Source organism: Phyllobates terribilis, unplaced genomic scaffold (assembly GCF_046119375.1).
Source record: "Phyllobates terribilis strain yellow unplaced genomic scaffold, ASM4611937v1 Scaffold_1__5_contigs__length_1240528914, whole genome shotgun sequence".
NCBI classification, from domain to species: Eukaryota; Metazoa; Chordata; class Amphibia; order Anura; family Dendrobatidae; genus Phyllobates; species Phyllobates terribilis.
This window is the reverse complement of record NW_027362761.1, coordinates 803,634,551-803,922,908: the sequence shown is the minus strand read 5'-3', so window position 1 is coordinate 803,922,908 and position 288,358 is coordinate 803,634,551. Positions and strand designations below refer to the sequence as shown.

The window sequence follows — 288,358 nt, the reverse complement described above, 5'->3', positions numbered from 1 at the left end:
TTGTGGTGAGAGGCAGAGTTGTGTTTGAGGATGCAGTTGTTGACGTGCTTCCAGTACTACGTCTCTGTCCAGGAAGGCGCAACCTGACCTCGTCGTCACTAGCATCTTCCTCCACCTCCTCTGCTGACCTCATCTCTTGCCTGACTGTGGGTTGACAGTAAGTGGGATCTCCAACCTCATCATCATCACCCTGTGTGTTATCACACCCGTTGTCCTCAGAGCCAACCTGTTCCTGCCCTGAAAAAAAACTAAAGTTGTCGCTCCAATCAGGTATTTGAGTCTTATCATCGTCTTCCTCATTGTCTCCACCAACAGGAGTTACAGTTTGGGAATGAGGGTCTACATTATGGTCAGAACCTTCTGCGTCTGGTCCTGGATCCGACTCATAAAGATTCTGGGCATCAGTGCAGATCATTTCCTCGTCTGGATTCACAGAAGCGCTGGAGTCGACCTCTGATTCCCAGGCTATAGTATGAGTAAACAGCTCTGCAGACTCAACCATCTGTTCTACCTCATACTCAGACGGGCAGCTGGAGATTTGGGAGCTGTGAGGAAGCAAGTGCGATTTGGGTGACACCTTTGAGGACTGGAGTATTTGTGATGTTGAAGTTGATGTGGAGGAGAGCCCACTTAAAGGAGCACTTGATATCCGTTGAAGCACCTGCTGTTTTTGTGCCTCATCTGGAATTTGTAGCGATTGGCGTGGCCGTAAGAAAGGGATCTTATCACATTGTCCGCTAAAAGAAGTAGACATTTTAGTTTGGCTGGAAGATGGTCTTTCTTCTGCAGATGTTACTGTTGCTTTAACACCTACCCCACGGACACAACCTTTTTTCCCCTTCCCAACACGCCTATTCCCCTTTCCACCAGCAGCAGGCCTTTTTCCACTCATTTTGGTGGTTAACTAATTCACAACTCTGGAGTTGTTTGCACAAAAAAACAATGGATGGTAACCGAGCAGAGCTGAGTGGCCAAACTGTGGTATTAGGCCAAAACTATTGGCTGGGTTAAATGCAGAAAAAAATTATATTCAATTTGCAACCTGATGGAGGTCAGTATAGATGGACTAATACAACAAGTCCCACACACAGCTAGAAGCCCAATATTTTTTCAGAGGTAGATGCAGAAAAAAATATATTCAGTTTGCAACCTGATGGAGGTCAGTATAGATGGACTAATACAACAAGTCCCACACACAGCTAGAAGCCCAAATATTTTTTCAGAGGTACTGTAGATGCAGATAAAAATTATTTTTAATTTGCAACCTGATGGAGGTCAGTATAGATGGACTAATAGAGAAAGTCCGACACACTACTAGAAGGCCAAATATTTTTTCAGAGCTAGATGCAGAAAAAAAATATATTCAGTTTGCAACCTGATGGAGGTCTGTATAGATGGATTAATAGAACAAGACCCACACACAGCTAGAAGCCCAATATTTTTTCAGAGGTAGATGCAGAAAAAAATATATTCAGTTTGCAACCTGATGGAGGTCGGTATAGATGGACTAATACAACAAGTCCCACACACAGCTAGAAGCCCAATATTTTTTCAGAGGTAGATGCAGAAAAAAATATATTCAGTTTGAAACCTGATGGAGGTCAGTATAGATGGACTAATACAACAAGTCCCACACACAGCTAGAAGCCCAAATATTTTTTCAGAGGTACTGTAGATGCAGATAAAAATTATTTTTAATTTGCAACCTGATGGAGGTCAGTATAGATGGACTAATAGAGAAAGTCCGCCACACTACTAGAAGGCCAAATATTTTTTCAGAGCTAGATGCAGAAAAAAATTATATTCAGTTTGCAACCTGATGGAGGTCTGTATAGATGGATTAATAGAACAAGACCCACACACAGCTAGAAGCCCAATATTTTTTCAGAGGTAGATGCAGAAAAAAATATATTCAGTTTGCAACCTGATGGAGGTCAGTATAGATGGACTAATACAACAAGTCCCACACACAGCTAGAAGCCCAATATTTTTTCAGAGGTAGATGCAGAAAAAAATATATTCAGTTTGCAACCTGATGGAGGTCAGTATAGGTGGACTAATAGAACAAGTCCCACACACTGCTAGAAGGCCAAATATTTTTTCAGAGCTAGATGCAGAAAAAAATTATATTCAGTTTGCAACCTGATGGAGGTCAGTATAGATGGATTAATAGAACAAGACCCACACACAGCTAGAAGCCCAATATTTTTTCAGAGGTAGATGCAGAAAAAAATTATATTCAGTTTGCAACCTGATGGAGGTCAGTATAGATGGATTAATAGAACAAGACCCACACACAGCTAGAAGCCCAATATTTTTTCAGAGCTAGATGCAGAAAAAAATTATATTCAGTTTGCAACCTGATGGAGGTCAGTATAGATGGATTAATAGAACAAGACCCACACACAGCTAGAAGCCCAATATTTTTTCAGAGGTAGATGCAGAAAAAAATATATTCAGTTTGCAACCTGATGGAGGTCAGTATAGATGGACTAATACAACAAGTCCCACACACAGCTAGAAGCCCAATATTTTTTCAGAGGTAGATGCAGAAAAAAATATATTCAGTTTGCAACCTGATGGAGGTCAGTATAGATGGACTAATACAACAAGTCCCACACACAGCTAGAAGCCCAATATTTTTTCAGAGGTAGATGCAGAAAAAAATATATTCAGTTTGCAACCTGATGGAGGTCAGTATAGATGGACTAATACAACAAGTCCCACACACAGCTAGAAGCCCAATATTTTTTCAGAGGTAGATGCAGAAAAAAATATATTCAGTTTGTAACCTGATGGAGGTCAGTATAGATGGACTAATACAACAAGTCCCGCACACAGCTAGAAGCCCAAATATTTTTTCAGAGGTACTGTAGATGCAGATAAAAATTATTTTTAATTTGCAACCTGATGGAGGTCAGTATAGATGGACTAATAGAGAAACTCCGACACACTACTAGAAGGCCAAATATTTTTTCAGAGCTAGATGCAGAAAAAAATTATATTCAGTTTGCAACCTGATGGAGGTCAGTATAGATGGATTAATAGAACAAGACCCACACACAGCTAGGAGCCCAATATTTTTTCAGAGGTAGATGCAGAAAAAAATATATTCAGTTTGCAACCTGATGGAGGTCAGTATAGATGGACTAATACAACAAGTCCCACACACAGCTAGAAGCCCAATATTTTTTCAGAGGTAGATGCAGAAAAAAATATATTCAGTTTGCAACCTGATGGAGGTCAGTATAGGTGGACTAATAGAACAAGTCCCACACACTGCTAGAAGGCCAAATATTTTTTCAGAGCTAGATGCAGAAAAAAATTATATTCAGTTTGCAACCTGATGGAGGTCAGTATAGATGGATTAATAGAACAAGACCCACAATCAGCTAGAAGCCCAATATTTTTTCAGAGGTAGATGCAGAAAAAAATATATTCAGTTTGCAACCTGATGGAGGTCAGTATAGATGGATTAATAGAACAAGACCCACACACAGCTAGAAGCCCAATATTTTTTCAGAGGTAGATGCAGAAAAAAATATATTCAGTTTGCAACCTGATGGAGGTCAGTATAGATGGACTAATACAACAAGTCCCACACACAGCTAGAAGCCCAATATTTTTTCAGAGGTAGATGCAGAAAAAAATATATTCAGTTTGCAACCTGATGGAGGTCAGTATAGATGGACTAATACAACAAGTCCCACACACAGCTAGAAGCCCAATATTTTTTCAGAGGTAGATGCAGAAAAAAATATATTCAGTTTGCAACCTGATGGAGGTCAGTATAGATGGACTAATACAACAAGTCCCACACACAGCTAGAAGCCCAATATTTTTTCAGAGGTAGATGCAGAAAAAAATATATTCAGTTTGTAACCTGATGGAGGTCAGTATAGATGGACTAATACAACAAGTCCCGCACACAGCTAGAAGCCCAAATATTTTTTCAGAGGTACTGTAGATGCAGATAAAAATTATTTTTAATTTGCAACCTGATGGAGGTCAGTATAGATGGACTAATAGAGAAACTCCGACACACTACTAGAAGGCCAAATATTTTTTCAGAGCTAGATGCAGAAAAAAATTATATTCAGTTTGCAACCTGATGGAGGTCAGTATAGATGGATTAATAGAACAAGACCCACACACAGCTAGGAGCCCAATATTTTTTCAGAGGTAGATGCAGAAAAAAATATATTCAGTTTGCAACCTGATGGAGGTCAGTATAGATGGACTAATACAACAAGTCCCACACACAGCTAGAAGCCCAATATTTTTTCAGAGGTAGATGCAGAAAAAAATATATTCAGTTTGCAACCTGATGGAGGTCAGTATAGGTGGACTAATAGAACAAGTCCCACACACTGCTAGAAGGCCAAATATTTTTTCAGAGCTAGATGCAGAAAAAAATTATATTCAGTTTGCAACCTGATGGAGGTCAGTATAGATGGATTAATAGAACAAGACCCACAATCAGCTAGAAGCCCAATATTTTTTCAGAGGTAGATGCAGAAAAAAATTATATTCAGTTTGCAACCTGATGGAGGTCAGTATAGATGGATTAATAGAACAAGACCCACACACAGCTAGAAGCCCAATATTTTTTCAGAGCTAGATGCAGAAAAAAATTATATTCAGTTTGCAACCTGATGGAGGTCAGTATAGATGGATTAATAGAACAAGACCCACACACAGCTAAAAGCCCAATATTTTTTCAGAGCTAGATGCAGAAAAAAATTAGATTCAGTTTGCAACCTGATGGAGGTCAGTATAGATGGACTAATAGAATGATGCTATGCCCAAAAGATTTTACTTCACTAGGTGCAGTAAAAAAAATTGGTATTCTATACACAGGTGGTATATCTTGCAACACAGATAGGCTACTCCACTGACTAACACACTCTGCAATAGGCCAAAAAGGATTAGCTTTGCTAGATTCAGCCAAATGCTGTGAAAAAAACTTGCACAGCACTGGCACAGACCTGCCTGGCAAAAACTGATAGGAACTGATGCAACCTAGTCCTGAAAAGGACTCCAATTACAATTAGTCTTTACTCCCACAACCTATCTATTTAAGAGCACAGACCTGCCTGATAAAAGTCGTAGGAAATGCTGTAACCTAGTCCTTAAAAGGACTGCAATCACAACTATTCCCTACTCCCAAGCTATCTGTATATTTTTGCGAAAATTGGCTTGAAATTAACAAGGTATAGCGCACACAGCAACAGCGGTGCCGTCTAACACGCAGCTGCAGCAGTGAGAAAATGGTGGCGACGGGGAAAATGGCTTGGTCTTATAGGGCAAGGACATGTGACATACACTGCCAATGACACATGCCCTTGCTTGTGTGAAAAAAAGCACTTCGCTCCGTGTGTGCGCTGCTGATAGGCTGACAGATTGCACCTCCCCACTGTAAATGCGGGAAAGAGAAAAAAAAATGGAGATCTTCATTGTTCCTGCAGAGATCCATCCCCTGCCCCTCCCCCCACCCCGCTGTACACTCAAACTGCGTATTAACATTAATTTTCATCATTACTGAGAAAAAATCCAGTTATGATTTTGGTGCACGAACAGTTATCGAACATAACCTCGAACAGCCGAATTTTTCTCAAATTGTTCGTGTTCGCCGAACGGCTCGAACACCGCCCAAAACAGCTCGAATTTGAGATTGGCGAACAGTTCGAGTAGAACAACGCTCATCTCTACTAATAACCGTGAAACATGCGGGGCAGGGACTCGAGCATGTCACTCGAGCACACGCAGTACATGGTGCATACCTGAGTACCTGATGCAAACTCAAGTAGCGAGCACTTGCGCTCAAGACTAATGACAACTTCTTCAACATGATGACCTAATGTCATCAAATTCTGTGTCGTACCTCTGGGTTCAAAATGTTCTCTATACCCCTTGATAAAATCCTTGAGGGGTCTAGTTTCCAAAATGGGGTCACCTGTGGGTGTTTCCACTGTTTAGGCACACAGGGGCCCTCCAAACGCGACATGGTGTCCGCTAACAAGTTGAATGGAAAATAGGCTCAAATTGTTAGCAGACACCATGTTGCGTTTGGAGAGCCCCTGTGTGCCTAAACATTGGAGCTCCCCCACAAGTGACCCCATTTTGGTAACTAGACCCCCCAAGGCACCTATCTAGATGCATAGTGAGCACTTGGAACCCCCAGGTGCTTCACAAATTGATTTGTAAAAATGAAAAAGTGGAGAAAAAAAATACTTTTTCATTTTTAAGAATCAATTTGTGAAGCACCTGGGGGTACCAAGTGCTCACTATGCATCTAGATAGGTGCCTTGGGGGTCTAGTTTCCAAAATGGGGTCACTTGTGGAGGAGCTCCAATGTTTAGACACACAGGGGCTCTCCAAACGCGACATGGTTCCAATTTGTTAGCAGACACCATGTCGCGTTTGGAGAGCTCCTGTGTGCCTAAACATTGGAGCTCCCCCACAAGTGACCCCATTTTGGAAACTAGACCCCCAAGGCACCTATCTAGATGCATAGTGAGCACAGTGTTTTTTCCCCACATATGGGGTATCTGCATGCCCAGGGGAAATTGCACAGCAAATTTTGGGGTCCATTTTTTCCTGTTACCCCTGAGAAAATAAAAAAAATTGGGTCTAAAGTAACATTTTTGTGAAAAAAGTTAAATGTTCATTTTTTTCTTCCACATTCCAAAAATTCCTGTGAAGCACCTGAAGGGTTAATAAAGTTCTTGAATGTGGTTTTGAGCACCTTGAGGGGTGCAGTTTTTAGAATGGTGTCACTTTTGGGTATTTTCTGTCATGAAGACCTCTCAAAGTGACTTCAAATGTGATGTGGTCCCTAGAAAAATGGTTTTGTAAATTTTGTTGGAAAAATGAGAAATTGCTGGTCAACTTTTAACCCTTATAGCTCCATAACAAAAAAAAATTTTGGTTCCAAAATTGTGCTGATGTAAACTAAACATGTGGGAAATGTTATTTATTAACTATTTTGTGTGACATATCTCTCTGATTTAAGGGCATAAAAATTAAAATTTTGAAAATTTCAAAATTTTCAAAATTTTTGCCAAATTTCTGTTTTTTTCACAAATAAACGCAAGTGATATCGAAGAAATTTTACCACTAACATGAAGTACAATATGTCATGAAAAAACAATCTCAGAATCAGGGGGATCCGTTGAAGCGTTCCAGAGTAATTACCTCATAAAGTGACAGTGGTCAGAATTGTAAAAATTGGCCTGGTCATTAACGTGCAAACCACCTTGGGTTGTAAAGGAGTTAAAAAATTTGGGGAAAAAAGCATTCATTACAAAATCTTCAGTTTTACTCAAATTAGTAGATGTAAAAATGAATACACCCCATTTCAAAAATGATTACATGTAGTATTCTGTATGACCTTCATTATTTTTAAGGACAGCACCAAATCTTCTAGGCATGGAAAGAAGATGTCGGCAACATATTGCAACATCTTTTTCCATTCTTCAAGAATTAGCTTTTTTAGAGCCTGAATGCTGGATGGAGAGTGATACTTAACTTGTATCTTCAGAATTCCCAATAGGTTTTTCGATTGGGCTTCAGACCAGGAGATATACTTGGCCACTGAATCACTTTCACCCTGTTCTTAAAAATGCAATGAATGTGTGCTTTGATCATTGTCATGTTGGAAAAGTGCATGCCTACCAAGGGCACGGAGTAAAGGAAGTATCTTTCAATACAGAGCAGACAGGGGCGTACATAGAAATCATGGGCCACCATAGCTGAATTTCTAATTGCTTCCCCCCTCCAGAAAAAAAATAATATTCGGCAGGGTCACAGAAGAGCATCTCTCAGTCATGGCCCATACCAGGGCTAACAATTCCAATTTGAATAAGCTTTAATTTTCAGGATTCCTCTCCATATCCCACAGGGATTGACTGGCATAGGTGATTACCTGCTCTTGTCCTTCTTGAATCTGGGCCAACACAGATCCCAGACTGTAGAGACTCCTGTCCGTGTATAACACAAATGGTTGAGAGAAGTCTGTGTAGGCCAAAATGGGAGCATTCGTCAATGCGAGCTTTAGTGTCTGGAAGGCCTCTTCCTGCCTCGGCCACCACTGGATCAGTCGGCCCTTGGGACCTCCTGCCATTTCCCTCAGTAGCTCATTCACAGGCACCGTAGTCTTCGTGAAATCCTTGGTGAACCTTCTGTAATACCTTGACAGACCCAGGAATGCTCTTAGCTCACACAACGTCATGGGTATAGGCCACTTCTGCAGGGCAGCCACTTTATCCTTTGCAGGGAGGATGAAAGCCGTCTTCGGTTGGTCCTGCTCGGCCATGGGAACCTGCCAGTAGCCACTGGCCAAATCGAGTAAGGGGGAGTATCTAGCTTTTCTTAAGGCCAATGTGGATTCTTCTATCCTCAGCTAACAGTATGAATCCCAAACCGCGCAGGTATTCAATAGTGTTGAGCGAGCAATAAAATGCTCGGGTGCTCGAAGCTCGGGCCGAGCACACAGTGATACTCGGGTGCTCGACCGGAGCAACGAGCCCAATGTTAGTCTATGGGAGACCCGAGCATTTTTGCGGCGGCACCCCCGGCAGTCTGTAGAAAGCCTAAAAAAAGCCCAAAACGATAGTGACAGTAATCAAATGACATGGGGACAGCATGGGGATCGCCCCAGGAAGCATTTCTGACCCCCAGGTCACTGCTGTCAACAACGTGGTCAGAGGTATTAAGCCACTTTTACGGGCTCACAATAAAACATTCAAAAATGAAACTGAAACTGTTTTCCTGTGAAATATGTTAGGGAACATCCTTTCCAGGGTAAAGACTTGTGTATAAGGTAAAATAAATAACCAAAAACAAAAATACTCCTCCACACCTTGGGCTATGTTCACAAGTAGCATTTTTTATGCGTTTTTGCACTTTTGTATTGCTTTCAACCGTGACAAATGCATTCACCAGGAAATGTCATTTTAACATTTTATAACCTTATCTGGCCATGTGCTGTGTGACACATGCATACAGTGCTGAAAAGACATGGGAACAGCATGGGGAAGACCCCTGGAAGCATCTCTGACACCCAGGTCACTGCCTAAAAGTGTGCCCATCAGAAGTGATCCTTGCCGCAGCAGAAGATAGAGACTTGCAACTATCCCCGGGCAAGTCCTTGTCCCAGGGCAGTGTTCAATTGTACCTCCCCCATTCCTTGCAATGCAAGCGCAAATATGCAGCCAACCACTCACCCACCCGCAGGCTGCAATACTATACTGCTAGCTTGCACTTGAAATGGGGCCTTTTAGTTTGGAGGAGGCCGAAGCTGGGCACTACCTCATGGCTGCGTCGGTGGCGAGGTCTCCATACTCAGTCCCCAGCCACCACTATTTGTCCCGGGAACCTTCCCCACACTTTTCTTAGCCTGGACAGCTTTAGGGCAGCATTGGCCAAGCCCACCAGACAACCAGACTCCTCCGGTGGGCCCTGCCTTCTACATCAGGGGAGTTGAGAGTGCCAAGGTGAGGAGCATGATGATGATGATAGAAGTTAGCATCTGCTTTGTTTTCTTGGAATGCAAGCGTAAGTGTGCAGCCTGCCACCCACCCACCCCCAGGCTGCAATACCATACTGCTAGCTTGCTTGCACTGGAAATGAGGCCTTTTAGGCTTGTGGCGGCAGACGCCGGCCACCATGTCATGGCTGCGTCGGAGGCCTGGTATCCATACTCAGTCCCCAGCCGCCCGGCCCCTATTTGTCCCGGTGCACCTTATGTACAAGCGCGCATACCAAAACATTACCTGTGCCCTCCCCAGTGCATAAAGTGGGAAGGACAGCCTAACCACAAACACGTGGACAAGTGAATGGGGCCAGGGATGGTCCATCTCACTGACGCCTTCACACTGGGTTAATATTGTGGAAGCCGGGACACAGTTGGACACTGGGATGCAACACGTCCTCCAGACATAGAGGATTGCGGGTCCTGGATCAATCAGGCTTCAACACAAAGTTCAAAAGTTAGACAGCAGCCGTGTTCGGCCTCCTACACAACGAGTAAATTATTCATGATCATGAGGCCATCCATCTCCTTAGCTTTCTGTTCCTTGGAATGCAAGCGCATGTATGTAGTAGCGGCTAGGCCTGAGGTGGTCAGCGTTTTGGCGCATATCCTCCGAGGATTGCTGGATGTTTTCCTGCTACTATCCCAGTTCTATGACTCCCGTTACAACAAAGCTTCAGGTGATGAATGATGGATGAGGTGGTAGCAAAGGAGAAAGAGCAGGAGGAACAGGGACCATTCACATCAATATCAGGCCAGTCAACCACACATGTCTTGTAGGATACGTTTCTGTACCAAAAGGAGCGGTTCGGCTACACAATTATAGGGCATACAGTGAGTGCAATGCCTACCAAAAATTTCGAGGCACTCCAATGCCCCTTGGAAGTGACATGAAGGTCAGAGGGCATTAACTAAACCATTTTTTTCATTTATAGCAACTGGGTCTCCTGTACACTGTTGCCCTAAGCAGTGAATGGAAGGCTTTCCAAAAATTATGAGGAACTGCAATGCCCCTTGAAACAGATGTGGATTACAGCGTACTAAAAACCTTCTAACCATTATTGGGGAGTGGGTCTCCCTTAGTGTTCGCCTATGTATTGAAAAGCAAAAGCTGACTAAAATTAGGAAGAAATGCAATGCCCGTTGGAAGAGTCGTGGAGGTTAGAGGTAATTAAAAACAACATTTCAATGCCCCTTGGAAGAGCTGTGGAGTTCAGAGTGGTTTAACAAGACGGTTTTAATGCCCCTTGGAAGAGACGTGGAGGTCACAGTAACTTAACAAGACGGTTTTAATGCCCCTTGGAAGAGACGTGGAGTTCAGAGTGGTTTAACAAGACTGTTTTAATGCCCCTTGGAAGAGACGTGAGGGTCACAATAGTTTAACAAGACGGTTTGAATGCCCCTTGGAAAAGTGGTGGAGGTCGCAGTAGCTTAACTAGATGGTTTGCATGCCCCTTGGAAGAGACGTGGAGGTTCCAGTAGCTTAACAAGACGATTTTAATGCCCCTCAGAAAAGTGGTGGAGGTCGCAGTAGCTTAACAAGACGCTTTTAATGCCCCTCAGAAGAGACGTGAAGGTCCCAGTAGCTTAACAAGACAGTTTTAATGCCCCTTGGAAAAGTGGTGGAGGTCACAGTAGCTTAACAAGACGGTTTTAATGCCCCTCGGAAAAGTGGTGGAGGTCGCAGTAGCTTAACAAGATGCTTTTAATGCCCCTCAGAAGAGACGTGGAGGTCCCAGTAGCTTAACAAGACGCTTTTAATGCCCCTTACAAGAGCCATACAGTACAGCATATTACAAACATTATTCCCAGTATTGGGGAGGGGGTCTCCCATAGTCTTTGCTTATGCCTTCCAAGCAAAAGCTGCCAAAAATTAGGACGGAGGAACTTGCAATGCCCCTTACAAGAGCCATGCAGTACAGCATATTACAAACATTATTCCCATTATTGGGGAGTGGGTCTCCCATAGTCTTTGCTTATGCCTTCCAAGCAAAAGCTGCCAAAAATTAGGATGGAGGAACTTGCAATGCCCCTTGCAAGAGCCATGCAGTACAGCATATTACAAACATTATTCCCATTATTGGGGAGTGGGTCTCCCATAGTCTTTGCTTATGCATTCCAAGCAAAAGCTGCCAAAAATTAGGAGGAAATGCAATGCCCATTCGAAGAGTCGTGGAGGTTAATTAAAAACAACATTTCAATGCCCCTTGGAAGAGCTGTGGAGTTCAAAGTGGTTTAACAAGACGCTTTTAATGCCTCTCAGAAGAGACGTGGGGGTCCCAGTAGCTTAACAAGACGGTTTGAATGCCCCTCGGAAAAGTGGTGGAGGTCGCAGTAGCTTAGCAAGACGCTTTTAATGCCCCTCAGAAGAGACGTGGAGGTCCCAGTAGCTTAACAAGATGGAATGAATGCCCCTTGAAAGAGACGTGGAGGTCCCAGTAGCTTAACAAGACGGTTTGAATGCCCCTTGGAAAAGTGGTGGAGGTCGCAGTAGCTTAACAAGACGGTTTGAATGCCCCTTGGAAGAGACGTGGAGGTCCCAGTAGCTTAACAAGATTGTTTGAATGCCCCTCGGAAGAGACGTGGAGGTCCCAGTAGCTTAACAAGACGGTTTGAAGGCCCCTTGGAAGAGACGTGGAGGTCCCAGTAGCTTAACAAGACGGTTTGAATGCCCCTTGGAAAAGTGGTGGAGGTCGCAGTACCTTAACAAGACGGTTTGAATGCTTGTTACAAGAGCCATACAGTACAGCATCTTAAAAATATTATTCCCATTATTGGGGAGTGGGTCTCCCACAGTCTTTGCTTATGCCTTCCAAGCAAAAGCTGACAAAAATAAGGACGGAGGAACTTTCAATAATGGCAACACGTACCACAGTCACCCTGGTGGTATAGTGGTGGTGGAAGCTGAGGATAAGGAGAAGAACATAAAACAGCTGAAATGAGGAAGCGTATACCCATGTGTGGGTGTGAAGCGGTGCATGTGAATACACCTCCCGAAATAACACAGTGGATTTGACTTTATGTTACTCTGCTGTCATTTGGTGGTGATGAGAAGTCTGGCCCAATCCAGCCCTTGTTCATTTTGATAAGACTGAGCTTGTCAGCATTGTCAGTTGACAGGTGAGTGCGCTTATCAGTTATAATTCCCCCAGCGGCATTAAAAACACGCTCCGATAACACGCTAGCGGCAGGGCAGGCCAGGACCTCCAAGGCGTACAGAGCGAGTTCATTCCAAGTGTCCAGCTTGGATACACAATAATTAAAAGGCACAGAGGAATCACGGAGGACACTGGTACGGTCGGCAAGGTACTCCCTCACCATCTTTTGAAACTTTCCACTCCTTGTGAGAGTACCCCACGCCTCAGGGTCTGTCCGAAGGGAGGTTCTGAGAAAACTGTCCCAGAATGTTGACAGTGTTCCCCTGCCTCTGCTGGATTGGAGTTGCATCTCTCTCACCTTGGTTGGGCAACAAACCGTGACCTCTGCCGCTAGTGTGTTCAGATGGGAATTTTTTTAACAGTTCTGCAGCAAGGGCCTTCTGGTACTGCCCCATTTTTGTAGACCTCTCCACCTCAGGAATAAGAGAGTGAAAGTTCTCCTTGTAGCGGGGGTCTAATAGTGTCACCAACCAGTAATGACTGTCACCCAACATTTTGACAACGCGAGGGTCACGGTTAAGGCAGCGTAACATAAAGTCAGCCATGCGTGCCAAACTGGTAATGGGTAAGACTTCCGTGTCCTCACCAAGATAACCACTGACCATGCTCTTCTCCTTCTTCTCCTCCTCCTCCCCCCTGTCCTCAGGCCACCCACGCTGAACCAACGGTATGACAGTTGTACAGGTACTACCGTCTACAGCGCATGATTCAAGCTCCTGTTCTTCCTCCTCCTCTCCCTCATTGTCCCCCAATGCACGTTGGGATGAGATGAGGCTGGGCTGTGTGTAATCGACCGCTACGGCTTCTTGATCCATCTCATCATACTCTGGCTGCAATGCCTCCTCTTTAATTCTCTGCAGAGAAGATTGCAAAAGACAGACAAGTGGAATGCTGACGCTAATGATGGCGTCATCGCCACTCACCATCTTGGTGGACTCCTCAAAGTTTGTCAAGATGGTACATATGTCAGACATCCAGGTCCACTCCTGAGGTCTTATGTGTGGAGTCTGACCTGAATATCGACGGCCTTGTTGCAGCTGGTACTCCATAACTGCTCTCTTCTGCTCACAAATCCTTTGCAACATGTGGAGGGTAGAGTCCCAACATGTGGGGACATCACACATCAGTCGGTGTGACGGAAGCTGCAAACGCTGCTGCAACACAGAAAGGGCGGCGGAAGCTGTAGCCGACTTGCTAAAATGAACTGACAGGCGGCGTACTTTCACGAGCAGATCTGGCAACTCGGGGTACGATTTAAGAAACCGCTGAACCACGAAGTTAAGCACATAAGCCAGGCATGGTACGTGTGTGATCTCGCCTCGCCTCAGAGCCGCCACCAGGTTACGGCCATTGTCACACATGACCATGCCTGGATGTAGGTTCAGCGGTCTCAGCCACAGATCTGCCTGCTCTTTCACAGCTGTCCACAACTCACAAGCAGTGTGAGGTTTCTCACCTAAGCTTATGAGTTTCAGCACAGCCTGTTGCCGCTTGGCGGAGGCAGTACTGCAGTGCTTCCAGCTTGTAACTGATGTGGTGATATATGAGATGGAGGCTGAACATGAGGAGGAGCAGGAGGATGATGCGCAGGAGCTGTACACTGTGGGGGCATCTCTGACTGACATAGGGCCCGCAATCCTCGGTGTGGGGAGGATGTGTTCCGTCCCAAGGTCCGACTGGGTCCCGGCTTCCACTATGTTTACCCAGTGTGCCGTCAGGGAGATGTACCATCCCTGGCCACAAGCACTTGTCCACGTGTCCGTTGTCAGGTGGACACTCCCAGTAAGTGCGTTGTTGAGGGCACGGCAGATGTTTTGGGACACGTGCTTGTGTAGTGCAGGGATGGCACACCGGGCAAAATAGTGTCGGTTGGGGACCGAGTACCGAGGGACGGCCACCGCCATAAGGTTGCGGAAGGATTCCATCTCCACCAGCCTAAAAGGCAGCATTTCCAACGCAAGCAGTCGTGAAATGTGCGAATTTAGGACTGTGGCCTGTGGGGCGTTGGCTGCGAATTTCCGCTTTCATTCAAAGGTCTGGGATATGGACAATTGAACGCTGCGGTGGGACGTGGACGTGGACGTTGATGCTGTTTCTTGAGAAACTGCCAGAACAAGTGAAGACTGAGAGGAGGGGGCATCTTTGCATGTAGTATGGACAGGGGATTGCCTTGTATACACAACATGGGGTTCTATTGCATGCACAACAGCAGAAGAAGCAGTGGTGACACCCGCTGACACTGGTCGTGGACCCTGGGGTTCACCCCACAAAGTCGGGTGCTTTGCTGCCATGTGCCTGATCATGCTGGTGGTGGTCAGGCTGGTAGTTTTGTCACCCCTGCTGATGCTGGCATGGCAGGTGGTACAAATGGCCTTTTTGGGGTTATCAGCAGAGTCTTTAAAAAAAATTCCAGACTCTGGAAGACCTACAGGTTGTACTGGCAACGTCCCTCATGTTGGTGTTACGAGGAGCTGTTGCCTGCCTTCTGTGTGCGGCCATCACACTGCTTCTTCCTGCCTGTTGGGGTACTCTGCCTCCCTCACCCTGTGTGCTGCTGGCTTCGCTCTGCATGTCCTCCTGCCACGTTGGGTCAGTTACTAGATCATCCACCACCTCCTCCTCTTCCACTTGCGCACCACGATCCTCCTCCTCACTTCCTGGCAATTGTGTCTCGTCATCGTCCACCTTTTGTGACAAATTGCCAGCGTCAACTTCCTGTGGCCGTGGCTGTTCAAATATTTGGGCATCGCTACATGGGATCTCCCCTTCCACCACTTCAAGCGGAGCAGGCTAGGGGCACAAATCTGGAAATGGACCAGTGAACAGCTCTTCAGAGTGTCTAAGTGTGGGATCAGTTGCTGTCTGACGACACTCGGCATGGTGGGAGGAAGGAGCATCAGGGTGAGGCGGAGTATGCGGTGGAGACTCACGGCTACTAAGAGTTGAACGTGTGGAAGACAGACCGGAGGTGGTGGTGCCCAGGTAACTGGAAGTATTATGTGCTATCCAATTAATAAACTGTTCACACTGATCAGTTCGCAATACTGGTGTTGTTCTGTGCTTCCCTAGTAATTCGGTCAAGAAGTGGGAGCGAGAAGATGTGGCTGTTGGTTGTGGCACATTTTCACCTTGGTGTTACGGATCCGGGTGGTGGAACCTCTGTGCCACGGTGCAAGGAGGGACCCAGAGGGGCGTAACTAAATATCAACTCAGACCGACCCTGGTCGTACGGCGGCTAATGACTCCGTGACCAGGGAGGGACCGAGCAGAGGGACCAGGTGCTACTCTGGGGACGACCATGTAAGAGAGCAGGTGGCTCCCACGGGTCAGCAGACTGGAACTGACCGGTATAGCGGATGGACACAACAAGCAGGCAGAAGTCTCTAGGTAGCAGATGGGTAGTCACGGCACGTGACAGCAGGAGCCTCCAGGTAGGCTATCAGGTGGTCACGGCAAGTGACGGCCAAGCAGGCAGAAGTCTCTAGGTTAGCAGGCGGGTGGTCACGGCACGAGACGGCAGAGCAGGCTGAAGTCTCTTAGGTTAGCAGACGGGTGGTCACGGCACGTGACGGCAGAGCAGGCTGAAGTCTCTAGGTTAGCAGACAGGTAGTCACGGCAAGTGACGGCAGAGCATCCAGGTAGGCTAACAGGTAACAGGCAGGTAACAGGCGAGTGCTCCCAGGTGAGCGGGCTAGCAGGCACGGCAGGTAGCAGGCAGGTAACTGGCAGGTGCTTCCTGGTAAGCAGGCGGACTTGCCCATAGACAGACTGGCGGGTAGAACGGAAGGCAGACTGTCGGGCTGGAGAGTAGTCAGACTGGCGGACTGGAACAGTAGTCAGGCTGGCAACTGGACCTGAGGGCTGAAGCAGAGGTAAGTATGCTGTGCTACAACTTTGCTCGGGCACCTCCATTTTGGAGGAGGTGCCTAATATATGGGAGGTCCTCCGGCTATTGGCCGGGGACTCCTTAGGACGGCGCGCGCGGCTCCTTTAAGAGAGAGGGAGCGCGCGCCCTAAGCACAGTGCCCGGGAAGCTGCGCGCGCCAGCAGCAGCAGGAAGAGGAGCGCAGGAGGACGCCGCGCGGGGAGGTGAGAGGGACGGCGTCTCTGCCTGGCAGGGGGCAGAGACGCCAATGCTACACTTGGTCACTGCCCGGTCCTCTGCACGCACCATCACCAGAGCGTCCAGTTCCACGTACCTTGCCACGCGCCTTGCCCATTGTAAAGGAAGTAAAATATCTTACACTCGCACTATCAATGGAAAAAGGGTAATAGAAAGTAGATTAGAACCGTGGAAGAGGAAAACCACAGTTCTATTTCTCTGGCCTACACCCGACTCTTTTAAACAATCTGAACAATCAGGGAGAAACTATTACTGGTTTTTTTTAACGGCAAAAAATGCCAATAGCAGGATAATAGAGATTTTTTACCATGGAACAGCAAAACCACAGTTATAATTTACTGGTGTATACCAGACTTTTTTAAATATATATATTTGCGGCTGAACAGTGAGCGACACACTCAAACTGGGTTTTTTTAGATACAAATGGCCCAAAAGTGGATAATACAGAGGTTTGGACCGTGGAACTGCTAAACCACACTTCTATTTCTCGGGCCTACACCAGACTATTTTCAACAGATATATTTGTGTCTGAAAAATCAGGGAGACACTATTAGTTTTTCTTTACGGCAAAAAATGCCAAAAGCAGGATAATACAGAGATTTGACCCGTGGAACTGCAAAACCACACTTCTATTTCTCGGGCCTACACCAGACTATTTTCAACAGATTTATTTGTGTCTGAACAATCAGGAGACACTATTACTCTTTTTCTTTACGGCAAAAAATGCCAAAAGCAGGATAATACAGAGATTTGACCCGTGGAACTGCAAAACCACACTTCTATTTCTCGGGCCTACACCAGACTATTTTCAACAGATATATTTGTGTCTGAAAAATCAGGGAGACACTATTAGTTTTTTTTTATGGCAAAAAATGCCAAAAGCAGGATAATACAGAGATTTGACCCGTGGAACTGCAAAACCACACTTCTATTTCTCGGGCCTACACCAGACTATTTTCAACAGATATATTTGTGTCTGAAAAATCAGGGAGACACTATTAGTTTTTTTTTTATGGCAAAAATTGCCAAAGCAGGATAATAGAGTTTTTACCGTGGAACAGCAAAACCACAGTTATAATTTACTGGTATATACCAGACTTTTTTAAATATATATATTTGCGGCTGAACAGTGAGTGACACACTCAAACAGTTTTTTTTTTAGATACAAATGGCCCAAAAGTGGATAATGCAGAGGTTTGAACCGTGGAACTGCAAAAACACACTTCTGTTTCTCTAGCCTACACCAGACTATTTTCGACAGATATATTTGTGTCTGAAAAATCAGAGACACAATTTTTTTTTTTTTTTTTTTGAGGGGGGGACACCAAAAGGTTAATAAGACGGGTATTTATACAGTGTGAAGGAGGAAAAAAAAAAGAGGATTTAGATGAAAAAAAAAGGATTTTTCCTGGCCCCAGAGACCTGGAGCTAAGTCCAGCAATTTCAGCAACAGGAGCACACAGGACTGTAATGCAGCGTTTGCTGGTATAACCACTGCGTCTCCTATACAGCCTGCCTGCCTGACATCTGGGATGGATATTAGTGCTGAGAAGGACTGTTTGTTTGATCTGGCAGCCTTTACAGACCCGACACCAACTAGTTTGCAGTATATATCTCTCCCTAAATCAGCAGCACTGTCCCTACACTGTCTGATCCCAGCCGTCTGTGTCCAAGATGGCGGCGCCCGGTTTTAAATACTCGAGGTGACGCTGTGTGGCCAGCCAATGTAATGCCCACAACCAACATGGCTGCGGCATTACAGTGACTGGCTGGCAATCCCTGCATGTTCATTGGCTCTGTAAAGAGCGCCAAACATGCAGGGCGGAGACCCGAGCTCCCGCCCGAGTAACCCGGAAATGCTCGGTGCTCGCTGAACATCCCGAGTAGCGTGATGCTCGGGCGACTACCGAGCAGTGTCGAGCATGCTCGCTCAACACTAATGTTTACCATAAAGACATCAGGCAGTCCTACCTTGGGTTCGACAAAATGCGCTCCAGAACAGCTACTCATGTGTTGCTGAAGCTCGGCCACCTCCAGAGACAATCCCTGCAGGCGTTGAGCCAAATCCTGGATGGAAACCATACAATCCCCGAATTTCTTTCCTTTTAGTTTTTTGGGCTGGACTTACTGTTTTGATCTGCAACATGTACTAAGGAAAGATAGGGGAAAGATGTCCCTACAGTAAGACTAAGCTGAATCCCTACGATGTAGCGGGCTGCCTGTTCCTAGTGAACAGACCCGCCTTAGTCCTCGGCTAGTCTGAACGAAGACCTATAGAATTAAGGGAGGGGTCCCAAAAAAAACTAAGGACTGGGACAAAAATGGGACACCTCCTAAACAGAGAAGTTGTTGCAGAACACAAAAAGACAAACTGACAAAAATGTACTAGAGGTCCCAGAGGACCAAGCGAACTTGACAAAGAAAGGCATCGAAGCACCAGGCTAGAGAAACAGTCAAACACTGAAGTCCAGCACAGCCACAAGGGCGGAGCTGGAATATAAAGGCAGATGGTCACGTGACCGCAAAAAACAAGATGAAAAAAACAAACAGGAGGGTTCTAACAGTGATAGCTAGACACATAGGATTGGTCAAGGGTGGGCTTTTTGAGGATGGGTGTGATCGAGGTATGTTTGAATCATGAGGGGAAGACACCAGTTGTTAGTGACGGGTTGAAGAGGTGGATTAGGCTGTGGATAAAGACTGCGTAAGGTTTGAAATGAGGTGGGATGGTATTGGGTCAAGTTCACAGGTGGTGAGATGTGATTTGGAGAGTAAAGAGGAAAGTGGATCTTCTGTGATGGCGGAGAAGTTGGTTTTGGAGGAGGAGAGTTGAGTAGTTATGAGGAGGGGCTGTGGGGACCTTAAGCAAAAGCTTTGCCTTACATTGCCTCATTCTTCAAGCAGAAGATTAATAAAGTCTTCAGCTGAGATGAGAGGAGAGGGAAGAGGAGCTGTTGGACAGAGGAGAGAATTGAAAGTACTGAATATTAGACATGAGCGGTGTTCGACTCGAACTGTTCGCCAATTTCAAATTCGAGCTGTTTTGGGCGGTGTTCGAGCCGTTCGGCGAACACGAACGATTTGAAAAAAATTCGGCTGTTCGAGGTTATATTCGATAACTGTTCGTGCACCAAAGTCATAACTGGATTTTTTCTCAGTAATGCTGAAAATTAATGTTAATACGCAGTTTGAGTGTACAGCGGGGCGGGGGAGGGGCAGGGGATGGATCTCTGCAGAAATAATGAAGATTTCCATTTATTTTTCTCTTATCCGCATTTACAGTGGGGCGAACTGCTTTTTTTCACACAAGCAAGGGCATGTGTCATTGGCAGTGTATGTCACATGTCCTTGCCCTATAAGACCCAGCCATTTTGCCCGTCGCCACCATTTTCTCACTGCTGCAGCTGCGTGTTAGACGGCACCACTGTTGCTGTATGCGCTATACTTTGTTAATTTCAAGCCAATTTTCGCACAAATCTACAGATAGCTTGGGAGTAGGGAAGAGTTGTGATTGCAGTCCTTTTAAGGACTAGGTTACTTCATTTCCTATGACTTTTATCAGGCAGGTCTGTGCTCTTAAATAGATAGGTTGGAAGTAAAGACTAATTGTAATTGCAGTCCTTTTCAGGGCTAGGTTACATCAGTTCCTATCATTTTTTGCCAGGCAGGTCTGTGCCAGTGCTGTGCAAGTTTTTTTCACAGCATTTGGCTAAATCTAGCAAAGCAAATCCTTTTTGGCCTATTGCAGAGTGTGTTAGTCAGTGGAGTAGCCTATCTGTGTTGCAAGCTACACCACCTGTGTATAGAATACAATTTTTTTTACTGCACCTAGTGAAGTAAAACCTTTTGGGCATAGCATCATTCTATTAGTCCATCTATACTAACCTCCACCAGGTTGCAAATTCAATATAATTTTTTTCTGCATCGAGCTCTGAAAAAATATTTAGGCTTCTAGCAGTGTGTGGGACTTGTTCTATTAGTCCATCTATACTAACCTCCATCAGGTTGCAAATTCAATATAATTTTTTTCTACATCTAGCTCTGAAAAAATATTTCGGCTTCTAGCAGTGTGTGGGACTTGTTCTATTAGTCCATCTATACTGACCTCCATCAGGTTGCAAACTCAATATAATTTTTTCTGCATCTAGCTCTGAAAAAATATTTTGGCTTCTAGCAGTGTGTGGGACTTGTTCTATTAGTCCATCTATACTGACCTCCATCAGGTTGCAAATTCAATATAATTTTTTTCTGCATCGAGCTCTGAAAAAATATTTCGGCTTCTAGCAGTGTGTGGGACTTGTTCTATTAGTCCATCTATACTGACCTCCATCAGGTTGCAAATTCAATATAATTTTTTTCTGCATCTAGCTCTGAAAAAGATTTCGGCTTCTAGCAGTGTGTGGGACTTGTTCTATTAGTCCATCTATACTAACCTCCATCAGGTTGCAAATTCAATATAATTTTTTTCTGCATCTAGCTCTGAAAAAAGATTTCAGCTTGTAGCGGTGTGTGGGACTTGTTCTATTAGTCCATCTATACTAACCTCCATCAGGTTGCAAATTCAATATTTTTTTTTTCTGCATCGAGCTCTGAAAAAATATTTCGGCTTCTAGCAGTGTGTGGGACTTGTTCTATTAGTCCATCTATACTAACCTCCATCAGGTTGCAAATTCAATATAATTTTTTTCTGCATCGAGCTCTGAAAAAATATTTCGGCTTCTAGCAGTATGTGGGGCTTGTTCTATTAGTCCATCTATACTAACCTCCACCAGGTTGCAAATTCAATATAATTTTTTTCTGCATCTAGCGCTGAAAAAATATTTCAGCTTGTAGCAGTGTGTGGGACTTGTTTATTAGTCCATCTATACTAACCTCCATCAGGTTGCAAATTCAGTATAATTTTTATCTGCATCTAACCCAGCCAATACTTTTGGGCTAATACCACAGTTTGGCCACTCAGCTCTGCTCGGTTTTCCCATCCATTGTTTTTTGTGCAATCAACTCCAGAGTTGTGAATTAGTTAACCACCAAAATGAGTGGGAAAAGGCCTGCTGCTGGTGGAAAGGGGAATAGGCATGTTGGGAAGGGAAAAAAAGGTTGTGTCCGTGGGGTAGGTGTTAAAGCAACAGTAACATCTGCAGAAGAAAGACTATCTTCCAGCCACACTAAAATGTCTACTTCTTTTAGCGGACAATGTGATAAGATCCCTTTCTTACGGCCACGCGAATCGCTACAAATTCCAGATGAGGCACAAAAACAGCAGTGCTTCAACGGATATCAAGTGCTCCTTTAAGTGGGCTCTCCTCCACATCAACTTCAACATCACAAATACTCCAGTCCTCAGAGGTGTCACCCCAATCGCTCTTGCTTCCTCACAGCTCCCAAGTCTCCAGCTGCCTGTCTGAGTATGGGGTAGAACAGATGGTTGAGTCTGCAGAGCTGTTTACTCATACTATAGCCTGGGAATCAGAGGTCAGCTCCAGAGCTTCTGTGAATCCAGACGAGGAAATGATCTGCACTGATGCCCAGAATCTTTATGAGTCGGATCCAGGACCAGACGCAGAAGGTTCTGACCATAATGTAGACCCTCGTTCCCAAACTGTAACTCCTGTTGGTGGAGACAATGAGGTAGATGATGATGAGACTCAAATAACTGATTGGAGCGACAACTTTAGTTTTTTGTCAGGGCAGGAACAGGTTGGCTCTGAGGACGACGGGTGTGATAACACACAGGGTGATGATGATGAGGTTGGAGATCCCACTTACTGTCAACGCACAGTCAGCCAAGAGATGAGGTCAGCAGAGGAGGTGGAGGAGGATGCTAGTGATGACGAGGTCAGGTTGCGCCTTCCTGGACAGAGACGTAGTACTGGAAGCACGTCAACAACTGCATCCTCAAACACAACTCTGCCTCTGACCACAAGTAGTGGTGGCTCTTCAGGTCGCATGGGTGCTAAGCCTTGCATAGCCTGGGCATTTTTTCAGATCGATAAAGATGACCCAACTCGTGTTATCTGTAACATTTGTCAGCAAAAGCTAAGTAGAGGCCAAAAAATACATAGTTTGAGTACTTCATGCATGAACCGGCACATGGACATGAAGCATAAGTTGCAGTGGGAAGCTCACTGTGCAACAATGCGGCCTAGCCGGCCGGGCCAACCACCGTCTGCCACATCTTGTGCATCCGCGGCCTCTTCATCCTCTGTGACTGGGGGGACAGCAGTCACACCTGTATTGGGACGCAGACCTGCCACCTCTTTACCCGCAACAGCCAGCGTGATTGGCAGGTCATCATTTTCTTTGGAGGTGGAAACACCAGCTGGTGTTCAGCGCTGTCCGACATCAATAGCACCACCTTTGGATCAAGGCAACCTAAAATGTCCGCCTGCATCTTCCTCACAGACCGGCAGTTTGCCCGGGACACCCTTCTCAACCCCGTCTAAGCACAACAGCCAGCCCTCGGTCCCTCAGATGTGGACAAGTAAAAGACCATTTCCTCCTAGCCATGAGAAAGCTAAGAGGTTGAATTTCACCATCTGCAAGCTCTTGGCTACAGAAATGCTTCCTTTCCGCCTGGTGGACACAGAGGATTTTCGAGACCTTATGTCCATCGCAGTGCCCCAGTACCAGATGCCCAGTCGGCACTACTTCTCAAAGAAAGGTGTGCCTGTGCTCCACCAGCATGTCGCACACAACATCACCGCTTCTTTGAGAAACTCTGTGTGTGACAGGGTGCATTTCACCACAGACACTTGGACGAGTAGGCATGGACAGGGGCGTTACATGTCGCTGACTGGGCACTGGGTAACTATTGTGACAGCAGGTCAAGGGGCTGCTGTACAAGTCTTGCCGTCCCCACGAGTTGTGCGTCAATCCTCTTAATCTCAACGTTCCTCCACTGCTTCTGCCTCCTCAACCTCCTCTCGGTCCTCCACCTGCACCCAAAGCCTGTCTGGTCATGCCACAAGCTTTCTAACTGCGCAGAAGGGATCCTGCACACCTCCTTACTATGCTGGCAGCAGGGCTCAACGTCATCAGGCGGTTTTTACTTTGAAATGTCTGGGAAATGTGAGTCACACAGCTGAGGAGTTGTGGTCAGCTCTGGAGAACCAGTTTCATGAATGGTTGTCTCCACTGGAACTGAAACCAGGGAAGGCCGTGTGCGACAATGCTGCAAACCTGGGTGCGGCCCTTCGCTGGGGCAATGTCACACACATGTCTTGTATGGCTCACGTGTTGAACCTGGTTGTCCAGTAATTTTTAGCCTACTATCCCGGACTAGATGGCCTTCTGCAGAGGGCACGGTCGCTGAGTGCTCACATCCGCCGTTCGCATCCCGCAGCTCAGCGACTTACATCTCTACAGAAGTCATTGGGCCTGCCACTTCACCAGCTAAAATGCGATGTGCCTACCCAGTGGAATTCAACTCTGCACATGTTGCAGCGACTGTGGCAGCACCGACGAGCCCTGGTGCAATACGTTCTGACGTATAGCCTGGGCCAACGAGATCCAGAGGTGGGGCAAATCACGCTGGAGGAGTGGTCTCAGATCAGGGACCTATGCACCCTTCTGCACAGTTTTGAAATGGCGACGAAGATGTTTAGTGCTGACGATGCCATTATCAGCATGACTATTCCGGTGATTTATATGCTGGAGCACATGTTAAACAGAATTCAGAGTCAGGTGGTGGCACAAGAGGAGGTGGAGGAAGTAGAGGAGGAGGAGTTGTATGCGGAAGGGCTAACATCTGCAAGGTCCAGACGGTCGGAAGCACCAAGGCGGCAGGCATGTGAGGGTGGGGGAGATGGTTTTACCAGGGTGCATGGTAGCAGCCAAACTAGTGAGGAAGGTGCAGGAGCCCAGGAAGAAGTGGAGGACGAACTGATGGAAGACTCATCAGATGAGGGAGACCTTGATCACATTTCTGTTGTGCGAGGTTGGGGGGAGAGGACAGAGGAAGGAAGCATGATTGTTACCTCGCCACCAACACAACAGGGACTTGGTGCTCCTGGATGCGCAAGACACATGAGTGCCTTCTTGCTGCATTACCTGCAACATGACCCTCGAATTGTGAGAATTAGAAATAATCCTGACTACTGGGTTGCCACACTGTTAGATCCCCGGTACAAAAGTAAATTTGCAGAAATTATTCCGGCCATAGAAAGGGATGCACGCATGCACGAGTATCAGCAGAGACTGTTGCAGAATCTTACATGTGCTTTTCCACAAAACACCAGTGGTGCACGTAGTGAATCTCACAGTTCTAACTTGCCTACCGTGGGACCGTCGAGTGTTCAGCACTCAAACCGTAACAGAAACACAGTATCTGCTAGTAACATCAATTTTGCGGAATCATTTCACCACTTTTTTAGCTCATCCTTTGCAAGGCCACAGGAGACAAGAAGTCTGACACATAGTCAACTCCTAGAGACGATGGTACAGGAGTATCTCCAAGTAAACATTGAAGCCATGACTGTGTCACTGGACCCTTGCTCTTTTTGGGCTTCCAATCTGGATAAATGGCCGGAGCTCGCCACTTACGCCTTGGAGATCTTGTCATGCCCTGCAGCCAGCGTTCTGTCTGAACGTGTGTTCAGCGCTGCTGGTGGTGTGCTGACAGATAAGCGCACGCGGCTCTCCACTGATAAAGTAGACAGACTCACGTTCATAAAGATGAACAAATCATGGATCCAAAAGGACTTTTCTACCCCTGTGTCATCCTGGGGAGAGTAAAAGTTTGATGATTTGTTAAAATCACCTCACCAACCGTTTTAAGCTTTAAAATTACTAATCTTGTTTATCTGTATCTTGGCTGGAAAATAATTTGGGCTTTGTAGCAGTGTGCAGTACTGATTCTATTAGGCCATCTATACTAAGCTCCACCAGATTTAAAATTACTAATCATGTTTATCTGTATCTTGGCTGGAAAATAGTTTGGGCTTTGTAGCAGTGCGCAGTACTGACTCTATTAGGCCATCTTTACTAAGCTCCACCAGATTTAAAATTACTAATCATGTTTATCTGTATCTTGGCTGGAAAATAATTTGGGCTTTGTAGCAGTGTGCAGTACTGATTCTATTAGGCCATCTATACTAAGCTCCACCAGATTTAAAATTGCTAATCATGTTTATCTGTATCTTGGCTGGAAATAATTTGGGCTTTGTAGCAGTGTGCAGTACTGATTCTATTAGGCCATCTATACTAAGCTCCAGCAGATTTAAAATTACTAATCATGTTTATGTGTATCTTGGCTGGAAAATAATTTGGGCTTTGTAGCAGTGTGCAGTACTGATTCTATTAGGCCAACTATACTAAGCTCCACCAGATTTAAAATTACTAATCATGTTTATCTGTATCTTGGCTGGAAAATAATTTGGGCTTTGTAGCAGTGTGCAGTACTGATTCTATTAGGCCATCTATACTAAGCTCCACCAGATTTAAAATTGCTAATCATGTTTATATTTATCTTGGCTGGAAAATAATTTGGGCTTTGTAGCAGTGTGCAGTACTGATTCTATTAGGCCATCTATACTAAGCTCCACCAGATTTAAAATTACTAATCATGTTTATGTGTATCTTGGCTGGAAAATAATTTGGGCTTTGTAGCAGTGTGCAGTACTGATTCTATTAGGCCATCTATACTAAGCTCCACCAGATTTAAAAATACTAATCATGTTTATCTGTATCTTGGCTGGAAAATAATTTGGGCTTTGTAGCAGTGTGCAGTACTGATTCTATTAGGCCATCTATACTAAGCTCCACCAGATTTAAAATTACTAATCATGTTTATCTGTATCTTGGCTGGAAAATAATTTGGGCTTTGTAGCAGTGCGCAGTACTGACTCTATTAGGCCATCTTTACTAAGCTCCACCAGATTTAAAATTACTAATCATGTTTATCTGTATCTTGGCTGGAAAATAATTTGGGCTTTGTAGCAGTGTGAAGTACTCATTCTATTAGGCCATCTATACTAAGCTCCACCAGATTTAAAATTGCTAATCATGTTTATCTGTATCTTGGCTGGAAATAATTTGGGCTTTGTAGCAGTGTGCAGTACTGATTCTATTAGGCCATCTATACTAAGCTCCAGCAGATTTAAAATTACTAATCATGTTTATGTGTATCTTGGCTGGAAAATAATTTGGGCTTTGTAGCAGTGTGCAGTACTGATTCTATTAGGCCAACTATACTAAGCTCCACCAGATTTAAAATTACTAATCATGTTTATCTGTATCTTGGCTGGAAAATAATTTGGGCTTTGTAGCAGTGTGCAGTACTGATTCTATTAGGCCATCTATACTAAGCTCCACCAGATTTAAAATTGCTAATCATGTTTATATTTATCTTGGCTGGAAAATAATTTGGGCTTTGTAGCAGTGTGCAGTACTGATTCTATTAGGCCATCTATACTAAGCTCCACCAGATTTAAAATTACTAATCATGTTTATGTGTATCTTGGCTGGAAAATAATTTGGGCTTTGTAGCAGTGTGCAGTACTGATTCTATTAGGCCATCTATACTAAGCTCCACCAGATTTAAAAATACTAATCATGTTTATCTGTATCTTGGCTGGAAAATAATTTGGGCTTTGTAGCAGTGTGCAGTACTGATTCTATTAGGCCATCTATACTAAGCTCCACCAGATATAAAATTACTAATCATGTTTATCTGTATCTTGGCTGGAAAATAATTTGGGCTTTGTAGCAGTGTGCAGTACTGATTCTATTAGGCCATCTATACTAAGCTCCACCAGATTTAAAATGACTAATCATGTTTATCTGTATCTTGGCTGGAAAATAATTTGGGCTTTGTAGCAGTGTGCAGTACTGATTCTATTAGGCCATCTATACTAAGCTCCACCAGATTTAAAATTAGTAATCATGTTTATTTGTATCTTGGCTGGAAAATAATTTGGGCTTTGTAGCAGTTTGCAGTACTGATTCTATTAGGCCATCTATACTAAGCTCCACCAGCTTTCAAATTAATAATAATTTTTAGCTGCATCTAGCCCGGAAAATAATTTTGGGTCTCCTAGATGCGAAAGACACATGAGTGCCTTCTTGCTGCACTACCTGCAACATGACCCTCAGATTGTCAGAATTCGAAGTAATCCTGACTACTGGGTTGCCACACTCTTAGATCTCCCACACTCTTCAATCAAGCTTTTAATTTTAATAAAGAACAAAAAAATGTTCATTTTTGAAATTATAAGCATTAGCAGGTTATTAGAAACTGAAATCAAACAGTTTTCAACTCAAAACTTTATTCTAGGTGATGTTACATTTGCACATAGGACCCCTTGTTCGAAAGGAGCTTCTGAACTCTCTCGTCCATTGAATTTGTCAGGTTTTGGATGGTTTCTGCTTCAATTGATTTGAATACCCTCCCAGAGCTGTTGCTTAGATGTGAACTGCCTCCCGCCATCATAGACATTCCTTTTGATGATGCTCCAGAGGTTCTGAATGGGGTTGAGGTCAGGGGAGCATGGGGGTCACACCATAAGTTTGTCCCCTTTTATGCCCATATCAGCCAGAGATGCAGATGTGTTATGTGCAGCATGAGACGGTGCATTATCATGCATGAAAATGATCTTGCTGTGGAATACACGGTTCTTCTTCTTGAACCATGGCAGGAAGTGCTGTTTGAGAAACTCCACGTACATTATGGAGTTCATCTTTACCTCTTCAGGGATCCTAAAGGGGTCGACAATCTCTCTCCCCATGATTCCAGCCCAAAACATTACTCCACCTCCTCCTTGTTGGTGCTTTAGCCGTGTTTGCATGGGGTGTCCATCAACCAGCCATCCTCCACTCCATCCATCTGGACCATCGAGCGTTGCACAGCACTCATTGGTGAACAAAACAGTTTTGAAGTCAGTCTTCATGTATTGTTTGGCCCACTGGAGCCGTTTCTGCTTGTGTGCAGTGGACAGAGGAGGTCGACAGGATGGCTTACGCACAGCTGCAAACCTCTGAAGGACTCTGCATCTTGTTGTTCGGGGGACGTTGGAGGCACTAGCAGCTTCAAAAACTTGTCTGCTGCTATGACAAGGCTTTTTTGCCACTGCTCTTTTAACCTGACGTAATTGCCTGGAGGAAAGAGTCCTCAATTTTCCCTTATCAGCACGCACACGTGTGTACTGTGAATCAGCTACATACTTCTTGATTGTGCGATGATCAGGATGAAGTGTCTTGGCAATGTTGATTGTAGTCATGCCTTGACCTAAACACTCCACAATTTGTTGCTTCTCAGCAGCCGACACATCCTTTTTCTTTCCCATTTTGGCAGAAAATGTAGGCTGCTTAGTAATGTGGGACAGCCTTCTTAAGTAGTCTTGCCTTTCATTGGACACACCTGCCAAACTAATTAGCACAGGTGTCTGCAATTGCTTACAGTGATATAAAGAGCCCTGACACACATCACCATCAATGAGTTTAACTGACAAACAAACAAATTCTTCCCTTATCACTCCTAAACACTTTTTGCATAACAATTTGGAACACAGTGTACATGTGCTTTTCCACAAAACACCAGTGGTTCACGTAGTGAATCTTACAGTTCTAACTTGCCAACCGTGGTCTGTATGGAGTTGTTCAATAAAGGGCCCAAAATTAAGATAACATAGACGGGAGAGGTCTCTATGAATACGAATTCCTAAGTATTTGATACCCTGTGAGGGCCAGGCAAAGGGAAAGTTGGACTGGATGGAATCCTGTATGGATTTGGGGAGGGAGACATCGAGGGCCTCAGACTTCGCTGCATTGATTTTAAAATTTGACCATGTAACAAAGTGATCTATTTCAGCCATAACAGCAGGGATGGATATATGTGATTGAGTGATATATACTAGGACATCATCAGCAAATGCAGAGCACTTGTACTCGGTGCCTCCCACCTCAATCCACCTAATATTGGGGTTATGGCGAATTGATGAGAGCAGGTGCTCTGTCACTAGGATGTATAAGAGAGGGGACAGAGGACATCCCTGCCTTGTCCCATTGGTGATTATGAAAGGTGATGAAAATGTTCCATTTATCTTCAGCCTAGGTGACGTATTGCGATACAGGGCCGTGATTTTGCCTATAAAAGGGTCCCCTAGACCCCTACCCCAAGCTTTTTAAGGGAATAATATATGGCGTACCAGGAGACTCCATGGAGTGCTTTCTCAGCATCCAACGAGAGTATCTAATTACAAATTTTTAACTGCATCTAGCCCAGGAAATACTTTGTGCCTAGTAGCAGTGTCAGCTAGTCAGTGGATTATCCCAGCTGTTAAGCAAGCTACACCACCTGTAGTTTGGACACTTAATTTTTTCAAAGAAAATGTTTCGGGCATTGATTTTAAAATTTGACCATGTAACAAAGTGATCTATTTCAGCCATAACAGCAGGGATGGATATATGTGATTGAGTGATATATACTAGGACATCATCAGCAAATGCAGAGCACTTGTACTCGGTGCCTCCCACCTCAATCCACCTAATATTGGGGTTATGGCGAATTGATGAGAGCAGGTGCTCTGTCACTAGGATGTATAAGAGAGGGGACAGAGGACATCCCTGCCTTGTCCCATTGGTGATTATGAAAGGTGATGAAAATGTTCCATTTATCTTCAGCCTAGGTGACGTATTGCGATACAGGGCCGTGATTTTGCCTATAAAAGGGTCCCCTAGACCCCTACCCCAAGCTTTTTAAGGGAATAATATATGGCGTACCAGGAGACTCCATGGAGTGCTTTCTCAGCATCCAACGAGAGTATCTAATTACAAATTTTTAACTGCATCTAGCCCAGGAAATACTTTGTGCCTAGTAGCAGTGTCTGCTAGTGAATCACCCCCTGGGCCAGTGTTGTAGTGCGGCGCGCGTGCGCGCGGGGGATACCCGGAGCCGGATCCGATGGGGGTAGTAGTCTTCGTGTGGCGGTGACCCGGTCCGCGCCCAGGGTGGTCAAACTAAGTGGCAGTTATTGGTATGATGGTATTAGTGTCCGACTACGCCACCCGTTGAATGCGGTTATGAAACCGCCGCTGCAGGGCAGACCGCTGAGGCCGGTGGTATAGGTGTGCAGCAATGTTGATATAACCCCCAACGGGAGAGGTATGGCCTCAGGGCAGCGGATGTGGGTGATGTTGGGAGTGATGGTGTGGATGTCCCAGCACTAACGGTGCGACAAGGAAGCACGGAGACGCGAGGGTACAGTTCAGGGCCTTTACTGATGGTACAAGGCAAATTCCCCCGGGAGTACTGGCTAGTAGTTGGGGCATGGTTAGTCTGCGAGTAAGCCGGAGTTCCCCTGGCCAGGTGGAGTTGTAGGCCTTCCCGTTAGTCTGTACCCTTCCTGGCTACCCTGCTTTCAGCGGTTACAAGTAGCCCACGTCCCTGGGTATACCGTGTGGTGCTCACCCGTATGGCTGGTGACCTGGGGCCTCCTGTTAGCCTCCGCTCCGGGATGGCAGTGCTGGTCCCTTCGTTGTGACTGAGCCTCCGGGCTTTTATGGCCAGAGGACCTGGAATCCTCTGCCGGATGGATTCTGCTGCTGGGTATATCTTAGTCCCCACAGCCTCGGACTCCTGTGTCCGGTTTTAGTACCTTCTCCCAGGGCGAGCTCTGCACAGCTCCAGCCCCTGGCGCTTCTCCTTGGCTCCTACAGAGCTCCTGATGTCTATCTGTCCCTGTTTCTGCGTGTCCAGACCAGACTCCGTCTCTGTCTGGAACTCCTCTCTCTAACCCTGCCTCAGCCCCAGTTTATGTAGGGGAAGTTCTTCCCCTCCCAGGACTGGGCAGGAGGTGTGGCATGCTTAGGATTCCTGCCCAGGAGACCTCCCACCTGCTCACAGACGTAATACTGCTATTACTGTGGAAACCAGACCCCTGGGGTGCCACATTCCCCCCTAGTGAAATTTAGTACTCCCGGACTAAACATATATTTTTTTTTTAAAACATAACAGGGTATAAACAATAACAATTAAATACATGAGATGGTCACGGCGTGTCCGTAACCGGGAAGCAATAAGGGTGTCCATTTCACCAAAGAACAGGGAGCCGTAACCAGGTAGGGGTCTGTCCTGCCCCGAGTCTTCAACAGTCTTTAGTCCATTCCTGGGTTACGCTCCAAACATATTTACAACAGAGTTCCGGTTACTCACTGTCCATAACCTGTCAGTCCATATAAAGAAATCTGTAACTGAAAAACATAATTAGCAACGGCTACAACAAAACAGGTAAACATAAAATAGTTAAAGCAACTAGCCAACTTAGATTCTCCAACGTACGGGCATCTGGCCTCTGGTAACCCTAGTGGACCTACGGAGCTCACTAACTGGTCCTGCACTACAGGGTGTAGGAGGTGTTATGGGCAGGCTGGGCAGCTTTCTGCGCACTCTTTGGCTCACTAGGGGCACGGCAGGCTCACTACTAGCAGAGGGTTGATCCTCCTGTACTGCTGGCGTGGACTCTTCTGCCTCTTGGGCCGGCTGCTTTTCCAGCTCTACTGGTTCCTCTGTAGGCACTTGCGGGGCTGGCTGGAGAAAGGTGAGGACGGGTACCACGACAGCACCGTTTACTTGTGTCCAAGACCGGGGGAAGTCTCCGAGTACAGTCCTGATCATTTCTTCCCTTTCCTCTGCGGGTCGAGGGTTTTCTTGATCTTCTTCTTCAGGGTTTTGCAGCTGTTCGGGACACTTCTTCAGGTGGTCTCTGGAGACAACGGCTGTGGTTTCTCCTCCATCCTTACTGATCACGCAAATCTTTGGGTTCTCATGGCTTGATGGCAGTACGGTGTACGGGTCCTTCTCCCACTGGTCGTCCAACTTGTGGAGCCGTCTTTTCCTCTTCAAGACCTGCTCTCCAGGTACCAGGGGAACAGCGGGAGCATACTGATTATAAGCCTTCTCTTGCCTTTCTCTAGCTTGAGACAGACTTCGCTCCACGCTCTCCTGCACTTTCCGATACTGCTGCTGCCGTCCTGTATCCCAGTCTGCCTCTGGCGAGGTGTCCTCGGGCGTCAGGACTCCCATATCCAGGTCGATAGGCAGCTTACCAGGCCTCGCTCTCATTAGGTAAGCCGGGGTACAGTTGGTAGAACCTACAGGGATGTGGTTGTATAGGTCCACCAGATCAGGCAGCTTCTCAGGCCACAGACTGCGTTCTTCCAGGGGCAATGTTTTCAGGAGGTCTATCACCACCTGGTTCATCTTCTCGCAGAGTCCATTAGTTTGAGGGTGATAGGGCGTTGTTCTTATCTTCGTGCAGCCATACAGGTTGCAGAACTCCTGGAAGACTTCTGCTTCGAAGGCTGGCCCTTGGTCTGTCAGCACTTGGTCCGGGTACCCGTGTGGATGGCAGAAGTGCTGCTGGAAGGCTCTAGCTGCTGTTTGAGCCGTTAAGTCCTTGACCGGGACCACCACCAGGAACCGGGAGTAATGATCTACGATTGTGAGGGCGTAGACATACCCAGATCTGCTTGGAGCCAGTTTCACATGGTCCAGGGCTACCAGTTCCAGTGGCTGTCGGGTGATGATGGGCTGCAAGGGAGTCTTCTGGCTGGCACGGTCCTTCCTTCTTAGGTGGCACGGTCCACAGTCTCTGCACCACCTCTCTATGGCTCCTCTCATGCCTACCCAGTAGAACCGTTCACGCAACAAGAACTCCAGCTTCTTCCACCCGAAATGTCCTGCTCCGTTGTGGTACGCCTCCAGAATCATAGCCGCGTCTCGTCTGGGGACCACTACCTGCCAGGTCAACTCATGTGTTCGAGAGTTAACCATTCTCCGGCACAACTTCTCCCTGTAGAGGAACAGCCTACTTTTCTCCTTCCACAGTTGCTTAGTCTCCTCTGGGGCGTCTGGGTCCAGACTGGCATCGGCTTGGGTCAGCATTTCCTTCACCAGACGGACTGCAGGATCACTGTCTTGCGTCTCCGCCCAGTTGTAGTGGGGCAAGGGATTGAACGTCGCAGAGCGCCTGTCCTTCACACGGTGGGAATACAGGGTAATCCCATGACGGTGGAACGCAGGGAGCTCAACTTCTTCCAGATCTTCTGGATCTTCCCCTACGTCCGGTAAGTTCGGCATTCTAGACAGGGCATCCGCGTTGGCATTTGAGCGTCCTGCCCGGTATTTGATGGTGAATTCAAAGTTGGACAGGCGAGCCATCCATCTCTGTTCCAGAGCACCGAGCCTTGCAGTGTCCAGGTGTGTCAACGGGTTGTTATCCGTGTACACGATGAATTTGGAGGAGGCAAGGTAATGCTTGAAACGTTCGGTCACTGCCCACACTACTGCCAGGAACTCCAGCTTGAATGAGCTATAATTCTCAGGGTTCCTCTCGGTGGGTCATAGCTTTCGGCTAGCGTAAGCGATTACTCGTTCTTTTCCTTGCTGGATCTGGGACAGCACGGCTCCTAGCCCGATGTTACTTGCGTCCGTGTGGAGGATAAAGGGCTGGCTGTAGTCTGGATATGCCAGGATTTCATCCCCCGTGAGGGCCATCTTCAGCTGGCAAAAGGACTCCTCTTCCAGCTTTTCTCACCTGAAGGGCGGCTTCTGGTTTTTGGCTTTTCGAGATTGACCTATCAGGAGGTCCTGCATAGGGGCTGCCATTTTGGTGAAACCGGGAATGAATCTTCGGTAGTAGCCTACCAACCCGAGGAACTGCCGCACTTCCTTTATGCTGGAGGGTCTTGGCCAGTCCTTAATCACGGTGATCTTATCAGGGTCAGGAGCCACTCCGTCAGCACTCACCACGTGTCCCAGGTATTGCACCTTTGGTTTCAGGAGGTGACACTTGGAGGGTTTCACCTTTAGGCCGTAGTTTGCCAGAGCTTCGAACACTTCTGCCAGGTGTTTCAGGTGGTCCTCGTAGGTCTTGGAATAGACGATGACATCGTCCAGGTATAACAGGACCGTCTCGAAGTTCCGGTGTCCCAGACAGCATTCCATCAACCGTTGGAAGGTTCCTGGTGCGTTGCAGAGCCCGAACGGCATACAGTTAAATTCACTGAGACCCATCGGGGTGGTGAATGCGGTCTTCTCCCGGTCCGCCTCTGCTACAGGAACCTGCCAGTACCCGCTAGTGAGATCCAAAGTAGAGAAGAAATTAGCAGATTTTAATGCAGCTAAGGACTCTTCTATCCTTGGTAACGGGTACGCATCTTTGTGTGTGATACGGTTGACCTTCCTGTAGTCTACACACATTCTCATAGTGTTGTCCTTCTTTTTCACTAAGACTAGTGGAGCTGCCCAGGGGCTACAGCTGTCCCTGATTACCCCAGCCTCCTTCATGTCTCTAAGCATCCCCTTGGCGTGTTGGTAGTGTGCAGGGGGTACGGGTCGGTATCTCTCCTTTATGGGAGGATGGTCTCCCGTGGGGATGTAGTGTTCTACCCCCTTTACTCGCCCGAAGTCTAACGGGTGTTTACTAAACACTCTCTCGTACTCTTGAACTACCCGATAGACTCCTTGTTTCTGGTGTGAGGGAGTGGATTCGGTACCCAGATGTAGTTGCTGACACCAGTCCCCCACTGGTTTCTTAGAGCCGTTACCTTCCTCTGGTTGAGATGGAGGCAAGGGTTCCACAGCCTGTACAGAATTCTGGTTTATGATGAACAATTTAGCTAGCGTGGCATACCGGGGCAGGTGTACTTCTCTCTCACCGATATTTATGATGCGATCGGGCACCCTCCCATGGCGTACATCGACCACCCCCCGTGCTGTCAAAATGGTGGGCCTACTGTCTGAGTAGACGGGTTCTACCATTGCTTGGTAGTCTCTACCTCTTAGACAAATAGCTGCCCGGCACCAAATCATCATCTCACTTTTTGGGGGCATGGCAATAGGGAACGGGTCACACATTCTCACGCTACCTATCTCACCACCAGATAGTTCCACCTGTTGCCACTTCATCAGTGCCCGGATCTCTTTTTGGAGCACACGCTGCTGGCCGGAACTGGCGTTCTTGGCAACCTGCTGTAAAATGAGAATCACCTCTGCAAGACAATTTTCAATTACATTGGTTCCCAGGGTGATTCTAGGGTGACTCTCATGACGGTCTATGTCCACTATAATCAGTCCTTGTGCCGCCAGTTCGACTTTACCGATTTTAATGGTCACCTCCTTGAATCCCACCTGCGGCACGGGCTGACCATTGCTGGCGATGATACTCAGGTCGTCATCTGGGTAGCGGGTTATGTCCGAGTCATTCCAGTACTGCTTGAAGAGCACGTACGGGATGGTAGTGACCTGTGACCCGGTGTCTAGTAGGGCACTCATAGGAATGCCATCCAGTACCACAGGCAAGATTGGACGTCCCCCTACGTATTTATCACGCCAGTTTGATGGGCCTGATGGTCTTATGCCTGGGGGTTGGCCCTCTACCCCAGGTTGTGCCCGTTTAAATGACAGTACCTTGCCACATGTCCGGGTTGATTGCAGCGGCGGCAGATGGGTCGTCCGTCCTCGTTGTATCTGTCGCTGGGTCTTCCTCTGGCCGGTGGGGTCCTCCTCAGTCGGCGCCACGGGACGTCCTCCGGTCCGGATGCCAGCTGGATCTTTCCTGGAGAAGAGACCTGTAAAGACTGCACAGTTCGGGTTAGCGCGGCAACGCTTTTAGTTAGCTCTTGGACCTGATGGTGCAGGTCTGTAGCCGGGTCACTGTTTAAAGCCTGCGCATCAGCTCCCACAGGCCCTGCAGACAAGGGCGCCGTCTCCTGGTGATAAGTGATAGCAGGGCGCCTGTGGGTCACAGCGCCACCTGGTGCCGGTTCTCGGAGCACCCGGATGGCTCTGTCCTTGAACTGTGCAAAGTCCAGGTCAGGGTCCTGTAAGGCCATTGCCCGCAACTGGGTTCGGTGGGCATTGCACAGTAGACCCTCAATGAATTGTTCAGTCAACAGCTTATCTTCATTTCCCACGCTGTCAGGGTCTGCCTGCTTAATGGCTCTCAGGGCCTCTAGTCTCTTATACTCTCATGTGCCCGTTGTTTGCACCCATAAAATCTTAGTTTTATTTCGGCTGAGGTGCGGGTGTCAAATGTGTCTTTCAGCCGGGTTAGTATGTCTCTGACAGTCCTCTTCCTCCCAGGTGGCCAGGACTTTACCTCCCTTTGGGCTGCCCCGATTAATTGGGCCACCAGGATGCTCACTTTTTGCGCCTCCGTGAGGGGATACACCTGGAAGAGGCTATCCAGCCTTTCTCTGAAGTCATTTAGGGTATGTGACTCCCCTGAGTACTGGGGTAGCCAGGCTGCCCCCGGGATATAGGGCATGGTGAAAGGCATGACCGCAGCAGCGGTGGCGCTGGCGGCGGCTGTGGCAGTGAAGCTCTCCTCCGTATCCGACATCCTCCTCCCCCCTAGTGGACCGTGGCCTACCTTGCGATGATCCTCTTCCGTAGGCCGCGGCTCCGCAGTCGATCGTCAGGGTTGAGGACCTTCCGTCGCGCTCCTGTGACGTCGGCGTCCGCTGGGCTCCTTCCAGGACCTTACGCAACGTCCGGACGTGAGGCGGGGCTTCAGTTCTCGCGGGCTTTCGGAGTCCACGCCCCTCTTCTTCCCGCGCGGCGCCCTCAAGATGGCGTCCAATGGCGGGAAAACTCCACGGATGGCGGGAAGAAGGCAGAAGATGGCGTCGGATGGCGGGAATCGGCTCCAGATGGCGGGAAACGACTCCGGACGGCGGGAAACTTCACCACAGGTAAGTATAAAAGTCTCTTTTTTCAGGCACGCAGTACCCGGTGGTTGCGGGCACGTAATCCTGCCGACTACGCCAAAGTTGACTCACCCCCTGGGCCAGTGCTGTAGTGCGGCGCGCGTGCGCGCGGGGGATACCCGGAGCCGGATCCGATGGGGGTAGTAGTCTTCGTGTGGCGGTGACCCGGTCCGCGCCCAGGGTGGTCAAACTAAGTGGCAGTTATTGGTATGATGGTATTAGTGTCCGACTACGCCACCCGTTGAATGCGGTTATGAAACCGCCGCTGCAGGGCAGACCGCTGAGGCCGGTGGTATAGGTGTGCAACAATGTTGATATAACCCCCAACGGGAGAGGTATGGCCTCAGGGCAGCGGATGTGGGTGATGTTGGGAGTGATGGTGTGGATGTCCCAGCACTAACGGTGCGACAAGGAAGCACGGAGACGCGAGGGTACAGTTCAGGGCCTTTACTGATGGTACAAGGCAAATTCCCCCGGGAGTACTGGCTAGTAGTTGGGGCCTGGTTAGTCTGCGAGTAAGCTGGAGTTCCCCTGGCCAGGTGGAGTTGTAGGCCTTCCCGTTAGTCTGTACCCTTCCTGGCTACCCTGCTTTCAGCGGTTACAAGTAGCCCACGTCCCTGGGTATAACGTGTGGTGCTCACCCGTATGGCTGGTGACCTGGGGCCTCCTGTTAGCCTCCGCTCCGGGATGGCGGTGCTGGTCCCTTCGTTGTGACTGAGCCTCCGGGCTTTTATGGCCAGAGGACCTGGAATCCCCTGCCGGATGGATTCTGCTGCTGGGTATATCTTAGTCCCCACAGCCTCGGACTCCTGTGTTCGGTTTTAGTACCTTCTCCCAGGGCGAGCTCTGCACAGCTCCAGCCCCTGGCGCTTCTCCTTGGCTCCTACAGAGCTCCTGATGTCTATCTGTCCCTGTTTCTGCGTGTCCAGACCAGACTCCGTCTCTGTCTGGAACTCCTCTCTCTAACCCTGCCTCAGCCCCAGTTTATGTAGGGGAAGTTCTTCCCCTCCCAGGACTGGGCAGGAGGTGTGGCATGCTTAGGATTCCTGCCCAGGAGACCTCCCACCTGCTCACAGACGTAATACTGCTATTACTGTGGAAACCAGACCCCTGGGGTGCCACACTAGTCAGCGGATTATCCCAGCTGTTAAGCAAGCTACACCACCTGTAGTTTGGACACTTAATTTTTTCAAAGGAAATGGTTCGGGCCCCTGGGACACTCAGTGAAGAGCATCGGGGAGACACCCCAAGGCATAGGGGCTGGGACTGGCGGTAGGACGCCTTGCGGTGGACCGCCGAGCTCGATCCTTATAAAAGCATTTTAACTGCAGCAGCTTTAGTGGACGCTACTGAAGCTGGAATTACGCGGCTGCTGGCATGAGACTTGCTCTCCAATAGATCCTTGTAAAAGTATTTAAAGTGTATTCATTCAAATTAGAGAGACAATTTAAATTAAAAAGCTTAGACCTGCCTCCACCACAGGGGGGCTCGCTCGACCCACCAGCGGACAGGCACCAGTATTGGGAGAGGGGGACTGGCCTTCAGGGTCTACCGCAGCTCTGGCACAAACCCGGTGACACGGAGGTCGCACGGGCAGTAACGGACTGGCCGTATTGGCTTTGCACTTTTTTGGTTTTAGAAGGGCATGACATGCCTATATCTGTGTCTCCCCCTCCTTTTACTCCTCCACCTCTTTTCTTTTCGCATGACTATATGTACTTGTCACTTTTCCATGTGTTAGTTGTGTCTTCTGAGCAGTTTGTCAGCTTTTGGACACCTTTGAAGGTGTTTTCTATGTATTTCTATGTGTTTTTGTTTACCTGCCATTGGTTTTAACGGTGTTTGAAGGTGTTCAACGAACAGTTCGACGAACAGTTCGGCGAACATACGGGTGTTCGACGAGCCGAACTCGGACACTACGGGGGTGGCTCAACACTACTGAATATCTGTTTAGGGTTGTGAGACAGATATGATATGAGAGATTAGAAGTAGGTTTGTTTTGCTGCAGTGAGCAATTGTGCAGCATTTTGACAACTTCTGTTACTGGACGAGCTACTCCACTCCCTTTGTTTGGCAGCCGCACAGCGGTACGCTTTGTAGATGAGGGCCAGAAAGAACATGTGCTCCAGTAGATGGCAAGCACTGTAACAAGTGGTCTCTGCTCCTCTTCCTCCACCTTAACATCACACACAGTACAGTCCACAGAGGTGGCACCCCAATCACCCTTGTTTCCCCTCACGTCACAACTCTTCAACCGACCAACTGACTGTGGGGAATCACAGATGGGCGAGTCTGCAGAGCTGTTCACATATTCTATTCCAGGGCGTCAGAGGTCTGATCCAAAGCTTCACAGACTCAAGAGGAGGAAAGCATGTGCAGCAATGCCCAAAATTTTTTTCAGTTTGATCCCGGACAAACTAGGATTCGAGCAGAATCCAAACCCTTGTCTCTAGACGTTAACCTTAGGGGGTGGAGGTGATCCTGATGAGACTCAGATACTTGAGGCGCATGCGGACTGTACTGTGCTGTCAGGGCAGGCAGAGGAGGAGGATCACTCTCAGGGCCAGGAGTGGGAGAACAGTGAGGATGACGATGAGGTTATAGATCCCACTTAGTGTGAAACCAGAGGCATGCAGCTGAGTAGCTCAGGAGAGGAGGTGGAGGAGGAGGAAAACGAGGAGTTTACGTTGTGGCTTCCCGCACAGACACAGAGTTATGCAACCACGACAAGCACTGCATCTTCATCCCCAACTTTGGCAGTGGCCAGCAGCGTTCGTGGGTCTGCAGTTGCCCAGCCTAGGTCTTTTTTGAGACTGCAAAAAATGACAACTCACAGTATCTGCAAACTTTGTTGAAAACGACAGCGCAGAGTAAAAAAACTGCAATAATTTGACTACTACATGCATGAACTGGCATATTCGCGATCAGCTTGCGTTAATCTGGGAATCTCACTGTGCTAAAATGCAGACTTCTTCCTCTTCCGTCACCATGTTCTTACACAGGACTGCAGAACCTCTACTTGTTTACCCGCTACATTTGGGGTGAGTGAGAGCCCGTCAGCTGTTGTGGAAGTGAACATGCCTGCTGTTTTTGTCTGATATCAGACACTGAGCACACCCCATCTTTCTCAATCCACCATAACATCTCTGTCTGCACCTCTCCCAGTCCAGCAGCTTGTCGTGTTCACCCTACTCCACCCTCTCTCAGCACAGCTGCCAGCCCTCAATCCCACAGTTGTGGTCACGTAAAAGATTGTTTCCTCCTACAAATGCCAAAGCAAAGAGCTTGAACTTCACCATCTCCAATCTGTTGGCCACAGAAATGCTGCCTTTCCGCCTGGAAGATACAGATGGTTTCCAAAAGCTGATGGCTGTCACAATCACCCAGTACCATTTGCCTAGTCTCCATTACTTCTCTAAGAAAGCTGTGCCTGTGCTACACCAGCATGTTGCAGACATTCCTTGACAAAATCTATGTCTGCCAGGGTGCGTTTCACCACTGACACCTGGACGAGTAAGCATGACTAGGGTTGTTAAATCTGGGCACTGGGTGACTCTGGTGGCTGTGGGGGCAGGCGGGGAACAGGCTGCTCCACAAGTCTTGGAATCCTCTAAGTTTGCAGGGCACTTGGGGATGGAGAACTAAACCACTACCCACCAGAAGATGAGAGAACTAAACTACTAAACACCTAGAGTTGGAGAACAAAACAAATACACACCAGAACATGGAGAACCAAACTAATAGACAACAGGGGTTGGAACTAAACTACTACACACCATGGGATGGAGAACTAAACCACTAAACACCAAGGTGTCACTAGACAGCAAGTCTTGGAATCTCCAAGGCTTGCGGGACAAACCTCTGTATCTAACACTTTCTCCAGTGCTTCTGCCTCCTCCACCTCCTCTAGGGCCTCCACCTGTGTCCTCAACCTCTGCCTTAATGAGACACATCTTTCCAACAGTGCATAGAGAACCTGGTGGCAGCCCTATGCTCTGGCAACCTCACATGTGCCTTGCATGACTGGTACATCAATTTCTCCTCCACTATCCCGGCCTGGATGCGCTGTTGCAGAAACCATAGTCTCTGTGTCCTCACTTCCACCATCTGCAACCCGCGGGTCATCGACTTACGTCGCTACAGAGATCTTTCAGCCTACCGGTTAATCAGCTAATATGCGATGTGCCGACATGGTCTAATTCAATTCTGCACATGTTGCAGCGACTGTGGCAGCAGCGACGAGCCCTGATGAAGTATCTCATGTCGTAAAGCCTGAGCAAACGCAGTACGTACATGGTGCAAATCACACTTGAGGAGTGGACACAGATGAAGGACCTCTGCACCCTTCTACACATTTTCAAAATGACTACTAAGATGGTTAGCGCTGACGATGCAGTCATCAGCATCACTATTCTGGTCATCTACAGTACAGACCAAAAGTTTGGACACACCTTCTCATTTAAAGATTTTTCTGTATTTTCATGACTATGAAAATTGTACATTCACACTGAAGGCATCAAAACTATGAATTAACACATGTGGAATTATATACTTAACAAAAAAGTGTGAAACAACTGAAAATGTCTTATATTCTAGGTTCTTCAAAGTAGCCACCTTTTGCTTTGATGACTGCTTTGCACACTCTTGGCATTCTCTTGATGAGCTTCAAGAGGTAGTCACCGGAAATGGTCTTCCAACAATCGTGAAGGAGTTCCCAGAGATGCTTAGCACTTGTTGGCCCTTTTGCCTTCACTCTGCGGTCCAGCTCACCCCAAACCATCTCGATTGGGTTCAGGTCTGGTGACTGTGGAGGCCAGGTCATCTGGCGTAGCACCCCATCACTCTCCTTCTTGGTCAAATAGCCCTTACACAGCCTGGAGGTGTGCTTGGGGTCATTGTCCTGTTGAAAAATAAACGATGGTCCAACTAAACGCAAACTGAATGGAATAGCATGCCGCTGCAAGATGCTGTGGTAGCCATGCTGATTCAGTATGCCTTCAATTTTGAATAAATCCCCAACAGTGTCACCAGCAAAGCACCCCCACACCATCACACCTCCACCTCCATGCTTCACGGTGGGAACCAGGCATGTAGAGTCCATCCGTTCACCTTTTCTGCGTCGCACAAAGACACGGTGGTTGGAACCAAAGATCTCAAATTTGGACTCATCAGACCAAAGCACAGATTTCCACTGGTCTAATGTCCATTCCTTGTGTTCTTTAGCCCAAACAAGTCTCTTCTGCTTGTTGCCTGTCCTTAGCAGTGGTTTCCTAGCAGCTATTTTACCATGAAGGCCTGCTGCACAAAGTCTCCTCTTAACAGTTGTTGTAGAGATGTGTCTGCTGCTAGAACTCTGTGTGGCATTGACCTGGTCTCTTATCTGAGCTGCTGTTAACCTGCGATTTCTGAGGCAGGTGACTTGGATAAACTTATCCTCAGAAGCAGAGGTGACTCTTGGTCTTCCTTTCCTGGGGTGGTCCTCATGTGAGCCAGTTTCTTTGTAGCGCTTGATGGTTTTTGCAACTGCACTTGGGGACACTTTCAAAGTTTGGCCAATTTTTCGGACTGACTGACCTTCATTTCTTAAAGTAATGATGGCCACTCGTTTTTTTTTATCTTAGAATTTGTATTATGGCAAGAAAAAAGCAGCTAACAGTCTATTCAGTAGGACTATCAGCTGTGTATCCACCTGACTTCTGCACAACACAACTGATGGCCCCAACCCCATTTATAAGGCAAGGAATCCCACTTATTAAACCTGACAGGGCACACCTGTGAAGTGAAAACCATTACCGGTGACTACCTCTTGAAGCTCATCAAGAAAATGCCAAGAGTGTGCAAAGCAGTCATCAAAGCAAAAGGTGGCTACTTTGAAGAACCTAGAATATAAGACATATTTTCAGTTGTTTCACACTTTTTTGTTAAGTATATAATTCCACATGTGTTATTTCATAGTTTTGATACCTTCAGTGTGAATGTACAATTTTCAAAGTCATGAAAATACAGAAAAATCTTTAAATGAGAAGGTGTGTCCAAACTGTTGGTCTGTACTGTACATGCTGAAGCACACTTTGAATAGTCTGTGTGCGGAGGTGGTGATCCCAGGGGAAGAAGAGGAAGCAGAGGAGGATGCGGAAGGGTTATCAATATCTTTAAGTTCCAGTCTGTTGTCGCACAGGCGGTTGCCATGGATGGAACAAAGCGAGAAGGATGAGGAGGAAGAGGTGATGGACGCACAACAGTTAGGAGATTAAAATAATGATTTCTTCTCTGTTGTCCGTGGTTTCCAAGAGGGAATGGAGGAAGTAAGCTTGAGTATTATCCCGCTACCAACACACTATGGACTTTGACCTCATGAAAGAGACTGACCAATGAGCACCTTTTTGCAGCACTATCTGCAACATGATTGTTGCCTATATTGTTAAGATTAGAAATAGTGCTGACTACTGGGTTGCCACTCTGTTCGATCCATGGTACAAAAGTAAATTTTGCCAGTTGCTTTTCCCCCTGGAAAGGGACGCACCCATGCTGCAGTATCGAAACATGCTTGAAGACAATCTTGAAAGTGGTTTTCCCCAAGATAGCAGTGAGGCACAAAGTGTACATCACAGTGATATACTTCCAACCCAGGGAACATTGAGTTGTCAATGCAAAAACATTAGCAGCCTTGCAGCGCTGGCGTCCTGGGTTCCAACCCCACCAAGGACAACATCTGCAAGGGGTTTGTATGTTCACCCCATGTTTGTGAGGGTTTCCTCCGGGTACTCATTTTTCTTCCCACACTCCAAAAACATACTGATAGGAAATTTAAATTGTGACACCCAATGGGGACAGTGCCTCTAATGTCTGTAAATGTCTGTAAAGCGCTGTGGAATTATTAGCACTATATAAAAGTGAGTAAAATATATGTATAGAAATTGATGTCACTTTAGTGGTATCTGCCCATAATTATTGGAAATGTTTGGTCTCCAAGTTGGGTCTCCTTCATTTGTGCTGCCTGAATTTGGCAGAGCTCTCAAAGCACCAGGCCTACACCTGTCACTCATCCATCAGTTACTGATCAAAGTTTAAGCTAGAAATACCACTCCAAGCCCTGTCCAATGCCTAAATGTGCCTAAATGTGGCAAGAATTCAGGACCACGCTATTAGCACAAAGAATTTATATTGTGAACTCCTGGCTGGAGCACAATACTAGCACAAAATAATTAAAAGATAAAATTCGGCCTGCTTTATGTAGCAAAGTAGTAACAAAAAAAATTAGAATTTTTACTGTGAACGAGCCTTGGATACAGCAGAATCTCAGCGCAAAAGAATTACAACCTCAGATGTGGCCTACTGTTTGTAGCATGGTAGTAACAGAACAAATGTATATTTTATCATGTCAACCCCTGTATGGAGAAGAATATCAGCACCAAAGAATTAAAAAATGAAATGTGTCCTAGTTTGTGTAGCACTGTAGTAGCAGCAAATATTGAGATTTAGTAAGGTGAACCCCTGGATGGAGCAGAATATCAGCATCAAACAATTAAAAGCTCAAATGGGGAATAGTTTGTGTAACATTGTAGTAGCTGCAAATATTGAAATTAAGTAATGTGAACCCCTGGATGTAGCACACTATCATCACCAAAAAATTACAAGTGGAGATGTGGCCTGCTGTATCACTTTAGTAACAGAAGAAGTTGGATTTTTTTTTACTGTGGACGATGCCTGTACACAGCAGAATCTCAGCGCCAGAAAATTACAACCTGAAATGTGGTCTGCTGTATGTATCATGGTAGTAAGACAACAAAGTTAGATTTTATCATGTGCACCCCTGTATGAAGAACAATATCAGCACCAAAGAATTAAAAGATGAAATGTAGCCTGCTTTTGGTAGCACGATAGTAAGAAAAAACAATTTCAATTTTATCATGTGTACCCCTGTATTGAGAACAATATCAGCACCAAAAAATTTCAAACTGACATCTGGCCTGCTGTATTACATTACTAACAGAAGAACTAATTTGTTTTTTACTGTGGATGAGGCCTGTATACAGTAGAATATATGCTCCAAACAATTTCAAACCGAGACCTCCCCTGCTGTATCACCTTAGTAACAGAAAAAAATAGATTTTTTTTTACTCTGAACAATTTCTACATACAGCTGAATTTCACCGCCACAAAATGACAAACTGAAATGTGGCGTGCTGTATCACATTAGTAACAGGAACAATTGGATTTTTAAAGGTGTACTCATGCATGGAGTAAAATAAAAGCAGTGCACAGCAGAGTTCTATGCTGAAATGTACCCTGCTGTCTTTGTCTGGACCTCACTAATGGCACAAGAAAAAAACACTCCTGGAAGGTCGATTTCACAGCCACACAGGACCGTATCTATCTAAACTATTTGACTTAGAAGCAACCGCCTAGCTAACTATCTAAATTAGCTCAGTATCCAGGAGCAGCGTTAGGAGCAGCCTCTCTGACCTGTATACTCTCAAAATGATGCTAAAAGAACATGTCTGCTCTTTATTTAGAGATTGACATGTGATTTAAGCAGCCAGTGGCACAAGCCCTTGTGTCTGGACTTTGTGGATAGTTCCTCGCCCTGATTGGCTAGCCGCAATTTGCACACAAAGTTAGGGGGAAAAAAATTAGATTACAAGTACGCCGCTCCTCTGACCTCTCCCCACCCCCTCTCCTCATCAAACACATCCCTCCCCCCGCTCATCATACAGCACCACTATCCTAGCCAAAGTGGTAAAAATACTGTAGTGGAAACAATAATTTCCTGCATTTTTACCGAATTTTGTCGATTTTAAGTAAAAACGCTTTGGTGACCGATCACGAATCCGAATGTGCAATGTTTGTACCGAATTTGAAATTGAAGAACAGTTTTTGAACATGTTTGCTCATCTCTAATCAAGAGTTGATTTATGAAAGAGAAATCTGAGGCAAAACCCACATATTACATATGAATGCTGCAGATTTAGCACTTAGCATTGCGTGATGAAAATCATTGGCAAATTCGCAACATAGCAGGCATGGTGGAGAATTGAAAATCTACAACATGACTTCATATTCACATTAGAAAATAAGTATATAACACGTGAATGAATTTTTCAGTACTCCATTCACATGTATTGTTCTGATTCGGAGCATGTTCCTATACATTAGATACTTTTTCTCTTATCACGTCTTGGTTGACTTCGTTGAATCCACTATTTGCACTAAAATGTTACAATTTGGCAGATGTTAAACAATTCCTCATTCTTTTTCTAGACACTTTATAAAATGATCTAGTGAAGTGCAAAAAAAAGTGTCAAAAACAAAATAAATTTGATCTAAGTCATGTCAGTGTAAACACAGTACAATAAATAGTTCTGTGTTGATTGTGTATAAGCATTTTTTACATAACTAGAGAAGAACTGATTTTGTAAATTAACTTTGTATAGGAATCTATAGCTAACTACATCTCAAAACACCCTGCCTGTAAAATATACTGCTATCCATTGTCCATGGTAACAAATGTAATTGCTAAAATGTATCTAAAGGTTTCTAGATATTGTACACAAGCTATTTTACTCTTTCATAATGTCTAAGAGCCAAATCTATTACTTCTAAAAGACTCTAATAGCTGAGAGATCAGCTGAGAAATATCAGTCAAGGCTATGTTTTGCAGGCAATAGCTGAACCATGGAAATTCATTTACCTTTTCATTATTTACTCAGAGTGTCTGTATTATATTTGTATAGATTTTATCCAGCAAAAAAAAGACAGTAAATGTAATAACATGACAGAGAGAGGGAACATTCCCTGAATGCAATATTTTGCCTATTTTGAGTTATTTTCCCATCTTGTCTTGGTAATAGCACAACTAATCTTCTGACATGTATCCATGTCTTCCAAAAGGATTAAATAAAAAGCAAACAAAAAACAAACAAATGACTAATAAAATAATATCTGTCGCGTCACTTCACTAGAGTTCTAGCAAATCAGACAGTTTGCAGAGAAATGAGCAGTGAAATGTGAATAAGACACAGATATTTTGTTCTTTCTTATTTGCTTATCCGTTACTTTAAATAGCATGAACACTTTTGCAACAAATCCTTTTATTGTATTAGTGCGTCTAAAATATAATAAAGCTAAATTACAAATGTGCTTAGTTAAAAATATTTTTCTTGAATCCAGTTGTTAAGCAGAGCGAGCTATGCATACCCAGATTTTGTTACTGTGACTATCTGACTGAGAAACCTTCTGGGGCAGAGTCATTTTGGAGAGTCATTGTGGTTTTTATTGAAATGACTTTTCATTTTGGTCTTGTTTTCTTCATTGCTGTTTTTGCTCCAAATTCATTAAAATGACACATTAATGAATTGATTGATGAATTTTTGCGAAAAATAGTAGTTTGTTCTTTTTTTTTCTTTTACCTTTTTTTTCTACATTTTAGTGCAAAAAGTCACATTTTCATTTAATAAGTAAAATGTTATTCTGCAGCTGCACACAAAAAAATAATTTGGCACTAGGATAGTGGAGTAGAAATGTGCAAAAATGTTGCGACATTTCCAAAGACATAAATGTTGAATTAGGCTAAAACATCTGGAAAATCAAAACAATGACCATAAACCAGAAAAAAAGCCAATGAAATCAAGTAAGTTAACTTTTAAAAGGTGCAAATTAAATAATGAATAAAGAGTAAACATAAAATTCACTTTTAAACTTTGAGAACCCTTTTTGCTCCAGAAAAAAGGCACAAAGACAATGATGAATCGGGTATAGTCAGAAGCTCCCTAAAGCCAAACACATAAATGACAAATTAGTTTTTATGTATTAACCTTTTAAAGAGAGGCCTATTTTGTTTTTTCATATCACCATAAAACTTTTTAGTTTTTACATAAACTTTTCCATAAACTGTTATAAGGGTGTGCTGCTTTTCTTGCAACACAAGCTTTTTAAGGGAACATACACATGGGCCTTTTCCTGAGTGGATATACCATAACTTTCACTCTTTACATTGTTGTTTTTGCACTTCTCATTTAAATTGACAGATATCATTTTTCTCTATAGTGTGTAGATAAAATTTGATAAAATCTCATCCACAAAATTGCTACTGTAAAACTTTGTGGATTTTCCACTGGGAAAATCTGCTGTGTATCCGACAAATGTGGACATACTCTTAGGCCAAGTTCAGAATGCAGTAATGAAAATTTTCTGCAAATAGCAGATGTGACTGGCTAGATGTGCTGCTCCATAAGACTTGCCTACGTGATGGACGAGCGCAGTATCTGTCTGTTATTTACATGCACTAGTCTGTGATATTATTTACACAGACTATCGGATCCGTGTGTAAAATCGTTGGAGTGCTGTTTCTGTAAATGCCTGAATTAGAAAAACCTCTCATTACACTTTAGATGCCAGTGGTCGCTATTGACTGGCATCTAACTGATTAGATACAGAGAACGATATCCCTCTGTTGTTCCATTGGCCCTCCACATTGAGATCACAGAGTGCCAGTGCACTGCTATGGTAACCGTAGGCCTATCAATGGACTCTGAATGTGAGAACTGTGGAAGCTTATTAGACATTACTAGAGACAGAGTCTGTAAAATTCTGATAGGTAGGTGTAATACATTAATCAATAAAAACAGAAGGCTCATCTGCAATTAAAATCTCCCCAACGTTAAGAATCCTGATAAAATGCAAATACCCAACTGCGCTGCAAGTAAATAGAATATGAATGAATATATGCTGGCTCTCAAAGCGATTATTACAAGGTTACTAGATCAATAACAATTATTAAAATTATTAAAACTAATTCAGGTTTAAATGTGTAAATACTCTTGCACGAACACTGTAAGTTAGATATTACACATAGCAAAACCTATATCCAGTCCAAGGCATAAAGAAATAAAAATAAAAATAGAAATAATAGCTTCTTGTTGTGAGGTCCTCGCAACTAAACTTATGTATCCCAGACATATACTGGTAATTACTCCAAAGGTAGGAAACTATGCCAGCTCAGTATTAAATAATTCCATGCATTATTATTGTTGGAGAATGTCCAAAAATGGGCAGATGTTACTGCTATACAATATATATTAATGTAGCACAGCAGATATTGACACTTGTAGGTGACGCGCCCCTGGGCCTGTGTTGCGCTGCGTTGCGCACGCGGGAGCTTACCCGGAGCCGGATCTCTTGAGGGTTGTAGTCTCGTGGCGGTGACCCGGTCCGTGCCCAGGGAGTCAAACTGAGCGGCGAGGTAACAGCGGTAGATGCAGGACGACTACGCCACCCGTTGAATGCAGCTATGGAGCTGCCGCTGCAGGACAGTCCGCTGAGGCCGGTGGATGGATGGTGCAGCGTAGATGGTATAACCCCCAACGGGAGGGGTATGGCCTCAGGGCAGCAGATGTGGATGATGGGGGTAGCAGGAACCACTCAGAGACGGTGCGGTGTAATTCAGGGTCTTTACTGGTAACAACGATAGACCCTCCCGGAGTACTTGCTAGTGAACGGGGCCTGGTCAGTCCTTGAGCAGATGGGATCTCCCCTGGCCAGGCGGAGTTGTAGGCCTCCCAAACTGACTGTACTCTTCTGGCTACCTTGCTAGAAGCGGATATAAGTAGCCCACGTCCCTGAGTGTACCGTGTGGTGCTCACCCGTATGGCCGGTGACTCGGGGCCTTCTAATGGCTTCCGCTTCACGATGGCGGTGCTGGTCCCACGCGTGTGACCGTGCCTTCGGGTTTCTGGGCCTGAGGACCTGAAATCCCCTGCCGGTCGGCTTCTGCTGCTGGGTAAGAGTTAGTCCCCACAGCCTCGGACGCCGGGTCCGGTAAGAAAGCTTCTCAGTCAGGGCGAGCTCTGCAGCTGCCAGCCCCTGACTCGTAGTAGTATTGCTCCCACTGAGCTTCTGCTGTTTCTTCCTGTGACTGTTTCTTGTCTCTACTCTCCTTGACTGACTAACCCTGCCTCAGCCCAGGGTTTATACAGGGGAAGTTCTTCCCCTCCCAAGACTGGGCAGGAGGTGTGGCATGCACAGGATCCCTGACCAAAGGACCTCCCACCTGCTCTCAGACATAACATTACATTACTGTGGAAAACCAGACCCCTGGGGTGCCACATTCCCCCCTAGTGAAATTTAGTACTCCGGGACTAAACATATTTTAGAAAAACATAACAAGATAAAAACAATAATAATACAATAAGAAAAACATATAAAGATGGTTACGGCATGTCCGTAACCGGGTGCAGTCTTTGAAGAAAAGCAAGGTGTCCATTTCACCAAAACAGGGAGACGTAACCAGGTAGGGGTTTGTCCTACCCCGAGTCCTTAACAGTCTTTAGTCCATCCTGGGTTACGCTCCAACTATGTACAAGGATTCCCGGTAAATCCACCAAGGATTCCTAAAAATAACTGGAAACACAAAATTATACACAAGCAACAATACACAGATAAACATAAATAAAACAATTTATACACTTCAAATCCTCCAGCGTGCGGGTAACTGGCCTCTAGTGGCCCTAGTGGACCTACGGAGCTGACTGTCTGGCCCTGAACTACAGGGTGTAGGAGCTGTCAAGGGTAAACTGGGCAGCTGTCTACCGGCTCTTTGTCTCACTAGGGGTACGGCAGGCTCACTATAAGCAGAGGGTTGATCCTCCTGTTCTGCTTGTGTGGAGTCTTCTGCCTCCTGGACCGGCTGTTCTTCCAGCTCTACCTGTTGCTCCATAGGTGCTTGGGATGCTGGTTGGAGGAAGGTGAGTACGGGTACCACAACTGCACCATTGACTTGAGTCCAAGACCGAGGGAAGTCCCCGAGCACAGTACTAACCATATCTTCCCTTTCCTCTACGGGTCGATGGTCTTCTTGTTCCTCTTCAGGGTTCCTCAGTTGTTCGGGACACTTCTTCAGGTGGTCCCGGGATACAATGGCGGTGGTTTCCCCTCCGTCTTTACTGATGGTACAAACCTTCGGGTTCTCGTGGCTTGAGGGCAGTACGGTGTACGGGTCCTTCTCCCACTGGTCATCCAACTTGTGGAGCCGTCTCTTCCTCTTCAAGACCTGCTCTCCGGGTACCAGGGGAACAGCGGGAGCATACTGGTTGTAAGTTTTCTCTTGTCTTTCCCTAGCCTGACAGAGACTTCGCTCCACGCTCTCCTGTACTCTCCGGTACTGCTGCTGCCTCTCTGTGTCCCAGTCTGTTTCTGGTGAAGTGTCCTCGGGTGTCAGGACTCCCATTTCCAGGTCAACAGGTAACTTACCAGGTCTTGCCCTCATTAGGTAAGCCGGGGTACAGTTGGTGGAACCTACCGGGATGTGGTTGTATAGGTCCACCAGATCGGGCAACTTCTCAGGCCACAGACTGCGTTCTTCCAGGGGCAACGTTTTTAGAAGATCCATTACCACCTGGTTCATTTTCTCACAAAGTCCATTAGTTTGCGGATGGTAGGATGTCGTCCTTATCTTCCGGCAGCCATACAGATTGCAGAATTCCTGGAAGACCTCCGCTTCAAAGGCAGGTGCCTGGTCCGTCAGCACTTGGTCCGGGTACCCGTGTGGACGGCAAAAGTGCTGCTGGAAGGCTCTAGCTGCTGTTTGAGCCGTTAAGTCCTTGACGGGGACGACAACCAGAAACCGGGAGTAATGATCCACGATGGTTAACGCGTAGACGTAGCCACTTCTGCTTGGGGTCAGTTTTACATGATCCAAGGCTACCAGTTCCAACGGTTGCCGGGTGACGATGGACTGCAGGGGAGTCTTCTGGCTGGCACGGTCCTTCCTTCTCAGGTTGCACGGGCCACAGTCTCTGCACCACTTCTCAATGGTTCCCCTCATGCCTACCCAGTGGAACCGCTCGCGCAGCAGGAACTCCAGCTTCTTCCACCCGAAGTGCCCAGCTCCGTCGTGGTATGCCTCCATCACCATGGCTGCGTCCCTTCGTGGCACCACTACTTGCCAGAGTAATTCATGCGTCCGGGAGTTAACCATTCTGCGGCACAACTTCCCTTTGTAAAGGAACAGTCGACTCTTCTCTGCCCATAGTTGTTTGGCTTCCTCCGGAGCGTCTGGTTCAAGGCGAGCCTCCGGCCGAGTCAGCATCTCCTTCACCAGTCGGACGGCAGGGTCGCTGTCTTGCGTTTCCGCCTAGTTGTAGTGGGGTAAGGGGTTCAACGTAGCAGTCTGCTTACTCCTTACCTGGTGGGAATACTGAATAGTCCCATGACGGTGGAACGCAGGGAGTTCAACTTCTTCCAGTCCCTCCGGATCTTCTCCTCCGTCCGGCAGGTTGGGCATCCTCGACAGGGCGTCCGCGTTGGTATTGGAGCGTCCTGCCCGGTATTTGATTGTGAACTCGTAGTTGGACAGACGGGCCATCCACCTCTGCTCCAGGGCACCGAGTCTTGCCGTGTCCAGGTGTGTCAACGGGTTGTTATCCGTGTACACGGTGAACCGGGAAGAAGCGAGGTAATGCTTAAAGCGCTCGGTGACTGCCCATACTACGGCCAGGAACTCTAGCTTAAATGAGCTGTAATTCTCGGGGTTCCTTTCGGTGGGTCGCAGTTTTCGGCTGGCGTAGGCGATTACTCGTTCCTTCCCCTGCTGGATCTGGGACAGTACGGCTCCTAGCCCGATGTTACTGGCGTCGGTGTAGAGGATAAAGGGCTGGCTATAATCCGGGTACGCCAGGATTTCGTCCCCCGTGAGGGCCATCTTCAGCTGGCGGAAAGACTCTTCTTCCAGCTCCTCCCATTTGAAGGGCGGCTTCTGGTTCTTGGCCTTCCGGGACTGGCCTATCAGGAGGTCCTGCATAGGTGCTGCCTTTTTGGTGAAACCGGGAATAAACCTTCGGTAGTAGCCTACCAACCCGAGGAACTGCCGCACTTCTTTTACGCTGGAGGGGCTTGGCCATTCCTTAATTGCGGTGATCTTATCAGGGTCGGGAGCCACTCCGTCAGCGCTCACCACGTGTCCCAGGTACTGCACCTTTGGTTTCAGGAGGTGACACTTGGAGGGTTTCACCTTTAGGCCGTAACTTGCCAGAGCTTCGAACACTTCCGCCAGGTGTTTCAGGTGGTCCTCATACGTCTTGGAATATACGATGACATCGTCCAGGTACAACAGGACCGTCTCGAAGTTTCTGTGGCCCAGACAACACTCCATTAGTCGTTGGAAGGTTCCCGGTGCGTTGCAGAGTCCGAACGGCATGCAGGTGAACTCGCTAAGTCCCATCGGGGTGGTGAATGCGGTCTTCTCCCGGTCCGCCTCTGCTACAGGAACCTGCCAGTACCCGCTAGTGAGATCCAAGGTAGAGAAGAAGTTAGCAGATCTTAAAGCAGCCAATGACTCCTCTATCCTTGGTAAGGGGTACGCATCCTTGTGTGTGATACGATTGATTTTCCGGTAATCTACACACATCCTCATGGTGTTGTCTTTCTTTCGGACTAAGACTAGTGGAGCTGCCCAGGAGCTACAGCTATCCCTGATCACCCCAGCCTCCTTCATGTCTCTAAGCATCCCCTTGGCGTGTTGGTAGTGTGCAGGGGGTACGGGTCGATACCTCTCTTTTATGGGAGGATGGTCTCCCGTGGGGATGTGGTGTTCTACCCCCTTGACTCACCCGAAGTCTAACGGGTGTTTACTAAACACTCTCTCGTACTCTTGAACCACCCGATAGACTCCCTGTTTCTGATGTGAGGGAGTGGAGTCAGTACCCAAATGTAGTTGCTGACACCAGTCCTCCTTTGTTTTCTTAGAGCCGTTACCTTCCTCCGGGTGAGATGGAGGCAAGGGTTCCACAGATTGTATAGCATTTTGGTTAATGGTATATAATTTGGCTAGCGTGGCATACCGGGGCAGGTACACTTCCCTCTCCCCGATATTGATTATGCGAACGGGCACCCTCCCATGGCGTACATTGACCACCCCCCGTGCTGTCAAAATGGTGGGCCTACTGTCTGAGTAAACTGGTTCTACCATTGCCTGGTAATCTCTACCTCTCAGACCAATAGCTGCCCGGCACCAAATCATCATTTCACTTTTTGGGGGCATGGCAATAGGAAAAGGGTCACACATTCTTACGCTACCAATCTCACCGCCGGAGAGTTCCACCTGTTGCCGTCGCATCAGTGCCCGGATCTCTTTCTGGAGCACCCGCTGCTCGCCGGAGCTGGCGTTCTTGGCAACCTGCTGTAAAAGGAAAATCACCTCTGCAAGACAATTTTCAATTACATTAGTTCCTAGAGTTATTTTTGGGTGACTCTCATGTTTGTCAATATCTACAATGATCAGTCCCTGTGCTGCCAGTTCGACTCTACCGATTTTGATGGTCACCTCTTTAAATCTGATCTGTGGCACGGGCTGGCCATTGCTGGCGATGATACTCAAGTCGTCGTCAGGGTAGCGGGTAATATCCGAGTCATTCCAGTACTGCTTAAAGAGCACGTACGGGATGGTGGTGACCTGTGACCCGGTGTCCAGTAGGGCACTCATGGGAATGCCATCCAGTACCACAGGCAAGACTGGACGTCCTCCCACATATCTGTCGCGCCAGTTCGATGGGCCTGGTGATCTTTTTCCTGGGGGTTGGCCCTCTACCCCAGGTTGTGCCCGTTTAAAGAACAGTACCTTGCCATATGTCCAGGTTGATTGCAGCGGCGGCAGATGGGTCGTCCGTCCTCGCTGTATCGGTCACTGGGTCTTCCTCTGGCCGGTGGGGTCCTCCTTGGTCGACGCCACGGGATGTCCTCCGGTCCGGATGCCAGCTGGATCTTCCCTGGGGTGGAAGCCTGTAAAGACTGCACAGTTCGGGTTAGCGCAGCAACGCTCTTAGCTAGCTCTTGGACCTGATGGTGTAGGTCTGGAGCCGGGTCATTGTCCAAAGCCTGCGCATCAGCTCCCACAGGCCCTGCCGACAAGGGCGCCGCCTCCTGGTGGTAAGTGATAGCAGGGCGCTTGTGGGTCACAACGCCACCCGGTGCCGGTTCTCGGAGCCCCCGGATGGCTCTGTCCTTGAACTGTGCAAAGCTCAGATGGGGATCCTGTAAGGCCATTGCCTGCAACTGGGTTCGGTGGGTATTACAATACAGTCCCTCTATAAACTGTTCGGTCAACAGCCTGTCCTCGTTTCCCACTCCATCAGGGTCGGTCTGCTTAATGGCCCTCAGGGCCTCTTGTAGGTTTAGTGCATAGTCCCTTATACTCTCATGCGCTCGCTGCTTGCACCCGTAGAATCTAAGCTTAATCTCGGCTGAGGTGCGGGTATCAAAGGTGTCCTTCAGCCGGGTTAGTATCCCTGCGACAGTCTTCCTCCCAGGTGGCCAGGATTTTACTTCCCTTTTGGCTGCCCCGGTTAGTTGGGCCACCAGGATGCTCACTTTTTGCTCTTCTGTGAGGGGGTACACCTGGAAGAGGCTATCCAGCTTTTCTCTAAAGTCATGCAGGGTATGTGACTCCCCTGAGTACTGGGGTAGCCAAGCTGCTCCCGGGATATAGGGCATGGTGAAGGGCATAACTGCAGCAGCGGTAGCGCTGGCGGGGGTTGAGGCAGTGAAGCTCTCCTCCGTATCCGACATCTTCCTCCCCCCTAGTGGACCGTGGCCTACCTTGCGATGATCCTCTTCCGTAGGCCGCGGCTCCGCAGTGGATCGTCAGGGTTGAGGACCTTCCGTCGCGCTCCTGTGACGTCGGCGTCTGCTGGGCTCCTTCCAGGACCTTACGCAACGTCCGGACGTGAGGCAGGGCTTCAGTTCTCGCGCGCTTTCGGAGTCCACGCCCCTCTTCTTCCCGCGCGGCGTCCTCAAGATGGCGTCCAATGGCGGGAAAACTCCACGGATGGCGGGAAGAAGGCAGAAGATGGCGCCGGATGGCGGGAAACTTCACCGATGGCGGGAAGAAGGCTGAAGATGGCGCCGGATGGCGGGAATCTTCACCACAGGTAAGTTTGAAAAGTCTCTTTTTCAGGCACGCAGTACCCGGTGGTTGCGGGCACGAAATCCTGCCGACTACGCCAAAGTTGACGCGCCCCTGGGCCTGTGTTGCGCTGCGTTGCGCACGCGGGAGCTTACCCGGAGCCGGATCTCTTGAGGGTTGTAGTCTCGTGGCGGTGACCCGGTCCGTGCCCAGGGAGTCAAACTGAGCGGCGAGGTAACAGCGGTAGATGCAGGACGACTACGCCACCCGTTGAATGCAGCTATGGAGCTGCCGCTGCAGGACAGTCCGCTGAGGCCGGTGGATGGATGGTGCAGCGTAGATGGTATAACCCCCAACGGGAGGGGTATGGCCTCAGGGCAGCAGATGTGGATGATGGGGGTAGCAGGAACCACTCAGAGACGGTGCGGTGTAATTCAGGGTCTTTACTGGTAACAACGATAGACCCTCCCGGAGTACTTGCTAGTGAACGGGGCCTGGTCAGTCCTTGAGCAGATGGGATCTCCCCTGGCCAGGCGGAGTTGTAGGCCTCCCAAACTGACTGTACTCTTCTGGCTACCTTGCTAGAAGCGGATATAAGTAGCCCACGTCCCTGAGTGTACCGTGTGGTGCTCAACCGTATGGCCGGTGACTCGGGGCCTTCTAATGGCTTCCGCTCCACGATGGCGGTGCTGGTCCCACGCGTGTGACCGTGCCTTCGGGTTTCTGGGCCTGAGGACCTGAAATCCCCTGCCGGTCGGCTTCTGCTGCTGGGTAAGAGTTAGTCCCCACAGCCTCGGACGCCGGGTCCGGTAAGAAAGCTTCTCAGTCAGGGCGAGCTCTGCAGCTGCCAGCCCCTGACTCGTAGTAGTATTGCTCCCACTGAGCTTCTGCTGTTTCTTCCTGTGACTGTTTCTTGTCTCTACTCTCCTTGACTGACTAACCCTGCCTCAGCCCAGGGTTTATACAGGGGAAGTTCTTCCCCTCCCAAGACTGGGCAGGAGGTGTGGCATGCACAGGATCCCTGACCAAAGGACCTCCCACCTGCTCTCAGACATAACATTACATTACTGTGGAAAACCAGACCCCTGGGGTGCCACATAGGCACTTCATGTGACTCACAGTTCAATAGTTTCACCTCAGTTATGCATTGTGCTATTAAGACTGCTCTCCTGCGCACACAATTCTTACACTTAAAGTGTCTTTTGAACAGAAATACTGCAGCTTGTAGTTCCACAAATGTGCTACACATATGTTGCTGTTCTTTTATGGATGTGCTCTAATGTCTGCTAATATTAGCTTGGTCTAGGTATTGCCTAACACGTTTCAGAGTATTCCTCAACTCCTTTTTATGGCTTTTATTCAAGTGAAATTGGAGTTGAGGAACAATACATGTACAGAATAATCAACTATATTTGGCTGGGACACACAGTAGGTAAAATAAGTATTTGATACACTGCCAATTTTGCAAGTTTTCCCACCCACAAAGAATGGAGAGGTCTGTAATTTTTAACATAGGTACACTTCAACTGTGAGAGGCAGAATCTAAAAATAAAAAACAGAAAATCACATTGTATGATTATTAAATAATGAAATTGCATTTTATTGCATGATTTGATCACCTAACAACCAGCATGAATTCTGGCTCTCTCAGACCTCTTAGTTTTTCTTTAACCCCTTAAGCCCCGCGGGTGGTTTGCACGTTAATGACCGGGCCAATTTTTACAATTCTGACCACTGTCACTTTATGAGGTAATTACTCTGGAACGCTTCAACGGATCCCCCTGATTCTGAGATTGTTTTTTCGTGACATATTGTACTTCATGATTGTGGAAAAATTTCTTCGATATCACTTGCGTTTATTTGTGAAAAAAACGGAAATTTGGCGAAAATTTTGAAAATTTTGCAATTTTCAAAATTTGAATTTTTAAGCCCTGAAATCAGAGCGATATGTCACACAAAAGAGTTAATAAATAACATTTCCCACATGTCTACTTTACATCAGCACAATTTTGGAACCAACATTTTTTTTTGTTAGGGAGCTATAAGGGTTAAAAGTTGACCAGCGATTTCTCATTTTTCCAACAAAATTTACAAAAACATTTTTTTAGGGACCACATCACATTTGAAGTCACTTTGAGAGGTCTTTATGACAGAAAATACCCAAAAGTGACACCATTCTAAAAACTGCACCCCTCAAGGTGCTCAAAACCACATTCAAGAACTTTATTAACCCTTCAGGTGCTTCACAGGAATTTTTTGAATGTGGAAGAAAAAAATGAACATTTAACTTTTTTCACAAAAATGTTATTTTAGACCCAATTTTTTTTATTTTCACAGGGGTAACAAGAAAAAATGGACCCCAAAGTTTGTTGTGCAATTTCCCCTGGGCACGCAGATACCCAATATTTGGGGAAAAAACACTGTTTGGGCGCACGGCAGGGCTCGGAAGGGAAGGAGCGCCATTTGACTTTTTGATTGTAAATTTGCTTGAATAATTAGCGGATGCCATGTTGTGTTTGGAGAGCCCATGTGTGCCCAAACTTTGGAGCTCCCCCACAAGTGACCCCATTTTGGAAACTAGACCCCCCAAGGCACCTTTCTAGATGCATAGTGAGCACTTGGAACCCCCAGGTGCTTCACAAATTGATTCGTAACAATGAAAAAGTGAAAAAAAAAACACTTTTTCATTTTTATGAATCAATTTGTGAAGCACCTGAGGGTTCCAAGTGCTCACTATGCATCTAGATAGGTGCCTTGGGTGGTCTAGTTTCCAAAATGGGGTCACTTGTGGGGGAGCTCCAATATTTGGGCACACAGCGGCTCTCTAAATGCAACATGGTGTCCGCTAACAAATTTAACGCAAAATTGGCTCAAATTGTTAGCGACACCATGTTGCGTTTGGAGAGCCGCTGTGTGCCCAAACATTAGAGCTCCCCCACAAGTGACCCCATTTTGGAAACTAGACCCCCCAAGGCACCTATCTAGATGCATAGTGAGCACTTGGAACCCCCAGGTGCTTCACAAATTGATTCGTAACAATGAAAAAGTGAAAAAAAAAACACTTTTTCATTTTTATAAATCAATTTGTGAAGCACCTGAGGGATCCAAGTGCTCACAATGCATCTAGATAGGTGCCTTGGGGGGTCTAGTTTCCAAAATGGGGTCACTTGTGGGGGAGCTCCAATGTTTGGGCACACAGCGGCTCTCCAAACGCAACATGGTGTCGCTAACAATTTGAGCCAATTTTGCGTTAAATTTGTTAGCGGACACCATGTTGCATTTAGAGAGCCGCTGTGTGCCCAAATATTGGAGCTCCCCCACAAGTGACCCCATTTTGGAAACTAGACCACCCAAGGCACCTATCTAGATGCATTGTGAGCACTTGGAACCCTCAGGTGCTTCACAAATTGATTCATAAAAATGAAAAAGTGTTTTTTTTTTCACTTTTTCATTGTTACGAATCAATTTGTGAAGCACCTGAGGGTTCCAAGTGCTCACTATGCATCTAGATAGGTGCCTTGGGGGGTCTAGTTTCCAAAATGGGGTCACTTGTGGGGGAGCTCCAAAGTTTGGGCACACAGCGGCTCTCCAAACGCAACATGGTGTCGCTAACAATTTGAGCCGATTTTCCGTTAAATTTGTTAGAGGACACCATGTTGCATTTAGAGAGTCCCTGTGTGCCCAAACATCGGAGCTCCCCCACAAGTGACCCCATTTTGGAAACTAGACCCCCCAAGGCACCTATCTAGATGCATAGTGAGCACTTGGAACCCCCAGGTGCTTCACAAATTGATTCGTAACAATGAAAAAGTGAAAAAAAAAACACTTTTTCATTTTTATAAATCAATTTGTGAAGCACCTGAGGGTTCCAAGTGCTCACAATGCATCTAGATAGGTGCCTTTGGGGGTCTAGTTTCCAAAATGGGGTCACTTGTGGGGGAGCTCCAATGTTTGGGCACACAGCGGCTCTCCAAACGCAACATGGTGTCGCTAACAATTTGAGCCAATTTTGCGTTAAATTTGTTAGCGGACACCATGTTGCATTTAGAGAGCCGCTGTGTGCCCAAATATTGGAGCTCCCCCACAAGTGACCCCATTTTGGAAACTAGACCACCCAAGGCACCTATCTAGATGCATAGTGAGCACTTGGAACCCTCAGGTGCTTCACAAATTGATTCATAAAAATGAAAAAGTGTTTTTTTTTTCACTTTTTCATTGTTACGAATCAATTTGTGAAGCACCTGGGGGTTCCAAGTGCTCACTATGCATCTAGATAGGTGCCTTGGGGGGTCTAGTTTCCAAAATGGGGTCACTTGTGGGGGAGCTCCAATGTTTGGGCACACAGGGACTCTCTAAATGCAACATGGTGTCCTCTAACAAATTTAACGGAAAATCGGCTCAAATTGTTAGCGACACCATGTTGCGTTTGGAGAGCCGCTGTGTGCCCAAACATTGGAGCTCCCCCACAAGTGACCCCATTTTGGAAACTAGACCCCCCAAGGCACCCATCTAGATGCATTGTGAGCACTTGGAACCCTCAGGTGCTTCACAAATTGATTTATAAAAATGAAAAAGTGTTTTTTTTTTCACTTTTTCATTGTTACGAATCAATTTGTGAAGCACCTGGGGGTTCCAAGTGCTCACAATGCATCTAGATAGGTGCCTTGGGGGGTCTAGTTTCCAAAATGGGGTCACTTGTGGGGGAGCTCCAATGTTTGGGCACACAGCGGCTCTCCAAACGCAACATGGTGTCGCTAACAATTTGAGCCAATTTTGCGTTAAATTTGTTAGCGGACACCATGTTGCATTTAGAGAGCCGCTGTGTGCCCAAATATTGGAGCTCCCCCACAAGTGACCCCATTTTGGAAACTAGACCACCCAAGGCACCTATCTAGATGCATAGTGAGCACTTGGAACCCTCAGGTGCTTCACAAATTGATTCATAAAAATGAAAAAGTGTTTTTTTTTTCACTTTTTCATTGTTACGAATCAATTTGTGAAGCACCTGGGGGTTCCAAGTGCTCACTATGCATCTAGATAGGTGCCTTGGGGGGTCTAGTTTCCAAAATGGGGTCACTTGTGGGGGAGCTCCAATGTTTGGGCACACAGGGTCTCTTCAAATGCAACATGGTATCCGCTAACAATTTGAGCCGACAATTTGTTAGCGGATACCATGTTGCATTTGAAGAGTCCCTGTGTGCCCAAACATTGGAGCTCCCCCACAAGTGACCCCATTTTGGAAACTAGACCCCCCAAGGCACCTATATAGATGCATAATGAGCACTTGGAACCCCCAGGTGCTTCACAAATTGATTCGTAAAATTGAATAAGTGAAAAAAAAACACTTTTTCATTTTTATGGATCAATTTGTGAAGCACCTGGGGGTTCCAAGTGCTCACTATGCATCTAGATAGGTGCCTTGGGGGGTCTAGTTTCCAAAATGGGGTCACTTGTGGGGGAGCTCCAATGTTTAGACACACAGGATCTCTCCAAACGCGACATGGTTCCAATTTGTTAGAGGACACCATGTTGCGTTTCGAGAGCCCCTGTGTGTCTAAACATTGGAGCTCCCCCACAAGTGACCCCATTTTGGAAACTAGACCCCCCAGGGAACTTATATAGATGTGTGGTGAGCCCATTGAACCCCCAGGTGCCTCTCAGAAAATCATAATGTTGACTTGTGAAAATAAAAAAAAAACATTTTTTCCACAAAAATGCAAAAAAAAATATTTTCACAAGGGTACTAGGAGAAATTGCACCCCATAAGTTGTTGTGCAATTTCTCCTGAGTACTCATATACCCCATGTGTTGGAAAAAAAACTACTGTTTGGGCGCATGTAAGGGCTCGGAAGGGAAGGAGTGACGCTTTTGAACGCAGACTTTGATGGAATGGTCTGCGGGCGTCATGTCATGTTCTCAGAGCCCTTGATGTGCCTAAACAGTGAAATGCCTAACAAGTGCCCCCTTTTTGGTAGTGTTAGTTGATTTTTGAATTTTGTAATGTAGTGTTATACATCAGTTGTGTAGGACAATCTGACGAACACTACACAACTGATGTATGACAACCTGACGAACACTACGTCAGCTGTGCAGTGTTCGTCAGGTTGTTATACTTCAGAAATTAATTCAATAGTCCATCGAAGTATGGTACCTTTTGAAGCAGTCTTTCATACACAGGCCAGGTTTGTCAGGGCAGGTGTCACATTGATAAATGGTGTCCTTGCGTATTCCACTTTTATAACACACTCGGCACCTCTTTTGTGACTTTCCTTTTTTTCCGCTGTGAGGGATCTGCCCTGGGAAATGCTGGCCTGGTACAATTCTTGGTCCTTCAATTCCAGAAGTACTGGGGCCCTCTCTGTCACCGCTGCCAAATATCAGGGCCTTGATAACTGTTTCCTGAAACTGAAGGTACGACGCAGAAGTCTGGCCTGCACATTGTGACAGAAGGAAAGCATTGTGCATTGCCATCTGTACAATGTGCACGGCCAGCTTCTTGTACCACACTCTGGACTTTCTCAAAGCACTGTATGGCTGGAGGACTTGATCAGAGAGATCAACTCCCCCCATGTACTTGTTGTACCCCACTACACAGTCTGGTTTGACGACCTGTGTAGTGGAACCTCGTACAGTGCTGAGTGTGCTGCCATCACCATGTATGGTGGTCAAGAAAAGGACATCCCTTTTGTCCTTGTACTTGACCATCAACAGGTGGTCGCTACATTGGGCTCTGCTCTCACCCCTCTTGAGCAGCTGCCCAATTAGCGTCTTTGGGAGGCCTTTCTGAATTTTGCGGACAGTACCGCAGGCTGCGGTACGTCGCGCAGAGAGGGACTGGAAGAGCGGGATACTTGTATAAAAGTTATCCACGTAGAGGTGATAACCTTTATCAAGCAGTGGGTGCACCAAGTCCCACACAATTTTCCCACTCACTCCCAGAACAGGGGGGCATTCAGGGGGTTCAATCCGGGAGTCCTTCCCTTCATAAACTCTAAACTTGTGAGTGTATCCTGAGGTACTCTCACAAAGTTTATACAGCTTGATCCCGTACCTTGCCCTCTTACTGGGCAGGTACTGCCGGAATCCAAGCCGCCCCTTAAAAGAAATTAAGGACTCATCCACACAAATGTCCCTTTGGGGCACGTACACTTCACCAAACTTGTTGTTGAAGTGTTCGATGACCGGCCGAACTTTGAAAAGACGATCAAAGTTCGGGTCATCGCGTGCAGGACACCTTGCATTATCTTGGTAATGCAAGAACTTGTAGATGGCCTGAAAACGTGTCCGGGGCATGACCATTCGGAACACTGGAGTGTTATACAAAACGTCAACACTCCAGTATTGCCGAAGCTCGGGCTTCTTCAAGATCCCCATAAGAAGGACCAGGCCCCAAAACTTCATCATTTCTACTGCGTCTACAGGAGACCAGTTAGAAAATGATGAAGAGGGGTTTTGTTCTAAAAATTGATGAGCATATAAATTAGTTTGGCCCACTATGAGGTTTATAAAATCCTCAGAGAAAAAGACTTTGAAAAAGTCTATTTCTGTGAGGCCGGTGGTGTCAAACTTGATTCCTGATTCCGCTACGAAATCAGGAATCAGCGGCTCATAATTTTCGGGGGGCGAAGTCCATATAGGCTCAGTAGTGGGGGGCGCTGGAACATCTCTCCTGCGACGACGGCGGGGCGGGCCAGCAGAACCTGAGGAAGAGGAGGAAGAAGAGAAGGAGGAAGACGACGAGGAGTCGGAAAAACAAAGAAATGTGGGATCCTCACCCTCACTGTCAGTGTCGGAGGCAAGAATAGCGTATGCCTCCTCCGCTGAATAATGAGTTTGGGATGAGCTGGACATTGTTTGTTATGTATGTGCTGCGTGTGTGTCAATTCTTTGAGAGTGTGTGTGTGTCAGTACTTTATTTAGAGTGTGTGGAAAAAGGAAATACTGTATGTGGTGCAAACAGCGAGCACGAGTGTGGATTGGTGAACTATGCCACCGATCAATACTCGGCGGCTGCTGGATGTGCGCACAAATGTGTGGGGAGTGGGAAGAGGGGAATTGGGTTGGATGAGGGGAGATCAGATTACTTACCAAAGTCCTCTCTGTTCTTTCAGGACCGGGAGCCCGTAGCAGGAGCCCGGCGCTGGTGACCGGGAGCCCGGAGCAGGAGACCGGGAGCCCGGAGCAGGAGACCGGGAGCCCGGAGCAGGAGACCGGGAGCCCGGAGCAGGAGACCGGCGCTGGTGACCGGGAGCCCGGAGCAGGAGACCGGGGGCCCGGAGCAGGAGACCGGGAGCCCGGAGCAGGAGACCGGGGGCCCGGAGCAGGAGACCGGGGGCCCGGAGCAGGAGACCGGGAGCCCGGAGCAGGAAGACGGGAGCCCGGAGCAGGAAGACAGGAGCCCGGAGCAGGAAGACGGGAGCTCGGAGCAGGAGACCAGGAGCACAGAGCAGGAGACTGGTACTGGAGCTGGAGATCAGAAGCAAAAGAATTAACAGGGACACTGGGGTGAGGCGGATTGGGATGGGAAGGGGGGTAAAAAGACAGGGGAGTGGGAAGAGGGGTAAAAAGACAGGAGAATGGGAAGAGGGGGATTGGGGTGGATGAGGGGAGATCAGAGATGGACTTACCAAAGGGTCAGCAGGACTGGAACAGAAGACCCAGAGCAGGAGCCCGGGAGCCCGGAGCAGGAGACCAGGAACCCGGAGCAGGAGACCAGGAGCCCGGTGCAGGAGACCAGGAGCCCGGTGCAGGAGACCAGGAGCCCGGTGCAGGAGACCAGGAGCCCGGTGCAGGAGACCGGTACTGGAGTTGGAGATCATAAGCAAAAGAATTAACAGGGACACTGGGGTGGGAAGGGGGGTTAAAAGACAGGGGAGTGGGAAGAGGAGTAAAAAGACAGGGGAGTGGGAAAAGGGGGAAGAGGGGGATTGGGGTGGATGAGGGGAGATCAGAGATGGACTTACCAAAGGGTCAGCAGGACTGGAACAGAAGACCCAGAGCAGGAGACCAGGAACCTGGAGCAGGAGACCAGGAGCCCGGAGCAGGAGACCAGGAGCCCGGAGCAGGAGACCAGGAGCCCGGTGCAGGAGACCAGGAGCCCGGTGCAGGAGACCAGGGGCCCGGTGCAGGAGACCAGGAGCCCGGTGCAGGAGACCAGGAGCCCGGTGCAGGAGACCAGGAGCCCGGTGCAGGAGACCGGTACTGGAGCTGGAGAACAGAAGCAAAAGAATTAACAGGGACACTGGGGTGGGAAGAGGGGTAAAAAGACAGGGGAGTGGGAAGAGGGGGAAGAGGGGGATTGGGGTGGATGAGGGGAGATCAGAGATGGACTTACCAAAGGGTCAGCAGGACTGGAACAGAAGACCCAGAGCAGGAGACCAGGAACCCGGAGCAGGAGACCAGGAGCCCGGAGCAGGAGACCAGGAGCCCGGAGCAGGAGACCAGGAGCCCGGTGCAGGAGACCAGGAGCCCGGAGCAGGAGACCGGGAGCCCGGAGCAGGAGACCGGCGCTGGTGACCGGGAGCCCGGAGCAGGAGACCGGGAGCCCGGAGCAGGAGACCGGGAGCCCGGAGCAGGAGACCGGCGCTGGTGACCGGGAGCCCGGAGCAGGAGACCGGGGGCCCGGAGCAGGAGACCGGGAGCCCGGAGCAGGAGACCGGGGGCCCGGAGCAGGAGACCGGGGGCCCGGAGCAGGAGACCGGGAGCCCGGAGCAGGAAGACGGGAGCCCGGAGCAGGAAGACAGGAGCCCGGAGCAGGAAGACGGGAGCTCGGAGCAGGAGACCAGGAGCACAGAGCAGGAGACTGGTACTGGAGCTGGAGATCAGAAGCAAAAGAATTAACAGGGACACTGGGGTGAGGCGGATTGGGATGGGAAGGGGGGTAAAAAGACAGGGGAGTGGGAAGAGGGGTAAAAAGACAGGAGAATGGGAAGAGGGGGATTGGGGTGGATGAGGGGAGATCAGAGATGGACTTACCAAAGGGTCAGCAGGACTGGAACAGAAGACCCAGAGCAGGAGCCCGGGAGCCCGGAGCAGGAGACCAGGAACCCGGAGCGGGAGACCAGGAGCCCGGTGCAGGAGACCAGGAGCCCGGTGCAGGAGACCAGGAGCCCGGTGCAGGAGACCAGGAGCCCGGTGCAGGAGACCGGTACTGGAGTTGGAGATCATAAGCAAAAGAATTAACAGGGACACTGGGGTGGGAAGGGGGGTTAAAAGACAGGGGAGTGGGAAGAGGAGTAAAAAGACAGGGGAGTGGGAAAAGGGGGAAGAGGGGGATTGGGGTGGATGAGGGGAGATCAGAGATGGACTTACCAAAGGGTCAGCAGGACTGGAACAGAAGACCCAGAGCAGGAGACCAGGAACCTGGAGCAGGAGACCAGGAGCCCGGAGCAGGAGACCAGGAGCCCGGAGCAGGAGACCAGGAGCCCGGTGCAGGAGACCAGGAGCCCGGTGCAGGAGACCAGGGGCCCGGTGCAGGAGACCAGGAGCCCGGTGCAGGAGACCAGGAGCCCGGTGCAGGAGACCAGGAGCCCGGTGCAGGAGACCGGTACTGGAGCTGGAGAACAGAAGCAAAAGAATTAACAGGGACACTGGGGTGGGAAGAGGGGTAAAAAGACAGGGGAGTGGGAAGAGGGGGAAGAGGGGGATTGGGGTGGATGAGGGGAGATCAGAGATGGACTTACCAAAGGGTCAGCAGGACTGGAACAGAAGACCCAGAGCAGGAGACCAGGAACCCGGAGCAGGAGACCAGGAGCCCGGAGCAGGAGACCAGGAGCCCGGAGCAGGAGACCAGGAGCCCGGTGCAGGAGACCAGGAGCCCGGAGCAGGAGACCAGGAGCCCGGTGCAGGAGACCAGGAGCCCGGTGCAGGAGACCAGGAGCCCGGTGCAGGAGACCAGGAGCCCGGAGCAGGAGACCAGGAGCCCGGTGCAGGAGACCAGGAGCCCGGTGCAGGAGACCAGGAGCCCGGTACAGGAGACCAGGAGCCTGGCGCTGGTGACCAGGAGCCTGGCGCTGGTGACCAGGAGCCCGGCGCTGGTGACCGGGAGTGGAGCTGGAGACTCGGACCAGAGCTGGAGACCGCTGCAGGACGCAGAAAAAAAAGGTAAGGGGGGGTAAAAAGAGGGGGGAGGGGGGATTGGGGTGGATGAGGGGAGAACAGACTTACCAAAGTCTTCTCTGCAGGATCAGCAGCAGGCTCTGGAGCAGGAACCACAGCAGGTCAGGAGCAGAAGATCCAGGAGCTGGAGCAGAAGATCCAGGACGCTGGAACAGAAGATCCAGGAGCAGCGGCAGCAGCAGCGACTGGAACAGTGAGAATATTCTGTGGCACTACAAGGCCCAGCACAGACACATCAGATGTGATCGCTCTGTAGAAATCCTCACCAAATGTGAGGGTCTGCAGGGCGGTCACAGGGTGATGATGGGGTGGTGACAGGTGGAGGTAATCTGATTGGAGCAATCATTGATGACATCGATCGCTCCAATCAGAGTACCTGAATACAGGTGACCAGGCGGTCACAGGGAGGTGTCACCCCTCTGTGACCCCCTGTGGTGCATGTTGTGCCCCAGCCATCTGATTGGTGACACTGATTGCACCAATCAGACATGGCTGGAGCAGAGCACGCACCACAGGGGGTCACAGAGGGGTGACACCTCCCTGTGACCGCCTGGTCACCTGTATTCAGGTACTCTGATTGGAGCGATCGATGTCATCATTGATCGCTCCAATCACAGCAGTCTGGGGGCTTGAGTCACATTACAGGGGGTCATGGGGCGGTGACAGGCAGGTCACAAGCCGGTCACCGCCCCATGACCGCCCTGTCACCGCGCGGTCGCGCTACGATTGGTGCGATCGATGTGATCGGCGATCGCACAGATCATAGCAGTCCGCGGCCAGGGCTGGGGTGTCCTAGCAACAGTCTAGGATCGGTGCTCATAGGAGCACCGATCCTAGGCTGCAGATCACTGTTTCCGGCAATCACATTGCCGGAAACAGTGAGAAATGCTGTGATTGGCTGTTCAGATTTGAACAGCCAATCACAGCGATCGCTGGTGCGGGGGGGCGGCGACAGCCCCCGGGATGATGACGCCATCTACCAGGAGGTAGGATGGCACCGTAACTTTAATGCTGTCACCGCGACTTAAGTCGCGGTGCCGCATTAAAGATATGACGTACTAATACGGGTCTGGCTCTTAAGTCCCAGGGCACAGACGCGTATTAGTACGTCAGATGTTATTAAGGGGTTAAGGAGCCTTCCTACTCTGCACTCATTACCTGAATTAATTGCACCTGTTTGAATTCATTACCTGTATAAAATTCACCTGTCCACACACTCAATCCCATTCCAACTGTAATAGTGGGGAAGGACGTAGCCTTCCTTTGGCACTGAAGTAGTTAAAGATAAGTGTTCCCATAGTTAGACCTCTCTGAACTGTTGGTAGGCTAAGCTAAGGGGTTAGCTTCAGTGGTCCAGTCAGTAGAGTAGAGGGGGAACTTAGTGCCCTGATCAAGCCTTGAGTGTTTATAGAGCTTGTTCCTGGCATAATTCCTTGTGGGCTGCAGTACTTGTAATCGGCCACAAGATGACACTGTCCCGGGTGCAGATGTCAGGTTGAGTCTGCTAGCAGTGTTGCAGACAGTGATGAGGTTAATGCTGTGTGATGGCAGCCCACAGAGGGTGGGCACTTTAGGAAAATCCCTGCTTAGTTTCCAGGAGCAGGAAGTGATGAGTAGTAAGAGATAGGACAGTGAACTGTACGGGCAGCCTGACTATATGGTGGCTGCTAGGGTAGACGGGAGCTCCATACCCTCAGACAGTGGGATCACCAGTGTAAAAGTCTCCCTACGCAAGAGTCCTGTTAGCCGGCCGGAGAAACTCAACAGAGGTATTGAGGACCCAGGGCACTTCTAGTCTGCAGGAAGCTAAGGAAGATAAATAGGACTCCAGGCTAAGACGTGGGGGAGATATTGGATCCGGAACACTGTTGGTATTGGTACTGTTGGTATTGGGCTAGAGATTAGATTCACAGAGATGCTTCACTTAAAGAGGGAACCAGGGCTGAAGATGTTGCCAGCTCCTGTGAGGGAGATAATAACCTGTCGGGCCTTATCCATTATATCTGCCTGTAAATACTGTACACATTCCTCTTCCCCAAGTAAAGTCCAAGTTATGGTTAAGAACCTCGTGTCCTCTGAATTTATTGCTGCCCTGGTCCCAGAAGAGAAATGCCTGGAGACAGCCGCGATCGGATGGTTTGAAGTAAGTGGAGAGCCCCACGTACACAGCCACACATCAGAGGGAGGACACAAATTGTCTGTAGGGTGCCAGAGCAAGAGGGGGCTACAGCTCGCCCACGACTACCTCGCTGGGGCACCTTACACAACCTCTCCACCATGGCCAAGATCAAAGAACTGTCTAAGGACACCAGGGACAAAATTGTAGACCCGGGCAAGGCTGGGATGGGCAACAAGACAATAGGCAAGCAGCTTGGGGAGAAGGCAACAACTGTTGGTACAATTATTAGAAAATTGTAAGGTAGCGCTATTCATCACGCTGGGGGTACTCGCTTCACCGGATCCATTAAAGCACACATGCAATGTTTTCCGGTAATATGAAGACCAGCAGTTTATTACACATCATAAACCGCTCATAACATAGTCCATCTCAGTGGCTCACAGGAATGTTACACATGTATCCTAGAGCCTTTTCAGTGGCAGCTATACCCGCTTGGCTTCAAATACAGACTTCAGCAAGGTACAGTAACAATATTCACTTAAAGCGCCGATTTACCTTTGCCAGGTCTCAGCTGCTTCTATCAACTCGGTTCTGCCACAGCTGTGGCTTTAAGGCTTCCCGGACGTAGTCTCCAGGCCACGTGCCTTCCAAGGCTACTGGTATCCCAGACACAGGGATCCAGCCTCTGCCTTCCAGGCTAATGGAGTCCCAGACACAGGGACAAGGCTTCTTGCCTTTCAAGGCTACTGGTATCCCAGACACAGGGATCCAGCCTCTGCCTTCCAGGCTAGTGGAGTCCCAGACACAGGGACCAGGCTTCTTGCCTTACCAGGCATCACCAGGTCTCTCTCTCTCTCTAACTGTTTAAAAACCACCAGGATTTATATATCCTTCTGTGCACACAGGACCTGTGATGATGTCACAGTCATGTGATCAGTCACCTGAGGGGGAGGTAAATGGTCAGCCAGAACACACCCCCTGGACATTTTAGCAATGCAGCAAGCCGCTGCATTACATATCCCCCCCCCTGTTCAAACTTGTGGGGTTGAACACATAATATACACAATCACATTATAACCCAAGGTTCACACAGAGACCATGTACTTGACAATTGCGCTGCTCAGCCCCTGGAACATTAGTCATCAACATTAGCCCATTCCTTAGGGACCTACCATCTGTCATTGTCACAAACTTCCTCAAGTCACATTTCCGAGTCGTAACCTTATCAGACCTCCCCCGCTCCCAGCGGTCAATACAGCAGTGTGACTTACTTGCCCTTGTATCTAAGGTCAGGTCTGACTTCGTGCTGTCCCGTACTCTATTGGGTCGTTTGTATGGGCCTCACAGACCTGAGTTACTGGAGGTCTCACTACCTCTAAACCCACACCCACTATCCTCAGGACATCTTGAAAGGTCTCTAACTTCTACTGTAACCGTCCTGTTATTTGAAGGGCCCTTTCTCGGTCTGGTCTCACAATTTCTAGATGGCTGCCATCTTCTGCTGCTCAGGCGATGCTGTCTTTACATTCACAGTCTGGCGAGATTCAACTGTTCTACCTCTCGCAGGTAGGTCACTCGGTACTCCATCAGCATGCGTATACAGTACAGACCAAAAGTTTGGACACACCTTCTCATTTAAAGATTTTTCTGTATTTTCATGACTATGAAAATTGTACATTCACACTGAAGGCATCAAAACTATGAATTAACACATGTGGAATTATATACTTAACAAAAAAGTGTGAAACAACTGAAAATATATCTTATATTCTAGGTTCATCAAAGTAGCCACCTTTTTCTTTGATGACTGCTTTACACACTCTTGGCATTCTCTTGATGAGCTTCAAGAGGTAGTCACTGGAAATGGTCTTCCAACAATCTTGAAGGAGTTCCCAGAGATGCTTAGCGCTTGTTGGCCCTTTTGCCTTCACTCTGCGGTCCAGCTCACCCCAAACCATCTCGATTGGGTTCAGGTTTGGTGACTGTGGAGGCCAGGTCATCTGGCGTAGCACCCCATCACTCTCCTTCTTGGTCAAATAGCCCTTACACAGCCTGGAGGTGTGTTTGGGGTCATTGTCCTGTTGAAAAATAAATGATGGTCCAACTAAACGCAAACCGGATGGAATAGCATGCCATTGCAAGATGCTGTGGTAGCCATGCTGGTTCAGTATGCCTTCAATTTTGAATAAATCCCCAACAGTGTCACCAGCAAAGCACCCTCACACCATCACACCTTTTCTGCGTCGCACAAAGACACAGTGATTGGAACCAAAGATCTCAAATTTGGACTCATCAGACCAAAGCACAGATTTCCACTGGTCTAATGTCCATTCCTTGCGTTCTTTAGCCCAAACAAGTCTCTTCTGCTTGTTACCTGTCCTTAGCAGTGGTTTCCTAGCAGCTATTTTACCATGAAGGCCTGCTGCGCAAAGTCTCCTCTTAAAAGTTTTTGTAGAGATGTGTCTGCTGCTAGAACTCTGTGTGGCATTAACCTGGTCTCTAATCTGAGCTGCTGTTAACCTGCGATTTCTGAGGCTGGTGACTCGGATAAACTTATCCTCAGAAGCAAAGGTGACTCTTGGTCTTCCTTTCCTGGGGCGGTCCTCATGTGAGCCAGTTTCTTTGTAGCACTTGATGGTTTTTGCAACTGCACTTGGGGACACTTTCAAAGTTTGGCCAATTTTTCGGACTGACTGACCTTCATTTCTTAAAGTAATGATGGCCACTTGTTTTTCTTTACTTAGCTGCTTTTTTCTTGCCATAATACAAATTCTAACAGTCTATTCAGTAGGACTATCAGCTGTGTATCCATCTGACTCCTGCACAACACAACTGATGGTCCCAACCCCATTTATAAGGCAAAAAATCCCACTTATTAAACCTGACAGGGCACACCTGTGAAGTGAAAACCATTTCCGGTGACTACCTCTTGAAGCTCATCAAGAGAATGCCAAGAGTGTGCAAAGCAGTCATCAAAGCAAAAGGTGGCTACTTTGAAGAACCTAGAATATAAGACATATTTTCAGTTGTTTCACACTTTTTTGTTAAGTATATAATTCCACATGTGTTAATTCATAGTTTTGATGCCTTCAGTGTGAATGTACAATTTTCAAAGTCATGAAAATACAGAAAAATCTTTAAATGAGAAGGTGTGTCCAAACTTTTGGTCTGTACTGTATATGCAAGATTTCCTTCCGATCCTACAGCTTAGAATGACACCATGCCATCTTCATCTGGTATCCAGTCCTGACGATCACGTGGACTGCTTACTTTCATCACACCAGACTTCTTTACCATCATTTTCATGGTTCGGCCATTTCTCCCAATGAGCTTTCTTTCTTCTTTGCATGAGGCACCCGGATGACTTCTTCCCGCAGACTTTGAGCTTTTCTCATAAGCTCCAGTTGTCTAATGGCTTGTTCCGTCTTCAACCGGACAAACCGCTTCGTGCAAACACATCGCCAGTGCATGTCACTAAGTATCGCCACCCTCTTCACTGTGACTTCGGTTGTGGACAGGATCACCAGCTGTTTAGCTTCTGAGGTCGAGTACACCTTACAGGCTCCCACGGCCTTCTTAAACTCTTCATGCACTGTCTCTCTGGTCCATTCTTCTCTCAAATCTTCAGGCACATCTATGAGACACTTGTACCGAGATGTTTCTGTCTCACCAGTGGTCTCCAAATGATCATCTGGCTCAGGTTTCAGGGACAAATGACTTTCAGCTTCTTCACCCTGTATGCTTCCCCTGAGCTGACTCACAGCTATGAATTCAAGAATTCTCGTTTTGACCACTTCCATTTCATACTTATCTTCTTTTAACACTCTCTCAGCTCTCCTCAGGTCCACCTTCTCATGGCTTAAAGGATTAAGCGCGACTTGTTTGCCCTTCTCTTTCTCCAAGGAGGCCTCGTTCACTGATTGGTACTTTGCCAGGCGACCTTTGAGCTCGACAACTTCTTCTTCTAGCTCAGCTTCTCGCCTCTCAGCAACCCCTCTCTGAAGCTCTTCCTGCTTCAACTGCTCCTTTATCAGCAGAATTCTCTCAGACCTCTCTGTCTCCAATGCGCCCACTCGGCTCTCGACAGCCAGTCTCTCAAGCTTCTCTTGCTTCAAATGGGCTTGTAGCGACTCCTTGAGCGCCTTTATCTCGGCTCTTACATCCACGGAATCACCCAAGCTTGCATTATTCGAAGAGGCATTTGCTTCATACCTCCCTTCTCTGATAGACTCCTTCATCCTGCAGATTCTATCCTTAAGGCACATCTCTGCCCTCTGGAGATCATCACAGAACGTCTGCAGCTCCTTCACCTGAGCTTCCAGTCCTGGGATCTTTCTGCGGAGATCATCATTCTCATGCCGGGTGTCGTGTAGAGTGGTCTCAATCACTTGACGCATGTGTTCTGCATCCGCCTTATCATCCTCTAGTTTTTCCTTAACCTTGAGGAGATCCTCATAGTCTCTCTTAGTTTGTTGCAGATCCTTACTGAGTTCACCATACTCCTTCTTGGATTCACACAGCTCCCGGTTGAACTGTTCGCACAGTCGTTCTAGGTTTTGATCACGTCTAGAAACTTCATCCTGCAGCGCCTATTTTAAGGCAGACGGCTCCCTATCCCTCTGGTGTAGACCCTCATCCAGCTTTTGCTTCACCTGCATCAGCTCTAATTGTACCAGGGAGAAACGATCCTTCATCTCGCACAGCTCATCTTCAAACTCCACTTTGTCAAGCTCCAACTGACAAACCTCCTCTTTATTTTTCTGGAATTTTCCTTCCATTTGTTGATTTCCTCGCTGCTTTCCTCCAGTTATCGCTGCAAGTTCCTCACAACCTGATTTATTTTCTGTTGTTCAGACTCCAGGCTCAGCTGGTCTGAGGAAACGTTTTCCAGGTTTTTCCTTAGTTGCTGCACGTCACTCTGATACTGCTGCCTGACAGGCTCCAGCTCTTGGTCAGGATTGGCCACCTCCTCTTTCAGGGCTGTCGGTTCCTGATCCTTCTGTCTCAGTAGATCATCCTGCTTGTAACTAATCTGCAGAACTGCATCCAACTCTTCCTCCTGATCTTCATTGTTGTCTGATACTGTACTGGAGGTTGCTTCTGGCAACGTCACCTCCTCTTCACTCCTGATCTCCTCTGCTTCTAAAGGAGGATCCACACTCGGAATAAAGGCACACAGCATTGCATTTTCTTTATTTGCCCTTTCAGCAAAGGCTACAGGAGCAACTTTTTTGTGGCCCTTGCGCCTTCGACGACGAGAGGGGGACTTTCTCACCTCATCTAGCTCCTCCTGACTGAACTCTCTTTCTACTTTCGTAGTGTCACCGTCAGCTATGGGGTCTGTGTCACTCCCCATGGTGTTGTGGACCAACAAGTCACCTCCCACTTTGACGTCAACCCCTTCTACTGGAGCTACCCCGTTATCAATGGTCAAATTGTCATTTATAGGCGGAAGCAACCCACAACCAGTAACCAATTTTGGTTTTCTATACTCCACCTCTTTTGAAACTCCGCCCCCTTTTGAGACTCCGCTACCCTTTTGGACACCCACACCTGTACGGGGAATTTTTAAAAAAACACACGCGACAGTCTTAGGACCCAGTTCACAACATCCCTTACCACCTCCCCGGGCACTCTGGGACAATACCGGCGCCCCAGGGAAACTCACAGAATGTTCCGCTGCCGCCATTCTATACGGTGCCAACAGCTCCTGCACCATGTCCTGTTGTGTAACTTTAACAGGTACCTTAACCGCTCAGCAGCTTAAGTCTCAACTGCTGCTCCCTTCACAGCCATCATTATCTGCTCCTGCATTTCTTCAGAAAACTCTATTTTGCTGAAGAGCGTTTGCAGACGGTTATCTAACCACTTCTCCATTCCGATTGGGGATACTGCTCCATTCATAGCCATCGCGGTACACTGTTCACACTAGACACTTCACAACGCTCTCCCTGGAAAATTTTCATGGCCCCACCAAGCCACAGCAAACCAAGTTTGAGTGCGATGACAATTTTCGTAACCCCGCCGAGTTACAGCCAGATGCTTTAATCTTCGTGACCCCGCCGAGCCACAGCAAGATGCTTGCATCCACATTCGTCGTCCTGTGCCGTTACCCCTAGCAACCAGGCTGCAGTTGCCCGCATTCTCCACCACATGTAAGGTAGCGCTATTCATTACGCTGGGGGTACTCGCTTCACCGGATCCATTAAAGCATACATGCAACGTTTTCCGGTAATATGAAGACCAGCAGTTTATTACACATCATAAACCGCTCATAACATAGTCCATCTCAGTGGCTCGCAGGAATGTTACACATGTATCCTAAAGACTTTTCAGTGGCAGCTATGCCCGCTTGGCTTCAAATACAGACTTCAGCAAGGTACAGCAACAATATTCACTTAAAGCGCCGATTTACCTTTGCCGGGTCTCAGTTGCTCCTATCAGCTCGGTTCTGCCACAGCTGTGGCTTTAAGGCTTCCCGGACGTAGTCTCCAGGCCACGTGCCTGCCAAGGCTACTGGTATCCCAGACACAGAGATCCAGCCTCTGCCTTCCAGGCTAGTGGAGTCCCAGACACAGGGACTAGGCTTCTTGCCTCACCAGGCCTCAGCAGGTCTCTCTCTCTCTAACTGTTTCAAAACCACAAGGATTTATATATCCTTCTGTGCACACAGGACCTGTGATGATGTCACAGTCATGTGACCAGTCACCTGAGGGGGAGGTAAATGGTCAGCCAGAACACATCCCCTGGACATTTTAGCAATGCAGCAAGCCGCTGCATTACAAAATGGAAGAAATGCAAGATGACTGTCAATCGTCATTGATCTGGGGCTCCATGCAAGATCTCGTCTCATGGGGCAAGGATGATTTTGAGAAAGATCAGGAAACAGTCCAGAACTACATGGGAGATCCTGGTCAATGACCTGAAGAGAGCTGGGACCACAGTCTCAAACATTACCGTTAGTAACACATTACGCCGTCATGGATTAAAATCCTGCAGGGCACGCTAGGTCCCCCTACTCACGCCTGCACATGTCCAGTCTTGTTTGAAATTTGCCAATAACCATCTGGATGATCCAGAGGAGGCATGGGAGAAGGTCATGTGGTCAGATGAGACCAAAATTGAACTTTTTGGTATCAACTCCACTCACTGTCTTTGAGGGAGGAGGTTGAGTACAACCCCAAGAACACCGCCCTAATCGTGAAGCATGGTGGAGGAAACATACTTTGGGGGGCTTTTCTGCAAAGGGGACAGGACGACTGCACTGTATTGAAAAAAAGGATGAATGGGTCATGTATCACGAGATTTTGGCCAACAACCTCCTTCCCTCAGTAAGAGCATTAAATATGGGTCGTGGCTGGGTCTTCCAGCATGACAGTTACCTGAAACACACAGCCAGGGCAACTAAGGAGTGGCTCGGTAAAAAGCATTTCAAGGTCCTGGAGTGGCCTAGCCAGTCTCCAGACCTGAACCCAATAGGAAATCTTTGGCGAGAGCTGAAACTCATTGTTGCCCATCGACAGCCCTGAAGCCTGAAAGATCTGGAGAATCTGTATGAAGGAATGGGCCAAAATCCCTGCTGCAGTGTGTGCAAACTTAGTCAAGAACTACAGGAAACATCTGACCTCTGTAATTGCAAACCAAGCTTTCTGTACCAAATATATCAAATTCTGTTTTTCTATTGTATCAAATACTTATTTCATGCAATAAAATGCAAATTAATTATATAAAAATCATACAATGTGATTTTTTTTTTTAACATTCTGTCTCTCTTGGTTGAAGTGTACCTATAACAAAAAATCCAGACCTCTCCATTCTTTGTAGATGGGAAAACTTGCAAAATCAGCAGTGTTTCTGTTAGGTGTTTGCTGGATTCAAAATGGGTTTAGAGGCATCAGTGGAGTCTGTGGTCTCCCATTCCAGTCCAGCCAGGACTGATGCTGCTCAGAATCATCATCAGTCCCAATGCCTAGCTGGTGCACGAGATGTCTCTTGGGTCTTTGTTCCTAGCAACATGAAGCATAGGTTGCGGAGGGAGACAGGGCTGCTACAGCCTAAGTCCAGGATTCACTGCACTGGACATGCCCGTGACATAGCGGACCGTGATTGGTGGTTTGGGAGTCAGCTGATCCGGTGACCTGGCACCGCCTGATTGGTTCGCGGGTGACGTCACCAATAGTGCGACGGTGGGCAGGGCTTAATCTTTAAATAGCCCACCCACAAACATGGCGGCGCGCTCTGATCATTGAGCTGTGATGGTGTTGTTGTGTGGACGCTTGGTCGTTTGGGCTCCACGTGTGCTTTAGCTTCTGTCAGGCAGGTTTAGCGGGGGATAGGCAGCCTTAGATTGAGGGAGGCAGGTAGCTTCGTCTGACAGTCTGGCTCCGACAAAGGGGTCGCCATACACCCTGAGCAGTCTGCAGACGCCGTATTCCCAGCACCGCCTGTAAGCCACGTGGAGAGATACTCCTCAGTCCGGTAGCACGCCGGCTGGGAGCATGTATACGCCGATGTGTATTACACACGCATCCTAGCGACTGCTGTGTAGTCCCTGTGCTGTAAACAGGGCTACAGATACATTATTTAGCACACATCTCACGTGCAGTTAACGGAGATAGTGCGAATCCCTATTCCCGTTCCGGTGTGCAGTAACACGGAAGGGATTTTTATTTCAGTTGGTTGTTTTACCTTCTTACCCGGAAGGTGTTCGGCCTCAGTCCTCCAGGCTGCATCGCGGACCCCGGGTTCGGTTGCTTTCCATTATTAATAAAGTTGTTTGCAACCGTCCCCTTAACAGTATCAGAGCGCCAGGGTCTAGCCGAACATGGCTGACAACCAGCAACTGCAGCGCTATATACAGCAACTTGAGGCCAGACTTAGGACTCTGGAACAAGCTGTCCCGGTGGCTGATATCACTGCAGTAACTACCCAGGCAGCTTCTCAAGCAGCCAGTCTGGTTAACTCAGCTGCGGTGAATGCTGTGGAAGCTGCAATCGCCCCCATTACCCCGTTTTGCTCTCCCAGAAAAATTTTCTGGTGATAGCAAATCCTGCAGAGGTTTTATTAATCTGTGCTCCATTCAGTTGGAGATGATGGAGGCACGGTTCCCCTCCGAAAGGGCCAAAGTGGGTTTTGTCATCTCGTTACTTTCTCACAGGGCCTTGGAGTGGGCTACCCCCCTGTGGGAGCGGAGTGACCCGGTAGTGGCTAACGTGGGTCTCTTTCTTACAGCCCTAAAAAATGTCTTCCTAGGTCCTCAGGTCATGCATGATACGGCTCTTAAGCTTCTTGCGTTGGTCCAGGGTTCTGTCACCACCAGCCACTATGCCATCCAGTTCAGAACCTTAGCGGCTGAATTGGATTGGTCTGAGCGGTCTTTAATCCCGGTGTTCTGGAAGGGTCTGGCTGGGCATATTAAAAATGCTCTATCTACCAGAGAGATTCCAACCTCCCTGGAGGAGTTAATCTCCCTCGCTAACTGAATAGATTTGCGTCATGCAGAACACAAGTTAGAGCTGGAGGTCCCCAGACCTCAGTGTCGGTTGGCACCATCATTCTCTAGACCCATTTCCAAACCCACGACTCCCGACCCAGAGCCTGAGGCTATGGATATATCCCGGACTGAGTCTAGCCCCTCTCGTTCCCGACCTGCACATCTCTTGGAGTACCCCATTAATAAGGGTTCCAAGCAGTCGGGAAAACGAGTGTGTCTAACCGCCGTTGGAGGTGTGTTAGATTCCGGGGCTCCTTCCTCCAAATTATTGTATAAGGTGACATTGTTCTTCGGAACAACCACGGTTACTGTCAAGGCGTGGGTGGATTCTGGCACCGATGGCAATTTTTGTCATCTACGTTTGCCCAGAAACACGCCATCTCTATGGAGTTACTGCCAAGACGAATGAACATTAGGGTAGTCAACGGTTCACTATTAGACATGCAAATCACCCACCAGTCGATTCCCCTCACCATGTCATTTCCTCAGGGTCACCGTGAGGTTATCTCCTTTCTTATTATTCCCGGTGGATTAGATGAGGTGCTATTGGGTCTTCCATTGTTACGTTGTCACACTCCACACATTGACTGGAATACGGGGAGAATTTCTTCCTGGAGTGAGAATTGTGTATCTCAGTGTATGGTTACAGTCACCCGGAGGGTAGTCTCTGAGCCTTCTACCGATGTGGCCCCCGGCACAGATCCTCTGTCTGTCCCCGAGACCCAGGTCTTGTCAGATTATATCAAAAAGAACCCTCGGGTAGACCTTTTGTCCCGGTCCATGGATACGGCTGAGGACGATGACGAGCCCAGGCTCACCATTCCTTCGGGAAGTATGCGGAGGGTGGCTCCACTGTCCTTAAACCAGGTTCCTTCAGGGAGGACGTTCGTTCCCCCTAATCTACAAAATAAGGTGCTCTCCTGGGCACATGCCCCTAAGATCGGAGCTCATTTTGGGGTCAAACGTACCACAAAGTTCCTTCAACGGTCCTATTGGTGGCCCCGGTGGCGCCAGGACGTTAAGGAATATGTTCTAGCATGTGTCTCCTGTGCAAGAGATAAATCATCCCATCAAAGTTCGGCTGATCTTCTCCACCCGTTACCCGTGGCGGATTCCACAGATCTGACTCCGCTTCTTCTGAATAATGGCCAACATCCGCGCGTTCCGGTTCCTATGCCAGTTCCCTCTATGGAACCTGGGGTCAGAGATTTGGCTCTGGAGGCGCAGGAGGTTTGGGACCATACCCAGGATGCTATATTGGCCTCCAAGAATCGAATGAGAGAGTCGGCTGACACTCTTCGTCGTCCTGCTCCCGTATTCTATCCGGGCGACAGAGTGTGGCTCACGGCTCACAATATTAAAGTACGCGGGGAATCTGCTAAGTTTGCCCCCCGCTTTATTGGTCCTTTCAAAATTTTGGCCCAAGTAAACCCAGTAATGTACTGTTTACAGTTAACACGACACCTGAGGAGTCACGACACTTTCCATGTGTCACTCCTTAAACCTGCTCGCCTGACAAAACTCGCTGAACCCCAACCTGCTACAGACACTAGGGGTGATAATCTCGAGGTGCAGGCTATTATGGGGTCTAAGATGGTAAGTGAATAAAAAGGGTTACCCGGTACACTGGAGGGGCCATGGATCTGAGGATTATCCCTGGGAACTGGTAGACCACATTCATGCTCCCCTGCTCGTTGAGGAAAATGAGCCTCAAGTGGAGGGGGGTGTTAGAAGGGGAGATAATGTTAGGCTTGGGCGTTTGCAGGATTTGAAATAGGTTCAGAGCCATCAGTGGAGTCTGTGGTCTCCCATTCCAGTCCAGCCAGGGCTGATGCTGCTCACCATTGTCATCAGTCCCAATGCCTAGATGGTGGACAAGATGTACAAGTTGTCTTTTGGGTCTTTGTTCCTAGCAACATGAAGCATAGGTTGCGAAGGGAGACAGGGCTGCTACAGCCTAAGTCCAGGATTCACTGCACTGGGCATGCCTGTGACATGGCGGACCGTGATTGGTGGTTTGGAAGTCAGCTGATCCGGTGACCTGGCACTGCCTGATTGGTTTGCGGGTGACGTCACCAATAGTGCGACGGTGGGCAGGGCTTAATCTTTAAATAGCCCACCCACAAACATGGCGGCGCGCTCTGATCATTGAGCTGTGATGGTGTTGTTGTGTGGACGCTTGGTCGTTTGGGCTCCACGTGTGCTTTAGCTTCTGTCAGGCAGGTTTAGCGGGGGATAGGCAGCCTTAGATGGAGGGAGGCAGGTAGCTTCGTCTGACAGTCTGGCTCTGACAAAGGGGTTGCCATACACCCCAAGCAGTCTGCAGACGCCGTATTCCCGACACCGCCTGTAAGCCACGTGGAGAGATACTCCTCAGTCCGGCTACAGATACATTATTTATTGCACATCTCACGTGCAGTTAACGGAGATAGTGCGAATCCCTATTCCCGTTCCGGTGTGCAGTAACATGGAAGGGATTGTTATTTCAGTTGGTTGTTTTACCTTCTTACCCGGAAGGTGTTCAGCCGCAGTCCTCCAGGCTGCATCGCGGACCCCGAGTTTGGTTGCTTTCCATTATTTAATAAAGTTGTTTGCAACCGTCCCCTTAACAGTTTCACATACTTATTTTCCCATCTGTAGGTGTAGTTGTCAGCGCACCACAACAAGAGACTATTAGGCTACGTTACCATGATGAGCTTTTGATTAGAGATGAGCGAACCTTTCACTATTTGGTTCATTCCAGTTCGGCGAACTTCCCGATGTTCGCCGAATAATTCACCGAACCTACCGAACCCCATTGGATTCAATGGGAGGCAAAACCAAACGCATACACAACACCTTCAAATGGGCCTGAAAGCTGCCAAAACAGATCAAATTAGGGACAGACACCAGGAAAGAAAGTGGCATCAATTTATAGCGGCACAGCAGTAATCAACCATGGGCCCTGCATGAGGTATCAGGGTCTGGGCCAGCATTTACAGCTTTGAATTGAACTTCAAATTAAGACGAGGTGGGTGAGGGATCAGTGTAGGTCTGCTGTGCTGGGAGCCCTGATACTACAGGTAACAGCTCAACCTGGTTTTATGCTCAGCCACACTCAGAAAAATCTGTTTCATAGATTAGTATTGGTACAAAAATTTACGGAGAGTAACACAGGTAGTTGACTGAAAGTAAATGGAGGCCTGCTGGTCTGGGAGGCCTACTGCTACAGGCATCACACATGAAGGAGACCCAACCAGGAGTTTTCACATTTCCAAAAATTAGGGGCTGACACCACCAAAGTGGCACCAATTTCAGTAGCGTACAACTAGTATAATGGGGACTGACACCTCTTCCACTACAGCCAACACAGCAGAAGAAGGCCCAACCAGGAGTCTCCCCATTTCCAAAAATTAGGGGTTGACATCACCGAAGTGGCATCAATTTCAGTACAATAGAACTAGTATAATTAGGACCCACACCTCTTCCACTACAGCCAACACAGTAGATGAAGAACCAACCAGGAGTCTTCATATATCAAAAAAATAATTGTTAACATCTTCAGCAGCAGCAACAGCAGGCACAGAAGCCAAGCTAAAGATATCACAGACTGCAATTACGCAAGATCACTGCAGCACACTAAAAACTACAACATTGCCTAGTCTGTACAGTCCGCGATTGGGGTGCAAAAGTCCTTGGAGATACATGACTTGTTCATCTTGATGAAAGTTAGGTGGTCTACACTTTCAGGGCACTGCTGGCTGCGTTTATCCATCAGGACACCACCAGCAGCGCTGAAGACATGTTCTGAAAGAACGCTGGCTTCCGGGCATGATAAAACACCTCCAAGGCGTGACAGGTGAGCTCAGGCCACTCATCCATTTTTGAAGACCAAAACGTAAAAGGGTCCAAACCCTCCCTAATGGTATTGATATTGAGCTCTAGATACTACGGCACCATCCTCTCCAGTCATTCACCACGTGTCAGACTTGTACTCTGCTCTGCTGGTGCACGAGCTGGTCTAAAAAATGTGTGAAAGGACTCACAGAAATTGCTTCTGCCACTTACACTGCTGCTGCTACTAATGTTTTGGCGTTGACGAATTGACGTTCCAGAGCTTGGAAGTCTAGAGCTGTGATGCACACTGTGTGCCTCACTGCTTTCTTAGGGAAAACCTCTCTTAAGGTTGTGTAAAAGCGTGTTTCGATACTCAAGCACTTGTGGGTTCCTTTCCAGGGCATAACGTGGATCTAACAGAGTGGCAACCCAGTAGTCAGCACTATTTTGAATCCTAACTATACGGGGATCATGTTGCAGATTGCCTTCTTGCTGCACTCTCATATGTCGGGCTCTTCCATGAGGTCCAAGCCCATGCTGTGTTGGAGGCTAGGTAACACTGATGCTTGTTTCCTCCGTCCCCTCCCGCCAACCAAGAACAACAGAGAGGAGATGAGTATCCTCTTCATCTCCTGACTGTTGCTCGCCCATCACCTCTTCCTCCCTCCATTTGTTCCTCGGCTCCTGCACCTTCACTAACAGTTTGTCTGGTATCACCAGCCCCCCTCGATCGCTGTAATCCACCCTCCCTTGGTACCCGCCTTTGTGATGACAGTCTGGAACCTTGAAACATTGTTATCCTTTCCGCATCCTCCTCTGCTTCCTCCTCTTCCTCTGGGACCACCACCTCTTTCCGCAGGCTATTCAAAGTCTGCTCCAGCATGTAGATGACCGGAATAGTGATGCTGATGATGGCATCGTCAGCACTAACCATTTTAGTAGCCATTTTGAAACTGTTCAGAAGAGTGCAGAGGTCCTTAATCTGATATGCCCCACGTCCGTACTGCGCTGGCCCAGGCTATACAACATGACATACTGCATCAGGGCTCATTGCTGCTGCCACAGTCGATGCAACATGAGCAGAGTGGAATTCCACCGTGTCGGCACATCGCATATCAATTGGTTAACTGGCATGAACAAAGACCTCTGTATTGATGCAAGTTGATGACCTGAGGGGTGCGAACAGCGGAAGTGAGGACACAGCTTCCGTGCTTTCTGCAGCAGCGCATCCAGGCCGAGATAGGGGCGAAGAAATTGCTGTACCACCAGGTTGGGGATGTGAGCCATGCAGGGTGTACCAGGCAGAGACGCCGTCCCTCTCACCTCCTCGCTCCCCGCGCGGCGTCTTCCAGCGCTCCTCTTCCTGCTGCTGCTGTCAGCGCGCGCTGCTTCCCGGGCACTGTGCTTAGGGCGCTCGCTCCCTCTCTCTTAAAGGGGCCGCGCGCGCTGTCCTAAGGAGTCCCCGGCCAATAGCCGGAGGACCTCCCATATATAAGGCACCTCCTCCAAAATGGAGGTGCCTGAGCAATAGTTGATGCACAGTATACTTACCTCTGCTTCAGCCCTCAGGTCCAGTTGCCAGCCTGACTACTGTTCCAGTCTGCCAGCCTGACTACTCTCCAGCCCGACAGTCTGTCTTCCGTTCAACCCGCCAGTCTGTCTATGGGCAAGTCCGCCTGCTTTCCAGGAAGCACCTGCCAGTTACCTGCCTGCTACCTGCCGTGCCTGCTAGCCTGCTCACCTGGGAGCACTCGCCTGTTATCTGCCTGCTACCTGCCGTGCCTGCTAGCCCGCGCACCTGGGAGCACTCGCCTGTTACCTGCTTGTTAGCTGCTAGCCTACCTGGAGGCTCGGCCATCACTTGCCGTGACCACCTGATAGCCTAACTGGAGGCTCCTGCTGTCACTTGCCGTGACCACCTGTCTGCTAACCTAGAGACTTCAGCCTGCTCTGCCGTCACGTGCTGTGACCACCTGTCAGCTAACCCAGAGACTTCTGCCTGCTTGTTGTGCCCATCCGAAATACTGGTCAGTCCCAGTCATCTGACCCGTGGGAGCCACCTGCTCTCTGACAAGGTCGTCCCCAGAGTAGCACCTGGTCCCTCTGCTCGGTCCCTCCCTGGTCTGAGTTGATACTTAGTTACGCCCCTCTGGGTCCCTCCTTGCACCGCGGCACAGAGGTTCCACCACCCGGATCCGTAACACAAGGCACGTGTGTGAGCTTGCCTCGGGGTAGGGCCGCCAGCAGATTTGCACCGTTATTACATATGGCCTTCCCTGGCTCCAGGTTCAGCAGAGACAACCATTGCTCAAACTCGGCATGGATAGCTGTCCACAACTCTTCAGCTATATGACTGCGATCTCCAAGGCATATTAATTTTAACACTGCCTGATTGCGGTGAGCTCTGTCTGCGCAGTACGGAGTTGGTGGGATTCGCTCTACACTGTTGGAATGCGTGTCTCATTAAGGCAGAGGTTGATGGTGCAGGATGGAGGCCCTAGAGGAGGTGGAGGAAACAGAAGCAGTGGAGAAAGTGTGAAATACAGAAGTTTGCCCTGCAAATCTTGGGGATTCCAAGACTTGTGGAGCAGCCCCTTCCGTGCCTGCCCCCACTGCCACCAGAGTCACCTAGTGCCCAGTCAGCGAGATGTAACACCCCTGGCCATGCTTACTCGTCCAGGCAGACATAGATTTAGTCAAGGAACTGGTGATGTGGTCTGCGATATGCTGGTGTAGTGCAGGAACAGCTTTCTTAGAGAAGTAATGGCGACTGGGCAACTGGTACTGGGGGACTGTGACGGCCATCAGCTTTCGAAACCGTCTCTATCTACCAGGCGGAAAGGCAGAATTTCCGTGACCAACAGATTGGAGATGGTAGAGTTCAACCTCTTAGCTTTGTCATGTGTAGGAGAAAATCTTTTATGTGACCACAACTGTGGGACCAAGGGCTGAATGCAGTGCTGAGAGAGGGCAGCGCAGGGTGAATAGGACAAACTGCTGGACCATGAGTGAAGTGCAGGCAGAGATGTTACGGTGGATTGAGAATGATGTGGTGTGCTCGGTGACTGAGATCGGTCAAAAATAGCAGGCATATCCACTTCTGTTACAGCTGATGGGCTCTCACTCAGCCTGACTGGAGTGGGTAAACAAGTGGAGGTTCTGCGGTCGGAGACCTGCGTGACAACAATTAGCACGGTAACAGGAGGAGGAAGAAGCAGCAGATGCGGTTGATGGGGTGGCCAATGGTTGATGAAGTCTGCTGGTCCGCATTTTATCGCAGTGAGATTGCCAGAGTAACGCATGTTGATTGCGCATTTGAAGGTTCATGCATGTAGTAGTCAAATTATTGCACTTTTTCGCTCTACTGAGTTTTTTTTTGCAAAGTTGGCAGATAACGTGAGTTGGCTCATCCTTTGCAGTGTCAAAAAAAGCAAACAGGCTAGGCAACCCTTGCCACTCCTGTGAGCTTCAGGCCACAGCCAGAGTTGTGGCTAAGGATGCAGTGCTCATCGTGGTTGCATCACTCCGTGTCTGTGCCATAGGGCGCAACAAAACCTCTTAGTCTTCCTCCTCCTCAGATGACCTACTCAGCTGAATGCTTCTGGGTTCTCACCAAGTGGAATCTACAACCTCATCATCATCCTCTCTGTTCTCCCATTCGTCGCTCTGAGAGTCACCATCCTCGTCTGCCTGCCCTGACAGCACAGTACAGTCCGCGTGAGCCTCAGGTATCTGAGTCTCATCAGGATCACCTCCCTCCCGGTGGTTAACATCTGGTGACGAGGGTCAGGATGCTGCTCGGACCCTACGTCGCCCTGCCCCAGATCCAACCTAAATAAAATTTGGGCATCGGTGCAGATGCTTTCCTCCTCTTGAGTCTGTGAATCTTTGAAGCAGATTTCTGATGGCCATGGCATATAATGTGTGAACAGCTCTTCAGACTCACCCATCTGTGGTTCCCTACAGTCAGTTGGGCGGTTCGAGAGTTGTGACGCGGGGGGAAACAATGGTAATTGGGGTGCCAACTCTGTGGACTGTACTGTGTGTGATGTTGAGATGGAGGAAGAAGAGGAGGGGACACTTGATGCATCGCTTACCATCCACTGGAGCACCTGCTCTTTCTGGCCCTCATCTACAAGGCATACCACTGTGCAGCTGCTAAAGAAAAGGAGTGGAGTAGCCCGTCCAGTAACAGAAGTGGTCAGTTGTGTTTGGATAGGATGTGACGGTGTTGGTTCACTAGCGCTTTCGCTAAAATTACCACCTATCCCACGTATACCTTGAACATCAAGCCTATTCCCCCCTCTACCACAACCTCGCTTTTTCCCACTCATGTTGCCCAGATAGTGTGGTTGGAACACGCTATTAGCAACAAAAAATTTGATTTCTTACTGTTGATGAGGCCTGTATTAAATAGTATATATGCTCCAAACAATTTCAAACTGAGATCTCCCCTGCTGTATCACCTTAGTAGCAGAAAAAATATTTTTTTTTTTGCTCTGCACGAGCTCGGCATACAGCTGAATTTCACCGCCACAAAATGACAAGCTGAGACATGCTGTATCACGTTTGTAACAATCAAAATTCGATTTTTAAAGGTATACTCATGCATGGAGCACAATAGAAGCAGTGCACAACAGACTTAAGTGAAATGTGACCTGGTGTCTTTGTCTGGACCTCACTAATGGCACAAAAAAAATAAACTGCTGGAAGGTCGATTTCACAGCCACACAGGACCCTATCTAAAGTATCTGACTTAGAAGCAACCGCCTAGCTAACTATCTAAAATAGCTCAGTATCCAGGAGTACACCAGGCTCAGCCTCTCTGATCTGTAATAGTCCCAAAATGGTGCTAAAACAATATGGCTGCTCTTTATATAGAGAGGGACATGTTGTTTCAGTAGCCAATGGCACAAGCCTTTGTTTCTGGACATTGTGGATGGTTTCTGTGCCCTGATTGGCTAGCCGCAATTTGCACACAAAGTTAGGGAAAAAAATTAGATTACAAGCACGCTGCTCCTCTAATCTCTCCCCACCCCACCCCATCAACACCCCCCCCCCCATTCATCATACAGCACCACTATCCTAGCCAAAGTAATAAAAAATACTGTAGTGAGTCCGATCACGAATCCGAATGTGCAATGTTCGTGCCGAATTTTAAATTAAACGCTTTTCGAACATGTTCCTTCATCTCTACTTTTGATGAGTTTTTCAATGTTGCAGACTATCTGCACCTATTAAGCAAATTAGATTATTTGCGGTTTTTATTGCATTTGAGTGCATTTTTTTACATTAATTTTTTTGTCTCATTTGTGTGTTATGTCTTAAATAAAGCTGCTTTGTTTTTGATACGTCCTGGTACTTGGCTTTGATAAAACTTTATTGATATGGTCATGTATGAAACACATGCGTTTTTGATGCATTTTCACTGCAGAAATGCACTAAAAATGCATGTGCGTTTTTTACCTGCGGATTTTCCGTATCTAATGCAAGTTTATGGGGAAATTCCGCACAAAAAACTTAGCGTACGCACAAGAGAAATTGACATGCGACGAATATGAAACAAGCACCGCAGATCAGTTTACGCTGAGTAAAAAAGGAGCACTGTGGGGCATGAGAATACTTTAAATTCCATCCACTTTGCTGAAACTTTAAAAGACTCTGCGTTTTTGGTGCAGTAAAAATATGCAGCATTAAAAACTCGCCAAAAACTCATTGTGGGGACACAGCCTTATTTCTACATTTATTTTTCTTGGTCTGAATATAGGTTTTGTTATGCGTAATATCTAACATACAGTGTTTATACAAAAGCATTTGCCCATTTATGTCTGAAGGCAGTTTTAATTATTTTTTAATTATCAATTGTTACTGATAAAGTAAGTGTGTATAAAAATGGTAATTAACAACTCAGAGCTAGAAAAAATGCATACATAGGTTTCCTTTTTAAATAAGTGATCAAATATTGGATGTTCAAGTTTCACTCTGGGGCTTATAATTATTTACAAAAAAAACAAACTTATTATATATCAAAACATGCTTTATTTTTTTTTTAAAATGAAGAATAACCTGAATTATATGCCGCTTTTAGGGGTAGGTATTAGGGCTCTTTCACACGTCAGTATCTCCGGTACGAGCGGTGACAGTTTCCACACGTACCGGAGACACTGACACACGCACACACTGCACATCTCAGCATGTTATCAAGGACCGTGTGTCCATGTGCTCCACACGGAGACAAGTCCGTTTTTTTGCGGCTAGATGGTCCGCAAAACTGTCTCACACTGAAAATACACGGATAAGATCAGTGTGGCACAGACCAGTGCCTGGGAATCAGCTGTTCCCAAGCGCCGGGTGTTGAACACTACCCTCATCATGGTTCACTGCCGGCGCTGAGATCAGCACCAGCAGGGACCATGATGAGGGTAGTGGTAGTCTGATCCCGCAGTGTCCCCAACTGTAAAAATAAGAATAAAATAATAAAATCCACGTACTCACCTTTCCTAGGTTTCCCCCGCTGTAATCCATGTGATTGCTGCTGCAGAGGAGCCGGGGAGAATCAGCGGCTCCAGAGCTGCGCTCACTGAGTGACAGGACACCGCTCCTGAGCTGCAGCTCAGGAGCGGCTCATTCTCCCCGGCTCCTCGGCGGGAGCAGTCACATGGATTACGGCGGGGGACACCTAGGAGAGGCGAGTACATGGATTTTATTATTTTACTCTTATTTTTACAGGTGGGGACTCTGCGAGATCAGACTACTACTACCCTCATCATGGTCCCTGCTGTTGCTCATCACAGTTCCGGCAGGGAACCATGATGAGGGTAGCGTTAAGCACCTGGTGCTTGGGAACAGCGCTAACTGTATCGCTGATTCCCAGGTGCCGGTCTGTGTGATCTTGATGCGGCACATGGTTGCCACACGGGACACATCTCCGGTATTGGAAATATCCGCACGTGTGAAATCAGCCTTAAAGTTGAGCAAGTTTCCCGAATTTCAAGTTGTACAGATTCAGTTAATTTTTTGTGGGAAAGTTTCAATCACAGTAAGTTTACTGAGATTGGCTTAAAAAATGATTAACTCTGATACTCAGCTCTGTTTGGCCTTCTCCTTACCTTTTTATTGTTTTTTAAACACTTCTTGGCCATCAGTATCTAGCTAAATAGGGTCTGGTTGGCTGTGATTTTGGTGGATTCACGTGAAGCAAATCACTCAAATACAAATTCAACTATATCTACAAATTTGGGGAAAGTCTACACAAATTTTGTTTAGAATCTATTTGTTCATTTCTAGTGAGTGTACGTAGTAAGAGTAGGCTATAACTAGCACACTATGTAATATAAAGCACTTCAGCCCCTTGGAGAGTTTCCAAATCATGGCTGTGATTTTATGATACTTATGATTAAAGTTGAACAAAATTCTAACTCCATAACTGCTTTACAATTGGATATTTTTTTGAACATGTTTATGCAAATCATTTCATAGTACTCTAAGCTGAATGTCTTGTTTTCTCAGTCAGAATTTTTACCCAGCATAGTAAATAGCATAAAAAAAATAAAAATGCCAAAGTTGTTGTTTTTGTGCATTCCAGCTCCCAAAAAAATACATATTAAAAAGCAATATGTTCTCCAGAATGGCCAAGTCACATTGGCAGCAAAAATGTATAAAAAGAAATAAATAAGTTATAACAAAAAAGTTATGACTCAAAAGATGACAATACAAAAAAGATATTTTTTTTTAAAGTGCTTTAATTGTGTAAAGTAGTAAACAAAAAAAATAAAAAATTGATATACAGTAATTTTAACTATTGACACACAAAATAAAGATAATGTAAACTATCCTGCACAATAAATGTTAAGTGATCGAAAAGGCATAAGGGCCCCAAAATGGCATTATTGAAAAGTATTGCTCGTCCCACAAAAGCCAAACTCTCAAATAGCTTCTTCAAACAAAATATACTGAAAAATATGGCTACACAAAAAGTTATTTTAAAGTATATTTATTGCACAAAAGTATTAAAACATAAAAACACTATACAAATTTTATCGCAATGGTCATACTGACCTGTAGAATAAGGGTTTAACTTATGCTGCACAATGAACATTGCTAAATTTTCAACAACAAAAAAATGGCAGAAATGTGGAACGGTAATTCCTTATGGCACAAATGCGTAAGGAAAAAAAATGTTTACGTGAAGTGTCTGTCAGTCACTTCCTTTTTACTTGACTCAGTAGATTACTACTTGAATTTGATAACAGAACAAGAAGAGCTTACATATTGACTAGATAGTGTAATTTGGACAAATTGCTCTTACTTAGAGAAAGTGATGATTTAGAATGTAATTACCTTACTCCAGTCAACAGTACAACATATGGGGAATTTCTCCACTCTGTGAACTGATAATCCAAACTTTACACCTTTGTGTATTTTAAATCTTTATTAGCAGACTGACTAAGAATGTTGTTTTAGGGATAAAGTTTTTTTTACTGTTAATGAGATTAAAGAAAATTAGACTTGAATTCTGAGTCATCGCTATACCTACATCCCTTACAGCAGCAGAACATAAGCATATATTGGCAATAAAACGTTAGCAATGAATGAACCTATTGTACAGATCTAAAAATTAACTGCCAAAGAAGTCTCTGTTGTAGATCTTTCACAAAGTCTTATCCTAAGGCCACGACCCCACTATCAGTATTTGGTCAGTATTCGGTCAGTATTTTTTCTCAGGAGTGGGAGTCAAAACCAGAAGTGGGTGATAAATGCAGAATTGGTGACTTGTTTCTATTATACCTTTTCTCTGATTGTTCCTCACCTGGTTTCGGCTCCCAGTCCGGAGAAAAAATACTGACCGAATACTGACCAAATACGGATAGTGGGGTCGTGGCCTAAGAAATGAAAATGACTAGAGGCAGCCGAGAAGCCACATTAGATAGTTCCTCTACTAGTGAACATTGAGCAATTCTTGTGGCTAAGACTCTAGACCTATCAATCCTTAATTATTTGTTAAATTATAAATCCTACTAAATGCTATTTTAATCCAGCACATAAAGGTTATTTAGAAGGTTTTCTCCCTCTCTTTTTGGATGGTATGTATTTATAAATTGTTATCTCAGTTAGTTAACCTTTAAAGTTACAGTTCAGCGCAAAAAGGTTTTGAAAGGTGTTGAAAAAATGTGCAAAGTAAAACTGCTTTAAAAAATAGATGTAATAATAGTTCATTTTTATCAATGAAAAAATGCAAAGTGAATGGACAAACGAGTAATCAAAATTAAATCAATATTTGGTGTGATTACCCATTGCCTTCAAAACAAAATCAAAAACATAAGTTATTCTAACTACTCTTGCACACGGTTTTAGAAGGAATTCAGCATGGAGGTTGTTCCAAAAATCTTGAGAACTAACCACAGATCTTCTGAGGGTGTAGGTTTACACAAATACATCTGCCTCTATGTAATCTCAGAAAAACTTGATGTTGAGATATGGGCTCTGTGGGGACAATATCATCATTTCCAGGACTACTTGTTCTTCTTTACACTGAATATATTTCTTAATGACATTGGATGCATGTTTGTGGTCATTGTCCTGCTGCAGAATAAATTTGGAGCCAATCAGATGCCTCGCTGATGGCATTACATGATTGATAAGTATGTCCCTGTGTAGCACCGGCATCTCTGCCTTCTGCCTCCCTCCCCCGGAAGAGACACCGAGTCACTGCGGCGGCCCCAGTCCTGCACTTCCTGCTCCTGCTTCGGCTGCTGATGTCCAGGGTACGCATACTGCATACACGTTCCCTCCCTCCTTCTTAAAGGGTTCGTGCGCTCTGTCCTAAAGGGTCCCCAGCCAATGGCTGGGAGACAATCGCTATTTAAGGCACCTCCACCTGCATGGAGGTGCCTGTGCAATTTTGTAAGTCTGTTTCTAACACACTTGTTAGTTCTCAAGTCCTAGTAATGTTATTCGAGTATACAGTTGTGCTCAAAAGTTTACATACCCCGGCAGAATTTTTCCTTTCTTGGCCTTGTTTCAGAAAATATGAATGGTAACAAAAAAACTTTTTCTCCACTCATGGATATTGGTTGGGTAAAGTCATTTATTGTCAAACTACTGTGTTTTCTCTTTTTAAATCTTAATGACAACCAAAAACATCCAAATGACCCTGATCAAAAGTTCACATACCCCAGTTCTTAATAATGTGTATTGCCCCCTCTAACATCAATGACAGCTTGAAGTCTTCTGTGGTAGTTGTGGATGAGGTTCTTTATTTTCTCGGATGGTAAAGCTGCCCATTCTTCTTGGCAAAAAGCCTCCAGTTCCTGTAAATTCCTGGGCTATCTAGCATGAACTGCGCGCTTGAGATCTCCCCAGAGTGGCTCAATGATATTGAGGTCAGGAGACTGAGATGGCCACTCCAGAAACTTCACTTTGTGCTGCTGTAGCCAATGACAGGTCAACTTGGCCTTGTGTTTTGGATCGATGTCATGTTGGAACGTCCCATGCACAGCTTCCAGGCTGATAAGTGCAAATTTGCCTCCAGTATTTGCTGATATCGTGCTGCATTCATCTTTCCTTCAACTTTTACCAAGTTTCCTGTGACTTAGCATAAGAAAAAATGGAGGTTATAAATACTTGTTTTTAAATATAGATTTAAGTGAATAACGTTATAAAAGGGCGGGTTGGGCAGCGAATTTAGTCATATATATGTGAATGCAGAAATAATTAGAAAGCAATCCTGCCACTTAGTGAAAAATAATATCAGCTGGTTCAACTGATGGCCTATAAAAAGGTGTCTCATTACCAAGGTGCCACACAAGAAACATCCAGAGACACCAGACCCAACAATGCAGACTAGCTGAAGGCTGCTATCAAAGCAACCTGTGCTTCCATAACACCTCAGCAGTGCCAAAGGCTGATCGCCTCCATTCCACGCCGCATTGATGCAGTAATTGATGTAAAAGGAGCCCCAACCAAGAATTGAGTGCATTTACTGAACATACATTTCAGTAGGCCAACATTTCGGATTTTAAAAATATTTTTCAAGCTGTTATAAAGTATTCTAATTTACTGAGATAATGACTTTTGTGTTTTCATTAGCTGTAAGCCATAATCATCAACATTAACAGAAATAAACACTTGAAATAGATCACTCTGTTTGTAATGACTCTATATAATATATGAGTTTCACTTTTTGTATTGAAGAACTGAAATAAATTAACTTTTTGAGGATATTCTAATTTAGTGAGAAGCACTTGTATGTACTAAGACATTCTTGAAAAAAATCTGCTGCCATCTACGAGGATGAAAGAAAGGTGGACATTTCAGCAAGACAATGATCCCATACACACAGCCAAGGAAACTCTCAACTTGTTTCAGAGAAAAAAAATAAAACTGTTTGAATGGCCCAGTCAATCACCTAGCCTGAATCCAACAGAAAATTTATGAAAGGAACTAAAGCGCTGAGAGTTCATAGAAGAAGCCCACAAAACCTTCAGGATTTGAAAAATGTTTGTGTGGAAGAATGAATAAAAATCACACCTGACCAATGTATGCAGGAGGCATCTCAAAGCGGTCATCACGGACAAAAGGATTTTGTACGAAGTATTAATTACATTTTTCCCTGTGTCATTTCTCATTATTACAATTAACTTCTATTTATGGACATCTATGGTTTGATTTCTTTTCCTGTGTGGATTGGATGGGTTGTTACTGAAATCTGGTGAGAAATCATGTCAATAGCACCTTTAGAAATATATTTACTTAGAAAATTGATGATGTGTTCAATACTTATTTCATGCTCTATATACACTGCTCAAAAAAATAAAGGGAACACTTAAACAACAGAATATAACTCCAAGTAAATCAAACTTCTGTGAAATCAAACTTTCCACTAAAGAAGCTACACTGATTGACAATCAATTTCACATGCTGTTGTGCAAATGGAATAGACAATAGATGGAAATTATTGGCAATTATCAAGACACCCTCAATAAAGGAGTAGTTCTGCAGGTGGGGACCACAGACCACATCTCAGTACCAATGCTTTCTGGCTGATGTTTTGGTCAATTTTGAATGTTGGTTGTGCTTTCACACTCGTGATAGCATGAGACGGACTCTACAACCCTCAGAAGTTGCTCAGATAGTGCAGCTCATCCAGGATGGCACATCAATGCGAGCTGTGGCAAGAAGGTTTGCTGTGTCTGTCAGCGTAGTGTCCAGAGGCTAGAGGCGCTACCAGGAGACAGGTCAGTACACATGGAGACGTAGAGGGGGCCGTAGGAGGGCAACAACCCAGCAGCAGGACCACTACCTCCGCCTTTGTGCAAGGAGGAACAGGAGGAGCACTGCCAGAGCCCTGCAAAATGACCTCCAGCAGGCCACAAATGTGCATGTGTCTGCACAAACTGTTAGAAACCGACTCCATGAGGGTGGTATGAGGGCCCAACGTCCACAGATGGGGGTTGTGCTCACAGCCCAACACCGTGCAGGACTCTTGGCATTTTCCACAGAACACCAGGATTGGCAAAGTTGCCATTGGCGCCCTGTGCTCTTCACAGATGAAAGCAGGTTCACACTGAGCACGTGACAGACGTGACAGAGTCTGGAGATGCCATGGAGAGCGATCTGCTGCCTGCAACATCCTTCAGCATGACCGGTTTGGCAGTGGGTCAGTAATGGTGTGGGGTGACATTTCTTTGGAGGGCCGCACAGCCCTCCATGTGCTCGCCAGGGGTAGCCTGACTGCCATTAGGTACCGATATGAGATCCTCAGACCCTCTGTGAGACCATATGCTGGTGCAGTTGGCCCTAGGTTCTTCCTAACGCAGGACAGTGCCAGACCTGATGTGGCTGAAGTGTGTCAGCAGTTCCTGCAAGATGAAGGCATTGAAGCTATGGACTGGCCCGCCCGTTCCCCAGACCTGAATACGATTGAGCACATCTGGGACATCATGTCTCACTCCATCCACCAACGTCACGTTGCACCACAGACTGTCCAGGAGTTGGCGGATGCTTTAGTCCAAGTCTGGGAGGAGATTCCACAGGAGACCATCCGCAACCTCATCAGGAGCATGCCCAGGCGTTGTAGGGAGGTCATACAGGCACATGGAGGCCACACACAATACTGAGCCTCATTTTGACTTGTTTTAAGGACATTACATCAAAGTTGGATCAGCCTGTAGTGTGTTTTTCCTCTTTAATTTTGGGGGTGACTCCAAATCCAGGCCTCCATTGGTTAATAAATTTGATTTCCATTGATGATTTTTGTGTGATTTTGTTGTCAGCACATTCAACTTTGTACAGAACAAAGTATTCAATGAGAATATTTCATTCATTCAGATCTAGGATGTGTTATTTGAGTGTTCCCTTAATTTTTTTGAGCAGTGTATATCACTAGGCATATAGACAGGGATTGTTCTAATGAGATAACTTCAAACCAAAATCCAGCGAGTGAGGAGACTCCAGCAATGTGGTGTAATTAAAATTTCCATTTATTTGAAGAATGATATTTCCATAAAAAATGCACTTACAAAAAGAGCCAATTCACACCATATGGGCAAACAGAGTAAGAAAAACCGCTACGCTTAGAAAAGCCTTAATCATGGTTCATACATTGGAATACAGGCAGGGTATAAATACAATAGAACAGCAAACTGACAAAGGAAGTTCAATCAGTTAACTAATTAATTCTTGTGACGTTCAGATGTTACATCTTCGTTTCCAAGTTGGAGACAGGCTTTTTTCTTTTTGTGGTTATTTAATGCAACAAACGTTATAACAAAAGTCCTGACATTGAAGTTACTGGCAAGAGAATTGAAACAAATTACCGTATATTCCGGCGTATAAGATGACTTTTGAAGACTGAAAAATCTTCTGTCTAGTCTGGGGTCGTCTTATACGCCGGTAATGTTTTTGAACTTTCAGAAATTGACATGCGGGGATACTCTGGGGGTGTTAATAAGCTGCCGTGGCCGTATCCCTGTCATGTGGGAGTTAATATAAGGTGGAGGGAGTTAAAATACGGCGGCGGTAGGTCCAGACAGTCAGCGCTTCTGTGCTGAAACTGACACATTGCTGCGCTGTGTCTTCTCAGGCCTGGGACACAGCGCAGCGTATTCCCAGCAGCGGAGACAGACAGAACCTAGCGAACTTTTCTGACACATCGCAGTGTCTTCTCAGCTCCGGACACAGCGCAGGGCTTCTGTGCCGACAGCTTTCACTTGTCACAGAAGCGCTGCGCTGTGTCCGGAGCTGGGAAGTTCGCATCGCTTCTGTGACAAGTAGTGTTGAGCATTCCGATACTGTAATATCGGGTATCGGCCGATATTCGCGGTATCGGAATTCCGATACTTAATTCCGATACTTTTACAATATCGAATACCGGAATCGGAAGTTCCCATAATGCCTGCGCTCTGCAGTGTCTCTGAAGGATGACAAGCTGGATGGCAGAGCTCAGCTGAGATCCAGCCTGTCATCAGAATGCCATCCCAGCGTGGGAGAATTCTCCTGATTGTTTAAAAGCCGGCGGGCGGTAAAAAGCCGCCGGCTTTTAAACAATCACACAGCCCCATACTGCTTCCCCGCAGCCTCCCACCCCGATCCTCCGCTCCCCTCGCCACCTCCCATCCCGATCGTAAGTTAGGACCGGGCGGGGAGTGCAGCACAAAGGAGCGGGGAGCGAAGGACCCGGGCGGGGAAGCCGGCAGTGAAAAGACTTCACCGCCGGCTTTCCCGTTCTGTGCTGCGCTTTCCCGCCGGTTATTTCAAATGAACAGCTGAGGTATCAGGTGATGCCGATCAGCTGTTCATTTGAAGTCGCCGCGGTGCCCTCAGAGGGTTCATGCTTGACTGCATTCCATGAACTCACATGAACTTTCCCACGGTCTCACAGGTCAGCCTCACCTCCCAGACCCGTCATGATTGGTGTGTGCGGGTGTCTGTGCGTGTGTCTGCGAGTGTGTGTGGGGTGTCTGTGCGATGTCTGCAGGTGTGTGCGGTGTCTGTGAGATGTCTGCGAGTGTGTGCGGGTGTGCGCGGTGTCTGTGCGATGTGTCTGTGCGATGTCTGCGAGTGTGTGCGGGTGTGCGCGGTGTCTGTGCGATGTCTGGGGGTGTGTGCGGTGTCTGTGCGATGTGTGCGGTGTCTGTGCGATGTCTGCGGGTGTGCACGGTGTCTGTGCGATGTGTGCGGGTGTGTGCGTGCAGGCAGACATAGGCCGATGTGACACTACTACTCCCATCGGCCTATGTCTGTCCCCCGTCCACTCCTGCCAGCAGGATCAGCTCGATGGGAGCAGTAGTTCCCATCAGCCTGATCCTGCTATATAAATTGCCCTACTGTGTCCCCAATAAATGTTAAATACATGTCATTGGTGGCCAGTGGTTACCTACAATAAATTAGTTCATACATTACCTGTCCCCGCCGATCGCCACCTAAAATAAAGTAAAAAATAAAAAACTACACCTATACTCACCTAGACACCTAATTCCCCGAAGCCATCGATCTCCTGTAATAAAATATAAAATAATAAACCACAACCTTATCCTTACCCCTCCGTAGTAGTCCACGAGTGTCCCACGAAGATCTCCAGTTCAGAGCAGCCACATAGAATGTGACCGCTCTGAACCGCTGCCGCCGCTAGAATGGCGGGGCCGTAAAGCAGCCCCGTCATTGCATAAGCGGGTTCGCCGGAGTTCAGGCAGCGCTGCTCCGGTTAGCTGCTTTACGGCCCTGCTGTATCGTGAGAAATTCCCACGGTACAGCAGTGCCGTAAAGGAGGTCTCCGGAGCTGCGCTGACTGAATGCACTCCGGTGACCTCAGTCAGTGGCTCCCGCTGCCGGGAGCGGACGTGTTCCCGGCAGTGTGAGCTTACAGCAGCCATGCACAGCTGTCACCATCTCCAGATGTGACAGCTGTGCATGGGAGATCAGCGCAGGAACGTGGACAGGTAACTATTTTTTTTTAGTAAACTAAGAATTAAATAAAATGGTGTGGTTTATTTCAAATAAATTATTTTTTTCTTGGTGTAGTGTGTGTTTTTTCTTTTTAACACTTTGTAGGTTAGTAATGGGGGTGTCTTCTAGACGCCCATCATTACTAACCTGGGCTTCATGGCAGCTGGCGCTGACATAAACCCCAGCCCTATTACCCCCTGCCACCGCACCAGGGCAGCGTGGAACAGCGAGGCTAAGTGCTAGAATTGGCGCATCCTATGGATGCGCCATTTCTGGGGCGGCTGATGGCTGGTGTTTCTAGCCTGGGAGGGGGCCAATATTCATGGCACCCTTCCTGGGCTATTAATATCAGCCCCCAGCTGTCTGCCTAGCCTTTGCTAGCTATTAAAATAGGGGGGACCCCACGTCATTTTTTTTGGGGGGTCCCCCATTTTAATAGCTAGTAAAGGCTAGGTATTCAGCTGGGGGCTGATATTAGTAGTCTGGGAAGCTCCGTGGGTATTACCCCCTTCCCAGGCTTCAAACATCTGCCCCAGCTGTCTGCTTAACCTCCGCTAGAGACTAAAATTAAGGGGAACCCCACGCCAATTTTTTTTAAAATAAATCCTTTATTTTAACACTAAATGACAAGTACAGTAATCAACACTGTCACTGTACTTCATATATATGTGACTGACATGTTTCTATCTATCTAATCTATGTATGATTCTCTATTCCTTCTATTCTAAATTGTCGGGTACAGATGCTGAATTGCCGGCCACCTTTTTTAAAGAGACGGTGCATGAAAACACTATTATTTTTTTAAATAAATCCTTTACACTAAATGACAAGTACAGTAAGCAACACTGTCACTGTACTTCTTATATATGTGACTGACATGTTTCTATCTATCTAATCTATGTATGATTCTCTATTCCTTCTATTCTAAATTGTCGGGTACAGATGCTGAATTGCCGGCCGGCTTTTTTAAAGAGACGGTGCACGAAAACACTATTATATTTTTTAATAAATCCTTTACACTAAATGACAAGTACAGTAAGCAACAATGTCACTGTACTTCATATATATGTGACTGACATATTTCTATCTATCTAATCTATGTGTGAAGCTCTATTCTTTCTGTTGTAAATTGTCGGGTACTGGTGTATGCCACTGATGAAAATGGATGATAGTAATGTTGTTGTTGTATGCCTTATGTTTATGAGTGACAGTTTTCCTGCTATATACCTGCATGTCATAAGAATTTAAATTAAAAAAGGACCATGTTAAATTCAAATCTGTTTTTTTTTTAATTTTTACCGGTGTTTGGTATGCGTTGGAAAAGGGGTAGTCTTATACGGTGAATATATCCTAAACTCTATATTTTAACAGGAAAGTAGGGGGGTCGTCTTATACGCCGGAATATACGGTAGCTGAACAGTATAGATTCTGCATGTTGGAAACAGTATAAAGTATACGAAGCACAATGTATACCAATGAAATATATGTGTGTATAGCTGAATAAAAAATCTCCCACAGTGGGAGGTGACCAGTTTAGTTCATCCGATTCCAGCTTTCATCTAGATATCCATATATATCGTACTACCGTGTATAATAAAACTATTATTTTCAATTATCCATTGCTGTATACAAAAGATATGTTGGCATTATTTATTAGTATATATGGAACGAAAAATTACTTAGTTTGTTGTCAAAAAAGAAATTTATAACATTTTGTTCACAATGACCTGTTATTAATGTGTTATTATTACTATTAATCTTTCCTCCACTTATTTCTCTATAACAGAAAAAGAAAGAAAAATGTCATTGTGAATTTTTTTTTTTTTTTTTTGCTTGATTATTCGTAACTTCAAACGCTTGTTCACACTCGTTTGGTTTCACATCCACTTTCCACTTTAACTTCTAGAAATGGTTAAATTGACTATATGTTCCACAATCTGAATATTTATTGCACGTTAATGTGTAAGAAAGAGAGAGAGAAATGCACATTGGAGACTCATTTAATTTTTTGGGGTTTCTTTCCTCTCCCATGTATCCTTTATTTATTTAACAGAGATAGCACTGGATGGTAATATGATCTTAATTATATTGTAAAACAAGATCCCTTCTAACATTCAAGCCGACAGGTGATCTTGTATCCAGCTTGAACATCCAGTAGCTTTCCCTGTTCAAAATGGTCCTCCTGAATTCACCGCCCCGTGCAGATCGTCTCACTCTTTCTATACCACAGAACTTCAGTTTGGTTGTATCACCCCCATGACAAGTAGCAAAATGCCTGGATACTGATGAAATTCCAACCTTTAAGTCTCCAACTGCATCAGACATATGTCTTCTAATGCGTCTTTTTAAAAGGCCAATTATACACCCTACATATTGGAGTTTACACTCGATGCACTCCACCAAGTAAACCACCCCTGTGGTGTCACAATTTATAAAATCTTATATAGGGTATGTGATACCTGTACTAACGGAAGAAAAGTCCTTGCATTTAATGATATGTTTGCAGCTGATGCATATATTTTTGCCGCAACCATAAAAACCTGTGGTTTTTAGCCAGTTCCTGTCAGTATTTGATTTATTTTCAATAAATAAGCTGGGTGACACCAAAGATCCGATTGTAGGGGCTTTTTTGGTTGCTTTCTAGCACTTTTTTTACTTTCCTTTCTTGGTACAGCATTGGTAAAAGAAATTTTTAATAACATTAATAATTTTATCATAGTCCCTGCTGTATTGAGTGGTGAAATAAATGACATTATCTGTAGGTAACTTTTTCATGCTATCTTTTATGAGAAAATCCCTGTGGATCTACTCACTTTTTTTTCAGCTTGTTTTAATGTTTTATGAGAGTAGCCTCTAAGTTCAAGTTTTTCACACTTCGTTTTTTATTTCACCACTGACTAACTTAGGGTCAGAGCAGTTCCTTTTTACTCTTAATAGTTCTCCGTATGGGATATTATTCACCACGCGTCGAGGGTGGCATGAAGTGGGTTTTAAAATGCTATTAACATCACTTTCTTTATTGTAGGGAAGAACCACAACTTGCGATGACCCCCTGTTAGTGCGGAGCATGATGTCCAAAAATTAATTTCGGTTTCCTGATAATTCTAAGTAAATTTAAGATTAAAATTATTATTGCTCAAGAAGATAATAAATTCTTTTGCATCATTATCATCGCCATTCCACACCAACAGGATGTCATCAATATATGTGCCTATCCATATAATCCTCTCCAAAAATGGATTGGTATCTGCAAAGAGAACTGTTTCCTCCCAATATACCATTGTGATGTTTGCTAAAGAAGGGGGAAATTTTTCACCCATGCTCACTCCTCATTTTTGGAGATAATAAACTCCACAAAAACTGAAAAAGTTACGTTTTAATAGGAACTTCACTGAATTTACCAAAAATAATTTAGTTGGACAATCATAATTGCTGTACCTATCAAGAAAATATTTCAGTGCTGGGACAGCTACTTCAAAATTTATTGAGGGGTACAGGGCTACAACATCAGCTGTCAACCAGCTGTAATTCCTTTCCCATACAAATTTGTCAAATACTCGTAGTATTGTCTTTGTGTCCTTAATATAACCAGGTAACTCTCTCACTAGTGGTTGGAGCATGCTGTTCACCCATGCCCCTAATTTCTCATTGATCGACCCTATCCCAGAAACAATCGGTCAGAATTTCAGGGGGAATCCCGGTTTATGGACTTTTGGGAGAGAATGGAAGATGAGTGTCTCCGGGGTGTCAACATATAAATAATCAAATATTTTCTGTGACAACACACCATCCTCCAGACCCCCCTTTAATAAATGTAATAATTCCTTTTGAAATGTAATTGTAAAATCTCATAAATATCTGTTTTGCAACATCAACAAATTACATTGATGGTGCAGATCAGAGTCCAGGATAATGATGGCACCCCCCTTATCAGCCTTACGGACTACGATATTCGTGTTGTTTTTTATATCCTTCAATGCTAGTTTTTCTTTTCTTGCAAGATTACTATAGGCCGATGTTTCTCTTTGATTATCCATCTTGGTAAGTTCCTCTTCCACCACATCTTGAAAATGATCCAGTACCTGTGGTCTGGACTGTAGGGGATAATAATTAGAGTTTTTGGTTTTAAAAAACACTTCATCTGGCTGACTCGCGGGCAGGGAATCAGCACCCATTTGTCCCAATAGAAGTTTTTTGCAATTCAGAAAAAGATGATATAGTAGCATCAGGAACATCACTTTGCAGGGATGTAGAAATGGATGATGTAGTGTCTCTTGTTTCCTCACTTTCATCCGATAAAAAATGGCATTTTAATGTTATGTTCCTCGCCAATTTATTAATATCAAGAGTGGAAAAACAGGTCAAAATTCCGTGAAGGTGACTATCCTAGACCTTTCGATAGGTCGGATATGTGTTCCTCTTTCAAAATTTGCGCTGAAAGGTTCCATACTGGAACCACTTCATTTAAAATCTTTTCTTTCCGTTGGTTTTTCTTATTTGCTTCAATTCTCTTGCCAGAAACTTCAATGTCAGGACTTTTATTATAACAACTGTAGGATTAAATAACCACAAAAAGAAAAAAGCCTGTCTCCAACTGGGAACCAAAGATGTAACATCTGAACGTCACAAGAATTAATTAGTTAACTGATTGGACTTCCTTTGTCAGTTTGCTGTTCTTTTGTATTTATACCCTGCCTGTATTCCAATGTATGTACCATGATTAAGGCTTTTCTAAGCCGAAACACGTAGCGTGTTTTTTTTACTCTGTTTGCCCATATTGTGTGAAATTGCTCTTTTTGTAACTGCATTTTTTTATGGAAATATCATCCTTCAAATAAATGGAAATTTTAATTACACCACATCGCTGGAGTCTCCTCACTCACTGGATTTTGGTCTGAAGTTGTGTTCAATGCAGCAGCCTGCTGCTATCCGAGCAGAAAGGAGGAAACACCGGGAAGGAGTTTATTGGTGAGCGGACTTTATCATTTTCTTTGTATAGTTCTAATGAGATAAACCTTTAAAGGAATGAAGGTCAGTTTGTAGAAAGTGTGCTTTTGTGTTGAAGGTAAAAGGGCAAAGTGTACAAGGCAATTTATCTCTGCCCTTGGTTGAGCATCCTGCTTATTTAGAACTTTGACACTAAGGTAACATGTAAGAGTTTGCTGAACACTAATTGTTACAGGGCAAACAGATAACTGCTATTGTACAACCAACCAATAAACTTCAGTCCATACTGATAAGATATTGATTTACTGCTTACACTTTCAGAGGTGCAGATGTATATTACATCAGGAGTCAAAGTGTATTTGTGTCAATGATAAATATGGTTCAGCAGTTAAAATACACTTGTCATGTAAAATGTACTTTGCATGAAGCCATTAAGCAGTTAAGGTTCAAGCAAAGTGACATGGAGCCATATGGCTATATCGTACAGATCCATTCAGTCTCCGTGCACTGCCTTGCATGCTTCTGTAAACTGCATAGGATATCCCGCCCTCACCTAAATGATCTTGAGGAGGCTGGTATGCTGGAGTCAAGAGGTGACGGATCCATTAAGTGGCGCATGCCTCTTACCAAATCATGAAGAGACAAACTGCGTATTTCCCAGAGTAGTATGGCATAAAAGTCTCCTCACCTCAGCTCAGCATATCAGGCTTGATATGTCACTCTCTGCAAGGAGAAACGTTGCCCCTTTGATCCCAGTCAGACACTTCTCACCCAGCCAAACTAGATCTCACACTTTGCACTGACGACGGTCAATACCCCCAAACAGTGTCTGGAAATGGAGATTTTGACCTAAACTCCAAGTCATGTGACAAGGCTCATTAGAGAGTAGATATTGACTTTAAGGATTACTACTTCCTATAGGAGGCACTAGCGTTCTAGTCCTCTTCCTCTCTGAAGAGACAATTTACATCTTAACCAATCAGGCACATCTGATAAGCTGCGTGCTCTTTGCCACAAATTTTACTCCAGTCAACGACTACATTTCTGGCAGAAGGTTCACCACAGCTCATCAAGAATTAGACAAAACTGTGGCATCACACCCCCATTCCAGGCAAAAGTAGCATGAAAATTCTAAAAGATACAAAAAGCAGCATTATTTTTTCAGCTTATCAAATGGTTTTACGTCCGCTCTCTGGCAAAACACTTTGATGAATCAAGATCTATATACATACCTCTGAGCTAGTGATACCCATAGCTGCTTCCATGATCTACAAAATATCACTTTCTCTTTACAAAGAGACATCAAAGAGCATATTAGATTAAAAAGTTAGTTTTCCAATATTTTTCTGAATCAGTTTCTTAAGTTTTCTAAGCTTTCAATGAAAAATGTTTTGATGAAAAGTTGACTGATTTTTGGGACTGTTCATAATTCCCTCCACCTTGACAAAAGCCCTAGTTCCAGCTGCTGAAAAACTGCCCCAATGCATAATGCCATTTCCACCATACTTCACTGTGAGTATGGTGTTCTTTTGGTGATGCACAGTGTTGGCTTTACATCAAATATATCTTTTGGAATCATGGTCAAAAAGTTCAACCTTGGTCGCACCATAGCACGTTTTCCCACATCCCTTTTTCAGACAATATGAAAGGTTTTGGCAAAAAAAAAAGTTGGGCTTGGATGTTTTTTTTTTTTGGAAAAGGCATCTGACTTGCTATCCTACCCCACATGCCAGACAAACTGTTTGAAGAATATGGTAAATTGTTGTCACCTGCAGTATACAACCAGTACTTGCCTGAAATAGCTGCAGCTCCTTTAATGTTGCTGTAAATTTTTGAGGTGTTACCAGTTCTAGGTAATGTCAATGTGGTGCTAAATTTAAGACACTTCTTGATGACCATCTTCAGAGCTTCATATACGAGTATATCTAATTAATTGAAATAATTCCTAAAGATATCATTCCACAAAAAGTTCTCAGTTCTCATGACTGATAAACAGCTTACAACACCTCAAAGTGATCTCATTATTGAAGGTTATCTACCATGGCTTTTTCTGTACAAATGCAATTAAGAAAATGTCAGGAAAATCCTACTAGAACAGCTAAACTTTATATGGAGTTAATCAGAATCACTTTAAGTGATGATAGCTATGTACTGACTACTATTTAATATGAGTTTAAATGTGATTGGCCAATTCTGAACAAAACCCACATCCTCAATTAGAAAATGGTGTTCACACATAACAAAACTAAAATAATTTAGTTGCATATTTTAATTTTCCCCTCAAAATTATTTCATTTTGTTTCTCAATGGATTTGTATGACCATCAGTTAAGTGCACCTTCCCATGTGCTTGTTTCCCTCCATCTCCGTGCCCCCCTTTACTTTGTTTCTAGAAAATAAGAACCGTCAGAGAATGGTGGAAAAAGATGAACAACAAGTAGGTGGGAAAATGCACTGAACTGCTGGCCACTGAGCGTCTGTACTTGGCTTGAACAGTCATCCCTTTAATCAAAGCAACAGACAATTGTGGGGTAAAGAGAGGAACAGGAATGCATTAGAAGGATAGAGCAGGATTTCTGTGTTGAATGGGGACTTAGAGGCAGCAGGAGGGTGATTATGACACCTTCATCGTGTACTTCTAGGACACAGATCTATCCTAAATGTATGATGGCACAAAGACCCATGTGCATGTGTGTTTATCACATGGTCAAAACGGTTTTTATCCCATTTACATAAACATTGTTGGTTCCTCTTAAATGATGGCAACAAGAAGCTTTAAAACTGTGAGAAACGGATACCAAGTTTTTTTTTTAGAAAATTGTAGCACATTTTATTAAACAAAAAAAACCATTTATTTGATGAAGCATTAACACTCCTTTAGCTTCCTTTTTTCACTTATACATGGCATACCCCATAAATGAAACACAAGTTGAAAGGACAGTGTTGGGATATAGTGTGCTTAATTTTACAGAAAAAAAAAACAAATTTACAATATTTCACCTTATACATTAGTTTTTTTAAATGAAGCCTAACATTTCCTGTGCCATATTTACGGATTAATTTGTGTTTCAGGAAACAGAATATTGTTTTGTACCAGTTATGTAGGCTATTAGAGTTTTACACAATACAGTGTACTATGGTAGCATGTACTTGGCAACAATGCAATCTGAAAAAAAATAGTATTTTTGTATTTACCTTGGTGATTTGAATCTCAGTTAAAGGGGCCTGTCATGTCCCAAAATGCTATCAACCTCAAATATCAGGTTAATCTGCAGGTTAATAGCGTTGTAAAGTCGTGCAGCAGCCACACTGTAAGCCCGGCTACAGGAAGAAAATTAACTTTATTCCTCCCAGCAGCCTCCGGGTTTCAGTCACCGCTCTCTACATAGTGAGCAGAGGCTGTAACTACACCCCGGTACTAACGGACAGTCAGCTCCGTACTGATGCCATGCAGAGCCGGCTGTCAGTTAGTGTCGGGGCATGGTTACAATCGCCACTCACTATGTACAGAAAGGAGGCTGAAGCTGGAGGCTGCCAGGAGGAATAAAGTTCATTTCCTGCAGGTAGCCGGGCTTTCAATATGGTGGTTGCATGGCTTTAGAACGATACTCGTCTGCAGATTAACCCGACATCTGCAGATTAATAGCGTTTTTTTGACATGACCAGTTCCCTTTAAGCTTTCAATAAATCATTTATTGCCAAATAGTCCATTGTAAATTCTCTTCAATTGGCTTCCACATGTAGTATTGCAAATTACAAAATACCCTAGAGAATGGATGGCTTTATTTTCTTCTGTTACAAAATGATCATGCAAATCATTAACTAGTACAGTCCATAAACCTCAATCATGACCAATTCCACCTACTCACAATTTCACAGGAGAGTATAGCATGGCAAAGTATGTGCACCTTGAAACTCTGAAGATCGATACAGAAGCTTAGAAGTTCCCTTCAGTTAGACAAGTGTTTCTCAAAGTAACCATTAGCGTTCATTCAGATGAATTGGTTTCTGTGCAAGTACATATAGCTAATGTTCTATGTGGACCGTTTGTCTGCGTGAAAAAAAAAATGCAGCATCACTACCTTGGTCTGTTTTCATAGACCAAAATAATGCAAAGTAAAAGGCAGCTACGGCACCTGTCCACAATATGACAAGCACACAGAGCCAGTCATATCCACAATTTGTGAACGCAACCTCTCCTGTTTTCCAATATGGACATCTGAATCCGGACTTGAAGGGGTTGTCCTCTATTAAAACAGACACTTCTTGAATAATATAGTTCTCACAATTCCTTCGCCCATCTGAGGTTCATCCAAAAGGAAATGGGAGCAAAGCAACCTATTAACTGGTAAACTGCTGCAATCCTAACGTGAGTCCTGAGAGACTCTGTGGCGACATCGCTCGAACAGCACCAGTGAAGGAGGAGAGTATCTTATTTTACATGGGGATATACAGTATGCAATGAAAAAAAAAATTTGAACCCATGCCAAAAGGGCTAATTTTTTTTTCTCAACAATTTAATGAAAGAAAAAAGAAGAGCACCAGCCGCCTAAAATTATCTGTCCATTTAAAGTCCCATGGCAGGGGGATAAGTGGTACACATCATCAGACGACGGCTGTTTCGAGCACACCGCGCTTCTACGGGTCCAAGAAGTTCTGTACTCAGGCCGTCATCTGATGATGTGAACCGCTTACCCCCCACCCAGCCATGGGATTTTAAATGGACGGAATTAAAAGATGATTTTAGACCGGTTAATGCGCTCTTTCATTAAATTGTTGATGAACTCACTTTTTGTCCTGAGAGTAACACCTGGTCTCCATAGGGAAAGGAGCCTCCGCTGACTATTCCAAAAGCAACTGATTATAGACTGACTATTAGCACGTGGTGCTGGTCTTTTGCCTTCGTGTTTTTAATTTTTTTTTCTACACGTTTGATTTTCTTCCTACATTTCTCCCAAGAGCCAGAACTTTTTTTTTTTTCTGTTGACAAAGTCATACGTGGGCTTGTGTTTAATGGGATGAGTTTGTTGATTCGAATTACCATATAATGTACCAAAAAACAGGGAGAAGAAATTCCAAGTGTAGTGAAATTATGAAACTAAACCCGGAGGTCGCTTTCTGTTTTTTTTTTAGGGTATGTGCACACGATGCAGAAATGAAGCAGAAAATTTCTGCATCATTTCTGCATCTCCCTGGCAGAAAAAACGCATGCGGATTGTATATGCGTTTTTCCTGCGGAATACATGCGGATTCACATGCGTTTCCGCATGCGGATAGACAAGCGCTTTCCAGGCGATTTTAGCATCACTTGGAAAGTGCTTGACAACTAGGTCACACTATATAAATCCATGCAACCGGCATGGATTTATATAGTGTGACCCGAGAGAATGGTAAAAATAAAAAATAAATGTATACTTACCCTCTGATGGCCCCCGGTGTCCTGCTTTACACTCCGTTCTCCCTTGCCGGCAACAGCGTCACGTGACGTGACCAGTCACATGACTGACGTCAGCGCAGGTCCTTCAACTCACTGAAAAGTGCCGGGAACCAAGCAGGAGCGGTGCGCGGGCCGACAGAAGGTAAGTATACATTTATTTTTTATTTTATTCTTTTTTTACAGATTTTTTAATGGTACCTGGGTGTGGATGAGACTCTCCTCTCCTCCACACCCGGGTACCATCAGCATATTAGAAAGCACCAATAACGCAAGTACAAATGCAGTCTTGCGGAATTGGCGCCTTCTAATGCAAGTCAATGGCGGCGAAAACGCTGCGTTTACGCAAAATTAATGGACATGCTGCGGATTTTTGAGCGCAGCGTTTACGCTGCGGAAAAATCCGCATCATGGGCACAGCGCATGCGGATTTCAATTGGGGAACATTGCTGCCCTTCTACCATGCGTTTTTAATGCGTTTCCGCGGCGTTTACTCAGCTGCAAAAACGCAGCGGAAACGCATTAAAAACGCATCGTGTGAACTCAGCCTAACATCCATTCATTGTGTGGTATAAACCACCTGGTAACTTGATCCTTCAGGTTGGTGTCACCAAGATGCGCCAAATTCATTAAGTGTTATACTCCTCTTGGGCCATGTTCCCACAATGAGCTGTTGGTACGTTTTTGATGTTGCAGAATTTTTAAACCTATTAGGTTACTTGCATTTGTTTATTGCAGTTTTGTGTGTTTTTTTAATATGTGTTTTTATTGTGTTTTTGATGCTGCGTTTTTTGTCTTGGTTTGGTAGGTTATACTTTAAATAAAGCTACTTTGTTTTTGATACTTCCTGTTTTTTTACTTTGACAAAACTTTATTGATATATCTAGGTGTGGATTACATGCGTTTTTGATTCATTTCCACCATGGAACTGCGCTAAAAAGGTAAGTGTGGGTTTTTTTGCTATTGATTTTCCACATCTAATACAAGTGTATGAAGAAAATTCACACAGCAAAAAAATCAGCATACCTGCAAGAGAAATTAACATGCTGCAGATTTAAAACACGCACCGCAGGTCAGTTTATGCTGTGTTAAAAATAAGCACAGTGGGCATGATATTTCTATAAATCCCAACCACTTTGCTGGAACTGTAAGACACAGCGTTTTTGAAGCAGCAAAAAAAAGCGCGCCAAAAGCTCATCATGGGATTGTAGACTTAATGAATTTGTTGCATCTTAACCACACCCTTTCATTAAGAATGGCATGTACAACGCCAGTCTTAATGATTCAGCTCCAAAGATTAGGGTGCTAGAACACGATGCATATAATCCACGGAAATTACTGCACTGCTAAAAAACAAAACATGAACATATCGTGACTTAACACCGATATGTGGCAGATACAGGTGTTTATGGACTTGGTCTGTAAATCAAATACAATTGCAAAAGCTTTGCCACACCATACTCAAGCACTCTAAAAGGGGTATTGCAACTTCAGTCATTCAATGGAAACCATTATTTTTCACCATCCAGAGGATAAAAACCTTTCCTGATCATGTGCTCATTCCAAGACACAGCGCTGATAACTAAACTGTAGTATAGAGATTTACAGCTGTCTCTTCTTTATATGTCCAAGACAAATTCTTATACCTTGGAAGAAGAAAAACTTCCCAATGTATGACTGTAGAAAAGATTATTGGAAGTTTGTATACCTTTTCATTATACAATGAGAAACCTTTATTGTTACAGCTGAAATACCCATGTAAAATAAACCATTCACAATTAAAAACATAGGGGCCGATAAATTAAGACTGGTGTTGCTCATGCCAGTCTTAATAAAGCACTCACTGAAGTAAAATGCACTGAATGGCATGCACCTCCATGCATCTTGCCAGAAATGCTACTCCATTCTTTGACTGGAGTAGCATTTCAACCGTAAAAAAAACCACGACATCACTTTTATGAAATTTTACAGGCGGGCCTAGTGATACTCTGTGTCCTGCCCTCGCAACTCCCCAGCTGCTTCACACTGGCAGGAAAATGCCAATCTCTGTGTTGTGCAAAAATGTGTCACTTTGGAAAGCATTTTACACCAGTATTTTGGCATAAACACTTTGACGAATCACCCCCAGGGTGATAACTGGAGGCCAAAGCCCTGTAAGAACCTAATAATATATAAAAGCATACTTTGTTGTGCAATAATTTTTTTTACTTACAACCCTGAAAAAAAAAAAAAAAACACACAGAGAACACCAATATTGTTCATTACAATTCACTTTAGGCATGTGGTTGGTGATTATTTAGTGCACACAAATAAGCCAGCTTTGGCCTGGGATCTATTAAAGAAATCACCAATCATATTCCAGATATCGTAAATGAACCTTTCAGGACAATTTTACTAATCAAGTTAATTATATTGGCAGTGGAACTACAGTAAAAATTAAACCTGATTTCTGTAGTATTCCTATCAAAAAAAAAAATTCTTCAAAATTTGTAGCAACATTTAAAATAGTCTGGAAGTGCATTAAAACACACCCAATGCACTTCCAGGCCTCAAAGCTCAGCTGCTCAATGATGGCATGTCAGATTACTACAAGATGGGTATACTATTTAGTGTTGTTCTTCTGACCATGCTGCCATACTACTAGTTTAATTAGTAAAATCGTCCTGACAGATTCCCTTTAACCAACAGTAGCCATTTTAACAAAATAGTTTCCTTACTCAACATTAGCCAATATAATTATCTAATAGACCCTTCACTCCGTTTCATGGTTGACTACATTTGAATAGGTACAGCTTTCCTAGATATAGTCCTTTGTTCAAGCAAAAAGAAAAAGAAAAAAAAAAAGAAGAATATCAGTAATGAGAGGACGGATGTCTGGGGAAAAGGTGCAAGACAGTGGGAGGGAAAAAAAAAAGGCGTATCCTTGGAGTCTATGAAATTCCTTAGACGTGGCATTGATCAGATTTCCCTCTGGAAGACATTATTTTCTCCTGAAATAATTTTACTGTAGTTCTTCTGCTGCTCTTCCTTGAATGAATCTTTCACTTTGTCTCTTTTCAGGCCACCATCCCTAAAAACACAGAAAAAAGGTAACGTGAGCTGAATTCTGGTTGCAAGAATGACTCAGGTAAAACCACATATTTTAGATTAAAGCCAACAGATCCCACCGATATCAGCTGATCATAGAATGCATATGGGGCCCCCCGACATTCCGCTGACTGATGACGTTTGGGGGAAGGGGGGATAAGGAATGAGCAGTTTGAACCGCTGCTAGTGGTGTCTGTCCGCATCTTTCTCCTCTCCCCCCTCCCACCTATTAAAAACACTTGGCCAATTCAAGCATTCTTGTGTATGGGGGGAGTCAGATGTGATAACTTGGCCAACGTGTATCTAAGGTGAACAGGCACCTAAAAATCCACAGGATCAGAATTGCCTATGATTAATCTGTTTACCATTGGATTTTCATAGACAGACAAAAGGTGTAAATATAAACAAGAGAGGTCTGTCCAGTTCCTTAACCCATGTTTTCAGAAGAATTTTGGGGGGGAATTTTCTATTGCATTTTATTTTAAAGCTACAGCAGCAAAAAAGTCGTCTTTGAAATATTATAAATAGAGATGAGTGAACTCAAACTGTAAAATTCAGAGTTCACACCAGATACCTAGTGTCCGGTGCTGAACTACGAACATGGACTTTTTCCGTCAGTCCGTTTTAGTATTTGGAGGCTCTTACCACAACCATTTTACAGCTACAAAGTTCGGGTCCACATTGAGTTCTATGGGGTTCAGGTTGAATTTCAGATACCCGAACCGAATTTTGGACTAAAGTTCACTAGAACCCAAACATCCACGGGTCTGCTCATTCCCAATTATAAAGTCTACACATACACAGCAATCTGGTTTGTGGCATTTTTGCAACTTTCCTTAGGGTCAGAAACATTTTTTATGAAGATGCAGCCTGATTTAGGTATTTTTTTTTCTGGGGCTCCTTTCTCTGAGCTTCTTTATAGGACTTCAAAAATGCCAGGAAAAACCTATACCAAATGTCAGAAATAAATACACCAAAAAAAATTGTGAAAAATGTGGTTACTGGACTCTTCAAGTGCAATATTAAGTAATAAAGGGGATTCATAGGAATGGTAGCAATATAGTCCGTATACATATATATAAAAATGAATATATCCAGGTTAGATATTGGCTACCCATTATTGGACTTTACTTGACCAATCGTCATAGACATATAAGGAAACCACAGCAAAGACTGTCAAAAAGGGCCACAAGGTTTGTATAATCATAATAAAAATATTAATTTATTGACAATAACAGGAAGAATAGGGGGGAAAGTGCAAACGTGAAGGTAGCTATGTACACATGGGACGCACAGCAGTGGAGCTACAATTCATTAAGATCTCAATAACAGTGTATAGTATAGATGCATCTCCCATATGCCATAAATACATGGCTGTATGAATGGATATATTACCCATACCAAACACTCAGTAATGTGCCACAAAATTTTAATAACCATATAGGTCTATAAGGCATATCTATGTGTCTGGGGTGATACCCTGCAGCAGTAAGATCACATTCATATACAAAGCAAGGTCATGTCAGTTTTACCAACGATTCAATACCTGGGATGCAAAGGAGAGAGCGAGCACAGAGGACTCCACTAGCAGTGCGTCCGCCCCGACGCGCGTTTCGGTCCGGCCTTCGTCAGGGGGATTGGTATATGAAAAATGCATATATACTATACACTGTGTTGATATCTTAATGAATTATACAACCCCTGGCAAAAATTATGGAATCACAGGGCTCGGAGGATGTTCATTCAGTTGTTTAATGTTGTTGAAAAAAAGCAGATCACAGACATGGCACAAAACTAAAGTCATTTCAAATGGCAACTTTAGGGCTTTAAGAAACACTAAAAGAAATAAAGATTAAAAAGCGCAGCTTCCCGAGCACTGTGCTTAGGGAGGGAGCGCGCTCGCGCCCTCTTAAAGGGGCCGCGCGAGCAGTCCTAAAGAGTCCCCGGACAATGGCCGGAGGACTTCTCCTATATAAGGCACCTCCTCCAAAATGGAGATGCCTGTGCAAGGTTGTTGTTCCGTGTGCTAACACTTGCTTCAGCCCTCAGGTCCCGCTGCCTGTCAGTCCAGCCCGCCAGTCTGCCAGTTACCTGCTGTGCCCGCCAGCCTGCCTACCTGGAGCACCTGCCAGTTACCTGCTGTGCCCGTCAGCCTGCCAACCCAGAGCACTTGCCAAGTAACCTGTCGTGCCCGCCACCTTGCCTATCCGGAGCGCCTGTCTGGCTATCAGCTGTACCTGCCTGCTTATCTACCTGGACCACCCGCCAGCCTGCCTGCCGTGCTCATCAGCTGTAATGGTCAGCTCCTGTCATCTGACCCGTGGGAGTTGCCCGCTCTCACACAAGGTCTGTCCCAGAGTGACATCTGGTTCACCAGCCCAGTCCCTCCCTGGTTCACGGAGTTGACTAAGCCGCCGTGTGACCTGGGTCAGGTCGAGAAGGCACTTAGTCAAGCCCCTCTGGTCCCTCCTTGCACCGAAGCACAGAGGTTCCACCACCCGGACCCGTAACACTTGCAGTTTCTGAGGCATGGACTTAATGAGTGACAAACAGTACTCTTCAGCAATCTGGCTCCAACTTTCTCTGATTGCTGTTGCCAGATCAGCTTTGCAGGTTGGAGCCTTGTCATGGACCATTTTCTTCAACTTCCACCAAAAATGGATAGAGATCCGGACTACTTGAACGCCATGACATTGACCTTATGCGTCTTCTTTCAAGGAATGTTTTCACAGTTTTCGCTCTATGGCAGGATGCATTACCATCTTGAAAAATGATGTCATCATCCCCAAACATCCTTTCAATTGATGGGATAAGAAAACTGTCCAAAATATCAATGTAAACTTGGACATTTATTGGACGATGTAATGACAGCCATCTCCCCAGTGCCTTTACCTGACATGCAGCCCCATATCATCAATGACTGTGGAAATTTGCATGCTCTCTTCATGCAGTCATCTTTATAAATCTCATTGGAACGGCACCAAACAAAAGTTCCAGCATCATCACCTTGCCCAATGCAGATTCGCAATTCATCACTGAATATGACTTTCATCCAGTCATCCACAGTCCACGATTGCTTTTCCTTAGCCCATTGTAGCCTTGTTTTTTTCTGTTTAGGTGTTAATGATGGCTTATGTTTAGCTTTTCTGTATGTAAATCCCATTTCCTTTAGGCGGTTTCTTACAGTTCGGTCACAGACATTGAATCCAGTTTCCTCCCATTCGTTCCTCATTTGTTTTGTTGTGCATTTCCTGTTTTGGAGACATATTGCTTTAAGTTACCGGTCTTGACGCTTTGATGTCTTCCTTGGTCTACCAGTATGTTTGCCTTTAACAACCTTGCCATGTTGTTTGTATTTGGTCCAGATTTTAGACACAGCCGACTGTGAACAACCAACATCTTTTGCAACATTGCGTGATGATTTACCTTCTTTTAAGAGTTTGATAATCCTCTCCTTTGTTTCAATTGACATCTCTAGTGTTGGAGCCATGATTCATGTCAGTCCACTTGGTGCAACAGCTCTCCAAGGTGTGATCACTCCTTTTTAGATGCAGACTAAAGAGCAGATATAATTTGATGCAGGTGTTAGTTTTGGAAATGAAAATTTACAGGGTGATTCCATAATTTTTTCCTCAGAATTGAGTGATTCCATAATTTTTTCCCTCTGCTTGGTCTGAAAAAAATTACCCTTACTGAGTACCACATTTTTAATCTTGATTTCTTTTAGTGTTTCTTAAAGCCTTAAAGTTGCCATTTGAAATTACTTTAGTTTTGTGCCATGTTTGTGATCTACTTTTTTTCAACAACATTAAACAACTGAATGAACATCCTCCAAGCCCGGTGATTCCATAATTTTTGCCAGGGGTTGTAGCTCCACTGCTGTGCATCCTATGTGTACATAGCTACCTGCACGTTTACACTTTTCCCCCCTATTCTTCCTGTTTATTATTGTCAATAAAGAATATTTTTATTAGGATTATACAAACCTTGTGGCCCTTTTGATCGTCTTTTTCTTCTTGCTGTGATTTCCTTAAGTGCAATATTAAGCAGAGGTTGGCAGGTATTTGAAGGTAAACTTAAAATTAAAAAGCATTGGACACTTACCATGATAGTTCAATCAGTCCACCTTTTTTTGCAATGGCAGATTTAACTCTGTTAGCAAACTGAACAGCATCTTCATTCTCCTGAAATCATAAAACCAGTGGCCTTAAGAAGTTGTTCAAAATTGTGCAAGATTTTTATAGAATTGCATCAAAGCAGAGAAAGTGATCGAGTGATAAAATAATGAAATAAACTACTTGTAAATTGTTTAGTGCTTCGTTGGTCTTGCCAGTACCTGTTAACTGTCCTGCAGTGATGACATGCTGACCATCTGCATATGACCACTGCAGCCAATCAATCTATTCTGAAGTCTTGTGTTTGCATCACTGCTAAGGACTGCAGCAGCCATGGGAGCATTGTCATCACAAGAATAAAGGGTGATTTACCAAGTTAGTATAGATTTTGTTGTTTTATCCCTTGCATTGAGACTTTTTTTTTTTTTTCAAAATCCTGGATTTTCTGTTCACAGCAATATCAATTTCTTATGGCTGGTTTGTATCACTACGTTTCCATAATGAAAACATTTAAAATAATCATTCGTTTTTATGCTACCATATTCAGATAGCTATATTTTGTGGAAAGAGCAGCAGTAATTAGTTTTTTTTCATTACTTTTTAAATACATTGTTTATTTTTCAAACACATTGTTTTCATGTTTTATAAAAGCCATTTATCACACGGGATAACGTAATAATGTTATAAAATGGGACATCACAAATACAGTGATATAATCTGGAACAAAAAGGAAATTTTTATAGAACCTAAAATATAACTCAGCGCATACCATTGGTATGTTTTTTTAAATTACAATGCCTGCCATTTTAAACAAGGGTGTGTAGACTTTTTATATCTACCTTATATTGGATATATTATAAAGATAGACCTATAATGCACTGAACTATAATACAACTTAATGGTCAAATATCTATAAGGTGACTTAATACCTAAAGGAACAAAAGAAATACACACACATCTATATATTGATACTATAATAATTATTGCATGAAGGCAGAGAAATAGGAAAAATTGCAATTCTGAAAAAGTTGGGACGCTGTATAATATGTGAAGAAAACAAGAATGCAATATCAGAAATCTCTTATAGCCATATTTTATTCACAACAGAACATAGAACACAGATCAGAAGTTGAAAGTCAGACATTTTTTACTTTAAAAAAATGTACTCATTAAAAAAATTGATGGCAACAATACATTTAAAAAATGGTGGGAGAGGCTAACAAGTAGCTGGAAAAGTGGTACTAATTAAAAACAGCTGGAAGGTCAATTTTCAACTAAGCACATGTGTATAAAAAGAGCATGTTAGAGAGACAGTCTCTCAGAAGCAAAGATGATCAGAAGGTTCACCAATTCTTGAACAACGGTGTCTAAAAATTGTGGTACAATTCCAGAAAAATGTTCCTCAATGTAAAATTGCTAAAACTTTGAATACCCACCATATACAGAAAGTAAAATCAAAAAATTCAGAGATTCTGGAGAAATCCATGTGCACAATGCTGACAGCCAATACTGGATACTTATGATCTAGGGGCCCTCAGGCGGCACTAAATTTTAACCCCTTCACTCCCGGGCCATTCTCAGTTTTTGCGCTTTTGTTTTTTGCTCCCCTTCTTCCCAGAGCCATAACTTTTTTATTTTCCTGTCAATATGGTGTGAAGGCTTATTTTTTGTAAAACAAGTTGTACTTTTGAACAGCAACATTGGTTTTACCATATCGTGTACTGGAAAATGAGAAAAAAAATTCCAAGTGCAGTGAAATTGCAAAAAAAATGCAATTCCACAGTTGTTTAGTTTTATTTCTTCTTGCCATTTCACTAAATGCTAAAACTGACCTCCTGCCATTATGATTCCCCAGGACATTACGAGTTTGTAGATCTCAAACATGTATAGGTTCATTTTTATTTAAGCGGTGAAAGAAAAATCCAAAGATAGTTAAAAAAAAAGTTGCCATTTTCCCTAGACCCATAGCGGCTCCATTTTTCAGCATCTTGGGTTAGATGAGGGCTTATTTTTTGCGTGCAGAGCGGATACCATTTTGGGGAAGATACAATGTCTTGATCGCCAGTTATTGCATTTTACTGCAAGGTTTCGGCGACCAAAAAAACCGTAATTCTGGCGTTTTGATCTCTTTTCTCATTACGCCATTTACCAATCGGATTAATTCTTTTTATATATTGATAGATTGGGCGATTCTAAACGCGGCGATACCAAATAAGTGTATATTTGTTTTTTTTGCTTTGTTTTGAATGGGGCAAAAGGAGGGGTGATTTAAATTTTTAAATTTAATTTTTTTTTGTTTTTTTACTTTACACTAGCTTCAATAGTCTCCATAAGAGACTAGAAGCTGCGATCAGATCACCTGTGTGCAGTAGCAGAAATGCTCACTTGCTATGAGCACAAACCGCTGGACGGTGCTCATAGCATCCTGGCGATGACAACAGCACGGGTTTCCTGCAGACCCATAGACTAGTATTGGTAATTTTCATCCGTGATACTAGTAACTAATTGGACATGTCTCTGATTTTTACAGTGACACGCGATCCTCAAAAAAAACACAGATATGTGAACAGCACGCACCATAGACTATGCTGGGAGCGTGTTCAATCGGTGAAAATCACAGGTAAAACACCTACTTGAAATAAGGGGAAATCACTGATTTATCTTTAACAACGTAATCTGACTTAATCATGTGCCGACCTAGTGAACTTTGACAACACACACTGTCATGTGTTGGTTTGGCGTCTTTATTTGAAATTCAAGCCTTTAAAAACTGACTTGTATGTTTAATGTCTATATGGGGTTGTTTCTTGAAGTGCCTGTCGCTTCGAAATGCGTTGAATAAAGACTGCAAGTTTAATAATTTCCTGTGAATTGACGTCAATAAAATCGGGATCCATTGAGGGATCCACAATGTTTCCATATCTTCATTCTCTTCGGTTTTGACAACCCGTGGATCCGCAGCAGCTGAACATCGACTTAAAATCCATAATATCATGGATCAGATTAGCAAAATCTGATAAGAATACTTGTTACTGTTTGTCGTATAAGATCCTATTTGTGTTACTTTCTTCCTAGGGTTTTATCTTGGATACAATTTAATGCAGTAACCTGAATAAGGTGACTCTCTTTCTAACCACTTACCCAGTTTTGAAGATACAGAGTTGAACAAATTGTATAGAACAGCACTCCCAGATTTCAGCCTCCTAAAACCATTTTAATGAATAAGTCATATACTATACCTGTCTGGTCATTGGAGGTAGGTACCACACGTTGCATTTGATGGCCCAGCTTGTCATCATTCTCAGAAGGTACTTCACCATTGTGTATTTACTGCTGTTCCAAAATGCATCACCAAACTGAGGGTCATACTGTAAAGAAAAAAAAATCTAAAATGTCTGCATTTGTATACTTAAACGGAGATGCTGAAATGTCACAATGTTGTCCTTGTATATCAATCGTAAGGCCATGTTCACATGTTCATATTTAGTCAGTATTATACATCAGTATTTGTAAAACCAGAAGTAGAATAATCAGAGGAAAAGTATAATAGAAACACGTCACCACTTCTGTATTTATCACCCACTCCTGGTTTTGGCTTACAAATACGGAGGTAAAATACTGACGAAATACTGAATGTGAGGGAAAAAAAAAAAACAAGAGGGGTAGTAAAATGGTGAAAAACACACAGTTTCAACATTGTCTTTTGGTTTTTGTTTTTATGCCATGGTACAGTAAAAATGACCTGGAAACCTGGTTTTCTATGTCAGTAGGATTACGGAAATATCAACCTGTTGTTTAATTTACAGTGGCAAAAAAATTCAGATGTTTATTAAGATGTTTCCTTTTCCATTAATGGAGCTGGAGCTGTATGAGGGATTGTTTTGTGGCAGAGTGAACGGATCTTTTCATTGATACAATTTTGGGGTACATGCAATGTTTCGATCACTATTTTTTTTAGGGAGGTGTACTGACAGAAAATCTGCCATGCCGGCATTTTGATTCTTTTTCTCCTTATGGCATTTACTAATCAGGTTAATAAATGTTATATTTTGATGGATCACACTTTTATGAACGCAGCGATACGTGTATTTTTTTTTTCATTTATTTTTAGAGGGGGAAAAAGTGGTAACATTCAAATTATTTATTTGTATTTATTTTATATTATTTGTATGTTCCCTGAAGGGATTTGAACCGGCGATCATCTGATCACTTATACTAAATGATGCAATGCCATGTTATTGTGTATAGTGTAACTCTATATAGCGGAATGACCAAGATGGTGGTGACGGGGGCTTTCAGCAGGTTCCAATGCGGTCATAGTAACCCATTGGCTTCCTGTGAGGATGTCACGGGGTGCCGATGGGAACTGGCGTGTTATTACACCGTCTGTGACATCATTTAAATGCCGCTGTCAGAAACAAATAGTGGCGTTTAAATTGTTATTAGTCAAGGCCAGAGCACAGCTCCAGCCATGGCTGTTAGTGACAGATGCTGGCTATTTAATATAGCTGGCATCAGCTGCACATGGAGGAAGCTCAGCCCCTGAACCCCCTCCATATGCGGTCACCACACCTCAGATGTACAGTTACGCTCATATGTGCAAAGAGCTTAAGGTGTGGTTACCATAGAAGTATTCAATCCCATCTGTTCCAAAGTGGATAATCATAAATGGTAAGCTATGTGCCGTAAAGCAACATGTTGTGCAGTGCAAGGCGATTGTTAAAAAAGGCCATGGACACCGAAAAAACGTATTTTCACATAAGTTAGTGCAATTTTATTAGCTAACTGTAACCATGAAGTTTTAGTTTGCAATATTCAGCTTTTATTTTATTTTCAGACCCCCGTTATGCAGTTTGCAGACTAATCCAAGTCTCAGATTTTTCTCTTGTGGGAGTGTCTCTCCCAGTAATACAGGGTGGATGTGAATTCTGTGTGTATCCAGAGTGCAGTCTTCATTTGCTTCTACAGTACATTTGAAGAGGAATTATCTGTAATTTGTTTTCTTTTCCATCCCTGAGACTGTACATGCCTTCTTCCTCATCTTTTTGCAAAGCATTCCGCTGTATAAAAGGACTCTGACACATTTTGAGGATGGAAAAAATAATATTTTAAAATGAAGAATATTCAGAAATTTGGTTCATAAAGTGGCCAGTTTTTGCTCTTATCTTATTCCTGCTACTCCTCTGAGTATTCAGTTATTTGTTCTTCTTTTCAATTCTGCCATTGACCTGGTATTGACCTGGTTATACAGTGCTAATTTTTATAGTCTTTACAAGGGGGTAGAGTTTGGCCCCATCATGATGCACTGCACCTATATTTACTTTGAACAGTCATCCTGTGCTGACAAACCCTTTAAAGGGGTTTTCCACAACTTGAAAACCCCTTTTTAATGTATGTTGTAACTAATGAGCCCAATAAAATTATATAAAAAAAAATAAAAACTCAGAGCAAGGTGTACCTGGTGATTTTGTGCCATTTTTTATGTCAAAAAGTGGTGCAGCCTATCAGCAGCCATTGGTGGGCTGTAATACTTCGGTATGTGCACACATTAAGTATTTGGTGCATAAATATCTGCACCAATTCTGCATCTTTGGCAGGGAAATACGCAGCTTAAAATAAATGCATTTTTTAGATGCATTTTTGCTGCAGATTTTTCCCCGCTCATTAATATGGGTGAAACCAGCAGCAAAAACACTGAAAGAATTGACATTCTGCAAATTGATATCTGCACCAAATTCGCAAATCACAAATAAGCAACGTGTGCACGAGACTTCAGGATTCTCATTCACTTTGCTGGAATCAGGAAGCCCTTGAGGTTTTGTAACGAATCTGTGCAGAAACAAAATGCAACAAAAGCGTGACAAATCTGCAATGTGTGCACAGGCCCTTTAACAGTTCTATCAGATAAAACTGTTCCAACAGAAAATTAATACCAGAAAATGAATTATGTGTGAATTGAGTAGTAGGTAATAATTAATATCTCCTTTTCTATTCACAATTTTCTGTTAGGAATAAACGTAAAGTCATTATTAGTGTTGAGCGAGTATGTTCTGTCCGAGTATGCTCGGGCCGAGCTCCGAGTATTTACAGCTGCTCGGTGATATGGTTGAATCGCTCCCGTGTGCATGATTTGCAACTGTTTGACAGCTTTATTACATGGGAGGAATGTCTATTTCTTACACATTCCTCCCATGTAATAAAACTGTCAAACAGTTGCAAATCATGCACACGGGATCGATTCAACCATATCACCGAGCAGCTATAAACACTCGGAGCTCAGCCCGAGCATACTCGGACAGAACATACTCGCTCAACCCTAGTCATTATGTGTGACAGTCACAATGAGACTGGTAAAATTCCAGCACAATCGGCCCTTTGTGGTTAGTCGCATATGGGCCTATATCATTAAGCATGATGTAGGCTGACACTATAAAGGCTGCAGCCCATCAGTGACTGCTGACAGACTGCAGTGCTCACATGATAAACAAGATCACAAGATCACCAGGGAACACAGCGTTCGGAGTGAATATGCAGCACTGGTCCGGGAGGTAAGTATGCAGTCAGATTAGTGACACTGAAAAGTGGTGGTCCAGTAGTGGGTAACCCTTAAAAAGTCTGCAATTGCTTACCTTTATTGCCACGGGATATATGGTCCCACCAATTTCAAAACTTCCTTTTTTGAACATCATAACAGACGTGTTATTTATACAGGTACCTGCATCAGCAATGAAAGAAAGGGGTTAAAATGCAGAGTCAGATTACATCAATTATTAAAATTAAAGTATTTCCACAGTCATCTCGTATTCCAAAATAAACGGCAGCTGCAAATGACATTGCAGGTACATGCGTGATAAAAAGGAAAGACAAGATGGAAGTGGGGAGAGGGAAGAGTTTGTTCACAGCCCAATAATTGGAGTTACTTGGCATGATTATTGCCACAATGCCAATTTGAAGAAAACTCACAGACAACACTGGGACACCTAAAATATTTTTGCCAAATGTAAAATTTAGAACCAAATATTTGGTTTATAACTATTTATGTGCTCAGACTAAATCAATCCTGCCTTCTCATCCACATGCTAGATGCCCAATGCAATTAAGCCTTCTAATAGCCACCACATAGGGTCACACATCTATTGTATATGATCAGATTAGGAAACTTAAAGGGGTATTCCCACCTCCAACATCATATCCCAATATGTAGTGGGTGCAATAATAATATTAGCAAATGCCTCCAATTAGAAATATAGGACAGTTCTTCTAATTAGCTGTGTCGCTTACCCCATGTGCAGGGCATTGCAGTAGCTTAGGTATCCATGGTTACGACCATTAACTGTTACTATTTGAGTGGTCATAACCACGGATACCTAAGCTACTGCAAGGCCCTGCACATGAGGTAAGCAACATAGCTAATCAGAAAAACTATACTACATTTCTAATTGGAGGTATTTGCTAATATTCCTACACCTACTAAATATTGGGATAGGATTTTGGAGATGGGAATATCAATTAAGTTGAAACTGTGGGAAAAATTTTATATTAGCAATATGCAGCCGCTATTGTAGTGTAACATATGTGCATTCATTTTTTAACGCTGGGATACTCTGTACACTTTAGGGCCTTAACACAAAATGATAATACTGCATGTTACTGTCTTGTACAGAAGTAGCAGAAATAGCGCCCCTGGTGGGCAGCTATTGGCGGAAGCTGTATCTCAGAGACTTTCTCCTCTGTGCGGCCCCTGCATTCACTCTGTACATAGTACTGGTAATACCAATGGCTCTGCATTTGGATCAGAAGGTACGGGAATAACCTTGAATAAAGCAGCAACCTCCAACTGCTACTGGTGTATTCTAATTACCTATGGACTGTGACTGTTTCTCTGAAGGGATACCACTCAATCACGGTCATACAAACTGCAGAATCATCTTGGATACAAATACTTAAAACCACGATGTCAATCTTACCTTCTGGGAAAATCAAAATGGGCAGTTTTTCCTTATCAAAGACATGTTCTCGCAGCCTGTATAAAGAGTAAGTGCAGAGAACCAAGTCAGAAGATGATAGAACGAACTATGCAAATAATAGTGTAGGAAAGAAGAAATGAAAATTACATTTGATTTTGGCATTAGCAATTCCAGGAGGATTTCCTAACCAGAGACATAAAAAAATAGCGAAGCATTACTGCATATGTGTCTATTCTTCTCCCATCGTTTCACTTTTGAAGTATAGCCCCAACTTGTAAGTGGGAGGACTACATGAATGTGTCCCTGTAATGCAGTTAGGAACCATTTAAATGCCGCTGTCAGACACGGGCTGTGGTATCTGTAGAGCTGAACAGGAGACACCTGCCCTGTACGGCGTAGGCTCAGCTTCTGAGCCTGCTCAATACACCTAGACACCACAGAGGATGTGTATGTCCAATGTTGTGAAAAAATGAAAGTGTTTGCCGTAAGAGATTTTTTTTTTTTTATTAGAAGTTGGTTTGATAATCAGTTAAACAAAACAAGTCATGCCTCTATTATCTAGTGGTCGGCTCCGGGGAAAGCAAATCAGCCTGAGACAGGGAATCATGAACATCTTGCACTGTTAGAACCGGGTTTCTGACTTTTGTGGATATTTATTTTACTCGCTTATATAGCGCCATTAATTCCACAGCGCTTTACAGACAATATCGGCACTGTCCCCATTGGGGCTCACAATCTACATTCCCCATCAGTAGGTCTTTGGAGTGTTGGAGGAATATACCTTTTTGTCACCAGGTGGCGATCACGCATCTCAGAACGTTCAAACCACACATGTGGACAAGCCCTTGCCATGGCTCTCTGAATAACGCCCATAAGTCCTCCATGAACCTGTCCAACCTGAATAAGCATATACAATGTGACAATAATAGCGCAAATATTTGTGCCAACAATTGAAAATGTAACTTTGCAAGATATTTTAAGTGCAGAGAGAAAAAAAAAAAAAAACACATTACACATTCAATATCTGAATATTGACTGTCACAAACTGGTTCTCACAAGCCTCTCATCTAGCCAAATCAAATCTCATACTTTGCACTGACGAGGGCCAACAGCCCGAAACACTGTCTGCAAATTGAGATTCTGATTTGGCAAGACTCGTTAAAGGGTTGATTGTGACTTGTAGGATTGCTGCTTCCAATAGGTGGCGCTATAGAGTTCAAGTCCTCTTTTTCTCTGAAGAGGTACACTTGCAGCTTCCTTAGGTAGGTCCCAATCATCCTGTCATCTTCTACTGCTATTTTTCTGCTCAAAAAAATCAGATGGAAATGTAAGTGGCACTTTGCTTCACCAAAATCATCTTTTGCTTTGTTCTACCAAACAGAAGAAATATAAGGGTATGTTCACACAATGCTTTTTTTTGGAAGCTTATTTCCACATGAAAAGTGGAGAGCGCTGATGGTAAACCGCTGAGTAAATTGTATGTGCTTTATATGCATTCAAATAAAGGGGTAAAAAAAATGCATAAAAAAACATAACATACTGCGATTAAAAAAAGAAAAAACCTGCAGCTCAAAAAAATGCAAGGGTAAAAAAACAAACCACGTAAACGAGATTTTGGAAATTTTTATTTTGTTGCTATTCTAAAATACTGCATTTTTTCCTTTAAAAAAGGCACGAAAATAAAGAATGCTGCGTGTGAACAAGCGTTTAGTGTCTGAGTGCCCACCTGCATGTAATTTTCTAATATATTATCAGGACGTGTCAGACTTACTGATTTAATCACGAGCAACATGAATTAAATCTTCCTCATTACATTGCGTTTTACTGCGGAGTATTCAATAAAAACAGTTGAAATAGGATGAGGTGACAAGGACGACCCTTATGTCCCGCAAACTTCTCCCTAACCCTCTCAACTACATTGACAAGTCTCTTTATGTATGTTTAGTTAGTGGCCTTTAATTCTGACAAACAGGCAGAATGAAGCCTGTGTGGACATACCTCTGCAACTAATCACTTCACCCTGGTCCAGTTCTCAGCTATATTTTTCTAAATCAAAACATACATGTACGTAATTTATGAGCCGGTGTCTGATTCACGCTGCCACGTTTCAGGCACGTGACCGGTTCCCTTTAAACTGCAGAGCACTGGAGTAGAATGCACCAAATTTATTAAGAGCATGCTGTGCAGTGCGCTACAAACTGAAATCTGACAGCATAAATGACGTCCCTTACTTAATCCACCTCATGCTGATTGCCTCACACTCTCCTGGCCAACTCAAGACTGGATGGCTGTAATTATGCCATTTCCCTGAACAGCAGAGTGTGAAATGCGTATGTGCTGGACTGTGGAGGTGTGTGCCGACAATGCTAGATAGACCGCATGATGCGATCCACATCATTAAAGGCAAGTAGGTCGATTCATTAAGACTGGCACAATCGCGCTACACCAGTCTTGCTGAAATAGGAGGTGTCAAATTTTTTAGGAGGTACATGCCACTTAATGAAACTGGCACCTCTAGTAAGTGGTGTGGCCTCCATGCGTTATACCAGAAATGCTACTCCAGTCGGCGACTGAAGTAGCATTTCTGGTGTACAAAACGCCGGCATTTTTGACGAATTTGACAGTCTGGCCCGTCCATGTCCCACCTCTGCCAGGGGTCAAACTGGCTAAAAAAATACCCAAAGTAGCAAAATTTTTCAACTTTTCAAAAGCTTTTGTGCCCGTTTTATTTTTGCGTAAAAGCTTTGATGAATCGATCCTATTGGGTCTAGGTTATAAAAAAAACTGCAGAAGAGACCGAGAGCACTTTAAGCCTGAACATGAGACCAGTCATATTTTGGAGGTATACCAGACTGTAGAAGAGAACTGAAAATGCATTTCAAAAACGCAAGTAGCACTTGCACTACATAAGTAGGAGCCACTTAGACAGGCTGCATTTTAAGCAATACATACAGTTTTGTACTCACCATCGCATAACAGCCATCATTAGCTAAAATAATGATATCAATTGGAGATGTGTGATTGGCCACACAAATTCCTCCCTTCTTGGGTCTGTTTTCCCTGTGAAAATAAAAGATCAAAAAGAATAATTATATTTAAATTAGACGTGTGGATGAGTAGCTTTATAATACATTCACTGGATGATGTTGCTTGAACACACCATTAACAGATTGGCCACATATTGTAACAATTATGAGATCATTGTTGTAGGTCAACTTTTTTTGTGTATGTTCATAATTGTAAAGAGAAATGTGTGTTAATCACTAAAAGAGTTGTAAGTCTTTGAAAAAAAGAAACAATTTGTAGGCATGCAAGTTTTCAAAATAACAAAAAGGAGACAGACATACCTTCCGTCTGTTCCATGCAAAATGCCCACAGGAAAAAGCCCACACGGACAAAAACAACAACAGTTTATTAAAACAGTTCATTAAAGAGGGCTAAGGCTGTGAACACGCGAAAAATTTGGCACATACCGGTACAGCGGGGGGGGGGGGGGGGTCACACTGTACACATGCTCCAGAGCAATACAACATATTACAGGGTGATAAAGTTACATCAGTACAGCCTTGGTCACACTGTATACAGGCTCCGGCGCGATATAACATATTACAGGTGGGGTGTGTGGGGAGGTGATAACCAGGGCTGTGGAGTCTGTAAGCCAAACCTCCAACTCCACGACTCCCTCATACATGGCTCATGTTTAAGTGATACATTTACTGTAGCACAGATCCATCTCAGCTAAAAGTCTAGACCGTTAGATCAGGAACAGAACAGACATTTATAGGACATTTCATAACTTTCCCAAATTCTTATGAAAAAATATTCCCCACAAACTGCATTGAATTACTGTACCCAATTTATTATATATTTTAGGAGTCGGTCCATTTTATACCGACTCCACCAAATTGGGCTCTGACTGACTCCACAGCCCTGGTGATAACATTATATCGGTACATCCGGGTCACACTGTACAAACCCACAGCGCAATATAACATATTACAGGTGGTGGGCGTGGGGGAGGGTGATAACGTTGTATCAGTACAGCCTTGGTCACACTGTACACGGGCTCTGGCATGATATAACATATCACAAGTGGGGAGTGTGGGGGGAATGATAACGTTATCTCAGTACAGCCGGTGTCATACTGTACATAGCCTCCACTGTGATATAATATTACAGGTCGAGGGGAGGAAATAACTTTTGCCCGTGTGGGCAGCTTTCTGTACGGGTAATTTTCTTTGGTGTGGACAACTTTCCTTATATATTTCACTCACCCTTATAAAGAGTGAGTGAATATCCAACTAAAAGGCAGAGAATATAAGGGTGCTGTCATGGGCTCTGAAAAATCACGTTACCGGTAAGTAACCAAGACTTTATTCGTTCTCCCATGACAGCACCACGAGAGAATTACAGAGAATGGAGATTCTAGTGGGGCAACCACAGCCTGGAGCACCCTTCTCCCAAAGGGGAGGTCGGAAGAGCCAACCATATGCAACCTATAGCGTTTGAAAAAGGTATTTGGAGAGGACCAGGTAGCGGCCTTACATATCTCCTCTATGAAGATGCCCGTTTTCTAAGCCCAGGAGGTCGCCATGGCCCAAGTAGATAGGGCCCTCAGACCCTCTGGTATTTCTTTCCCACTTGACGAATAGGCCAGAGAAATGGTGTCCCTAATCCCCTTGACCAGACATCCTGGATTATATCTTCCCCTAGATGGGCTCCCCAACCTGTGGGACTTCTATCCATCGTGTGTAGTCACCACGGATGCATCACCCACGGGACACCTCTGGACAGGTTCCAGACATCCATCCACCATCGAAGAGATAAAATTGAATGGGGAGATAAGGTCAAAATACCCTCCAGATGCCCCCTGACGACAAACTCATTATGCAGAACCTCCCATTGCAGGGTCCTGGAAAGGTAGGTACTGTGCCCATAAAACTGCTGGGAAACATGAGGTTAAAGTTCCCAACAGGGACATTGCCCTTCTGAGAAACATGGAGGGGTTCTGAATAGCCACCTCCACCTGGAGCTGTATCTTCCTAATCTTTGAGTCTGGAAGACAGGACTCCTGCAGCTCTGAGTCCAGCACGACACTCAAATACTGCTGGGTCTTCATGGGCATAAGTCTAGATTTTTCTAAGTTTAGTAACCAACCAAGGTCTTTCAGAGCGACCATTACTTGCTCCAAATGTGTACTACAATGAAGGAAGAAATTTCCCACCACTAGGAGATCATCTAGGTAGGAAATGATGAGCACATCTTTCTCCCGAAGATGAGCCATAACCTCGACCATAACCTTGGTAAAAATTCTAGGAGCAACCGCCAGACCAAAAGGAAGGGCCGCATACTGGAAGTGTCTTACCACCCCCTGTAATCTAACTGCCACCCTGAGGTGTATCTGATATCCCTCATGAATGGGTATGTGGTAATACGTATCCTTAAGGTCCAGGACCGCCATGTAACACTCAGGAAAAAAGTTTTATTGTGGAATTTAAAAAGACTCCATTTTAAACGAAGGCACTCTCAAATAGCTATTTAGGACTTTCAGGTTTATAATCGCTCTAAAGGAACTATCGGGCTTTGGGATCAGAAAGAAAGGGGAGTAGAACCCTTTCTCTTTTTCTGGACCTGGAACTTCCCGCAAGACAGACTTCTGTAAGAGTTCCTGGACTTCTGATTCCAGTGCTTACTGCTGCACGAGGGAGGAACGAGAGGGGGTTACCATTAATCTCTGTGGGGGTGCATATTGGAAATCCAATCTTAACCCCGAATTGACCAGACCTAGGATCCAACTACTGTTGGAAATACGTTCCTAGGCGGGAAAAAAGGATGATAGCCTCCCCCCCCCCCACCTGGAGAACGTGTCATTGTCCTTTCTTCCGGGGTCCCTGGAAGGAGGAATCAAATAATAACCCTCTACCTTTCCCCCTGCGGGGCTCGTATCTATCCTGTTCTTTAGCCGACTTTCTTTGGACAAACTTTTTCTTCTGGAAAGAACGCTTATATGATGGCATGGAAACTGAAGGAAAGCCTTTTTTAGTGTCCCCTGCCTTCTCCAGTATCGCGTCCATTGATCAGCCAAAAAGATAACCCCCCTCACAAGGGAAGGAGCAAAGCCTTGCTTTAGCTTGGAGATCCCCGGCCAACATTTCAGCCATAAGGCCCTGCGAGCAGCGTTGGACAAGGCCGCTGACCTGGCCGCTAACCTCACCGCATCTGCAGAGGCATCAGCCAAGAAGGCCGCTGCGCCCTGGATTAAAGGGAAATTAGATAGGATGTCCTTCCTAGAAACCTTAGTCTTTAGCTGGGTCTCCAGCTGTTGCAGCCAGACCATGAGAGATCTGGAGGTACATGTTGATGCTACTGCCGGTCTTAGGGTTCCGGCCGCCGTCTCCCAAGCCCCCTTGAGGAAGGCATCCGCCTTTCTATCAAGCGGGTTCTTTACAGCCCCTATATCATCAAATGGTAAAGAGGATGACTTGGAGGCCTTGGCAATGGCAGAGTCCAGCTTTGGGGCTTTATCCCACGAAGAGGAGGATGATTCATCGTAGGGATAGTTTCTTTTAAGCGAAGGTGGAAGAGAACCCTTTTTCTCTGGCCTTTTCCTCTCCTTCTGCACTAACCCCTGGACTTCATCAACCAATGGAAAGCATCTCCTCTTTCTCTGGTCCAGACACCTAAACATCAGGTCCTGTACCGATCTCTCCACCCTCGTATCCACAATGCCCATTGCAGAGCGAACTGCTTTCACTAAGACGTCCACCTCATTCAGGGGAAAGCAATGGCGACTTGAGCCTTGGTGTGAAGAGGATGCTGACTTGGATGAGGCCGCTGAGCTAACCTCACCCTCCGAAGCCAGGGAACTGTCTGAAGGGGAGTCCACCGGACTTTTTCTGCTTGCGAGGGCTTTGGAGATTTCCGACTTAACAAGGGATTTTAACTCCACTAAGAGGTTGGAGGTCTCTTCAGTCACCATTTCTTTAATACATGATTGACAGAGCCTCTTGGGGTAGGCGTCTGGTAATGGGGCTCTACATAAATCACACTCCTTGTGATTTACTTTTGAGGGGCACTTCTTCCCCTTAAAGATAGAAAAAGAAGGAAACGCTATGACCCTAATGAACTTTCACGAAGATCACTTACCCCACCAACAGGTTCGTACCGGGATGAACGAAGGATCTTTCGCAGCCGAGGGTTCTTCCCTAGAGGCTGCCAAATCATCACGTCTGCTGGCTGTCCCCAGGCATGACTCCAGACTGGACGCTCCGATAGCCAGAAAGAGGGCGACTGTTTGCCGAGCTCTGTGGTGCTTCCCAGAAAGCAGCTGATGCCGGAGCTGCTCTTGTTTCTCGTGCTCCTGCTGCACGTGCTCTGCCTGCACATCCATACTCATGGCAGAAGAACAGGAAGCACTCCCATAGTGGACCCAGCTAATCATTTACTGGGCACTGAAGATTTCCGGGTCACGTGACCTCGTCCCAAGTCCCGCCCCTCTGCCCCTGCCGACGCGCTCAAGGAGCTTTGGAGGATGCAGACCCGGAAGTGCATCAGCCGAGGCCACACCTCCAGACCTGCGTCCCGCGATACCTGCCTGGAAGCCACGCCCCTCCAGGTCCGGAGAAGTCAGGGAGAACACAGACCGCCTCGTGGTGAGCTCCAGGCCAGCAGGGGTGGCTGGGCTGCGCCGGAGTTTCTCCTCCCAGGCAGGGAGAGCTGCTCCTGGGCGCGCGCACACGGTGCAGACCCCCTTGAGTCCACCGTGGCACTAAATACCTGACCCAGCCGGAATCGAGAAGGCATCCCCACTAGAAACCAGCCAGCCAGGCAAGGCATCACGATCTTCAGGTAAGCCTGAAACGTTATTCCCATCAAGGACAGGAAACCAAAACTGAGGCGAGAGAGAGGACCGCCCCATTTAAGCCTTTAGGTTTCCTGTCCTTGGTGGGCGGATCCCCTCTCTTGTGGTGCTGTCATGGGAGAACGAATAAAGATCATATCATTGGAAACATATGTATGATTTATAAAGAAATAAAAATAAACCACAAAACAGGTTATGGGGAGCAGCAAAAATTAAATAAGAGTAAAAACAGGCTTCTAAATAGCAGATTTGATTTTACATGAAGAAAGAAGTTTGAAATTTCAACTCACTTATTATGGTACTGAATGGCACTGGAGAGTGCTCGGCCACAAATTCGACAGCAGACAATATGGACCTTCTCACTGAACCAGTTTTTTGCCCTGAAAATAATGTTGCAAAAATTAATGAAATCCATATGCTAATAGTAAAAAAAACAAACTTTTTTTTTTTTTTTTTTTTTATTGAAAGTTAGTTTAAATTTTCTGACCATTGCCAAAATGTCAGACCTGTTCATTAAAGGGAATGACAGTAGGATCCCCCTCCTATTTCAACTATACGAGCATGTAGGTCATAGGAAGCTGAATAAAATGATATCTTTATAACTGTGATCAGATGTCTTATTCTAGAGAAATCACACATATATACAGTGCTGGCCAAAAGTATTGGCACCCCTGCAATTCTGTCAGATAATACTCAGTTTCTTCCTGAAAATGATTGCAATCACAAATTCTGTGGTATTATTCTTTTCATTTAATTTGCTTGCAAGGAAAAAACACAAAAGAGAATGAAGCAAAAATTAAATCATTGATCATTTCACACAAAACTCCAAAAAAGGGCCGGACAAAAGTATTGGCTCCCTCAGCCTAATACTTGGTTGCACAACCTTTAGCCAAAATAACTGCGAACAACCGCTTCCGGTAACCATCAATGAGTTTCTTACAATGCTCTGCTGGAATTGTAGACCATTCTTCTTTGGCAAACTGCTCCAGGTCCCTGATGTTTGAAGGGTGCCTTCTCCAAACTGCCATTTTGAGATCTCTCCACAGGTGTTCTATGGGATTCAGGTCTGGACTCATTGCTGGCCACCTTAGAAGTCTCCAGTGCTTTCTCTCAAACCATTTTATAGTGCTTTTGGAAGTGTGTTTTGGGTCATTGTCCTGCTGGAAGACCCATGACCTCTGAGGGAGACCCAGCTTTCTCACACTGGGCCCTACATTATGCTGCAAAATTTGTTGGTAGTCTTCAGACTTCATGATGCCATGCACACGGTCAAGTAGTCCAGTGCCAGAGGCAGCAAAGCAACCCCAAAACATCAGGGAACCTCCACCATGTTTGACTGTAGGGACCGTGTTCTTTTCTTTGAATGCCTCTTTTTTTTTCCTGTACAGACTATGTTGATGCTTTTTCCAAAAAAGCTCTACTTTTGTCTCATCTGACCAGAGAACATTCTTCCAAAACGTTTTAGGCTTTCTCAGGTAAGTTTAGGCAAACTCCAGCCTGGCTTTTTTTATGTCTCGGGGTAAGAAGTAGGGTCTTCCTGGGTATCCAACCATATAGTCCCTTTTCATTCAGACGCCGACGGATACTACGGGTTGACACTGTTGTACCATCGGACTGCAGGGCAGCTTGAACTTGTTTGCATGTTAGTCGAGGTTCTTTAGCCACCATCCGCACAATCTTGCGTTGAAATCTCTCGTCAATTTTTCTTTTCCGTCCACATCTAGGGAGGTTAGCCACAGTGCCATGGGCTTTAAACTTCTTAAATGACACTGCGCACGGAAGACACAGGAACATTCAGGTCTTTGGAGATGAACTTGTAGCCTTGAGATTGCTTATGCTTCCTCACAATTTGGTTTCTCAAGTCCTCAGACAGTTCTTTGGTCTTCTTTCTTTTCTCCATGCTCAATGTGGTACACACAAGGACACAGGACATAGGTTGAGTCAACTTTAATCCATGTTAACTGGCTGCAAGTGTGATTTAGCTATTGCCAACACCTGTTAGGTGCCACAGGTAAGTTACAGGTGCTGTTAATTACACGAATTAGAGAAGCATCACATGATTTTTCAAAGGGTGCCAATACTTTTGTCCACCCCCTTTTTTCGGTTTGGTGTGAAATTATATCCAATTTGGCTTTAGGACAATTCTTTTTGTGTTTTTTTCATTGAAGACAAATTAAATGAAGAGAATAATACCAAAGAATTTGTGATTGCAATCATTTTCAGGAAGAAACTGAGTATTATCTGACAGAATTGCAGGGGTGCCAATACTTTTGACCAGCACTGTATACATATATATACACACACACATACATATATACACACACATACACCAAAAGTTTGGACACGCCTTCTAATTTAAAGAAATTTCTGCATTTTCATGACTCTGAAAATTGTACATTCACACTGAAGGCATCAAAACTATGAATTAACACATGTGGAATTATATACTTAATAAAAAAGTGTGAAACAACTGAAAATATGTCTTATATTCTAGGTTCTTCAAAGTAGCCACCTTTTGCTTTGATGACTGCTTTGCACACTCTTGGCATTCTCTTGAGGAGCTTCAAGAGGTAGTCACCGGAAATGGTCTTCCAACAATCTTGAAGGAGTTCCCAGAGATGCTTAGCACTTGTTGGCCCTTTTGCCTTCACTCTGCGGTCCAGCTCACCCCAAACCATCTCAATTGGGTTCAGGTCTGGTGACTGTGGAGGCCAGGTCATCTGGCGTAGCACCCCATCACTCTCCTTCTTGGTCAAATAGCCCTTACACAGCCTGGAGGTGTGTTTGGGGTCATTGTCCTGTTGAAAAATAAATGATGGTCCAACTAAACGCAAACCAGATGGAATAGCATGCCGCTGCAAGATGCTGTGGTAGCCATGCTGGTTCAGTATGCTTTCAATTTTGAATAAATCCCCAACAGTGTCACCAGCAAAGCACCCCCACACCATCACACCTCCTCCTTCATGCTTCACGGTGGGAACCAGGCATGTGGAGTCCATCCGTTCACCTTTTCTGCGTCGCACAAAGACACGGTGGTTGGAACCAAAGATCTCAAATTTGGACTCATCAGACCAAAGCACAGATTTCCACTTGTCTAATGTCCATTCCTTGTGTTCTTTAGCCCAAACAAGTCTCTTCTGCTTGTTGCCTGTCCTTAGCAGTTGTTTCCTAGCAGCTATTTTACCATGAAGGCCTGCTGCACAAAGTCTCCTCTTAACAGTTGATGTAAAGATGTGTCTGCTGCTAGAACTCTGGATGGCATTGACCTGGTCTCTAATCTGAGCTGCTGTTAACCTGTGATTTCTGAGGCTGGCGACTCGGATAAACTTATCCTCAGAAGCAGAGGTGACTCTTGGTTTTCGTTTCCTGGGGCGGTCCTCATGTGAGCCAGTTTTTTTGTAGCGCTTGATGGTTTTTGCAACTGCACTTGGGGACACTTTCAAAGTTTGCCCAATTTATCGGACTGACTGACCTTCATTTCTTAAAGTAATGATGGCCACTCGTTTTTCTTTACTTAGCTGCTTTTTACTTGCCATAATACAAATTCTAACAGTCTATTCAGTAGGACTATCAGCTGTGTATCCACCAGACTTCTGCACAACACAACTGATGGTCCCAACCCCATTTATAAGGCAAGAAATCCCACTTATTAAACCTGACAGGGCACACCTGTGAAGTGAAAACCATTTCCGGTGACTACCTCTTGAAGCTCATCAAGAGAATGCCAAGAGTGTGCAAAGCAGTCATCAAAGCAAAAGGTGGCTACTTTGAAGAACCTAGAATATAAGACATTTTCAGTTGTTTCACACTTTTTTGTTAAGTATATAATTCCACGTTTTAATTCATAGTTTTGATGCCTTCAGTGTGAATGTACAACTTTCAAAGTCAAGAAAATACAGAAATTTCTTTAAATGAGAGTCCAAACTTTTCGTCTGTACAATATATATATATATATATATATATATATATATATATATATATATATATATATATATATATATATACATATACATACATATATATATACATATACATACATATATATATATACATATACATACATACACATATACATACACACTGTGTTCCAAATTATTATGCAAATAATATTTTCTCAGATTTTCCCAAATTACCTATATGAATTGCAGTCATTGTAATTTTCCAGTCAAATAACTATTAGAGTACAATTGAAAGGTTTTTGTACAAACTGCCTATGATAACAGTATATTTTTTAAAAAATAAAACCCTCAAACTGAACTCAAAATGCATGTTCCAAATTATTATGCACAGCAGAGTTTTCAACCTTTTCATTTTAATAAAGAACAAAAAAATGGTCATTTTTGAAATTATAAGCATTAGCTGGTTATTACAAACTGAAATCAAACCGTTTTCAACTCAAAACTTTATTCTAGGTGATGTTACATTTGCACATAGGACCCCTTGTTCGAAAGGAGCTTCTGAACGCTCTTGTCCATTGAATTTGTCAGGTTTTGGATGGTTTCTGCTTCAATTGCTTTGCATGAGGACAGAATACCCTCCCAGAGCTGTTGCTTAGATGTGAACTGCCTCCTGCCATCATAGACACTCCTTTTGATGATGCTCCAGAGGTTCTCAATGGGGTTGAGGTCAGGGGAGCATGGGTGCCACACCGTAAGTTTGTCCCCTTTTATGCCCATAGCAGCCAGAGATGCAGATGTGTTATGTGCAGCATGAGACGGGGCATTATCATGCATGAAAATGAACTTGCTGCGGAATGCACGGTTCTTCTTCTTGAATGATGGAAGGAAGTGCTGTTTGAGAAACTCAACATACATTATGGAGTTCATCTTTACCCCTTCAGGGATCCTAAAAGGGCCGACAATCTCTCTCCCCATGATTCCAGCCCAAAACATTACTCCACCTCCTCCTTGTTAGCGCCGTAGCCGTGTTTGCATGGGGTGTCCATCAACCAGCCATCCTCCACTCCGTCAATCTGGACCATCGAGATCATTTCATGCATGATAATGCACCGTCTCATGCTGCACATAACACATCTGCATCTCTGGCTGCTATGGGCATAAAAGGGGACAAACTTATGGTGTGGCACCCATGCTCCCCTGACCTCAACCCCATTGAGAACCTCTGGAGCATCATCAAAAGGAGTGTCTATGATGGCGGGAGGCAGTTCACATCTAAGCAACAGCTCTGGGAGGGTATTCTGTCCTCATGCACAACAATTGAAGCAGAAACCATCCAAAACCTGACAAATTCAATGGACGAGAGAGTTCAGAAGCTCCTTTCGAACAAGGGGTCCTATGTGCAAATGTAACATCACCTAGAATAAAGTTTTGAGTTGAAAACTGTTTGATTTCAGTTTGTAATAACCTGCTAATGCTTATAATTTAAAAAATTACCATTTTTTTGTTCTTTATTAAAATGAAAAGGTTGAAAACTCTGCTGTGCATAATAATTTGGAACACCGTGTAGTGTCACCAGTATGAGACATGCAATGACTGACAGTCTGCTCTCCTGATCTACTTGTCGGACATTGTTAGCACCTCTTTCATTTAAACTAAAAGTTAGGGAGACAGATTCTCAGGGAAATCCATGCCCAGCCCAGAGATCTTAACCGCTCACTTACCGCTCTGTCTATCTATCATCCCATACAGTTATATGAAAAAGTTTGGGCACCCCTATTAATCTTAAGCTTAATGTTTTAGAAAAATTGGTGTTTTTGCAACAGCTATTTCAGTTTGATATATGTAATAACTGTTGGACACAGTAATGTTTCTGCCTTGAAATGAGGTTTATTGTACTAACAGAAAATGTGCAATCTGCGTTCAAACAAAATTTGACAGGTGCATAAGTATGGGCACCCTTATCATTTTCTTGTTTTAAATACTCCTACCTACTTTTTACTGACTTACTAAAGCACTTTTTTTGGTTTTGAAACCTCATTGAGCTTTGAACTTCATAGCCAGGTGTATGCAATCATGAGAAAAGCTACTTAAAGTGGCCACTTGCAAGTTGTTCTCCTGTTTGAATCTCCTCTGAAGAGTGGCATCATGGGCTCCTCAAAACAACTGTCAAATGATCTGAAAACAAAGATTATTCAACATAGTTGTTCAGGGGAAGGATACAAAAAGCTGTCTCAGAGATTTAACCTGTCAGTTTCCACTGTGAGGAACATAGTAAGGAAATGGAAGAACACAGGGACAGTTCTTGTTAAGACCAGAAGTGGCAGGCCAAGAAAAACATCAGAAAGGCAGAGAAGAAGAATGGTGAGATCAGTCAAGGACAATCCTCAGACCACGTCCAGAGAGCTGCAGCATCAACTTGCTGCAGATGGTGTCACTGTGCATCGGTCAACTATACAACGCACTTTGCACAAGGAGAAGCTGTATGGGAGAGTGATGCGAAAGAAGCCGTTTCTGCAAGCACGCCACAAACAGAGGCGGCTGAGGTATGCAAAAGCACATTTGGAGAAGCCAATTTCTTTTTGGAAGAAGGTCCTGTGGAGTGATGAAACCAAGATGGAGTTGTTTGGTCATACAAAAAGGCGTTATGTATGGCGGCAAAAAAACACAGCATTCCAAGAAAAACACTTGCTACCCACAGTAAAATTTGGTGGAGGTTCCATCATGCTTTGGGGCTGTGTGGCCAATGCCGGCATCGGGAATCTTGTTAAAGTTGAGGGACGCATGGATTCCACTCAGTATCAGCAGATTCTTGATAATAATGTTCAAGAATCAGTGACAAAGTTGAAGTTACGCAGGGGATGGATCTTTCAGCAAGACAATGATCCAAAACACCGCTCCAAATCTACTCAGGCATTCATGCAGAGGAACAATTACAATGTTCTGGAATGGCCATCCCAGTCCCCAGACCTGAATATCATTGAACATCTGTGGGATCATTTGAAGAGGGCTGTCCATGCTTGGCGACCATCAAACTTTACTGAACTGGAATTGTTTTGTAAAGAGGAATGGTCAAAAATACCTTCATCCAGGATCCAGGAACTCATTATAAGCTACAGGAAGCGACTTGAGGCTGTTATTTTTGCAAAAGGAGGATCTACTAAATATTAATGTCACTTTTCTGGTGAGGTGCCCATACTTATGCACCTGTCAAATTTTGTTTGAATGCAGATTGCACATTTTCTGTTAGTACAATAAACCTCATTTCAAGGCAGAAACATTACTGTGTCCAACAGTTATTACATATATCAAACTGAAATAGCTGTTGCAAAAACACCAATTTTTATAAAACATTAAGCTTAAGATTAATAGGGGTGCCCAAACGTTTTCATATAACTGTATCTCTGATACCATTTGCCTCCAAACTCCTTCAGCAACATGTTCACGCTGAACTTTCCTCTCACCTCTCATCTAACTCTCTCTTCAACAACCGACAATCTGGCTTCCATCCCTACGCACCGAGACTGCCGTGACCAAAATTACTTATGACTTACTTACAGCCAAAGCCAACAGACAATTCGCCATACTCCTCCTCCTAGACCTATCATCTGCCTTCGACAGAGTTGGCTAATGCCTCCTACTACAGATTGACAACAAAGGAAAAGAGAAAGACCTTGCCCTATCCTGGATCTCCTTATACCTTTCCAACCGCACATTTAGTGTCTCCCACTCCCACACTACTTCCTCATCCCGCCCTCTCTCTGTTGGAGTCCCTCAAGGCTCCGTCCTAGGACTCCTACTCTTCTCCATCTATACCCTTGGCCAGGGACAGCTTAAAGTCCCACCTGTACGCTGATGACACTCAGATCTACCTCTCTAGCCCAGATGTCACCTCTCTGCTGTCCAGAATCCCAGCGAGTCTATCAGCTATATCCTTCTTCTTGTCTCGCTTACTCAAACTCAATGTGGACAAATCTGAACTCCTCATCTTTCCTCCATCTCATTATTATTATTATTATTTATTATTATAGCGCCATTTATTCCATGGTGCTTTACATGTGAAAAAGGGGTATAATACAAGAACAATTACAATAATCTTGAACACAATGTGACAGCGACTGGTACAGGAGGAGCGAGGACCCTGCCCGCGAGGGCTCACAATCTACGAGGTATGGGTGAGGATACAGTAGGTGAGGGTAGAGCTGGTCGTGCAGCGGTGGTTACTGCAGGTTGTAGGCTTGTCGGAAGAGGTGGGTCTTCAGGTTCCTTTTGAAGGTTTCCACGGTAGGCGACAGTCTGATACGTTGGGGTAGAGAGTTCCAGAGTAGGGCAGAAGCACGGGAGAAATCTTGTATACGGTTGTGGGAGGAGGAGATAAGAGGGGAGTAGAGCAGGAGATCTTGTGAGGATCGGAGGTTGCGTGCAGTTATGTAACGGGAGACTAGGTCGGAGATATATGGAGGAGACAGGTTGTGAATGGCTTTGTATGTCATGGTTAGGGTTTTGAACTGGAGTCTCTGAGCAATGGGGAGCCAGAGAAGAGTGACAGAGAGGAGAGGCCAGGGAATAGCGGGGGGACATGTTGATTAGTCGAGCAGCAGAGTTTAGGATAGATTGGAGGGGTGCGAGAGTGTTAGAGGGGAGGCCACAGAGCAGGAGGTTGCAGTAGTCAAGGCGGGAGATGATGTATTTTCCCCATCTGACCTATCACAATAAATGACATCGCTCTTTCCCCTGTACCAAAAATCCGCTGCCTCGGCATAACCCTTGACTCTGCCCTGTCCTTCAAACCACATATCCAAGCTCTCGACACCTCCTGTCGCCTCCAGCTGAAAAACATTTTCAGAATCCGTCCTTTCCGCAAACCCTCAATTTACTTAACTACTTGTGCATGCCCTCATCTCCTAAATTGACTACTGCAACATCCTCCTCTGTGGCCTACCTGCTAACACTCTTGCATCTCTCCAGTCTGTCCTCAAATCTGCTGCCCGACTAGTTCATCTCTCTCCTCGCTACTCCTCTGCTACCCCCTTTGCAAATCTCTTCACTGGCTCCCAATTACCCAACGTATCCAGTTCAAACTACTAACACTGACCTACAAAGCTATCCATAACCTTTCTCCTCTGTACATCTCTGAACTAATCTCCCGATATATTCCCTCACATAATCTCCGGTCCTCCCAAGACCGCCTACTCTCCTCCACACTTATTCGTTCCTCACCCAATCACCTCCAAGACTTCTCCCGAATATCCCCCATCCTCTGGAATTTTGTGCCTCAACATGTCCGATTATCCGCCACATTCGGATCCTTCAGACGGAACTTGAAAACCCATCTCTTCAAGAAAGCTTACAACCTGCAATGACCATGCTGCCGCCTTACCACCACCAGAACTTCTGCAACACCCCAACCTACTGTCTCCTTCCCTATCATCCTGTAAAATGTAAGCCCGCAAGGCCCTCTTCCCTCTGTACCAGTCTATCATTGTTAGTTCATTTAATGTAAATGATATAAGTATTCTGTACGTAACCCCTCCTCATGTACAGCACCATGGAATCAATGGTGCTATATAAATAAATAATAATTTACATATTAAGAAAAATATGTAATCTGCAGATATGGGGTAATCTGCAGGTTAATAGCATTCTAAAGCCATTCAGTTGCTGCACCGAAAGCCCAGCGGTCAGGAGGAAATTAAGTTTATTCCACCAAACAGCCTCAGGCTTTCAGTCACGAAACACAGCGGTGATTGAAGCAGGCCGAGTAGAGGTCATTGTGAGCAACGGCTGTAGCCTCACAATGGCATTGACAGCCCACTCTGTACTAATGCACTGTAAAGCCGGCTGTCAGGGCGTGTTTACAGCCTCACTCAGTACTGAGCGGTGAATGAAGTTGCGTCTCCATGACTGAAAGCTGGAGGGATTAAAGATAATTTCCTCCAGGTATCAGGGCTTTCAGTATGACGGCAGTACTGATTTTGAACGTTGTCAACCTTCAGATTAACTCCATATGTGCGGGTTAATTGCGTTTTGGGACATAACAGGTTCCCGTGCCTAAAACGGTGTTGGTCTTCCTTGTGCCGCCAAAGGAGCCATGAACCACAAGACCTATAAAAGGAGCACTATGGTATCTGCCACATTAGAAGCAGATATGTGAAGTCATGCAAAATGTATGGTTTGACCATGGATCAGATTCGCTTTTTTCAACACATTTATTAAATGCATGACTGGACTGAGATCTGGGAAATTTAAATGCCAAGTCAACTCCTTGATCTCTGTCAAGTTCCTAAAACCAATCCTTCATTTTTGCAGTGTGGTGGAGTGCATTATCCCTCTGAAAGGGGCCATCACATTAAAAAAAAATAAATACTGTTACATAAAAAGGGGTGTACTTGATATGCCATAATGTTTAGTTAGGCAATACATATCAAAGTAACATCTATATGAATACAAGAACCCAATTTTCCCAGCAAAACATTGATCACAGCAGCAGATTGCCTCTGCCAGCTTGCACTTTTTTCTAAAGCGCATCCTTCCCCAGGAAAACCTACTTTCTTGCTCTACTCTATTGCCCAGGTGCTTTCAGTAGTCAACATGGGCACTCTGATTAGATGATTATTGCTCCTCCCATTCATCAGTGAACCTTGAGCGCCTAGGTCCCAGTCTCAGGCTCTCTGGATGACTATCCTTTGACTACTTTTAGCAGGTATTAACTATTGCAAACTGTGACCTACCCATAAAACATCATCAATTTGGAGAAGCTCTGACCCATCTTTTAGCCATCAGAATTATGTCAAATACACCCAGATCCTTATCCTACTCTTTTTCCAACAAATCAACTTTAAGAACTAACAATTCATTTGCGGTCTAATATATCCCATCCCTTTGTTAGGAACTATTGTAGATAGATAATTATAGATAGTAGATATTATCTAGATACTACAAGATTGATTATAATAGATAATTATCAATGATATTCACTTAACCTTTCAGTGGTTTTAATATTATGACCGTTTGGGGGGGATGGATAGCTAATATCTATGTATAGGTTTTTAACCTAAACCTGGAGAAAGCCCTCTAATCTTATGCTTGTGGAGAGCAGTATTATGGCCATCACTGATAATGTTGGTAGCAAGGCATTGAATATACATGGTTACTAAAAATTTACTTAATCATTTATATGACATATCAAATAATATATTACTGACTAAAAAAAAAAAATCTTGATATTCGTTCCACACTGGTCACTAGAGAAGTTAAAATAAGTTGGCACTTTTCTCTCTGCAGCCTACTCGTCATCTTTGCAGTATAAATTGGGACAAGAAAAGTAGAGTCATTTCAGTAGGGCGGGGATTTAATGACAACCATTTTATTTCTGGAAGCCTGGTTAAGCAGCCGGTCATCATAAAACATCTGATGAAGCGGTGTTCGAGTCACCTTACTGCTGCAGCCAACAAGCCGCAACAGTCTAGGGATGGGGGAGTTTCTGGTCTCCGTGCAGACCACAAAATGGCCTGCACTGGATCCAAGTGGATGCTGGTAGTTGAATGTGTCAGAATTTGTTTTTTTCTACATTTCATGTCCCCTAGGCAAAGTTTTATTTTGACTGGACAACCCCTTAAATATGGGAGGTGTGGGAGACGCATAAAGAAGAGCACTAGAGAGTTGATTTATACCAGCGTAGAAGAACTTGATTGTTAAAGCACCATTCCAGTGTGTTTTTTTTTTCAACTCTGGAGTGCTTGGTGCTACTAATCGGAAGTCCCTGAACCTAATCTCATAATCACCAGCAGCTGTATTCACCACTTATCAGCGCCATGTAGTGAAAGCAACAACAGTGACCGGAAGTCACAGGTAATGGTCACAAGCAATCAATGTAAAGCTACAAGAGGCAGACTAAGGCTCTCAAAAACTTGCATTGAAAAGTGACATCCAGCACACTAGGAACGAGTGTTAATCATCAACATTAACAGATATAAACACTTGGAATAGATCACTCTGTTTGTAATGACTCTATATAATATATGAGTTTCACTTTTTGTATTGAAGAACTGAAATAAATTCACTTTTTGATGATATTCTAATTTAGTGAGATGCACCTGTATATCTAACACTGGAGTGGTGCTCTCAAACTGAGTCGTTCATCTTAGCTGCAGGAACTTATCTGTTTGGACTTATTAATCCTCTGGGAATTGTGTTTGAGACTTCAAGGAGTTTTCCACCTCCTACTGGGCTTGTTCACATTTAGTGTTTTTGATGCATTTTTTTTCTCAGTTTACTCTTGCAAAAAGACTGCATCATTCTGTAATAACAAAATTAATGAGATTTCTAAAATCTTATTCATATGGTGAGTGTTTTCCCCTTGTTTTCTTTGATCTGTGGAGCATTTTTTTTTTAAAGATACAACATGTCAAGTGTGTTTAGCATTTTTTACTGTAGTTTTTCCCATTTAGAATCAAATTGGGTTAGCACAAAAAACATCACAAAAATGTGCTTAATTTCCACTTTTTTCTTCTATCTTATTGGAGGAGTGCTGGTGGACTGGACACACAACTATAGTTTACATTTATGAAGCAGAGTAAAAACACACTAAAAAAGCTACATGTGAATATACGGTGAGCGTGTTGTGATCCCCCCCCACCTCTATACATTGTCAGCCAGCTCAGCACACACATGCTGCAGAACAAGCTGTCAATCAAGGTGCAGAGGGAGTGATTACCGAACAGTGCAGTGGTGTCTGTTCTAGTTCTCCGCACCACCCCAATGTCTCAAAGCGAGCGGCTGCAGGGAAAATAAAACTTCATTTTCTACCTGTAGCAACTCTTTCAGTTAAATAGCCAAACAATAGTAAATCACTATTTACCTGCAAATTACCACTGTATCTACAGTTAAATAGTGTTTTTTTGTAGGTTACACCTTCCCTTTAGCTGCATACACATATAACAGTGTTAGCTCTTCTGAAGATGCTTTTACCTGCCGTTTGGCAGCTGCCCAACAAGTGTGGCTCCCACGACCAGCCAGCTGATCCCAATGGTAGCTAAGGTAACCCTGAAACAGAGAAAAACAGCTGAAGGTTTAATAGCAGACAATACATGGGAAAAGAACAAACACCACACTCTTTGCTCAACAAAAGATTAATGCTGCTCCCTGGGGGGAAGCTAAGCAAACAATTGATATTATGAATCAGTATTTAAGAGCGAGATGGAGAAAAAAAAAAAAAAAAAAAAAAATGAAGAAAGGAGAATTTTTTTAAACCTCATCTCTACACTTCGTATACATTACATATTATACATTTTATAGTAAGCAAAAGTACTTTACTCTGGCAACCAACGTGATCAAAACAAATGCCAAAAGACGGCGCCTCATAGCCTTAGCGAACCAATTAGCAAACACAATTACACAATTAAGGTCCGAGCAGTAATTCTTCTACGGAAAAAAATATTGGTAACAACTACATCAGATTTACTAAGATTGTTGAAAGACTGCTTCTGATTTTTGTATTTTGTTTTATTTACTTTTTTTTTTTTTTTTAACTACTGCCGTTGTACTAGGATTTTTCTGTTATTTTACTTCAACTCACAAGTTGCTATGTAGCCGGGGCCTAAGGTTCAAATGCATACAAACAAACATTTTATTTATTCCTCCCCCCAAAATACTTTATTTCCTTAAAAAAAAAAAAGCTAACTTCTTCACCACTTTGTGCGCCATGACATACCGGTCATCATAGTCAGGGTGCATGTGTATGGAATCGGATCAGGAGCTGTTATAATAAGGGCTCATTCAGACGTCATTTTTTTTGCGTACGAGTGCCATCACATGTCTGTGATTCATTGCGGACAGAGGAAAATTACGGGGACCTGTCCGATCTTGATAGGAGTGATGAAACAAAATAGGCAATTCAAGTCTATGGGTCAGTGAAAAAAAAAAAAGTATAATTGGACGGCATCTCCTTTCACAGACTGTCAGAAAAGAGAAGGTGGAGAAACTTTTTTTTTTCGCTCCATGTAAAAAAAAATGATGACACTTGGACCACACTCTCAAAGACTGATCAAAATAATTGGTCAGCTTTTCTCATACATGAGAAAAATGGATGTCTGAATGAAGCCATTTAACTAAAATGGTTGCTATTTAACAATTTAAATGCCGCCATCAATCTCTTACATTATTTAATGGCAATCGTTTTGATCTCGAGTCATGGCGACTTGATGGATCGATCTTGTGCAAGCCTAAATAGGTCCAACAGGGTCTTCTCTGCTGTTAGCTTGATCGTACCAAGCCATGAGGTTGCTGGTCTTCCTCTTCACCTTGTTCCTTCTATTCTTCAAACCAGGATGTACTTCTCCAATGATTTCTCACTTTGTATGATGTCTCCAAAGTTGGCAAGTCTTAGCTTGGCAATCCTTGCTTCAAGTGACATGTCTGGCTTTATTTGCTCCAAAATTTGTTTATTCTTCTTGCTGTCTATGGCATTAATAACGTCCTTCTACAGTACCACATTTCGAAGGAGTTGTTTCTTTATCGTCCAGATTTTGCATCTGTATGTTACCACAGAAAAGACCAGACAACATACGAATAGTGTCTTTGTCGCCAGTGATAGGTTATGTTGCTTGATTTGAAGACCTAGTCCAGTAACTTCATTGTTGATTTGCCCATAGCTATTCTCCTATTGACATCTGGTGTTGTCGCTGCATCTTGAGCGATCATCGATCTGAGTATGTTGTCTTCTTTGTGTTGAGTAGCAGTCTCATGTTCAAGCTTAACAAGCCGTAATAAGTCCTTCATTCCATTTAATTCCATTTACGCTTGTTGCTATCAATGTTGTTTCGTCTGCTTATTTGAGATTGTGGAGGATTCGTCCAGCAATTTTGATTCCTTCTTTTTCAGCAAGTCCAGCCTTCCTGAAAATAGCTTCTGCATATAAATTGAAGAGCAATGGTGACAGAATACAGCCTTGTCGGACTCCTCACTCTACTTTGAATCATGCCATGTTGCCATGTTCCGTTCTGCTTCTTGGTCGATGTAAAGGTTCCTAATGAGGCTGATCAGATGGTTCAGCTCACCCATATCCTTCATGGTATTCCAAAGTTTCTGGTCATCAGCACAGTTAAAGGCTTTGCTGTAGTTGATGAAGCAAACAAATCTCCTTTTTGTATTCTTTGGCCTTTTCCATTATCCATCTAAAGTCAGCAATCACATCTCGTTTCTCTGCCTTTTATGAATCCTGCTTGCTCCTCTGGCAGCATTTTGTCAAAATAAGGCTGTAACATCTTTGTAGGATCTTCAGGAGTATTTTGCTGGCATGAGGTATGAGAATTCTAGTCTGTTCGTTTCCACAGTCTGTAGAATCTCCCTTCTTTGTTTTAATAGGAATAAACACAGATCTTTTCCAGTCCTCCATACCTGCTGACAGAGGCATTGTTAGAACCTTGCTGTTAGGTTTTTTTTCCTTTGCTGGTCACATGACCTTGTTGGCCTATTTAATCCTGCTCCGCCCTTCTGGCTTTGCTGGACTTCATTGTATATCAACTTTCTAGCTAGCCTGTGCTCTGTATCTAGCTCTGTTAGTTTGCTTGGTCTACGGACCTCTATGTTCTATCTATTTTGTTTGTTCGTCTGTCTGCTACTATTTCTGTTAGGAGGTGTCCCATATTCCTCCCAGTCCTTAGTACTTGTAGGGATTCCCTCCCCACATCTATAGGTCTCCGTACAGACTAGATTAGGACTTTAGCAGGTCTGATCGCAGGATCAGGTTCCCTGTTACATCGTAGGGATTCAGCTGAGTCCTAAAGTAGGGACAGATCTCCTCTCTTTCCTTAGCTTTGGTAGCAGAACATAACAGTAAGTCCAGCCTGCAAATTCTCTAAGGAAAGATTTTTTTTTTTTTTTTTTTTTTTTTTTTTTTTTTGTTCCATCATGGTGTCGGTTCAGGATTTGGCTAAACACCTGCAGGGACTCTCTCTGGAAGTGGCCGAGCTCCGTCAGCACGTGAGTAACTGTCCTGGAGCATATTTCTTGGAGCCTAAGGTATGTTTGCCGGATTTATTTTTTGGTGAACATCGAGAATTTTTTTCATTTAAAAATGCTTGCTTATTGTATTTTCGTTTGAGACCCAAGTCCTCTGGGGATGAATCCCAGCGCGTAGGGTTCATAATGTCACTTTTGCGCAAAGAGCCTCAGGAGTGGGCCTTTTCTTTGCAACCTAGTGATACATGCTTCAGATCAGTGGATAGTTTTTTTTCTGCTTTAGGATTATTATATGATGATCCTGACCGTGTGGCATCAGCTGAGACTGAGTTGAGACGTTTAAAACAAGGATCAGGTAATGTGGAAAAATATTGTACTCATTTTCGTCGTTGGTCCACTCAAACAGGGTGGAACGATTCTGCTCTGAAAAGTCTATTTCTTGCTGGGCTCAGTGAAAGGGTTAAAGACCTGCTAATTGCTTATCCTACACCTGAGGATTTGCAACAGGCTATGCAATTCGCTATACGGGTGGATAGAAGACTGCGTGCTAGGGTTAATGAGAGCAAATCCTCTGCTATGTCAGTTTCTGGTTATGATAATGTGTGTACTAACAGTGGTGAACCGATGGAGATTGGATCGGTGGCACCTCGCTCTCAAGAAAAAGACCGTCGTTTTTCGGAAGGCTTGTGTTTCTATTGCGGAAAATCTGGTCATTTGATTAAAGGCTGTGAGCTTCGTATGAAGAAAGAAAAAAAAATGGTCAGTCACGCCCGTATTGCCTGTTTAAATTCCAAGGGTATATTTTTAGCTGCTTCCACGATTGCTCAGGAAAAATTAATGGAATTTCGGGTGTTTGTTGATTGCGGGTCTACACTGAATGTAATTGATGGGGGATTCGTGGAAAAACTCAATTTAAAACCTGAACCTTTATCATCCCCCATTGCTGTGGTTTCTGTGGATGGCTCCCCTTTGAAGAATATTACTCTCAAGGTCAGTGAATTTCCTCTCACTATTAATGGTGTTCACCATGAGAAATTGGATTTGGTAGTGTTGAATAACTTGCCTTCTCCAGTAATATTGGGTTTGCCCTGGTTAAAATTTCACAATCCTGTACTGGATTGGTCTACCAGTGAAATTAAATCCTGGAGCCATAAATGTTATGACAAGTGTTGTAACGGGCGTATTGCAGCTTTGGATAGGGGAGAATTGCCTGTTCCTATTCAGGATTTTTGGAGAGTTTTTTCTGAGAAAGAATCGCAGGTTTTGCCTCCCCATAGAGACTATGATTGTTCTATTGAATTTGTCCCTGGAGCGATTCTTCCTAAAAGTCGTTTATTTAACCTTACTATTCCTGAGAGGAAGGCTTTGGAGGAATACATACAGACAAGTTTGGCCGCCGGTCACATTAGGCCCTCTAAGTCTCCTGTGGCGGTTGGATTTTTTTTGTAAAAAAAAAAAGGACGGCGGTTTACGTCCTTGTCTGGATTTTCGTGAGATTAACAAAATTACGGTACGCAATCCTTACCCACTGCCATTGATTCCTGATCTGTTTAACCAGTTATTGGGGGCCAAGTGGTTCTCTAAAATTGACCTTAAGGGGGCATACAATCTGTTGCGCATGAAGGAGGGTGATGAATGGAAGACTGCTTTTAACACTCCTGTGGGTCATTTTGAGAATCTGGTTATGCCTTTTGGTCTTACTAATGCTCCTGCATTTTTTCAGAATCTGATTAATGACATCCTTAGACCTTTGATCGGTAAAAATGTGGTTGTGTATTTGGATGACATTTTGATTTATTCGCCAGATCTGGAGTCTCATTGGCGGAGCGTGCGTGAGGTATTACAGTTATTAATGGACAATTCGCTTTTTGCTAAGCTGGAGAAATGTGAGTTCGCTGTACAGAGAATTAGTTTTTTGGGCTACATTATCTCCAGCAAAGGTTTTGAGATGGATCCGGTTAAGGTTCAGGCTGTGCAGGAATGGCCTAGGCCTATTGGTTTGAAATCGATACAGAGGTTTTTGGGTTTCGCCAATTACTATAGAAAATTCATAAAAAAATTTTCTAGTATTGTCAAACCTCTGACTGATCTCACCAGGAAAGGTGCTGATGCGGTTCAGTGGTCTTCTGAGGCCATTGAAGCTTTTGTGTATCTCAAGGAGAGGTTCACCTCTGCTCCCATCCTTATGCAGCCTGATGTTACTAGGCCGTTTTTGGTTGAGGTTGATGCTTCCTCTGTGGGGGTTGGCGCAGTATTGTCTCAGGATAACGGGGATGGATTACATCCCTGTGCCTTTTTTTCAAAAAAATTTTCGGAGACTGAATTGAATTACGATATTGGTAATCGGGAATTATTGGCTATTAAACTCGCATTTGAACACTGGCGCCACTTCTTGGAAGGTGCGGAATTTCCCGTTCAGGTTCTTACGGATCATAAAAATCTGATATATCTTGATGCTGCCAAGCGCCTGAATGCCCGTCAGGCTAGGTGGGCACTGTTTTTCTCGCGGTTTAATTTCTCCGTTACTTACATCCCTGGTACTAAGAATGTTAAGGCGGATGCCTTGTCTCGCAGTTTTTCTCCCATAGTCGGTGCTGAGAAAGAGGAAAACATTTTACAAGAAGGTGTTGTGATAGCTGCTTTAGACTCCGTTTTGGAAGATGAGATTCTTAAAGCTCAGGAGAATGCCCCATCTAACACTCCTCATGGGAGGTTGTTTGTGCCTGGGACCTTTAGGAGAGATTTGTTTGTTGAGTGTCACGAATCTCGGTTGGCAGGTCATCCCGGAATCTCTGAGACCAAGAGACTGGTGGGTCGCAGTTTTTGGTGGCCTGGATGGCAGAAGGAAGTCATTAAGTGGGTGCGCCAATGTACTATATGTGCTAGATCTAAGTCCTCACATACTCCTGCTGCGGGGTTGCTTTGTCCTTTGGAGGTCCCCAGTGCTCCTTGGACACATTTGGCTATGGACTTTATAACTGACCTTCCCCCCTCTGAGGGTTTTACTGTCATCTGGGTGGTCGTGGACCGTTTTAGCAAGATGTGTCACTTGGTTCCCTTCGTCAAACTGCCCTTTGCTAAAACTCTCGCTAAGGCCTTTGTCAAGGAAATTGTCAGACTTCATGGCGTTCCTACTGACATTGTTTCTGATAGGGGTCCTCAGTTCGTGGCTCGTTTTTGGCGTGCCTTTTGTGACAGGTTGGGAATTCATTTGTCGTTTTCGTCCGGATATCATCCTGAATCTAATGGCCAGACAGAAAGGAAAAACCAGGATGTTGAGCAGTTCTTGCGTTGTTTTGTGGCAGACAATCAAGAGGGGTGGTCTGAGTTTCTGCCACTTGCCGAATTTGCTCTGAACAATCATACATCTTCTTCTGCTGGTTGTTCGCCTTTTTTTTGTTGTTCTGGGAGACATCCGTCGTTTGGGTCGTTCTCCAAGTTGGGATCTGCCGTGCCTGAGGAGGAGAATTTTTCCGGTGATTTGGAAAGAGTTTGGACGGATGTGCGTGGTAATCTTCAGGAGGCCAACAGAAAATCTAAAGACTACTTTGATAGGAAACGACAGGAGGTTTTGTTCGCTGTTGGTGACATGGTTTGGTTGTCCTCTAGGAATCTGCGGTTGAGGATTCCTTCTAAGAAATTGGGTCCCAAGTTTGTAGGGCCCTTTAAGGTGCTTCAGGTTGTCAACCAATCTGCTGTTAGGTTGGAGGTTCCTACCTCCTGGAGAATTAATCCGGTCTTTCATGTCTCTCTGTTAAAAAAAGCTGTTGTGTCGGATGGTGACGCCTCTGCCTCTGTTCCTCCGGTGGTGGAGGACGGGGAATATGAAATTTCTCGCATCCTTGACTCTAGACGGTATAGAGGTAGTTTGCAGTATCTTGTGGCCTGGAAAGGTTTCGGACCTGAGGATAACTCTTGGGTGAGGTCAGATGATGTTTCCGCGTCCAGACTTATCAGAGCGTTTCACAGGAGATTTCCTGATAAGCCTGGTCCTAGGGGATCCGGAGGATCCTCTTAGAAGGGGGGGTACTGTTAGAACCTTGCTGTTAGGTTTTTTTTCCTTTGCTGGTCACATGACCTTGTTGGCCTATTTAATCCTGCTCCGCCCTTCTGGCTTTGCTGGACTTCATTGTATATCAACTTTCTAGCTAGCCTGTGCTCTGTATCTAGCTCTGTTAGTTTGCTTGGTCTACGGACCTCTATGTTCTATCTATTTTGTTTGTTCGTCTGTCTGCTACTATTTCTGTTAGGAGGTGTCCCATATTCCTCCCAGTCCTTAGTACTTGTAGGGATTCCCTCCCCACATCTATAGGTCTCCGTACAGACTAGATTAGGACTTTAGCAGGTCTGATCGCAGGATCAGGTTCCCTGTTACATCGTAGGGATTCAGCTGAGTCCTATAGTAGGGACAGATCTCCTCTCTTTCCTTAGCTTTGGTAGCAGAACATAACAGGCATGTGATTACATCAATACCTCCTTCAGAAAACTTTATTAGCTTCATTGGAATATTGTCACATCCAGGTGCTTAGTTGTTTGACAGAAGTTTTTTGCAGCAACGACTTAATCTTTCAAAATGTTCGGATCTCTATTATTTCCAGTCTCCGTTTCTTCCCGTATCCCTGAATCGTTCTTGTAGAGGTGCTCAGTCTACTCTTTCCATCTTTCCTTGATCAGTTCTGGCTCAGTTAGCTTGTTCCTGTTGGCGTCTTTCAACATACGCACTCTTGGTTAAAACTAATAATAGTCTTTATACACTGCTCAAAAAAATAAAGGAAACACTAAAATACCACATCCTAGATATCACTGAATGAAATATTCCAGTTGCAAAACTTTATTCATTACATAGTGGAATGCGTTAAGAACAATAAAACAAAAATGAATGTAAATCAAAATTAACCCCTTTCTGACATTATGCATACTGATACGTATCTGTGCCCTGCACCACTCCCAGCACATTAACCCCCGAAATGCTGCGATCAAAGTTGATCGCAGCATTATTCCAGTGGTAAGAGGCGGCAAGAACCGATACTTACCTCCTCATCAGCGTCATCTGTGGCCAGATGACGACATCCGGGTCACCAGACAGCAGGAAGATACTTCGATCATGCGCAATCAAAGTATCTTCTGCCTGTGCAGCGCTGACAGCCTGGATAGCACAGGGATGCTGCTGCGTTCCTGTGCTATACAGGCGATCAGACTGAATAAAGTGAAAGTCCCATAGTAGGACAATGTGTAAAATGAAAAAAAAAAAATCCCCAAAAAATAATATAATGTACCCATCAATAAATATTATGGAAAAAAATAGAAAAAAACAAGCTGCCATACAGCTCCATCAGCCGAAAAATAAAAAAGTTATAGCTCTCAGAATAAAGCGATGTAAAAAAAAATTTTTTTATATAAAAAGTTTATATTGTGTAAAAACGCCAAAACATAAAAAAAGATATAAATGTGGTGCCGCTGTAAACGTACTGACCCAAAAAATAAAGCTGCCTTCTCAATTTTACCACACGCGGAACGGCATAAAAAAATCCCAAAAGCACAATTCCTGAATTGTTGGTTTTTGTTTATTCTGTGTCCCAAAAACCGAAATAGAAAGCGTTCAAAAATGTCACGTGCCTGAAAATGGTACCAATAAAAACATCAACTTGTCCGGCAAAAAACAAGCCATCACATGACTGTCGGCCGAAATATGGAAAATTATAGCTCTCAAATTACGGCGAAGATTTTTTTTAGTGTGTGACAGCTGTCAATAATAAAAACCCGCTCTAATTGCACCGACCCGAAGAATAAAGTCATTTAATCACTTATACCGCACGAGGAAAGGCGTAAAAAATAAACTCTAGGGTTGGGGCTGTGCTAGGGCTGGGGTTGGGTCTGTGCTGGGTTTGGGATTTTTTCAAAAGTACAGGAAAAAAAATGACGACGATATGGCGACTAGTGTTGAGCGCAAGTGCTTGCTACTTGAGTCTGCATCAGGTGCTCGGGTATGCACAGAGTATCGCGGGTGATCGAGTGACATGCTCGTGGCCAAAAAAACCTCGCGGGGATTGCCTGCCAGGAACGAGCGATACCCGCATGTTTTTTTTTAGGGTGTCTAATAACAGTGAAACATGTGGGGCGGGGACTCAAGCATGGCAATGAGCACCCGCGATTCTTGGTACATACCCGAGTACCCGATGCAAACTCAAGTAGCGAGCACTTGCGATCGAGACTAATTACAACTTATTCAATAAGATGACCTAATGTTATCAAATTATGTGTCGTACCGCAGGGTTCAAAATGTTCACTATATCCCTTGATAAAATCCTTGAGGGGTCTAGTTTCCAAAATGGGGTCACTTGTGGGGGGGTTTCCACTATTTAGGCGCATCAGGGGCTCTCCAAACGCGACATGGCGTCTGCTCTCAATTCCAGGTAGTTTTGCGTTCAAAAGGTCACACAGTGCTCCTTCCCTTCTGAACCCTGCCGTGCGTCCAAACGGTGTATTTTCCTCACATATGGGGTATTGGCGTCCTCAGGAGAAATTGCACAACAGTTTTTAGGGTCCATTTTCTCCTCTTACCGTTGTGAAAATAAGAAATTTGGGGCTAAAACATAATTTTTTGGGAAAAAGTTTTAATTTTTTATTTTCACGGCTCCATGTTATAAACTTCTGTTTAGCACCTTGGGGTTCAGGGTGCTCACCTCACATGTAGATAAGTTCCCTGAGGGGTCACTTGTGGGGGCGTTTCCACTGTTCAGGCACATCAGCGGCTCTCCAAATGCAACATGGCATCTGCTAATTATTCAAGCAAATTTTACATTCAAAAATTCAAATGGGGCTACTTCCCTTCCGAGCCCTGCCGTGCACCCAAACAGTAGTTTGCCCTCACATATGGGGTATTGGCATGCTCAGGAGAAATTGCATAACAAATTTTGGGGTCCATTTTTTCCTTTTAGCCTTGCAAAAATAAAAAAATTGGGGTCTAAAAAAATATTTTTGTGAAAAAATTTAAATGTTAATTTTTTTTCTTCCACATTCCAAAAATTCCTGTGAAGCACCTGAAGGGTTAATAAACTTCTTGAATGTGGTTTTGAGCACCTTGAGGGGTGCAGTTTTTAGAATGGTGTCACTTTTGGGTATTTTTGGGGGTCATAGAGGCCCCTCAAAGTCACTTCAAATGTGTTGTGGTCCCTAGAAAAAATGGTTTTATAAATTGTGTTGGAAAAATGAGAAATCGCTGGTCAACTTTTAACTCTTATAACTTCCTAACAAAAAAAATGGCCGTTGCCACGTTAATAGCTATGCCAATTTTTACAATTCTGACCAGGATCACTTTATGAGCTAATATCGCTGGAAAGCTTCAACGAATCCCACTGATTCTGAGATTGTTTTTCGTGACATGTTGTACTTCATGATAGGGACACCAAAATAAGGCAAAAAAACAACCACATAGCCAAAGTTGGAATTTGCCAAAACAAATAAAGACATATAGGGATAAATACACACAATAATAAAATCAAAGACACAACACAGAAAGAAAAGGATGGAGAACCTGGACCTCAATAATATATAAGGTAATATATCCTACTTGTATATTTTTTTATACATATATACATTTTCACATTTTTCTCTTTTCCATATAGCAGTATGGGTATTTTTATTTATAGCACTCGTCACTTTTAGCTAATCTTACTTTCTTAGTAATTATTACATATACACTTTGTGTTGTGTTTTTTAATATATATATTTTTTTAATTTAACATATTTTTCATATATTTATATTTTTCTATATATATTTTTTCTATATATATTTTTTGACATTTATTATATATTTGTGCACATGTCACTTTAAATATTTTATGTCTTTGTGGTACTCCTTGTCACATAATCTTTGTAATAATTATTAATATTTTATTTTTATTTATATTGTCATTATTTGCACTGCTTTGGTGTTATACTTTTGTATCTATGCACGTGGTTTCTTCCTATTGGGGTTTTTTTCTACACAACAATAAATCTACTAGATTATTTTCTCAGCTCTCATTATGGTTTCTTATTTCTCTTCGTCTAATATTTTTCGTATACTATGTAGCTTTCTTATTTGGTTTCTAGGTTTACCTCTGTGTCTTAGTGATACTCCTGCTTTAAACTTGAATGCCATCGCGCATGCGCTTTGCGATACAAAACTGATCACGTGAATTAGTTCCGATCACGTGACCACTTGCGGTCACATGACGGGAAGTACGCTTTCTTTGCCTTGTTTTTCCGGTGGTTCCAATGCATGCGGTTGGCGTGGCGGCGGCGTCTCACTGCAGGGGCACGATTGATACACACAGGTATCTATGGCAACATTAAATTAAAGGTCAGGCTATGCGCACATACGCAGCTGTACACAATCATCAATTTGAATGGTATTGGCCAGGATCCGTTTATATACTTGCTCCTTCCAGCATCCCATCACCTCTGGACGAAGCATTTCCTATGCGAAACGCGCGTCGGGTGTGTGGTGGGTACCTGGACCATTGACTTGTGCCCTTGGGTAATTATGGTTACTTTCTAAATACTATTATGTTTTTATTGACACTGGTCATTTATGTATGCAGCTATGTTTATATATGTATAATTGGGTGGTGTTAGATAGCTGCAGCATCAACTTGTTGCAGATGGTGTCACTGTGGATCGGTCAACTATACAACGCACTTTGCACAAGGAGAAGCTGTATGGGAGAGTGATGCGAAAGAAGCAGTTTCTTCAAGCACGCCACAAACAGAGTCGGCTGAGGTATGCAAAAGCACATTTGGAGAAGCCAATTTCTTTTTGGAAGAATGTCCTGAGGACTGATGAAAACAAGATTGAGTTGTTTGGTCATACAAAAAGGCGTTATGCATGGCGGCAAAAAAACACAGCATTCCAAGAAAAACACTTGCTACCCACAGTAAAATTTGGTGGAGGTTCCATCATGCTTTGGGGCTGTGTGGCCAATGCCGGCACCGGGAATCTTGTTAAAGTTGAGGGACGCATGGATTCCACTCAGTATCAGCAGATTCTTGACAATAATGTTCAAGACTCAGTGACAAAGTTGAAGTTACGCATGGGATGGATTTTTCAGCAAAACAATGATCAAAAACACCGCTCCTAATCTACTCAGGCATTCATGCAGAGGAACAATTACAATGTTCTGGAATGGCCATCCCAGTCCCCAGACCTGAATATCATTGAACATCTGTGGGATCATTTGAAGAGGGCTGTCCATGCTTGGCGACCATCAAACTTTACTGAACTGGAATTGTTTTGTAAAGAGGAATGGTCAAAAATACCTTCATCCAGGATCCAGGAACTCATTAAAAGCTACAGGAAGCGACTAGAGGCTGTTATTTTTGCAAAAGGAGGATCTACTAAATATTAATGTCACTTTTCTGGTGAGGTGCCCATACGTATGCACCTGTCAAATTTTGTTTGAATGCAGATTGCACATTTTCTGTTAGTACAATAAACCTCATTTCAAGGCAGAAACATTACGGTGTCCAACAGTTATTACATATATCAAACTGAAATAGCTGTTGCAAAAACACCAATTTTTATAAAACATTAAGCTTAAGATTAATAGGGGTGCCCAAACTTTTTCATATAACTGTACCATATATATTTATGTATTTTACTGAGCTACATTTACTTGCCATTTATATATATATTTTTTGATAAATAACCACTTTGGTAATTTTTAGTTATTTTTCACATTACACATTTTTTGCTGCTTTGTATTTAATGCCCATAAATTTTATACTAGTTGTTATATATTTACCTGGGGGAACTACAAGTAGGATACATTACCTTATATATTATTGAGGTCCAGGTTCTCCATCCTTTTCTTTCTGTGGTGTGTCTTTGATTTTATTATTATTGTGTATATTTATCCCTATATGTCTTTATTAAAGTTTTGGCAAATTCCAACTTGGGCTATGTGGTTGTTTTTTTTGCCTCATTTTGGTGTGACTTATTGTCTTTTTCTGGCCCAAATGATTTATTGGTGTTTATTACTTGATGAGAGTGGTAAAATTTATTTGATATGGCTGGCGTTTAGTCATGAAAAAAAAATGGAAATTTGGTGAAAATTTTTAAAATGTCGCAATTTTCCAACTTTGAATTTTTATTCCCTTAAATCAGAGATATGTCTTAAAAAATAGTTAATAAATAACATTTCCCACATGTCTACTTTACATCAGCACAATTTTGGAACCAACATTTATTTATTTTTTATAGGAAGTTATAAGGGTTATCAGTTGACCGGCGATTTCTCATTTTTCCAACAAATTAACAAAATCATTTTTGTAGGGACCACATCACATTTGTAGTGACTTTGACAAAAAATACCCAAAAGTGACACCATTCTAAAAACTGCACCCCTCAAGGTGCTTAAAACCACATTCAAGAAGTTTATTTACCTTTCAGGTGCTTCACATGAATTTTTGGAATGTGGAAGACAAAAATAAACATTTACATTTTTTCACAAAAATTTTAATTTAGACCCAATTTTTTTTTTATTTTTGCAAGGGTAACAGGAAAAATGGACCACAAAATTTGTTGTGCAATTTCCCCTGAGCACGCAGATAACCCATATGTGGGGAAAAAAACACTGCTTGGACGCACAGCAGGGTTCGGAAGGGAAGGAGCGCCATTTGACTTTTTGAATGTTAAATTTTCTTGAATAATTAGCGGACGCCATGTTGGGTTTGGAGAGCCCCTGATGTGCCTAAATAGTGGAAACCCCCCACAAGTGACATCATCTTGGAAACTAGACCCCTCAGGGGGTGTATTTTCCAAAATAAGGTCACTTGTGGGGGGTTTCCACTGTTTAAGCACATCATGGGCTTCCCAAACGCGACATGTCGCCCGCTCTCGATTCCAGCCAATTTTGCATTCAAAAAGTCACACCGTGCTCCTTCCCTTCTGAGCCCCACCGTGCGTCCAAACAGTGGTTTCCATTCACATATGGGGTATCGGCTTACTCAGGAGAAATTGCACAACAAATGGTACAGTGCAATTTTTCCTGTTACCCTTAAGAAAATTGGGGGCTGAAAAACATTTTTGTGGGAAAAAAGTGAAAATTGTATTTTTACGGCTCAATGTTATAAACTTCTGTGAAGTTCCTGGGGGTTCAAGGTGCTCACCACACATCTAGATAAGTTCCCTCAAGGATCTTATCAAGGGGTATAGTGAACATTTTGAACCCAGAGGTACGACACAGAAATTGATAACATTAGGTCATCATATTGAATAAGTTGTCATTAGTCTTGAGCTCAAGTGCTCGCTACTTGAGTTTGCATCGGGTACTCAGGTATGCACCAAGTATCGCGAGTGCTCAAATGACATGCTTGAGTCCACGACCAGCATGTTTCACAGTTAGACACCCAAAAGAAAAAACATGCAGGGATTGCTGGTGTATGGCAGGCAATCCCCGCGTGTTTTTTTTTTGGCTGTATAACAGCCGCGAAACATATGGGGCGGAGTCTCAAGCATGTCACCCCAGCACCCGCGATACTCTGTGCTTACCCAAGCACCCAATGCAAACTCCGCTAGCGAGCACTTGCGCTCAACACTAGCCGCCATATAGTAATTTTTTTTTTTTTTTTTTTTCTTTACTTTTGAAAAAAAACAACCCCAACACAAACCCATCCCCAACTCTAACACAACCCGAGGGATCTATTCACTATAATGAGGCAGCAGAGTTACTCTGAACTCAGCCTGGCCTCTGTTTAGCGGTGTTCTTTATTTCAGAGGCTTACAAAACGGTGGCCGAAGGCACTTTTATGCACACCCATGGTACCTCCATCTGCCTCATTACAGGGAATCTTCCCCCAGGGGTTCGTCTGAATCACGTATTTCAGAGATTTACACGGAAACCCCGGTGTAAGCACTCGGTGCCAGTGGTAGTACGCAGCACAAGTTAAAAAAAACTTTATACATCAGATTCAGTCATACACTGCTGTCAAATCACAATTTTTGATTGCGAGCACCACAATCACCAAAAAAAAAAAAAGAATTATTTTGCAGTAATTTTGCCGTTAAGTGCAGTAGAAAAAAAATGCAGTTTTAAAACAAAGTTATAATGCATCTGCTGTATAAAGTTTTGGCTAAAAAACACAATTTACCGCCAATCTGTGAATGCAAAGCTGCGGCTAGTACTCAGATAACGCTGCAGACAGACATTCACCTGATTGGTACCATCACACCAGGTGCAATCAGCAATGCAGTTTCCTTGAATCAGGACAGGAACACCAGATTAGTGTACCCACAATCAATATTACAGTGTACATGTAAATCACTCATTGAACAGTGATATGCACAGTGCCGTAACAATAAACTTCGGGGCCCCGGGGCAAAACTTCATAGTGGGGCCCCTCAACATTTCAATCACTAGAGGTTGTGCGGAACGTGGTGAAGCCTGCTACGCATAGTTGTATACAACACAGGCTTCACCACGTTCCGCAAGACCTTTAATAGATTTTTTTATGATGCAAGTTTTAGAAGTTAAATATTCAGTGAATATGTTTGGAAAATTAATAAGGTGAATAATTCCAAATAACTGTATATGTTTATTAAATAGCAGGACTTCTCACAGTTTGTCCCAGAGATCTTTGTGTCTGCTGAGACTGTCTCCTCTCAATGATGCTGAGAGTTTGTTACAGTCAGTGTGCACTGTGCCTGCCTTGCCAACTCTCTGTGATCTCCAGACTAACATATTGTTACAAATCTTGTGCTATGAGACTCTCCAGGCCAGTGCAGGTTTCCATTCATTGACAGCTGGCAGAGCTCCTGGAAATTATTGAAATGATAGTCTTTCCTGTCCTCCGGGTGACGTTGTCTGACAGGAATATAGGAGCTGGGTATTTTATGAGAAATTAAAGTATTAAAATACAATTTTTTATTATCAGTTTGGGGCCCCTTGGGTGGTTGGGGCCCCGGGGCAGTGCCCCAGCTGTAGTTACGGCCCTGGATATGAAAGCTTAACTCCCCACAATGAGCTTTTGACGCTGCATATTTTTGCTGAGCAGTCTTACAGTTCTAGCAAAGTGGATGGTCCTTCTAGAAATCTCATGCCCACGCTGCTTTTTTTTTTACGCTGCGTAAATGGACTTGCGGTGTGTGTTTGACAACATGTCAATTTTTCTTGTGGGTACGTGGAGATTTATGGGCGGATTTTCCCATAGAATTACATTTGATGCAGAAAATTATCAGGTAAAAAAATGCATATGCGTTTTTATTGCATTTCTGCGGTGCTAACACACTAAATACAATCATGTGTGGATTGCATGTATATCAATAATGTTTTTCAAATCCAAATACCAGGAAGTATCAAAAACAAAGCAGCTTTATTTAAAACGTTTGTAAGGCAGCGCTAGTCATCATACTGGGGGACACTCGCTGCACCGGGTCAATAAAAGCACACCAGCCACGTTTTTCCAGTTTTCACACTCCAGCAGTTTATTATACAACATAACTGCTAATACCGAGTCCAACTCAGTGGCTCGCCGACATATTACATATAATGTCCAGGAGCCTTTCAAGTGGCAGACAGGCCCACTAGCTCCAGTTACAGCCCCCAGCAAAGTCACTTATAGAAATGTCCACATCAAGCAGTGTTTTACCTTTGCCGGGTTTTAGCTACTTCAGACTTGTTCTGCCACCACTGTGGCTTCACGGCTTCCCAGATGGGGGTCTACAGCCCTCGTTCCTTCAAAGGCTACTGGTATGTGGTCTCACCTCACATCCAGCCTTTGCCTTCCAGGACTCTTGCCTTCCAGGACTCTTGCCTTCCAGGGCTACTGGGATCGCTTACACCTAAGGATCCAGCCTCCGCCTTTCAGTCTTCACCAGGCTTCAATAGGCCTCACACTCTAGCGGTGTCCCACATGGGAACAGGCCTCACGCCTTACACACCCTGTCTCAAAACTACCAGGGTTTATATATCTTCCAATGCACACAGGACCTGTGCTGATGTCACAGTCATGTGATCAGACATTCTGTGTGCACAGGACCTGTGCTATGTCACAGTCATGTGACCAGTCACCTGAGGGGGAGGTACATGGTCAGCCCAAACACATCCTGGACCATTACCGTAATGCCGCTGCATTACACTTTACATAACAAAAAGACAAAAACCGCCACATCAAAAACACGTAAAATATACAAGTAACCTAATTTACCTGATCGGTGCAGAGCTTATGCAGAAAATCTGCAACATCTAAAATTTCACGAAATGCTCATGGTGGGAACGTAGCCCAAAGTACAAAAATAAGTATAGGGGCGCCAGCTTCTGATTAGTGGAGCAGTAGACAGATGCCCCTTTTAACTGCTGCTCCACCAAACCGCGTTCACTTCCCTGTAGACCAGGGATGTCAAACTCAAACACACAGAGGGCCAAAATAAAAAACTTGGACAAAGTTACTGGCCAACCAGCATACAGTATGCACAAAGTCCTCCATACAGTATAATGGGCCCCACAAAGTAAGTCCTCCATAGAGAATAATGGGCCCCACAAAGTCCTCCATACAGTATAATGAGCCCCACAAAGGGGTGGTGCTTTTGGTGTTGCGGGCCAAATAAAACCACCTTGAGGGCCAGATTTGGCCCACGGGCCAGAGATTGACTTGTATGCTGTAGACAGAGAATGAGAGGGTGGAGCATAATTTGTCATCCTATGTCTCCCTAAATAAAATGGCAGTTTTAATAATATGGCCTTGCCAAATTGCACCCAAACAAACACTCCAGCAAAACCTTCTCTCGAAAATCCACCTCTCGAGCCCTGCCATGTGCTCAAACTGTAGTCACCAACCAAATATGGGATATTGCCACACTCTGGAGAAATCAAAGTATGTTTTTTTCCCTATTATTTCCTGTGGACAAGAAAGGCTAAAATTCAGAGGAATAAATGTATTTTTAATCTTCACAGCTAAATGTTCAAAAAATCTGTGAAACATCTGTCTGGTCAAAATGCAGGGCATTTGCTTATTAGGTTTCTGTCTTTGTTTTTTTTCTGTTTACTGGCCAGTGTGAACATGCACTTACATGCTGCATACACACCAATTTATATCCTAGTTCATTTCTTTAGTTTTTTTTCAGTCTATTTGCACCATGTACATATTAAAGGTGTGACCTGCCTTTTCCTTGAGCTGGACATTCTATTCATCTTGTTCCCCATGGCTGTGTGTCTACTAGCCGGGCTCAGTCCTTCTCAGCCCTTATCCACATGCATGTCACTTGACAAACAGTAAGGTTTTAAATATTAGAGTTCGGACCGTCCTGAAGAGGGTCACCGTGAAGTGGTGGGACAGCTTTTGCATTTTTTTGATTAAAATGATGTTAATTACGTACCCTATATTAATTTTCAAGCACTATTGCCATTTATTTATTTACTGCAGGGTATTTGCTTATTAAGTTCCGGTCTTTGCTTTTTTTTTTTTTAACTAAAACCTTAGTTGAATTCTTTAACATGTGTAGTTTCCAAATTAGAATCACTTTTCCGGGAATTCTGCTGTTCTGGCACATTAGGGGCTCTGCAAATGCTATGTGGAATCTGAAAACTATTCTAGAAAAATCGACACTCCGAAAGCCAATTGGTGTGCCTTCCTTCAAGCCCAATAGTGTTTTGTTGCCACATATAGAAAGGAGATTTCTAAAAACTGCCAGAGGCAATACATCTTAAGTGATGTTTCACGGTTAACACCTGGTATGTTATAAAAAAACATGGATTAAGATAGAATACCTCCCTGCGAAAAAAAAAAAAATCACATCTACTTTGGTTTAATTTCTTTGACACACCCAAAAAATTAAACATCCTGAATTGGGTTTTGATTGCTTTGAGGGGTGTAGTTTATAAAGTGGAGGCATTTATTGAGTGTTATTATGTAAGCCCCTCAAAAGTCAATCCAAAACTAAATTGGTCCTTTTAACAAAAAAGGCCTCATTTTGGAAATTTCATAGGAGTTGTCAAAATGGTTGCTAAAATTTTAAGCCTACTAACATCCTAAAAGAAAAGAACATTTAAAAAAAATGATGCCAACGTAATAAACATTTACTGTGTAGGTCTATGTTGCAAGGAATGACTTTTTCAAATGCCATAAAACATAACATTTGCAAATTATTTTTTTTGAAAATTTTCCATAAATTTGGGATATTTTGTCAAACGCAAAACATATCAACTCAAATTAACTTTACTATCAAGATAAAATAAAATGTGTCAGCAAAAATATGGTATATGTAATACTATTACAAATTTATTACTACAAAACGACACATTGTCAGATTTGAAAAATGGGGCTTGGTCAAGAAGGTGAAATTTGGCTGTGAAGGGAAATGGGTAATCTGTTCATATACTATTGCTGTATAGCTCGCTGCCAATATGTGGCAGGTACCTCCCCGTGCTAGACCAGTGCGTCTAGACATGAGAATGCCAACACTTGATGGTCTATATAGATAATCTTATGACACTGGATGAAATATATTGCAGGTTTAACGTTCATAAGCTCACAGTCCATTTTTATTATAATGTGGGAAATAAGTCTGATAAGTCTCTAGCCCTGAAATGACATAGCAATAAAAAGGTGACAAGTAAATATAAAAGACTTGTACTGGAAAGGTTCACCTAACTAGTGAGTAGTATGAGATACAATGGCTAGGCCACCTCGTAAATGGCAAGTAACTCATCTAAAAGCCCTGATATCACAAAGGAAAAGAAGAATACATATGAGCAAAGTAAGCAATGTCTTACCGTAGTGGAAGGAGAATGCAGTACCGTACAATAACACCGAGCACCCAAATAATCGTCACACGAAGACTGAGATACTGGAAGTTGTGGTTTGTCCTTGTCAGAAGATTCCACGATATGAGCTCTTCTGAGGAGAATCTCTGGGTGACATCATCGTCTACAATGGCTTCAAACCCTTTTTTGGAGAAGTAGAACACATCTGACAACTCAAAATCACCACGTTGTAAGCACTGGCTTCTGCTTTGCCTCAGGCCCCCAATTTCTGCCTCCATTGGCGACTCATCTCGTTGAATGATATCTTTGTAGAGAAATATACAAACAAAAATAACATTAAAAATTCCTTTTGCTCTTAGTCGCAACTACTCTCACTGTAAGATCAAGGTGTAAAGAGTGCAATACATTCACATGTAGGGTACATTCCCGATGGAAAATACGCTGCATTTTACAGTACTAGCCTTGTGCTTGAGACTTTAAGAAATCTAATGTACACACCGTGAAAAGATATTTGCGGAGTAAATTGACCTGTACTGTGGATTTTAAATCCGAAGCATGTCAATGTATCCTGTGAATGTCATTGGACATTCCACCTTTTGCAAGGAAAGGTGAAATGTGCAGCTTTCCTGCACCATTTTTGCATCAATATTCAGATCATTAAATACAGCTATGAACATTGCTGCAAAATACGCACTGTGGGTGGTCTGCGGGAAAATGCCCAGTGAGCCTAGCATTAGTTTTTGGGGATTTTTGACAAAGGAAAGTACAAGGCCCATTGTAGTAACTATTTCAAGCGGCTTAACACAAGGAGAACAAATTGGAGTTTTGTTCTTGAGAAAGCAGGCTTCTGAAAAGCAAAACGTGTGTTGGGAATTTCCTTTTTCCTGGTTGATTGCAATTATGGGTACGATGTATGGTTCCTCAATACTTGATCACTCTTTTGTGACATTTATTTTTCTGACCACTTTGTCAATTACCTGGGAACATTAGTTATGCCCAATAATATGGCACTATATACTTTTAGGTGTTACTGAATTCACCAATGTTTGGTACCTGACTGTCTATCTTGTATGTACACTTTTTTCCAATATTATGAATCTTTGTATTTAATAAAATTAACTTTTTTACCGTTAAACTCCAATTTGTTCTTTCTGTTAAATCATATGTATTCTTGGAGCGGTATATACAATTTATGTGAATAGATTCTCTGACCACTACATGTGGCCATATCCACATTTACTATGGTTGCAGGTATTTATATCTATTTCAAGCGGCCATCTGCCCCTTAGCAGGGTAAGGACCCAGAGGTCAGAGAACTTGGCCCTACAACATATAATTGGAGGAGGTTTTACTAAGTATGTTACCCCATATCAATAGGCTAAGGGATAAATTACTGATCTTCGAGGGACTGACTGCTGGGACTCCAACCTATATAGAGATGTGCATGCTTGAGGTCTTGTCTCCTGCATTCAGACAGGCTCTGCATATCACAATTCTCAGTGGGCATCCAAGTGGTCACACCAGAGATTATTAATTTATCCTTCAATATATTTTGCACAACCTTTTTAAAGTTAATATGTCAACAGGCTTTTGATACTCCAACTGAGAGCAGCATGATGTAGGAGCAGACACTGATTCCAGGGATGTATCAGCTACTGGGCTGCTTACTGCAATTTTGATAAAAATCACAGTTTTATCTGCTGTAGATCTACCAGTTCTCGGAATGTGGAGCTCTGTGTAACCCCACCCACACCACTGATGGACAACTTTCTGTGTACACTGTGCATAGGCAGAAAGCTGCCAATCAGTGGTGGGGTTAAACAGCGTTCATAAATATGGAGGACTATATGGTAGCAGGTTTACTAGTCCTCTAGTAAAAAAAAATCACTGTTTTATCACCAGAAGATTATCAAATCTACAGAAAGCAGTCCAGTAAATGACACATTTCAAGAATCTCCACCTCTAAATTATGCTGCTCTCAGATTAGGTGGCAAAAACCTGAAGACAGGATGGGTACAATTTTACAGAAGAAATACCACGTATTTGCTCATTAACCTACATACTGTATACTACATGAGTGCCATGGTTCTATGGTATTCCTCATCTGGACAGCAGCAGAATTCTGGCAACAGGCATTGATTAGATCTTTTAACCCTATGCATGGGAGAACACACAGAGCACATTGCATATTAAGTGCATGATAGAAAAGCTTTGGATTACTGCCTCACTTATAACTGGAAAACAGCAGATGCCCTTGGTGCATGTAAACTGAAGGACAGAGTTCAAGAATGTGATATGATGGCAGCAGCTGGGAATTCTGTGTCCAAAATATCTGCCTTTATTTCTTTATTGCCAACAACGTCATGGTATAGTGCTCCGAAAACCAGTGATTGGGATTACCGCCAAGTTTGTTTTGCTCTCTATTCGTGCCAGTGACTTTTAAATTTACATGTCTCCCACATACTGCCAACTGTTCAGAACAATGGGAAAGTGCTGCTTGTGTGTAGGCTTGGGTACAGGGCACAACTAACGTGCCCTTCTGTTTAACTTCTACAAAGGAGTCACAACTGGGTGGCAATACACTTACACTGCAGGAGACAAGTACGTGGCAGAATACAATAGAGTTTAGCAATTTAGGGAAAGAAATGCTCTTAGTAGGAGTGGGGTTTGTTATTAAACAATATATGAAAATCTAAAGGTTAGTTACAGGAGGTGTAATAAAAACCAGACTGACATTCAAAACTCCTAACAAACCAGTCTGAACATGCACCACATTAGCAGCAGACATAGGCACCGAACCCCTCCCTGCATTTCTTGGACTTTACATAGCAATCATACATGATTGAATGTATGTATAGAGAAGTAAAAAAAGAAAGGAGGGGGCTGGAGACAGCACAGCTAGGGGGAAGCCACCCATGACCGGGATTGGCCTGGAGGTTTCACACCCCCCTACAATTTTAAATGTGGCAGCGGTGGGGATTGGATAGGGGAAGTTGGGGGCGGGCAGTGGGAGAGTGGAATATATAGGGAAAAGTGCGGGAAAACTGCCATTCCCTAAGGAGCAGCAGACAGGATTTACCTTAGAAGATTGAGTCCGTGGAATCCCTGGTGGTCCAGCTAAGAGATGTCGCCCGTTTACGCAGCGGGGGATAGCTGGAGGCCCAGCTGTCTGCCCTGCTTGGAGCAGCCGAGGATCAGAAGGCACCGTCTGGAGCGGGGAGAAGTAGAAGGAGGACCAGGCCCCCGGAGAGACTGTCACCGGAGGTAACCACGCGCAACAGGCGCAGGCTCCGGGGACCCTGCGGGTGGCGAGCGCGACGGCGCTGTCCCTGCCTGGCGCGCTCGCCCCGACAGGAATCCACACTGCCGGCCTGTTGGCACTGCACGGCGAGGATCGCGGCCCGCGCCGAAAAGCAGGGCCGCGCCGGAAGTCAGGGCCAAATCTGAAGTGCGGCCTGCAGGAGTAGAGCTGTCGGAGCCCGAGATCCAGGCCCTGGCCGAACGGCGCATGCGCGATACATCGGGGCCGAACAGGCCAGCCCCTGCTAGTTCTGGGGGCCACAGCACCGCGAGGGAGACCAGGAGGATCGGAGGAGCTGGACACCATGCGGCAGGCACCACTGGCGATGCTCCTGTCGGGGTGCCTGCTGGGATCATCAACAGGAGACCAGGGAAGCGAGCATCTGCGGGCAGGCAGCAGTCCGGGGAACCCCTGCTGCCTGGCTTATCTGGACGACGCGGAGTGGAGGTAGAGGCGGGCAGCGACACCACGTTGCCCAGCAGCGCGGACCAGGCCCGTGTGTCTGGGTCTGGAAGTCGAAGGAGTCCCAGAGCTGCTGCTAGGAGTGCAGGGAGGGCCTATGGATGGCGATCCTCGGTGAGACGCCCGTAGTCATCATCCGCGACTGTTCAGATCCCCCCTGGTGACGTGGAGGCCAGGGGCGCGGGCCTTGAGCAGCGAACCGATTCCGAGGGATCCGATTCCAGCGGCGACCGTGACGGAGGGAGAGATCGTCAGGAATCAGGATTTTCGGCTGGCGGGGACACAGCACCTGCGCAGCTGCGTGAGTATGATTCTATGTCTGGTTTGTCGCCCGCAGGGGCTGTATTGCTTGGAGAAGGTTGTGGTCAGGTTGCAGGGCCAAGGGGGAGGATTTTTGGCGGTCCCGGGGACGCAGAGGTATCGGGGATTAGGGACATTTTTGCACAGAATGTCGCAGATTTTGTTAGGAATGGAGGGCGGGGCACCGAGGGGGTCATCGGCATCTCCAGTAGGAGCCTGGTTACCAGGTCAGGATGCATTGCCATAGTCTAGCTATGGCGTGGTTGAGTCTGCGGCGGGTACAGAGGTAGCATCTACGGGTGTTTCAGTGTCGGTGCAGACGGAAAAAGACACGGGAGATGCGGTTAAGCTGGATGAGAGGGCTAAGGGTGAGGTTTAAGTGTGTTTCGAGGGGCCGCTGGGAGCCCATTTAAAAAAAAAAAAATTAGAGAAAATTCGGCGCGACGAAGATGTTGAAATTTTCTCCCTCCTTCCCTTGGAGAAGTTTAATTTAGATAAAGGGAAGAAGGACGATAGCAAAAAGGAAGAAGAAGAGAAGCGCTGGTGGCGCTTGATCCCCCCCAGACATTTGTTAATTGGCTTTAAGCATTTGCTATTCTGGTAGGGGTCATTATAAAAAAAAAAAAAAAAAAAAAAGTTTCCAGAGAATTGCTCGGGTTTATTCTGTTATTTAGATTCTATTGAATCTATTGGGGAAGTGCACCGTACTTACGGGGGACAGACATGGTTGAGGTACGACGAGCAATTCAGGCAGAGGAAGGTGGTGAGGCCTGAGATTAAGTGGGATCAGGAGGATATTGGTCTTTGGTTGAAAGTGATGGATCCGGCTAGGTACGGGCAGTCCTTTCATGGGAGCGGAGGTAGTGGGAGTCAATCGTCAGGACAGGGAGGGGGTAGTCAGGGAGGTGAAGAGAAGTCTGGAACGTGCTGGCAATTTAATGATGGCCAGTGCAAATACGGGAACAGCTGTAAGTTTAAACATGTCTGTTCCCATTGCAATGGGAGCTCCCATGGGGCTGCTAAGTGCTTCAAAAAAGGAAAAGGAAAGCTGCCTATGGGTGCCGGTCAAGGGGGAGACTCCAGTGAATCTGCTAGGGATGGCCCCCCTTTCTAAGTAGATATCCTGACCAATTGAAGGCCAGGATTATTAGTGATAGTTTTTTGGAAGGCTTCAGGATCCCGCCACCGGATCATTAAGTCCCTTTCTCTGTTAAGAATTTGAGGGCTGCTTTGTTGCATCCAGAGGTTGTTAGTGATAAGTTGTCGAAAGAGGTGGAGTTAGGTCGGAAGGCGGGACTGTTTGATAGTATTCCGGTTGAAGGTGTGATCATTTTTCCTTGGGGGTAGTGCCCAAGAAGTAGCTGAATAAATTTTGTTTATTCAGCACTTGTCGTATCAAAAAGGTTTTTCCAGTCAATGACGGTATCGCTCCAGAATTGTGTTCGGTTGAGTACACGTCATTTGATGCGGCTGTGTCATGGGTGCGGCGGTAAGGTCCGGGGTCATTGCTAGCAAAAACCAACATTGAATCGGCTTTTGGGTTACTTCCGGTTCACCCGGCTAGCATTTCCTTTATTGGGTTGTTTTTTGGAACATAGGCGTTTGCCTAGGGGTTGTTCCAATATCATGTTCATTGTTTGAGACTTTCAGCACTTTGCTGGAATGGGCCGTCAGGGACGTGGCGGGGGTGCAGTCCGTCATTCATTACCCGGATGATTTGTTGCTTATAGGTCCCCCTGAATTTTTGTTTGTGATAATCTGTTAGCAGCCATGGTGTGGGTTGCGGAACGTTTTGGTGTTCCTTTGGCTAAAGATAAAACAGTAGGTCCTTGTACCGTTCCGAGTTTTTTGGGAATTCTGATTGATGTGGACAAAATGGAGTGTCGATTGCACGAGGATAAATTGTCATCGCTCAGGCTGGAGGTTGAGCGAATCGGTAAATTGCATAAGGTGACATTGAATGAGCTGCAGTCACTGCTTCGGTGACGGAACTTTGCTTGTAGGATCATGCCTATGGGCAGAATATTTCGTCGTAGGGTGTGAAAGGCGACAGACGGCTTGCGGGCATTGCATCATTTCATTCGTTTGAATAGAGAGCACAGGGAGGATTTGTTGGTGTGGAAGCATTTTTTGGACAATTACAATGGCAGGTCATTGATTTAGTAGGAGTTTTTTGAACAGTTTGGATTGCGAGATTTACACGGATGTGGCAGGCGGTGTGGGTTATGGGTTTTTTTATAAGGGGAAGTGGAGTGCTGGAAAATGGCCTCATTCATGGAAAGAGAGGGGTCTTACAAAGAATCTTGCTCTGTTGGAATTATTCCCAAATGTAGTTACAGTTTCGATTTGGGGTGAGTTCTTCTTGAATCGGAGAAATAGGTTTTCACTGTGATAATATGGGCACGATGGCAGTGATTAACAGCTTGTCGGCATCGTCTCCTCCAGTTATTAAGTTGGTCAGGGAGCTTGTACAATGGTGTTTGGAGTTGAATGCATGGATCTCGGCAGTACATGTGCCAGGGGTACAAAAATTCTATAGCGGATGCTTTGTCTCGTCTCCAGTCGGAGCGTTTTCGGGCACTGGCGCCAGATGCAGAAGTCGCAGGAGTGGAATGCCCTTCGCAGTTGTGGCAGCTGATTACGGACGAGCTGGAAGATTGATCCAGGAGTCAGTTGCGGGTTCAACCTGGTCTGCTTACGAGGCATTGTGGTGAGTATGGCAAAGCTGGGTGTCCCAGTGGGGAGCGGTGGAGAGTGATGAAGATAGAACACTGGCGAATTGGTCGCCCCTAGCAGGAATAGGGCGGGAGGTTTATTAGCTGAAGACATGAGTTGTTGGGCCTGGGGTATCGATTTTTGGATTAGACGCGGAAAGATTGATCAGCTAGGTAGAGGTAAGAGAGTTGTGTTGGGCAGAGTGGACGGGGCTCTGAGGTGTCCAAGGAGTTGCTTGGAGGCATATTGGCAGGCGTGGTCAGGGAGCTGGCCCACTGTTATGTCATTGCGACGGTACATTCCTTTCCCGGTTTCAGTTTATAGCGGTCCTTAAAAAGGGCGTTCAAGAGTTGGGCCTGAGCCCAGGGGTTTATAGTTCACATCCTTTTGGATTGGTGCAGCGTCTGAAGCGGATAGGCGCGGCTTAAGGGCGGAGGTTATAAAGCGGATTGGTAGGTGGAGTTCGGACCGTTATTTGACATATGTTCGGCGTTAAATACCGCACGACCGTGTGGCTTGCGAATCGTTGAATATGCTTGTTTATTATTATTCTTTTAGGTGGCGTTCCCTTGTTAGCCTGGATTTTGGACACTCGTATTAGCATTGGAGGGCGCTGCGTGTTTACATAAGGCGTGACGGTAGGCAATTGGGCTTTCCGAGGGAACAGGTGGTTATCAGGTGGCTAAGTTTTAGGGGGATGGTTTGGAGCCGGTTTATGTCGGAGTTTCACAAAGCGGCTAGATTGGACAGGACACCTGATATTCTGGTTGTACATCCGGGAGGTAACGATTTGGGCGCTAGGCCCGTGAGGGAATTTATTCGGGATATCCGTTGTGATTCTTGAGGTTTTGGTTTTCTTTCCGGGGGTGCTGACGGTTTGGTCAGATATAGTGCCTAGGAAAAAGTGGCGGGCGGCCAGATCTGGAAAAGGAGTAAATAGGGCAAGAGTTAAATTAAACAGGGCCGTGTCCAGCTTTGTGTCCTGGAATGGTGGAATAGGTGTTAGGCATTTTGAGTTGGAATCGGGAGTAGGTAATTTCTGGCTGGAGGACGGTGTGCATTTCAATGCAATCAGTATCGATTTTTGGGCCCTGGCAATTCAGGAAGGGATTGAAAGGGCGTTGGTGGGGCACTCACGAGCCTAAGGTTTCAGGGCTGTTCGTGGTTGGCGGGGGGTGGGGTTCTTGGAGCTGGTACCGAATTGTCGGTGGAAGGAATTTGGAAAATTCCAGGTAGTTTAAATTGAGTGGGGGGTGATCTGGCAGTCGGTTCTGGGCTCTGGACGGGGTTTTACCATGGGAGCATTTTAGTTGGTTATGCTTTCACGGACTGTGGAAGTTTTGGTGCCCTCGAGCTGGTGTTGGACGGCTGAGGGTAATATGGCGGGTTGATTTTAAAGCCAGATCTATTAGCTCCAAGAACCCTCCCTCCATATATATATTTATTTCATTGTGGTTTTGTTATTTCTTGTTTGTTAATAAACGGCCGCTGTGGCCAAAATTATCCAACGAATAACAGGTTGTGGCGTTTTCATTCGGGGGACGGGATCTCGGGATCCTGGGGTATGGTGGGAAAAGGTGAGCCCATCAGGTAAGAAACCATATTGGCCATACCAGGTCATGAAAAATATCAAACATTCATACAGAATTTTGGTTTCAGAAAATTCATGTGATGAACACACAGGTGCAGGACTAACTGGACACCCCACTGCACTAGCCACAAATGGGCAAAACTGCCACATGCAGATATTGCCTGTAATGCCTCAATTTCACACTCAAAATCAGGCATGCATGTGGGTTTTCGTTGAATGTGGATGCCCCAGAGTGGAACCCATACACACATTATGATGGGCAGCAGAGTGGAGTTTTCTAACCAGCTCTGCACCTGTGTGTACATCACATGAGTAGGATAAATACATATCTACTACAAGTAAGCAATAAAGGTTTGAAGGAAACCAAATAAAGAGCAAGAATATGGTAAAGAAGTCATGCAAAACGTATATTGGAAAACTATATGCCTTGCTAATATTAAAAGAAAGGGTTCGTGCTTCGCATCCACTGACCTTTTTTATGGTTGTATTCATTGTTTTGTTTTAACTAAAACAGTAGTGCCAGCGTCCATGCACAATTTCCATCTTCCTCCCCTTCGGCAGGGACGCCGACTCACTCACTGCCCCGACCCTTGCTTCCTCCTGTTGCTGCAGTCTCCCCGGGTCTGCGAATGTCTGGAAGATCCCTGTTAAGTGTGCTTAGGGCGCACGCGTGCTTAAAGAGACAGTGCGCATTTTCCTAAAGTGTCCCCAGCCAATAGTTTGGAGACACTGATAATTTAAGGCACCTTCACCTGTTGGGAGGTGCCAGTGTAACGTGTTCTTTCAGTTTATCTGCACGATTGCTAGTTGTCAGGTACCCTGTGCTTGTATCCCTGTATACCAGAGAAGTTCATCCAGTATATCTTCTGTCTTCAAGGGTTACCTCTCCATATTGTTTCTGATAGAGGCTTCCAGTTTACAACACTATTCTGGAGGGCGTTCTGTAAGCTAATGAATGTAACCCTGGAATGTAAAACCTGGAACCGTCCCCGATTATAGCTCTCAAGATATAGTAATGCAAAAACTTTTTTTTTTTATAAAAAAAAAAAACGGGGTGACAGCAGCCAAACATAAAAAACAGATATAAATCTGGTATCGATTTAATTGCACCAACCCGAAGAATAAAGTCACATAAACACTTATACCGCACGAGAAATGGTGTAAAAAATAAATAAAGCCTATTCTCGACCTGCTGTTGATTTGTTCATTCTGCCTCCCAAAGACTGCTGTAAGACTCGGCTCACATTTATCCTGCTCTGTGTGCTGAGCGCTTACACCGGATATTCCGTGAAAATACATGATACAGACGGACGCATGCACTGGCAGAAGATTTCCTATAATTCGGCAGATGGAGACATTGTGGACTCTGTTTGGCCTACGATCCGGCCGTGCCCATTGTTTTAAGCGTCATAAAAGTGCAGGCACCTCTTAAAAGCCAGATTCCAGAAGCCACACAGAGTCCAGACTAACTCTGCTGCCTCATTAGTGAATAGATGTCTCAGGGGTTTCATTTGAATTTTGTAGATTTAGATGGAAACCCCTATGTACGGGTTCAGTGTAGACCACAGGATAAATGTGAACTGATCCAAAATGTTCCATACCCCAAAATTCCACCAATAAAAGCTTCTATTCAATCAACAAAAAACAAGTTCCCACTCAGGTCTGTGGTCTGTTAATGGAAATATAGGGGGCTTCCATGTTCCTGGTAGAACAAAGGCTCTGGAAAAGTCACATGGCTCCTCGCCCCCCAAAAGAAATCCAGCTAATTTAAAGAATATCATAGATTAACGTAAAAGCATAGTTTGGCTTTTTCCTAACTAGTTTGCCACCGTTTTTCCGCTTTTAGCTGTACTGTTTATCCCCATTTAGTATGTGCTCCATGGACAATGCTACCAGTTGTGCATCTTGTGAGCTGTATGCATGCCTTGAACAGCCGTTTGAGGGTGAATATATCTGCACTTGATGTCAGCGAGTTACATGTTTTGAAGCCCAGGCAATGGATCTGAGGGTATGTGCACATGTTCAGGATTTGAAGCAGAAATCTCCTGAACATTTTTGCCTCTCCCTGGCAGAAAAAACATGCGGTTTTTGAAGCGTTTTTGTACATCAATGGATACTTTTTGGAGCTAAATAAAGTTATTTGGTGGGACATTGCTTAAACCCTTGGATTACCATAGAACTGGGGTGAGCATATTTGTTCATTGAAATGGTTAAAGAATGGGTCTACTGTAATTCAAATAAAGTGTTTACACTGTGTCTGTGTGTTTATTTAACTCTTTACTTTAATTAAGCTTGGTCATGAAAAGATCTGATTGACACCTTGACATAACCAAACAAAAGAGCTGGGTGTCAGCAAGTCCCATTAACCCAATCTTCATTAGCATTTCTATTCATGTAATTTATAATTGTTGTGAGCTGTTAATTTTAGCCTGGTGCCATTAAGCAAACATTTTCCCTGGCCATAATTAACATTTTCACAGCTGGTTCTATATCTATATCCTCCTATCAGCACTCAGCAGCACTTTGAACACAACGTATTTATGTTGCGTCCAAAACGCAGTGTTCTAATGCTGCACTTTTGTTGTCAGTACATGTGAATCAATCGGTCAAAATCTGCAGCAGAAATTGACATGCTGCAGGTGAGTTTGGCTAAGTGGCCACGGTCAGGAGCCGCTGCAGGTTTGATGCTGCATGTTTATACGTCAAACCCACAGCGTCCAGATGTTACAGCATAGTGGATGGGATCTCTAGAAATTCCATGCCCACTATTTGTGCATCTGAGGCTGCGGATCACCCTTGTTCACAGACATGTGGCGCGTCTTTGAGGACTGCAGCATGTCAAATTCTCTTACGGAGTCGTTAGTCTGTGCAACAGAAATCTTACCACTAGAAAGTATTGAATGCGGTAAATACGCATGGTTCAGTGACCACATCTGGATTTACCCGCATTCAACAAAAAGTAACGTTTTGGATGCTGCTACGCCCGGATCGTGGGCACCGAGCCTAAAATAAAAAATGGCGTGGGCTCCTGCATCATTTTTATAACCAGCAGAGGGAAAGCCGACTGCTGAGGGCTGATAACAGTAGCCGCGGAAGGGGCCATTAGCAAAAATGTTCCCTGGCTATTAATATCAGCCCACAGCTGTTTATTTAGCCTTTACTGGCTAGATTACAGGGGGACCCCAGAAAAAGATTGACGTGGGGTCCCCTTATAAAATCTAACCAGCAAAGGCTAAACTGGACAGCTGCGGGCTGATATTAATAGCCAGGGAAGGGGCCATGGATACTAGCCCCCTCAGCGGCTATTAAAATCACCCCTCAGCAGTCCCAGAAATGGCGCATCGAAAAGATGCGCCAAATCTGGCGCTTAGCCTCAGCTCTTCCCATGGCCCTGTAGCGGGTAATGGGGTTGGGGTTCATGTCAGCCTTGTATTGGCGGCTGATGTGAAGCCCAGGTTAGTAATGAAGGACGTCTATAAGACGCCCCATTACTAACTGTGTAGTAAAATGGTCACCGCCTTTTCAATAAAAGACACGGCCAGAATAAAGTATTTTAAGGAAATAAAACACACACGGTTCTACAATTTTTTTTTTTTTTTTATTACACGCCTCCGCGAAGCCCTCAATCTCTTGAAAAAATAAAAATAAAAAAAAAACAAAACCATATTCCTCACCTATCCGCCGTCATTGACGCAGTCCACGTACCGCCAACGAGTGTCACACGACGATCTGGGTCAGTTCTACAACAGTGACATCAGCTAGCAGTGATATCACTGCTGTAGAAGACAGCAATGTATACTGATAGGGGTGTAAAATCACGCCATCAGTATACAGGCTGCAGGAGGTCACTGGGGTTGATCAGCCCCAGTGAGCTAACCACCGTGGGAACATTCTTGCCAATGTACCCAGGGTGAGCGTCAGCTGATTCGTGACTTCACTGAAGGTCCTGGCAGCTCGGTACACTGCGGTGCCCAAGCCCGCGCCCTGCAGTGTACCGCTGGCCACCGCGGAGACAGCATCACCGCTAGGGACCAGGACGACACCGGGGACTGCTGGACAGGTGAGTATACGGGTTTATTTTTTTATTTTTACTTCTTTATTTTATTTTTTTTTTTACTACCGCGGGCACGCGGGCTGGGAAGAGCAGACTGCTGCTCCTCTCCATCCACGCTGCTCTGGCTGTTAACAGCCAGAGCAGTGGTCGGATGATAGGAGTAGCAGCCTCCTCTCCCGACTCGGGTACCACCCGCAGCGCGATTCCAGCGCGATTTCGCGCCTATTGATTTTCATTGAAACGCAGCAATTCCGCAGGTATAGATATTCTACCTGCGGGTTTGCTGCGATTCAATGCAAGTCAATAGGTGCGTATTCGCTGGGGAATCAAGTTAGAAATGGTAATACTGCGGATTTTACCGCAATGGTAATCCGGAGCGGAAATTTCCGCATCATGTGCACAGCCCATGCGGATTACCATTGGTATACATGGCAGACCTATTAACATGCGGTTTTAATGAGTTTCCGCAGCGGAAAAATCACCGCGGAAACGCATAAAAACCGCATCATGTGCACATAGCCTAAATGTGCAGCTTGCAACACTCAGGAGCATTGCAAACCTGAAGAGGAGTTTAGACTTCACTGAGTATGCTCTGGCTGGGGCCAGTGATATCGAGGAGTATGAGAAAACCTAGGCACTCAATGTAGTAATTTAGAAACTAAAATTTAAATTTTAAATGCAGTCCAGGAAAGCAAACGTTTCGGCCTACGTGGCTTTCATCAGTGCAATCCGACCGCTGTGAAGATCAGGGATAGGAGTGGGAATAGGCTGGACTCAGTGTCTCAATTGGTGAGTGTCTTTTGAACCTGTGTCACCTACCAACAAAGGGTAAAAAAAAGGGGTGTGGAGTTGGAACGCAGTATCCACCGCTAGTTCATGTGCCTGCCATGGGTTTGGACCCTACTAGAGCACCTTTCTGGTAGTGCTGTGTTTTTTCTCTAAATAGTGATATGGAGGAGGGCAGAAGTGGGGAAGATCAGGACCCAGAAGTAGGTAGCTGGGTAACCATTAGAAGGAGGGGAAGGGGGAAAAGTGCCAGGGAGCCCCGTCTTCATCTGGCACAACCTAGTAAATATGCCTGTTTGGCTGATATTATGAATGCAAGCCGAGGACTAGGATCACAACAGCAGGATGTTGCTCCTAGCAATCAGGAATATGACTACTTTAGGAAGGAGGGAAATAGGAGCACAGCAAAGGTAAGACAGATGTTGGCGGTAGGTGACTGTATAATTAGGCAAACAGACAAGGTCATCTGCTGCCGAGACCGTGAATGCCGAAACTGTGTTGTCTGCCAGGTGAGGCTGGGGAAACTCCAGCGGTCATGGTACACATCGGTACCATTGACAAAGTTAGAGAGAAGTGGAAGGTCCTTAAAAATGATTACAGGGAACTAGGAGGGAAGCGGAAGGCCAGAACCTCCAAAATGGTATTTTCAAAAAAGCTGCCGGTGCCAAGCATCACTAAAAAGACAGAGTGAGTTTCGTGAGATAAATAAGTGGCTTAGAAATTGGTGCAGGAAGGAAGGAAGGTTCATGAAGAACTGGGCCGACTTCTTTGTCCGCTGCAAGCTCTACAGTAGGGACAAGCTGCACCTCAATGGGGAGGGTGCAGCTCTGCTGGGGAAAAAAATGGTCAGACGGATGAAGGAGCCTTTAAAATAGGATGGGGGGGGGGGGGGAGGGTAGTTGTGCTAATTGGAGTTTGCTGCAAGCCTCCTAATATAGCTTAACAGGTACAGGATGGAATGCTGCAACAAATTAAAAAATACAGCAAATAGTGATGTGGGATTTTACAATTGAGACATTCAATTATGGGCGATTTTTACCCTCCAGACATTCAATGGGACATAGAATCTTCTGGCTGTTCTAAAAGCTGCAAGTTCTTATCCGCAGTTCAAGACAATTACCCCTCTCAGTTGGTAGATGAAGCAAGCAGGGGAGTTAATCTGCTGGATCTGGTTCTGGCAAATAGACCAGATACAATTTCAAATCTACAGGTCAGGGAGCATTTGGAATGCAGTGACCATAATATGGGCAGTGTCAATGTAATATTCAATAAAACATTTCAAAGGGGAAATGCAAAAACCTGGAACTTTAGTAAAGCGGATTTCAACAAATTAAGGGAAGCGCTTAATCGTGTAGACTGAGACCATGTCATGGTAACTGGGGATCTCGAACATAAATGGGTCATGTTTAAGAATACACTACTAAAATAGTGTAGAAAATACACCAGCTATATAAATAAAAATGTAAATGTTTGTTTGTTCAAAAACTTAAATCTCCGAAAGTTCTTCACGAATTGATTTGAAATTTTGACAACGTTGCATTCGCATACACACGTTTTTAGATACCAGCTGTTGGACGTAAAATCAACAAATCAAATGCGTGCATTGTTTGCAATCATATTGACTGCTTGCTCTTCTTTATCTCCAACAGAGTTATGGGAGAAACATAAATCACACATGACTGAATATATTTTCCGTCGAATACACAAGGAAAATTCAAATATGAACATGGATTTTACAGCAGAAATCTACAACGAAGCGTTGATAATGATTGCAGATTTGTGCTTAGAAATCGCGAACAAAGTTCTCAAACAATTGGGAATGCCATCACCGAATCAATCTGCTGCTGCTGCTTTGTTCGATGTAGAATTGCGTCATGAACAAAAATTACAACACGGGGGATCTTTTGTCGTATGTGCCATCAAATATTCCTAAGCTAATACTTGAGCAAAAAGGCATTTACAATCAATAATGCAGACCATCAAAAACGGAGTTGGAGAAATCATCTTTGTAGATGCGCCAGGAGGAACTAGTAAAACATTCCTAATTAGGTTAATTCTAGCAGCAATTCGATTCCAAAATGACATCACCTTAGCTCTTGCGTCGTCCGGAATAGCTGTGACATTGATACCAGGTGGAAGAACTGCTCATTCCGTTTTGAAATTGCCATTGAACATGCAATTCATTGAAACTTTCACGTGCAACATTTCCAAAGCATCCAGCATGGGAAAAGTATTACAGAAATGCAAACTTATTGTTTGGGATGAATGCACAATGGCGCACAATAAATCTCTCGAGGCTCTTGATCGATCATTGCAAGATTTACGTGGAAACATCAGACCATTTGGGAACGCATTAATATTGCTTGCAGGAGATTTCAGGCAAACATTACCTGTAATTCCTTGATCGACACCAGTGGACAAAATAAATGCTTGCCCGAAATACTCTACTTTGTGGTGACACGTAAAGATTTTAAAAAAATAACTACAAATATGCGTGTCCAGCTGCAAAATAATCGGTCAGCTGAAAAATTCTCACATCAATTGCTGGAAATTGGGAACGGAAAGGTGTCGGTTGATCTGACCTCATGAGGATTTTCATTGCCTCAACTTCTGCAATTTAGTGACGTCAAAAACACAATTGGTTGAAAAAATATTTCCCAATATTCAAACCAATTATAAGAATCACAATTGGCTGAGTGAACGAGCTATTCTTGCAGCCAAGAACAAAGACGTCTAAGAACTTAAGACGGATTTTGGTAAGAACTTACCTGTAAAATCCTTTTCAGCGAAGGAAGGAAGGGAGACACAGATCCATTACTAGTGGGGTAGGCGGAGCCCCACAGGATAGTTCACCTCAGATTTAAAAAAAAGTGACGACCGGCCCCTCTACTAAGGCTCCTCCTACTACCATGTTCTCCAGTCCGTACACAAGCTAAGGAAGAGCAGACAACACCAGCAGAACAGTACAACCCCTTCTGAAAAATTCAGAAATGTGAGAAAACAGGTTATGCAATAACAGCAAGAAAAAACACACAGTCCTAGGTACAACTCACTGGACCTGACAACTGCGATGAGCTGGCGATGCTGGAAAAGAGCCGTAGTGCGCCAACCCCAGACCAGATGACCGCCATCAGGAAAGGGTCGCGCCACATCTAGAAACAAAAATATACTTCTGCCATGGGAGGGTGCTGTGTCTCCCTTCCTTCCTTCGCTGAAAAGGATTTTACAGGTAAGGTCTTACCAAAATCCGTCTTTCAGCAGCAGAAGGGAAGGAAGGGAGACACCGATCCATTACTAGTGGGACGTCCCAAAGCAGTCCAAAACTCTAGGGTGGGAAATAGTGGCAGAATCTCCAACACCCCAACAACTTAGGTAAGAGCGCAACCAGCGCCGAACAAAAAATAAAATAAAGAGGTAACCTAAACCACCGCCGCCTGCAGAACCCTGCGCCCCAAGGCCGCATCGGCGGAAGCACTCACGTCCACCTTATAAAATTTAGTAAAGGCGTGAACGGAGAGCCAGGTAGCCGCCCGGCAAAGCTGCTCTGCCGAGGCCCCCTGACGAAAAGCCCACGACGAACCAACAGCCCTCGTGGAATGAGCTCGAACTCTCACCGGACAAGGCTCGCCCTTGAGTCGGTACGCTTCCAGGATAGCCGAACGTATCCACCGAGCTATAGTGTCCTTGGAAGCACGCTGACCACGTCGACGACCAGCAGGAATCACAAAAAGAGAGTCCGACTTCCGAAACCCTTGCGTGATTGAAAGATAGAACTTCAATGCCCATACCAAATCCAACGAGTGCAAGGCCCGCTCCTTTGGACTCCTCGGCTTCGGACAGAGAGAAGGTAACACGATGTCCTGATTGACGTGAAAATGCGACACCACTTTAGGTAAAAAATCTCCACGGGTACGAAGCACCACATGATCCGGAAGAAATTCCAGAAAAGGTGGCGAGCAAGACAGTGCCGCCAACTCCGAAACCCTTCTCAAAGTGGTGACCGCAACCAGGAAGGCCACCTTCCAAGAAAGCAAGTAAAGCGTAGCCGAATCCATAGGCTCAAAAGGCCCATGCTGAAGAGCTTCCAGGACTAGATTAAGCCGCCAAGGGGCCACGACCGCCCTTCGAGGTGGAAACTGACGAGCAACCCCACGAAAAAAAGAACGCATGTCCCTATGTGAAGCAATAGCCCTTCGAAAAAGCGCGGATAGAGCAGATACCTGACCTCGCAAGGTATCAACTGCTAGACCCTTGGCCAAACCATATTGCAGAAGTTGGGGATGGAAAAAACCCTCAGGTTCCTTGACGATCCAGAACACCAAGAATAAAAAGACTCCCAAGTTCTGTGATAAATCCTAGTCGTAGCTGGACCTCTGGCCGCCCGCAAGAAAGAAATAACCTCGGACGAAAAACCACAACGGTTTAAGATCTCGGTCTCAAGTGCCACGCTGTCAAACAAAGTGCCTTCAGGTCCGGTTGACGAATGGGCCCTTGGATTAACAGGTCCGGGCGAAGCGGCAGTGGAAAAGGAGGCGCCGCCAGCAGAGACACCAGCGTCGAATACCACGCCCTCCATGGCCAATCCGGGGCTACCAAAATTGCTGGTACTCGTTCGAGTTTGATCCGCCGAATCACCAATGGAAGTAAGGATACTGGCGGAAACACATAGATCAGCTCGAACTGGTCCCACGGGGCCACTAGAGCATCTACCGCCACAGCCTCCGGGTCCCTATACCTGGACATAAATGTCGGAACCCTGGCGTTCAGCCTGGATGCCATCAAGTCCACCAGAGGAGTCCCCCACCGGGAACACAGCAGTGCAAAGACCTCCGGATGGAGACTCCATTCCCCCGGATCCACCTGCTCGCGACTGAGGAAGTCCGCCGAGATATTCAGCACACCTGGGATATGAATCGCAGAGATGGCCGAAACCCTTGACTCGGCCCAAACCAGGATCCAGGAGACCTCCATCATGAGTCTGGAACTCCTCGTCCCGCCCTGATGGTTGATATACGCGACAGCCGTCGCATTGTCCGACTGAATCCGGACCGGCAGACCGCTCAACAGGACCGTCCAATGTCAGAGGCAGAGAAAAATTGCTCTCAACTCCAGAACGTTGCTCGGTAGAGACGACTCCTCTGACGACCAGACCCCCTGAACCCAGAGGTCGTTCCAAACCCCCCCCCCCCAGCCAGTCAGACTGGCATCGGTGGAAATCACCGACCACCTTGGGAGAAGAAAGGAGTTCCCCAGGGATAGAGTTTGTGGACGTAACCACCATCCAAGAGACTCTCGCACCCTGCGGGAGATAACGACAGAGTGATCCAGTGAAGTCGGCGAATGATCCCAACTGGTCAGAATTAGATTTTGGAGATCCCGGGAATGAAACTGTGCAAACGGTACGGCGTCCATTGCCGCCACCATCAGACCCAGAAGGCGCATGCATTCCTGAAGGGACATTGCCATCGCCGACCTCATAGCCTGGACATGGCGACGAAGGTTCACTTGTTTGTCCGGAGGCAGGTACACCATTGCCCGTACTGTGTCGAAAAGCATCCCCAAGAACAGGATTGACTGTCGGTTCCAATGACTACTTATTCCAATTGACCAGCCACCCGAAGTCCTCCAGGTGCTGGAGGGAGAGATCGCGAGCAGCCATCGCCTCCTCCGCTGTGGGCGACACAATCAACAGGTCGTCCAGGTAGGGCAGAACCGTAACTCCCTGTTTTCGAAGAAGCGCCATGAGTGGCGCCAGGATTTTTGTAAAAACCCTGGGTGCCGAGGCCAACCCGAATGGTAGGGCCACAAACTGGTAATGGGCCTGACCTATGGTGAAACGCAGGAAGCGCTGGTGGGCCCTGCCGATAGGGATATGCAAATAAGCGTCGCGGATGTCGATCGACACCAAGAAATTGTACTGCGACAGAGCCGCTACGACCGAGCGGAGAGACTCCATGTGGAATTTTCGGGTCCGGACATGAAGATTCAAATCTTTGAGATCCAGAATGGGGCGAAACTTGTCCTTTTTGGGGACCACAAAAAGGTTGGAGTAAAACCCCCTTCCCCGGTCCTCTGGCGGAACCGGAACCACCACACCCTGCTGCAGAAGAGTGTCCACCTCCCGCAGCAGTGCTGCAGCCAGTTTGGGCTTGGACTGGGTGCGTGACTGACAAAACCTGTCCGGGAGACGAGAGTGAAACTCTATGAAATAGCCTGCCAACATAACCTGCGTCACCCAGGCGTCCGAAATGTGGGACGCCCAAATCGACCCGAATTGTAGCAGACGACCTCCGACCAGAGAGCCCTCGAGTGGATTCCTGGCGTCAGTCCGCCTTAGCGGGCTTTTTGTCAACCTCCCGTTTCTCCTGACGGAAATGTTTCTTCCAAGGAATACGGGATTTCTGGGTGGACTTCTTACCGGAAGACGAGGGACGACTCGATCCCCAAGAAGGCTGACCGAACCGCCCCCTGGTCCGAAAGGACCGGCGACCACCACTGGCACTTGACCTGCCAGACGTGGAAGCTGCCGCCTTCCGCTGAGGCAAGGCAGCATCCTTAGCCTTGGCCTTAGCAATCAGCTCCGTGAGGTCCGAACCAAACAGATAACCGCCTTTGTACGCAAGACTAAGCAAACCTTGTTTGGAAACTGCGTTTCCAGTCCACTGTTTAAGCCACAGTGCTCTCCTGACTGTGACGGCTGAAGACTGAGCCCTGGACAGAACGGAAGTAGTATCCAGTACTGAGTCCCTGCCATAACGTGTCGCCTCTTCCAACAGCTGGAAAAGCCTTTCCACTTCCGACAGCGGAGTTCCATCCTGCCATGCCGTCCGCAGCTGGTCCAACCACCGCAGAGAAGCCTCACCGGCCCACATGGCCCCCAAGGCTGCACGGAATCCATGACCCGCGGCCTCGTAGATGGACTTCGCCGCTAACTCCGTTCTTCTGTCCAGAGGTTCCTGAAGACTGGCCTTCCCTTTAACAGGAAGCAAGGAAGATTTGCTAAGCTGAGACAGAGGAACATCCACTTCAGGGGAGGGAACCCAATTAGCGATAGTCTCCGTGGCGCAGGGATACAAGGCATCAAAAAAACGCATCCCCTGGAAGCGTTTATCTGGACACCGGCGTTCTTTCTCCACTGCCTCGTTAAGTTCATCATGCGCCGGCAATGTTGAACGAGGCCGACGCGGCTCCTGATACAGCCGGGCCGACTTGCCAGGCTTTGTCGGCTCTTCAGACAGCTGTAACGCTTCTCGCATGGCTCCAATAAGAGCATCCACGCGGCCCGAAAGCGTAGCAGATAGACTCTGCCGAACTTCATCCTCAGAATCGGAGACTTCACCAACCGAGCTTGTTGGTGAATCAGAAGCCTCCGATGCACTGCGCGGAGGAGACAGTGCCACCACAGTCCTGCGGCGATTCTTGCCTCGTGGTGTCGTTTGCGATTTAGCTGACACCCTGTCAATGGAGCGGGTGAGCGCCTCCACTTTAACATCACTAAGGGTCGAACTTGACGCCGAAGACCCGGGTGTAACAGAAACGCGAGACCGATCCTGAAACGGATCGGTAGAGAGGTCCGCGCCCCCGGGACCCTGATCCGACATGCCTCCCACCTCAGATGCCAGCATGTTAGAATGAGTATAATAAACTAGGGTGTGTGAAAATTCCCTTTTTATTATTTTTTTTTATTATTTTTTTTGGGGGGGTCCAAACAAAAAGTGGTAGCGGCAAACAGCACCTTGCCTGCCTTGGCAGGTCAGCCAAGGTGCTTTACAATGGAGAGAACAAAAAAGGAAACTTCTGCCTTCAGGCAGAAGCGACTCACCAGTGCCGCAGTGACTGCTCCTTCTGAGCCTGTGTGGGCGGTGAACGGGAAGCAGAGAGCAGGAGGTGCACGTGGAGGGAAGCCGGAAGGAGGGAGAGGGGCGGAGAGCTCAGCGCGTGCTAAGCCACCGCAACCGCCGCTGAAGCACTCATACATAGAGCACTTACCCCACTGTGCGCCACAGGGACCCCCAGGGATGTGTGGCGCTTGTGGCCCTTGCTCCCCCCACGGTGGAGCGCGCAGGGACCCCACAGGCGGTGTGCGTCTCCGCCAGGAAGCGCCCTATGTCCCCTGGGGCCGGCAGGTTACTGCGGGGACCTCCTTAAGGGGTACGAAGGTCTGCCAGGGGAGGGCAGGGGTCCCGGCAGCGCCGAGACCCCCTGAGACCTCTAGACCACGGGGGATCCAGGTCTCCATTGGTAAATTTAAAATAAAAAACCTTCTGAGGAGCTGCCAAGGCAGCGACTATCCTCTGCGACCCCAAATTTCAGACTGGAGAACATGGGAGTAGGAGGAGCCTAAGTAGAGGGGCCGGTTGTCACTTTTTTTTAAATCTGAGGTGAACTATCCTGTGGGGCTCCGCCTACCCCACTAATGGATCTGTGTCTCCCTTCCTTCCCTTCTGCTGCTGAAATATTATTCAGTCTAACATTCAAAGCGAGGCAGTCAAATACAAGTCCGTTGACACTGTTGTGGGAGCAGATGAAGCAGTTAATTATCCAATAGAATTTTTGAATTCACTCGATCTGCCAGGGATGCCACCGCACATATTGCAATTGAAAATCGACGTGCAAATTATCATGTTGCTCAATATCAACCAGCCAAAACTTTGCAAAGGCACGCGGCTTGCAGTAAAACAATTAATGAGCAACGTTATTGAAGCAACAATCTTGACAGGACCTTTCAAAGGTGAAGATGTCCTCATTCCTCACATTCCTATGATTCCAACGGATATGCCATTTCAATTTAAGAGATTGCAATTCCCAATTCTATTGGCGTTTGCAATCACAATCAACAAAGCTCAGGGCCAATCTTTAGAATTGTGCAGTTTAAATCTAGACACGGATTGCTTCTCACATGGACAATTATATGTTGCGTGTTCTAGAGATATCTACATAGACAATGGAACAACAAAAAATATTGTATACGCACAAGCATTGTGAAATTAAATATTTTTAAAACGTGCCCTCTCTTTTCTTTCTTTCCCATTTAACCAGACTGAGCCACTGCAATGTGTGGTCGGGTACAGCTAGTCTGGTAATAAAAAGAAACCATTATGGATAAATAAGATAGTACATAGTTTAATAAGACAAAAACAAAAGGGCTTCAAAATCTGGAAGGCCGAGAATACAGAAATAGCATTTCAGGAGTATAAAGATCTCAATAAAGAAAAGTAAAAAATGAAATCAAGCTAGTAAAGTTATCTACTGAAACACAAATCGACAGCGAAATTAAAATAAATTTCAAAATTTTTTATAAATACATCAATGATAAAAACAAAAAAAACAAAAGGCATCTTAAAAGATGATAACAACAAGATAATTATAGAGGACGAAGAAAAAGGCTGAGATATTAAACAGGCACTTTTCATCCATATTCACCAATGAACTGATTGTTCCAGGGATCATTCAACAAGGATAAAATCAAAGTTCACCACCTGATATAACTAAATTAACACAAGAAGTGTGCGTCTGAGAAAACTATACATTGACAAATCCCCTGGCCCTGGTGGCATTCATCAACGGATATTGAGGGAATTAAGCTCAGTAATTGACAGACCCCTGCATCTCATATTCTTAGACTGTAATTCTCTCTTGTAACAGGGTTGGTGCCACAGGATTGGATGATCGCGCACGTGGTACCGATAATTAAGAAAGGTAAGAAGGTGGATCCAGGTAACTACCGACTGGTAAGCCTGACATCTGTAGTGTGCAAAGTTTTTGAGGGCATTATCAGAGATGATCTGCAGAGAATAATAAAATAACTGACAACCAGAATGGATTCATGAAGAATAAGTCATATCTAACTAACATGTTGGGTTTCTATGAGAAGGTAAGTGCAAATCTAGATGTTGGTAATGCAGCTGATGTGATTTATCTGGACTTTGCAAAGGCATTTGATACTTTACCACATAACAGCCTTATACTGAAGCTGCAGAAGCAAGGACTTGAGGGAACTATATTCACATGGCTAAGGAATTGGCTTTGAGTCGTAGTAAATGGTACATTCTCTAAATGGGATATAGTCAGCAGTGAGATATCACAAGGATCTGTACTAGGACAGATTCTTTTTAACCTCTTTATTAATGACCGTGTGGATGGGGTAGAGAGTCAGTTTTTGCTGATGACAAAACTATTTAGGATATTAAAATATGACCTTGACATTAACACTGCAAAACGATCTGGATAAGATGACTGAATGGGCAAACACTTGGCAAATGAGATTTAATGTTGATAAATGTAGAGTACTGCACCAAGGATGGAGTAATCCTATTCCTGCATATACATTAAACGGAAGTATACTTAGGACTACAGAACAGGAGAAGGGCTTAGGTATTCTGGTTAAAAGTAAGCTGAGCAGCAGTACTCAATGTCAAGTAGCAGCCGCAAAAGCAAACAAGATTTTAGGATGTATAAAGAGATAAAATCCCCCGATCCCAAAGTATTATTATCCCTTCATAAATCACTTGTGAGGCCAAATCTAGAATATGGGATCCAGTTTTGGGCTACACATTTTAAAAAGGATATTCGGAAGTTAGAGTCAGTTCAAAGGCATGCGCAGACTGGGAGCCTCGGGCGGCCATTTTCCTGTAGATCATGGTTTCATGAAGATGGCAGTGGCCACCTGAAAAGCAGTGCACGCCACTCTGCCTCACCGCCAGACACGAGCCCCGCAGCATCTCACCTCTTCTGCTGCCGCCGCCACCGGGTTACTGAGGGAGGGAACGGAGGGTCCTGCTTCCTGCAATCCGGCTCCACTACCACAGCACCTATCCGGTAAGCTACATTCGGACCATAACACGCACCCCCTATTTTCCTCCCAAATTTGGGGGAAAAAGTGCATCTTATGATCTGAAAAATACGTTTTTTTACTATGAATTCTGCACTCCCAAATGCAAATGCCCCCCATCTTTCTGAGCACAACAATATGCTTAAATCGCAGTTTGCTACAGTAATGACAAACATGTGGATGCTGAGAGCCCGCTTAATTTATGGTCTGCGTGTCTCCACTACAATGGCATATATGCATTTTCACTCTGCAACATCCATTGCTATTTGTTTCTGGAAAACACCAAAAAAATCACTATACCTGTAGATGAATTCCCAGAGGGGTATCATTTCCAAATTGGATTCAAATGAGGGATGTTTCTGCTTTTCTGGCACTTCGGGTCTCTGTAAATGTGAGTCTGCAAACTATTGTAGGAAAATCTGCACTCCAAATATCGCTCTTTCCCTCCAGAGTCTCTCCGTGTGGCCAAACCATACTCTACAGCCTCAAGTGGGGAATGGCCATGTTCAAGATAAATTGTTTAACAAATTATATGGTCATTTTTACCTATTTCACCTTGTGAAAATGTAAAATATGGGGCTAAAACTACATTTTAGTGGTAAAAATGTAACTTTTTTTCTTCACCGCCCAATAGTATAAAAATCTGTGAGGCACATATGGTGTGAACATGCTCACTGCACAGCAAGATAATTTCATTAAGAGGTGCGATTTATAAAATGGGGGTCCTGCTGTCCTGACACCTCAGAGGTTCTGACAATGTGACATGGCACCCACAAACATTACCAGGCAAATTTGCACTCCGATATGGCGCTTGTTTCTTTCTGAGCTTTGATCGAAAAGTAGTTTCCTACAATACATGTGGTATAGCCATACTCAGAAGAAAATGGACCACAAAATATGTAAGCCAATTTCTCCTATTAGCCCTTTTGAAAATTAGAAACTTGAGGCTAAAAACATTTTTTGTGGAAAAAAAAATGGACATTTTGTTTATTTTCCCAGCCCAAGGTTATACAATTCTGTGCAATACCTGTGGGTTTAAAATCCTCACTACACCCCTAGAGGAATTCTTCAAGAGGTATAGTTTCCAAAATGGGGTCACTTGTGGAGGTTTCTGCCGTTCAGGAATCTCATGAACCTTGCCAATGTTATATTGTGTCTGCAATCTATTCAAGCAAAAATTGTACTCCAAAGGTTATTATGGTGCGGCTTCCCCCTTGAGCCCTGCTAAGTGCCCAAACAAGAGTGTCTCACCACATAAGGGATGTCCCTGTACTCAGGAGAAATTGCATAACAAATTTTAGGGTCCATTTTCTCCTGTTACCTTTGCAAAAATTAAAAAGGTCGGACTTCAGCAACATTTTTGTTGAAATAAATGTGATATTTAATTTTCAAGGTCCAATATTAAACAATTCTGTAAAGCACCAATGGGTTCAAGATGCTCGCCACATCCCTTCAGGGGTGTAGTTTCCAAAACTGGCAAATTTTTAGAAGTTTCTGTTTTGAAACCGTGGTAGCTCTCCAAATGCGACTTGGCATCCGCAATCAATTCCATACAATTTTGCACTTCAAAAATCAAATAGCGCTCCTACCCTTCCGAGCCCTGCCGTGTGCCCAAACAAGAGTTTCTGATCACACAAGGGGTATCCCTTTAACCCCTTTCCAACCCTTGCCGTATTAGTACGCACATTTGCGCACCCCCCGTTCAGTGAGGGCTGCTGCGCTGAGCCCTCACTGAACCGAGCACATGTCAGCTGATTCTTACAGCTGACATGTGCCCGCAACAGCCGCGGGAGGAATCGCGATCCACCCGCGGCTGTTAACATGTTAAATACCACTGTCAATCTCCGACAGCGGCATTTAACGCGCGCTTCCGGGTTGCGCGTCATAAGCCCCGCCCATCGGCGACCCCGTCACGTGATCGCGGGTCGCCGATGGGCGTGCATGACAACCCAGGGTCTGCAGCAGACGCCTGTGGTTGTAATGATCTGGTCGCTATGAGCGCCACCTAGTGGTCGGCGCTCATAGCACAGGACCAATTCTGCTATATGCAGGGGATCTGCTGGTCCCCTGTATATAGCAGAGACGATCGGACAACTGCTGCTTCTAGTCTCCTATGGAGACTATTAAAGCATGCAGTAAGTGAAAAAAAATGTTTTTAAAAATATAAAAAAAATATAAAAAGTTTAAATCACCCCCCTTTCGCCCCATTCAAAATAAAATCTAAAAAAAAAAACCCACATACACATATTTGGTATCGCCGCGTTCAGAATCGCCCGATCTATCAATATAAAAAAAGAATTAATCCGATCGGTAAACGGTGTAACGAGAAAAAAATTCTAAACGCCAGAATTACGTTTTTTGGTCGCCGCAAAATTGCAATAAAAATGCAATAACGGGCGATCAAAACATCGGATCTACCCCAAAATGTTATCAATAAAAAGGTCAGCCCGGCGCGCAAAAAATAAGCCCTCAATTAGCCCCGGATCACGAAAAATGGAGACGTTACAGGTCTCGGAAAATGGCGCTATTTTTTTTTAGTTTTTTTTTTTTACCAAATTTTGGAATTTTTTTTCACCACTTAAATATAAAATAACCTATACATGTTTGGTGTCTACGAACTCGTAATGACCTGGAGAATAAGAATGGCAGGTCAGTTTTAGCATTCAGTGAACGTGGTAAAAAAAAAAAATAAATAAACAACTGTGGTATTGCACTTTTTTTGCAATTTTACCGCACTTGGAATTTTTTTCCCGTTTTCCCGTACACGATATGGTAAAACTAGTAATGGCGTTGAAAAGTACAACTTGTCCCTCAAAAAATAAGCCCTCACACGGCCATATTGTCCAAAAAATAAAAACGCTATGGCTCTGGTAAAAGGGGAGCAAAAAACGAAAAAGCAAAAACGACAAAACCTAAGGTTGCGAAGGGGTTAAACAGGAGAAATGACACAAAAAAAATTGTATGGACAATTTGCTCCTGTTATCCCTGTGAAAATGAAAAATTTGACGCTAAAAACATTTTTTGGGGAAAATTTTTTTTTTTTTTTTTTAATTTTCACGGTCCAATGTTTTAAAATTTCGTGAAGCACCTGTGGGTTCAAGATGCTCACCACACCACTAAATTCCTTGAGGAGTGTAGTTTCTAAAATAGGGTCACTTGTCAGGGGTTTCCACTATTTAGGCACATCAGGGGCTCTACAAACACTACAATGGTGTCAGCAAACTATTCCAGCCAATTTTTCTCTTCGAAAGTCAAACGATACTCCTTCCATTCCGAGCCCTGCACCTAAACAGTAGTTTTCCACCAAACTTGGGGTATCTGCTTACTCAGGAGAAACTGCACAACAAATTGTATGGTTCATTTTCTCCTGTTACCCTTGTGAAATTTAAAAATTTAGAGATAAAGCACCATTTTTCTAGGAAAAATTAAAATTTTCATTTTTTCCTTTCATATTGCTTTAATTCCTGTGATGAATCTGAAAGGGATAAAAAAAAAAAAACTTATTGAATTTGGTTTTGATTTTCTGTCACATAGGCCCCTCAAAGTCACTTCAAATGTGATGTGGTCCCTAAAAATTGGTTTTATAAATTTTGTTGGAAAAATGAAAAAATGCTGATAGGAAGTTAAGGTTTAAAAGGTAAACAAAAAAAAAATAATGTTTCAAACATGATACTGATGTAAGGTAGACATATGGGAAATGTTATTTATTAACTATTTTGTTTGGTATAACTGATTTAATCTGATTTAAGGGCATAAAAATTCAAAGTTTCAAAATTGCGACATTTTCAAAATTTGCCAAATTTTCATGAATAAAACCGCAAATTATATCGACCAAAATTTATTACTAACTTGAACTACAATGTGTCATGAAAAAAAACTCTCTCAGAATCACTGGGATATGTTGAAGCATTCCTGAGTTATTACCACAAAGTGACACTGGGCAGATTTGAAAAATGAGGCTCAGTCATTAACGTACCAAGTGTCTCGGTCCTTACGGGATTAAAGGATGAAAAATAGTCAATGTGCAGTTTGGTATCATGTTGTGTAACACATAGTAAGTATATGGACCAAATAAAGCCCAGGAGAGCGTGGTCTCCGATTAGAAAGAAAATTATATACAAACATGTTTAGCCATGTTCACACATTGCGTTTTGCGGCTTTTTTTATTCGAATTAAATGCTGCTTTATACAGTACCATCAAAAGCTATGAGATTTTAGAAAACTCATGCACTCTTTTTTCCCCCAACTGAATTGGAAAATTGCTGCGTTTTTGAAAACTGCAGCATATCAATTCTTGCAGTGTTTTTTCACCCATAGAAAGCAAAGTAAATGCAAAAAAAACAACAAAAATGCTGCCATTGCTTTTTGCAGAGATTTTGGTGAGCAAGCCATTTAAAATATTTTTTGTTTAAATTTAACCATAATGTCTTGGTATCCTCACAAGAGCATGGCTGTTAGTATTAGTACAGTTTAATTAAATTAGTGATGTGTTAAAGTAAAGAATGCCTCACCAATTCAATTCCCTACCAACATGTGAAAGTGAATGATGCCCAAACAATGTGTGAAAGTAAACAATGCTTTACCAATGTGTGAGTGAACAATGCCCCACCAACTTAATGCCCTACTAATGTGTTAATTAAACAATACCCTACCAATTGTACCCCCCCCGCTGTTTATACATTTGAAATTGTTTATTTTTTTCACATACTTATATAACCTTAGTTCACAGCTGTACTTCATACATGAATCCAGCTTTTTTTTGTTAAGAATAGTCACTATGTTTTCAGACAAACTTTTTACCCTAAATAATTTGATCAAATTGCCCTTTTTTCCAAAAAGGTTTTATGGTTTGACATGAGTCTTGCATTGGTAGCTTAACACCTTGTGTTGTTCATGCTTTCATGGTGGAAGCAGAGCCGAGTTTCACGTTATGTGCACATGGTCAGGAGCCACCTGCAGCCCAGACACTGCTGAATAGCCGTGCGGCTTCCCTCCTCATTATGCAAATGAGCGGAGCTTCTTTTTTTTTTTCTCCACATGCGGACTTTCCTCATAGTTGTTCAAATGGGGACCCGCAAGAGAAATTGACATGTTGCGGTGAGTCTTTCAGACCCGCTAGTCAGTTTCCGCAGGTGATCCACAGGTGCACAGAGATGCATAGTGAACATGGGATTTCTAGAAATCCCATCCACTATGCTGTAACATCTGGCCGCGGCGGGTTTGACGCTGCATAGACACGCAGCTTCAAACCCGCAGCAGCTCCTGAAAGTGGGCACATACCCTTAGGATACTCACAAACGAAGCAAGGAAAAAAAAAGCAAAAAAGGCATCAAAACCTGCATTTTGGCTTTTTTTCTGCCAAGAGATTAGGGTTTGGTTGCAGAAAAAAAGAAGCAGCAAAAAAGCAACATGTGGACATAGCTTAGAGTTTAAGGTTATAAGACCATCTCCAAATAGCTTGATGCGCCTGTTAATACAGATGCACATATTATTCAGAAGTTTAAGGTCTATGGTACTATAGCTCAGGGTTCCCCAACTCCAGTCCTCAAGGCCCACCAACAGGTGATGTTTTCAGGATTACCTTACTATTACACAGGTGATGGAATTATTGCCAGTGCAGGTGATGCAATTATCACCTGAGTAATACTAAGGAAATCCTGAAAACATGGCCTGTTGGTGGGCCTTGAGGACTGGGGTAGGGGAACCCTGCTCTAGCTAACCGAACTGGATGTGGCCACAAGAAGAAAATTGATAAATTGAAGAGACGAATAATATAAATCGTAAACAAAGAGCCCTGAACAACTTCCAAAGAGATTAGAGGTGAACTCCAAGGTCAAGGTACATTTGTGTCAGCTTACACTATCTGTCTGGACTTCAAGGAGGAAACCACAGTTAAAATCAAATCATAAAAAAGATACGGATATTTGCCAAAATGGATATTGGCAAGCCCTAAAGTTTCTGGGAGAATGTCATTTGGAAAGATGAGATGAAACTGGAGCTTTTGGCAATTCACATCAGCTCTATGTTCACAAATGCAGAAATGAAGTATACAAAGAAAAGAACATTGTACCTACTGTGAAACATGGAGGAGGCAGTTATGTTTTGGGGCTGCTTTGCTGCATCTGGCATAGGGGGTCTTTAATCTGTGCAGGGTACAATAAAATCTCAAGATTATCAAGGCATTCTGGAGCGAAATGTGCTGCCCAGTGTCAGAAAGCTTTGTCTGAGTCGCAGGTGATGGGTTCTCCAACAGGATAAAGACCCAAAACACACAGCTAAAAAAATCAAAGAATGGCTAAAACCAAAGCATTGGACTATTCTTAAGTGGCTTTCTATGAGACCTGATCTAAATCCTATTGATGAAATATTCAGTCTGGAGAGGGCACTCTACACACCCATGACATCTGGAGCATTTTGCTCATGAGGAGTGGGCTAAAATACCTATGGAGAGGTGCAGAAGTCTCATTGAGAGTAACAGAAATAATTTGTTTGCAAGGATTGCCTCAAAAGGTGGCACAACAAAATATTAGGTTATGGTTAATATTTTTGTCCTAGACAGTTTAAATTTAAATTGAAAATTTCTTTTGACAGCGTCAAGTTATTTCAGTGACCATTATGGATTTTTCTTTAACAGAAGAGTACCAATAATTTTGCCCATATGTGTAGAACGCAATAAGACTCACATTTTTCTCAGCCTTTGACTAGTCTCTCCAGATTTTGTGCTAAGAGGCATTTATTGGACTTTACTGGCTTTGCCAGATTTCAGTGCATTTTCTATTTAAGGGTATAGACCAGCTGGGTCCTTCCTCAATGTCTGATTCTACCACTTCAGACTACTGCAGCTTAGTACAATAGTTTTTGACCTGGGATAACGCCGCAAGGCACGAGGCAGCAGGCCGAGGCAAGCCACAAGGTACGAGGCAGCATGAAACAGTGGGCCAAGGTCACACCATAAGTCAGCAGGCCAAGCCATGAAGCATAAAGCATGAAGCAGCAGGCGGGATACCCAGACTGTTCACCTGCTTCATATGGAGTGATAGATCCCAGGGGGCAACCAGACTGACTTTACCACTTCAGAGTTCCTAGAGACTGTTCAGTCTACCAAGATGTTGCATCTTCACAGCATTCAAGATGCACACTCAAAGCTCCCCTTCCAAACGAAACCACTGAAGTAGGAGTTTTTGTTTTTTTTCATTTGCTCTAGGCTTCCTGTCAAACTGTGGGGGTAGAACCTTCTCTCATTAATTTGACTTTGGGTTAAGGGAAAAGAAACAAATCTGTCTGATAAAATATAATTCAAAGTTTCTTATATTGTTGATTTAAGCAAAGTTTCTTGAAATGACAGTGAACATTTAAAGCGTTGCTACGTTGGTTGTACTTATTTATGCTGAGCACTCTATAAGCAGTTAATAAAACATGTGTTTACTAAATCTTAACTCCAATGCCATACAATAATGCTAGTATAGACAAATATGCTTTCTGCATACTCTACATCACACTAACACTATTATACACAAAAACTTTGTTCCCTCTACTCATTGCACTGGCCTGGACTCTGTCCTGTGGATCCAGAGTTACTAGCAGGAAGAAAGCAATATAATCTGGCCCTGAAGCAAGATGATAATCTATGGAAAGAACACCGGGTAATGCCATGCATACACAAATACACACAATTTCTTTGCCCATTTATTAATTTAGAGGCATCAGTCATTAGCCCTTGGCCTCTGTGCCCAAGACAAAGCCAGCAATGACAGAAGAGAGTCTCCAATGGAATATATGATATGATACTGTAATTTCCCTCGGGATCAATAAAGTGTATCACAGCAGCAGACCATAGACCTGAATTACAATAGTAGAATTTTTCAGGCATAATCTCATATATTCCTATTCATGACCGGTCAGTACGATATACCATTAGAACGCCAATAATCCACCAGTCACTTGGAGCGTTTCACACTTAGGTAGTTGGTGCACATTCCCATAGCAGTAGTCACGAACGATTTCCTGTATCTTTCCTTCTTACACATTAGTAGGATCAGACGGTTACTGAAGGTGCTCCTCTGCCTCATGAACATCTCATATAAAGGGTGTGTGTATTGCTCATTAATGCCAAACAATTCTTGTGAATTCTTTTCTCCACTACCGCCTTTAAAGTGGCAATATGGCGGCCAACAGCAGAGCTTGCCATCTTGATAAGCTTATTTAGCTTATTAACATCAGAAACCCGCACACTAATTCCCCAGCGTATTATTGCGAAAAAGATGGCACTTGCCACTACGGACTGGTAGAACACTTAACATTTTGCTGCAAACCTTGAACGACCCGAAAGAAATGACAGAGTAAAATCAGAAGAGAAAGGGCAAAGATGGATTCTTGACCACACACTCCGTGCCAAAGAAACACCAAGGTTACTTACCGGTAGCCGGTTTTTCCTGAGCCCATGACAGCACACCTTGAGAGAGAGGATCCGCCCCACCAAGGACCGGAAACCGTCTGAAATAAAAGGGCGGCACCTCTCCCTCGCTTCAGTTGTTTACAGAGCATTGAGAGGACCTCCCTAAACAGGTTAGGCACATAACCAACACCACCCCAAACAGTGCACACCAGGATGTGAGAAACATAGAAAAAATAAGGGGGGGAAACTACGGGTGCTGTCATGGGCTCAGGAAAAACCGGCTACCGGTAAGTAACCTTGGTGTTTTCCCCTCCCCCATGACAGCACACCTTGAGAGAATTTTGGAGAATTTATGAGCACCCTAGGGAGGGACCACCGCCTGAAGTACCCTTCTCCCAAAGGCGAGATCAGAAGAGGACAGATCCAACCGATAGTGCTTAAAGAAGGTGGATGGTGTAGACCAAGTAGCAGCCCTACATATCTGCTCGATCGAGACGTCTGCTCTCTCTGCCCAGGAGGTTGCAACGGCTCTGGTGGAATGAGCCCTCACATTGTCCGGGGCTGGAACCCCTGTGGACGTATAGGCTAAGCAAATGGCCTCCCTGAGCCACCTAGAGATGGTACCCTTGGACACCCAGTGACCTTTCCTACACCCTTGAAAGGCCAGGAACAGAGAACAGTCTTTCCTCCACAGACTAGTCATGTGAATGTACTGTAGCAGGGACCTCCTAACATCTAGGCTATGGAACCTGACTTCCCCTGGGTTCTTGGGATTGCTGCAGAACGAGGGTAGCACAATCTCCCGACTACGGTGAAATCTAGATACCACCTTGGGAAGGTACGCTGGATCTGGCCGCAAGGTGACCCTATCCTCAAAGATTTGTGTGTAAGGAGGATTAACCGAGAGGGCCTGCAGATCACCCACCCTACGGGCTGACGTTAAGGCCTCTAGGAGGATGGTCTTAAGGGTGAGAATTTTTGGAGAAACCTTGTGTAGGGGTTCGAATGGTTCACTAGTAAGAGCGTTCAAGACTAAATTCAGGTCCCAAGGAGGAACACCCATGGACCTAACCGGTCCTGCTCTGGCACAGGACTTGATAAACCTCGAGATCCACCTATTCCCAGCCAGATTACAATTGTAGAGTGCTCCCAAAGCTCAAACTTGAACCTTAAGGGTCCCTGTAGCTAGACCCAGGTCCCGTCCCTTTTGCAGAAATTCCAGGATCCCCCTGATCGGAGGTTTGCTCGATAGCGGGATATCTATAAACTCTAGGAATTTACCCCAAACTCTGCTATAAATCTTGGTTGTAATTGGTTTTCTACTCCCCAATAAAGTAGAAACTAAGCCTGGTGAAAACCCCTTGCTACTCAATAGCGACCTCTCAAATTCCATGCCGAAAGATGCAACCCCCTGGCCTGGGCATGGAATACTGGTCCCTGCATGAGAAGGTCCGGCCTCTCTGGTAGAATCCAGGGATCTGACACCGACAGTCGAAGCAAAGAGAACCAAGGCCTCTTGGGCCAAAAAGGGGCTATCAAAATCACCCTGGCGCCTTCCTCCCAGATCTTCCTCACCACTACTGGAATCATCACTAATGGCGGAAAGGCATAGGCCTTCCTGAACCCCCAAGGAATCTGGAGGGCATCTACGGCATGGGGATTTTCTGCCGGATTTAGGGAGCAAAATCTCTGCACCTTTCTGTTTGCCCTTGTGGCGAACAGGTCTATGTCTGGCTGCCCCCATAACTGGACAATCTGATGGAAGACCGCCGGGTTCAACCCCCACTCCCCCTGTCTTAGGGTATGGCGGCTTAGAAAATCTGCTTTCACGTTTTCTACCCCCTTTATGTGAAGGGCGCTGAGGGATAGGAGGTTTCGCTCTGCTAGACCAAGGATCCTGTCTGCCACCACCATCAGAGGGCGTGACCTTGTCCCTCCCTGGTGATTCACATAGGCTACTGCTGTCCGGTTGTCGGACCTGACCTGGACATGGTGATTTTGGATGTGAGGGAGGAAGCCCCTGAGGGATCTTTCTACTGCCCAAAGCTCCTTTAAGTTTGAGGATGCTCCCCTCTCGTAAGCCCAGTGACCCTGTATTGAGAGTTCTGCCAGATGACCCCCCCATCCGGAACTGCTTGCGTCGGTCGTAATTACCCGATCTACTGGTCTGGACCATTGAACGCCTGCGGTCAGATTTGCCCTGACTGTCCACCACGAAAGGGAATCTACTACTTCTGGGGAGAGAGAGAGCCTGCCTTCTAAATGCCCGTTGCAGGACCTCTGTGCTGACTGGACCTCCCACTGAAGCCGCCTCATATGCCCCTGGGCCCACATTACTGCTGGGAGACAGGCCGTCATAGAACCCAGGAGGGACATTGCCTCTCTCAGAGACATCTCCGGAGCTTGAATGGCCTTCGAGACTAATGCAATCAACCTGCAGATTTTGTCCTCTGGGAGGAAGCAGGTTTGGCGACGAGAGTCTAGGATTAGACCCAGAAAGGTCCGAGTCCTGGAGGGGGTTAGTCTTGATTTTTGGAAATTTACTAACCACCCCAGCTGATGCAACACTTCCGTGACCACTAGGAGCTGACTGGAGCAGTGGGCTTCTGTTTTCCCTATTATCAAGAAGTCGTCTAAATATGGCACGATCACTACATTCTTGATCCGTAGGAAGGCTGTCACTTCTGCTATTAGTTTCGTAAATATTCTCAGGGCAATGGAGAGGTCAAAGGGTAGGGCAGCAAACTGAAAATGCCTCAGCTTCCCCTGAATAAAAAGGGCTACTCTCAGATACTTCTTATACTCCGGATGGATTGGGACGTGATAATATGCGTCCTTCAAGTCTATTACAGCCATAAAGCAGTTGCGATGTAAGAGCTTCACTGCCGAGCTTACTGACTCCATCTTGAAAGTCTGGTTTTCTACTACTTGGTTCAGACTCCTGAGGTTGATGATGGTCCTTAAGGACCCATTTGGTTTTTTTATCATGAATAGTGGGGAATAGAACCCCCTCCCTCTCTGTGTTGCTGGTACTTCGAGAAGGACCTGCTTTCCTACTAACTCTAACACTTGTTTCCAGGGCTAATTGTTCTTCCTGGACCTTTCGTAGGGGGGTAACCACAAAGGTCCGCCAGGGGGTCTGGCTGAACCGGATCTTCAGGCCCCCACTGATAATTTTCAGAATCCAGGGGTTTGTTGTTATCGCGTCCCAAGCTGGAAAAAAGTGGGAAAGCCTTCCACCCACTTCCAGCCTGGCGTCATTGGGAGGATCTCTTCGAACTCGAGGATGGTCCTCCAAACATGTAGCCCGATTCTTTTTTGGACTTGGCTTCCCATCTCTTTTTGTCTCCCGGAGGACGACCCCGGTTAAATTTTCTCCTCCGAAAACTAAATCTTCTTGGTTCCCCCGAAAATCCCGGGAACCCTTTGCTTTTATCACCTGCTTTTTCTAACAGGTCTTCTAACTTTTGGCCAAACAGGAGTCTACCGTCACACGGGAGGGAGCACAGTTTCTGTTTCGAAGGTAGGTCGCCTGGGCAACCTTTGAGCCACAAGGCCCGCCTGGCTGCGTTGGATAGTCCCGCTGCCCTAGCTGACAGTCTGACCGAGTAAGCTGAAGAGTCGGCCAGGAAGGCCGATGCTGTTTGTATTAGAGGTAGCTCTGCAAGTATTGCCTGTCTGGAGACCTTTTTATCTTTAAGCTGGTCTTCCAGCTGTTGGAGCCACACCATCAAGGACCTCGCCACACAGGTGCTAGCCACCGCTGATTTTAGGCCGCCTGCCGCCGCCTCTCACGTGTGGCGCAGGAAGGAGTCAGCTCTTTTATCCAGTGCATCCTTTAGGACGCCAGAGTCCTCCAAGGGCAGGGAAGATCTTTTCGATGACCTTGCCACAGTCCCGTCCACCTTGGGGATCTTATCCCAAGGTTCCGCATCCTTCTCTTCGAAGGGATACCTTCTTTTGGAGAAGGAGGGTAAAGCCCCTGATCTCTCAGGTCTCCTCCACTCCCGGTCAATGAGGCCCTGAATTTTACTGTTAACCGGAAATGAGCGTCTCTTCTTCTCTCCCAAGCCCGCAAACATGATGTCCTCCCGGGATTTAGATGCTCTCTCTTCTTCCGGACCCATGGTTGATCTTACTGCCCTAACCAGTCTGTCTGTATTCTCAATGGGGAAGCAGGGTCTACCACCCCCCGATGAGGAAGAGGACGATGAATCCCACTGCTCCTCGGACTGGGAGGAATCAGAGACGGAGGAAACCTCTCTACAGGGTCTTTTCTTCCCTCTAAGGAACCCTTTCAGGGACCCCTGAACTTCTGCATGTACTACCAGCGTGCCCTGCGCCGTGACGTCAGGCGCTTCTGGGATACTGAACCCAGTGCACAGGCCAGTGCCCGCTCTTCCACACCGGGACAGCCCCAGGTAAGTCTTCTTTCTTCCAGACAGGTTCCCGATCAAGGACAGGAAACCAACTGAAGCGAGGGAGTGGTGCCGCCCTTTTATTTCAGACGGTTTCCTGTCCTTGGTGGGGCGGATCCTCTCTCTCAAGGTGTGCTGTCATGGGGGAGGGGAAAAAGGCTTATAAGAGAGAATTCACTGCAACATATCCCAGGCTCTGGGATTCTATGCTGTCCTGCCAGAGATCAAAAGAAGTAGCCAGCAAGTACAAGCAAAGGTCAGACAGAGTAGCTTCATTGATGGGGAGCCTTGTGTAGGGTCAGACATAATCTATTGTCTATTTTCATGGTAAGTTCAAGCCACTTCTTTTCAGGGAGTCATTGTTTCCATAAACCGCTGCGCAGCTCACCTTCCACTAATTAACATATTATAAGATTCTAAATTGGACGTTTTTAGCATCCTTTACACGTTAAAGCAGCACTTGATCTATATTTTTTTATTAAATTTGTGTGCATGTAATGTGGTGTGTGTATGAATATTCTCACCTACCACTGTACTCCAGGATCCAGCACTGTTCTGCTCCTCAGTCAAGTCACCACAATTCCGACTAGCCAGGTCACTCAATGGACAGGTTCACATGACTGTATTTTTGGTCTGAGTGCCGTCCTTGAAAAAAAATAAAAAACAGCACTTGGACCAATCTTATTCAATGGAGCCGTGCAGATGACTGATTCTTCTCATTGAGTGGGGAGAAAAAAAATCATTCAGGTCTATGGGTGTGTGAAAAAAAAAAAAAAAAGAATCAGATGCCATACGGAGACCCAGTAAAGCCTTGTTTTGACGCTCCATAGACTTGCACTTTTAACACTAGAACTACTGATGGAGTCATTTTGACTCCTTTCGTTTTTTATTTCTCTTCTGTGACTACATTTTTCAGAATTCCGGCTTGAAACTCGGTGACTTTTCCTCAAATATGATGTGAAAAAAGATTTTGTGAGAATAAATAATTTTGGTGAAAAATTTGCGCGTTTTTTTCAAAATTTACCAAGAACTACTGAACGGAGTCATTTTGACTCCCTACTATATTTTGAGGTCCTTTTGTCACTAAATGTTGCTATAAAGTTTTGTGCATAATTTTTTCACTCTGTCTTATTTACCCTGATGTTCATATAGATGTAGTTCAATTTACATGTCAACTTTTCACATTTTCCTTGTGTTTTACCTGCTTGTATTACTGTGTAATGCTGAACAAACTCTATCTGATGAGGAGCTAGATGCATTCATTGCGATATTCTATGCTCGTGGAATATCTGGCACGAACCGTCACTCGATTAGCAGTATTTGGTGTAATGACTGGGGAATACCGTTTTGCAAAGCGACAATGTCTAGGGACCGCTTTGTTGAAATTATGAGGTTTCTCAGATTTGATGAGAAATCTACTCGATCGGAGAGACTGCAAACGGACAAGTTTGCTCTATTTTCTACTGTGTGGGACAGGTTTATTGAAAATTGTATTGCGTGTTACAAACCTGGCCCATACATAATGGTGGATGAGCAACTTTTCCCAAGCAAAACTAGGTGTCCATTCACGCAGTACATGCCTTCCAAACCAGATAAATATGGCCACAAATATTGGCTAGCTGTTGATAAGAGGAGCAAATATCTGGCAAATGGCTTCCCTTATCTAGGCAAAGATGACACACGCCGTGCTGAGGACCGTTTAGCTGACCATGTGGTAATGAAGTTATTGGACCCGTTTTTGAAAAAAGGTCGCAATGTTACAACCGATAATTATTTTACTTCAGTAAAATTAGCTAAACAGCTAAAAAGCAAAGGAACAACCATCGTGGGAACACTGAACAAGATAAGGCGAGAAGTGCCTAAAGAAATAAAATCCATGAAAGAGGAATTGTACAACACTAAAGTGTTTAGAAATGAAGACAATTTTACACTTACAGTATATCAAGGAAAGCCCAACAAAAATGTTGTCATTTTGAGTTCCGTCCATCCAGATGTTGTTGTTGCGTCTGATTCCGCTAAAAAAACTCCAGAAACGGTAAAGTTTTACAATGAAACAAAATATGGAGTAGATGTAGTGGATCAGATGGCACGAAAATATACCACACGAACATGCACAAGGAGATGGCCTGTTCATGCATTTGAAAATGCCTTAGACTTTGCGGGTATAAATGCATGGATAATATTCAAGGAGATTACCCACCAAAAAATGTCACGCAAGGCATTTTTGCAAACGCTTGTGAGAGAGTTGAGTGGTCCTTATGTCACAGATAGGGAAAAGGGTTCCACGTCCCAAGTTTCTACATGTTCAGAAGTGATGGTTCAAACAAAATTTTGCCAGATCAAAGAAAAGTGCAAGAAAAATAGATCTGTCGGAAATTGTAAGACTTGTGGTAAGTCTTTGTGTGGGCAATGTACTGCCATAAATCAAAGGCAATGCCTAAAATGCGAAACACCAAATGTTTAGAAGGTGAATTCTGCGCCATATTTTCATTTTTATGCTCCTCCACCTACATTTTCTCTGCTTTTTGTTCTTCAGTTGTTGTTTATATGTGTGCACTTGAATAAAAAAAAATGTTTGAAAAACGTCTATTATAATTATTGTTATTTTCTGTAGAAAAATAAGAAAAGCAGAAAAAAAACAATCAAAAGCATTACTGTTGGATCTCACAATAATAATACATTACAAAAAATATAATTATTAATAAATAACCACAAATGAAACTCTAAAAATAAACGAAAACAAGCAAGGAGTCAAAATGACTCCTTTCAGTAGTTCTAGGCGGGGTCACGAGTCCAGTAGTCCTAGTGTTAAAGCCACTTCAGGATTACACATAGTGCATAGTCGACAGAGGGGGTCACGTCACTGAGAAGCAGAGCAGAACGGCACTGGATCCTAGAGAGAGCACACTACATTACATGCACATAAACACATTTAATTAAAAAAACTCCTTCACACATTTTTTCCTCCCTTTCTTTCAAGAGCCATAATTTTTACTTTTCGGTCCCCATAGCTGTAGCAAGGGCTTATTTTTTGTGATATGATATACTGTTTTATTGCTACCATTTTTTGGTAGATGCGATGATGTTTTGATCGCCTCTTATTGCAAGACACTGCAATGCTGCGGCAGCTAAAAAACCGTAATTCTGGAGTTATGATTTTTCATCAGGTTGCGCCATTTACTGATCAGATTAATTTACTTTATATTAAATCAGCCATTAAGTGCGGGCAAAGATGCGGGCTCAGCACCGGACCCAACATCAAAGGCAGGGACACAACCCTTATATTTACGTCATCGGCTAAGTAAAAAGTGAGTTAATCATACCAAAGTGTTCTGCATTGTGCCAATCCTCACATTTCACTGAATAAATGATTAGTAAAAACATCTTACACATATTACATATATCAGATAAATAAATCTGAGCATATCAAGTACTGGCCAATAACTTACAAGGGTTGCCCAGGTTTGGGATGAAAGTCTGCAGTCACTCTATTTGACTGCAGACTTTTGAATCCTCACAGCGCACGCTCTCAGAATTCTCCAATGCCAGCGATGGTCAAGTGACCACAAGTATGACATTTGCATACATGTGGTCACATGTCAACTAGATGTGCTCACCGCTACTCAATTCACTGTGAGTGAATTTGAGAGAGTACACGCATGTCTAGTTTGAATGTGGCCAGAAGTATGAAAATCACATACATGAGGTCATGAGATGGCCACATTGCCTTAAATGGGGAGATCATGAGGGAATAAGCCCCTAATGTATTACATGGTCAAGTCAGGTTATGAGGTAACTGACAATATTACTGGGAACTTTCAGAAGTGGTACAAATCTGGCCTTAACTGGTTTTTGAGCGGGAAATGGAGAACAGCTGATTGGTTCTGTAAGGGGGGGGGGGGGGGGGAGAGTGGGGGCATATGCCTATATAAGGTGACGGCTCCTGTCAGGAGGGGTCAGTTTTACCTCAAGAGCTGAAGAAGCCTGAAGACGGGATGGAGGAGCTCCTGAGCCGGCTGTTGGAGAAGGCGAGCGCTGGGGGAGGTCGGGACTGGCTTCTGCGGTGCCTGGAGGAAGATTCAGCGGCACAGGAAGAGGCAGTTGAGGGGGCGATTGAGGAGCCCGAAGATGGCGAGATACAGGACGGAGCGCCAGTTCCCCGTCGCAGTGCGAGACCCAGGAAGCTGCGACGCTGGTCCCCATCACCGCCGCAATCAGGAGGCAGGCGGAGCCAAGGCAGGAAGAGGCCAGCGGCATCGCTAAGCGGGGAGCCTGTCAGCAGGCTCTCGTGTAGTCCTACGAGGGGGCGTGGTTCCGTGAACCAGCCGGCATCCGGGTCCCCGGAGCGCGGGACAGATGAAGACAGCGGTGCAGCGGTAGTGGTCACGACCGCTCCGTGGAGCTGGGGTGCCAGCTTGCAGCCGCAGCAAAAGAGCTGTCAGGCGGCTGCAGCTGTGTCCCAGGCCTGCAGCCCAGCGGTTGTGGCTAGTACCGGGATGGCCCCTTTCACTGAGACCGCTCAGGGGTCTGGTGGGAGAATAGAGAAGACATCAGTAACGCAAGGACAGATGCAGACATCTCCGGCACGATCTTCGGATGGTGAGATACTAATGCATAATGACAGTTTAATTGATAATGTTATTTCTAGCTCAGCCGCTCTTAAAGAGATAATTAATATTGCGGTGCAGGATGCCCTTAGGGGATTTTCTAAGTTTGATATGGGGTCCTCCCTTAAGGTTTCTCAGAGGCCTCATGTACCTGCAGCTTGCTTCAAGGAAGCATTGTCCTGCGAGGTTTCCCCTTTGGGTTTTCACTTGTCCGCGTCGGTGAAAGAAAGGATCTGGGCTGGGGAGTATTTGGATGTTTTTTCCCTGCTTCCCAGTAAAGATGCTTTTCGGACCGATAAATCGGATGAGGAAAAAAAGAAAATTTTTAAATCTTTTCATTCGTGGCTACAGGCCTTCTTAATTTATGCGGCCGTGTTGGGGGAGAAATCCGCGTCTCTTTGCTGTGGACTCCTTCAACATATAGATATTGTATTGGAGGCTTACCGCCATTTTGGCGGTACTGCTTGGCTGCTGTATGATGAAGCCTTTAGGCAAAAATTGTCTGTTCACCCTTCATTAAAATGGGGGGTTGAAGACGTAGGCCTATGGCTACAAATGATGGTCCCACAGAGGCAACCTAATATTCTTAAAAACCCGGTTTCTCAACAGATTCGGAAAGGGTTATGTTTCGCATTTAATGAGTCCTCCTGCAGATGGCTGCACAATTGTCGTTATAAGCATGAGTGTTCCATTTGCGGGGGGGGGGGGCTCACCCAATGAATAAATGCTTCAAGAAATTTACTCAGTCGCCTCAAAGGGCTATTGCAAAAGAGCCATTTCTTAATGGCAAAGACACCGGTGAAGGTGGTAGAAATGCTACCGTTTCTAAACAAATATCACGACAGGGAGAAATCCCTGCTACTGTTTAAAGGTTTCACAGAGGGTTTTTTTGTACCTAGTTTTGAAGGGTCTGGTTGCAAGGTAATTGAGAATTTACCTTCAGCCAGGCGTTTTCCTGAGGCAGTGAGAGAGAAAATTGTTAAGGAAATTCAGCGCGGTAGGTGTTCTGGTCCATTCATTGATCCCCCTTTTTTGAATTTTAGGATCTCCCCATTAGGGGTTGTTCCAAAAAAAAGAGCGGGGTTCCTATCGCCTTATACATCATTTATCTTTCCCTTCCGGCGATTCATTGAACGACCAGGTGGATAAGACTAAAGCATCTGTCCATTATGCCTCATTTGACATGGCCGTAGATTTATTACGGAATGTCGGCGGCAATGCCATGCTAGCTAAGACGGATATTCAAGCGGCTTTTCGCCTGCTTCCTGTTCATCCGTCTGGTTATTGTTCATTGGGTTTTGTTTTTGAGGGATTTTATTTTTTTTGACCGATGTCTCCCAATGGGTTTTTCGTTATCCTGTTTTTATTTTGAAATGTTTTCTTCCTTTTTGCAATGGTGTCTTCAATCTATTTTTCCACAAGGACATGTGTTACATTATTTAGATGATTTTTTATTCTTAGGCCCCTCTGGTTCTGACATTTGTTCTCAATTGTTGACACGTTTTTTGTCCATTATGGCTATTTTTGGGGTCCCCATTGCAGCAGATAAGACGGTTTTTCCTTGTACGAAACTGGAATTTTTAGGGATAGAGTTAGATTCCAATGAAATGGTATGTAGGCTGCCATTGGATAAAGTGATTAAGCTGAAATCACTAGTCTACCTTTTTCTGCGACGGGACACTGCTTCTTTGAGGGATTTTCAATCTTTATTAGGAGCATTAAATTTTGCTTTGCGCATAATACCTGTTGGGAGAATTTTTTTGAGGCGTTTGTACGATGCTATCAAAGGCCACACCTCCCCGACGTCCTTGATTATTATTTCTCCTGATCTGAAGGAGGATTTATGGGTGTGGGCCCGGTTTTTGGACGAGTATAATGGTGTGTCTTGCTGGCAGTCAGAATTTCAATCAGCGGATAAACTGCAATTGTTTTGTGCAGCTAGTCTTTTCGGTTTTGGGGGATTTTTCCGCGGTGCATGGATTTCAGAGCTTTGGCCGGGTTTTTTCTGCGGCAAGGATTTTACTATATCATTTTTTGAAGTCTTTGCAGTTTTTGCTATTTTTTCCATTTGGAGTTCTCGTCTCGATAATTGTAGAATTTTGTTGCGCTCCAGATCTCCGGGTCTTTGTTTTTCACTTAACACTATGTCTTCTAGAAACGGGTTGATCTCAAATTTTGAGGCATTTGATATTATTACTTCAGCACAACATTTGGCTTAAAGCCTGCGTTTCTACAGAATATAGTAATGTAATGGCGGATCTTCTGTCTCAGCAGCGGGTGGAAGAATTCCTTGCGCGGGATCCAGAGGCAGAAGCGGACAGAACGAGGCTTCCCACGTCCCTGTGGGATCTGGTTTAATTCATGTTCCTAAATACATTATTCATTCCTTAGCTCCGCGCACATGGGCTGGTTATACATGCGCGTGGGAGCGATGGCGGGGATTTTGTCAAGTTAATGGCTTTGATCCTCATGCATGTTTTGCTACTTCAGCCTTGTCATTTTTAGACATGTTAGTGAGTGAAGGGTTGTCTCACTCAGCTTTGGCAAAAAGTATAGCAGGGATATCATTTTTCTTAAAGTTATATGGGTCAGCTCCCTTGTCGTCATTATTTGTAGTAAAGCAATTTTTAAAGGGTTTTAAGCGTAATTCTTTTTCTGCAGATACCAGACGTCCAGTTACGATTGAACTTTTGTCCAAATTGTGTTCAGTGGTTTCTGAGGTTTGTTTCAACCTTTTTGAAGCAACTCTTTTTAGGGCCATTTTTATTACTTTAATTTTTTTCAGCAATGAGGACGGGGGAGTTATTGTCAGATAATGGGCTTCGGCCTACGGGGCTTCTGTTTTCTGACGTTTCAGTACTACAGCACAGTATGGTCCTTTTCTTGAGGAGGTCTAAGACAGATCAGTTGGGCAGGGGCACTAAAATCATAGTAAGGGCAATCAGCGATTCTCCCTTATGCCCTGTGTCTAACATGAGACGATGGCTGTCAATTCGCCCCCTTGGTTTTTCCCTTCTATTCATTCATAAAAATGGTAGCCCAGTAACTAAATTCCAATTTTCTTTCATATTGAGGAAATGCTTGGGCGATCTGAAACTGGGGAATTTACATATTACAGGTCATTCGTTTAGGATAGGGGCAGCAACTATGGCTGCCCAAGCTGGCCTAGATGAGAATTTGATTAAGCAATTAGGGAGGTGGAAGTCAAATCGATACCAGTTGTATGTTCGCCCTGACTTGTTATTTACATGTTGATTCTTTTTATTTTGTAGGGCCCAGATGTATATGGATTATTGGGCACTCTTATGTTTATTGGGCGCAGAGAAGGGCGAATAAAAGAAATTATTCTGAAAATTTATCGTTCAGTTCATCCGAATTTCAAATCTTCTGGCATGGTATTCGTGGTATGCGTTGGTCACAGTTGAAGAAAGTATTATTAGATTTATCTTTGCGTTATCCTATACCTGATTTTTTAATTTTACATTTATTGGGTAATGATATTGGCAAGTTTCGGTCTTCTGATCTGCTCTGGCAAGTCAAACAAGATCTTCTTTGGATTACCAGTTTTTTGTTTGTTTGTTTTCCTGCTGCTACGATTGCCTTTTCGGAGATAATATCCCGCCTTCGTTGGAAATCGGATGGGGTATTTTTTCTTGAAAAGATCAAGCGTAAAGTGAATAGAGATCTTTCCAAATTTTTGCCAAGCCTCAACGGTTTTTGCTATAGGCACAGAGAGTTGGAGGGATATGTAGTGGGGATGTATAGTAGAGATTCTGTTCATCTTTCTGATGTCGGTTATGACATTTTGAATTTAGACTTTCAGACTATGATTGAGCATTGGTCGGGTGGCTTTGTGGGGGGGGCCTCTGCTTTTTAAGCAGAGTCCTGGTGGATGGGTCACCCAGATACTTGGGTGGATCTGTATGGAGATAATTATTAATGAGTTATTTATTAAATTATTTATTTATGTCTGGAGCAGTTTTAATATTTAATGTATTTGATTATTCATGGATTTACTATATTGATTATTTTATTAAACTTGACAAAGGTACCCGACCAATAAATAAGTTTTACTCCATATATAATAGTAGTGTGGTTCTTTTATTAATTTAAGTAGGTTTATCATTTTGTGGGCTTTATGACTTCATGTTACCGCCCGCTCTCTTCTGGAGAAACATAACAGCATGCGTTGCGCACGCTGTGAGGATTCAAAAGTCTCCAGTCACTTAATGACTGCAGACTGGGGCCCCAAAGCTGAACAACCTCTTTTTAAAGAGAAGCCATCACCAGATTTTTGCTACTTAATCTGAGAACTGCATGATGTAGGGTACAGACCCTGATTCCAGCGATGTGTTATTGGGCTGCTTGCTGTAGTTTTAATAACGACCACTGTTTTCTCAGTAGGAGATTATCACTAGACAGCTAGTAAACCGGCTCCCATTTATTATTCAATATTCAAGAACTCGCCCCACCACCAACTGGCAGCTTCCTGCCTATGCACAGTGTACTTAGAAAGCTGCCAATCAGTGGTGTGGGCGGGGTTATAGAGAGCTCAGCATTCACGAACTGGTATATTTGCAGCAGACAAAACAGTTTCCGCTCATACGCCATGCTGCTCACAGTTTCCAATTTACCAAAAATGATAATTGAGTTAGTTTCTACTCTTACCATTGGAAGCCACCATTCGAAGTTTTTTTTGTTCTTCAAAACCTTTTTGAATTCTTAAAGTTGCCCACTAGAAGTAAAGAAACAACAAATCAATCTTCTTTATTACTCACTTGACTAATCTTCTTTATCAACAAAATCTATATTGCTTTTTAAAAGGAAGCCCTGACCAGAAAATCACATTATTTAAATCAGGGTTTTGTGTTACTTGCATTTTTCTTTAAAGGTGTTCTCACTTGAAAAAATTTAAGACTTTAACCCCTTCGCAACCTTGGGTTTTATCGTTTTTGCTTTTTCGTTTTTTGCTCCCCTTTTACCAGAGCGATAGCGTTTTTATTTTTTGGACAATATGGCCGTGTGAGGGCTTATTTTTTGCGGGACAAGTTGTACTTTTCAACGCCATTACTAGTTTTACCATATCGTGTACGGGAAAAAAATTCCAAGTGCGGTAAAATTGCAAAAAAAGTGCAATACCACAGTTGTTTATTTATTTATTTTTTTTACCACGTTCACTGAATGCTAAAACTGACCTGCCATTCTTATTCTCCATGTCATTACGAGTTCGTAGACACCAAACATGTATAGGTTATTTTAGATTTAAGTGGTGAAAAAAAATTCCAAAATTTGGTTAAAAACAGTAAAAAAAAACAGCGCCATTTTCTGAGACCTGTAGCGTCTCCATTTTTCGTGATCTGGGGCTGGGTGAGGGCTTATTTTTTGTGCGCCGGGCTGACGTTTTTATTGATAACATTTTGGGGTAGATCCGATGTTTTGATCGCCCGTTATTGCATTTTATTGCAATTTTGTGACGACCAAAAAACGTAATTCTGGCGTTTAGAATTTTTTTTCTCGTTACACCGTTTACCGATCGGATTAATTCTATATTGATAGATCGGGCGATTCTGAACGCGGCGATACCAAATATGTGTATGTGGGTTGTTTTTTTTTATATTTTAATTTTGAATGGGGCGAAAGGGGGGTGATTTAAACTTTTATATTTTTTTTATATTTTTAAAAACATTTTTTTTCCACTTACTGCATGCTTCAATAGTCCCCATAGGAGACTAGAAGCAGCAGTTGTCTGATCGTCTCTGCTACATACAGGGGACGAGCAGATCCCCTGCATGCAGCAGAAATGGTCCTGTGCTATGAGCGCCAACCACTAGGTGGCGCTCATAGCGACCAGATCATGACAACCACAGGCGTCTGCTGCAGACCCTGGGTTGTCATGCATCGGCGACCCGCGATCACGTGACGGGGTCGCCGATGGGCGGGGCTTATGACGCGCAACCCGGAAGCGCGCGTTAAATGCCGCTGTCGGAGATTGACAGCGGTATTTAACATGTTAACAGCCGCGGGTGGATCGCGATTCCACCCGCAGTTGTTGCGGGCACATGTCAGCTGTAAGAATCAGCTGATATGTGCTCGGTTCAGTGAGGGCTCAGTGCAGCAGCCCTCACTGAACCGGGGGTACGCAAATGTGCGTACTAAAGACGTCATGGGTTGGAAAGGGGTTTAAAAAAAAAAAAAAAGTTTGCAAAAGTAGCGATACTAAGAAAAAAAAAACAACTATAAATCTGGTATCACTGTAATTGTACTGACCCAAAGAATAAAATTATCTTAACAGTCATACTGTGCATCGAATGGCCGAAAAAAATAAATAAAATCCTCAACTGCTGTTCATTCATTCTGACTCCCAAAACACAGGCTCTGCTCACATTTATTCTGGGCTCTACACGGACCATTTATGTCAAGCCTTCTGCAAAAAAGTTCCAGTGGGGCCGAATTGAACTCTTGGAACGAACATTCATTATAATAAGGCAGATGGAGACACTTTGGACTCCATTTGGCCTCTCTTCTTGCTGCATCCATCTTTACAGCGCTCAAAACTGGTCGACCACAGTTTAGTAAATGCCTAAAAAAAAAAGGAAGACGGGACAACACTAGAACACAGGCCCGACGGAGTCTAAAATGTCTTCAACTACCTCATTATAGTAAAGGGTTCTATCTGAATCTTGTTTTTTTAATGTGGATTTACACGGAAACGTTAAGCACCCAGCAGAGAGCACAGGATAAATGTGAACAGAGCCTTAAAACCAATCAAAAAATGTTATGTACATCAAGATTATACCAATAAAAACATCAACTTTTCTGTAAAAAATGTGTCCCCTTTTAGGGCCAACATTTGTCAAAGGAAAAATTAGGGGTTATTGGCTGGTAGCTAAAAAAATAAAAAAAAAATACAAACCTCAAAATCCGTACTTCCAAAGCCAATTGGCACCCCCCACTCCCTTCTGAGCCCCACAATATGCCCAATCCGCAATTAGATTCCACATGTATGGTATCGTTTTAGCGTGGAGAACGCACTTCATTTATAGGGTGCATGTCTCTAGAACAGTGTTTTCCAAACTCCAGTCCTCAGGGCCCCCCACAGGTCATATTTTCAGGATTTCCTTAGTATTGCACAGGTGATGGAATTATTACCAAGGCATCAGAAACTGCCACAGGCTCTCATGCATGTGCAATACTAAGGAAATCCTGAAAATATGATCTGTTGGGGGCCCTGAATACGCGAGTTTGAGAAACACTGCTCTAAAAGAACAAGCTATATATTGCATACTACAAATGGGAATCCTAGTAAGGGTGCTTTCACATTGCGTGACCCCTTTGAGGCTTAGCTCTGGAAAATTGGAATTCAGACATATGCGCTCACGGAGCCTTAGACTATAATGGTGCAGACAGAGCGAAAGTGCATCATTTTGAAGCGTATATGCCTACTGGAGGCGGACACTCAGACGCAGTCTACTACAATTGAGTGTTCGCCACCAGTAGGCGTACACGCTCAAAAACGATGCACATCAGAGTGCACATTCGCTCTGTCTACACCATTATAGTTTATGGCCCCGTCGGCGCAAACATCCGAAACTCGTTTTGAGGGGGGTTCAGACGCAAGTCTTGACGGGGCCACTTAACGGGTGCCTAAACGCAATGTGAAAGCACCCTAAGGGATTAAATTTCATTCCTGCCAAATGGTGCCAAGTGTATACAAAAAAAAGGAGTCAATATTTAATTTTTATTTCTTTTCTTGTGGGAAGAATTCCTAAATAAAGCACATTTTTAAGAAAAGATTATTTTCCTTCAGAAAAGCTGTGCCCTCTGACCTGTTTCATGACAATCTGCTGGAACATATTTCTGGAATGAACAAACTTGCAATTGTGCAATATAGTTCACGTTTATAAAAAATAGTAACCACAAGTGGCACAATGTATTCAGATTAGACCAACATCTGAAAGTAGCCAATCTTTCACTTCCCAACTCTACCTGCAATGTTTTCCGGCAGACACAATGGCTAATAATCATTACAATCACTTAGATGCAAGAAAAAAAAAAGTGTTTTTTTTGTGATGTTGTATATGTCGTTATCAATAAAGAAGCTTAATAAAGGAATATATTGGGTGCCTTGGATACTTCACGTTGGATTCGCTGGCAATATGGCAGAGCTGCCCCAAAAGATAACGGATTTAAGGGAGTGGTGTACAGGAATCTTCTACTACAATTACTCAGAAGCCAGTCATACAAATCATATTTAACCAGTGTAAAAGCCTAGGTTTGCCAGCACAATCACAGCCATTGAACAATCACTACATGCAATCCGATCCCAGATCATTGCATGTAGAGGCCTGTTTAGACTGTCCGACCGCACTCAATCGTTCAATGATTATAGAACATTATGTTATCGGCAGCACATGCCCTAACACAGGACAATGTGCTGCCGATAACGATGATTTTTAAAGGGAATCTGTAAACAGGTTTTTGCCAACTAATCTGAGAGCAGCATAACAAAGACAGAGACCCTGATTCCAGTGATGTGTCGCTTTCTGGGCTGCTTAGTGTAGTTTTGAGAAAATCAGTTTTATAAGCAGGAGATTAACGCTAGAGCATTAGTAAACCTGTTGGCATGTAGTCCTCCATATTCATGAGCGCAGTATAACCCCACCCCCACCACTGTAACAGCTTCCTGCATACATTGTACATCAGGGATGTCAAACAAATACACAGAGGGCCAAAATAAAAAAATTGGACAAAGTCGCGGGCCAACCAGTATACAAAATAATGGGACACACATAGCCCTCCAATACAGTATAATGAACCTCACATAGCCCTCTATACAGAATAATGGGCCCCACATAATCCTCTATATAGTATAATGGCCACCACATAGTCCTCCATACAGAATAACCTCACATAGGGGTGGAGGTTTTGGTGTCGTGGGCCAAATATAACCACCTTGCAGGCCAGATTTGGCCACGAGCTGGAGTTTGACGTGTGGTGTACAAGAACAGAAAGCTGCCAATCAGTGGTGTGAGCGGAGTTATACAGAGCTCAGAATTCAGGTAAATGCCAGATGCGGAGCAAATAAAACAGTAATTTTATCAAAATAACAGCAAGCGGCTCAGTAAGTGACAAATCGCTAGAATCAGGGTTTCTGATCGTACATTATGCTGTTGTCAGATGGGGTAGCAAAAACCTGCTGTCAGATTCCCTTTGAGCTTGCTTAAAAATCTTCTCACCCAATGAATTACCATTTTTCTCATTTGCATGGCGATTACAGGCCTGTTTAGATATTCCAATAATCGTGACTCGAATGCTCCTAGGAACGCTTATTCTCGATTTTCGACTTGTCTATATGTGCCCGAAGCATGCGTTTAGATCCATATGATGACTGATAAGTGACTAAGTTTACTGCATTAAACCAGGGCTCCTTGGTAATTTATCCTGAATGGTAATCGCACACATGCCTAGCAAAACGCATTACGAGATCACCAGTAAAGTATTTTGGGAAAGCATGGCATCCAAGTGAATAAGACTATTCTGCAATTCAAAGTTCTACAAAAATGCGTGGTCATTATGATTGGCAGCGCAGTCTCACAGTTAAAACAGTTGTTTCCCTGCAAAATAACAGGAGTTATCACCTTTAAGAAAATCATTACCCCCTGGCTGTAGGTTAATGTAAAAAAACCTCTTTTTTCACTGCTCCATAAGACTGGTAATCGCTGTGGCACAGACATCACGTCAACAGTATGGCAGCCAATGTGTGAGCTCAGCGGCTCTGCCCAGAACGCCCTCTTCAGAGCTTTGGCCGATGATGAAGATTTTGTGGAAGAGGACAGCCCCTTTAAGTGATTGTGCAGGGAAACAGTGGAAAGTCACAGCTTGACTGCTGCGAATTAATCCAGCCATCCAAATGGAATCCAACATGTCACAATTCGTAATTTATGACTAGTGTCCAGGATGTGCAAGTGACTAGATTAACAAATTACCTGGGCGGGCACACAAACACTGGAGGGAATGTACAAAGATTGGCGCTTCATGTTATGACTAAGAACCAGGGAAAGTATTGAAATGCATAGTAACTCCCATGTTTATAGACCTCTTGCCTAATCTTTTTATGGAATATACACTGATGAAAACGTTTTTAACAAATTTTGGAATGCACATTCATTTTATCTACACACGTGTGCTGGATCTCCTACTGCCCTGGAACCTTCTGTGTGGGACTGACTCTCCCAAGTGCTCCAATACACCACATTTCTTGTGATTGCTGGTCGATAGGAGGGTGAGCTGAATACTTTTTTTTTTTTTTTTTTTTTTTTTTTAACCTTTATATGCAGTATATTTGGTGAATCTTTTGACAGTCCATCCACCAAAAAGTCAAATCAGTGCCAGCTATGAGTAGGTTTTGAGCTATAATTTACACTACTTTCTGTCATAAGTTAAAGGGGTTGTCCGGTCTTAAACTACAAGTCTGCAGTTACTATATGACTGCAGACTTTCAAATCCTCACGTGAGGACTGTCCCATTCAGGTACCAGAAACCGCGGTCATTTGACCGCAAGTATGCAATATGCATGCTTCTGGCCACGTTCCGACTAGACTGTTTCACCCATCTAGTCGGAATGTGGTCGGGAGTACACATGACCAGTTACCGGCACCGGAGAATCCTCACAGCGCACTCGATGTGAGGATTCAGAAGTCTACAGTCATATCAAGTGACTACAGCTTTGTAGCCTGAGGCTGTACCCCTTAAGGGTAGATAACTCTGAGTAAATGTTTTCGCACACCAACTGAGGCATAATACGATTACCGATCGGTAAGCTTTTGTCGTTTAAATGCCTGACAGGCAAACCAAAGTGGACGATCCACACTGAGCAATCTATACCTACCCACCTAACCTATAAGCTGCCATAGTGCTCGGCAGTGTGCGTTCTGTTTTCTGTTTACACAGGATGATGCACCGCCAAGAACGAGCATTCTTTTGTGCAGTACTAGAGATCATTTCAATTCTTTTGCTCGGTCACAGCTTGTTTACACGGCAAGATTATCATGAAACAAGCCTTTTTAAGAAGGCTCGTTCACAATTATCTTGCAGTGTATATGCCCCTTAAGGGCCAATGCCATCAAGCTAATAGATTAATCCTTGCCCGCTTCTCATATCAATTTTGAAAATTAACAAGGAAAGCACATAACCAAAAAAGCTTTATACTTTCTGCACTATTGTGAATTGCTTTAAAATGTGTGACTTTATTTTTGCATATGGTGTGCATCTGTCAATTTAACAAAAATGTTACATAGAAGTCAGTCTATGCCTTATAGTACAGTATAATAGCTCATACACATTTGTTATTCGTGCTATGGGACAAATGATACCATATCAGCCTAATGGGTTAGAAAACTATTGACCTAGCAGCCTGCTGACTGATAACCCATCTCTTTCACAATAAGAGGTGCTCATCTTGAGAGGTTTATGACTTTATTGAAGGGCTGAAAACAAATACATTAGGCTATGTTCACATTTAAACCTCCTTCAGATGTCTGTGAAACACGGTCCGACACGTCCGATTTTTTTTCAAACTGGAGAAACTATTAGGAGTATCAGCATTTTACAGTTCATTGTCTGCAGCTAATGTCTTCCTATAAGAATTATGGGCCACAGCCATGTATCACTTAATCTTATTGATTTATTATGGTTTTTAAAGGTGTCCATAAGAAATGTTAGCTGTACGTGATTTGAAAAAATATATATACAGTACAGACCAAACGTTCGGACACACCTCATTTAAAGATTTTTCTGTATTTTCATGACTATGAAAATTGTACATTCACACTGAAGGCATCAAAACTATGAATTAACACATGGGGAATTATATACTTAACAAAAAAGTGTGAAACAACTGAAATTATGTCTTATATTCTAGCTTCTTCAAAGTAGCCACCTTTTGCTTTGATGACTGCTTTGCACTCTCTTGGTATTCTCTTGATGAGCTTCAAGAGGTAGTCACCGGAAATGGTCTTCCAACAATCTTGAAGGAGTTCCCAGAGATGCTTACCACTCTGCGGTCCAGCTCACCCCAAACCATCTTGATTGGGTTCAGGTCTGGTGACTGTGGAGACCAGGTCATCTGGCGTAGCACCCCATCACTCTCCCATTAGGTCAAATAGCCCTTACACAGCCTGGAGGTGTGTTTGGGGTCATTGTCCTGTTGAAAAATAAATGATGGTCCAACTAAACGCAAACCGGATGGAATAGAATGTCGCTGCAAGATGCTATGGTAGCCATGCTGGTTCAGTATGCCTTCAATTTTGAATAAATCCCCAACAGTGTCACCAGCAAAGCACCCCCACACCATCACACCTCCTCCTCCATGCTTCATGGTGGGAACCTTTTCTGCGTCGCACAAAGACACGGTGGTTGGAACCAAAGATCTCAAATTTGGACTCATCAGACCAAAGCACAGATTTCCACTGGTCTAATGTCCATTCCTTGTGTTCTTTAGCCCAAACAAGTCTCTTCTGCTTGTTGCCTGTCCTTAGCAGTGGTTTCCTAGCAGCTATTTTACCATGAAGGCCTGCTGCACAAAGTATCCTCTTAACAGTTGTTGTAGAGATGTGTCTGCTGCTAGAACTCTGTGTGGCATTGACCTGGTCTCTAATCTGAGCTGCTGTTAACCTGCGATTTCTGAGGCTGGTGACTCAGATAAACTTATCCTCAGAAGCAGAGGTCACTCTTGGTCTTCCTTTTCTGGGGCGGGCGTCATGTGAGCCAGTTTCTTTGTAGCGCATGATGGTTTTTGCAACTGCACTTGGGGACACTTTCAAAGTTTTCCCAATTTTTCACACTGACTGACCTTCATTTCTTAAAGTAATGATGGCCACTCATTTTTCTTTACTTAGAATTTGTATTATGGCAAGAAAAAAGCAGCTAACAGTCTATTCAGTAGGACTATCATCTGTGTATCCACCTGACTTCTGCACAACACAACTGATGGTCCCAAACCCATTTATAAGGCAAGAAATCCCACTTATTGAACCTGACAGGGCACACCAGTGAAGTGAAAACCATTTCCGGTGACTACCTCTTGAAGCTCATCAAGAGAATGCCAAGAGTGTGCAAAGCAGTCATCAAAGCAAAAGGTTGCTACTTTGAAGAACCTAGAATATAAGACATATTTTCAGTTGTTTCACACTTTTTTGTTAAGTATATAATTCCACATGTGTTAATTCATTGTTTTGATGCCTTCAGTGTGAATGTACAATTTTCATAGTCGTGAAAATACAGAAAAATTTTTAAATGAGGTGTGTCCAAACTTTTGGTCTGTACTGTATATCTCAAGTTCGCAACCCTGCTGTCCGTGAACTGACAATGATGCACAAACTGGCCACGCGCCTCAATTTAAAAGGATTGTCAGCACAGAATGACTGTTCAAACCAAGTACAGGCGCTCGGTGCATCATGGCGCTGCCAATCATTTATATACACCTTCCCACCTGCTTGTATTCCATCTATTCTCTGGCTCTATTAAGCCAGAACTGTCAATCAATCAAAGATGGAGGTTGTGCAGGAAGACAAGCAGGTGGGAAGGAGTATTTGGGAAAGGGTAGGCAAAATGGTACACAGTAAAAAACACACATTTTTTAATGGTATCCACTCTTTGACATCTGTCAGAGGCATCCATTTAAGACTATGTTCACATATCCAGTTTGTATTTCTGCTTTTGGGTCCACTGGATAAACAGAAACAAAACATTCCACTACCGAACCTGTTCATTTGGTTTCCATTTTGGATCGGTTTTGTGACACATTCATATTTTTTTTTTTTTTTTTTTTTTTTTTTAAACGCTGGATCCGTTACTAACAGATCAAAAGCGGACATTTGATCAGAGCCTAAGGCTATGTTCACACATGTTATGTTTTTCAGCGTTTTTTTGCTGCAGATTTTTATGCAAATTTTCAGATGAGTTTTGCAGTACCAAGTTTTTTTTGTTGCGTTGGTTGGGTTTTTGGAAAATAGAGCATGTCACTTCTTTCAGCGTTTTTTACCCATAGGAAGTAATGGGTGGTGGAAAAAACGCATCAAGAGGAGATGGCAAAAGAGAATGGGGTTCTTTTTTTCACAGAACTTTATGTACATGCATAAATAGAGACAGAACGACAGTGAAAAATAACATAAAAAAACGCAGCAAAACCTGCGTTTTTGACGCAGGTGATTTCCTGCCAGAGATCAGTTTTACTGCAGATTTGTGACGCAAAAAAAAACAACATGTGTGAACACAGCTTAAAGCTTATCTTGTTTCATAATACACACTAACCACATTAAATAGATGTCTTATACCTGATGAGCCTGGTGCACTTAGTTACTTGGAAAAATGCTATTATGGAATGGCTTTATAACCCAGATAATAAAATATTTATTACAATTCATATTATAGTACCCTTAAAGGTGTTGTTTTTTTTACCCCTGGGCAAATTTATGAGTAATGCAGTTTCTCAAAAACTAAAAGTGTAAATCTTGAGTATAATATGTTCATGATTACCATTACTCCATACTTCTTGCTTTTGTAGAAACTGAACTTAGGAATTATACATAGAGAAGAAACTGATGGTATCCATTTTGGAGAATATACCCTTCCCTGGTTTACTCCCCCCCCCCCCCCCCTCCTCTCCCTTCCACAATTGAGAGGTTGGCTTATATCCTGCTACCCTTCCTCTCTTGTTCCTCAGGTTCATGACATTAAAGTTTCCTTGCTACTTGCTCTCAGAAGCATTATTGTACACTAAATATTGTATGTGATGTATCTGATACCCTTTTCCCTTTGTTATGTTTGAAAAATTCTAATAAAAACTCATTGTTTAAAAAAAAAAAAAAAACTAACAGTGTACTTTCTTCTGCATGATGTTGACCAATCACATACTGTGTAGTGTAGAGCAGAGCCCAGTGTCATTACATACACTTCCAGATCACCTCTCATGACAGTCAGTGTGGGAGCAGGGTACACTAGAGCTGAGTGTGATTACAAACACTTCTGCAACAGCAGCTATGGTTTGAAAGTGATGTCTGCTCTGCCCTTCTCCCCACAATGAATGCTGTGAGTAAACATCTGGAAATGTTTGTAGTCACAGTTTGCTCTGCCATATTCTCCCTCCCCCACACTGACTGTTGTGAGAGGAGATATGGATCTTGTATTGACACTCAGCTCTGTTCTATACTACACTGTAGCTGCAGAGATCAGGGTGTGTTCTTTCTTCCCATAGTTTTGCAATGCAGTTAATAGCCCCCAAGTTGCCTAAGAAGTGAAACGTATCAATAAATGAATTGCAAAATCATTCTAACTAGGACTCAGTCTTGAATCAGACATCATTGGGACCACCATCATTCACGACAACAAACTTCCCATGTCCAACTGTGAATTTAGCGGTACTGCACATGAGTGACCATTATTCCCTAAGGTCTAATTCACACGTGAAAAAGTGGTACCGATGTCATCAGTGCATCATCAATGTTTTTCATGGATGGATAAATAAATTTAAAAAACTTTGCATATACTTTGCAAAGTCAAACACGGACATCACAAGGATGGCATCCGTATGCTGTATGTGTTTTTCCATGATGCAATATATACATTAACACGGATGTCTGAATAAGGTCTAAACAGTAAATTAAGTGACCCCTGTTTTCGTAATCATTTAAAATCCTAATGATAAATATATAATCCTTTGAGATTTTACCAACTATCCAGTGGAGCCTTTTTAAGAATCTTGAAGAAATCAGGAAAGGTAGGAAAAAGTTATTAGATCAAAGAACCACACTAGTACAGCATGGAGGGGGCAACAACAACTTAAAATTCTACAGAGGCACAATTTTTTTGCTCTTTCCCTGACTGTGAAATGATCCAAGGACCTGTCCTTAGCCCTAGGCAATATTTACTGAGGTGCTAACAAATGCAGCTTCTTCTAGCTTCGAATGGCCAGGAGGAGGAGAGTAAGGAAGCCCACTTAGTGTCTATGCAGAGTGCAGCTCAGCAGCCTTAGCAATACCTTTATCATGATGCTGTGCTCTGCATAGGCACTGATTTCATCTCTGTTTCTGTGTAAGTAAACAGCATCCGCCGTCTCATCTCAACTACTCTGCTCTGCATAGGCAGCCACTGAGATAACAGAGGATGCACTGTACTCTTCAACAACTCTACACCTCTCCTCTCAATTTAATAAAAAAAAAAAAACACACCACACTAATGTTACAATAAATTTTGTTTAAAATACTTTTTCTAACCCTAACTAGGGTTAGGATAATAAAACAGTTACATAGGACAAAAAAGTATAAAATATTTTATGCCAGATTTAAGCAAAAAAGCTTAAAATATCTAGAGGCAACAAGCAAGCTAAAATTAAATATGTATTTTCTTAACATTCAATACTTGTGCATGGGAGAATAAGGGTTAAATACTGGACTATTAGAAGGGAGTGAAGAAGTGCTAACGATTTATAGGTTAGTGGGTGCAAAATGCTAGGTTTTCGTCAGGCGCTGCCAACTCACACTACGCCATTGAAAATAAGAAAACCCCATGTTGATTAGTATTAATATTCGGACTACATGTTTTTTTTGGTCACCCTCACCAATTTGTAAGACAGTAGTCTATTTTAGATATGTGATTTGGCTGTCAAATCACAGAGAAATCTGCTTCTCTCTCCTTCTTGACTGATCAGTCATTCTCAAAATTCTAAATTCACAGGTAAAATCTGTATTCAGAGAAGATTGTTACATTACCGAGATAGAATCTTAACATTAGAAACTGCCATCTCCTATCTACTGTAGATGGATGGGAGAAGGGAGGAGCTTTGCTTTTTGCTATCTACACAGAATCTTATCAGTAGCAACTGCCATCTCCTATCTCAGTAATGTAATAATCTGTCACAATGTAACAAGCCGATTTCTCTGATAAGATATATTACAAAGTTGCTTATTTACATGTGTACTATTGGTTTATTAAACAAATAAAATGACGGTTACTCTATGTTGTGTAATATTAGGTAATGGAATTAAAGGAGTAAAGGAAGGAAGGGTATATTTCATTTCTTTTGCTGCACATTTTTGTGAGTCTTGGACTTCATGTTGGCAGTTGCACGCAACTCACTTGAATTACCTAAAAAATGTTAAACTATTGCTCAATAGATTAATTTGATGTAACTTATTTTTTTGTAAAAGATCAAACGAGGGGGAAAAAAAAAAGCTGAAAAATGCTGGGAAAAATACCGTTAACGACAGATTGTAATTTAAAGAGAAAATACAATAGAATGCAAACTTACTAAATTTAGATGGAAAATTGCACGTTGCAAATGTTACCCTTCACTCCCCCTTGTAACTTTATTATAAACAGAAATCTAAATTATTGTAAAATAAAGGTGGCTAAAAAAAAAAAACCAGCAAAAACGGAACGTGTGAAAAGAGCCTAACAGAAATGACAGATTTTAAGGCTATGTTCACACGTTGCATTTTTTCCTGCTTTTTTTAGTCAAATTAAAAGCTGCTTTTTACAGTACCAGCAAAAGCCATGAGCTTTTCTAAATCCCATGCACATACATTGGTATTTTTCCTGACTGAATTTGAAAACTGCTTTTTTTTTTTTTTTTTTTTTTTTTTTTTTTAAAACTGCAGCATGTCACCTCTTTCAGTGATTCTTCCAGGGCTGTAGAGTCAGTAAGCCAAACCACAGAGTTCACAGCACTGCCTCACTACTAAGCATGTACATAAAATGCAGCACAGTTTCATCTCACCTAAAAGTAGAGATCCTTAGATCAGGAACAGAACAGACTTCTATAGGACATTTCATAACTTTCCCAAATTCTTATGAAAAAATATTCCCCACAAACTGCATTGTACTAATGAACCCAATTTATTATTTTAGGAGTCGGACCATTTTATACCAACTCCACCAAAATGGACAACGACTCAGACTCCACAGCCCTGCCTTTTTTTTTTCAGCCATAGAAAGCAACAAGTGCAAAAACGAAGCAAAAAACATTGCCATCAGTTTTTGCTGCGTTTTTAGTGAAAAAAAGCAGTTATAGCAGGATGTGAAAACCATTCATTTTTGTGATTTTTCACAAGTTTAAACCAAAAATATCTTGGTCTTCTCACATGAGAATGGCAGTTAGGATTAGTACAATTTAATTAAATTAGTCATATGTGTTAACCCCTTTACAACCCAAGGTGGTTTGCACGTTAATGACCAAGCCAATTTTTACAATTCTGACCACTGTCACTTAATGAGGTAATTACTCTGGAACGCTTCAACGGATTCCCCTGATTCTGAGACTGTTTTTTCGTGACATATTGTACTTCATGATAGTGGTAAAATTTATTCGATATCACTTGCGTTTATTTGTGAAAAACACGGAGATTTGGCGAAAATTTTGCAATTTTCAAAATTTGAATTTTTATGCCCTTAAATCAGAGAGATATGTCCCACAAAATAGTTAATAAATAACATTTCCCACATGTCTACTTTACATCAGCACAATTTTGGAGCCAAAATTTTTTTTTAATTGGGGAGCTATAAGGGTTAAAAGTTGACCAGCGATTTCTCATTTTTCCAACAAAATTTACAATACCATTTTTTTAGGGACCACATCATATTTAAAGTCACTTTGAGGGGTCTTTATGACATAAAATAGCCAAAAGTGACACCATTCTAAAAACTGCACCCCTCAAGGTACTCAAAACCACATTCAATAACTTTATTAACCCTTCAGGTGCTTCACAGGAATTTTTGGAATGTTTAAGAAAAAAAATGAACATTTAACTTTTTTCACAAAAATGTTACTTTGACCCAATTTTTTTTTATTTTCGCAGGGGTAACAGGAAAAAAATGGACCCCAAAATTTGTTGTGCAGTTTCTCCTGAGTAAGCAGATACCCCATATGTGGGGGAAAACCACTGTTTGGGCGCACGGCAGGGTTCGGAAGGGAAGGAGCGCCATTTGACTTTTTGATTGTAAAATTTGCTTGAATAATTAGCGGATGTGCCCCTGATGTGCCTAAACAGTGGAAACCCCCCACAAGTGACACCATTTTGGAAACTAGACCCCTCAGGGAACTTATCTAGATGTGTGGTGAGCACCCTGAACCCCCAAGTCCTTTACAGAAGTTTATAACATGGAGCAGTGAAAATAAAAAAAATCTAACTTTTTCCACTTTTAGTCCTAATTTTTTTATTTTCACAAGGGTAAGAGGAGAAAATGTACCCCAAAAACTTTGTGCAATTTCTCCAGAGTACGCCAATACCCCATATGTGGGGAAAATACAGTGTTTGGGTGCATGGCAGAGATCAGAAGGAAAGGAGCACTGTGTGACTTTTTGAACGCAAAATCGGCTGGAATCGAGAGCGGACACCATGTCGCGTTTGGAGAGCCCCTGATGTGCCTAAATAGTTGAAACCCCCCACAAGTGACCCCATTTTGGAAACTACACCCCTCAAGGATTTTATCAAGGGGTATAGTGAACATTTTGAACCCAGAGGTACGACACAGAATTTGATGACATTAGGTCATCATATTGAATAAGTTGTCATTAGTCTTGAGCTCAAATGCTCGCTGCTTGAGTTTGCATCGGGTACTCAGGTATGCACCATGTATCACGGGTGCTGGAGTGAAATGCTCGAGTCCCCGCAAGCATGTTTCACGGTTATTAGACACCCCAAAAAAAACATGCGGGGATCGCTCGTGCATGGCAGGCAATCCCCGCGAGGTTTTTTTGGCCGCGAAGCATATGGGGCGGAGACTCGAGCACCCACGATACTCAATGCATACCCGAGCACCCGATGCAAACTCAAGTAGTGAGCACTTGCGTTCAACACTAGTTGCCATATCGTTTTTTTTTTTTTTTTTTTTGTTTTTTTTTTTAACTTTTGAATAAAAAAACAACCCTAACCCCAACCCCAGCCCTAGCGTTTATTTTTTACGCCGTTCCTAGTGCGGTATAAGTGATTAGACGACCTTATTCTTCGGGTCGGTGCGACTACAGAGATACCAGAATCATATCGGGTTTTTATGATTGACACACTAAAAGACACATTTTGTAAAATCTAGTTATTGCATCGCCATATTTTGAGAGCTATAATTTTTCCATATTTTGGCAGACAGTCATGTGACGGCTTGTTTTTTGCGGGATGAGTTGACGTTTTTATTGCTGCCATTTTCAGGCACGTGGCATTTTTTGATCATTTTCTATTCCAGCTTTTGGGAGGCAGAATAAACAAAAACCAACAATTCAGGAAATGTGTTTTTTTTTTTTTTTTTTTTAATTTATTCTACTCCGCGTGTGGTAAAATTGATAAGGCAGCTTTATTCTTCGGGTCAGTACGTTTACATCGGTACCACATTTATATTGTTTTTCTATGTTTTGGCGCTTTTACACAATAAAAGCTATTTTATAGAAAAACATATTTTTTTGCATCGCTTTATTCTGAGAGCTATAACTTTGATTTTTTCGGATGATGGAGCTGTATGGCAGCTTGTTTTTTGCGGGACAAGATGACGTTTTCAGCGGTACCATTTTTATTTATATTCGTCTTTTTGATCGCGTGTTATTCCATTTTTTGTTTGGCGGTATGATGATAAAGCATTGTTTTTTCCTTCGTTTTTTTTTTTTTTTTTTTTTTTACCGTGTTCACTGAAGGTGTTAACTAGTGGGACAGTTTTATAGGTCAGGTTGTTACGGACGCGGCGATACCAAATATGTGTACTTTTATTGTTTGTTTTTTTCATAATAATATTTATTGATGGGTACATTATATTTTTATTTTTGGTGGATTATTTTTTTTATTTTTTTTTATATTTTTACAATTTTTTTTATTTTTTTTCCCCACACTTTCTGAAAGTTTTTTTACTTTTTTACTTTGTCCCACTCAGGGACTTTCACTTTTTTATTCTGATCGCCTGTATAGCATAGGGATGGAGCACCATCCCTGTGCCATGCAGGCAGTCAGCGATGCACAGTGAGAAGATTGTTTGGTCATGCACTGCGCATGACCAAACAATCTTCCTGCTGTCTGGTGACCCGGATGTTGTCATGACGACATCGGGTCGTTATGGCAACACCCGGGAAGCCGCGGCAGACAGCGCTGGAGGCCGGAAGAGGAGGTGAGTATTGCGATCACCTCCCCTTAGCCACCGCAATGCTGCGATCGACTTCGATCGCAGCATTGCGGGGGTTAATGTGCCGGGAGCGGTGCGGGACCACTCCCTGCATATAGTACCGGGTGTCAGCTGTGACAATCAGCTGACACCCGGCGGCGATCGCGCCCGCACAGCCTGTGTGCGCGCGCGATCGCGATGACGTACTAATACGGGTCAGGCTCTTAAGTCCCAGGGCACAGACACGTATTAGTACGTCATGGGCTTTAAAGGGGTTAAAGTAAACAATTGCCTAACCAATGTTTGAAATTGAACAATACCGACCAACTAAATGGCCAACAAATGTGTAGAAGTAAACAGTGTCCGCCCTACAAAATGCACTCCCAGTGTCTTCGGGTACACTATTCCAGACCAATTAAACTCCTCCTGCTGTTACATTTGTAATTACCGTATGTATTTTTTTTAATGAATATTAGAATAGTCACTATTTTTTCAGACATACAAATCTTTTTCCAATAAAAAATTTGATCAATTTCCAAAAATGTTTTATGGTTCACATACAGTATGTCTTGCATTGGTGCCCTAACACCTTGCATTGTTCATGCTTGTATGGTGGAAGCAAAGCTAAACTTTGGGATCCTGAAAAAGCCAGCAAGAAAAGCCAGCAAGAAAAGCCAGCAAGAAAAGCCAGCAAGAAAAGCCAGCAAGAAAAGCCAGCAAGAAAAGCCAGCAAGAAAAGCCAGCAAGAAAAGCCAGCAAGAAAAGCCAGCAAGACTTACTTTTTGTCTGCAGCTTTTTTTTTTACTGCCAATAGATCAGGTTTGGCTGCAGAAAAAAAGAAGCAAAAAAGCAACGTGTCAACATAGCCTAAAGGTTGGAAAAAGTGAAGATTTGAGGAAAAAAAGCAACTGTAAAAATTGGAGCCTATGTAGCAGCAGTGACAACTAGTAGGAAATATTGCACCAGTTACTAAAATAATAATAGCAACCGGCTATAGCGTACCAAACAGGTCACCAAAAATATGGAATAAGCAAAGTGAAATATCCATGCGTGTAGATAGCAGATCAGTAATAATGTCTCAATGAACGAATAAAGACCTGGATGTGTGACCTCTAAGGAATAAACTCCAACAAGGAAATAGGGAGGAGAGAGGGAGAGAGAACCCCACGTGTTACACCACCAGCTGTGGCTTCTTCGGGGTGACAATAAATGCGATCACTTATTTTCTAACTGCTAGCCATTTTGCATTCTCATTTAATTAATATTTATATGATTACTGTAATTGTTCTTGTAGGTATACCCCTTTTTTCACATATAAAGCGCCATGGAATAAATGGCGCTATAATAATAATAATTTATAGGTTACTAGTGCCGTTTGTACAACCCCACCCCCCCACCTTCTTACACTTTAGTTTTTTGCGGTGTACAGCCAGCACAGAACTCTAGCTTACTAACTGTGCCAGTCCTTCCCTTTTCCTTTAAAGAATGGGATTGCCCTTTCTTAAATTAATGCGAGGGCTACAGGGCAAGGCAACTTGTGTATACGACAGCAAGTTTCACAGAAGTTGCACGACCAAAAACATTTGGGAGATTAGTCAGTGTTGTAAGACTTAGTTTTGCAATTTGGTCGTAAAAAAACAGCTAATATCGAAGACATGTTGAAGTTGGGCCCATCATACATTGAAGCCTATGGGCAGGGGCCTAAATATCGCAGACGTCGCAACTGGGCCTACGCGGGTGAGGAGGGCAAGCGCAAACTCGGACGCACATTCAGGTGAAGTGTATTGCGGCACAGAGATCCGTGTGCTGCAATACACTTGCCAGCCAATCGGAAGCCAGTAGCTGATGTCGGAATGCACGTGATTGGGGGCGCATGGCAGTGACGTCATGTGCTCCCGTTGCTTGCACACTGAACTCAGCTGACATTTTATATATATACACACACACACACACACACACACACACACACACATACATATATACATAAACCAGGATAGGCAAGATTTACGGTTTGGAAAATAAGTATTTGATAACTTGCAAAATCGGCAGTGTTCCCCACCTACAAACAATGGAGAAGTCTGTAATTTGTATTGTAGGTATAATTCACCTCAGAGACAGAATCGAAATATAAAAACCAGAAAATCACATTGTATGATTTTGAAATAATTAAATTGCATTTTATTGCGATAAATAAGTATTTGATCACCTACCAACCAGAAAGAATTCTGGCTCTCACAGACCTGTTAGCTTTTCTTTAAAAAGTCCTCTGCACTCATTACCAGTATTAATTGCACCTGCTTGAACTCGTTACCTATATAAAAGACACCTGTCCACACACTCAATAAATCACACAATGGCCAAGACCAAAGTGCTGTCTAAGGACAACAGGGACAAAATTGTAGACCTGCACAAGGCTGGGATGAGTTACAGAACAATAGGCAAGCAGTTTGTTGAGAAGGAAACTGTTGGTGCAATTATTAGAAAATTAGATACTGGTCTGACGCCTCTCATCCAGAAAAACCAGAACTCTCACTTTGCACTGACGATGGGCAGTACCCCGAAACACAGTGTCTGCAAATTGAGTTTCTGGTTCTGGCTTATATCCTAAGTTATGTGATAAGGCTCGTTAAAGGGCTATTAACTTTTAGGATTGCTACTTCTTGTAGGTGGCACTAGAGTTCTGGTCCTCTTCCTCTCTGAAGAGACAATTAGAAAACGGAAGAAACACAAGATGACTGTCAATCTTCCTCGGTCTGGGGCTCAATGCAAGATCTCGTCTCGTGGGGTAAGGATGATTCTGAGAAAGGTCAGGAATCAGCCCAGTACTACAAGGGAGGACCTGGTTAATGACCTGAAGAAAGCTGGGTCCACAGTCTCAAACATTACCATTAGTAATGTGGCACCCCAGGGATCTGGTTTCCACAGTAACAAGCAATGTTATGTCTGAGAGCAGGTGAGAGGTCTCTTGGTCAGGGATCCTGTGCATGCCACACCTCCTGCCCAGTCCTGGGAGGGGAAGAACTTCCCCTGTATAAACCTGGGGCTGAGGCAGGGTTAGAGAGTTCAGAGGGAGAGTGCAGCCAGGAGGGCTGACAGGGAGCTGTGGCTCCGGCTGGGCCCAGCTCCTGGGCCATGCCAGAAGTAGAGAAGAGAAGCAGCATAGGAAGAAACAACAGGAGCTCTGTGGGAGCAGTGTTACAAAGAGTCAGGGGCTGGCAGCTGCAGAGCTCGCCCTGACTGAGAAGATTTCTTACCGGACCCGGAGTCCGAGGCTGTGGGGACTAACTCCTACCCAGCAGCAGAATCCGTCAGGCAGGGGATTTCAGGTCCTCTGGCCAAGAAACCCGAAGGCACGGTCACACGCATGGGACCAGCACCGCCGTCGTGGAGCGGAAGCTACTAGAAGGCCCCGAGTCACCGGCCATACAGGTGAGCACCACACGGTACACTCAGGGACGTGGGCTACTTATACTCGCTTCTAGCAAGGTAGCCAGAAGAGTATCGTTAGTTTGGGAGGCCTACAACTCCGCCTGGCCAGGGGAGATCCCATCTGCTCAAGGACTGACCAGGCCCCAACCGCTAGCCAGTACTCCGGGAGGGTCTATCTTTGTCACCAGTAAAGACCCTGAACTACACCGCATCGTCTCTGAGTGGTTCCTGCTACCCCCATCATCCACGTCGGCTGCCCTGAGGCCATACCCCTCCCGTTGGGGGTTATACCATCTACGCTGCACTATCCTACCACCGGCCTCAGCGGTCTGCCCTGCAGCGGCAGCTCCATAGCTGCATTCAACGGGTGGCATAGTCGTCCTACATCTACCGCTGATACAGCGCCACTTAGTCTGACTCCCTGGGCACGGACCGGGTCACCGCCACGAGACTACAACCCTCAACAGATCCGGCTCCGGGTAAGCTCCCGCGTGCGCAACGCTGCGCGACACAGGCCCAGGGGTGCGTCAGTAACACATTACACCATCAAGGATTGAAATCCTGCAGGGCACGCAAGGTCCCCCTGCTCATGTCAGCACATGTTCAGGCCAATTTGAAGTTCACCAATGACCATCTGGATGATCCAGAGGAGGGACGGGAAAAGGTCATGTGGTCGGATGAGACCAAAATAGAACTTTTTGGTATCAACTTCACTTGCCATGTTTGGAGGAAGAAGAAGGATAAGTACAACCACAAGAACACCATCCCAACTGTGAAGCACGGTTGGGGAAACAACATACTTTGGGGGTGCTTTTCTGCAAAAGGGACAGGACGACTGCATCGTATTAAAGGGAGGATGGATGGGGTCATGCATTGTGAGATTCTGGCTATCAATCTCCTTCCCTCAGTAAGCGCATTGAAGATGGGTCGAGGCTGGGTCTTCCAGTATAACAATGACCCGAAAGACACAGTCAGTGAATCTAAGGAGTGGCTCCTTAGCATTTTAAGGTCCTTGTGTGGTCTAATGAGTCTCCAGACCTGAACCCAATAGAAAGTCTTTAAAGGGAGCTGAAACTGAATGTTGCCCGGCGATAGACCCGAAACATCTAGGAGAATATCTGTATGGAAGAGTGAGACAAAATCCCTGCTGCAGTGTGTGCAAACTTGGTCAAGAACTACAGGAAACGTCTGACCTCTGTAATTGCAAACAAAGGTTTCAGTACCAAATATTAAGTTCTGTTTTTCTATTGTATCAGATAGCATTTTATTGCATGAAATAAGTAATTACTTATGTAAAAATCATACAATGTGATTTTCTGGATTTTTCTTAGATTCTGTCTCTCACAGTTGAAGTGTACCTGTGATAAAAATTACAGACCTCTCCATTGTTCATGGGTGGGAAAACTTGCAAATTCGGCAGTGTTTGAAATACTTATTTTCCCTACTGTATACCAGGAAAGGCAAGATATACAAATGCTTCTCACTAAATTAGAATATCCTCAAAAAGTTCATTTATTACAGTTCTTCAATACAAAAAGTGAAACTTATTATATAGTCATTACAAACAGAGTGATCTATTTCAAGTGTTTATTTCTGCTGATGTTGATGACTATGGCTTACAGCCAATGAAAAGCACAAAAGTTGTGTCAGTAAATTACAATAATTAACAAAAAACACCTGCCAAGGCTTCCAATGCGTTTAAAAAGGTCCCTTAGTCAGTTTCAGTAGGCTCCAATCATGGGGGAAGACTGCTGACTTGACAGATGTCCAGAAGTCATTAACACACTCCATAAAGGAGGGCAAGCCACAAAAGGTCATTGCTAAAGAAGCTGGCTGTTAACAGAGTTCTGTATCCAAGCATATTAATGGAAAGTTGAGCGGAAGGAAAATATGTGGTAGGAAAAAGGTGCACAAGCAACCAGGATAACCGCATCCTTGAAAGGTTTGTTTAAGAAAAAGGCCAATCAAAATATTGGGGGAGATTCACAAGCACTGGACTGCTGCTACAAGTGTCGCATTCCTTGTGTCAAGCCACTCATGACCAATAGACAACACAAGAAGCGACTTACTTGGGCCAAGGAGAAAAAGACCTGGACTGTTGCTCAGTGGTCCAGGGTGTTGTTTTCAGATAAAAGTAAATTTTGCATTTCATTTGGAAATAAAGGTCCCAGAGTCTGGAGGAAGAGTGGAGAGGCACACAATCCAAGCTGCTTGAGGTCTAGTGTGAAGTTTCCACAATGAGTGATGGTTTGGGGAGCCATGTCATCTGCTGGTGTAGGTCCACTGTGTTTTATCAAGACCAAAGTCAGTGCAGCCATCTACCAAGAAATTTTAGAGCACTTCATGCTTCCCTCTGCCGACAAGCTTTTTGGAGATGGAAATTTCATTCTCCAGCAGGACTTGGCATCTGTCCACACTGCCAAAAGTACCAATACCTGGTTTAAAAACAACAGTATCACTGTGCTTGATTGGCCAGCAAACTCGTCTGACCTTAACCCCATAGAGAAAGGAGTATTGTCAAGAGGAAGATGAGAGACACCAGACCCAACAATGCAGACGAGCTGAAGGCTGCTATCAAAGCAACCTGGGCTTCCATAACTCCTCAGCAATGCCACAGGCTGATCGCCTCCATGTCATGCCACATTGATGCAGTAATTGATGCAAAAGGAGCCCTGACCAAGTATTGAGTGCATTTACTGAACATACATTTCAGTAGGCCAACAGTTCGGATTTTAAAATCATTTTTTAACCTGGTGTTCTAAAGTATTCTAATTTACTGAGATGACTTTTGCGTTTTCATTGGCTGTAAGCCATAATCATCAACATTAAAGTAGTTGTCCAGTACTTTCTATTACCCCCCCCCCCCCCCCAATGTATCCCCCCGGGGCCCCTTAGGATTTTTGTAAATATCTTACGTTGCTGTTTCTGCCTGTGAGCGTCGCTGTCCTTGGCTGCTCACAGGCATCTCGACAAGTGAGGCGTGACTCAGAGCTGGGGTCCCTGCGGTGGCTGCTGGGTTGTGGGCACAGCCTGGCATCCACCGTGGAATGCAGAAGACAGAGACCAGGGGGTCACGTGATGCCTGTGAGCGGCCAGTGATAGTGCCGCTTACAAGCAGTATCTGCAAAGTAAGGTAATTACAAAAATCCTTAGGGGCCCCGGGGGGATACATTGGGGAGGGTGGGGGGGTAATATAAAGTACTGGACAACCCCGTTTAACAGAAATAAACACTAGAAATATATCACCGTTTGTAATGACTTTATATAATATATGAGTTTCACTTTTTGTATTGAAGAACTGAAATCAAACTTTTTGATGATATTCTAATTTATTGAAAAGCACTTGTCAAGCAGTATCCAGGATGGGGAACATTACTATGCAGGAGGGGGTGACAACTTGTATGTTTTTTTTTTAGGATTTAGAACGCTACAAGGGCCCATACATCGGACTCCAGTTACGCCACTGCCTATGGGGGTAAATTTGTGCGTGACATACGACCAAGGATAAAAATATCAGGTTTGCTCTAAATAGTAAAAAAAAAAAAAAAAGTTTAAACAGTGCTGTTTTCCCATAGGATAGTGCTCAAAAAAAGCATGTACAAAATTCCTGCCATGCACCGAGAATTCACCTTTCTGATTTTGATAAATTGGGCACAACATCCAGGGCAGCCCATCAAAGCCAGTACAAGCTACTGTACCATGCCTCCTAGTGATCAGAGCAAGTTTTCAAAGGTAAAAAGCAGTAGTGAGGACACAGCACCAACGGATCTTTTTTTTTTTTTTTTTTTTTTTTTAAAGTTGCTACTGAAAAATATCCAGTGGTGCCATTTCCTTATCATTCCTTGGAACGGTGGCTCAGCGGTTAGCACTGCAGCCTTGCAGCATTGGGGTCCTGGGTTCAAATCCCACAAAGGACAACATCTGCAAAGAGTTTGCATTTTCCCCCCATGTTTGTGTGCCGCCGGTTTCCTCCCACACTCCAAAGACATCCTGGTAGGGAATCTAGATTGTGAGCCCCAGTGATGTACGTCAAGTGCTGTGAGCCCCCAGTGCAGTGATGTACGTCAAGTGCTGTGGAATTAATGGCGATAAGTGAGTAAAATAAATAAATTTAAAAGAATTAAATAACCATTAGGCCACGTTCACACATTCAGTATTTGGTGAGTATTTTAAATCAGTATTTGTCAGCCAAGACCAGGAGTGGGTGATAAATACAGAAGTGATGACGTGTTTCTATTATACTTTTCCTCTGATTGTTCCTCTCCTGGTTTTGGCTTACAAATACGGATGTAAAATACTGACCAAATACTGAATGTGTGAACGTGGCCTTAGGGTATGTGCACACCGTCCAGAGCCGCCTGAGGCCCCGACATAGCAGAATGGACGTGGGCGGCTTCCGCTCATTTTATGCAAATGAGCAGCGCCATTTTTTATTTTTTTTACCCCACCTGCGGACTTTCCTGATAGAGGTTAGTCTATGAGGAAAGCCCGCATGCAGACCCGCCGGAGAAATTGACATGCTGCGGTCTGGAAAGATGCGCATCATGTCAGTTTCCGCGCGTGATCCACAGATGCATAGTGGACATGGGATTTCTAGAAATCCCATCCACTATGCTGTAACATCTTGCCGCTGCGGGTTTGACGCTGCAGCTCCTGACCGTGTGCACATACCCTTAGATGTGAAATCACCATGTAGCCTATGGCCTTCTTTAAATAAAAAACAACAAATGCCATATGGACACCATCCTAATGAAACCCTTTTTAAGGCCTCATTCACACATTAGCGTTTAAACATGTACAAGAAAAGTTTGCACTGGTGCCTTGAATGTTTTGGATCAGTGTACGATCTTTGTGTCCATTTTTCCTATCAGTGTGTCATCTGTGTACTCTCAGTGTGTCCATTTTTAAAATCATTGTTTTTCACGAACATATACAATAAGTGCCAAAGCTTCTCTTATAATTTGCAATGTTAAATACAGACAGCACACGGATGACACATTGATTCCATCTGTCTACGTGTTTTTCATGGACAGAGACTTGTACTGTCCCTTTTCATCTGTGATACCATGCCTATGAGGTTTGCACAGACATATGGTCTGTCAATAAACACAGTTATGTGAACATGGATTATGATGGGTACATGTGTTATCAGTGGAAAAAAAAACAAACAGATGGGACTCATTCAGATTACCATGTTGCACGTACATGTTCTAACAGATCCATTTAACTGCAGAGATTACATAGGATATTGGAAAAGGCCATTTCTTTTTTTGGTGAACGAACAGTTGTTTTTTAATCTTACTGTACCACATTAGGATGTGAATTAACATCCTGGGAAAAGGTCTACAGTTGTGCAGGGGGCTCAAACGCGGCTGTTAACTATTTAAAAGCTACTGTCAATGGACCGGTTGCAGATGCTTGCGCGTATCTGCTTCTATTGGGCCCCCCACGACACGATCGCGGGAGACCGATTGGCATTATAACCAACCGGGGATCCGCTGAAGGCCCCTATTGCCGTCATCTCAGAATTCCTCCACAGTAGACCAAGGTTTACACTATATGGTGTGATATTGCAATATGCAGTAAAAGCAATCTAATGATAGCAGGCTCCAGTCCCCTAAGGGCACTAAACAATCATGTAAAAAATATAGTTTTTAAAAATAATTAAAATTACCTCCCTATACTGCTAAAAAAATATATATACCGTAGATAGATATTTTTTTATTTTTATTTTTTTTTGTATTGTCGCTTACATACAAGTCTGATCAAAATATAATTAACCCCCTGTGGTAAACACCGGAAAAAGAGAACCAATCAAAACTCCAGTCACCTCCTAAAAAAATTTAATAATAAGCAAAGCATCATATGTACATGATATAGATGTCAATAAAAAGGTCAGTTCAACAAGCAAAAAAACAACTCACTCAGCCCCATAAACAGAATAAAAAAATCTCAGAAAATATAGACAAAGTACAGTAGTTATTTCTTAACAATATTATGAATTTTGTCATTAAATAGAAAAATAAAAACATTAAATAAACACAAGTTTGGTAGTGCCGTAATTGGACTAATATTAGATTACCATTTTTACCGCACAATGAATGCCTTTAAAAAATAAAACCCAAAAAAAAATTACGAGATTGCATTTATTTTTTCACCATTTTATCCCAGTTGGAATTTTTTTCACACTACATTGCCTAGCAAAATTAATGGCGTCATACAGAACTATACTGTATTGCATAATAAAATAAAAACAAGCCCTCATACGATTAGGACGATGGGAAATTAAAAATGTTATCACTCTTGGAAATAGGCAAAGAAAAAAAAAAAATTCTATGTTAATTTACCGGAGGGCTGTAGGTGCGGCACATAATGGATATATTAATGTTATATTATTGTACAATTAAAAGGCAGAAAACCAACAAAAATGAAAAAACAACTCAGAAGAAAATAGGTGCTGCAGCTGGGGAGGAAAAAAGATGGCACAGGAACAGTGCCTCCACCTGATAGGGCTGAAGCCAAACTCTCCCATGGCTCACACCTGACCGCTTTAGTAACGCACCTACAGGTGTATGCAGAGTCTGCACAGCTACCTGTGGCGCAATCAGTGCGGTGAGGGGACGAATGTCGCACATAGGAGTACAAGCCCCTGCTCACCTCCAGCATTTTCATCAGGATCTTCAGGTACACCTCAGAAATGCCCAGAGACATGCCAAACATGGAGGGCAACATGATTAACACCAAAATGAAGGCGAGCCATGCTGTGAAGACGTGATATGCCAGGCTTGAGAAGTCGTCCATGGCTCCGCTGAGCTGCCAGCCTGCAGCCTGCTACTATGTCATCTGTGTGAGAGCAGGAAGCACTGAACTTCTCTGGAGCTGCACTCTTCCTACTCTGTCCTGAGTCCCGCCCTGCTCCTCATCCTCCTCCTCCTCTGGTCATGGACTGCGACCTCTGCCCTCCAGCACATAGTACAGGCTGGGGCTGCTCTTTGCCCTGAGGTGAATTTCTCTCATGGCTGTAACTTTTGATATTAGTAACAGTCTTTATCTTGAAATCCTTCACAAAGAGCAGAATTGGTGGAGCAGCTGTGTCATTTCAGCTGGAACAACAGGACCACAGCCAGGGTCGGACTGGGGTGCCTAGGGCCCACCAGGAGAATTGACTCTAGGGGCCCACACTACATATACCATAAACGGTTGTATTACTCGTTCATTTTTCGGCCTCTCGCACTAAAACTTGTGCCTTTTAGCAAACTATACAGTGTGCAAAAGAGACCTGTATTGTGTAGTGCACTATATCAAAGTGTTTCTTGTTAACCAACTTATTTATTGTAGCTAAGAGAATCTGTAATTTACAATCAGTAGCGGTTTTTCTTACACTTGGCCATTCCTTGTCCTAGGTAAACCACTCAGTCCCTCAGCCAACTTAAACAATTTTCAAAGTGAAGAAAAAGTCATAATCACACAGCCTCACTGCGCATGCGCGGGGAATAGAGCGTCATAGCGCATGCACAGTGCAGCTACGGACTACACAGCTTCACTGCACATGCGCTATAACACGCTATGTTCCCGGCGCATGTGCAGTGAATCTGGTAATCACACAGCCTCACTGCGCAGGAGGCCAAACATCTACAAGTGCACCTGCGTCCCACAATATCAGCGCTGGCCGGGAACAGGATTCAAATACATGGACGGCACCAGCTGTGAGTGAATGATGCGCCCGCCCATGACTGAATATGACAAGCACGCCCCTATTACTGAATAAGCAGATAGGATCTAAGTATATTAAACGTTATAAATTCATTATAGCTGCACCGATTTTTATGAAAACAGCTTGTTAGTGATGCACATTGCATCACTACCAACGCTATGGGGGCAGTCTAGAGGGCAGCTAGGAAGTGACAGGTTCCCTTTAAAGTGTGAATGACTTGATGCTGTGGGTTCAAATGCAATACCTGTCCCAGCATCATCCTTGCAGTAACAAACCTACAACTCCCAGCAGGCCCTGAAGGATTAAATCTGACAGTGCATGCTGGGACTGGTACGTATCAGAGGGTAAACCACTCAAATTATTATTATTATACATTTTATTTTAGCAGTGCAGTGTGTATATACAGATACTGAGAATTACACCCAGTATACATGACAGGAGATTGGTTCTATCCAATGTTTATACTGTATATAAAGAATAATACACACAGAGAATTACACCCAGTATAGAGGACAGAAGTGGTACTCTGCAATATATATATAATATATACAGACACACACATTATATATACATATACACTGTGTTCAGGAATATAGAGTGGAGCAGTGTATATACTATATAATGTATAGATATGGCAGTGTATATAGTGTGGATTCCACACCATATACACAGCACCATACTATCTAACCATCTCTACACTATATACTGTATATAGTATCATATACAGTGCTGACCAAAAGTATTGGCACCCCTGCAATTCTGTCAGTTAATACTCAGTTTCTTCCTGAAAATGATTGCAATCACAAATTCTTTGGTATTATTATCTTCATTTAATTTGTCTTCAATGAAAAAAGCACAAAAAGAATTGTCCTAAAGCCAAATTGGATATAATTCCCCACCAAACCTAAAAAAGGGGGTGGACAAAAGTATTGGCACCCTTTGAAAAATCATGTGATGCTTCTAATTCGTGTAATTAACAGCACCTGTAACTTACCTGTGGCACCTAACAGGTGTTGGCAATAACTAAATCACACTTGCAGCCAGTTAACATGGATTAAAGTTGACTCAACCTCTGTCCTGTGTCCTTGTGTATACCACATTGAGCATGGAGAAAAGAAAGAAGACCGAAGAACTGTCTGAGGAATTGAGAAACCAAATTGTGAGGAAGCATGAGCAATCTCAAGGCTTACAAGTCTATCTCCAAAGACCTGAATGTTCCTGTGTCTTCCGTGCACAGTGTCATCAAGAAGTTTAAAGCCCATGACACTGTGACTAACCTCCCTAGATGTGGACGGAAAGGAAAAATTGACGAGAGATTTCAACGCAAGATTGTGCGGATGGTGGATAAAGAACCTCGACTAACATCCAAACAACTTCAAGCTGCCCTGCAGTCTGAGGGTACAACAGTGTCAACCCGTACTATCCGTCGACGTCTGAATGAAAAGGGATTGTATGGTAGGATACCCAGGAAGACCCCACTTCTTACCCCGAGACATTAAAAAGCCAGGCTGGAGTTTGCCAAAACTTACCTGAGAAAGCCTAAAACGTTTTGAAAGAATGTTCTCTGTTCAGATAAGACAAAAGTAGAGCTTTTTGGGTAAAAGCATCAACATAGAGTGTACAGGAAAAAAAAAGAGGCATTCAAAGAAAAGAACACGGTCCCTACAGTCAAACATGGCGGAAGTTCCCTGATGTTTTGGGGTTGTTTTGCTGCCTCTGGCACTGGACTACTTGACCGTGTGCATGGCATTATGAAGTCTGAAGACTACCAACAAATTTTGCAGCATAATGTAGGGCCCAGTGTGAGAAAGCTGGGTCTCCCTCAGAGGTCATGTGTCTTCCAGCAGGACAATGACCCAAAACACACTTCCAAAAGCACTATAAAATGGTTTTAGAGAAAGCACTGGAGACTTCTCAGGTGGCCAGCAATGAGTCCAGACCTAAATCCCATAGAACACCTGTGGAGAGATCTCAAAATGGCAGTTTGGAGAAGGCACCCTTCAAATATCAGGGACCTGGAGCAGTTTGCCAAAGAAGAATGGTCTACAATTCCAGCAGAGCATTGTAAGAAACTCATTGATGGTTACCGGAAGCGGTTGTTCGCAGTTAATTTGGCTAAAGGTTGTGCAACCAAGTATTAGGCTGAGGGTGCCAATACTTTTGTCCGGCCCTTTTTTGGAGTTTTGTGTGAAATGATCAATGATTTGATTTTTGCTTCATTCTCTTTTGTTTTTTTTTTTTCTTGCAAGCAAATTAAATGAAGATAATAATACCAAAGAATTTGTGATTGCAATCATTTTCAGGAAGAAACTGAGTATTATCTGACAGAATTGCAGGGGTGCCAATACTTTTGGCCAGCACTGTATAGATCCTTGTAGCATCTGTGTACACACCCTCCATGCACTTAATAGCCTTCTGTGTCTGTACTTGTGCACACACTGGCTGGTGACCGGTTCATGCAGCGTTATGTGCAGACCCTGTTTAGTTTATAATGGTTGTATCGTACAATATAAGCACATTTTATCATTTACCTGTCGTGTCTCCCTATTTCCTCATAGATTGTAGCTTGCGAGCAGCAGGGCCCTCTCTCCTCTTGGTATCTGAGTTATGTTTATTCTGTAATGTCTTTATTGTCTGTACAAGTCCCTTTTGTAATGTAAAGTGCTGCAGAATATGTTGGCGCTATAGAAATAAAAATTATTATTTTTATATGCACAACTCTACATAATATTCTATATAAACACAGCACCATACTATACACTTTATTATGCTGTATACATTACATAGGGAACAACGAGACTGTGGTCTATACGTCATACAGGAGACAGAGAGAGCGAGATTACATATGATGTATACAGCCTCTCTACCTCCTATATGACATACAGACCGCATGCTCAGTCTCCTATAATATATACTTTATATAGGAGGCCGAATGCATTGTATATGTCATATAGGAGGCAGAGAGTGCGGTCTGTTTGTCATATATGAGGTAGAAAGTGCGATCTATACATCATATAGGAGGTATGAAAAAGACAGCACTCACCAATGGATGCCAAAAAAAGATCCTTTTATTTCAGATCCAGCATAGAGACGTTGCGGCTGGTTCAGGGGTGCGGGGGTGAACTATACTGGACCCGTGGTGGCGCTGCTTGTGCGCGAAACAGCCGTCGTCCTCTTTTCACCTCCGCACCCCTGAACCAGCCGCAACGTCTCTATGCTGGATCTGAAATAAAAGAATCTTTTTTTGGGATCCTTTGGTGAGTGCTGTCTTTTTCATACTTCCTTGGACATTTGATTAGCACCTCTTATTTAGACATTGCACCTCCTGATGTGGATAGCCGAGGGCGAAAAAACCCGTCATAGAGTTTTTTTTTACTAAACAGGCAAGATTTGGGAACTGGTGCCGGCATACTTCACTTCTATGTGGTATACATCATATTGGCCCCACACATGACATATATCGCACTCTCGGCCTCCTATATGACGTACAGACCGCACTTTCGGTCTCCTATAATATATACTTTATATATGAGGCTAAGTGTGTTGTATACTTCATATAGACCCGCACTCTCAGCCTCCTATATGACATATACGCTGTATAATTCATAAGAGTCCAAGAGTGTGATCTATATTTCATACAGGAGGTAGAGAGTGTGATCTATTATATCATATAGGCCCCATATACACTGTGTGCAGAATTATTAGGCAAATGAGTATTTTGATCACATGATACTTTTTATACATGTTGTCCTACTCCAAGCTGCATAGGCTTGAGAGCCAACTACCAATTAAGTAAATCTGGTGATGTGCATCTCTGTAATGAGGAGGGGTGTTGACTAATGACATCAACACCCAATATAAGGTGTGCTTAATTATTAGCTAACTTCCTTTCCTTTGGCAAAATGGGTCAGAAGAGAAATTTGACCGGCTCTGAAAAGTCCAAAATTGTGAGATGTCTTGCAGAGGGATGCAGCAGTCTTGAAATTTCCAAATTTTTGAAGCGTGATCACCGAACAATCAAGGGTCGCAAGAAGCGTGTTGGCCAAAAAAGGCGGAAAATCAAGCGTGAAGCTGCCAAGATGCCATTCGCCACCAGTTTTGCCATATTCCAGAGCTGAAACATTACTGGAGTATCAAAAAGCACAAGGTGTGCGATACTCAGGGACATGGCCAAGGTAAGGAAACCTAAAAAACGACCACCTTTGAACAAGAAACATAAGATAAAACGTCAAGAATGGGCCAAGAAATATCTTAAGACTGATTTTTCAAAGGTTTTATGGACTGATGAAATGAGAGTGACTCTTGATGGGCCAGATGGATGGGCCAGAGGCTGGATCAGTAAAGGGCAGAGAGCTCCACTCCAACTCAGACGCCAGCAAGGTGGATGTGGGGTACTGGTATGGGCTGGTATCATCAAAGATGAACTTGTGGGACCTTTTTAGGTTGAGGATGGAGTGAAGCTCAACTGCCAGACTTACTGCCAGTTTCTGGAAGACAACTTCTCCAAGCAGTGGTACAGAAAGAAGTCGGTATCGTTCAAGAAAAACATGATTTTCATGCAGGACAATGCTTCCATCACATGCATCCAACTACTCTACAGCGTGGCAGGCCAGTAAAGGTCTAAAAGAAGAAAAAATAATGACATGGCCCCCTTGTTCACCTGATCTGAACCCCATAGAGAACCTGTGGTCCATCATAAAATGTGAGATCTACAGGGAGGGAAAACAGTACACCTCTCGGAACAGTGTCTGGGAGGCTGTGGTGGCTGCTGCACGCAATGTTGATCGAAAACAGATCAAGCAACTGACAGAATCTATGGATGGAAGGCTGTTGAGTGTCATCATAAAGAAAGGTGGCTATATTGATCACTAATTTTTTTGGTTTTTGTTTTTGCATGTCAGAAATGTTTATTTCTAAATTTTGTGCACTGATATTGGCTTACCTGGTGAAAATAAACAAGTGAGATGAGATTATATTTGTTTTTTATTAAGTTGCCTAATAATTCGGCACAGTAATAGTTACCTGCACAAACAGATATCCTCCTAAGATAGCCAAATCTAAAAAAAAAACACTCCAACTTCCAAAAATATTAAGCTTGGGTATTTATGAGTCTTTTGGGTTGATTGAGAACATAGTTGTTGATCAATAATAAAAATAATCCTCTAAAATACAACTTGCCTAATAATTCTGCACACAGTGTATAACGTATACCGCACTCTTGGTCTCCTATGTGACATACAGACTCTCGGCCTCCTATATGGCATAGAGCTCTTTCACACATCCGGATATTTCCGGTACTGGAAAAAACAGTACCGGAGATATCCATGTCTGTGTGGCATGCGTGTGCTCCATCAGGATCACACATACCGTACCAGCGCCTGGGAATCAGCAGTACAGTTTGTGCTGTTCCCAAGCACCGAGTGCTGAAGGAATCGCTCATCACTGTCCCCTGCCTGTGCTGCAATCAGTGTTAGCAAGGGACAATGAAGAGACAATGTTGAGAGTAGTATTCACCTCCAAATGTCTCCAAAACCTGTAAAAATAATACTAAAATAAAAAAAAACAATATACTCACCTGGCTTGAAGTGACCACACACGCTGAGGAGAATGACTTGCTGCAGTGAGCGGTCCCCCGACCTATGCTGAGCTCAGTGAGCGTAGGGGCCTGCTCGCTGCAGGGAGTCAATCTCCTCAGTATGTGTGGTCGCCTCAAGCCAGGTAAATATGTTTTTTTTATTTTCTTATATTTACCGGTTTTGGCGACATCGGGAGGTGAACCTACTGCTCTCAACATTGTCCCTTGCTAGCGCTGATCGCTGATTCCTTAAGCACCTGGGAACAGCATGAACTGTACCGCTGATTCCCAGGCGCCGGTATGTGTCACACCGACGACACATGCACGTCATCTGTGTGCACGTGTGCGGGATGTTTTTCTGCCCGTGCAGTGTATAAAAAAACCTGACATGTCAGCGTGTTTTGCCCACGGACACACGGTCCATGGAAACACTGACATGTGCACAGACCCATGCATTTGAATGTGTCTACGTGTGTATGTGTCTCCGGTACGTGTGGAAACTGTCACCACATGGAACTAGAAACACGGATGTGTTAAAAACCCCTTATAGACTGTATATGTTTTATAAGAGGCCAAGAGTGTGATCTATATTTCATATAGGAGGTAGAGAGTGCGAAATATAGATCATATAGGCGGCGGCCCCATATGACTTATACCGCACTCGCAGCCTCCTATAGTATATACTGTTTATAGGAGGCCGAGTGCGTTGTACATCTTGTAGGCACGCATTCTAGGCCTCATATAAAACGTATACCGCACTCTCAGCCTCCTATAGTATATACTTTATATAGGATGCCGAGTGCTTTGTACATCATGTAGGCACGCACTCTAGGCCTCATATAAAACGTATACCGCACTCTCAGCCTCCTATAGTATATACTTTATATAGGAGGCTGAGTGTGTTGTACATCATGTAGGCCCACACTTTAGGCCTCATATAAAACGTATACTGCACTCTCAGCCTCCTATAGTATATACTTTATATAGGATGCCGAGTGCATTGTACATCATGTAGGCACGCACTCTAGGCCTCATATAAAACGTATACCGCACTCTCAGCCTCCTATAGTATATACTTTATATAGGAGGCCGAGTGCGTTGTACATTATGTAGGCCCGCACTCTAGGCCTCTTATAAAATGTATACCGCACTCTCAGCCTCCTATGTGACATATACACTGTATTATCTGTATATGTCATATAGGAGGCCAAGAGTATGATCTACATGTCATATAGGAGGCCTAGAGTGCAATGCATAATGTATAAAATAAATTATATTATTGTTGGCCAATGCTGGGAACACTCACCCATAAAATCCTTATTGAATAATTGGCACGGTGCTCTTGACATGAAATTAAAGCAGTGAGAGCTGTAGGCCTGCAGCCTTGTTTCCAATTCCAGGCCAGGTTGGAGAGTTGAACTGTAGAGGACGGTCACCGTCCACATATCCAGCCCCGGAACCTTTATAAAAAAGCCCAGAGTCAGAGCTGGAGAGAAGGGGGCGGTGCGCCGATGCCGGTGCCACCACCCGGTCCGGAGCCGGTATTACTACAGGCGAGTAGGCCAGGGCAGGTAAGGAGCCGGGATGGGACCGTATCAGAAGCCCGGGAGCAGGGAGAGCAGAGCGAGACGTCGGGTTCGTTGGCGCCGGCGTATCATAGGAGGACGGCCCCGGAGCTGAGAGAGAGCACTGCAGAGAGCGGCCAGAAGAGAGCGGCGTCAGTGTCACCTGACACCACACCACAGTCTGCCAGCCAGCGGGAAAGCAGAGCGCAGTGCGTGTCACCACCCAGAAAGAGTCCATCCTCAGGGACTACTCACGTGGTAAGTATGCTGCATGCACGTCACTGCAGGCCCGCTGTCACCAATGAATGTTCAGTGTGCACGACGCTACATTTCCTCCAGCCGCGCTTTTAAAGGGCCCACACTTTTAAAGGGCCCCCGCCACCAATTTTCTCACTCTCATATCGGGGCGCACCGAGAAATTTCTCGATTTCCCGCCAGGCCAGACCGACCCTGACCACAGCCATTCTTATATGAGTCGTGCGACGAAAACACCTGTGCACCTTGTCTGCGGCTGTCTGTCACACAACTGTTTCAAAGGGAGCCCATCATCAAAACACCCTATTAATCTGAAGATAAGGGATTAAAATCATGCATCTGCCACACTGAAAGCCCTTTATTCCTCTGGTAGCCTCTGGATTTCAGTCATAGAGGCTCGGCTTCAAGTCACCACTCAGTACAGAGGGAGCACTGACTGACAGCTGCCTCAGCAGTGCATCAGTACAGAGCCAGCTGTCAGTCATTGCTGGGTTGTGGTTAGAGCTGCTGCTCACTATGTATTGAGTGGTGACTGAAGCCGAGCCTCTATGACTGAAAGCCAGAGGCTCACAGGAGGAATTAAGTTCATTTCCGCTGTCTGTGTGGCAGCCGCAGGGCTTCAGAATGCTATTAACCTGCAGATTAACCTGATATCTACAGGTTAATAGCATTTTGGGATATGACATGCTCCCTTTAAGGGCTCTCTCACGAGTGCTATCCCATTTTTTATCAGATAGCACTCAGACCAATGTTATTCAATGGGGCAGTGCTGATGCATGATTTTTTTCACTGACAGAATTTGTAAGTGAAAAAAGTAACAGCATGCTGAGATTTCACTATGAAATCGGATGTCGCTCACACATTTAAATCTAGGGTACATGGAAAACATTGGACTCGCGGACTTACAGAATGGAGAAGATGGAGAAATTTTGTTCTCCATCTTCTCATGGTGTGCTCCAATTCTCTCATCCAAAAGAATCGTCTCACACTATGCTGATGTAAGCATATGTGCACACGGTCAGTAGTGGCAGCTCTTTGAATGCAGTATTCTTTATGCTGTGTCCAAAGCTCTGCACGCAGGTGAAGCCGCCTGTGTTAATTGAACCATGTGGATTCACCGCAGCCTATACATTACACTGATATAATTTCTCTTGCGGAAACTAGCGACTCCGCAAGAGAAATTGACATGCTGCGGTCTGGAAAGACGCACCGCATGTCCGTATCCGCAGGTGATCCGCACGTGCACGGAGACACATAGTGGGCATGGGATTTGTATTCCTTTCCTGGGGCGGTCCTCATGTGAGCCAGTTTCTTTGTAGTGCTTGATGGTTTTTGCAACTGCACTTGGGGACACTTTCAAAGTTTGCCCAATTTTTCGCACTGACTGACCTTCATTTCTTAAAGTAATGATGGCCACTCGTTTTTCTTTACTTAGCTGCTTTTTTCTTGCCATAATACAAATTCTAACAGTCTATTCAGTAGGACTATCAGCTGTGTATCCACCTGACTTCTGCACAACACAACTGATGGTCCCAACCCCATTTATAAGGCAAGAAATCCCACTTATTAAACCTGACAGGGCACACCTGTGAAGTGAAAACCATTTCCGGTGACTACCTCTTGAAGCTCATCAAGAGAATGCCAAGAGTGTGCAAACCAGTCATCAAAGCAAAAGGTGGCTACTTAGAACCTAGAATATAAGACATATTTTCAGTTGTTTCACACTTTTTGTTAAGTATATAATTCCACATGTGTTAATTCATAGTTTTGATGCCTTCAGTGTGAATGTACAATTTTCATAGTCATGAAAATACAGAAAAATATTTAAATGAGAAGGTGTGTCCAAACTTTTGGTCTGTACTGTATATATCTCCCATCCTGATAGTATGTACCTTATCCCGGGATATGTCCCTTATCCTGGGCCCCATCCTGGTAATATGTCCCTTATCCTGGTATATGTACCTTATCCTGGGCCCCATCCTGGTAATATGTCACTTATCCTGATATGTCCCTTATCCTGGGCCCCATCCTGGCAATACGTCCTGTATCGTGGGCACCATCCTGGTGTATATGTGTCACAGGTGTGTCAGGGTTGAAACACAGTCATACGGTGTCCGGCTGTAGAATGTCGCTGCGTTTGGCCTTACAAGCATGTCCCTGATCTTTTTATTATTCCTCTCTCTTTAGGACCCAGTGGTGATTCTCACTTTGCTTGGGGATTATACCTTTCCCTTTAGGACCCTGAGATATCCTCACCTTTCTGCTGTTAATCAGCACTTTCTGGCTGTGTTCTTAAATACCCTCAGCTCCTCAGAGAGTTGCTGGTGATAGCGTGTATCTATTCAGGCCTGAGATTTTAGTAGTCGACTAAAATTACCTTGGAGTTCCTTCGTGGATTGTTGTCGTGCTTTCTCCGGTGTCATCTTGGAGCTAAGTGTATTCCCCTATTTGTTTACCATTTGTGTACTTTAGCTTGTAGTGGTGCTGACTTAGTGCTCACCCCTCCCTCTTCCTACCCAGGTCCTAGCCTTAGGATCAGCTAGGGCCAGGTTTCCTGCTTGGCGATAGGTGCAGAACCTATTTAGGGTCTATAGGGGATTCAGGGTTTGTTGTTAGCTCCGATTAGGGGTCTCCACTCTCCCTTTCCCTAGTTGTAGGGCTCCCTCCCCTTTTCCCTTCGTTATATGCTGGGTTCTCCCCTAGCGTGAAATTATCACCAGCCGTTTTAAAAAAAAAGCAAACTGACTTTCGTTTTTTTTTTTATTGTTTTTTTGTGTGTTGTTATGGATCCCGTTTCAGTGCTGGCAGAGCAGCTTTGGGGTTTGTCACTGAAGGTGGCTGTCCTTCGATCAGCTGTTCAGCAGCAACTGCAGGGGCCGCAGACTGCTATTGTTGGGGAATTTGCAGGTAGGCCGGTCCAGCTTGAGCTTAAAATTGCCCTCCCAGACAGGTTTTCAGGAGGTAGAGAAGAGATACATTTTCTGTGTTTAAAGAAGCTTGTAAGTTATATTTGGGTGGGTATTGTGATTTCACTGTTACAAGGAGATCCTCAATCCTGGGCTTTCTCTTTGCCATAGGGCTCTGCTTGCCTCTTATTGGTTGAAGGATTTTTCGGTGCTCTGGCCCTCATCTATGATTATCCTGACTGAATCTCCTTGGCTGATCCAGGCTGCGTTGCATTCAGCAGGGGGATCGGTCAGCGGAGACTTATAGCTTCGAATTTCGTAGATGGGCAACCGATACCAAGTGGAATGACCCGGCTCTTAGATGCCAATTTTGTCAGTGTCTTTCAGAAAGGTTGAAGGATGCCTTGGCAGTTTATGAAACCCCTGGGTCCTTGGAGGCTACCATGTCATTGGCTATATGCGTAGACACCTTCATCATAGGAGAGTGAGACCACCTTCTCCGGAGTCCCTTTTTCAGGGCAACAGCCCATTGCCAGGGGGGGGGGCAGTCTGGGGGTGAACCTGCGCTCATGGATTTGGAGGAGACCATGCAATTAGGGGGATCTACTGCGTCACATATTTCCCCTGAGATCCGCAAGAGAAAGGGGGTGTGGGTTTTTTTTGGTTGTTGCCCAAAAACGATGAAAAATGGAGAATTGCAGAAGACTCACTTACGTGGTTGTTATAGGAGAACTCCGCCCATGGTAAGAGCATGACCCAATCATCATGATGTGCTTTAGTGAAGTGGCACAGGAAGTTGGCCAGAATCTGGTTGATTCTCTCTACCTCTCTGTTAGATTGAGGGTGGTATGCAGATGAGAAATCCAGGGCAACGTTTTGAAGTTTACACAAAGGTCACCGGATGTGAACTGGACACCTCGATCAGACACGATGTGACGATGGAATCCGTGAAGATGGAAGATGTTCTGGACTAATTTTTCCGCAAGTTCTGGAGCGGACGGAAGGCCTGGTGAAATGTGCCATCTTCAAGAATCCATCCACCACTACCCAAATGACGGAACAGTCCGAGGACACAGGAAAATCTGTAATAAAGTCCATAGTAATATGCTGCCAAGGCACCGAGGGCACAGGGAGTGGTAGGAGTCGCCCGGACGGGAGTTACCGAGGAACTTTGTTGCTAGCACAGGAAGGGCAGAAGGAAACAAACTCAATGATTTCCTTATGCATGGTAGGCCACCAGTAGTGACGTGATATGAGCTGCAAAGTCTTTCTCTTGCCCAGCATGGCCTGCCACTAGTGATAACCCTTTAACCAAGCATGCTCGGGTGCTTACCGAGTATCTTCGGCGTACTCGCATAGTATGTTCGAGTCCCTGCGTCTGCATGATTTATGGCTGTTAGACAGACTCAACACATTCAGGGATTGCCTTTTTGTTAAATCATGCAGACACAGGGACTCGAACATAATATACAAGCACGCCGAAGATACTCGGTAACCACACGAGTATGCTCGGTTAAAGAGTTAAACGAGCATGCTTGCTCATCACTACCTGCCACCTTGGAGGAGTGTCCCCACTGCAGAACTTGCCACTTGTCTGATTCTGACACCAAGGTCTTACCCTGGCGTAATTCGAAACAGATTTACTGGAGCCACATTAACCATCTTGGCTGGTTCAATGATGAGTTGAGGTTCCTCCTCTTGATCAGTGGGCAGGAAGGAGCAAGAAAGAGCATCAGCTTTTATGTTTTTGTCAGCTAGCCGAAAATGCAGAACAAAATAAAAAAGGGCAAAAATAGAGACCACATAGCTTGACGCAGGTGCAGTCTTTGCGTGGACTACAGGTAGGCCAGATTCTTGTGGTCGGTATAGATGGAACGCTCCCTCAAGAAGGTACCGCCACTCCTCTAGCGCCATCTTAATTGCTAACAACTCTCGTTCGGCAATTAAGTAGTTGCGCTCCAGGGCTGAGAAAGCCTTGGAGAAGAAACCACAGGTCACCATATGACTGGAAGGAGACTTTTGGGTAAAAATTTCTCCAACCCAAGTAGTTGTGCTCCAGGGCTGAGAAAGCCTTGGAGTAGAAACCACAGGTCACCATATGACCGGAAGGAGACTTCTGGGTAAAAATTTCTCCAACCCAAGAAGACAAGGCGTCTACGTCCAGAAAGGATTGTTTGTTCATCTCTGCTTGATGTAATACTAGAGCAGAGGAAAAGACCTCTTTCAGGGAGAGAAAAGCGTTTTCAACCTCTTGAGTCCATACCTTTGGATTGGCACCCTTAGGGATCATGGCGGAGATGAGAGCTGTCTAGGACGAGAAATGCGGAATGAATTGACAGTAGCAGTTGGCGAATCCCAGGAATCGCTGGATAGCTTTAACGCTGTCAGGGAGCGGCCACTCGAGAATGAAATACACCTTCTCCGAATCCATCTCCAGGCCTGTGTCCAAGATGATATAATCTAGGAAAGGGAGAGAAGATTGTTCAAACACACATTTCACAAATTTAGCATTCAGACGATTCTCTCTGAGTCGCTGCAGGACTTGACGAACGTTCTGCCGCCTATGAGAAGGCAGATCTGCAGAGAAGATCAAAATATTGTTCAGCTAATCCACAACACAAGTGTAGAGGAGATCTCGAAAGATGACATTCACAAATTGTTGAAAGTTTTCTTCCATTCATCTCCTCTCGACGTATCCAGATTAGATTGTATGCTCCACGCAGATCCAGTTTGGTAAAGATCCTAGCACCTCTAAGTCGGTCAAACAACTCCAGAATCAACGGTAACGAATACTTGTTTTTTTTCCATGATCTGATTGCGACTAGTGATGAGCGAGCACTAAAATGCTCGGGTACTCGTTGCTCGGGCCGAGCAAATTGGAATACTCGGGTGCTCGACCCGAGCAACGAGCCCAATGTAAGTCTATGGGAAACTCGAGCATTTTTCAGGCGGCTCCCCCCAGCGGTCTGCAGAGGGCCTAAAAATTGCCCAAATCGATGGGAACAGTGCTCAAATGACATGGGAACAGCATGGGGAAGACCCCTGGAAGCATCTCTGACTCCCAGATCACTGCTGTCAGCAACGTGGTCAGAGTATTACACCACTTTTACGGACTCACAATAAAACATACAAAAATGAAACCAAAATGGATTTTCCTGGGAAACATGTTAAGGAACATCCTTTCCAGGGTAATGACTTGTATATAAGGCAAAATAAATAACCAAAAACAAAAATACTCCTCCACAACTTGGGCTATGTTCACACATAGCATTTTTGATGCGTTTTTGCACTTCTGAATTGCTTTCAACCAAGACAAATGCATTCACCAGGAAATGTCATTTTAACATTTTACAACCTTATCTGGCCATGTGGTGTGTGACACATCATCAGACACATGCATACAGTGCAGAAAAGACACGGGAACAGCATGGGGAAGACCTCTGGAAGCATCTCTGACTCCCAAGTCACTGCCTAAAAGTGTGCCCATCATAAGTGATCCTTGGCGCATGCGAAGATGCCTCCCGCCATGCACCTGTCGTTGCAGACTTGCAACAATCACCGTCCACGTCCTTATCCCACTGCAGCGTTCCGTTGTCCCTACCCCATTCTTTGGAATGCAAGCACAAGTATGCAGGCAACCACCCACCCACCCACCCACAGGCTGCAATACTATACTGCCAAATTTTTGACAGCTGCTTGCACTTGAAATGTGGCCTTTTAGGCTCGTGGAGACGGAAGCTTTTCACAACCTCATGCCGGCGGCGGCTGAGTGTCCATACTCGGTCCCCAGCCACCACTATATTTCCCGGTATCGCCTCCGCCTTCCACAAGCACGGGTCCCACAACATTACCCGTGCCCTCCCCAGTGCACTTACTGGGAAGGACCGCCTAACCACAAACACGTGGACAGGTGAATGTGGCCAGGGATGGTACGGAGGCAGTCCAATACTTTTTTTGCTAAGAGTTGTATTTAGCTCGGTGAAAGGACTGGCATAGAGAGAAACCGTATCTACCCTGCGTGTCATTTCTCCCAGGAAGTCCTGTAATTGAGCTTGTTGCAGAAGCAATGGCAGCCCGTTCAACATCAACTCGCACTTGTCGGTGGTGCTTTGACACACACACATCTTTCTTTGCGCATTTAATTTCTTGAATACAGAGTTGGATAATGGCCTGATCTGTAATGCGTTTTGAGAAATAACATGCATAAGCATGGCCGATCCACTTTAAAAAAGCAGCCATAGAGTGTCCGGGAACCTTCCCCCACACTTTTCTTAGCCAGGGCTGCTTTTCGGCAGGGTTAGAAGGGCTCACCAGAGAACCGGAGACTCCTCCGGCAGGCCCTGGCTTCACCTTCAGGAGAGTTCATAGTGCCGAGGTGAGGCCATGATGATGATAGAGGCCACTATCTGCTTAGTTTTCTGTTACTTGGAGTGCAAGTATGCAGCCAGCCACCCACCCACCCACAGGCCGCAACACTAAACTGCCAGATTTCTGGGCAGCTCTTTGCACTTGAAATATGGCCTTTTAAGCTTGTGGAGGCGGAAGCTTTTCACAACCTCATGCCGGCGGCGGCCGGGTGTCCATACTCGGTTCCCAGCCGCCACTATATTTCCCGGTATCGCCTCCGCCTTCCACAAGCACGGGTCCCACAACATTACCCGTGCCCTCCCCAGTGCACTTACTGGGATGGACCGCCTAACCACAAACACGTGGACAGGTGAATGTGGCCAGGGACGGTACGGAGCCAGCCCACAAATTTTTTGGCTGAGAGTTGTATTTAGATCGGTGAAAGGACTGGCATAGAGGGAAACCGTATCTACCCTGCGTGTCATTTCTCCCAGGAAGTCCTCTAAAGCTGCTTGAACTTGAAATGTGGCCTGAACATTACTGCTGGTACTTTTCTGTGGGAATTTGCTTGCCTCCTACCAGCCTGGAATATTTCCAGCAAACTATGGTACGACGCCATGGTATTAGCACTGCCCCCAGTACCAGTAGCGAAGCCATCCCCAATTTCCTTCTCAGGAATTTTATTTGGTAGACTGAGTGGCTGCCCAAATACATTTTCTCACAAAGGAGCTGAAGATAGAGTGGCAGTAGGTGCAAGTTTCTCCAGCCTGTTAGATATTAGAGGGTGAACGGCAGCACATTGGATAAGTGGCTAGCACTGAAGCCTTGCAGCGATGGGATCCTGGGTTCAAATCCCAGCAAGGACAACATCTGCAAGGACTTTGTATGTTCTCCCCGTGTTTGCGTGTGTTTCCTCCTCAGTAAAAAAGCAGCCATAGAGTGTCCGGGAACCTTCCCACACACTTTTCTTAGCCAGGACTGCTTCTCAGCAGGGTCGGACGGTCCCACCAGAGAATCCTCTGGTGTGCCTTGGGTTCATGATAGCGCTAACTTTGCAGCTGCTATGGGGCTCTTGAGCGGTTGAGAAAGGTTAACCCTCAGAATAAAATCCTCTGGTGGGCACAATGTTTTTCAATCTGAAACAGCTTCTCAGTGGGAGTTGTATTTCACCATAGCCATATTCTTTAGCTCGGTGAAAGGACTGGCATAGAGGTTAACCGTATCTACCCCGGCTGTCATTTCTCCGTAACCAGGTTCCGCCCATTGTCACACACGACCATGCCTGGCTGTATGTTCAGCGGTGAGAGCCGCAGATCAGGCTGCTGTGTTACAGCTTTCAACAACTCTGCAGTGCTGGGCGGTTTGTCAATTAAGCATTAAGCATGTTATCTTCAGCAAAGCCTATTGCCGCTTGGCCAAGGCATTGCTGCAGTGCTATCAGCTTGTGACTGATGTGATCATTTCGGAGATTGAGGAGGAGGTGCATGAGCTGAACAATGTGATTTCATTGAGGTTAAAGTGGTGACGCTGTTTTTTATACTAAAGAAAGATCCTATTGTTTTGTTTTTTTTTAAGACAAATGCATTCACCGGGAAATGTAATTTTAACATTTTACAACCTTATCTGGCAATGTGGTGTGTGACACATCATCAGACACATCCTTTTTTATTTATGATGGAGGGACTCTGAAAGTCATAAAGCCTATTTTTACAGGGACATCAGACGGCCCTTACTATTCTTAAAAGGCCAGCAGTCGGCCGTAGCTATTGTTAGAGAGCCATCAGCCGGCTATGCTTTGTTGTTCCCATTATTAACAAGTGGGTCTCCTATACTGTTATCACGTATCCAGTGACTGCAAGGGCTGCCAAAAATTTGGACGCAACCCAATACCCCTTTGAAGAGACATAGAGGAGGGTCTCAGTAAAAAAAATGTTTCCATTATAAAGGAGCGGGTCTCCTATAGTGGTAATGCCCATGCTGTGACTGCAAGGGCTGCCAAAATTTGGGAAAAACCCCACTAAGAATTTAAAGACACATAGAGCAGGGCCACAGTAACAAGGTACGACATGTTCCCATTAGAAAGAAGAGGGTCTGCTATACAGTTATAGGGTATGCAGTGAGTCCAACGGCTGACCAATTTTAGGAAAAACCCCACTAAGAATTTAAAGACACACAGAGCAGGGCCACAGTAACAAGTACGACATGTTCCCATTAGAAAGGAGAGGGTCTGCTATACAGTTATAGGGTATGCAGTGAGTCAAACGGCTGACCAATTTTAGGAAAAACCCCACTAAGAATTTAAAGACACACAGAGCAGGGCCACAGCAACAAGTATGACATGTTCCCATTAGAAAGGAGAGAGTCTGCTATACAGTTATAGGGTATGCAGTGAGTCCAACGGCTGACTAATTTTAGGAAAAACCCCACTAAGAATTTAAAGACACACAGAGCAGGGCCACAGTAATAAGTACGACATGTTCCCATTAGAAAGGAGAGAGTCTGCTATACAGTGTTACGCTCACGCCCGGACTAACTGGCGTGAGCGTGGTTAATGATCCCACTGGACCATGAACCGAGGAGTGCCTGGAGGGGCATGACTAAGTATCAACTCGGTCCGACCAAGGTCGCACAGCGGCTCAGTCGACTCCATGAACCAGGGAGGAACTGAGCGGAGGGACCAGGTGCTACTCCAGGTCAGACCCCGGTCACAGCTGTTGACCCACACCGGGGAATGTGGGTACTGGCAAGCACGGCTGGTATGCAGACAGGCGGGTACTGGCAGGCACGGCTGGTATGCAGACAGGTGGGTACTGGCAGGCACGGCTGGTTTGCAAACAGGCAGGTACTGGCAGGCACGGCTGGTATAAAGACAGGCGGGTACTGGCAGGCACGGCTGGTATGCAGACTGTTAGATACTGGCAGGCATGAACGCAGGCTGGATAGGGACCAGTACAGACTGGGAGACAGGAACAGAGCCGCAGGTGCGGTGGACTAGCAGAGCAGAACCACAGGTGCGGAGGACAAGCAGAGCAGAGCGAAACCGCAGGTGAAGTGGACAAGCAGAGCAGAGCGAAACCGCAGATGCAGTGAGCAAGCAGAGCAGAGCGAAACCGCAGATGCGGTGAACAAGCAGAGCAGAGCGAAACCGCAGATGCGGTGAACAAGCAGAGCAGAGCTAAACCGCAGGTGCGGTGAACAAGCAGAGCAGAGCGAAACCGCAGATGCGGTGAACAAGAAGTGCAGAGCGAAACCGCAGATGCGGTGAACAAGCAAAGCAGAACAAAACCGCAGGTGCGGTGGACAAGCAGAGCAGAGCAAAACCGCAGGTGCGGTGGACAAGCAGAGCAGAGCAAAACCGCAGGTGCGGTGGACAAGCAGAGCAGAGCGAAACCTCAGGTGCGGTGAACAAGCAGAGCAGAGTGAAACCGCAGGTGCGGTGAACAAGCAGAGCGAAACCGCAGGTGCGGTGAACAAGCAGAGCAGAGCGAAACCACAGGTGCGGTGAACAAGCAGAGCAGAGCGAAACCGCAGGTGCGGTGAACATACAGAGCAGAGCGAAACCGCAGGTGCGGTGAACAAGCAGAGCAGAGCGAAACCGCAGATGCGGTGGACAAGCAAATCAGAGCGAAACTGCAGATGCGGTGGACAAGCAGAGCAGAGCGAAACCGCAGGAGCAGTGGACAAGCAGAGCTGAACAGAGCAGAAGGTGCAGGCAGACAGGACAGGGCTCTGTTCACATGGAACAGACTGGAAAATACAGGAAGATAGAACATAGGAGGTAGATACGGAGGCAGGGAAACGGGACAAGCAGAACCAGATTCACACAAGGTACTTACAATGAAGTAGCGAGTGGACACAAAACTCACAAACAGAAGTACAGAGACAACGAGTTGGAGTTAGCTGCAGGTTCAGACACTGCAGGAAAAGGGAAGGTATGGACATAGAGACAAACAGGAAACGGGCTAGGGCACAGTTCAGACAGGAACTAAACCCGGAACAAGATACAGGAACGAGCCTGGGAACTCAGCCCCCAGGGTGGCAGAAAACAGACTAGAAGTCACAGATACAGATAATGGGCCTGGGTATACAGCCCCCAGGGTGGCGGAAGAGACTAGAAGTCACAGATACAGGTAACAGGCCTGGGTATACAGCCCCCAGGGTGGCTGAAACAGACAAGATACAGGACAGGACCTGGCAACTCAGTTGCACAGAACACACTGAAAGAAAGTGTTGCTCAGGCACCTCCTACTGGGTGGAGGGGGTTTATGTATCCAGTGACTCACAGCAATAGGCTGGGGAGGCATTAGGAATGCGCACACAGTAACTATAAGAATCAGGCAGTAACCGCGCCGCCGCCCTAAGCAATCAGACAAGAGACACAGCAGGTACTGGAGCAAAGTGTGCAGCCTGGACTGATAAGTAAGATGGCGGTCTTGCATGGTGGGAGGTGGTAAGCCATGCCAGCACTCCGCCAGGGATGTTACAGTACCCCCCTTTATGCCCCCTCTTCTTCAATCCTGCAAGGATTTTCTGCAGAGAATTTGGAAGCCGATCCTTCTCTTCAAGAAGATTACCTCTTCTGTCCACTAGAGGGAACGAAACTGGTCTCACCATCTTGGTGACTAGGATGCTTCCTTCCATCGAGCCATCCTCAGCAACAGATGAAGTGCGTGAAGTACCAGGAACAGGACACAGGAAAGTCTCCCTCCATTTCTTATCAGGTAGCACCCCGGAGGATTCAGGAGACAACTGGATGTCCTCCGCCTGGATGGAGGGGTGCAGAGACTCGGCGGTAACCACTGCCTTGACCTACACTTTGCCAAGCTTACTGGATGAAGTGGGCGAAGTACCAGGTACAGGGTGCAGAAAAGTCTCTCTCCATTTGTTATCAGGTAGCACCCCGGAGGATTCAGGAGACAACTGTAAGTCCTCAGCCTGGTTGGAGGGTGCAGAGACTTGGAGGTAGCCACCGCCTTGATGGACTTATTGCCAGATTTATTAGAGATGGAGGATCCTTGCTTAGGGACCAACTTCAGTCTGGTTTCTGAGATGACACGTCTGTGAGGCGGGGTGGTACCTGAAGCCAGATCATTGGTACAATCGTCGAGACTGAGTGGGGACAATGCCTCCTCTTCCCTTCCTTCAGAGACTTCAGCGCACAGCAAGTCAGCGACTAGCAGATCTGGTGAAGAAGAAGACACTGCTGACTGTCCTGAAGATATGGGGACTGGACACCCCTTGTACCTCAGCAGTCCCCCAGGAAACACCATGCAGGATCTCCAGACCTGAGCGGGCACTAGATCTCTCGGCTCTGGACGACCTGTGGGTAAACCCGACAGCACCTGGAATGTGAACTTCTTCATGTGTAATGCTCCAATCTGGAGCTTAATTTGTACAGACATATTTTGACTGTTTCTGAGTAGGGCTCGTCCTTCCGCTGACAATGCCCAAACCGGATTTTGGAGTTGTCGGACGGGAATCTGACATCGACTCTTCAAGGCTTTATGCCCGAAACTTCCGGTTAATCCGAGGCCTTCACTTGCCACGGAGACAGTCACGGTCATCTGTGGAGAGGAAACACTAACGCCAAGGGCAGCCTCTCCTACAGGCCTAATGTCTTGGGATTCTCCAACCTTCGTTGGACAAAGACCGTCAGGGTGTCCCAAACAACCGCAGCGGGACAGCAATCCGATTTTGTGACTGAGTTCCGGCTTCTGCTTTGCCTGACAAACATGGTCATCCTTCATGAATTCTGTGTGGGTAGCTGCCTCTCAGGCTTGGGAACAGGAGGTCTTTGGGAGGACAGAACCTGGTTTGACGGTTTACCTCTACGCCTTGCACGTCTGGACTGCCTCTTGAGGTTGGGAAGAGAAGTATTCTGTAGAGCATTGTCATCCTGTGTGGATTCTGTGTGGGCAGCAGCCTCTTCTGGCTGGGGAACTGGTGGGCTACCTACACGCATCACCCATCGGGACTGCTCCAGGATATTGGGAAGGGAAGCTTTAGCAGAAGCTTCAGGGTTAGGGTCATCGAAGACCATTAGAAAGGCCACCAGGAAAGCCTGCAGGTCAGAGACGATAGGATCCCATGCTTCCCATAGGGGGGTGATCCAATTGAAGGCATCACCCGCTAGGTAGGACATCAGAAATGCTACTTTAACCCGATCAGTGGGAAAATAGTGAGCATAGAATTTGTAATGCAGCATGCATTGCTCCACAAATGCACGGCTTTGTTTTGGATCGCCATAGTACCGTGGTGGATCTGCAGGAATGAGTGCTGATAGTTCCATTTGGGCTGGTGTGTAAATCGCCTGGACTTCAGCTTGAGAAAAAAATTTTCCTTGGTGCACATATTCGCCAGACAAGGATTCAAAATGTCTCAGAGAGCAAAGGGCGGTGGGGCTCAACGGGGACCATGGCCTGAGCAAACTGTTACGCTCACGCCCGGACTAACTGGCGGGAGCGTGGTTAGTGATCCCACTGGACCATGAACCGAGGAGTGCCTGGAGGGGCGTGACTAAGTATCAACTTGGTCCGACCAAGGACGCACGGCGGCTCAGTCGACTCCGTGAACCAGAGAGGAACCGAGCAGAGGGACCAGGTGCTACTCCAGGTCAGACCCCGGTCACAGCTGTTGACCCACACCGGGGAATGCAGGAATGGGCAGGCACAGCTGGTATGCAGACAGGTGGGTACTGGCAGACACGGCTGGTATGCAGACAGGCGGGTACTGGCATGCACGGCTGGTATGCAGACAGGTGGGTACTGGCAGGCACGGCTGGTATGCAGACAGGCAGGTACTGGCAGGCACGGCTGGTATACCGACAGGCGGGTACTGGCAGGCATGGCTGGTATGCAGACTGGCAGATACTGGCAGGTATGAACGCAGGCTGGATAGGGACCAGTACAGACTGGGGTACAGGAACAGAGCCGCAGGTGCGGTGGACTAGCAGAGCAGAGCGAAACCGCAGATGCGATGAACAAGCAGAGCAGAGCGAAACCGCAGGTGCGGTGAACATACAGAGCAGAGCGAAACCGCACGTGCGGTGAACAAGCAGAGCAGAGCAAAACCGCAGATGCGGTGGACAAGCAGAGCAGAGCGAAACAGCAGATGCGGTGGACAAGCAGAGCAGAGCGAAACCGCAGGAGCAGTGGACAAGCAGAGCTGAACAGAGCAGAAGGTGCAGGCAGACAGGACAGGGCTCTGTTCACATGGAACAGACTGGAAAATACAGGAAGATAGTTAGAACACAGGAGGTAGATACGGAGGCAGGGAAACGGGACAAGCAGAACCAGATTCACACAAGGTACTTACAATGAAGTAGCGAGTGGACACAAACTCACAAACAGAAGTACAGAGACAACGAGTTGGAGTTAGGTGCAGGTTCAGACACTGCAGGAAAAGGAAAGGTATGGACATAGAGACAAAAAGGTAACGGGCTAGGGCACAGTTCAGACAGGAACTGAACCCGGAACAAGATACAGGAACGAGCCTGGGAACTCAGCCCCCAGGGTGGCGGAAAACAGACTAGAAGTCACAGATACAGATAACAGACCTGGGTATACAGCCCCCAGGGTGGCGGAACAGACTAGAAGTCACAGATACAGGTAACAGGCCTGGGTATACAGCCCCCAGGGTGGTGGAAACTGACAAGATACAGGATAGGACCTGGCAACTCAGTTGCACAGAACACACAAAGAAAGAGTGGCTCAGGCACCTCCTACTGGGTGGAGGGGGTTTAAGTATCCAGTGACTCACAGCAATAGGCTGGGGAGGCATTAGGAATGCACACACAGTAACTATAAGAATCAGGCAGTAACCGCGCCGCCACCCTAAGCAATCAGACAAGAGACACAACAGGTACTGGAGCAAAGTGTGCAGCCTGGACCCCACTAAGAATTTAAAGACACACGGAGCAGGGCCACAGTAACAAGGTACGACATGTTCCCATTAGAAAGGAGAGGGTCTGCTATACAGTTATATAGGGTTTATAGGGTATGCAGTGAGTCCAACGGCTGACCAATTTTAGGAAAAACCCCACTAAGAATTTAAAGACACACAGAGCAGGGCCACAGTAACGACAAATTCCCATTAGAAAGGAGAGAGTCTCCCATAGTGTTGGCCTTTGCAGTGAATGCAAGGACTGCCAAAACTTTGGAGGCACTTCAATGCCCCTTGGAAGAGACGTGGAGGAGGGCTTCATAAAAAACTGTTCCCATTAGAAAGGAACGGGCCTCCTATACTTGTAATGCCCATGCACTAAGTGTATGGGCTGACAAACATTTACCCCTGGGGGGTATACATGAACATACTGTATAAAAAAAATTTTCACGGGCATCATAAACACCCTTTAAAAAAATTATGTGGGTGTTGCATCACGGACCACGGTCACCCTGGTGATATGGTGGTGGAGGATGAGGAGAAGGAGGAGGGCAAGAGCAAATAGACAAAATCAGGAAGAGTATACCCATGTGTGGGTATGAAAAGGTGCATGGGAATACACCTCCCAAGAAAAGACACTGGATTTTAGTTTATGTTACGCTGCTGTCATTCGATGGTGTTGAGAAGTCTGGCTCAATCCAGCCCTTGTTCATTTTTATAAGAGTCAGCCTGTCAGCATTTTCAGTTGACAGGCGGATGCGCTTATTAGTTATAATTCCACCAGCGGCACTAAAAACCCGCTCTGATAAAACGCTGGCGGCAGGGCAGGCCAGGACCTCCAAGGCATAGAGAGCCAGTTCATTCCACGTATCCAGCTTGGATACCCAATAATTATAAGGCACAGAGGAATCTCGGAGTACATTGGTACGGTCGGCAAGGTACTCCCTCAGCATCTTCCCAAACTTTGCACTCCTTGTGAGAGTACCCCGCGCCTCAGGGCCTGTGCGATGGAAGGGTCTGAGAAAACTCTCCCAGAACTTTGACAGTGTTCCCCTGCCTCTGCTGGATTGAAGTTGTGTCTCTCTCGCCTGTACTCCTTGGTTGTCCAACGAAGTGTGCGCCAGCGTTTTCAGATGGGAATTTTTTTAATAGTTCCGCAACAAGGGCCTTCTGGTAATGCCCAATTTTTGTAGACCTGTCCGCCTCAGGAATAAGAGATATAAATTTCTCCTTGTAGCGTGGGTCTAGAAATGTCACCAACCAGTAATGACCGTCACCCAAAATTTTGGGAATGCGTGGGTCATGGGAAAAGCAGCGTAGCATAAACTCAGCCATGCGTGCCAGACTACTAACAGGCAAGACTTCCGTGTCCTCACCAAGAGGATGACTGACCATGCTCCTCCTCCTCCTCTCTGTCCTCTGGCCATCCACGCTGAACAGACGGTATGACAGCTATGCAGGTAGTAACGTCTATAGTGCATGAAATTATCTCCTGTCCTTCCTCCTCCTCTTCCCCATAGTCACCCAATCCACGTTGGGATGAGATGAGGTTTGGCTGTGTGTAATCACCCTGTATGGTTCCTTGCTCCATCTCATCGTGCTCCGCCTGCAATGCATCCTCTTTGATTGTGAGCAGAGAGCGTTTCAGAAGACAGAGAAGCGGGATGGTGACTATAATTATGGCGTCATCGCCGCTCACCATCTTGGTGGAGTCCTCAAAGTTTTGGAGGATGGTACATATGTCTGACATCCATGTCCACTCCTGAGGTCTTATGTGCGGAGTCTGAACCGAATACCCACGGCCTTGTTGATGCTGGTACTCAACAACTGCCCTCTTCTGCTCACAAATGCTTCCCAACATCTGCAGTGTAGAGTACCAACGCGTAGGGACATCACACACCAGTCTGTGAGCCGGAAGCTGCAAACGCTGCTGAAACACTGCAAGGGCGGCAGAAGCTGTGGCTGACTTTCTAAAATGGGCACACAGGCGGTGTACTTTAATAAGCAGATCCGGCAGCTCCGGGTAGGATTTGAGAAACTGCTGAACCACGAGGTTAAGCACATGGGCCAGGCATGGTATGTGTGTGAGCTCGCCTCGCCTCAGAGCCGCAACCAGCTTCCGGCCATTGTCGCACACGACCATGCCTGTAGGTTCAGCGGTGTGAGCCACAGATCTTCCTGCTCTTTCAGAGCTGTCCACAACTCTTCAGCATTGTGCGGTTTTTCACCTAAGCATATTAGCTTCAGCACAGCATGTTGCCGCTTGGCCGAGGCAGTGCTGCAGTGCTTCCAGCTTGTGACTGATGTGGTCATTTTGGAGATGGAGGCTGAAGAGGAGGAGGCTGAGGAAGATGAGGTGCCGAAGCTGTAGACCATGGGGGCAACCCTGATTGACCTAGGGCCCACAATCCTTGGCGTCGGGAGGACGTGTTCCGTCCCAAGGTCCGACTGGGTCCCGGCTTCCACTATGTTAACCCAGTGTGCCGTCAGCGAGATGTACCATCACTGCCCACAAGCATTTGTCCACGTGTCCGTGGTTAGGTGGACTTTACCGGCAACTGCGTTGTTGAGAGCACGGCTAATGTTTTGGGACACGTTCTTGTGTAATTCAGGGAAAGGCACACCAGGAGAAATAGTGGTGGCTGGGGACCGATTACCGAGGGATGGCCGCCGCCATCAGGTTGCGGAATGCTTCCATCTCCACGAGCCTAAAAGGCAACATTTCGAGTGCAAGCAGTCGTGAAATGTGAGAATTTAGTAGTGTGGCCTGTGGGGCGTTGGCTGCATATTTGCGCTTGCGTTCCAAGGACTGGGGTATGGACAACTGAATGCTGCACTGGGACAAGGACATGGATGTGCTTCCTGATGCTGCTACTTGAGAGTGTGCAACGACAGGTGCAGGGCAGGAGGCGTCTTCGCATGCACCATAGACAGGGGATATGGCTTGCATGCACAACAGCAGAAGAAGCAATGATGCCACCCGCAGACACTGTTCCTGGAACCTGGGGTTCGGCCCATAAAGTCGGGTGCTTTGCTGCCATGTGCCTCATCATGCTGGTGGTGGTCAGGCTGGTCGTTTTGCCACCCCTGCTGATGCTGGCCTGGCAGGTGGTGCAAATGGCCTTTTTGGGGTTATCGGCAGAGTCTTTAAAAAGCAACCAGACTTGGGAAGACCTAACAGTTGTACTGGCAACTTCCTTCATGTTGGTGTTACGGGGAACGGTTGCCTGCCTTCTGTCTGCGGCCACCACACTGCTTCTTCCTGCCTGTTGGGGTGTTCTGCCTCCCCCCCCCCCGTGTGCTGCTGTCCTCGCTCTGCATGTCCTCCTGCCAGGTTGGGTCAGTTACTATATCATCCACCACCTCGTCTTAAACTTCCGCACCCTGGTCCTCCTCCTGACTTTCTGGCAATTGTGTCTCATCATCGTCCACCTCTTGTGACACTTTCCCGCCATTGCCTTCGTGTGACCGTGGCTGCTCAAATATTTGGGCATCGCTACACGCGATCTCCTCTTGCCCCGCTTCAAGTGGACCTGGCGAGAGGCCCGAATCTATAAATGGAAAAGTGAACAGCTCTTCAGAGTGTCCAAGTGTAGGATCAGTTGTCTCTGGGTACTCGTCATGGTGGGAGGAAGGAGGATCAGTGTGAGGAATATGCAGTCCAGACTCACAGCTACTGAGACTTGACCGTGTGGAAGACAGGGTGGTGATGGTGGTGGCTAAGTGACTGGAAGCATTATCTGCTATCCAACCAACAACCTTTTGACACTGCTCTGGGTTCAATAGTGGTGTGCTGCGGTCCACTAGAAATGCACAGGAAGGTCAGGCGAGAAGATGTGGGTGTTTGTTGTGGCACAATTTCGGCTTGCCCACAGCCTTGTCCTCGGCCTCTGCATGCACCATTAGGCTGAGTGCCCACGTAGCGTTTTTCAAGCGTTTATGCTGCGGAATTTCCGCAGCATAAACACTTGTGAAACGCTAGGTAATCCGCACCCCATGGTCCCCAAGGGGATTCCGCATGTTCTATGCACATGCTGCGGATTTATGCGTTTATGCTGCGTACAAAAATCCGCAGCATGTCATTTAATTTTGCGGAAGCGCAGCGGAACTCCCGCCATTGACTTGCATTGAGACGCATAGAAACCGCGACTGTACATTTTTACAAGCGGCTTCTATGCGTCTCTATGTGCGGATGGTACCCAGTTCTGGAGGAGAGGAGACTCTCATCCAGACCTGGGTACCATTGTACCTGTAAAAAAAGAATAAAATAACAAATAAAGTTTATATTCACCTGTCCGGCGGCTTCTCTCTGAATGCCGGCATCGCTTGAGGACCTGCGGTGACGTCACAGTCATGTGACCGCAGGCCCTTTACCGCTCTGTCTCGCGATATGCCGGCAGCCAGGAACCAGGCAGGAACGAGCGCTGCTGCACACACCGGGGCCTCGGGGGTGAGTATAGCTTTATTTGTTTTCATTTTTACGGTTCACAATATATAAATTCATGCTGTTTGCATGGATTTATACAGTGTGACCTAGTTGTCAAGCACTTTCCAAGTGATGCTATCGCCTGGAAAGCGCTTGTCAATCTGCATGCGGAAACGCATGTGAATCCGCATGTGGATCCGCATGTATTCTGCAGGAAAAACGCATGCACAATCTGCATGCGTTTTTTCTGCCAGGGAGATGCAGAAATGCTGCAGAAATTTTCTGCTTCATTTCTGCATCGTGGGCACATAGCCTTACCATCACGTCCAGTTCCTCGTCCCTTGCCACGTGCCTTGCCCATTTTAAATGGAGGACAGTATCTTCCACGCTCACTACAAATGACTGAGTTTGGAGCGAACTTATATGTGATCCATGTGATAGAGAAAACAGAGTTTTAAATACCTGGCCTGTAGGTAAGTAGTTTGAACAGCAAACTGTGGTGAGTTTCTTCAATGACACACTAAAGGAAATTTTTAATGGAGGCCAGAAATGTCAGTATTTTCTGACAACGTATTTGTGATCCGTGTGACGGAAAAAACAGAGTTTTAAATACCTGGCCTGTAGGTAACTAGTTTGAACAGCAAACTGGTGTGAATTGCTTCAATGACACACTAAAGGAAATTTTTTCAAATTCAAGTTTTTTTATTTTTTGTGTTGAAAAAGTACAAGAAAATACAATATACATAGTAAAAGGGGTAACGTAACTATAAATCTATGCATAACTACAGTACATTGGGGGGGTACAGGTAGGGTTTTCCATCAATATCCAGATCAAGCATGTATTTTTCCATATGAAAGATAGAGAGAGAGGGAGCGGACCACGGCAGACCACCAATCAATAGAGTGTGATTATGATCTTTGTTGTGACGACATCCCGGATAACTTTAGTTGGGGGCTAGATGGTAGGCGTCAGAGTTTTGGAAATCCATCCAATCCCTCCAAGTCACACAGTGTCTATCAACATCAGCCGGTGAGATGGCAATCAGATGCTCCATCCTATTAAGGAGGGAGATCTCCGCAAACCATTCCTCCACAGTGGGTGGGTCTCTGCTTTTCCAGTGTCGTGGAATGACATTCTTAGCCACCTGTATTAGGTAGCCTATTGATGACCTTTTATAACTACGTTTACTTATTGGTAACATTGATAAAAGGAGGGCTTCTGGCGTATTAGGGATAGTCAAACCAGTTATTTTCTCAATCATGGGAACCACCTTTGCCCAAAATGCATTTATTATATAGCACCCCCACCATATGTGTGACATTGTCCCTTCCCCCTCCCCACATCTCCAACATCTGTCTGAGACCACTGGGTACCATCTATGAAGGACTGCTGGTACCCGGTACCATCTAGAGATAATTTTGAAGGAGGTTTCCTGAGCTTTAGACCCTATTGAGGTTTTATGTGTTAGGAAGAAACATTTATCCCATTGTGAGTCAGAGAAGGACTTCCCCAGTTCCCTTTCCCATGCACCGCAGAATCCTGGCCTATTGTCAGCTACCTGGGCAATGAGGAGATTATACAGTAGGGAGATGGAGTGTGTAGGGGGTGACAATGATAGGCACAATTTTTCAAAGTTTGTGAAATCTCTATGAAGATGTGTGCGCTTCTTCACAGTTGAATAGAAGTGTTGTAATTGACTATATTCAAAATTAGCCTTCGGGGAAGTAGCTCTTCCCTGTAACAAGTCATTGAGGGGGAGCAGCGAAGTGTTGGAGATGACATGAGAAAAGAATATCGGATGGGATTTGTTTTGAAATCTATTTGCAGATAGTCCTGGTGGGAAATCCGGATTATCTGAAATCGGGAGCAAGGGGCCCTGGGGGTCGATTAAGGATAAGCTTTTTTTATGGGATCTCAAAGCCAGAGCAGTGGCATAAGTACTATATGGCATAAGGCCAAGAGAGGGGACAGTTAAATGGGCGCACCATGGGAGAGTGGTAAGAGCTTTAGGACAAATGGATTGAGCTATTTTGACCCATAACTTCAATAATTTCTTTTATAAAAAAGATACTCAATAGTACCTATGGAACAGAGTTTACACACAAAAGCAAATATATATTTTGATATACTTCAATAATCCTAAATACTTCAATAATCCTAAATAGGGAGGGATGTATAACCACGATCCAAAATTGCCCTAAGTAACCCTAGTAGTAGATAATAACCCACCTAAAAGCCGAGTATTTAGTTCACCGTAAGGGTTCAAATGATGTCCCCGCTCATCAGTAGGTATAGCTAAACTCTCCCTGTATCCCCATACACACACAAATGAAAAATATCAAAATAGAAAAACATAAATAAATTGCAAAGCGTCAGATCAAGTAGCAAGATGCCAGTCACATACAGTATCAGAAATGGACTAAATTGTTACACGTGGCAATCACATATACAAAATGGACTTAATCAACTATCGCCCACAAGATGCCAATCACATACAGTATCAGAAATGGACTCAATTGAAAATAGCCCGTTACACGTGGCAATCACATATACAAAAATGGGCTCAATAAACTATCGCCCGTTTTTTGAGATATCAGCTAGTACTTATTGAAAATATAACTTATGGGACCTCAAGTTGCATGATGCCAATCACATACAATATCAAAAATAGACTCAATTGTAGATAGCCCGTTCATGGGGTATAAGCTAGTGCTTATTGGTAATACTCATTATGGGATCATGAAAGATATAATCAATTATAATCAAATACTAGAAAAATACAAAGCTTAAAGTACTGATTAAGATATCAGATGATAAATTTAGATAAATAGACATAATACAAACTTAATGTAGGATAATTCTTCTGAGATGTCTGATTAGGATGTCAGAGGATAAATTTAGATAAATAGACATAATACAAGAATAAACTTAATGTAGGATGATTCTTCTGAGATGTCCATCAATACTCATCAATATTATTTACCATAGGGCCACAAAAAAATGACCCAAAAAAATAGATCACTAGTAGAAGGTTATCAATGAATGTCTCAAATTGTAATAATCCCTCAAAAAAAATATACCAAAAAAGGAGACGAAATATCATTCATAATGTCCCAGGCATCAGCAATTATGCAACAATTATCCTCAGAAAAAATGACAAAATGTCCATTATTAATATCACAGCATCCGCAGTTATGCAGCATATCCTATCAAGGTGGTTGCAAAAAATTAAATAAATGGACTTATCTTAGGCGCATTTCTTCTAAGATGACAGATGATGTATTCCAGGCAATGCATGTATCCAATTTAAATAGTCCCTCAATCAAGAAAAGGAATGAAGCGACCATTTATACTGTCCCAGCATCAGCAATTATGCAACAGTTATCCTCGGAGAAAATGACAAAATGTCCATTATTAGCATCCCAGTATCCGCAGTTATGCAGCATATCCTAGCAAGGTGGTTGCAAAAATAAACAAATGGACTTATCTTAAGTGCATTTCTTCTGAGATGACAGATGATGTATTCCAGGCAATGTTCCTAGGGGGACCATAGAGATCATCCAGCCAAAAAAAATGGATTCACGATGAAGGATTGTCAGCAGGTGCGCCCATCCAGATTTATCCAAAGAAAGTCCATCAATGAATGTCCCAAGGTGATATGTCAAACAAGAGGTCCCATCCACCTAGTCCCAGTCCCTACGCGTTTCACCCCCTCCTCAGTATGGGGCTCATCAGGGGACAGACAATATCAGAGGAGAAAGACCATAATAGGTGCACAGCAAATGTGTGCTTCCATAATTAAAAAAGCACCGTATGTAGACTAATGCACATGGTCTCTCTATATATATACTTCCCTTAATTGGAGCCCACATTCAATCAGGCAAAACACCTGCAGTTGATAGTACGGTTACCTTACCTCCTGAAGCGCAAGCAGCGTTCCACAATATCCTCCATACGCAATTCAGTGTCATTTCCGGGAGTTACGCTAAACGTAACTTCCGGTTACGCAGACACCGAAAGAAAACCAAGGGGACTACGCAAACTCCGTTCCTTATTATTCCGGATATTACATCTAACTCAAAATCCGGCTGCGTAGGTAACGCAATTCACAGAGAGGGGTACTCAAACTACGTACCAGTTACTTGTACTGCAGCACTTAATAACATACGATTTTAAAGGGCACACAATATAGAAAGGAAACAATAACAAACCCTCGCTCAAGTGAAAGTTCTCATACTTATGGATTAAAAAAATAAATAAATAAAAAAAATAAAATAATGCATACTAAATAGCTCATAATCATATTAATATCAGTAACCAACCAAAATGAAAAATAATAAAGAGTAATAAATGAAGCAATACCATAATAGGCCCAATTGAGAAATAGCAGAATCAATGCTGACCCAATCAAAAACAAAATATGAAAGTAAATAAGAGAGGAGGGGAAGGGATAAATAATAAGCAAAAAAAAGGGGGAAAAGAGAGAGACAACACTGATTAACTCACAAAAATTGGCAAAAAAGTACAATGACCAAAAGAAGGCTTATAGTCCATAAACTTGTTGATGACAACAGTGTCCCAAATTCACAATGTATATTATAAATACATTGGAAAGTAAATAACAAGCTAAAATTTATTAAAGAAGGCTGATATTGATTTTGTCAGTAAGGGTTATAGAAAAAACCTGAAATGGCTAGATGAAACTAGAAAAACTCAATTGTTCGTTAATACCTCCAGGGGCTAGGGACTCGAGCCAAAAAATCCACCTCGACTCACGCTGTAAAATTTTTCGGTCCCAATCACCTTGACGAATTGCCATATCTACGACTTCTATTGAACGGAACGTGAAAGAATTTAAATCACCTCCGTGATGCAAATTGATGTGTTTAGCTAGGGGTATATCCCTGTTGTTGCGGATGTCCCCCAGATGCTCTCCAATGCGGACCTTAAATTGCCTCCTAGTCTTTCCTACGTAGTCTTTAGGACAAGTGCAGGTACAAATATAAACTACACCCATACTTCTGCAATTAGCAAAGAATTTATTTCTATATATACGTTTGGTGACTGAGCTCATAAAGGTATCAGAGATAGATATATGTCGGCAAAAAGAACATTTGCCACATCTAAAAGTCCCAGTAGACCTTCTGTCCAACCATGTACCCTCCTTCCTCGGAGGTACAAAGTGACTATGTACTAATTGATCTTTTACGGATCTACCTCTCCTAAAGGTTACGGATGGAAAATCCGCAATGCACTTAGCAATATCCGGATCTACCTTTAGGATGCCCCAATGTTTCCTCAAGATTGTCATAATTTTTGGATGCTGATCATCGAATGTACCAATCAGTCTGGTTAATGAAGTCTGTTCAGATCGATCACGAGCTATAAGTAATGTAGACCTATCCTGTTGTAGGGCATGTGTAAATGCTTTATTTACTACCCTGCTCGGATAATCACGATCGATAAATCGACTTTTCAAATCCCTAGCCTTCGACAAAAAATCAGAAGTAGATGAGCAGTTTCTCCTTAATCTTAAGAACTGACCCTTCGGAATCCCCTGTTTTAATGGTTTAGGGTGGTAGCTTCCCCAATTTAAGAGACTATTAGCAGCGGTCGGTTTTCTAAAGATCGATGACCTCAGAGAACCTTCATCATCAATTGATAACAAAACATCCAGAAAAGCCAGTTTTTTACCACCAATTTCATATGTAAATTTTAGGCCCAATTCATTGACATTTAGACGTTGTATAAAGCCAATGAAAGACGCCTCATCACCCATCCAGAGGACGAGGATGTCATCAATATAACGACCCCAAAATTGAATATATGGGCCACCGATGACATCCCCGTCCCCGAAAACAATAGTGTCCTCCCACCAGCCCAGGAGCAAATTAGCATAAGTGGGGGCACAAGGGCTCCCCATTGCTGTGCCCCTGAGCTGGTGGTAGAATTTACCATGAAAAAGAAAAAAATTGTGAGTCAGCACATATTCCAATAATTCAAGGATAAATCCATTATGTGGGATAAGATGATTGCCCCTTGTTTTAAGAAAAAAATCAACTGCTGATAGGCCTGCCGTATGATGTATACTGGAGTACAACGCCTCCACATCAATTGAGGCCAAAATGGTCCCTGGATCAACTATGATGCCATCCAATTTTGTTAACAGATCTGTTGTGTCCCTGAGGTAGGAAGGAAGGGCCGTGACAAAAGGTCTAAGCATCTGGTTAAGATATATGCTCGAATTCTGACTCAGTGCATCTACACCAGAAACAATGGGTCTTCCTTTTAAGGGAGGAAACCCTTTATGAACTTTAGGGAGGGCATAGAAAGTCGCAGTCATAGGGAATTTAGGAAGAAGGAAATTAAATTCACTTGATGAAATAAGGCAGTCTCGTCTGGCTTGTTGTAGAATCGCAGATAGAGCTTTGATATAGACAGGGGTAGGGTCCCCTTGCAGTATCTTGTAAGTCATGGTGTCTGAAAGGATATCAACACACATGGCAATATACTGATCACAGTCCAGGAGCACTATATTCCCTCCCTTGTCTGATGGTTTAATGACAAGGGAGGTGTCGTTACTCAAATCCTGTAGTGCTCTTCGCTCCTCAAAAGTGAGATTGGACTTCACTCTATGTGATCTTGGATTAATTTTCTTTATCTCCTCTGTAACAAGTGAGGAAAAGATATCTATACTGCTAATCTCCCCCATAGGTGGCATTTTCGTGCTCTTAAGTCTCAAATCTGAGAAAGGACCTTCACCTAGTCCGCGACTCCCCTCCTCTGCCAATTCTGTCAGAAGGTGAACATCTTTAAGTTCATCCAGGGAGATACCAAGTTCTTGGCATCTATGCCTGTCGTTATGGGAAAAAAACTTCTTCCACCTCAGTTTTCTAAGAAATAGTTCAATATCCTTAACCCACAGAAAAGGATCGAAACGGGTCGTAGGAACATATGATAGTCCAGCACCCAATACCCTTCTCTCCATCACTGTAAGGGTACGTGAGGATAGATTTAAAATACTACTATCAGAACCAGCATGTAGGACAGACCGTAGTTCATAATTAACTACCGGTTGTAATTCACCATCCTTTCTCGTAAATGGTATCTTGCATCCCTGTTCTCTAAAAAAGAAGAAGAGGAAGACGAGGTGGAGGGTGAAACCATAGAAAAGGGAGTAGAGGGAGGCGGTCCCTGACCAGGAGAGCCTCTGTTTTGCCATCTCTTATAGGTACTCTTTCTACCCCGTCCCCTTGATCTATTATGAAAACTGGAATAGTCCCTAGGGATGCGTTCAGTATCCGATGACTCTAGGTCTGATGAAGAAATATCCGTCAATGTACCTGATTTATTATTAAGAGCTGGATAGGCTCGTTTCTCTCTAAAATCAATAAGGTCCCTAGTGAAGCGTTTATGCTTCCTATCTTTAAGAATAAGTTGGTATTTCTCTATCGCGACTTTCAATGCTTCTTCTCTAGTGGAAAATTCTGATGCTGATTTAAAGTTAAGAGCCCTATCAATATGTTCCTTAAGAGTAACCGCGGATTTCTCAAAAGTAATCTTCTCTTCCTCCAATAGAATCTGCATAAATCTCAAAGATGAGGCTGTAGACTCCTTCTCCCATTTAGATAGGAGTGAGGTTGACCTGCTCCTAATAGCTGGTAACAAATTGATCCTTAAACCTCTTGGTACTATCCCTTGTTTGATATAATTTTCAAGGGATTGTACTTCCCACCAGGATTTTATATTCTCTTTGTATACATCCAACAGGTCTGAAAAAACATTTTTAATATTAGGTTCAGTTGAAGATGAATCCCTACAATCAGCCCCTGAAAAAACTTCTCTTGCCTCATCCAGCCATCTACTAGTGTTCAAAGGCCCCGACAAAAACCCAGCCATAATAACTTAGGAAAACAAACCACAAAGACCAACAAAAGTTGGAAAACCAGGGTACAAAACTAAGCAACAAAAACCAAAAGAAGACCCTTAAAAAATACCTTTAATAATTTCTTTTATAAAAAAGATACTCAATAGTACCTATGGAACAGAGTTTACACACAAAAGCAAATATATATTTTGATATACTTCAATAATCCTAAATACTTCAATAATCCTAAATAGGGAGGGATGTATAACCACGATCCAAAATTGCCCTAGGTCACCCTAGTAGTAGATAATAACCCACCTAAAAGCCGAGTATTTAGTTCACCGTAAGGGTTCAAATGATGTCCCCGCTCATCAGTAGGTATAGCTAAACTCTCCCTGTATCCCCATACACACACAAATGAAAAATATCAAAATAGAAAAACATAAATAAATTGCAAAGCGTCAGATCAAGCAGCAAGATGCCAGTCACATACAGTATCAGAAATGGACTAAATTGTTACACGTGGCAATCACATATACAAAATGGACTTAATCAACTATCGCCCACAAGATGCCAATCACATACAGTATCAGAAATGGACTCAATTGAAAATAGCCCGTTACACGTGGCAATCACATATACAAAAATGGGCTCAATAAACTATCGCCCGTTTTTTGAGATATCAGCTAGTACTTATTGAAAATATAACTTATGGGACCTCAAGTTGCATGATGCCAATCACATACAATATCAAAAATAGACTCAATTGTAGATAGCCCGTTCATGGGGTATAAGCTAGTGCTTATTGGTAATACTCATGGGATCATGAAAGAGATAATCAATTATAATCAAATACTAGAAAAATACAAAGCTTAAAGTACTGATTAAGATATCAGATGATAAATTTAGATAAATAGACATAATACAAACTTAATGTAGGATAATTCTTCTGAGATGTCTGATTAGGATGTCAGAGGATAAATTTAGATAAATAGACATAATACAAGAATAAACTTAATGTAGGATGTTTCTTCTGAGATGTCCATCAATACTCATCAATATTATTTACCATAGGGCCACAAAAAAATGACCCAAAAAATAGATCACTAGTAGAAGGTTATCAATGAATGTCTCAAATTGTAATAATCCCTCAAAAAAAAATATACCAAAAAAGGAGACGAAATATCATTCATAATGTCCCAGGCATCAGCAATTATGCAACAATTATCCTCAGAAAAAATGACAAAATGTCCATTATTAATATCACAGCATCCGCAGTTATGCAGCATATCCTATCAAGGTGGTTGCAAAAAATTAAATAAATGGACTTATCTTAGGCGCATTTCTTCTAAGATGACAGATGATGTATTCCAGGCAATGCATGTATCCAATTTAAATAGTCCCTCAATCAAGAAAAGGAATGAAGCGACCATTTATACTGTCCCAGCATCAGCAATTATGCAACAGTTATCCTCGGAGAAAATGACAAAATGTCCATTATTAGCATCCCAGTATCCGCAGTTATGCAGCATATCCTAGCAAGGTGGTTGCAAAAATAAACAAATGGACTTATCTTAAGTGCATTTCTTCTGAGATGACAGATGATGTATTCCAGGCAATGTTCCTAGGGGGACCATAGAGATCATCCAGCCAAAAAAAATGGATTCACAATGAAGGATTGTCAGCAGGTGCGCCCATCCAGATTTATCCAAAGAAAGTCCATCAATGAATGTCCCAAGGTGATATGTCAAACAAGAGGTCCCATCCACCTAGTCCTAGTCCCTACGCGTTTAACCCCCTCCTCAGTATGGGGCTCATCGGGGGACAGACAATATCAGAGGAGAAAGCCCATAATAGGTGCACGGCAAATGTGTGCTTCCATAATTCAAAAAGCACCGTATGTAGACTAATGCACATGGTCTCTCTATATATATACTTCCCTTAATTGGAGCCCACATTCAATCAGGCAAAACACCTGCAGTTGATAGTACGGTTACCTTACCTCCTGAAGCGCAAGCAGCGTTCCACAATATCCTCCATACGCAATTCAGTGTCATTTCCGGGAGTTACGCTAAACGCAACTTCCGGTTACGTAGACACCGAAAGAAAACCAAGGGGACTACGCAAACTCCGTTCCTTATTATTCCGGATATCATCTGATATCTTAATCAGTACTTTAAGCTTTGTATTTTTCTAGTATTTGATTATAATTGATTATCTCTTTCATGATCCCATAATGAGTATTACCAATAAGCACTAGCTTATACCCCATGAACGGGCTATCTACAATTGAGTCTATTTTTGATATTGTATGTGATTGGCATCATGCAACTTGAGGTCCCATAAGTTATACTTTCAATAAGTACTAGCTGATATCTCAAAAAACGGGCGATAGTTTATTGAGCCCATTTTTGTATATGTGATTGCCACGTGTAACGGGCTATTTTCAATTGAGTCCATTTCTGATACTGTATGTGATTGGCATCTTGTGGGCGATAGTTGATTAAGTCTATTTTGTATATGTGATTGCCACGTGTAACAATTTAGTCCATTTCTGATACTGTATGTGACTGGCATCTTGCTACTTGATCTGACGCTTTGCAATTTATTTATGTTTTTCTATTTTGATATTTTTCATTTGTGTGTGTATGGGGATACAGGGAGAGTTTAGCTATACCTACTGATGAGCGGGGACATCATTTGAACCCTTACGGTGAACTAAATACTCGGCTTTTAGGTGGGTTATTATCTACTACTAGGGTGACCTAGGGCAATTTTGGATCGTGGTTATACATCCCTCCCTATTTAGGATTATTGAAGTATTTAGGATTATTGAAGTATATCAAAATATATATTTGCTTTTGTGTGTAAACTCTGTTCCATAGGTACTATTGAGTATCTTTTTTATAAAAGAAATTATTAAAGGTATTTTTTAAGGGTCTTGTTTTGGTTTTTGTTGCTTAGTTTTGTACCCTGGTTTTCCAACTTTTGTTGGTCTTTGTGGTTTGTTTTCCTGACCCATAACTTCCCCTCCGAATGATGGAAGAAGTCCAGGATTCTAGCGTGTACTGCTGCCATGTAATACCTTCTACAATCCGGAAGGCTAAGGCCCCCCTTTTGTTTGTGTCTGATTAGAACATCTCCCCGAATGCGTGGACGCCCACTTGCCCAGATAAATCTGCAAAAGCTACTGCGCAGTCTTTTCCAAAAATTTGAGGGAATTACCACGGGAATGGTTTGGAAGAGGTATAAGAGTTTAGGTAGGACGTTCATTTTTAGTATATTTATTCTGCCGAACCAGGAAAAATCCTTCACCGTCCAAGAAGTAAGATCTCTATGGAGTTGTTCAATAAAGGGCCCAAAATTAAGATAAAATAGACGGGAGAGGTTTCTATGAATACGAATTCCTAAGTATTTGATACCCTGTGAGGGCCAGGCAAAGGGAAAGTTGGACTGGATGGAATCCTGTATGGATTTGGGGAGGGAAACACCGAGGGCCTCAGACTTCGCTGCATTGATTTTAAAATTTGACCATGTACCAAAGTGATCTATTTCAGCCATAACAGCAGGGATGGATATATATGGTTGAGTGATATATAGCAGGACATCATCAGCAAATGCAGAGCACTTGTACTCGGTGCCTCCCACCCCAATTCCCCTAATATTGGGATTATCGCGGATTGATGAGAGCTGGTGCTCCATCACTAGGATGTATAACAGAGGGGACAGAGGACATCCCTGTCTTGTCCCATTGGTTATTATGAAAGGTGATGATAATGTTCCATTTATCTTCAGCCTAGCTGACGGATTGCGATACAGGGCCATGATTTTGGCTATAAAAGGGTCCCCTACCCCAAGCTTTTTAAGAGAGTAATATATGGCGTGCCAGGAGACTCTATCGAATGCTTTCTCAGCATCCAAAGAGAGTATCAGTAGAGGGATACCTCTTGATTGGGCATGATGAATAATGTCAATTGTCTTTAAAGTGTTGTCCCGAGCTTCCCGCCCAGGGAGGAATCCCACCTGATCCAAGTGTATGTGTGCGGTTAAGAAAGGTTGCAGCCTATTCGCCAATATTTTCGCGTAGATCTTCAGATCCACGTTCAGCAGAGAGATTGGTCTATAGCTAGAACATAAGTGTGGGTCCCCACCCTTTTTTGGGAGAACAGTGATATGTGCCTCTGTAGTTTGGGGAGGGAAGGGGTTTGTGCAGGATGCGTGATTAAATCCTCCCAGCAGGAGAGGTGAAAGGAGCGGAAGGAATGTTTTATAGAATTTGACTGTATATCCATCTGGGCCTGGACTTTTTCCACTCGCTAACGACTGGGTAGCTAACTGCAATTCGGACTCTGTTAAGGGTTCATCTAGAGATGTGGCGGGAGACATTTTTAAAGGGTTCTGTGCTTGTGTTTCAGGCGTGTCGGGCCCAATCAAGGAAGTATTAACAGGGGATGTGTTGTTTGGTATACCATCGAGATTGTATAGTTGAGTATAATATTTATGGAATTCAGTTGTAATACCTTCCGTTTTGTTTAGCATTTGACCCGAGTTGTCTTTTATTTTTGGGATGTGATTTTGGGCTTGTTGGGATTTTAGAGCTCTCGCTAGCATGCGTCCACATTTATTGCTATATTCATAGAACTTACTGCTACAGACCTGGAGATAGCGTCTATATCCCAAGTCTAATAGTTTTTTGGCTTCCTGTCTGGCTGCTAATAGGTCTCGGAGTGTTGCTGTGGAGAGGGCATGTTTGTGGGCTACCTCAAAGGTTTCTACTTTACGCAGAGCGAGATTGAGGTTATGTGCCTTCTCTCGCTTCAATCGGGAGCCATGTTTAATAAATAGACCCCTAAGAACGCATTTCAGTGCCTCCCATTTGATTGTGGGGGGAGATTCGTCATATTTGTGGTCTTCCTCAAAGTTTGATATTGTGTTGGTTACATCCTGGGTGCACACCGGGTCCAGTAACAAGGATTCGTTTAGTTTCCATGACCCTGAAAGCTTGGGTAGATTGGGAATAACGAGAGAACAGAATATGGGAGCATGGTCAGACCAAAGCATAGTCCCTATCTCCGTCTCCGGCTGCCAAGATAGGGCTCGGTGTTGCACCAGGATAAAGTCAATTCTGCTGTAAGAATCATGAGGGGAGGAATAAAAGGTATAATCTTTGACAGTCGGGTGTGTGAGGCGCCAAACGTCACAGAGCTGTAGTTGGAGAAATGCCCTCTTTACTTTTTTGATAGCTGAATAAGATAGAGATGCTTTTCCTGTTGAATTATCTAATGTAGGATCTAGTGTTAAATTGAGGTCTCCACACAGAATGACGGTACCCTGGACAATGGGAATGGCTTTGTCTATTAGGTCGAGAATGAACTGAGTTTGACCCTGGTTAGGGGTATAAGCATTGATGATTGTGAAAAGTCTGCCTTCAATTTTTAAAATTAGGAGCATATACCTTGCATTTGGATCTTTAATGCATTCGACAAACTCGTGTGTCAGGCTTTTCTGAATGAGGATAGCAACTCCCTTACTCTTAGATTGGGTGTTATTACACAGGTGCCAGTGGTTATAATATTTGTTTTTAGGGGTAGGGGTATGATGTTCTTTAAAGTGTGTTTCCTGTAAGCACGCAATCTGTACCTTTTTTTGTGAAGTAGTCTAAGAATTTGGGCCCTTTTTTCCGGGATGTTAAATCCCTTCACATTGAAGGAGGCATACTTAAGTGTCGCCATTGGGTTGAATCTCTTGGCGGTCCGCTCCCCTCAGAGTGAAATGATTGCAAGCATCGATGGACATTTGAAGCAACTGTGGGAAAAAGACAACAGGGTGAAACAAACATAACAAAAGAAACAGTAAGTAAAGAACTACTGTTCGGGGTATAAGTAACCATTTTAAGTAGAACCAAGCGTATGGGGCTACCCGATCGCCTGGCGGTGTCCCTTCAGGGGGAAAGTGACAGCTAAGCATCGTGAACACTAACACTCCTTTTGAGAATTGCGTTGCAGGAAAAAAGACTAACCAACCGACTATGAAAAACATTACTGAAACTTACTGAAAGGCAAAACCATTAAACTCCCACGGGGTTACAGTGGGGTCAACAAATCTAGGTGAATATTCTGTTGATAGGTGCTAGCAAAGTTAAGGCATTAAGACCTATACATTTAATCAGATATTTGTATGTGCTCACCAGTGGAGCTACCCGTTTTTCCCTCCTGACTCCTTTCAGGAGAAGACGTTAGGCTATCTTAAGACTAACAGGCAGTTCAAATGAAGTACACCACTAAACATGGGCCTCCAGGTTCAGGGTCCTTTTCTGGGCATCTGCGGCGGTCGCTGGGAGCGCTTGGTGACTCTCTGGGGGAGATTAATAGAAGATGAAGCCTCTCTGTCCCGCCCACGGCGAGTTCTGCCGTCCTCTAAAGCCGAAGACAGTGTGAAAAACTGGAACCACTGTGGGATCGATATTTGTGGGAGATCGAGTTGTTTTAAAAACTCCGGCAGGTCTCCCGGGGTGAGTAGTCTCGCCGAGCGTCCATTGTGTCTAACTTGAAGGGAGAACGGGAAACCCCAACAGTAGGGGATATCCCGTTTCCTGAGTGCGTCTGTGAGTGGTTTCAAAGCTGCTCTCATTGATAATGTCCGCCTAGACAAGTCAGGGAGGATCATCAACTGCTTGCCTTTGTACATTGTTGCAGAGCTGTCCCTGGATTTGAGCAGGATCTCCTCCTTAGCTTTGTAGTAGTGGACTCGAGAGATGACATCTCTTGGTTTATTGGGGTCTAAGTCCATAGGGCGTAATGCCCTGTGAGCTCTGTCTAGCTCTATCACGGAGGAAGGAGGGGCCCCTAGTATTTTATTGAATATGTGATTAAGAGTGGAGGGTAAGTCCGCAGTAACCACCGATTCCGGCAAGCCCCTGATGCGTAGATTGTTTCGTCTTCCGCGGTTCTCCAAGTCGTCCAGGTGAGATTGGAGGTTGATGATATGGGCAGATTGGACGTGTATTGTATCCTGGAGCGCTGTGATAGTGGCAGAGGTAATAGTCATGTTCTGTTCTATGGTGTCCACTCTCGTTGTCAGGGTAACCACATCAGATTGCAGTTTTGCAAATTCCTGTTTGCACTCCTCAACAATGTATTTTGCAAATGAGGTCATATCCTCTTTAACTGGGAAAGATTGCAAAAGTGTTTGAATGTCAGCCAAAGTCACTGGTCGTGAGCTCGCGGCCCATGATGGTGCTGGTTGTGGTGCAATTGAGGGTTCTATGGAAGTAGGATATTTAGTGGCATCAACCATGGATTGTTCGGTTTGTGTTCTTAGAAGTTGTGGAACCCCTGTTAGAGGCTCTGAAGAGAGATCCATGAGATTCTGAGCAGGCTCCAAAGGGGTTAATATATGATCCTGAGCACACAGTGAGCTGTGATTAAATGCTTTTTCTAAGCCAGCTGTATTTCCCTGTGTGGATAGTTGACTCAAAAAGGCCCTCTGTGGAGGTATGTTATCAGGAGGGATAGGGTTAATTAATCTTCTATGAGGAGCTGCCAGATCCTGTTCTGTTTCAGATGCACAGACTCCACTTTCACTTTCCACTGTATGGCTGTGTAGGGGCTGGTCTGCATTCACTCCCTCCTGTGCCCTGCCCCCTCTGTGCCTGTCTGTCTCTGACTTCCACACAGGAGGCCAGCCCCATCTTGGACATAACATGTGTACTTGTAGGAGATGTAACTGCAGTAGTGATTACCCTGCAGAAGCCACGATCTTCAGCAGAGTTCATACTGTGGCTGGAGTGAGTCTCCAAAGCAAGCATTTGGGAGGGGGAGGCAGGAACTGATTGCATATTACCTCAGTGTGTCCAGGTCTCTGTTGTTGTGGTAGCTATTACAGGTGCTGATAAGCTGCTGCGCAGGAGATAAGCTTGGATATTTCCCTGCACAATGGTTGTTGGTGATGCAGAGACAGTACTCCTGCCTTTTTTGGCTTTTCCCATGCCTTGTAGAGTCGGTTAATCAGATCTTTTCACAACTGATGTGGAGGAGCTCTGGTGTGTGTGTCCTCACAGATCCGTAGCTAGCCACGGCCCCCCCTAAAGGAAATTTTTAATGGAGGCCAGAAATGGCAGTATTTTCTGACAAAGTATATGTGATTCGTTTGACGGAGAAAACAGAGTTTTAAATACCTGGCCTGTAGGTAAGTAGTTTGAACAGCAAACTGCTGTGAATTGCTTCAATGACACACTAAAGGAAATTTTTAATGGAGGCCAGAAATGTCAGTATTTTCTGACAACGTATATGTGATCCGTGTGATGGAGAAAACACAGTTTTAAATACCTGGCCTCTAGGTAAGTAGTTTGAACAGCAAACTGCGGTGAATTGCTTCAATGACACACAAAAGGAAATTTTTAATGGAGGCCAGAAATGTCAGTATTTTTTGACAACGTATATGTGATCCGTGTGACGGAGAAAACAGAGTTTTAAATACCTGGCCTCTAGGTAAGTAGTTTCAACAGCAAACTGCTGTGAATTGCTTCAATGACACACTAAAGGAAATTTTTAATGGAAGCCATAAATGGCAGTATTTTCTGACAACGTATATGTGATCTTTTTGACGGAGAAAACACAGTTTTAAATACCTGGCCTGTAGGTAACTAGTTTGAACAGCAAACTGGTGTGAATTGCTTCAATGACACACTAAAGGAAATTTTTAATGGAAGCCATAAATGGCAGTATTTTCTGACAACGTATATGTGATCCGTTTGACGGAGAAAACACAGTTTTAAATACCTGGCCTGTGGGTAAGTACAGTCATGGCCAAAAGTATTGAGAATGAGACAAATAGTAATTTTTCCAAAGTTTACCGCTTCATTTTTTGTAATGGCAATTTGCATATACTCCTGAATGTCAAAGAGTGATCAGCTTAACAGCAATTACTGTACTTCCAAAGTCAATATTTGCCCAGAAAATGAACTTTAACCCCCAAAACACATTTCAACATCATTGCAGTCCTGCCTTAAAAGGAGCAGCTAACATCATTTTAGTGATTGATGCATTAACACAGGTGTGGGTGTTGATGAGGACAGGGCTGGCGATCAATCAGTCATGATTAAGTAAGAATGACATCACTGGACACTTTAAAAGGAGGCTGGTTCTTGGTATCATTGTTTCTCTTCAGTTAACCATGGTTATCTCTAAAGAAACACGTGCAGCCATCATTGCACTGCACAAAAATGGCCTAACAAGGAAGAGTATTTCAGCTACAAAGATTGCACCTCAGTCAACAATCTATCGCATCATCAAGAACTTCAAGGAGAGAGCTTCCATTGTTGTCAAAAAGACTCCAGGGCGCCCAAGAAAGACCAGCAAGCGCCAGGACCGTATCTTAAAACTGTTTCAACTGCGGAATCGGACTACCAGCAGTGCCGAGCTTGCTCAGGAATGGCAGCAGGCTGGGGTGAGTGCTTCTGCACGCACTGTGAGGCGGAGACTCTTTGAGCAAGGGCTGGTTTCAAGGAGGGCAGCAAAGAAGCCACTTCTCTCCAGAAAAAACATCAGGGACTGACTGATATTCTGCAAAAGGTACAGGGAGTGGACTGCTGAGGACTGTGGCAAAGTCATTTTCTCTGATGAATCCCCTTTTCGATTGTTTGGGACATCTGGAAAACAGCTTATTCGGAGAAGAAGAGGTGAGCGCTACCACCAGTCTTGTCTCATGCCAACTGTAAAGCATCCTGAAACCATTCATGTGTGGGGTTGCTTCTCAGCCAAGGGAATCGGCTCACTCACAGTCTTGCCTAAAAACACAGCCATGAATAAAGAATGGTACCAGAATGTCCTCCAAGAGCAACTTCTCCCAACCGTCCAAGAGCAGTTTGGCGCCCAACAATGCCTTTTCCATCATGATGGAGCACCTTGCCATAAAGCAAAGGTGATAACTAAATGGCTCATGGAACAAAACATAGAGATTTTGGGTCCATGGCCTGGAAACTCCCCAGATCTTAATCCCATTGAGAACTTGTGGTCAATCATCAAGAGACGGGTGGACAAACAAAAACCAACAAATTCTGGCAAAATGCAAGCATTGTTTATGCAAGAATGGACTGCTATCAGTCAGGATTTGGTCCAAAAGTTGATTGAGAGCATGCCAGGGAGAATTACAGAGGTCTTGAAGAAGAAGGGGCAACACTGCAAATATTGACTTGCTGCATTAACTCATTCTAACTGTCAATATAACCTATTGGTACTCATAATATGATTGCAATTATATTTCTGTATATGATATAAACATCAGACAAACACTAATAAAAACCAGAGGCCAGCAGATCATGTGAAAATATAATTTTGGTGTCATTCTCAAAACTTTTGGCCATGACTGTAGTTTCAACAGCAAACTGCTGTGAATTGCTTCAATGACACACTAAAGGAAATTTTTAATGGAGGCCAGAAATGGCAGTATTTTCAGACGACGTATATGTGATCCGTGTGACGGAGAAAACACGGTTTTAAATAGCTGGATTTCTAGCGCTCTAATATGGAAAGGACCTGGCTGTATTCTGCTGTGCCAACAAGCAAATGGCCCAGAAAAAATGGTGTTCTCTGGATTGCTTTTTAAGCAAATAATGAGGATTAAGATCCAAAGAAAAGTATTCCTGGCCCCTGAGACCTCGGCCTTTGTATAGAAATATATAACAGCAGCAGAAGGCCGAATTGGAATGGAGCCTCTTGTGCTATATGCACTGCAGTCTGCTATATACAGTACAGAATGCCAAGAGTGTGCAAAGCAGTCATCAAAGCAAAAGGTCGCTACTTTGAAGAACCTAGAATATAAGACATATTTTCAGTTGTTTCACACTTTTTTGTTAAGTATATAATTCCACATGTGTTAATTCATAGTTTTGATGCCTTTAGTGTGAATGTACAATTTTCATAGTCATGAAAATACAGAAAAATCTTTAAATGAGAAGGTGTGTCCAAACTTTTGGTCTGTACTGTACACTGCCTGCCTATGCACCCTGCCTGCCTGATATCTCTGCAGATGGATTAGTCCTCAGAAGGACTGTTTGTTAAGATGGATATGTGTAATGTACGGTTTTTCTCCCTACACTACCTAATACACAAGCAAATCTGTCCCTGACGCAGCAGCACCTCTCCCAAAACAAGCAAATGGTGCAGAAAAATGGTGTTCTCTGGATTGCTTTTTAAGCAAATAATGAGGATTAAGATCCAAGGAAAAGTATTCCTGGCCCCTGAGACCTGGGCCTTTGTATAGAAATATCTAACAGCAACAGAAGGCAGAATTGGAATGGAGCCTCTTGTGCTATATGCACTGCAGTCTGCTATATACCCCGCCTGCCTATACACCCTGCCTGCTTGATATCTCTGTAGATGGATTAGTCCTCAGAAGGACTGTTTGTTAAGATGGATATGTGTAATGTACGGTTTTTCTCCCTACACTACCTAATACACGATCAAATCTCTCCCTGATACATCAGCAGCTCTCCTTACACTGTCTGATCTGGAGTGACTGTGACGAGCATGGCGGCGCCAGGTCTGATATAGACCTGATGTCACTGTGCGGCCAGCCAATCACTGTAATGCCCACAACCAGCATGGCTACGGCATTACAGTGCATGGCAGGCAATCCCTGCATGTTCATTGGCTCTCTAAAGAGCGCCAAACATGCAGGGAGGGGACCCGAGTTCCCGCCCGAGCAACCCGGAAATACTCGGCGAGCGCCGAGCATCTCGAGCAGTGAGATGCTCGGGCGAGCACCGAGCAGTAGCGAGCATGCTCGCTCATCACTAATTGCGATCCCTATAATTGATGCAAGGTCGGAGGGTCTCTTCCTTTTTCTTTACAAAAGAAGCCGGCTCCAGCTGGAGAAGAGGATTACTGATTGAAACCCCTAGCCAAATTCCTTGACATACTCAGACATGGCTAGTGTCTTTGCTTGGGACAGAGGGTAAATACGGCCTCATGGAGGTGAGGATCCCGAAAGCAGTTCTATAGGGCAGTCGTATGGCCTATGTGGAAGTAACGTCTCTGCTTCTTTTTTGTCAAAGACGTCCGCATATGACCAGTAGGCAGATGGTAATCCCGACAGAGAAGATGGTGCCACCAGTGGCAGACCGGTTGTACAGGTATACATGCATGCAGAGCCAAAGAAAACCCAGAAGAAGTGGATGAGACAAGCTAACAAATACGTAGAAGGCAACTTTCTCAGTGTACAGCATTCCTATTCGGAGTGCTATTTGCTCGGTGACCAGTCGAATAGCTTCGGATATTGGCTTCCCATTGATAGATGACACCAGCAACAGAGTTTGGAGTAGTCGAACGGGAATCTGGTAGCCTTCTACCACTGCTTGCTGTATGAAGTTCCCTGCCGCACCGGAATCCAGATATGCTGTCTCAACGAACCGGGATCTCCACAAGTCACAGATACGGTCAGGATCAATGGAGGAAATGGAAATTGGTCTCGTCCAGGGTAGCCTCTCCCAATGGCCCTAGGCTTGGGAGTTTTCCCGTTTCTTGGGACAGGAGCAAATGATTGGTTGGTTGGCGTCTTACACCTATGGTAAATGTGTTTACATACTTGTTAAGCATTGTATTTTCCATCTATTTATGTAATGATATATTGTTATAATGTTTGGATGTATTTTGAAATACTCTGATGTATACTATTTAATGTGTATGCAATGATGTTTTAGTGGGTGTGCCTTGTGTAGTGATCGGTTTATGTCCATTTACCACACTATATAAGGCCACCATGTTGGATTATGTGTATGCACTTGATAAAGACTCTTTTAAGTCGAAACGTTGTGTGGTCTTTTTGACATGGCGGAATAAAAAAGGTTTTTATCTCTATGACACCCTGAAGTGGATGCTGTCTGTTTTTCCTGCTCTTCAGGAGCAAATGAGATGACCGGTTTTTCCACAATAGAAGCACAAGCCCTTGACCCGACAGATCTCCTGCAGTTGCTCAGCCAGCCCCACCCTGTTGACTTGCCTTGGTTGTAGAGATGCTGCAGGCACAGTAGGCTGAGGAGTGAGCGGCCTTTAGAAGCACGAGGCCAGACAAAGAGGTTTTCACTCAAGCACTGTTTCACGAGAGTGCTCCTGGAACCAGAGGTCAATTTGAATGGCAAGGGAAACTAGATTGTCCAGTGTAGTAGGAATGTATCAGCCTGCTAGCTAATCCTTGATTCTTCCAGACAATCCCTCCCAGAAGGCGGCTGGTTCCAGCCGTGTTCAGAAGCCAAGGTGCGGAAACGGACTGCATATTGGCCTACAGACAGACTGGCCTGACGTAGTCTGAGGAGGGATGAGGCAGCAGAAGTAACTCGGTCTTGTTTGTCAAATACCTTGAAGAACGCCACCAAGAAGGTTTACAGATCTGAGATTATCATATCCCTCTTTCCCACAAGGGGTTGAGCCATGCCAGGGCCTCTCCTCTAAGATGAAACAGTAGAAAAGCTACCTTTGCCAATTGGAGGGAAACTGGTGGGCCAACAGTTCAAAATGCAGCGAGCACTCGTTGATAAAGGCTTGGCATTGCTTCGGATATCTGTTAAAACGTGGTGGTGCAGACAGACGGTGTCTAGGACTTGAAGCATGACTTGTGGATTCAATGGTTACTGCTGAGGTTGCCGCAGCTTGAACCGGAAGGGATGAGGCATCTGATGTCAGAGTGTCCAGGCGGGTGTTAACAATCCGCAGGTAAGATAAGATCTTATCTTACTGATCTCTCTGACGGATCATCTCATGGTTCAGGTCCGAGACTGCAGGGGAATGAGAGTCAGTGGGTTCCATGGCCTTAGCAAACTATTACGCACATGTTTGTGGAGCCACTGTGCCACGGTCCAGGGAGAGCCTGGAGGGACGTAACTAGGTGAACACTTGACTCTACGCTAGAGCCCCTGATGATGGGGTGAGACTTGGCTCCAGATGGACTTCAAGTGCTACTCCAGACTGACCCTGGAGCTGTGGCAGCTGACCCCCAAAGGGGCAGTGAAGCACGACTGGTCAGGAACTTGTTAAGCAGGAGGAAAACGGCTGGTAGGCAGATGAGGTATCAGGCACAGGCCGGACAGGTACAGGACACAGGACAGCCATAGGTACGGGATCACAGGTGCAGGTACACGGGTGCAGGTTCAGACAGACCAAGGGCAGAACTAGGCATGGACAGGATGTACATGAGTATGGGTTCAGCGGACGGACTGAAACAGGTGCAGTCAGGGCAGACAGGATCAGGTAAGAGGGGCAGACAGGATCAGAGGGCATGGGTACGGGGACCTTACAACTAGCTAGCAGGATATGCACTGATTGACTAAAGTTGCTAAGGGGAGGATGCCTTATATACCAAACGCCTCCCAGCTATTAGCTGGGGACGTTTTTATCAGCGTGCACTTGGCCCTTTAAGAGGCAGGGAGCACATGTGCTCACTAAGCACACTCCCAGGAGACCTGCGTACCGTGCGCATGTCCTGGATGAAAGCAGACACCGGGGGAGTGTGAACAGGTAAGTTAACATGCCAGTGTGCCTGCACAGGGGAGGAAGGTGACCCATGTAGGGGTGTCGGCACTGCTGTAACACAGATCATAGGCCTCCCATAGTTTCACTGGCTAGATCCACCCCTGCTTTATTGAGTTACAGTACTGAGCTAGTCAATGAGACTGAGGCCTCCCACAGTTTCACTGGATAGTTCTGCCCCTGCTGATTCATTTATTTATTCCTGATGAAGCTAACTTTGTGGATTCTAAAAGGGGATGTCTACTACTAGGACAGCACCTTCTCAATCTGAATGTTTGCCCTCGTTAAAATAAAAACACCTATACTTACCTCCAGCTACATTTCACTGGTGTTAGTACTCACGTTCCTGAGGCTCCCGTGAG

General features: G+C 44.5%; 1 protein-coding gene across 1 annotated transcript; it reads right to left on the bottom strand.

The window, feature by feature from the left end:
• Positions 1–106,656: 106,656 nt before the first annotated feature.
• GPAT3 (glycerol-3-phosphate acyltransferase 3) lies at positions 106,657–237,856 on the bottom strand. The gene is made up of 12 exons (XM_073637111.1): positions 237,595–237,856; positions 211,045–211,111; positions 164,926–165,220; positions 145,185–145,259; positions 132,609–132,698; positions 127,424–127,517; positions 125,239–125,354; positions 124,458–124,513; positions 123,120–123,205; positions 119,730–119,858; positions 116,480–116,559; positions 106,657–112,358 (listed from the first exon to the last, which is right to left on the bottom strand). Exons 1-12 carry the CDS (start codon positions 237,736–237,738, stop codon positions 112,247–112,249), a joined length of 1,344 nt encoding a protein of 447 aa, XP_073493212.1. The 5' UTR covers positions 237,739–237,856; the 3' UTR covers positions 106,657–112,246.
• Between the last annotated feature and the right edge of the window lie 50,502 nt (positions 237,857–288,358).

Bases quoted from the DNA above. Each gene is read 5' to 3' on its own strand.
- GPAT3 (XM_073637111.1), bottom strand. From the start codon at position 237,738: ATGGACGACTTCTCAAGCCTGGCATATCACGTCTTCACAGCATGGCTC. The intron at 124,514-125,238 runs GTATATTCCTCC...CTCTTTATACAG, and splicing joins CGCCACCTGGTGACAAAAAG to GCTGCGAGAACATGTCTTTG. The intron at 119,859-123,119 runs GTAAGCAATTGC...TTTTCTTTACAG, and splicing joins TATATCCCGTGGCAATAAAG to TATGACCCTCAGTTTGGTGA.